At 37.5% G+C, this 288,358-nt stretch overlaps 2 protein-coding genes across 2 annotated transcripts; one reads left to right on the forward strand and one right to left on the reverse strand.

The window, feature by feature from the left end:
• Positions 1 to 96,380: 96,380 nt before the first annotated feature.
• LOC119784980 (chemokine-like protein TAFA-2) lies at positions 96,381 to 233,401 on the reverse strand. Its single transcript, XM_038287319.1, has 5 exons — positions 232,914 to 233,401; positions 172,326 to 172,426; positions 112,785 to 112,934; positions 105,039 to 105,163; positions 96,381 to 97,284 (listed from the first exon to the last, which is right to left on the reverse strand). The coding sequence occupies exons 2-5, from the start codon at positions 172,423 to 172,425 to the stop codon at positions 97,273 to 97,275; spliced, it is 387 nt and encodes a 128-aa protein (XP_038143247.1). The 5' UTR covers position 172,426; positions 232,914 to 233,401; the 3' UTR covers positions 96,381 to 97,272.
• Positions 233,402 to 264,717: 31,316 nt separating this feature from the next.
• On the forward strand, positions 264,718 to 284,699 carry LOC119785013 (rho-related GTP-binding protein RhoA-D). Its single transcript, XM_038287385.1, has 5 exons — positions 264,718 to 264,876; positions 278,288 to 278,443; positions 280,978 to 281,098; positions 283,784 to 283,914; positions 284,014 to 284,699. The coding sequence occupies exons 2-5, from the start codon at positions 278,288 to 278,290 to the stop codon at positions 284,185 to 284,187; spliced, it is 582 nt and encodes a 193-aa protein (XP_038143313.1). The 5' UTR covers positions 264,718 to 264,876; the 3' UTR covers positions 284,188 to 284,699.
• The last annotated feature ends 3,659 nt before the right edge of the window (positions 284,700 to 288,358 follow it).

A 288,358-nucleotide genomic window follows, 5' to 3' on the forward strand; every position in this document is an offset into this window, starting at 1 on the left:
TGTGCTTATTTAAATCCAATTAAGTCCAATAAAATGAGTCCAATAAAAGCATTGCTAAAAGCACAACCACTATTTACAATGCTGCTGCTTGTAGCTTTAAATCTGATACTGCTGCTCAGTCTTATTCAGTTGGATACCTAATCTGTTTCAATGAATTAACCAGAAAAGACATTTCTTGATGCTTAATCTTTTAAGTTCTTTTAGGCTAAATTGAGCGAAAATAATTATAAAAATCTGCTCTGATCTTTAGGAAATTGTAGTCTTTAAATAATAAACCACTAAGGAAGCAATTATCTCTAGATTTTCTGAGTTAAATTAAGCAATTGATTTGATATAGTAACACCATGAATATTGGATTGTAAAAGTGTTCTTTTACTCAGGATAGGTTGAATCTTGGGTGAGTTGTTCAGTTCTGGGAAACTTTCCTACATATTCCAGCAAATATGTATTTCTTTCCAGTTAATATTTGAAAAAATACGCTTTTTACTATTTTTTCCCACATTGCTTTTACTATTTAATGTAAGGATTATGTAACTCCACTTACAAATCTTGTATTCAAAGATACAACATCAACAATGATTAAATCTTGATTCTTTTTGTCTTATAACAGTAAAATACAACGTTTACTAAACATTCACGTACCATGGCTTTTATGTAGGTGTGTGAGTCTGACCTACAAAGTGCTGAGCTTGTTGGTCTGACCTTATGGCTGCCGCAGCTGGAGATAAGCTGCTAATAGGACTGTTACTGGAGGTCGTGCAGTTCTCCACACAGAGACCACATTAGATGCTGGGGGCTGCACATTATCCAGCAGCTTAAAGAGGTTCACAGGTTAACACTGTGAAATAGAGAATATATAATAGAGAATAGAGAATCAAATTTAGAAGCAGCTCTGGGGCTTCACGCTAATGTGTTAACTCCTGTAGTGAGGTAATTACTTAATATGATGTACCAGTCATGGTCATGTGTCAAGTTGAGGAGTAAGAGGGCCTTCGGTAACCACTAAATTATAGTTCAGAATAAGATCCTTTTTATGACTAATAGTGGCAAATTGGAACATTAAGCTCATAATCAGGAGTAGCTGTTAGCGCGATCATACTGGTTGTTACTTACTGGCCAATCATGGTTTTTAAAACAGCGTGAGTTTAGATTGTTTTAGTATTGTAATTTAAGTTAAAGGATTGACTTAAAAAAGCAATACCAGATTTACATTTGACATTCACAAATGACACTTGAAACTTTCAATATTACATTCTTACTAGAATGTAACTGTCACATAAATCATTTATTTCCAAAACTCTTAGAACTGGTGCTCAAAAATCACATTTGATGGATGAAGCTCTTTACAATAAAAAATACTTTGTACATTCACAAATGATAGCACACATCGATACATTTTGTGTACAGTTTTTTTTTTTTCAGTCATTTACTCAGCCATCTGAATATTTCTTGAATCTTTAGCAATCAAGTATAAGATCTCTGAATTCAGAAAAAATGTAGATGCTTTCCCTTTAAAAAGTCGAAACATGCAGTGCAATAAAATAGGGAACAAGAAGTGAAACCTTGAATTTACAAAAACCAATACAGCTTCAATTTATTGGCTATTAGTCCGAAATAGTAATATTAACACTGCCACACAGTATTCCTGTCTCTGAAAAGGAGGAGCATATTAATTTAGGGAAATCAGTCAATGTCTGCTTTTCGATTTATTTTACTGTTTTTACAAAGGTGACATGGCTTTTTTTGTTAGGTTACTTTCAGATTCAGCTATATAGAAGCTCCTCTCAAACTACCCAGAAGCAATTCACTTCACCACACTGTAAAACACAATATACAACTTCTATAAAGAATAAAGATTGATAGCATTCTACTCGAGGTCACTACAACTTACTTTGTGACAGCACATTTATTCGGACTTGACACATTTGGTTTTCACTTGGTGCAAATTTAAGAGATTCTGTGAAAAATTATACAATATTCTTTTACATTTTCCCTATTTCAATTGATTTCCATGAAGCTATCAGCAGCTAAACAAGTAAATCCCATATGAAGTTCATTTATTGCTCCAAATTGTGCCTTTCCTGGCAGATATTGTGCCTTAAAGAAAATATTTTGTTTATATTTCATACAGGTTTATCTGTTTGTTATTTACGACAAAGTTTCAGAGCCAGGGTAGAGATTTCCAGATTAAAGTTTTGACATTATGAGAGAAGAGTTGAAAAATAACTAGAATTAAGTCATCATACCACAACCTGCTAAATAATTTCTTTATTTGTCAAACCGATGCAAAAGTTTAACTCCACATGATGCTCGACATTCCTCATTTTAGGGAAGAAAGTGCTTCTTGTAGGAGTTGTCATAAAATACAACTTTGTTCTCGTAATAATAATTTTATCATTGAACTCTACTGATCTCACAATGCTCCTCAGTAGCACTGCTGCCTTGCAGCAAGAAGGTTACGGGTTGGACTTCCAGCCTGAGGTCTTTCTGCACGGAGATTGCATATTCTCCCTGTGCATGCTGCCTCCCACAGTCCAAAAAAATGATTGTTAGGTTAAATGGCTTCTCTAACTTATCCTTAGGTTTGAGTATGTTCATGGATGTTTTTTTGTCCTGTTTGTCTCTATGTTGCCATGCGATAGGCTTTTGCCCTGCGATAGACTAGCGACCTTACTAGGGTGTAGATAGTTGGAGATATCGGCACCAGCACCCCTTTCTCATTACTTGGGATAATATGGAAAATGGATGGATGGATGGATGGATGGATGGATGGATGGATGGATGGATGGATGGATGGATGGATGGATGGATGGATGGATGGATGGATGGATGATTATTCTGACAATGACAATTATTCTTTTCATGTCACGACTTTATTCTCGAATAAAAATAAAAAAAATCTCAAGCCTGGCCCTAATACTCCATTGTATTTATTCAAATTCACCCACAAATAACATGATATTACTTGCCTATTCTGTACATCTATTAAATAATATACCTAACAACAAAGTTTTTAAAAAAGGGATTATTTTCATTAACAAATAATTTCTCTGTCCTCTTTAGAGGTGCACATAACTTCTTTCTAGATTGATGCCTGGACATTGTCACCGACAGAAACTTGGTGTTGCTTATGTTTAAGAATTTAAACTTAGTCCTCCAAACACACACATTTACAAACACACATTTTACAATACCAGAGGAGCTGAACAGTTCAAGTAAAACTCAAAGCTTAACCACTGATCCAGCTTGCTGAACTTTCTGCACTATCGACACTTCTGGTAAGATTAAATAAAGCCATGCTCTTTCCCCTCCCTCATAGTCCATTGCTATCCCTACTTTTCTCCCTGCTACCCCTTTCTATTCTGTCATCCACTCTAGAATCATGGCTATTTTTTATACAACTGATTGCATGCCCTTTCATCTATGTTCAGGATTAACACAAAAGCGTGATTTTGTTTGTGTGGTTGTGGATGTCTGAGATTGCACATATGCTTGCTTCTGTGGGAATGCCTGCTAAAATAACCATTTATCTCTCTCCTGATCCTATTCGTGCCCAGGAATCCTGCAGCAGCATAAGAGAAGTGATACTAAAAAATTATGCGGGTAGTGATTACTTGTGGTTGGCCATTTCTTACTTCATTGCTGAAACTATCTCTGTCATAGACCTTTTTATATTTTATAAGTGGTTGGAGGTATTTGGGTATAAGCTATTCTCTGTAATTACCTTCCAAACTCTCAGTGAAGAAGGATACGTTAAATTAGAGTAATAATAAACATATCCCAAAGAGGCTGTTTCATTGGATTAAAGCTACCACTAGAAAAATAACCTTTAAAGATATAGTGGAGCATGTTCTTTTTCCATGTGCATCATCAAAATAAGTGATTCTCCTAAATGTCAATCATTCTGGGGATATGTTTAGGTATTATACATATCATAAGTGCAGTTTAATATAATGCAAGTATGTTAATAGTTCCGTGTCAAATCTGGATTAGTACCGCTGCTGAAACTCCTCAAAAATGTAAGTGCCAATCAGAACAGTAGTGAGAAGTTAGGCATACATTCTTTGCCTGCTTTTTGTGTGAACTGTCACGATTGCTAGGTGACAGAGCATACACTGAGTTAGGAGCGGTGACAGCTGGGAAGGCTTGACCTGTTCAAATCTATGGCCGAACTCTTTTGTTTTTATGGTCTCCAAAGGACCGTCCAGGTGGGCCAGGTCCTTTGAAAGAAACATCCTCTGAAATTGAACACGGCCATAATTGTTTTGCATGCTCCCATTCTCCCGATGTCCATACTTCCTTTGTTCTTGTCAAGAACATATTTGGCAAGAGCATGAATCCATACGTGTGTTCTTGTGAATTGAGAAAAGGCACGGCTCTCGGTTAGTCTGAATGCCATGAAGAAGAAGGCAACAAGCTAGTGTACTGATGTACTGCAGCTGTGGTTATTTTTCAGGTAACATTGTTAAAACAATAATTAATTGACCTATAGCATGTGAGTGGTACCAGTGAAACAGAATGGCCATTTATTTTCATTGTGTATACTGATCGTAGACCATATTAAGAAATCCATCAGTTATAAATAAACAGCTTTTGAGTAATCCCACTGTCTGTCTTGCCTGACTACTTGTTCCTCTGTTCTGTGCCATGATACAATGAACAGTTATTTAAAAAGCATAAAAAGTTCTAGATGTAGATGAAAAGGGTTAGGACACATAACTGTGTCAGGAACTCAGAGGTTTGGACCCAGAATTCAGACGAGACAGACAGTGAAACTTTAAAGGAGTTTATTGAATAAGCTGCGTGTGGCTGCTCATCAGCTGGCGTGGGTTCTCTGGATACGCTGGCAAAGTTCAGTCTGAGCTCAGAAGGAGGAGTGAAGTCCGGAGGAGCTTAGCCCCGCAGCATGAAACTAAGCTTTAACCAGAGATCCAGAAGGGAAGAGGAGCAGCGACCAGCAGCAGCCAGAGCACACAGAGAAAACGAGGGATCCAGGAGGGATAATCCAAGCCGTGGTCAGAAGACAGGTCCAAAATCGGCAAGAGTGTAGAATCCAGAGAAACAGAACAGGCAAAACAGAGCAGAGCAGGGGCGGCCAAAACTCAGAAGTCCGGGGGCAGAAACAGGTCAATATCAGGCAGAACAAACACATACAGAGAAACGCTAGAACTAGACTCGCTGGAAGCTTGAATAATCTGGCACCATGGGCTGGGAACTGGTGGCATAAATAGGAGAAGAAACAGGTGGATCTGATAAGAGATAATTAGGCCGGGGAGGAGCAAAGCAGATAAGAGGAGAAAGAGTAAAACCCAACCTATGGTGCCAAGAGCATGACAAACTGTCCTTTAACCTTTATGTTGTGTTTGGGTATGTGGGACCCCTTTTAATTTTAAAGACAGAAAAAATGGTACAATTAATTACATTTCCTAAGTCACACTCACTTTTCCTTGAAGAACTAAGGCTAGGACTAAGGTATGAATTGAGTTCAGGTTAGGTTTAGTGCTACGTATGTGTTGGTAATGGTTAGGGTATGGGCAATGGTGAGAACATAAAAATTAATGGGAAATGAATTGATGTCAATGGAAAACCCCAACAAGAAGATGAGGTATGTGTGAGTGTGATTGTGTGTGTGAACGAGAGAGAGGGAGCAAGAGAAAATGTGACTGTAAATTTGAGTTTTGTGTTTTTGCATCTACGGTCCCACGCATGATTGCAACATTTTTCCAAATTCAAGTGTCCAAATTCAAGGCCCTCTGTTTTGCATCATACAAAATAAATATAGCTTTGTCAGTGGGGTTTCTTATATAAACTTATCAAGATCTCCCTGGAATTGATTTTGGAAGTGAGGGAAGTTTTAATATGATGTAAAGGGGAAGGATTCAGAAGAAGAGGTTTCAGAATTTGAGGAGAACATTTTTGATAAATTTGATCGTGACTTTGAAGAAGATTATGAGAATGAGCATTAACCAGTTCCAAAATGAAGAGCCAGGGCCAAGCTGTAAGTCTACAAAATTTTTTTGAAATTGAATAGTCTTCTCACCCAAGAATAAAGCCAACCACCAAGGCTGGCAATGTTATAAGGACAACCAGGACGAACACAAATGTCAGTTACTTACACACAGGACAAGTCTTCTTTGGCGCTTTTCATCCCAGATTTCATGAACAGGAAAAAAAAAAAACAATGACTGCAATAAATTAACAGAAACATGTGTTTTAGGACAGAGGTGGAAGGAGGCCATTTAAATGTCTTGGTAGAGATTTTTATTTGTGCAACAATGTCTTTGGAAAACTTTTACATGATTTCCAAGAATATCCACTTTGACAACTAAGATGACAGACCAGCTCGACTGCAAAAAAAAAAATGGCTGCCATAAGGACAGTTTTATAGAAGTGGGTGTGCTGCCTCTGCCTGCTGTAAATGGTAAATGGCCTGTACTTATATAGCACTTTTTCAAGTCAGGAGACTTGACCAAAGTGCTTTACACTACATTCAGTCATTTACCCATTCACGCACACACTCACACACTGTAAAATCTTGGGCCAAATGTAATCGATGAAAAGCTGATGCCATTTAGGGGCTGCTGCCCCTTTCAATAGCAGTGGTGTCAAAAGTACACATATTTGTTACTTAAGTAGAAGTATAGATACTGCAGTTTAAAAACACTCTGGTAAAAGTCGATGTATTACCTTGACCTCTTTACTCAAGTAAAAGTTAAAAAGTACCTGCTTCAAAAACTACTTAAAGTATAAACTTATAAAGTAATGTTTAAAAAAATGCCACTATATGAATTGAAAGCTCAATGTTTCGGCTATTTCGAAAAATTCTTTAAGATAGGGCAAAGGATGAGGAAGGTCGTGTTAGTCTCCTTCTCAATCTACAGATATGCTCTCGCCTGTGTCCGACCTTTCAGACATTTCGGCATCTTTTTCTGAATCCTACATTGTAGCATGGCATAGACAATTCACGTTTGCAGTATGAAGAACACCTGCTTGCTTCTGATGATTTCCTTTGGCGTCAGCACACACTACACCACACTTACACTAGTTTTCACTAGATGTGGATGACGCTAATGATCTGCATTGGATGGCGCACATGACGTGAAATAAATATTTATAAACATTAAACCGAAGTCAAGAGTAACAAGTAACATTTGTTTTAAAAATGTAAGGAATAGAAAGTACAGAAACTTGTGCAAAAATGTAATGAGTAGAAGTCAGAAGTAGGAAGAAAAATAAGTAATGGAGTAAAATATATCGAAACCTACAAGGTGTTTTATAAAGATCTGGGCTCCCTGTGATGCATATTGTGATGCATATTGCTCATGTACATGGAACCTAGAGGTCTATACAGGAAAACCTGATGAAGCGGAACAGTGCAAGGTGAGTCTCCGTGTAGAACTTCAGCACTGTACCACAATCTATCTGGCGACTTGTTTAAGAAACAAGAGGATGAACTAAATTATTTCCTAAGACCCGCCCTCTTCTTCTTCTGATTTGCTAATACTGATAGTTTCAGAGCACTCCTTTGCTACCATTGTCTGACAAAAGCAAAAGGGATTTCGCCTTTTTTAAAATTTTGTTTACAGTCAACTCATTTTTGAGTGATTTTTTTTTTTTTTACCCACGGGCAATCGCTACGAGTCAGAAATCCAACCTGGGGCCGGAATACTTCCCTGTCACTCTGATGACACACTACTGCGTCCCCAGGTTCACCACCAATCACATTGTAAAGTTTGCAGACGACACTACTGTGGTGGGCCTCATCAGAGACGACAAAGACTGGGACTACAGAAATGAGGTGAGAAGCTAGTGGGCTGGTGCAGAGACAACAACCTGAACATGGAGAAGATGAAGGAGATCATTGTCAACTTCAGGAAGAACCGACCTGACCGTGCTCCACTGCTCCACTACTTGCTAGGATATTTTGTGTACACCTAGGAATGGATTTCTGAAAAATAGCAATACCTTTGGTTATTGGTATCTATACCATTGCATGCTGAGGATCATGTGACTTTTTTGTCAAAACTAGAGAGCTGTTTCAGTGAAAGACTGTTGCATCATAGCCACACAAATGAGCTCTACAGTACAACAGATCCTCCTCTAACTTTATAACTTTTATAATCCCTGCTGCTACCAAAAGACCCAATATGTGTCCAGCCATTATATAATTTGCATTTGTTTTTATACGATCTAGAACTTCCTTTTCTCATGATTTGTACTTCCCCTAATCTATTCAGTGTGCTTTTGTCCATCAATGTATTTATCACCACAGATGTTAATAATAACCTCCTCCAAGTGTTTCAAAAATTATGTTTCTTTGCAAAGTTTTTAAGTCTTTCTTTAGACTAGCACTAGTTTTTTATTATGTAAACTTTTCATTTTCACATAGGTATGCCTTTTATTAGTAATTACGAAGTATTTTATTATAATTTTTAAATGTAGTTCTTCTTTTTGCCTCCTTCATATGCATTGTTCTGTGTACCTGTAAACATTCATCTATTTACTTATTTTGCGGAATATCCTAAATTTAGAATAATATAGACAGTTTTATTTTATTCTAAAAATGTAATTTCATGATAGTTTTATATAGTGAGGTACTGTCTTTTTTGCCTTCTTTCTTCTCATGGTGACCTCTAGCTTGTGCATAAAAGGCATGAAATTAAACAGCTCTTGTGTGACACAGATCCTTGCAGGCCACCTGAATCTGAGTAGAGTAGACTTTGCTTGAGCAACCAGGCTGCCTTCACTTTGGCCAGGATAGCAATGTCTTCAAAAGAGTGAATAGAAAAAAAAGAGCAAAGCAGAGGCAAACTCTCCAGCCGCTGACAGGCTAAGCAGTCATGTGGAAAAAGAGCTGTGCTTGCAACAGACATTCACTAACTCAAAACTGTTGTCCCTTGCAATCTAGTAGATGTTCAATTCTTTTTCAGCATAGTTTCAAACATCAACTACACTGGCTGAAGATGTTAAGATATAATAAGTATTGGTTTTGCTAACCTGTAAAATGTGACCTTGGCATTAAAAACTGATTTTTTTTAATTACTTAAGGTTGTGGAATAGAGAAAGACATTGACCCTCAAAGCAAAAGTGTTGGTGTAATGCTACACTGCTTCTTAATGAAACAAAATCCTTTATTTAGATTCATGACATAAATAAACCTTTTGGGTTTATTTCATATCCTGATTCATGCCTTCTCTGACTGAAAAAAAATGTTTACTTCTAAAGTTTGCCCATGCTATGAAAGCTTTGTCAAGTGCCAAGAAAAATAAATGTATATAAAAAAAAAATCACACTATTGTGGATCAAGTTAACTCTCTATGCCTGTGCAGTCTCCTCATTGCCCCTTAGGGGCCTATGAAGCTGCCTAGGTCTCCAATAACGATACTTGTGGATGAGTAACATATTTCACTGTGGGTTAGCAGAGCAAAGTGAGCTGTAAGGTTGAGTCCAGGCCAATAGCTCTCTTGTTGCCCAAGCACACAATTCTTATGATTGCCACCAGTTAAGAACCGCTCCCGGGTCCCCCGTTACCTTAAAACTGTAAACATTCACTTCTCATTGTGTCTGAAAACAGTATGATTGAGGCAGGCGAATCTTATTGACTGAGAGACTATGGAACATATCACACTCTACAAAAAAATTTAGAAGTGTTTTAATAGTGGAAAGACAAAAAAATAAAATAAAAAAATTAATGAGTGATGTCACTGCAAGAGCACAAGGCTTTTTCAGGGAAAGTCTGAGAAGATTCAGCCTTTTTTCCACCTTAGTCAAATTGACTAAATTATTTTTTGAGGTGGCAGGTGCTGTGCTTTGTTTGGTCTGGACAGATCTTTTTTATTCAGTGAAAGATGGAGATGTCTATTTTTGATAAGTTAATTTTAAGTGTGATACATCTTACCTGCTGCTGTACTATATTTTTAAAGATTTTAGGTAGATTTAAACTACTAAACTGTACAATACCTGCAGAAAAATTCTGGTATAGCTTTAGATTTGCTTTAAAGCAGACAAGAAAGGCTTAAATCTAAGGCACTGGGATGACAGTCTTAGACTACACATTCAAAGAATGTAAAAAAAAAAAAAAAAAGTACATTTTATACATAAAGCCAAGAACTGTTTATTCTCATCTTATTGTTTATTTTCAGATAAATTATTACTCTGCTCTTATTGATACTTCAGATAAACAGCACAGTTCATCTATATGGCAAAAATAAAGTGTAGAATTACATAAAACACTCCCTCATGTTTTTAGGGTGATAGTCATTTTAGTTTTACCAATTTTACAATTGCGCTAAATACAAATTTCCTTCACCTTTGAGATAAAATGTCCTTGGTGTTACCAAACTTTACTATTGCTAGTGGATATTATCTTGTACTGTAACTAAATTGATGCAACCTAAAAAACTAAATATCTCTTTCATATGTACCATTTCACTCTTCTGAGTGTGTCATTACAAGAAAACTTGACTGACCCTGTCCAAACAGTTAGAAATTCAAATGCCAAGTGAATGCACCATATTCAAGGACTACCACGTCATCCTAACCACTGCAGTGTGGAGTAGAAATGGGATAAGTTGCTCTTTTGAGCGATGTTATGCCATGATATTAATCACTGACTTTTCTTTGAAGATATGTGGAGCAAAATGTTAATTCTCCTCTCCAAACTTCTGCCAGCCCTCCTTTCACAAGAAACATGCTAGACCCTCCAACAGGGACATCAGTATTGCCCCCACCATGCTTGGGGACAACACCTCACAGACTCATTCTCTTTTGCCTGGACTCTCCCAGGAGATTGCAGAGGGAATTATTATTATTATTATTATTATTTTTTTTTTTTTTTAAATCTCAAAATCTAAACTCATCTTTCAACCTCTGCTTAAGTTGAGTGGGCCTGTTGGTGATCTCAGGACCAGATTTTATCAGAGACTTTCTCCACATGAAGTGAAGATCAACAGTTTAAATGTCTTGCAAAGTTCAGTAAAGGGTTTCAGCTTATTTAAAACACATGCATGTAAACTACTATCCATGCATATTTTAAATGTTCTATAAGTACAGAATTAGGACTATGAGGCCCCAATATATCACAATCAGAAGTGCATGGTCCTTCTCTGTGCTTATGGTTCGCTTTTTTTATCCAACTGTGGAACTTTTTCTGTGCGCTCATGTCAACTTTTACCACTCTTAAATTGTTATCCACCTCTTAAGGCTATACTCTTCTTCCTACAAGCAATGCAAGTTCAGGCTAACCGCGTATCTTCAAGAGTTGAAAGTTGGTAAGAGAAGCTATCTTTAAATATATCATGGTCTGAGTAAATACTGGATTCTGTATGGCCATAGGGGGTTCGTTCAAAATGTTACAGGACAAAAGCCTGATAGTTTCGGCTAGCTCAAATGTTAGCTGGAAACGGGAAGACAGTTTGTGCTGACTACCGTGGCAATGTGTCACAACACAATATGCAGGATTTCCTGAATTGTTGCCAATCATGGGTGGGTTGCTTTGTCCAGTGGCAAATGCCGTTAAATTGAAAAAAGCACATAGAAGAGACATGTGTCATATATTGGGGGCCCCCAGGACTATTTTATGTGCATAAGTATGAAGTAAAGCTGCTTGCAGGAGCATTTATTGCATGTGTGAACTTTTGACAGAATCTTGATGCCTTAATATTGGTGATTTTGTTTATTATTTCATGAGTTTGCAGTTGTGTAAAGGAAGCTGGAATGCAACAGACGTTGTGAATTTATTCCACAAATGTACGGAGTTAACTATTTCAGTATGATCTGAGCTCAATTCTTGTTCTAACACACAGCCAGTTACGTTTGTGTTCACTAACAGCAAACTATGAAAGTCTGAAAGTAATTTGATTAAATAACATATTTGCTGCCCCCTTATCTTGAAGTGACCATGGAATATAAAGTTATTCCATACTAGTGGACTGAACTATTGGAATCAATATATTATAATAATTAATTCCAAAGAACTTACTAAGTTAATGCAATTTTTTTATTTTTTACAGTTAAAATGTACTGCTTTGGTCATATAGTGTGTTTTTTACGTAGCTTTAGCTGCATTTTGATACTCCTTTAATTGTATATTAAGCAATAGGGATGTTTATTTATTCTATTATCTGTTTTAGATAACTCTTACATTTGTTATTCTATATCTGTTCACTCTTCTGCATGGGTCAGCCAAAATGGACATTCTTATGCTGTCATATGGTGGCTAGAGCGACTTCAGCATCATCTTATATGGGAATGCTGTAGCCTGGGTTGCTTTGGGAGAGAGTGACATGCTAATTGACTTAGATAAAAAGCAAGAGAAGGCAGAAACTCTCTGCTCTTTTCAGTTGGGTTCTTCCCCTGAAATAGTAAGGGCCTAATATAAGGTGAGATTTTCCTCTGCAATTTGTGCCTGTATCAATAATTTGTTGAACATGACTGGAGTAAATAGTGTTAATATTTAACCGTGTTTCCTCCTTTGTGTATGCTATCTGAGAAACAATACCTCCATCAGATTTGGACTGGGTAAACAACAACACAACTTAACTTATTTTGAATTTTGAAGTCTTTTCCACCGGCAGATCCTTTACTCTTGAAACTGTTCCAAGAATGTAGGTGCTTGGTAAGGAGCCGCAGCTTATTATGACCAGTTGTGGAAGTCCTTCATCATCACCAGTGGGAGGCAGCTACAGAATGGGGACGTTAAGGTAGGATGTGGGATGCAAAAATGCGTCTATCATTCCAACAGCAAAAAGAAGGGGAACAACATAGAAGCACATTAGAATAACATGAGCATATAGTAACCTGATGATGGACTTTGTTGCCCTCTGTTTGGTACTTCTCTTTGCAGCACAAAATGCTTTCCAGGCGAAGCAGCAAAGTAGACAATGACATAAGACATAGTACCTGCAGAAGCTACCTTTAACATGATATTTACGCGATGCTAATTGATCTGTGACGACGTGTTAATAAGTTTTTAAAAGAGCAAAAGTAAGGTATGTATTATAGAGCTCATATAAGTTTTCAAATAATGAGCAGTAGCTGTAGCCACACTGTTTACCAAAACAAAAGATACAATCACACTCCAACTTTGGCTTCTTGTGATATGGACATCTAATCATAAAAATAATAAAGCTTACTAAGAATCTTAACTTCAAATTGATCACCATTCCAGTCTGAGCTGTCAATGAACAAATAACAGTAGTCATACATTAACAACAACATACTATTATCAATAACCTCCCCAGTTTTCTTCAACTTATTTTGTTTTTCTGCTCCTTCATTAAAATTTTAAAGGAAAGCTCAGTGTATACACCATGAACTTTCTCTCTGCGGTTCTTTTTCCTGAAAAGAGATCACTCGGGACAAACTCTTTAAATAGCACTTCATAATGTACATGTATTAAATAACCATGAGACATGACAACATATTTTGTTAGAAATTGTAACCTTACTCAGATCAGAAAAGTTGTTTTGAGTTACAGAAGGCAGCTGCTTAACAACCGGGCTGAATTCTCGTGAAGCGGCCCCAATAAACATTTAGAGAAGTAGTTTATATATCTCCAGTATGCCGCATCATCTGTCTGTGCCACAACAACATTTGTTGACAGCTGCTGTTTAGAGCTTTACATGTTTTGAAGACATTTATTAGGATCTAAATGCCTTCATCCCTATAAACATTACTTGCCTATATTTTCAATAACATTGAAATGTCTTTGCTATCTGGTCCTCTGTCTTCTTTCTAATGTGTTTGATCATTGATACTTTTAGTGCAAGAAAGTAGGCTTATACAAAAGTATACTAATTTAACACAGATATTCACTAAGAGTCTTCCTTGAGACAAATTATGTAGGGAAAACACTGATTTAAAGATATTAATACGTAAAGCTTGGTTGATAATAGAATTAAACTAGCTTTTTGCCAAATTTGCCCACACACTTGACGGTGCTGGTTCATTTGTTCCTTTCCCCTGCAATTGGTGATCTAAAATGAAAATCGAACACATACAAATGTAGGGAGAGTGTGAATAATTTAGTGCTAATGGGGGCATAAATAATCCCTCTTCATTTGCATTTGGGGTAATTGAATCACAGGAAGAGTTTACCTCACCATCTTACTCCTCTCGACATATCACACCTCCCTCTCCTTTTCCTGATTGCCTCTGCAACCATTCTTTCTTTTCTTGGTCCTTTTCCTCATCATTCCCAATATTCTGTCTATCTGCAGACTGCTTTCCCCCTAGGGCATTTGTGTGTTCCATTACCGCTCACCCGGCCCATGACAGTTGCTATTAACCTTGGAAGCCCCACATGTGAGTGCATCTTGGTGGGAATATAGGTGTGTAAAGAATGTGTGAGCCAGAGCGAGAAAGTGTTAGTGTGTGTTGTTTACCTGTGCACTGATTTGACTTTGCATGTTTTTCAGTGCATGCATTTGAGGTTAAAACAAAGTGCCTGTTTGTGGTTGCTTCAAAATTTGTGTTCCTAATGGATTACCATGAGTGTCAATGTAAACAGGTGCGACAAATTCAAAAGAGCCACAGGCAAGGGAATTTACCTTGTTCTATGATAATAAAGAGAACATGGACAAAAACTCTCATATCTATGGAAACCCTTGCCATACTAAAAAATTCCGCGGACTCCACATTCTTAGTTTAAAAAACAATGGAAACATAAAAACCTGGTCTGATTCAGAGAGGCGGCATCCATACCATTTGGGATGGTGCAGCTTTTCTTTCTAGGAAAGTAGAATGGGAGGTTATCAGGCTCCTCTCTTGTTGAACCAACTACCACTTTTAGTCCTTGAGGCAGACATCCATTCTACTTTTAAGGCTAGACTTGAAATATTCCCTTATGAAAAAGCTTATATTTAGAGTGGTTCACCTCATCCTGAGCTATCTCTATAGTTATGCTGCTACAGACTTGATTGCTCGAGGACAAAGTGACACCTTTTCATCATTCGGCTTCATTCTATCCCCATTCTCCCATGTTGGACAATGCCATCTGAGGCCACCTGTTGAGCTGGCTAACCTTTTGTATCTTTGCTTATTTTGGTATGTCTGCTTCTATCTCCTTGAATCCCAGTCGGCTTCGGCAGATGGCAGCTTACACTGCTCCTGGTCCTCCTGGAGGTTTCCTCCTGTTAATAGGGAGTGTTCCTCTCCACTGTCACTACATGCATGCTTGGTGTGATGGATTGGTGAAAAGTCAACATGTCAATGCAATCAGCTGGTTTTCCTTAGATAGAAAACTTGAACCATCTGACTCTATGATCTGATTGAATAGTCTTTGTGCCTTGAAATGATGTTTGTTGTAAAACTGAATTGAAACCAAATTGAATATGCTCACACATTGTGTCCCACTATCCTTCTGGGGCCTTATTGTTGACTCTGATTCATATTGCGTTCATTTCTAGGCCTAACCCAGACCCTTACCTTAACCATTATCAACACATACCTAACCCTAAATCCAACCTAAACTTAATTCACATCTTAGCCCTAACCCTAGCCCCCCACCCCCAGGAGAAAACTTCTACTCATTTGGACCTGTTATTGGTCCCCTCAAACACCCATAGATCCCCAAAATGTAGCATATTTCTGGATAATTGTCCACACAGGGTAAGAAATTATGGCCACATATACACACACAACCTGTCTTCCTGTCTGCTGATCATATTTCCTCTTTGTGTATCATTGTTCTGTCTGTCTCCCCTCTAACCCTGCTCAACCTTCCACTCAAGCCAGCTCCTCATAATGAAAGTCTAATGGCCTGCCATTTGTTTCCGCTCTTTTCCTAGTGAGGTGATGCAGCAAGAGCTAATGGTGTTACAGTATATGAGTGTGAGTGTCAGACATCATATCATAGGGCTCTGGACCTTAAAAAAGTTCCATATGGTTATACAGTGGCAAGGTTCTGCTCCATAACTCTGAACTAAGCTCATATTAAGCACTATAAGCATCATGCACATGCACATAGGACATGTACCTGCAGGGTTGTTTTTGTGTGTGTGTGTGTGTGTGTGTGTGTGTGTGTGTGTGTGTGTGTGTGTGTGTGTGTGTGTGTGTGTGTGTGTGTGGGGGGAGGTAGGATGTAGGGGAGAAAGAAGATATGCAGGGAGAGTAGATAGATGAAATAATGCGTCTTTTGAATATTATCGCTATGCAGTACCTAGATGTTATATTGGGAGGCTTTCAAAGACTGATGGGTCTCAGTAATAGTGGCGGTTATGGATACTGGACACACATGCATAAATCCAACTACACACCACAGGACTGACAGGCATAAAAATCTGAGATAAATGATGCTGAAAGCATCGCGCAAATGAATGTAGTTCGATTTCTTAAAACTCGTCTTCTGTTTTTGTTTGGTCTTAAATCTCAGTGCACTTTAACTACTATGGCTTGATGTGTAGGGTGTGTGTGTGGGAGTGTGTGAATGGGTGTAAGTACCCATCATACTGGTTTTGATTAAAAATAATGGACAGTGTAATGAGTTGCCATAAAATCTGATTAATTTGAAGCAGGATAAAAAACTGGTGCCAGATGCTCTCTACCAGACTCTCCTATTCTCACAAGCACACATCCATAGGATTTGTACTGTAATACTTTGTCTAAATTCAGTCTGGCACGTGAATACAGTAATTGCATGCAAGGTTTTGTGATAGATCAACTTGACTTCTGTAATTGAATATAATAGTGATTGACTGACAGTCAGACAAACAGATATTTTTTTTTATATATTTCTAATTGAACTTTATTGATCTCACATTGGAGAACTTTACCTCTGTCATTGAGCTGTTAATTTCATAGCAGAGGGGCTGGGGCCTGAAGTCAGAACCTCAGGATTCCAAGCTCTATGCCCTAACCACTAGGCTGCCACTCTGAGCCGCCACTCTGACCAAGATCCTTAACCCTATGGAATGATATTTGTGCCTTCTGTTTGAGCACAGGAAACAATCTGAACGCGCAGTGAGACAACACGCACTCAAAACCGGTCTGGTGCACACTGAACTCTGAAAAAATCTTCTTAACCCGCTGTCCTCATGCTCAGTTACACCTCTGCATGTGCTCGGCTCTGTCTCTGTGCACACTTGACCTGCTCTTTGTGCTCAACACCAGTTGTGCGCTCAACTGTTTCTCCGCTTGCTTGATTCTGTCTCTCTGTGCTAGCCACTTCATAAATGTATGTAAATGAACCACGCCATCAGCCAATCAGGCTCAGCTTTTTTTTCATCCAATCAAAGTATTCGTTTCAAATACTGCCAGAGGTTCCTTCCCAACAGGGAGTTTTTCCTCTCCACTGTCGCTCCATGCTTGCTCATCATGGACAGGTTCTCTCAACCTGTGTTATCCAACTGGACTTCCATCTTCCAGGTCCCTGAGTGAAGCTCTAGTATCAGCTCACGCAATCCACTGGATCTCCCCATAAAACTCAGCATAGCATCTTGCTAACCAGCAGTCTACAGACTGACCAACTTTATCTATCTCCACTCCACCACCAATTTCAGGCCTGGGGGGGGAAACAGCCCTCTTCTTTGCTCCTGTTCATGCATATCTATCAAAAGTAAGCGCTATGTTTCCTGCCGAGGTCTGAGCACTAACGATTGTAATTGTATCAATAAATTTCTCCTAATTGTCTTTTCCCTTCGTTTCAGTTTTTCCACATTGAATTAAAGTTAACTTAATCAAGACCGTTTTTAAGAATGCCACCTGGTTAGACTAGAAAAAAGAAGGGATACAGTCGCAGGGGTAAGCAGTGTGTCCAAAAACAACTTTTTATGCTTAATAATAATTTATTAAAATTATTAAATAAATGCAGGACAAGATCAGAATACTGTATATATATAAAAAAAAAAAAACTGTGGGCAGAGCAGTCCACTGAATAAGATATAAGATAAAGGGCAATGCGGACAGGAAAAGTCTTCAGGACAAAATAAGCTGAGTCATTTTCAACAGTGAAAAGACCCAAAAGATGGGTTTGGGTGCATGATTTATGAAGGATTGGCAAAGATGGCAAAACCTGCAGTTGAAAGTCAGTGTTCACATATGTTTGTTGTAGGCATTTACATCGTATTATAAAGTCTAAAAATTAGGAGATGAGAAAGTATCATGAACTAAAACACTGGTCAACTGTGTTAGTGAGGGAGGCAGTGGAGACAAACTTTTTTAATGAAAATGGTGATAAAAAAAAAAAAAAAAAGCAATCTATTTTAGCCCTAAAAGGACTTTTTCATGGTCCTAGCTGTCACTTTCTCTGGATCAGGTGCAACTCCTCTTTGGTTGACCATGTAAGCCAAATATTTAACCTCTTTTTGAAGCAGCTTGCTTTTGTCTGGTCACAGCTGTACACCTGTTCTCCACAGACACTTGAAGACCTCTTCCAGATGCTACAGGTGAGTCAAAATGAATTAAATTTTTTTTGGTTAAATAATTTGCATCTAAAAGACCCTGAATTTGCTGCTTCCATTTACCATATTTAACACAGCCATTTTGAGCTTCAAATATAGGGACCCATGGTGCACTGGAATAAATAGGCATAATCAATTTTAAAAGAAAAAAAAAATGCAGGAAAAAAAATAATAAAAAACACTGCACATTATTCCAGCCAGCAACATTTTGTTCTAGGACTCCCAAGGGGATAGTAATTTTAAGTAAACAAAAAGGCTAATGATTCTTAAAAATGCCAAAGAATTTGATTAGAATTTAAAAAAAATGTATGTTTGCAGTGAGCAGTGTTTTAAAAATCAAGTTTATCATTATTTATTACAAAGCATAAAAAAATTGCAGGACAAGTTCCAACAGACTGTAGAATAATAGATACAATAATGTGAAACCAGGACAGGTTAAAGTCTTCAGGATAAAAAATAAGCATAGTCTTAATTAAAAGGAGCATGTTTTTCTTATCGTCCATACGGCATTCAGTGGTGACCCCTATCCTCTCGAGTCTAAATTTCTGTGGCGACCTTCAGCAATCGGCAGAGCTTAATCCTCCAACCTAATCACCAGATATAAAAGACTCTGCACCTTCCAACAGCCCTCTAACTTCCGGTACTGGATGCCCTAGAGCTGTATCCTTTGCTTCCCATCTCGCTGGTCTTTAGTGTGCATCTCTGCCTCCCGCTTCTGTGCCCTTAGTTACAGCGATCCCCTTAGTTACAGCAGAACTGCTGCTTTGATGACCCGGATGATGCCTCCTGCTTTAATCACTGATGAGCAGCTATTTTACATATTTCTCCCTCTCCGGCTCTTACTCCGTTACATCCAACGGAGAACACCTGTCTCACTGGTCAGTGGGCATCTTAATCCTCGTCAGTGGTGACAATTCCAACTTTAACGTGCTATAAAACCCAAGAACAATTATATTCCTATCAGATTTAGATTTATTTTCATTCCACTGAAATAGGAGTGGGGTAGACATCTTTCAAAAAAATCTGTTTTTATTTCCATTTCATGAAAATAATATGTATTTTTGTCTAATATACAGTATATACATATGTTGACTGATACTACAGAAAAAAACCTACTTCTAATTGCTTCACAACTTTTCACATATTTCAAATGGCTTTTGACCATTATCTAAACCATTGACAAATATAGCATTCCTAATTCCAGAAAAATCAGCAATACAGGAAATGTATGTTGGGTTGCTGAATGCAAACAGGTAAAGGATTTGGGTTAGTCTGGTCCAAACAAAACGCTGTTGTCTATGTCAAAAATGTCTCGCCAAAGAACATGGAATGATTGCTGTCTGATCAGTTTTTGGTTTTGGCCTCTATTCTTGTGTTAGTCACAGTCATGCAAATCTTCCCTCTTTCTGATACCTTTACTTTTAGGAGGAACTTTTACATGTCCAAACTGAGAATGCAACACTCTAAAGCCTGAAACTCTGTTCATACACAACAATGATACATTTTCAAAACAACTCATAACTAGCGTTAAAAATCTACAATTCAGACAATTGTTTGCTCAATCAGGATCAACAAAGTATTACCAGCATAAATAAACTCAGACACGCTACAACATAGGACAGCTACCCATCAAGACGAGAAGGTCATGTAATGCTCTTGTGTTCCATTAACGCAAACCGTAACCATGACAGCTGCACAATACAAAACATTTTTCCTTATTCATAAAACCAGAAATTTAGAGACAGTGCCAGCTGGGGTCAGGTCATTTCTACTCGAAGCTGGATATGGGAGTTTGTCTTCTCTCTTAACAAAAAGATAAATCCCAATTATTATCCCTTTGAAACAGAAATATTGTCCCATAGCTCTGACTATATGTAGCTAATAGTGTAGGTCTGATCTCGCTGTACCATTGCATATCTAATGTGTTCTTAAGAAGATCTAGTTGACAGTGAGGCATAACTCCCAACAAATTTTTTCCAGACATATGCCATCCCATGTACAGCAAGTGAAATAAGGATTAAACACACCACCATTTTTCTAAATATATATATATTTCTAGAGGTGCTCTTGACATTTTCAACAGATGTCAGTAACAATCAATGCAATCCACACACCAAAAAATCATACCATAGATGTCCAGAAATTAAGTTATATGTAATAATGTGGAATGGCACAGGGAAGAAATCACACTTTGAAGAAAGGGAGGTGCAAAAATACATCGAAAGCCAAGACACCAGCCGAAATCATTAATCAGAAAACAAACCTGCCCCTTGTTAGTGCAAATTAATGCACTAAATTAGTGCAAATCAGCTGGTTCAGTCCCAAATTATGGCGTATAAAAAGGTGTCTCTGGTATCACACAAGAAAAATCTCATGAAAGATATAAGTAAAAGAATGTCCCATTAAAACCTTACTTTTGCAAATAATGATTGCATTGATTACAGAAGGATCTCTAAACTTCTGAATGTTCCAGTGAGCACTTTTGGGTCATAATCTGGAAGTGGAAAGAACAATATTTCACCATAAACCGACCACGACCAGGTGCTCCTTGTAATATTTCTGACAGAGGAGTGAAAAAAAGCATGTGGAAGCTTGTTGAAAGTCTGCTGCCACTAATTAGACCAGCCTGTGAAATACAGACAGAATTTAGTGTGGTCAGATGAGAGCAAAATGTAACTCTTTGGATGCCATAGTACAAATCATGTTCGGAGGTCAAATGGCACTGCACATCGCCCCCAAAACACCATACCAACAGTAAAGTTTGGAGGTGGGGCTGTTTTTCAGGATGGTACTTGCAAACATCAAATAATTGATGGAAGGATGAAACTCAAACATGTACAGACACATTCTTGATAAAAACCTGCTGCCATCTACCAGGATGATGAAGATGACACGTGCGAGGACATTTCAGCAAGACAATGACCCCAAACACACAGCCAAGGAAACTCTCAATCGGTTTCAGAGAATGAAAATAAAGTCACCTGACTTGAATCCAATAGAAAATCTATGGAAAGAACTAAAGATCAGAGCTCATAGAAGAGGCCCACAAAACTTTCAAGATTTGAAGACTGTTTGTGGGGTTGAATGGGCCAAAATCAAACCTGACAGCAAGCATCTTGAAAGTGTCATTGCCAACAAAGGCTTTTGTTCAAAGTATTAAATATATTTCAGTAAGTGTGTTCAATACTGTTTGCCCATGTCATTTCACTTTATTACATTTAACAATTTCTGGAAATCTACTGTATGATTCCTTTTTTGTATGTTTGAGTTGCATGGATTATTACAGACATCTGGTGAAATTGTCATGTCAATAGCTGTCTAAAAATACATTTACTGAAAAAAATGCTTGCATGTTCAGTACTTATTTCAACCGCTATAATTTTGGAAGCTTTTATGAGAGTTTTAACCATTTTCTCTCTAACAGCACTGTACATATCATTTGTAGCACTCACCCATATAGAGTATGGATTGAAGGACAGTTACATTTTTATGACAGATGACCACAGTAATAATTGCTAAATGGTGCAGAGAGCCATGCTTAATTACCTTGTTCATTCAAGAGGATTTTTGCTTTATCATTTCCATTCTGTTTTTCAGTTTGCTAACCATGTAGAAGATAAAAAATATAAATCTTACATCTGACAAAAAGATGAGTTTAGTTCTGCATACTGATCTAAATGATTTGTCTCCAGACATTTTCTCCTTTGCTGTTCTCTAGAAAGTGTCCTCTCCTTTTGTCTCTGAAAGAAATATAAACATCCTTCCATAAAGCAGTTACTCTGGCCTATAGCTTTGTGCAGGAAAACATACTTAGCATTCAGTCTGTAAAGAAAAGATTTTCTTTTTTCTAGTAATGCAATATTGTGAAACATTTTTAATTCCATATTTTCCACTTTCTGAGCTCAAATTCAGAAACATATTGATGTGGATCCTGGGTGACCAAAATTTATGACTGTTGTCTTCGCAATCAATTTTGAATTCAAAAATCTCTTAAGCGCCTCAAAAGAAAACATGTGCATTGTAAGTTAGCTGGGCATTCCCCCTCGAGATAGGATGAGAGCATCTTGTAGAGGCTTTGGGTCGATACCATTTCTCCTCCACATTGAGAGGAGTCAGCTAAGGTGCGTCAGGCATCTGTTTCGGATGCTGCCTGGATGCCTGGCCCAGTAGCACCTCAGGCATCCATCCATCCATCCATCCATCCATCCATCCATCCATCCATCCATCCATCCATCCATCCATCCATCCCGCCTATCCCAAGTGGGGTCACGAGGGGTGCTGGTGCCTATCTCTAGCTGTCTACAGGCGAGAGAGGGGGTACACCCTGGACAGGTCACAGGGCAGCACCTCAAGCTCCCCTGGAAAACCTGGTAGAGACACCTGGGGATAAGGAAGTTTCTGAGTCTGCTGAAACTGCTGTCCCAGTGACCCAATCCCTGATAAGTGGGAAACTGCAAATACTGGTTTCTACAAAGTTGTCAGGAAAGAAAGGGTTGTTTTTTCTTACCCAATGTATAAAAATAGGATCTTTGCACATTTTTATCTGTTAACTGTCATGCCCTATTCATGGGATGCATGTGGTGCTTCTGAATGTGCAGCCTGCTACTGCCACAATAAAGCTGTTGTCCATTGCAATTATTTTATATGGCAGGCTAGACTACTGAATTTATTTAGGTTTTTTTTCAGGCTTTTAGTGATTTTGGTGTGGCCAATTTACTGTTAAAGAAGACCTATTTAGTTTAAGATAGCATTAAAGGCTTCATTTAAGCAATCACCTTCAAGGTCAGCATTAATATTAAAAGCCTGCACTACTGCACTGCAAAAAATCTGAATCTAGATAAGTCATTTTTTCTTAAAATAAGTGCATTTGCTCTTGGATTGAGGAGGTAAAAGAGACATTTTGCCAATGGAACAAGACAACTTACACTTAAAATAAAAAAACACAATTGCAATGTCTTATTTCAAGTGCATATTATCTAATTATCTTATTTTAAGAGTAAAATTACTCATTCCATTGGCAAACTTTCTCATTTACCTGCTCAAATTAAGGGTGAATACACTCAATTTAAGAAATGTTTTACTTATTTCTAGATCGTTTTTGCAGTGATGTATAATGACTTAAACATGACTTTAACATGGCAAAATTGCAACTCTGATATATTTGCTGACTTCATATTTTCCATTATACTACACAGCAAAACACACAGATTTATTGACAAAAAAAAGTTGTGTTTCATGTTTCAGATAAATCAAATTTTAACATTAACAGTAATATTAATATTAATTTACCTCTGCTTGATCAGAGCTCTGATCAAGTAGGGCCTCCCTCTCTTCCAAATATCTTTTGTGTACACCATATATATATATAAAAAAAAAAAAACATTGCCTCTGTACACTTTTTAAGTGTTTTGTAGCATTGTTGTCTTGCTGCAAGAAGGTTTAGATTCGCTGCCTTACATAGTATATTTTTGTATGAAATTTACATACTCTCCCTGTGCATGCTTGAGTCCTCTCCAGGTACTATGGCTTTCTCACACAGTCCCAAAAAAAAAAGACTGTTGGGTTAACTGGCATCTCTAAATTGACTCTGTGTGTGTATGGTTGAATGTCTCTGTATTACCCTCTGGTGGACTGGCGACATATCCAGGGTGACTCTTGCCTTTTGCACAGAGACTGTTGGAGATAGGCACCAGCCCACTATAACCCTAATGGATAAGCGGGGATAGATTGATGTACACAGTATCTTTATCTAAATGTTGTTTGCTCGATTCATGCACTAGATTCAGTGATCAGAAATCAAACATGACACTAATAACATATGATTGTGTCATGTATAGGTTTCTCAGCATTTATATAACAATTTCCCCCTCTACTCTTTGGGGGAGAATATGACTAGAGACATCACACATCTACAGCTACGGGTGTACAATAAACTGAGTGCACATTTACTTGCCTTTGTAAATGGCTTAATAAAACCTAAGTCATACATTTCAAGTGGATTCACAGTCAGTGTTTGTAGCTTGTTTAAGTGCCCATGTCACCAGAGCTGCCAACCATGAATTAATGAATCAAGTTGGAAATGTCAAGGCAGGTCCCAGATCGCTCTGCTGTGGTACAGCTGCAGAGCTCTGTCAGCACCGGGTAGCTAACTGATGGTCAGAGGCCTCCATCACAAAATAACACAAGACATGCAGACACCCACACACAGTGCTTGCCTAGCCCCTCTCTTGTTTTGAAAAGGTCATTCCTGTCTTCTCTCTTGCTATAGTGGGTGATCAAATCTCTGCACTTTAGACCTTTAGGTGATACATATGACAGTCATTACTGCAAATAAGTATTTCAACTTCATTAATATGTACACATTTGATCTATCTCATGGAAATTTGTGATAAAATTACTTTCACAGGCAGAGTCACATTGTAATCTTTCTGTCAAGTCCCTAACATGTTAATCTGTATCTGCATTTAAATCCTATATGAATTTACTGGTGTGAAATAGTAAAAGCCACCATGCAGATATAGTGATAATCTTTTTCACACTCTTTTTTTTCCCCATCACCCTCTCATCTTTCTCTGCTTTTCATCACCCTCTTCTCTCTGTGTGCCGGCAGCAAAATGTGATTGATAAAGAGATTACAAGCAGCTTGACATGGAAAGCAGCTGTGTTCGAACACAATGTTCTGAAGCAGTTTGAAAGGATTCAAAGAGTAGAAAAGATATGCAATGCCACACCTTTGAACCTGCACATTATCATTGGCTCACTTTTTTTTTCTACTCCAATTTTATTCATGTGGTTTATATATTTTAGGGTACTGGAATTTTATTAATGGAATGAATTAATGATTTGTATTACCTTATCAATGTAAGGATTTCAGAGGACATTCCTAATCCCAGACATGGGCAACTAGACCTCATTTTAGTTTTGCCATCTTGAATTATATTTTGTATGCATAAAAATAAGACTCTCCAGCTTTGAAATACACCCAGTAACACTTGTATTAACATACAATAAAAAAATTACAGTGATACTAAAGTATTATTCAATGAAATGCCAGCGATCAGTGTACACTATATTCAATGTTCTCACACATTTACATTTATAGACACATGTATGTTTGCCAGCTTTGGTGAAGCTAATAAAGCCTAGCTTTTAGTCACCCTGGCTTACAAATAGCACTTGTTTATCTAAAAGACATCTACAGATGGCCAGTTTGTTTCATTTGAAACATTGAGGACAAAGTGTAAAATACCTAACTCACATTTCTTCAGATATCTTCAGCTCCACAGTTTTGTGTCTACCTCTTTCTGCCAGTTTCCTTCGCGACCACCTGACTCACTTGTGGAAAATATCCTGGTTCTAAAACCAAACACTAAAGGACTTATTGGCAAAATATATATGGCTATTAATTCTTTTAACATGGAACCTTTAACAGATGTCAAGAGGAAATGGGAGCAGGAACTGGCTACAGACTTTTCTGAAGACATATGGCAATCCATACTAAATAAAATTCATGCATCCTCCAACTGCTTGAGGCAAAGAGTCATTCAGTTCAAAGTTGTTCATAGATTACATTGGTCCAAAGTGAGACTGTCCAAAATTAAACAAGACATTGACTCCAACTGTGATCGATGTGGAGTGGAACTGGGCACCTTATCACACAAATTTTGGCTCTGTTCTAAATTGAAAAACTTCTGGCCCATTTTCAAATTTCTCTCTGACTCTTTAGGTATTAGCATTAAACCTGAGGCCACAATTGCGAGATTTGGAATATCATTGCATGAAAATTTTCATCACAAAATTAAAAATGTAATTTCTTTTGCCACATTTCTTGCTAGAAGACAACTTTTGTTTAAATGGAAAGACACACACCCCCCATCCTTTAAGTTATGGCTGATTGATCTTATGCATCATTTGACATTAGAGAAAATCTGATTCTCTAAAAGAGGCTACGCCCACAAGATTTTCAGTGTCTGGCAACCTATTCTGAACCACATCAAGGTTATGGATCCCACACTCTTTTCATTGGCGTAATACAAATTGTCATATTTTGACTGTCGTTAATGATGCAACAGGAGGGTTGTTTGAGGGGTTAAAGGGGGAAAATTGTTCTAATGTACTTGAAATTGTATTTTTCTTGACTGAATGCTTAATAAAAATACTTTGGAGAAAAAAAAAAATGCTATTTCTTGTCAGGGTTTGGTGTTTGGTGTTCTTAGCTGGACCCAATATGCAGAAGCGGAGGCAGAGTGGTTTGTTTTAGATTCAATTATTAATTTAATTAATATTTTGTTACCAGGCCATGAACACAGCAACCAGAACAGAGTACAGGGGAGGTGACTGACAGGAATTGATGAGGACATGAAATAAAGACGATGGTCCAGCAAAGACAAACCGCAGAGAAGGGGTAAATATACGCTGGAGAGGACACTAACAGGAAAAAGATTGGAGTAAGGATCTGAATGGGAACAGGTGAGCAGACAAAGAACAAGAAAATCAATGGGAAGGAAGGTGACACTGGGGGCAATGAAGAGTACCTGAGAAATATAACCTTAAGATAACTCTAAACCTGCAATGGACTGGCGACCTGTCCAGGGGGTTCCCTGCCTCTCGCTCATTGACTGCTGGAGATAGGCACCAGCACCCCTCGCGACCCCACTCGGGACAAGCGTGTAAGAAAATGGATGGATGGATGGATGGATGGATGTATGGATGGATGGATGGATGGATGGATGGATGGATGGATGGATGGATGGATAACTGTAAATGATGAATGACAAAATAAAACTAGAGCAATGACAAAGGAATGCTGGATGGGAGATAAATAAAAAAAAACAAGAACAAGGAGAAGTATTTTAAGAAGAAAAAACACTTAACAGTAAAAAACTGAATAGCATAAATCCAAGCCTATCTGAAAATCCAAAGTGAAAACTAAACAGAACCAAAAATCCAAGAATGGCAGATTATAACAATTCTTCATCAAAATGCATGAACAATGTTGTATTATGCTTGATTCATCTCTAAGTTAGCCTCATAAATTCTTTGTCATGCAACCCTTCTCTGTCCTGTGAAGACAACCAGTAAAAGAATAACTACAAAATAATTTCTCCTCCATGAAGCACGTTTGCTATGCTGTGTCCTCATTGAAAACAAACCTACCTTCTCTGAACAGAGAGTGGGTGAGTCTCTTCAAATTTTAAATAGCTTTTCAGTGGTCCCAATAAAGGTAAAATTTGATTGATATGCACAAATATTGAGCATCTATTCAAAATCTGGGAAGATATGGGAATCAAAGCTTTAAAAAAATGGACTGAATATGTAGCACTTTTCAAATCATACCGACCATTCAAAGCATGGTAAAACACCAACCATCATCTACTGAAACATTCATCTAATGAGACAAATGAATTGAGAGATGAATCAGTGCAAATGTATTCACAGATATGCAAATAAGCGTTCAACTTGCACATCTTGATATGCCTTTGGGCAAGGCTTTCCCAGGGAAACATTAACATGTCACAAGAGGAACTAAAATCAAAGTTGCCACATTATTATAACTACAGTACTCTACCCATTGTGCTACAGTCAGCACTTAGGTGAACTTTTTTAAAACAGAAAATCAACCTTGCCAACAGTTTAAGTAACAGTCACATTTAAGGTCAGATTTATAGCATATCAACACCTTTCCTACACATTTTAGGCCCTTTGCTCTCCCTTCGCCAAAGACTTCTCGCCCAACTTCATGTTTACCTCTCTAAAATAGTTTGATAGTAGTGGAAGAAATCACAGACTTTTGTCACTGCAGCTGTTTGAGCATTGACTAGATTTTTTTGTACATAAGGCATTTGATTAAACTCTGATGCTTTGGATGTATTTCTCCACAGGTTAAACTTCTACAATGTATATTAGAGATGGATATTCTTCATGAAAAAATAAGAAATTAATGAAATGTTAAGCATTTCCTGTCAGTGCTTTGACAGATAACAGATGTTCAGATGTGACTAAGATTACAGCTTCTTATGTCCCTTGATGCCTAATGCTTTGCAACAGTATGCTGTCAGATGTGTCATATGTCTGCTACAGACAAAGAACACACAGTAGGTGTTTGCCTTCACTTGTTTCACATGTTTTTCGGGCATATTAGTGTATAACCCACAAATTTTCAATAGTTTGTACAACAACAATAGTAGGTGTGGGCAAAATGAGGCGTCATCTAAATATGAGTCCAGGTAGAAATTAAAATTGCCCCCTATAACTATGTTACCATTGTAATCTATTGGGATCAAATATCCCCCTAAAAAAAAAAGCCATCTGTCTTCAGTCTGTATATATTCACAAGCATAACAGAAAATAAAAAAATCACTAGTTACAACTATGAATCTGACCCGTGGTTCAGTTTTAAATGATTGATATCTGGAAGGCAGATTTTTAACTAAACTAAGAATCTACAGGTGTTGGGGTGGTAAGGTCAAATCCAGACTTAAATCTAGTTTGGGACTCTGGCAAGACTTAACATCTCTTCTGATTGAGATTAATCTATATTAGGAGAAGGGAAATGATAGCTATTAGCTTGCAAAATAGCCCAACTTATATGACAATGATGTATTATCAAAATGGAGTAATTCTCCAAAATATTTACACCAAGAACTTGAAAAGCACTGCATGTTTATGATAAATTTAATTAAATTTGTTTCTTTAGTTTTGAAAATCATCCGCAAATTTATTGTTCACTGCACAAAAACACACTGGTTGGATCACACATAAAATGTGCTGATGTTGTGGTATGTCAAAATGTAGAGTTTTATACTGTACAGATTCCTCTGCAAAGTACTGCAAAGTGGGTAATACAAATGTCGAGCTATTGAGCTGGGCAAACTCATCAGGGGATTAATTATATAGTGGAAAACCAATTCAGTTTAAATATCTCTCAACCTAAAAGAGATTATATCATTATATTCAAGAACGTATCATTGTCAGTCAATTAATTACAGGTACATTTATTAAAGTAATAACATGGCTGCTAGGAGTGGTAGCTAGAAAGCATTTTCCATGGAAAAAAGCTATTTATATATGACTGATGGAACTCTGTTATGACAGGGAGAAGATTCAACATGACGGCACACACACAGGAATACGTATAAAGATGAAATGGGCCTTCATTCAGAACTCCAGCCAAACTGGCTGTCTTACGTAGGAGAGTTTAGGAGATTCTTTCAACAATTAGGTGCGGCATTTATGTGTTACAAAATGAAATCCAGTCAGGAAATTTCCTCAGTCCCAAATAGTATACAGTCAACTGTCAGATGTATCATAACAAAATGGAAGTGTATGAAAGATAGCACTTCAGCCACTAAGTGGTAGGCAACAAAAACTGAAGGAGCGGAGGCTCAGAGTGCGAAGAGTTCATCAAATTTGTGCAGAGTCAATCACTACACAGCACCAAACTTCATGTGGTCTTCAGATTAGTTTGAGAACAGTTTGCAGAGAGTTTAATGTAATAGGTCTTAATGATCAAGTAGCTGAACCCAAGCCATTTATCACCAAGTTCAATGCAAAGCATTGGATGCAGTGGTGTGAAGCATCTCACAACTGGACTTCAGAGCAGTGTAGATGCGTTCTCTGAACTGGCGCTTCTCAATGTGGACATCTGATTGACAAATCTGGATTTGGTGGTTGTCACGAAAACAGTAGTTGTCTGATTGCATTGTGCCTAGTGGAACATTTGACATTTTGGAAAATGTTCCACTTTGACAATTTGGAAATTTCCTTGCTCTTTACTTTGTGGGAGCAGTTTGGAGTTGGCCCCTTCCTCTTCCAACATGACTGTGCACCACTGCACAAATCATCATCTATAAACACTTGTATGGCAAAGTCAGGTGTCGAGGAAATTGACTGACTTGCACAGAGTTCTGAGCTCAACCTGACAGAATACCATCAGGATTAATTAGAGCCAGTCCTTTTTTTCAACATCAGTGTGTGATCTCACAAATGGAATTCTGCAAAGATGGTGGAAAATTCCCATAAACACATTCATGAACAATGCGGACAACCTTCCCAGAATAACTGCCGCTATTCTAGCAGCACAGAGTGGAACAACATCATATTCCACCCCCATGGATTAGGAATGGGGTGCCACTCATATGTGAGTCAAGGCAGGTGAACAAATATTTTGGCAATATAGTGTAGCTACCATGGAAGAAAAGACAAATTAAAAGGCTTAGAAACCATTATCAGTAGGATAATGCAATTGTCTAAGTTCAGCATGGATTTTATGTTTCAGAAGAAGTTTTTCTTAGTATTTGGGAATGAGGTTCAATTAGTTTTTAAACACATTTTTGGGCAATTGTAATGTGTTTGAAACCAATTTGGGATGGAAATCCAACAGATTACTAAAATATTATTTGGTTAAATAATATTACTAAAGAAAGATTTCTCTTATCACAAATTAATACCCTATTGAATAATTTATCCTTGCTATCATGTAATATGTAAGGGAAACTTTTATTCTTGCCTGGGGACTGATCTAACCAGCAGAACGTCGATTAGCTGCATGTATGGTTGCCACCTTAAATTAATGAAAATAAGGGATGCCAATGACACGGGTCACTCCTCTCTATCAGGTTTGAGGGGAGTTCCTACTGGTATATTTTGTATTATGCCACTGTTTAGTGATAAAGAAAGCAATTTGTCCAAATAAATCTTAAATGCTTAACTAACAATGGAAAATTGTAATGCATTGTATTCAGGAGGGATCTCTGAATAAAAAATTTCTCGAGAAACAAAAATACACAGAATGCCCTAAAACATTTTAAAACTTGGAAATGTTCAAAAAGCACCTTATTTTAATAATCTAGGTTTGCTTGTCTAATTTCTACTTTTAGTCAGTTAGCCTGATTTACTCTTTGAAAGCCAATTTGTATTGGCTAGTGCTCGAATAAAGGATCTTTAACTCTGTATAAACATTTAACGGAACCACCATATTTATATTAATTCATACCACATCAGTCTGAGGAGATGTTTGGGGTATAAAGGACTGTTTCAGCTGATGGTGGCAACCCTAGCTGATTGGACACAAAGGAGGAAACAGTTTGTAAACATGAAGGACCTTGTAAAGGAATTTTCAGCCATAATTTAGCAACAAAATGTAATCAACAGATCAGAAAACACATAAATGCTTATATCATATTAGTGTTGAAATTCTTGTTGATATAAAATTTGTTATCTTCATACATTACAAACACATTACAATCAGGTTCCGTTGGCATCTTTATTAGCTCATGCTGTTGTGTCCACATAACTCTTTACTGGGTTGGGGGAATGTGAGTGTTTGATTTGTTTTCCCACCTAAATTTTCAGGGTGTGCCAGGCACTTATTAGCAACAATCAATAAGCAGTATTTAGAGGTGCAGATTCCCTAAGACAGATAATAGATGGTTACCTAACACCTGTGGTAACTGGTTTGCTAATTGAAAACTCCCTAGTCGTAGTTGTTCTCATGCTCTTACTTACCTGTCATATTTTTTTCTGATTCCTCCTCAGTTAACCTTCTGCTGAAAGTTGGTTCCCGGTTTTGTCCCCCTTGCCGTCTGTTTGGTCCTCACTCGGCGACACTTTCTGCTCCTACCAAAAGCTTCCTTCCAGGATCTTCTACAAATAAGCTCACCTGCCATTCCACCCTCCACCGTACTACTGAAAACGAAATAAAATAGGATCACTCCATGAATGAGTATGATCTCACTTTCTGTGGATACTATTATCTCACCCCCTCAGAAAGTTGGTGAATATTCTCAGTCATCTAGGTCATAGATGTTAAACAAAGTTAAAAAACAATCCACTGGACTTTGTTTCCAAGTTTTGAAGACGTTTCACTTCTCATCCAGGAAGCTTTGTCAAATCTAAATGTCAGCAATAGCGTTGAGTTCGAGGCTTAATAGAGTTGACCAAAAACAAAGCCTTGTTTTGGCTTAGTTGCAGACTGACAAAGAACCCAAACAACTGCCCATTCCTAAGGGCGGACCCGTTCGTCCAGTTTAAATTGCAAAACAAGGTTTTATTTTTGGACCTCTCTATAAAGTCTCGAACTCAATGGTATTTCTGTCATTTTGAATTGAAAAACTTCCTGGATGGGAAGCAAAACATCTTCAAAGTGAAGTGGATTGTTTTTTTTTTTTTTTTATAGCCCTTCGGAAAGTTTCCAAGCCCAACAAGGTAAGTCCGTCAACTCTGTTCATCCTATCATCGGTTTTCCAGTGAGATTGCGCATTGGATTTCTGGCTGCTCTCAAGCTTGAATAATAAAAACTTTTCAAGTAAAATACTTTCTCCTGTCGTACGTAATTGTTGTTGTGCAAGAGTCATAATCCGCAATCACGGGGATAACATGGTGTTAGATTCTCAGATGTTTTCTAAAAACAAATTTATTCATATCAAGCATAATAAAATATCAAAACTGAAATTGTTTAGCTTTTAACACCTGTCCTTGTCATTTAAAGACCTTTTACCTCTGCCTATCTCCTTTTTGAGGAAGATGATCTGTGTCCAGCAGGGGCAATTTCTCATTTAATACTAGGGAGGTTAAACCTTCCCTGTAAATTTTGTGAAAAAAATTGGTCAAATATGCATTGTTAGACTCCATAAATAAAGCCATTAAACTGCATTAAAATATTCTAAAATGCACCTAATTTTATGAGTATGTTTTGCATTAATCAGCTGTTAAGCCCGTTCTGGAATGCAATCTCCACTCTGCTCTGGAGTATATGAAGGCTGCCAGTAAGTCTTTATGAGGAATCTGTGCTGAAGCTTGTGCCTCCATGTATTAAAGCAACCAGCGAGAAAGTAGTGCTCTCACTGCATGAAAAGTGAGATTTTCGTCCCCGTAAACCCCCGTAAACTCCCGCAGATCTGCCTGATTTTCGTCAGTTTCCGACAATTTGCAACCCGTGCTTGTCCGCGTTTGTCGTGCCACAAATTGTCGAAAACGTACCGTGACGTATGTGGAGAGCGATCAGCTGTACTAATGGCCCTAATTAGCATATGAATGCAGCAAACCCGCGCGGCTGGCCAGGTCTGGCTTGAATAACCTACTCAGTATTGGCTGAAACCACTATTCTCAAACAAGTGAAATCGCTCGTGATTGGCAGCAAAACCACACGTGGCCACGCCAGGCTTTAATTTTCTTACTGAGTATTGGACGGAACCACTTCTTTTTAAGCAAGTAAAGTCGCTCGTGATTGGTTGGCATATATATATATATTTACATATAAATATTTATTCATATATATATATATATATTTACATATATATTTATTCATATATATATTTATTCATATATATATATATATATATATATATTTATATATATATATATATTTATTCATTCATATGGTGTGTATTTATGTTATCCTACACTACTACACAATTATTATGCTACCATCAAGGACATGAATTAATTTATACAGGAAATGAACATTTGCAGGAAGCTGTTTATGCAAAGAAAGAGCTTTATTAAAACACACACAACCATATACAACGCGTATCCAAACACATGCGTTTCTAAAAATTAAAAGTCCGTGAACGGTCCGTTTGCTTCCTCGGGGTTGGAGGTAACTGGCAGCATTCCCTCCGAGGCAGGTCCGATGTGCAGACGCCTACTGTGCGTGGCCCTGTACTTCGGCATCGCTTCTAACCGGGACTGCAGCTTAACACAGAGTTCAGTGAGATCCGGCCTACGAAATGGCGGCGACCGTACAATCCATCCGGAGACACCGCCGAGGAAGGCGGACTTCCAGAGTTCCACTTCCTCATCTGCTAGCACACTCTGCCTCGCTTTCAGCAGCTAAAAAAAAAAACAATGAATCAGCGCACTGCATATGGACACAACACATCTATTAATGCACCTGAAAAATAGTCACTAAATACAGTCTTACCCTCTTTCTTCTGGCCCGACTCCGAGCAGATTGCCTCCGCACGCAGCGTGTGGCTGGCTGCGTATATCTGAAGCTCCTGCGTACCGTCTGAAAATACGTCTTACAGGCAGCTGGAAAACAATTAAATGAGAGTGGTATGAATAAAAAAATCAAACGCAAGTCACAGTAACAAGGAAGGAGAAAACATTAAAACAAGTCACTTACACACAATGTCGTCTTTATCAACATCGTGCAAATCTGGACTTGCCGAGATGGGAGGTCTGTGAAAACAAAATGTAAAGCTATGATCGGTATCTATCCGTATCCATTGCCTTTTACCGCAGAATGAAAGCATATTCTTTAAATCTTACCCTTGCTCCGGTTCATAGCGCCTGCAATTAGTCTCCGAGTTGTTAAGACGGCGTACTGCTTCCTGTACATCACAAAAAATACACTTTAATAAAGCTTGTTCTAGCAAGGCTACTATTAGCCGCTATTAGCCGTAGCTCAGGCTAGGCGGCTTTTAGCTTAGCAGGCAGTAATCGAACATATATTTACCGCTAGCATCTCTTCTTTGAGTTCGTCTTGTTCGATGCAGAGTCGCCATCGCGTCCAAGAGGAGTTTTACCCCGAAATCCAGAAGCTCCAGACCGCTGCACAAAGCAAAGAATCCATTCTCCACTGTGGCTGCAGAGCTCCGCTCTGAGTTTCTTGGAGATGGTACAGAGCATGCGCGAGATGAACCAGGGTGTCCGCGGATCAATAAAAATAATTAAAAAATCATTCTTTTTTTTTTTTTTTTATCAAGGCCTTAATTGGCACTAAAATTATTTAAATATGTTTATCGAAGTATTTATAATTCTTTAATAAAAAATGCTTATAAAAACAATTTCGTCAGATATATTATATCGCTCCAGGCGGAGAAAAAGCTAGAGGATATATATATATACGTATATATGTGTGTGTGTGTGTGTGTGTGTGTGTTTACATACATACAGGAGTCATGGAACTCTGCTTGCAGCTCCTTCATATTTCATGTACACTAATAACTTGTGTACATGGTTCTTGATGATGGCATTAAAATCATTTCTAATAGCATTTAAATACCATTAAATTAGAGTCACTCATTCCTGTATGAACCCTGTGAGCGCTTAATTTAATATGACATATTAAAAAAATCCCACCATCATCCAGCATATGTTCAGTTTCTGCCCAAATATATATATATATATATTTTTGTAGATTTTTGTAACGGGGATAAGGATAATTCAAAACTGCTTTTTTTTTAATGAACTTGTTCACTACTTCCAAACTCAGCATCTCTTTTCATTCCTGTAATAAGAAGTTTCTTTTGAATGGATTTGATTAAAGTTTAAGTCCCTCGGTATAAAATAAATATTTTGATGGAGATGAGAAATCTGCTTCCTCGTTGGTGAATAACCAATAGTTTGGATCCAATCATTTAAATAAACGGTGTTAGTTTTTATTTTTTTATATATATATATATATATATATATATATAAGAATTGTGCTATAATTTCTAGTCACCGATCTGTTGCTGCTATATTTTAATTTGACGAACCGGAATTTGTCGATGTTCTTTTTCCTGTTTGGTGCGATTGCAATTGCGGATCTTGACCTGGCCGGACCTTATGACCACAGTGTACCAATCTTCTCATGGCTACAGTTGTGTTCGAAATAATAGCAGTGCCTCAACAGCAGCAAGAAAATCACTTGTTTTATTAACATTTCAAACTCTATACCCCAGATAAGTTTCTGGGGGGTAAAATAAAGGTATAGAAAACCAACAAACCCAACAGGACAGCCATGCATACTGTGGATTCTGTGAAATTGAATGATTTTGTGGTGAGTTCAATTAGAGAGGGCATCAATTAGGGAGGGTATTCTGGGAAAAAAGGGTGTTAACAGGTGATCCGTATTTAAGGATTAAGACAACTGGCATGCTGGCTGTGCATTTGTCCTGAAAAAACAAGGAAAATGGGTCGTTCAAGACACTGTTCTGAAGATGAGCGTTTCCTAATAAAAAAATTGATTAAAGAAGGGAAAACATACAAAGAGGTGCAGAAAATCATTGGCTGTTCAGCTAAAATGATCTCAAATGCCCTGAAATGGGAGCAAAAAACTGAAAAACGAGGAAGAAAAAGAAAGACAACCCCTCGAATGGACAGAAGAATAGCCAAACTGGCGAAGACTCAGCCAATGATGGGATCCAAGAGGATCAAGCAAGACCTTCAGTTGACAGTGAGTACTGTGACAATCAGAAGACGTCTTACTGAGGTTAACCTTCCAGCAAGAAGCCCCCGCAAAGTCCCACTGCTGAGAAAAAGACATGTGCAGAAGCGTTTACAATTTGCCAAAGAGCACATTGACTGGCCTGAAAAGAAATGGCATAATATCTTGTGGACAGATGAAAGCAAGATTGTTCTTTTTGGGTCTAAGGGTCACAGGCAGTATGTCAGACGCCCTGCAAACACAGAATTCAAGCCACAGTACTCACTGAAGACCATTAAGCATGGTGGTGCAAGCATCATGATATGGGGATGTTTTTCATACTATGGTGTTGGTCCGATTCACCGCATACAAGGGATCATGGATCAGTTCCAGTACATCAGGATCCTGGAAGAGGTCATGCTGCCATATGCTGAGGAGGAAATGCCTTTGAGGTGGACCTTTCAACAGGATAATGACCCCAAACACACCAGCAAGCGAGCAAAAGCATGGTTCCAGATGAACAAGATTCAACTGATGGAGTGGCCAGCACAATCCCCGGACCTTAATCCCATTGAAAACTTGTGGGCTGACATAAAAAGTGCAGTGCATGAGGCAAAACCAAGAAACGCTGAGGAATTGTGGAATACAGTGCAATTATCCTGGGCTGCAATACCTGTGGAACGATGCCAGAAGTTGGTTGACTCCATGCACCACAGATGTGAAGCAGTCATCAGAAACCGTGGTTTTGCAACAAAATATTAGTTTAGGATACTCAGCTAGGTTCACTTATCAAGAATTTCTTTGTTTGTACAGTACATTTTTGAGTTTCCAAGGAAAGATGGCAACACTGCTATTCTTTTGAACATGCCATTTCTTACTTTATTTGAAATATTATTATTATTATTTAAGTTTTGATGACTTTGCGCAATTGTTTTGCTTTGGAATAGAATGTACTGTGTCCCCAATGTATCTGTGTTCATTAAAGTACAATTTCTTTGAAGAATTTTGACATTTACTCATTTTTCTAAAGGCACTGCTATTATTTCGAACACAACTGTACTTCCAACAGGATAATGCACCATGTTATAAAGTGAATCATCTCAGACTCATTTCTTGAAACTTTTCCACTTAAGTAATTGTGAATTGAGCATATTGACAGACAACATTTTATTTTTTTATCTTAAATGCAATTTTTTTTTTTTATAATTACTGCTCTAAATGTATTGCTCTGTCAGCTAAAGATCTGTTTTGGTCTCTATACTTTAATTAAATAAATCAATTCAAGCTAAAATGTAAGAGGCTATACTAAGCCTGATCTCTTTGTATCAGAGAATTTCTTACCCAGAAAGATGTCACTTGGGGTAAAACCCCCCCTGCAACCCTGGTTTGCATTTGTATAGCTCACAGCATGTTCATTTACATGTTAAAGCCTCCCCTAGAATTCCATGGGGGGGGAGGCATGGGGGGAACACTGCCTAAGAGAGTCCACGTCAATTTCTGACAATTTACGGGAGTTTTCGGCGAAGCCTGCAAATTGTCGTAAACTGCCGCTAACCTGAAGTTCCACGACAATCTACAGTGCCGCATATTGACGAAAATCCCACTTTTCATGCAGTGTCTGATTGAAAAGAACAACATTTTCCTTTTTGCATTGTTCTCAGCAACACATACTGAGCATTGATGAAAATGTAGGAATCGCTAAATAACATTTGCAGCCAGCAGGTAACAACATCAGCCAGCAGGTACCTCTTTCTCCTTATCCTATGTACTGACTTGCCCTGCATCTCTCTGTCACTGATCATCACAGTAGGTCCGTACTGACCACTATGGCTGCACAATTGCTTGCCTGAGTCCAAACCAGCCTAAACACTTTCTTCTTCACTCTCCTCTTAGATTTATTGATATTATGGCAAACATTAATATTAGCAGCAATAGCAATACCACTGAGAATGATTCTCAAAATGTCAGTTAATTAGTTAGATAGAAGCTTCAGCTGAGATTTAGAGGCCCACTTTGCTGTGGTTTTTAACGGTTTTAGCCACTGTTTTTCCAAGTAAGTGCTACGTCTTCCAAATATACTGAGTTTTAGTCACTGACGCAGTTGGAACTACAACTGGTGCTTCATCATCTTCTTCTGGCTGGAATCCAACTTATATACACATCGCTACAATGTACAATTTACAAAATCAATGTCTACTGTAGCTGTATGCTCATTCAGGAGGAGGCCATTCTTTAAAGTCAGTGTTTCATTTGAAAACTTTGAATCTGAATGATTTGGTTGAATTGATCCTGTATATTGCCTTTTTGATGACATGTTGTGATTTGCAGGTACAGTATGTAAATAAACAGAAACAACCTTTACACTTCAGCGAAATAAAATAAGTTACTTTTTTAATTTTTCCCTATGTTTAATTTCATGACATCTATCATCTATGCTCATCTCTGTGAATTAGAAAGAAAGATACAGACAAGAAGGCTTCCGTGCCCTCTGGGAAAAGGAGTCTATACACTTACTGTCCTCAAAATGCCTTTGGGTATGCTTGGACTTTGAGAGACTGGAGCTGCTTGGTGTTCTTGAGCTAAATTGAGCTCCAGTAACATTCCCTGTTGATTTGCCCAAAACAGCCAGTGGCATTACTGGCAGCTGACAATGCTCACCGCTGTGACTTCAGTGCCTAAAGTATTATTGAGCAAAGTCCAGCACAGCCTCCGTGAGATGGTGTGACATTAATGGGTTAGCTTGCCTTGTAACACCTAACACTGTTAAAATGTGGAGGAATTTTGAGTTACATATTATCTGACACCATGTCTAACTATATAAGAGATGTTAAGAGGGGGAGCTTTTTTCGAAAACTTGGAAGATATTGCTTAATTTTAGAGGAGGTTTTAATCTAATATAGTGTTACAAGTATAATTACTGTGATTGGTGGAACTTCAATCCATTTTAAATCATTATTTAATTTAAACTCATATGTTAACTACCAAGTGAATTAGAAAAAAAATAAAATGTTTTATCTGGATTTGTGAACCAGATCCATCATACAGCCAAGAGGAGAGCACAGTAATGACTCTGTTTTTAAGTTGATGATTAGAATTCCACTGATATTACTGTACATATCATCATTTTTTATACAGAGATGATTGGTGTTCCAGAAAAAGTTGAATCTATCCACTAATTTGAGATTGACACGTGTGGTGTTTATTGATTCTGTGAAATTTCATCTTTTTTCCTTCCAAAACATCTGGTGAGCGGAGAAGCAAAAGAGGGTGGAAAGGCAGGTGAAAAAGGCAGAATGAGATAAGAATGCTAGTAACAGTTATCTAAAAGGCTGACAGGGATGCAGCCAAGAGCAAGGTAGCAATCTTTTTGGGTGATCTCCACAGATGCTAGTAATAAGGAAAAGGGTTAACTGGAGACAAAACTGAGACATGAACTGAGGAATCTGATTCCCAACTGGGCAGACAAGGGAGGTTATAAGCAGACTTTAGGGAAAAAGAAAACACAACTAGGCTTGGGCTGGAATTCCAAAGCAGCCAGGCCTATACTTGTCTTAAGTGTTTATTTGCAGATGAGAAACATCAAACTAGAGTACTATTGCTACCACAAATTAGAGTGTCAATCAAAATGTTACTTAAGCATAAATCCTAATATACAATTGCATTTAGTGTCACCATTATGCTAGTATCTGATTCAAGTGCAAATGCCTCTGCATTGCCTCTGATTGTGAAATGTACTATATCCCTTCTCTTCTTGTGTCTGACTTTTAGTCTGGCTCACACTGTTTCCAGAAATCAGAAAACAGAGGGAGGCTATCCATCATACAATGGAGCCGGTAAAAATTACAGCTTTATTTAGAACAACTTCTATTTGCCATGAATTTAAGGCGGAAATACAGTAGATGATGAGGTTGGATTAAATGAGGGGTCATTCTTTAAGAGCAGTCAGAAAGCCAACCACTTTTTAAACATTTGCTGATTGGCTGTAGAATAAGTGCCTACACCTGCAAGTTACACGAAGCAGTAGGATAAAACATTAAATCAAAAAACACAAGGCTCTCTGGATAAAAAAATAAGTTCATTGTCAGACAGCCTGGCAATGCCCCACTGTTGGACAAAAATGGATGTTAAAGGAAAATTCTCTCATAAACATAAATAAACACAAATACAAGCAAACTCAAGTAACATGATAAGATTCAACCACTGTTATTGTTATGAAACCTGAATTTTTTTCTCCCCCTTTAAAAAACAGCTTTTATACAGGCTGTAAAATGCAGTGCAATCACCACAATAATTTCCATATTGTTATGCTGCAGTCAAGAACACATAACCCACAAACAACAATAGGCCAAAACTTTGAGAAAGTAAAGACCAAGACTTCACTATGGAGCTGTGGGTAGCACTGCTGTCTTGCAGCAAGAAGGTTCTGGGTTTGATTCTCGGTCCTGGGTATTTTTTGCATGGAGTTTGCATGTTCCCCCTGTGCATATGTGGCCTTTCATGTGTGTACTCCTTTGAAATTTTCACTCTTTTGTTTCATTGCAGCCATTTGCTAAAATAAAAAAAGTTTGGGTTTTTTTTCTCCTTAATGTACACTCAGCACCCCATCTTAAAAGAAAAAAACAGAAATTTGGACATTTTTGCAAATTTATTAAAAAAAGAAAAACTGAAATATCACATCGTCATAAGTTTTCAGACCATTTGCTGTGACACTCATATTTACCCTTCATGCTGTCCATTTCTACTGATGCTCCTTGAGATGGTTCTGCTCCTTCATTGGAGTCCAGCTGTGTTTGATCAAAGTGATTGGACTGGAATCGGAAAGGCACACACATGTTTATATAAGACCTTACAGCTCTGACCTGCAAGGTCAAACGAGAATCATGAGGTTGAAGGAACTGCCCAAGTAGCTCAGAGACAGAATTGTTGCAATGCACAGATCTTGCTAAGGTTACAAAAGAACTACTGAAGCACTCAAGGTCATAAGAGCACAGTGGCCTCCATAATCCTCAAGTGGAAGAAGTTAAAGATGACCAAAACTCTTGCTAAACCTGGCTATGCAGCCAAACTGAGCGATTGTGGGAGAAGAGCCTTGGTGAGAGAGGCAAAGAAGAACCCAAATATCACTCTGACTGGGCTCCAGAGATGCAATAGCGAAATTGGAGAAAGTTCAACAAAGTCAACTATCACTGCAGCCCTCCGCCAGTCGGGGCTTTATGGCAGAGTGGCCCAATGGAAGCCTCTCCTCAGTGCAAGCCATATGAAAGCCTACATAGAGTTTGCCAAAGAACACATAGTGTGCCACCAGACTATGAGAAAGAAGATTCTCTGGTCTGATGAGACCAAGATTGAACTTTTTGCCATTAATTCTAAGCAGTATGCTTGGACAAAACCAGGCACTGCTCGTCACCTGGCCAATACAATCTCAACAGTGAAACATGGTGGTGGCACCATCATGCTATGGGGGTGTTTTTCAGCTGCAGGGACAGGACAACTGGTTGCAATTGAAGGAAAGATGAATGCGGCCAGGTACAGAGCTATCCTAGAAGAAAACCTCTTCCAGAGGGCTCAGAAACTCAGACTAGGCCAAAGGTTCACCTTACAATAGTAAGGTGAACCTTCTGTACTGACTCTTGAAGGAGGTGGTCACATTTTCCTGCTGCTCCTGCACATCCCTGCTCTGTCCCTGCTTTGCTATGTCTTGTCTTTGCTGAGCTATCTCATACCAACCGAACTCAAACAATAGATCTGGTCAGCTGGTCTCTCAATGCAATTGATCACATTTTGTCAACTGGAGGACAGGGAAAAAGGGACCCGTCCTGTCCTGCCGGGACATACTTTGTGGGATACACCATGGCAGACATCCCAAGTCTCCCGGAAGTTTTGGGAGTCTCCCTGATATAGATAGTTGTTCACGGATGCCCGTGAGTCTGATAAATTATCACGGATTTTACATTCTGCAAGGTGGTGTTTTTTAATGCGAGTGAGAGCGGGTAGGCAATAATTCCTGCATCATGTGCGGATAAGAACTACTTCAATTGCACAGACAACAAGAGAGCGCGGGGTTTGGGAAGGAGGTTACTTGTGAAACCTGTGCAGTGTTTCCGTCCAAAGCGATGCTCTGTTCAATGAGCCATTCAGGCGACTGGTTGTCAGAGAGCGCTCATTGGATAGGATCAACCTGATAAGTTTCGCATTACTCTCTGGCAGTCACCTAGTTACCACTCAAAGCTGTGCATCCTGTGAAACGGCAGAGGTTGAATCCTCGAGTAAAAAACGAAAATATAGGACTAATTTTACAGCAGAATATGCTAAAATATACTTAACTAAAATAAACTTTTCTTCAAAGTTGCCTTCATCTGGCTATGGAATTTAAGATCAGCATCTACCTTGGCGTCTAGGTTTGTGATAACTGACTTCCTATACTGGGCTGGATCCCCAAATCCAGGTGTGAAAAACTTGTTGCATCCCAAGAAGACTGAATGCTATACTAGCTCTCAAAAGGGTGCTTCTACTCAATACTGAGCAATGTCACAGTGGGGTGGGGGTTCGACTGGAGGACCTACATGTAGACTCAAGCAGAAGGTGATTACTTGGGCATTTTAAAAACAAAGGGTAACAGAAGCAAAAATTGAAAAAATATAAATCCATACACGCATGCGTGTAAAAAAAAATGTGGTCAGAGCTTAAAGATGGAACCGCGAAAACGGCGTTTCAAAATCTTCCCACTCTGAAGGCTTAATAAAAAAAAGATCGTTTACAGACCCCGAAACGCCGGCTTCGTATGGTTGAGAGGCTGGTTTGGTGAAAAATTTGTGAATTTAGGCCAGGGTTTGACTTTGTGTGGACGGGGCCTATATGGAAGAGAGGAACAAAGACCAGGCTAATTAGCAGATTGGGAGCAGGTGTGAACAGAGGCAGGAAGGGAGCAAGGGAAAAGGAGACTGACACAAGAGGGCAAACTAGAAATATCTAAGAACTCAAATACAATCAAAAATAACTAAAACACAAAAATAGATATAAGACCAATGAAAACTCAGAGATAAAACCTGAACACAACCAAAACCATGACAAGAAAAGGGTCTGAAAACTTATGACAATATGATATTTCAGTTTTTCCTTTTTAATAAATTTGCAAAAAATGTCACATTTTGTTTCTTCTGTCAAGATGGGGTGTTTAGTTCACATTCATGATAAATAAAATGAACTTTATTGATTTTAGCAAATTGCTGCAAAGAAACAAAGAGCGAAAAATTTAAAGGGGTCTGAATACTTTTCATAGCCACTGTATGTGTGTGTGGGGGGGGGGGGGGGGGGGATTGAGGGGGTGTGGGTGTGTACTTGTTTATGTTACCTATTTAGGATCGTTTTACTAACCTCGTGAATTAAATTGACCAACTATTTGTCTTTAGTTTAGTGGTTTTCACTAGCAGCGTGTCACTGCTTAATATTAGCAATCATAAAGTTTACATCCAAAGGTTTTGGATTTTTAATGATAAACTGATATGAATGTGGTTGTCAATTTAGCTATTAACAAAATGATCTTTTAATGCTTAAATAATTTTAATGAAATGCTTATCCCTACCTTTTACCTTTCTCTTACATTAGTACAGAATGTTAAAGGAATGACATTAAGCCTATTTTTATATTTTGTTTATGTTTATAAAAATCAAAGGTTATTTTTTTTTCAAGGCTGTAAGTTTTTTTCTGTATTAAACAAAGCATAAAATGCTGTGTGCATTTTATTAAGAACAAAATCCTAATCCACAGTGGGGCCATCAACATTTTTTAAAGCACTGCATTAGGATGGAGACAGCTGTAAGACAGTGAAATCAGATTACCATGACAAAACAATCTGTTCGGTGCCTTGTGATTTTGCATGTTATTAACTGTTGTTAAACATTTGTTACGAAAAAAAATATAGAACAGAAAAGTTAGTCACTGCTGCCTTATTGATTATGTTTTGTTATAAATTAAGTCAAATTATGTCATAAAGACAATGCCTTCTGTGGAAAATCTAATCATGTAAACAAGGATGCATCATAAAAGCAGTGAATGATGTTAGCAAGAAAAGCCACTTGGAAAAAATTTCTAACTCTCAGTGTCTAACTTCTCTAACAATTTCAGCCTCTTTTTAAAAATATTTGGACTTTTTTCCAAATCCTGGGGAGTTTGCTAAACATATGTTAATATATGCTAATCCTCAACAAATTTACATGACGCCTTTAACCAATGAGCTTATTTTTGTCAAAAAACCTTGAGGTAAGCTTTTTGTCATCATCCAGCCACAGCAGCTCAGAGTGAAACTCTTTCTCCTATAGATGCAAACATAGATGTAGACATTTTCAGTCCTTAAAAAATCCACAACAATATAGCACAGATGTATTTTTTTTGTTTTGTTATATTATAATTTAGTCATGCATAAATTTGAGGAAAAACTTTCATGAGAGCAGTGAAAGGGTAACATTTGTACATTTTACTTTTTTGTATTACCCAGCACCTTAACTTAGAAGGCAGGCCTCCATCTTCTTATTGTTCTTAATCTTGGCATTAAAATACATCTTCGAATCATCTTTATTAGTTATATTCATAGAAACATAAATGCATCTCCAGAGTTTTTCCTTACTTCTGCAGAGAATGGAAGATTGAGTGGGAAAAGCCTAGTTAACCTTAGTCAAGGCCTTGGAGAATACAAGAGTGCTGCACGATACACCTCAAAGGCTTTAATAATGGCTCACCTTCAACTTCAGCTCCACTTAGCTTCCAGTATATAAATGTACATAGACTGCGGTGCACCTGTGTGGGGGCTGCTGGTGATTATATATCTGAATGCACTAGTGTTTGTGTGTTTTTCAGAGATCAAGGGTTAACTACATAGGGCATGATGTCAAAAGCAGGCCTTTGGTCTGTAAAAAGCTTTGCTGAATCCCCTTAGTGGTAACCATGGAGACAACACTTCTAATTCCCATCTGTTTTTAGGCTCAAACTTCACATTCTCTGATCACAAAAAATGACATCAGTTTGTTTTCTTTCAGGGCTGCTCAGTTGAAAGTAGGGATAAGCGTGATGGAAAATGGATGAATGGGTGTTTTCTTTCAGAAATTAATGCTCCAATCAAAAGACTTGCTTAATATCTGAAAGTCAGCTTCTAAAGGCCACAAGGCAGTCCTAACTAAAGGGCATTAAGCAGGAAATGTTATTTGTAGAGAGTGAAACTGCTTGTGTTTTATATCATGAAGGACAAAGATCTAGAACCAAAACATCTAAAATGAAACATTCAGAAAGCATGACATGATTCTAATGGTCATACTTGGATGAGCTTAGTAGAAGAAGCACAAAAATATTTAGTAAGGACAGAAAACTATAATAGATTGGGATTTTTTAAGCTAACAAATTCATTAAAAAAGGAGATTTTGGGCTTCATGGTGACACAGTTTGTAGCACTGTTTCCTTCTAAAAAGAAGGTCCTGAATTTTATTCCAAGTGTCTTTTTGCATGGGGTTTGCATGTTCTTCCAATGCATGCATGGGTTCTGTCCGGGTACTCTGGTTTCCTCCCAAAGTAAAAAAAAACATGACTCTTAATTGGCATCTCTATATTGTCCTTAAGTGTAAGTGTGCATGCTTGTGTGTCTTAGTGTTACAGTGCAATGCACAGGTGACCTATCCAGGTTGTACCCCATCGTTCACCTATCGACTGTAAGAGAAAGGCACCAGCCCACCGGGAGCCTGTCGGATTAAGTGGAAGAAGTTGGATGAAAAAGAGGTAATTTTACCTATGGGCTAATGGCCAAAAGTTATAAAATTTTGATATAATCAAAGTAGCAACAAATTAGTCGCAGCTATCATTAGAATGAAACATTAACAATGTCCTTAACTACTGTATGTTTGTGTGCTCTCCACTGCTCCCATATTCAGAGGTCACCACGCCAATAGCTACTTGCTCAGAGCGTTATTATACTGTAGCCTTTTTTGCCAGATGCCCTTCCTGACAAAACCAAAATTTAAACCTAAGTGCTCCACATTACAACAATGTCTTCAACTGTAATAACATATTGCTAATAATTGCTTTCCAACAAGAAGGCAGTAGGTGCACACCTAATTGGTGTACCCCAGCATGGGGTTCACACCACATGGGTGTAAACCCTATGCTGGTTGCACTTAAGACATAGTCTTATTATATAACTTTAAATCTTTTTATACTCTGATTGCATACAATGATTTTGAAAATGTTTTGCATCCTGCTTTATTTATTTTTGTGCTTTATACTTAGTTTTCTCTCAATATATTGGTAAGTAAAGCCCTTCCTTCTATAATTACTATAATACACCACAATACTAGAGATATAAAGGTACATTCAATGGTGTCAATGGCAGGAGCAGTGAATTTACATAGTATACCTAAGCAAAAGCCTGTAAACCTCATGGGCAAGACTAGGTAACAGCCAGTAGTGAATTCTATGCAGTGATCGTTGAAGTTGTACAATCTGAACTTTTCTTTGAAATCACGTTGCAGCAACCAATCAGAGGTTGTGGTTGTGACTGAGCTTGTGTCTCTGAGAGAAAGCTTTTTTCTGTCAGAATAGAATATAGATTAGATAGTGTTGACCAAGGATAAAATAAGGTATGCTCTTAAAAGGTTTTAAGGTTGCTTTTAAAAAAGTCACATCCGAACTTCATCCAGATGCAGATTTTGGAGTTGGTTGTGGTACTCTCCAAACTGGTTTGGTCTCTGGAAAATCGAGTGAACCCACAGAGTTGAAATAGAAGCTCAGGATCCCCCTATTTTAAATGAAGTGATCTCAGTGAAGGCTCTGTGCATCTGAAATGAAAAGCTGCAAACTACCCGCCATGCTTACAGAAATTATCATAGACCCCGCGCTTACTCTTAATGCAACTTAACAATTCACATGCTCACAACTGGTGAACATGTGAAAGCAATAGAGACGAAGCATTGAGGAATTCTAAGCATAGATGTGAAAATAATGAAGACAAGTCCAAATTACAGTGTGAAAAACCACAAAAGTAAATTTAATTTCACCAGGGACAAGATTTAAATATTATTTGGAATACAATATAAACATGGTCTTCTACCATGCGGTGCTGTCTTTTTAACATGAGACATTGGAGGAAGCTCAGCCTCTGTTAAGTAGCTGCATCAGCTGCACCATGTAGCTCTACATGGTGCAGCAATACTGCATAGTTCTGCAGTATTGCCTACAGATGGCGCACATGTGTATGTATTTCATTGTGTATGGTGCAGAAATTCTATTTAGGCTTAAATTGGACTATGTAAAAACGATCAGTTTAGACATTTGTTGTATATTACCTTCGTTGTTAATAGAAATATACATATATATATATATATATATATATATATATATATATATATATATATATATATATATATATATATATATATATATATATATATATATATATATATATATATATATATATATATATATATATATATATACAAATATAACACAGCTATACCCCTTTAAGGGGTTTTTCTAGTCACTTTTGACTCCACCCAGAGTCCAAAGACATCAATGTTATTAGATGAAGGTTAATTGTTCACTTTAAAAGACTCTCAGGCATACGTCTGTTCATGTATGGTCCTGCTTGTATTGGATTCTGACCTGTTCGTGATGCACCCTGCCTCCCTGGCATTGATTACTGGAGATAGGCACCTTTTACCTCCTGTGGTTCTGCAAGATGAAAAAAGTATGGAAAGGTATTGACTGCAGGTATTAGTAGCACAACAACCACCACCAGTACTTGATGTACCATTCAAAAAACCCATGAGGAACTCACTTCTCCTGAGCCAGGTGTACTAATACATTAACCCACAATAGAAGCTCGTATTTAAATTTTAACCATAACTGAAATATTAGTTTGTTTGAAAAGCTTTGAATCGTGCTTTAATCAGTTAAAATACAGCAGCAATTCATCAAACTAATATGTACTATTTATATATCTATTTAACACATTTGACATGGCCTCCATCTGCCTTCTCTGACTGCATCCTATTGACTACTACTGCTAAACTATTAATGATAACGGTAACAATAAGTTCTGCATGGTGGAGTAGTGGTTAGCACATTGGCCATGCAAAAAGATTGTCCTGGCTGATGTTGACAATAATTCTGATGTATGATAACAATACTGATAACAGCATTTAATAATGATCATGAAAGAAATTTAGATGGGATAAAGCACTAACTAAATAAAGAAAAGTAAGAGTGGTTGCTATGCAACAACAGAAGGAAGGAACTGGATATGAGCAGCTTCCACGTGTGAGTAGTCCCTTGCAATGTTGTGCAGTCAGTGGTTCACAGCGCTGCAGCTAAAGTGAGGTTGTAAAAGTTAAGTGAAAAGCTGTGGCTCAGTGCATGAATGTAATCAAAGCACACAAGAAGGATCTGTGGTAGCACTGACCGAGCCAGTAAAAAGATGGCTTCCTTCATACTGTAACTAGATGCTTGTAGTATGACCAGTTTTTAGCCAAATATAAGAACGTTAATCCAACTTGATTTTTTTTTACTAAACCAGATAAGATTCCTAAAACAAGGTATATTAAAAAGGTACAGTTAAAAAGGTGTAGGTACACTGACAAATATATATCAAATTCAACTTTTATATTATATAAGGAGAAATTTCCTTTTTAGTTAAATAGATCTAACATGTCTAGAATTTTTTACCCCACAACAGTGCTAACAATATTGTTGAATTTTTGTCAAGGGTTAGTGTGAAGGACGACCCAAAAGTCAGCTGCGGGCAGGCCAGGTCTCTGCTATGTGACATTTATTAAAACAAAAGTTGAAAAATGTATAATGCATTATATTTGTTAAAGAGAACAAATGAATGTAGAACCAATAAACATTTTAATATTGATTATTTTTAAAGGGTTAATGTAGCCTTCGATAAAAGTAATCTATGTCAAATGCAAGTATAACTTTTTATTTTTCGATAATACTCCCTTTACCTTGTTTTTAATCTTTTAAGCGATCCATGTCTCAGTTTTATTAGAAACGAAATTATTAGTTCTTCCTATTTTACAAATAAACATATTCGTCTTAATCACAGTAAGTGTGCTTACTTTTGTCAAATTCTTGAAGCAGTGTTTTTTTTTAAAACATACTGTTTTACACTGTTTTTACAGTGTTTTTGTTTGAAACCTACAGGAGACCTATAGCCTCTACTTTTACTGGTAATATTTGAGGCATAATGCTGCATTGAAATGTGGTGAGGAATGACATAAGCTCTACAAACTTAGGTGTTTGCAAGATTGAAAATAAGCTATTGATATACATTTGATTGTTTGAATCAAATCAGAAAAAGAGCATGACCCTCATTTTACTTTACTTTTTTCTTTTTACTAAAAGTAAAAAGTTTCTAGCAAATGCAAAAGAATGTACTTATTAAAAGTAGGGGCTGATAATAGAAACCCTTCATAAATGAAATGTGATAAAACCCCTCAAAATATTGTCTTATCTAAATTGAAGTAGTTCAATGCTGAGCTGCGAACAGACAGATTTCAGACTTCCTCTGATATTTAATTCCACTTGTAAGCTGTTTTGCCATCAGATCTTTTAATTCTATCAAAGGACTAGAAAGATGTGATTAGTCTGATGCTCATGGGAAAACTGAGATTTCAGCTGGAGGAAAAAAATATATATATCTGCTTGATTAAAGTTTGTGCTGATTGAAAAAATTGCTTCGTCAGATCACAAAGAAAGTCGAATGCTCATCTAACAAAACCCCATGTGTACAATAAAACTCTAAATTTGACTTCTTCTCATGCAGAAGAGTGTTTAATGTGCTAGTTGTTCCTAAAACTGTACTTTTCTGACAGAAAGTGCAACTGCTGATCTTCCTGGAATAAACGACAGCCTTTCTTTGACTTAGAGGTCATCTCCCTGAGTATGCTTATCTCTCTTGCACTTCTGTTGATTTAAGTTTTTTTTTTTACAAATCTTATAAATTAGCAAGATAAAGAGAGAGTGAACTAAGAAGTCTGAAGAAGACAGAAGAAAAAAATATATAATATCTTTGGTGATTCATGATTTTCTCCTTTTAAAACAATCATGTGTTTTCAACATTCTATCCGCTGTAAAATTCAACAAGAACATTTTTGGTGGCTGGGTTCTTGTAAATTTAAGACATCATCAGTGACCCCTCACACCCCCACAATGGACTGTACTTCCTGCTTCCTCAGGGAAGAGGCTTCATAGTATTTGATGCAAGTCCAGCACATTCTGCAACAGTTTCTTCCCCATTGCCATCAGATTGCTGAACTGTTGAATATAACTCTCGATCATGTCACAAACTCTGCATCACATTAATAACACCTGTGAAAGCAGTTTTTTTTCTTGGCCTAATTGTGAGATTAAATATTTTAAGTGTGCCTTTTTTTCTACCTAAATAGGAGCGATTGTAGAGAAGTCTTGTGCCAGTCTCTATGCTGGAAGGTAGGGGTGACAAAAAGCAGCTGCCTCCTCATTCTAGACAAGGGTGAAGGGAGGGTCATGAGAGATAAAGAATGAGTTCACACAGCCTCCCTCATGCCGTGAACAGAAGACACCTGTTCTGAAGTGTTTATCTGACTAATGGAAAATATATGTCCTTGATGAACTGAAGTTGTTTTGCTCCAAAGTTCAAGTGTGAGAAAGTTCTTTATGCAGGGGTGGGATGGTCCCAAGGGAGAGTGTGTGTTGGGATTTGTACAATATAAATGTGTGTGCTGGGCTTGCCCCAGTCAGAACTCTGTCTCTCCGTCTACGGACGAAAAATAAATTTGAATCTTTATTGCAAGAATCACCTGTGTCAGTTTTTCCACAACTTCATACACCAAAGCAAAAATACAACATATTTTGCGCTATATATATTAATGCTCATGTTTTTTTTTTTCACCCACACTGTTTACATTTGATCACTGATGCGCTAAATGGAATGGAAATGTTCATTTACTGTCTGAAAGCTGTACTAAACAAAATTTCATTTTGTGTACACTCTGTATATACAAAATTACAGAAAAAGTTGTCTAAATCTATCCTTAGTTGCCTTATTTCTACACAGAGGATCAAACGGATAAAATACATTTCAAAGGAAATGGTACTGTTAAAGGAAAAACTCTCGAAGCTTTCTCTCTCTGCTTCTTTTTCCTGAAGAGAGATCACTCAGGACAAACTCTTTAAATAACGCTTCATAGTTTAAATGTATTAAGTAACCATGAGAAATGACAACAGATTTTGATACAAAAATGTACTCTTACTCAGATCAGAGAAGTTGCTTTGAGTTATTGTCAAGTTGGGTTATGGAGCTAAACCCAAATGCAGAACACCACGGAGACAGGGTAAAAAGTTCAACAGTTTATTTGACAGAAACACTTCCAAGATAATAGTACTGATACTGGAATGGGTCCGGGCTGGTCACACAGGATTCTCTGATCAGAGGTTCAGGCTGAGCGGTGGAAAAGGGAAACCAGAAGAGTCCAGAGGCTGAGGGATGAGCAGAGGGCTAGGCAGCAGCAGGGCTAGGCTTCTGACTAGTTGAGATTCAGTCCTTGAGTTGCTCTAAGTTCTCTCCTTGAGAACAGGCAGGCAGATTCAGACAGAAGATCTTCAGGTTTGGTTTCTCAGAGCAGGCAGGAAGGTTTCAGACGATGAGCTCCTCCAGAGCTCCTGAGAGGCGGCAGGCAGACCTCAGGAATGAAACTCCTCCAGAGTTCTAGGATTCTGTCAGGCTTCTTCCGTGATTAACTAACACTCTGGCGTCGGGGTGTTGTCCACAGCCCACTTAAGTTCTGGTCCCCTGATGAGCAGATGAGAGTCAGCTGGTGAAAGCCGCTCCAGGTTCAGGAGATCCAGTACGCCCTCTGGTGGAGGAAGGTAGACAGCACCCCAGATCCCAACAGATGAACAAACAATCAAGAAGGGATCCTCGGCGCCCTCTGGATCCCAACAGTTATACTTATATACAGGTGCCGGTCATAAAATTAGAATATCATGAAAAAGTAGATTGATTTCAGTAATTCCATTTAAAAAGTGAAACTTGTATATTATATTCATACATTACATACAAACTCATATATTTCAGATGTTTATTTTGTTTAATTTTGATGATTACAAATGACAACAAATGAAAATCTCATATTCATCATATCAGAAAATTAGAATATTACTGAAGACCAATAAAAACAAAGGATTTATAGAAATGTTGGCCAACTGAAAAGTATGAACATGAAAAGTATGAGCATGTACAGCACTCAGTATTTAGTTGGGCCTCCTTTGGCCTGTATTACTGCAGCAATGCGGCGTGGCATGGAGTCGATCAGTCTGTGGCACTGCTCAGGTGTTATGATAGCCCAGGTTGCTCTAATAGTGGCTTTTAGCTCTTCTGAATTGTTGGGTCTGGTGTATTGCATCTTCTTCTTCACAATACCCCATAGATTTTCTATGGGGTTAAGGTCAGGAGAGTTTGCTGGCCAATTAAGAACAGGGATACCATGGTCCTTCAACCAGGTACTGGTAGCTTTGGCACTGTGTGCAGGTGCCAAGTCCTGTTGGAAAATGAAATCTGCATCTCCAAAAAGTTGGTCAGCTGCAGGAAGCATGAAGTGCTCTAAAACTTCCTGGTATGTGGCTGCGTTGACCCTGGACCTCAGAAAACACAATGGACCAACACCAGCAGATGACATGGCACCCCAAACCATCACTGACTGTGGAAACTTTACACTGGACTTCAAGCAACGTGGATGAAGTGCCTCTCTTCTTTTCCTCCAGACTCTGGGACCTTGATTTCCAAAGGAAATGCAAAATTTACTTTCATCAGAGAACATGACTTTGGACCACTCACCAGCAGTCCAGTCCTGTTTCTCTTTAGACGCTTCTGACGCTGTCCGTGGTTCAAGAGTGGCTTGACACAAGGAATGCGACAGCAGAAACCCATGTCTTTCATACGTCTGTGTGTGGTGGTTCTTGAAGCACTCACTCCAGCTGCAGTCCACTCTTTGTGAATCTCCCCCACATTTTTGAAGGGGTTTTGTTTCACAATCCTCTCCAGGGTGCGGTTATCTCTCTTGCTTGTACACTTTTTTCGACCACATCTTTTCCTTCCCTTCGCCTCTCTATTAATGTGCTTGGACACTGAGCTCTGTGAACAGCCAGCCTCTTTAGCGATGACCTTTTGTGTCTTGCCCTCCTTGTGCAAGGTGTCGATGGTCGTCTTTTGGACAACTGTCAAGTCAGCAGTCTTCCCCATGATTGTGTAGCCTATAGAACTAGACTGAAAGACCATTTAAAGGCTTTTGCAGGTGGTTTGAGTTAATTAGCTGATTAGAGTGTGGCACCAGGGGCCATCAATTTTGAACCTTTTCACAATATTCTAATTTTCTGATATGATGAATTTGAGATTTTCATTTGTTGTCAATTGTAATCATCAAAATTAAACAAAATAAACATCTGAAATATATGAGTTTGTATGTAATGTATGAATATAATATACAAGTTTCACTTTTTAAATGGAATTACTGAAATCAATCTACTTTTTCATGATATTCTAATTTTATGACCAGCACCTGTAGTGATATAGTGCTAGAGCCGAGAGACAGGACAAATGTACATACTTTATTCAAATGTTGTTTTTTTGTGTGTGTATTTGCTCGGTTTCTCCGTCCCTATTTTTTTTAATCAGTGTACTGTACCATACATAGTGCAATAGATTTACATTTTTCAAAAATGTGTTATTCTTTAACCATCACTACTGTCGTGTTGACTGATGTTCACTCTGTGTTGAACCTGAGAAATGTAATGCTGAGAAGACTTTCTAAGCCCGATCAAGGAGCTACTTAGATCTGGCCTAGGTTGTACAGTTGTCCCTGTTCTTCAAAGACAGTCCTTGTTTTGGAAAATTTGTCCTTAAGAAAACATGCTAGACTTTAGATTCTTAATTTCTTGTTTTGCTTAGGATTTGCTCTCCTAAAGGTACAGTAACATTGAAGAAATGCTATTTTTATATGCGTCTTCAAGACAGTAGGTTGACAGCCCATAGAAGTAAACACTGCCTTTCTCACTAGGTAATTTACACTGTAAAGCCTTTACTAATGGAAAAAAGGAGTAAGTTCTTTGTTGTATGTGTAGGTGCCACATCTATATCATCATATAAGATATCAACTTTCACATCCTCCAGGGCTACATATCTACAAAGTTCTTTAGACTGCCCGACACACAAACACACCCCGAGATAGACAAGTACACACAATCTATATCCTCCCACCCAAATACTGTATCCTACATTCCTGCGTAAGGAAACAGAGAGTTTTCTTCCTATTTCCAGGGAAATTAATCTTATATCAGTTGCCTGTTTATGAGACCTCCATTTCCAAGAAGACAGGGGATATTACCTCTATTTCCTCTGACTCTCTTTGTGAAAAAGTACAATGATATAGATTACAGCTTCTTAAATTTCCTACTTGGCTGTTTTAGGGACATACTTTCCCTGTTACAGCTAGTGTATCAGTAATGTAATAAATCGATTAAAGTACAACAGAAGTATATAGAAATGCCAACATGGAATATTCCTGACACCTTAAGTACATTATTTTTATCCTTATCCAAAGATCTTTGTTGATTGTTTAACTTACTTCAGTTCCCAAAACTTAACTGAGCCTATAAAAAACGAAATTGCTTTTAGTATATGCAAAGCAACAATGGCAAAAATCAACTATGTTACAGCTGAGGACATCAAAATTATCTGATATAAGATGAACTTGTAAGATAACATGCAAATAGAAGGAAGAGACACATGCATAGAAAACACCTACATTAACGATGAAGAAGACTACAGTAGTCAGACTGAAATTTTGGCAGCCTAAGTCATTTATGTGGTCTGCAGAATCAGATGTAATTACCCTCACCTCCTTGGACCGCAGAACCCCCAAGCCCCCACAACCCTCACCACCCCTTTCCTCCTATTTCTCCTCTCTTTTCATTCTTCACTGAATCTGTCACTCAGGCCTGAAATATTCATGTTGGCTCTGAAAAATGAATGCAACTGCCGAAAGCAGAAGAAGTTGAAAAGGGAGAGAAGTTAGTCGTCTTGATAGATATTCTCTCATGATGAAAGTGACAGAGGGCTTTGAGTCAAGCCTTGCTTCAGGAAACACATGACAGCTTGAGGCAGCAGCAGCGCAGAGAATGTGTGTGTGTGTTTGTGTGTGTGCATGTTGGCATGTTACATTACAAAGCTGACTGAGTATGTTTTGCATGTTTCCATGTTCAGTTAGTTACTCCTCCTTTCATGATGCTTTAATGTATAAACTGTCTTGTAAATAAAATGGGGGGTTTCAAACATAAAATAGAAAATTTCTCTTTTGTATCGGTAAAAATAAGAAAAGGGGAGATTTATGCAAGGATTTTTCTTACCTAAATGGTTAGTTTGGTTCACACAACATGTAAGAAATAAAGTTGAAAAAGAAAACAGAGAAAAATGAACTCTGGGTTTTTGAATTACAAGTGAATGAAGAGTGAAAACTTTTCTGAAAGTTTTCAAACTATTGAACCCCTTTCACACTGGGCAAAAACCTTTATAAACCCAGGAGCAATCGGCTATTAGGAACAGCTCAGTGACACGTGTCTACCCAGCTTAAATGACTCGTCAAGTGACACATGTTAAAATCGCCTCAGCTCTGTTTGGCATTCTGTTGGAACATTAGACCTGGGTTTACTCTGTAAATTGCGTGACACCATTGAACACAACATATGGAAAACACCACGCCACGACAGTCGCTTTTGATCTAACAAGCTGAAACAACTCTGTTTACATTAGTTAAACCCCAGTCCAGTCAGCGGATATGGGCCGCTTCAATCCCCCTCCAAATAAGACAACGTCCCCAAATTGATGTCAGTTCTCTGTTTCGTTTGAATTTGCCCGGTTTGGAATTGTGAGATTTGCAGAGAAAGGACATGTTGATGGGGTTTGAACTTCTCTGTACGTCCATTTCACGCTCTGAAGTATTGTTATTCATTTATGACAATGTAAACTAAGTTTTGCATTCTATGACCCCTTTAAATAAAGTCAGTCGCAGGGGTGTGACTTTAGAAGGGAGTCTTTCCTGTTTCATCACAGACATTTGATTTCAACATACAGTATTTTTAATATCATTGCTAAGCAAATGTGCTAATTGAATATGTAGACTTACCTTGCCCTTTCTGCTGCATATTCATGCTGTTTATCCCTCTTTCTATTTGTTTGGGTTTTACTTGACAAAAAAATCAAAAGTAAATGTAGGGTAATTGTCCTTGACAGAGGAATAGTCTTTTACAGTTGAAGAACTACTATTATTTTCATTTCCTGGAAAGTGGATCTATTGGAGATACAAGCAATTTGCTCAGTAGTGAAAATATGTTGTAACAGCAGCCCCAAGTAAAAACAAATGGTTTAATCTGGATGCTTACAAGGTATCTGAATATAGTGAAATAAATGAATCTTCATCAGAGGTAGACCACTATTACGCACTCTTTGTCTGTCTGATCTGTCTATTTAATTGGCTGCAGAGTTTCTCAGCTCTCCATCTTCACAAAGTAGATTTTGTATTGATCCCACTTTCTTGAGCTTCACAGCCTCTGCTTCCCATAGTCATCCAATCTACTCCTGGTGTCTTTATCAGTTAGCCTTGCACACTTGCACGCACACATTTGCCCCAGAGAGCAGTGCCTCTTCATGAAATCTTAGACAAAGCCTTGGGAAATTAAACTGGACAGAATTTATCACAGCCAATCCTTTAGTTCCATTAGATTTATTTATTTGTTTAGATATTTTATATTATTTCTCAATGTAATTTATGGATGCTATACCCTAACTACATAAACTTTTATTTGTACTTTTAATGGAACCTTAGAAAAGTAATAATTAGGGAGTCAGTAAGCTTTATTGGATGGAAATGCCAAATGCCACAGAAATACAAAACTCCTAACACAATCAATGCAACAATTTATGTTCATTTATGGCAATATGTTGCTCTATTTTCCATAAATTTTTATGTTATGTTGCTGCAATGAAAAATAAATACACTAGTGTCTGGAACATTACTGGTGAGGGGCACAGATGCACTATGCTGCATTTTAAATATTTTGAAGTTTCGAACAATTGCATGCCATGGAATTTATCATTTAAATTTTGTACTGACAGCATTGGAAAACCTCAATCTTAGATGACTGTGACAGGATATTCCTAGCAAAAACTCAGATTTATTTCTACTTTATTTTTTTTAACAAACCAAATTAAATGTCCACAACATAAAAGGGGGTAAAAGCAGATAATACGGTAATATCCTATTTGCCTGTCATGTGTTAATGTTCTGTACTATTTACCATATATATTGTGAGCAACAACTTCTTTTTGCGTAGTATACTGACATTGAGAAACTTTTTAACTTCAGATGGAAGGGTCAGGCATATCTGAATAAAAGCTATAGTAAACATGAAATTTATTAAAATACCATTGCAACACCTTACTTTATGATATAATGTATTAATTTTATAAATTAAAGCTACAGTGTGTAATTTTCAGCGACATCTAACGTCCAGACTGCAGACCGCAGCAACATGAACATCTCCCCCCCACCGCTTCTCCCCCCCAACAGTACGGCGAGCGTTAGGGGACAAAATGTCTTCCACGACGTCCGCATCACCTACCTTCTCAAGTGATGAGGTTTGTTTACATAGATAATTTTACAGATAGTATTTCATTAGTCTGTGTGTTCAGTACCGTCTCAGTTCATCTCTCTCAACTTGCCATAGTTACTTTCGAGCGTAATGGGCGATCTCGCAATCGCTAGTTTGCTGGCTCTGCGCTGCCGTAGCGCAAAGATGTCTGCCTCCATGGCTGCGAGACCCACTCCTATGTAATTATAAATAACGAATTCTAAGGCAACGCAAATATTAAGGTTAAGAGGCTGAGCTCGTAGATGATGATAAATAACATAGTTATGTATAATATATTACATTTCTGACTGTATATCCCTGTAATTATTACACACTGTAGCTTTAACGAAATCTAAGCTGCATATATATAATTTTACCAAAAAGATTGTAATCATAGGCACAAGCATTACATCATGAATAAGTGATCCAAGCTTTGTGTTAAAAGAATAATTATTAAATAATAATTATTAATCATTACTTTATTGCCATTGTAATTAAATCCTGCTTTGTAATCTGGTGTGCAATTAGCGGCAGCTTTGCATGTGTTACCCATTTGCAATGAGAAAACAGATCAGGTCTCCTCTCTGCTCTCTTTGCTCTGATTGCATGCAGGGCTTTCTGAAAAAAGCCTCCAGTTTTTTTTTTTGTTTGTTTTTTTTTTAAATGAGTTGCTAGATGGGTCTGAAAAGTCCCACATAAACAAAGTAACACAAAGTAACCAACTTGGCAACACTGTACTGTGTTCTCTGTGTTTTACTGCCGAAAGCAGTGCAGCAAACCGTAGTCACCAGTAGGCTTCAAACACTAGCCAGCTTTGCAACAAGAAAAGAAGCCAGCAATGTTGGTTTTTCAAAAATAAACTACGTTTTAATATTTGATATTTTTAATTATTCTGAATTCTGACCATTTTATATAAGGGCTTAACTATACAATATTTCATACCATATACACTAAAGTCTTTTATCATTTTTTGATTTATTTGGAAGGTGTTGCAGCTTTTATTTTGCTGTGATGGTGAGCTATGATCCACTTTATGTAGAAGACACCCTGCAAGAGCGTTTGACCGTCCGTCCATCCGTCCGTCCGTCCGTCCGTCCGTCCATCCATCCATCCATCCATCCATCCATCCTTCCTCTTCCGCTTATCCATGGTTGGGTCGCAAGAGTAGCAGCTTCAGTAGGGAGGCCCAGATGTCCCTCTCCTCAGCCACTTGGGCCAGCTTCTCCGGGGGAGCCCCAAGGTGCTCCCAGGCCAGCCGAGAAACATAGTCCCTCCAATGTTTCCTGGGTGTCCCCCGGGCCTCCTCCTCGGCTTAAGAAGCACCCTGGATTAAACAAGCTGATTTCAATGTCATACACTTTGTTTTAAAATAGTAAATAGTAGTAGCTATTTTCTTTATTTTTTATTCCTTATTTCTTAGCCTATTTGCTGCTTCTTTTCTTCATATTGTCCCATTGTCTCGTACTTGCGTTCCTAGACCTTATCTGGGAGTATCAGCAGAGATTCCCAGACTTTTCTTCCCCCAGACACCTACTTCAGTTCCTCTAGAGGAAGCCTAATGCTACGTTCAGCCCGCAATTCCTGGAAGCAGCAAAAACACATGTGCTGCTACATTTTTGCTGCTTGTTCAAGTTAAGGTCTGACGCGCAGCTGAAGGGTCTTTGCTGTTCCTGAGGTACGTTCAGTAAAGTATGTTCAGATGCGTCTGATGCTTTTGCTGTTCCTGTGTTTAGTGGCAGAGAGTGGCTTTGCTATATTTGCTGTTATAAATGGGTAAAACATAGATTCAATATGTTTTTAAGTAAGAAAGTCCACCTGAAAACTTCACCTGTTCAGTCAGTTTATAAAGATTACGATCCTGCCTTCAAATATTATTTCTCTGTCGGAGTTGCTCAGACCCTCGTACACAGACGGTACTCTGTCCCTGGGAATCCCATTCGATGGCATCTTCTGGCCCGGTTGCCTCTTTGCATTTTTTCTGTTACATTTCAGAGTGGCTAGAAGGCCTTTTGCACCTACGTAATCCAAACTGCATGCACCAGAATATAAAAATAGAACTAATTTTGCCAGCAGGTTTCGACATTTTAAGTTAATTTAGTTGTTAACTGTTTCAGAGGAGTGATCATAGCGCTCTGCATCAGCAGTGCTGTGTCTGTCTCCCTGCCAGCTCTCAGATCAACTTCTCTGGTTGGTTGATGTGGGGTATCGAGCAGCAAAAACTCAATTTTTCCACCTTAAGCAGCTGCTGCATCAGATGCTCAGAAGCTCAAGATGCGCTGCTTCAGCTGCTCAGAAACGGTACTCCTGCTGCTCAAAATGCACTGCAGGACCTTTTGCTGCTCCTTGATGTGCAACAACCATTGACTTTGCATGTAAACATGCTGCTCTTGCTGCCTCTAGCGTGTGCGGTCTGAATGTAGCATAAGACATCCAAAGGGAGATAAGAGATGTTGTCCCTCTTAGGAAAGTGTAAACTGTTTTTATGATTCCATTTAATTGATCTATTTTGTAAATTTTATTGTGAGTTGGTCTCAAATACTTTGGCTCCACTTGAAGTCCTGTACTAGTGAATTCACCATACTATTCGTTGCAGGACGTATTTTACCACTTAACCTAAATGCCCTCTGTTGCAAGAGATCATGAATACACCTGTAGTAAGCTTTGATGGTCTTTGGTTTTTCCTAGAGGTTTGTTAGGTCTGACAGAGTCACATAGCTGGAATGGGATTCTTATTAATAATGCACACCCTCAGGGACAAACGCAGCACAGTGCTGTACTGACACACGTTGGGCTTGTGTATAACAGCATACTTAGAACAAAATCCCCACATTTAAAGCAAGATGTTTGTATTAATGTCCTTGCTGTTTCACTCTCATGAACCGAAACACACATGTAGCATTGCAGCACATCCTATAGGTAACGATTGTAGAATACCATTTTTGTGTATGCTGGGCTATTAATCATGAATGAACTCCTGCATCACAGGCAAATAAGCCTGTTCTCTCAGGGAAGACGCGAGTGTGTAAACACAGGCAGACATCACAAAAAGAAAAAAAAAACACACCCATGTGAGTGATTAGACATATTGTGTTTGTGGACATGAACTTGTTCATACACAGACTCATTTTATCACTCTAATCTCAAAGGAATGTACCTGCTCTGACTGGCAAAAAGAGAATTAATGCAGAGTTTGGAGGCTCTCCTTTCACCTTTTTGCTAGTTTCTTTATTGAACCTTTTTCTGCTTTCTGTCCTCCTTTGCTCCTATCATGAATAAAGCATTTTGTTTATTAAAATGTTTTATTGATTGTTTATTCACAAGTCTGCCGTTTTCTCTTACGATTGGAAGCGAATGTGTGCAACCATATCTCTCTTCCTGTCTTACCCATGAAATTACAGCTGAATTGCTGCGTAGTCCATCTAAAAAAATCTGGGGTCTTTCTCAGACGGAGCTGGGTGTGTTCATCCACATTGACTTTCAATAAGCTCTAAACGTCACAACCTTTTACAACATGGTTTTCTGTCGGATCGGATGCAAAATCATAATTTAAATTATGTACAGGGCTTTATTCATCTTCTAAAGCAGGGGTCACCAATTGAAAATCAGCGGGGTTCAAATAAAGAAAATCATCAACCAGTAAAGGTAATTAACATTTTTAATTATAATCAGAATTTAACAATGAAATAAAATTTGTTTTTTTATGCATCCATACAAAAATATATATATATATATATAGGAAAAATTGTTATTGGAAAATAATTTTCCATTTTAAAATCTAAAGTGTTTTTTGAAGTATAGAATGCATTTTGGTATATGGACAATTCCTGACTCACATATTTTATAAAACACATGAACTGACCTTTTATTTATTTTATTTATTTTTTTTATGGCTACATGAGAGCAGTGCCATCCATCCATCCATCCATCCATCCATCCATCCATCCATCCATCCATCCATCCATCCATCCATCCATCCATCCATCCATCCATCCATCCATCCATCCAGGGGTTCTGGAAAGGAGGTTCTGGCCAGTGTGGTTTTTGTCCTGGCCCTGGAAATCTGGATCAGCTCCACACCCTCAGCAGGATCCTGGAGAGTGCATGGGAGTTTGCCCAACCAGTCTACATGTGTTTTGTGGATCTGGAGAAGGCATTTAACCGTGTCCCTTGGGGGGGTACTGTGGGGGGTAGTCCAGGAGTATGGAGTAATGGGCCCTTCAATAAGGTCTGTTAGGTCTCTGTATGACTAGTGTCAGAGCCTGGTCAGCATTGCCAGCAGGAGGTTGGACTCGTTTCCGGTGAGGATTGGACTCAGCTACGGTTGCCCTATGTCACAGATTCTGTTCATAACTTTTATAGACACAATTTCTAGGCGCAGCCAAGGTGTTGAGGGGATCTGTTTTGGTGGCCTTAGGATTGCGTCTCTGCTATTCGCAAATGATGTGGTTCTAATGACTCCATCAGGGCATGATCTACAGCTCTCACTGGAACAGTTTGCAGCCGAGTGTGAAGCAGCCGGGATGAGGATCAGTGCCTCCAGATCCGAGACACTGGTCTTGGGCCGGAAAAGGGTAGAGTGCCTTCTCTGGGCTGGGGAGGATGTACTGCCCCTAGTGGAGGAGTTTAAGTATCTTGGGGTCTTGTTGACGGGGAAGATGGAGCAGGAGATCGATTAGCAGATTGGTGCGTCGTCTGCTCTGAAGCGTGCACTGTACCGGTCTGTTGTGCTAAAGCGAGAGCTGAGCCAAAAAGCAAAGCTCTCGATTTACCGGTCAATCTACATTCCTACTCCCATCTATAGTCATGAGCTTTGGGTCATGCCTGAAAGAATGAGATCCCGGATACGTGTCTAAAATGAGTTTTCTACGTAATGTGTCTGGGCTCTCCCTTAGAGATAGGATGAGCAGCTCAGTCATCCGGGGAGGACTTAGAGTAGAGCCACTGCTCCTCCACATCGATGGGGGCAGTTGAGGTGGCCCGGGCATCTGGTTAGGATGCCGCCTGTATGTCTCCCTTGGGAGGTGTTCCAGGCACGTCCCACCGGGAGGAGGCCCAGGGGGAGACTCACGAGACGCTGGAGGGACTATGTTTCTCGGCTGGCTGGGATAACCTTGGGATTCCCCCGGAGGAGCTGGCCGAAGTGGCTGGAGAGAGGGACGTCTGGGCCTCCCTACTGAAGCTGCTACCCCCGCGACCCGACCCTAGATAAGCGAAGAAGATGGATGGATGGATGGATGGATGGATGGATGGACAGACGGACGGACGGACAGACGGATGGATGGTTTTTTATTGAAATTTGCAAGCATTCTTTCCTGCCTCCTTCTAATCTGCATTTAGGTCCACAACTACATCCACTTACCCTGACAGTAAACAAATCGTTTCTTTTTCAAGAAACACGCTACTTTGATTTTGATATGACTTGTTCCTTTTTACATGTGTGTTCCAAACAGTGGCAGAGACAAAAAACTGTCAGTTTCAGATAGAGTCGCGTGTGCATTTAACGGTGATGAAAACTAATAGATGCCAGCAGCAGTTCAGGGTCAATCTACATTAACAAGACAGAAAAAAAGAAAACTGATTAAAAACTACATATGCATTTTCCAAATAAATTACTGAAGACAGACTAGATTTTCATTTAGCTCTTGCTAATAAATATGCACACATATTGATACGTTTATGCTCTAAATTATTTATAGATTCTGCATAATATACACAATCAATTGATTGAGCAGTTGCACCTAATCCTTGATTACATAGAACACTCACTGACTACCTGCAGAGACAAAACTTTCCCCACTCTCATAATACAGAAAAACTAGTTCTGAAAAGAGCATGAATTCTGTTTTTCTTAGATGTTAGTATTTTGTTCTCAGCAATCTATTACTTTTTTTTGTCAGTATGTGGCTGAAATACTAACAATAAAAAATCAAACTAGAAAGGCACTCAGAGCTTGCACACTATCCTGGATCCAGATTGTGATCCAGATCATCACCAAATTTTAATAGGTTGTTTTTTGGACTGACATGCACCTTTGGTAAAAAAATATTAAAATCTTTTCTAAACTATTGTATGTGAATAACAAATTAACATGAAAGGGGTGGAAAAAGGGGATGGCCAATGATTTGCTTAAGGACTCCCTAGCTTTGCCCCTGCTTTCAAAAGCTGTACATTACACCAAATCCCAGCTGGTGAAAATTCACACAACCAACAGATGTCAGCAGTACTCACCCAACTATAACATGCCATTGCCCCTCTTAAATAATCTAACCTCATATTGTTGCAGTTGACTTTAAAATCCTTTAGACATCTCATTCGATTCAAATGGAAAAATACTAGATTGCCTTCACACGTACTTAAAAAAACAGAGACTACCTTGCAGGTTCTGTAAGACCGTTACCTTATCTGGCCGGTAACATTTTTAGGATATTTCAATGATATGACAGTTTAATGAAATAGTGACTAGATGGACTCTAGGTCATTTATCTTTTATACTTTAAAACATCCCAGAGTTTGAATCAGCCAGTGTGAATGGTTTTGCATTCTCAGCTAATGAGAGTGGCCAGGTGGCAGCCCTCTACTGCTGCAGGTCATATGCTTTAGGGATCTGACATGCAGTGTGTTCAGAATGGGATACAACAGACCTTTGTTGTAATTTTAAACACTTTTGCCTTGTCATTAACTTAAGCCAGACTTTCCAAATATGTGAGACCTCTAACATCAACAAAATATTGTTGTATATATATTAATAATCATTGGGAAGTTATCTATTTCTAGGTAAAACCCTTTCTGACATAAAAAATCATGCCACATCCAAAGTCATCAAGAGGAAATTTGTTTATTTATCCCTATTCTAGGACTTTTCTTAAAAATAATGAGTGGTGTTTTTACGATTTACTCTTCGTGTTACAAGTGTGGAGGTACTGTTTGTACTGCACTTTATTTTAAATGAGGAATCTATGACACAAACAGCTCTATAACCGCAAACCCTCCCTCGTTATTTATACTTTAACATTTCCCAGACCTTCTGGAACACACAATGACATCTCATCCCCTGAACGCCCACCTCTGTTACATGTCCCTTGGCCATGTGACTAGCTGCTTTGTACTCTGACAAATACACAGCTCATGACTGCCCTAGAGGGCTCAGGGGAAATGAGATACAAATGCCCTGATGTATGCTATATCACAGCCCCAAACCACTCCTTTAGCCCCTGGCAAAAAATAAAACGATAAGAATAAACAGCAACATAAACACAATTGTTGGAAAAAAAAACAGTAACATGCATGATAAGACATGAGTTAAGACAAGCAGCAATTATCTCCCAATTCCTATTCAGCTATATACAGTACATTTAACTTCTTCTTCCCTAGAGGGTAATCTAAGTTTTCAGTTATGGAGCAAATAAAGGGGTTAAGCTTCAAAGTAATGCATCAATCATTACATATCTGAGACTTGTATATTTTTCACAACTGGTTGCGAAACCAAAATGGGCTTTATCTACAATCTTCACTTTAACGACACAGAAAACATGTCACAAAGCAGTATATCTAACAGAATGTATCTATGTGTCCTTTAATTTGCTTGGCTAATTCAGCACTCTAGCATGGTGATAAGAGAATGTAATCTTCTTAGGTGTGGCGAAAGCTTAATCAATATTAACATATTCCTCAGCTCTCTCTCCATTGAATAATTGATATCCTCACACAGTCTTGCTGAGAATGAAATAAGATGTAGGAGTATTAAAATAACTTCCCCGAGATAAAAGAAAATTGATTAAAAAAAGATGGCTGAAAATTAAAGAGACGGAAAAGGAGCCTAAGGGATTGGACTTTGCATACAAATGAAGAAATGGGGTTTATAGGATGGAGAGGGAAAAAAGGGAACTTCAGGGAAGTTATGAGACCATTTATCTGACTCCAGTCATTGCACACATGGCTGGCTATGTTTTCACTAAGCCAATCAAAGTGCTTAATCTAAGAGATCTACTTTTGCTGTACCAATCCCTGACCCCCTTGTAAAACATACAATTATTAATCAATGAGTGTTCATCTGTAATTTCCACATGATTACCTCTTCATTAAAAGTTTCATCAGTGACAACAAGCTCCCTTGGCGGGTTCTTTTTTTTCTCTTAGAATATGTGCCTGCAAGTGTTTGCCAATCTGGGCTATCTTTTCTCAACATGTTAGATATTTACATTTAATCTAAGTTTTAAAAACTTATTTCCAGAAGGTGTTTTTGCTGAGTTGTATCTAAAGATTAATACACACACACACACACACACACACACACACACACACACACACACACACACACACACACACACACACACACACACACACACACACACACACACACACACACACACACACACACACACACACACACACACACACACACACATAATGTTTGTAAGCCTATGGCCTACAGCTTATATGTTCATCTGTCTCAGCTGCAGGGAAAGGCCAAAGGAGTGTATCCAAGATAGAAGCAGAGAGCAGCTTAGGGTTAAGAGGTCGATGCATTTGGACTACCTTGGCACTATCAGATTGCTTCTGACACCCTTAAGGCTACTTTCATGTTAAAGGCTTTGGCTAAGATCATGTGTTAAAGGGGGTTGAGAGATACTTGTGTGCTTTTGATGTGCATAGGAGAAGGTGTAGGTGTATGGTCATCTCATAAAATTCCTAAAGGTTGCTCTTGTCATGTAGGGCGCATGTGAAGGATAGTCTGGTGTGAATTAAATGAGTGTCACTAACTAAACTAGTTACTAAACTAGCTTTTTAGAGTGTCTCTAACTAAAGAGCTACACAAAATTTGACTGGGGTATTAATTTGTGCAACTTTATAGTTCGAAGCATTCTTCTCTTTCCTGTTCAAGACTATTTGTGTTTGTGTCTGTGTTATTTACTCAGCTCTGTATCAGATACTCTCTATCTCTGTTTGATTGGCAGCTGGCGTGCAATGAGGTGAGATAGCTGCTCTGATCAATGTCTTCGATCTGAACACACTGACAGTTGCTAACACACTCACAGACATATCTATCATGATTAACTGTTTTTAGTTCCAGGGGGAAAAAGCCAAACTACCCTCAGACTGTCTACCTGTCCCACATGGACTAAACCATCTGTCAAAACTAATGCTTCGAAGATTAACTCTAAATGCTTCCCTTATTTCTTGACAAGCTACGAAAGTAGCTATAATCCTACTGTAATTTGTGACATTGAAATTAAACGCCTTTTGATGTTGTATTTAAATTGCATTAGCTTATACTGATACAACAGTGTTGTATTCTTGCAGCAAAATTGCTAATTGTTTTTTTTTTCCTCCTCAGTTTTACAGCTCTTCTAATCAAATGTCAGCTTGTGAACCAGTTGCGCTGATTTAGCGACATAATTACCAGCAACATTATTAATAAATGGAAAGTTTACCAAGTCATTATATTTAAGCAATACATTTTCTGCGATCACATTTTCTGAGGAGTAGTGTGAAGAGTGCATATCGATAGGGGTGGATTTTGGCAGGAGAGATTTGTCCATCATGACCAAGGGCAGGTTTGAGGTAATCTGTATCAGCACAAGCATAAATGAGAGCAATTAAATTCCAGCCTGCAATGTGATTAATTTCAGGAATCTCCTCCCTTGCCATCACCTATCTTCAGAGAACGTTTGGAGATCTGGCAGCCTCCATCTCTGCTTCTTTGTGTATGTTGTAGAAGTACTCACAGATTAAGGCTCTGGCTTAATAATAATGATTCCCCTCTCACTAATTTCATTAAAACATGCTTAACATTACTATAGGAAGTATGTAAAAGCATTGATACATTAAAAACAGTGTTTTGCATAAGATAAGCTTTTCTAATTTTATCCAATGCCTACAGGGTGGGACAGAGAGAAACTCTATCCACATCAAAAGACATTATTTCTCACTGCACACAAAAAGTGCCAGCCAGGAAAAATGGTAGAAAGCTGCAAACCACAAGCAGGAAATCTACTCTAAAACTACCGAAATTAAATGTTTTGTCTATTCTGTCATTCACGAATCTCAACATCCCCTATAGCTTCAGAGACTCTAATAAACTCTATACTAATATTTACTATGCATGTTAGAGCCATACAGAAATTACGTTTATTCTCTATATTACATTTGATTAGAATTTAGTTATGAGAAATATACTTTTTATTTAATTAAGCATTTGGTTATAATATATTTTGTGACTATATTATATCAATGAATTAGGCTTCTTTTAATGTCCTGTGTTTGAATAAGATTACGTGCACAGTTTTGCTTCTGGGAGTGGACATGGCAGCGCTTTAGAAGAATTTAATGGACGAGAATCATTACGGTTGTTGTAAGTTCAACTGAAACTATGGATTATTTAGATGTGACGTTCATCCTCTTTCTTTTTTTTTTTTTTTTTTTACTGTTTTGCATCAGTTTTTAAGAAATGTTAACAAGCCAAAAACTTTGCATCATGCAAGAGTGGCGAAGAAAGTTTTTATTGTCAGGAATACATTTAGCCATTACAATTCAAATAAAAAACATACAGAAAATTGTTAGCTTTAATTAAGATGTTTGCTTATTTAGAAAATAAAAGGTGATGTAAATTTCTGTCAATGGATTTTGGCATCCAGATCAATCACAAAGATTCAGATGTTTGTCTCTATCAAAATTGCGCACCCACTCAATCAGTCCAGGGTTGCAGGTTAGGAATGGGAAAGGGGAGAGAAATGGGTTACACCCAGAGATGGGAAGTAACGAAGTACAAATACTTCGTTACTGTACTCAAGTAGATTTTTCTGATATTTTTACTTTACTTTACTACTTATTTTTATGGCAACTTTTTACTTCTACTCCTTACATTTTTACACAAATATCTGTACTTTCTACTACTTACATTTTAAAAAATTGGCTTGTCACTTTAGTTTTGAATCATTTCAGTGGAGTTACCGTTATTATTTTTCACGTCATCAATACCAAATTCAATCTAATTGGATGGGAATCTACGTTGCATTTGACGCACCACTAAAAGACGAATCGACAGATTCAGTGGTATTCATTCGCGGCAAATCATTGCAGCTTGGTGGCGGTGGCGTTAGCATAGTAGTATGGACGACGAGGTGATTGAAAATGAACAAAACGGAGATCTAGGCAGACATCCATTTAAAATGTAGGCAACGGCATGAAAAAAGTAGTTTCTACTTTTACTTTTATACTTTAAGTAAATTTACAAGCCTATACTTTGTTACTTTTACTTGAGTAAAGAAGTTTAATCAGTACTTCCACTTTTACCAGAGTATTTTTTAACACAAGTATCTGTACTTTTACTCAAGTACGGAAAGTGAGTACTTTTGCCATCTCTGGTTACACCCCATACACTCACACACAGTATAACAGTAAAGAATTGTAAACATTACAAGAAAATAAAGCAGTTAAAGGCATTTCATCCAAATGTAAAATTTAAACTTTTAATTTCACACGTTCACAATTCTTATATTAATAAAAAAATTTAACCAAACTACAAAAACGTGTTCTCTCTTACAAATAAAATAAAAATATTGGTTGTAATAGTTAAGATGCCCTCCATAACATTGCTTTAAAATGCTTTTTGCATGGATTAATAGACTGTGAATACATACACTTTTACATAAAGTAAAGTACATAAAGATTCTGAAGTGAAAAAGGTGTTGATGTTTTTCAATGTTTTTTTTTTTAGCAATGACGGTTGAGAACAGGAGGGAGAAATGGTCACAGTAAGAGAAATGGGACTACATTGAAAAACAAGCTAAGTTACAACATCTATAAACATGTTGATGGCAGCAGCACAGCTGATATTTTTCTCCGGGATGGTGTCACAGCCAGGAAAAGGTCTGATGAAGATACTATAATGAGAAAAAGCAGAGAGTGCATAACTTTAGAGATTGAACTAACAAATACTGCAGAATGGAAGAATAGAAATATAATGGAACAGAATGATGAAAATGGGCCCCTATGTCCTAGATAACTATATAGATAGCTCATGAAAACCGGAGCCACTTTAAATGTAACCTTTATCAAAAAGGAAAGTTGCCCTTAAAAAAGTAGACAGGGTGTCTGCCTCACGGACTAAAACTGGAAGTTGGTTCCACAGGAGAGAAGCCTAATAACTAAAAGATCTGCCTCCCATTCTATTTTTAGAAATTCTAGGTACCAATAGTAAACCTGCAGATTGAGAGTGAAGTGCTATGTCAGGAACAGGAGGAACAATCATACCACTGATATGAAACAAAGGTTGGCCACTTTAGGATTTATATGTGAGAAGGACAATTTTAAATTGAAGAAATGAGTGAAGAGATGCTAGGATAGGAGAAATATGATCTCTGTTTTTAATTTTCAGTCTATCTGCAGCATTTTGGATCAGCTGAAGGCTTTTAACTACAGGTTAATGACTTCCTGAGAGTAAAGACTTGCTGCAAGCATGCTTGTTGTCAGAGATTGCTTTGAAAACAATGAGTTGATGTAAACAGCAACTGAATTGGTTCTGTGGAGTGCCTTGAGATTACAACTGTTGTAAATTTGCAGTATATAAATAAACTGAATTGAATTTAAATTGAATAAGCAATCCTTGCGAGAAGTTTTTTAACATAGTGAGATCATGACAGTGTGAGGTAAAGATGGTACAACTAGTTGTGAGACCAGAAGGCAGACAAGGCAAAGTCATACTTTGAAAAAAAGACTTCTAGTATTCAACACCACAGTTGTCTGATCATCTGTAGCTCTAGGAAGCTCCATATGAGCAACCTTCTGCAGGAAAAACAAAACATTCTACAGATAACAAAAAGAAACAAGCTTTTTTGAAAAAAAAAAGACAAACGTTTATCTAAGGACCTTTCCTTGTCCTTATTTAAATCTGTTTTCTTCTCTCTTGTTCCTTATTTGTCTCCCAACAATATACCATAACAAAATGTTTTTATAGCCTTTATTATCCAAAATACACCCCTCTTTGCTTCAATAGTATATTTTAGAATCGCTGTTCATGAAAGCTCTTTCAGGGACAAGTGTTGTAAATTAGCTCACACTAAGCACATGATGCACATGATGGACTTCAAAACCTTTGTGCGTTATTGTGCATCATTCCCTCTCAAAGAAAATAACAAAATAAATAGTAAATGCACACTTTCAGCTTCCAAACTGAATATGTAAATGTCCAGAAATTACTGTTAATACAAAAATGGTTACAAATCAGTAATACTTTCACAATATGTTGCATGATGAGAACAGAACAAATTGTTTAATATGCAAGTGCTGGTCCTATAACTGCAATCTCATGATAAGCATGTGTGATGTATTCATAGACAACACAACACAACACACTGATGTAGGTACTTCAAGTGTTCATTTATTCTAATTTTAGAGAATATACCTGATAAAACCCCAAACTTGCCAGAAAGCAAGGTTCTGTCAATGTATTTCAGAAAATGTAATTGTTACTTAAGACTAAAGCAAAAAAACAGGGTCAAAGAAGGTTTTAAGCAGGGGCCTGCTCACTCCAAAGGACCTCAGCCTCCTCAGAAGGTGGAGGCGGCTTTGGCCCTTCTTGTACAAGGCGTCGGTGTAATGAGTCCAGTCCAGTTTATTATTAACGTGAAAACCCAGATATTTCAAACTCTCCACAGTTTCTATGTCCTTCCCCTGGATTTTCACTAGGGATTAAGGTGGGGGTCTCCTCAAGTCAATCACCATCTCATTGGTTTTACTGGTGTTAAGAAACAGCTGTTTCTTCTCACACCAGTCCACAAAGTTCATGATGACCGACTAATAGTTCAGCTTGTGCCCCTCAGAAACACAGCCCACGATGGCCGAGTCATTGGAGAACTTCAGGAGATGGCAGCTGTTCATGTGGTACTTTAGGTGAAGTGCTAGGTGTAGAGGGTGAAGAGGAACAGAGACAGAACGGTGCCCTGGGGGGCCCCAGAGCTGCAAAAAGCCACCTCTGTCAGACAGCCGTGCAGCCACACGTACTGAGGGCGTTTGGGTACTTTATGGTCCAAACTACAAGATGTTTGTCTACTCCAGCCTCCTCCTGCTTCCCCCTCAGCAGCTCTGGTCTGATGATGTTGAAAGCACTGGAAAAAGAGTCTTGCTCAGGGACCCAGAGTGGTAGTCCGTGGGAGTGGGGCTTGACCTAGGAACCTCCGGCACCCAAGTGCAATGCTCTAATGCTCAATGCTCTCTATGTGAGAATGGGTTTACAGATGTATTTCATACATGTACAGCACACACCTTTTTTTCCTGCAGTCCTTCTTCCCGGTGCAAAACTGGCACATTTTTCTTTAGGCTGACCCAAATCCAGCCTCGGGTGTATCAAGTCAATATTTACCTTCTTGAACAGCTTCCACAATGGCTGCAGAGGCTACTGTGCATGGCAAGAGCTCCTTCCTCCCAATACCTTTCCCAACTGCTCGAGATATAATCTCTCGAAAAGTATTTCTTCTCTTGAACCATGCAAATTTGTATTTTCCATGATTTTTATTTTATTTTTTTTTGGTGTGATGAACCTAAGAAAGGTGAATGAAATGTAATTGACATGGGCAGCCAGATGCCTTGTTGGCCCTCGAATCATCCATATAATGTTTGCTGCTGTTGTTATTTCCTGGTTGCCGACTGAATTTGGAGGACTGGCAGTGTTTTAGCTCTTTGATAAAAAAAAAAAAAAAAATACAATATATATATATATATATATATATATATATATATATATATATATATATTTCTCTGTCAGCTTCAGGCCTTTTCTTTTCTTCTTTATCTGATGATGCATTATCCTCTGTTTTGTATTCATCCCCATCTTCCTCTACAGATACATCTTCATCCTGTGATTCTTCTTCATTTCTTAAAAATATCTTATCTAGGATAGAAAACTTGAAGGTTTAAGCCATATAGCTTCCCTTTACAAGCTTTGAACAGTGAAACGCCCACTCATTACTTCAGCAAGGCATCAACTAGGGGTACTTTGATTCTACCTACCTTTACATTGTCTATTTAATTTTGTGTTCTTATATTGTCTGATTTTGTCTTTGTTGGGTTTGGGGGTGTATTTTTCCCTGGGCGCTGCACAATGGCAGCCCACTGCTCCCCAAGGGGATGGGTTAAATGCAGAGAAGTAATTTCCCTCTGGGATTATTAGAGTATATAAAAGGCTAAACTGCAGATAGACTGCATGTGTGATCTTTGAACTTTTATTCTGTTGTTCAAATACTTTTATTATTCACCGTTCAACAATGATCAATGAGACAATCTTACTCGGTAAAGAGTAGGGGTGTAAATAAAACCCATCATGGCGAATCGATGCAGTATCAATTTCCTGGCCCAACGATTCAATTATTTTCGATACTCAAGAATACACCACGATTCGATTTGATTAATTAGTTCATTTTTTATCTATTTATTTTTTACCTTACAGGCTAGACAATGTTTCAAATTTGAAATAAATCAATGAAAGCTGTAATATTGTTATGCATTTTATTTGAGAAATAACAGCAAATAACAGAAGTAGAAAAGCTGTACTTCACCTAGGCCTATTATAGATTCCCGTTATAGATTCTGAAAGGTTTTGCATCAAAAAATACTGCACAAAGTCAGTGCTATGAGTGCAATGCAATACCTTGGCTCCAGAATGTCGACGTACCCGCCCTCTCCGCAGACACTCCGCTGCACCTCTCCGAAATTGTAGCTGACCGCAGACAGGAGGCCAGCTTGTTTTGTTTTTATGACAGAAATTGCAGAAAACAACTCGTGAAGTTTGACCAGCTGGAAGATTAAGGTGCGCGAGAACACAGGGACCCTTTTTCCACCTGGATCACAGCTATTTTTCGCCGTCACGTTCCTCCGTTTTCAGACTAAACTCGCCCCCACTTCCTCTCCGCCTTGGTCATATCTAGACCCTCAGCATGTAGCGCAGACCACGCTTCAATATTGAGCATAAATCAAAAATGTCTGTGTCAAGCTCACTGCGACACATTGCTGCAGAAGTATAACCAGGAAGCGAGGTAGGAGGGCAAAATAGGTTAAGCGCCACAGCAGCACGGGAGTGAGAATTAAGCCCAGGAGCAAATGGATAAAAATAGACCGGAGGAAAAATAAACATGAGTCGATACTCTTGCGAACATGTCGATGCATCGGATCGTCAGCTGTTGGATAGATGGATTGATACAAAACGATTATTATTTACACCCCTAGTAAAGAGAGAGGGGCGAGAACAACATCCACAGACGTTGTCTGTTCTCTGCCTTGTGTTTTGTTAATTGGAACAGTACTAGGGCTGAGGCTGATGATGTTTCACGAGCACACAAGCATATAAGAATGTACAAGTACTGTACACATATTGAGAAATGGCCAAAGTTTAAGCCGCTGTCCCCTCTTTGTGAATCTTACCCACATTTTTTGAATGGGTCATGTTTCACAGTCCTCTCAAGGGTGCAGTTATCCTTATTGGTTGCACAGTTTTTTTTACCAACTCTTTTTCTTCCCTTCACCTCTTTTAGTGTTCTTGGACATAGAGCTCTGATTACAGCCAACCTCTCTAATAATGCAGTTTTGTGTTTTGCCCTAATTGTTAAGGTGTAAATGGTTGTCTTTTGGACAACTGTTACGCAGTCCTCCCCATGATTGTGTAGCCTACAGAACTAAACTGGCAGACCATTTAAAGGCCTTTACAGATGTTTTGGTTTTATTAGCTTATTAGAGTGTGGTTCCAGGATCAATATTGAACTTGTACCTGGTATTCTAGTATTCAATTGTCTAACATTTAGTTATCAGTTATAATCATCTTAAATAAATATTTGGAATATATTAGTCTATATGGTGAATTAATATAATAAAGGCATTTCTCCTTTTAAATTTCTGAAATAAATAAACATTTTCATGATATTCTAATTATACGACCAGCCATGGTAAGAAGCACCTTGTACTTGAAAATGGAGAGAATCACACAGCAATTACAAAATTATTCAATTTTTTTTATACTAGTATAAAAATTTACAAAAAAAGTACAAGTAACATGATCATGTTCTTCAAAATATTTAATTCTAAGAAAAACCAGCTAATTGCTGGGACTCATTGAGCATGCTGAGCATGCATGTAGCGACAGTGGAGAGGAACACTCCCTTTGTCATGAACTTGGGACTGAAGGGTGGCTTAATTGCTCATTCCATTCACCTGTCTGACTCTGCCTGGTTGCTCAATACCGCTCATCTGATCCACCCGTTCCAGCTCCTATTTATGGTGCCTGTTTTCCAGCCATCAGTGCCAGATTATTTGAGCCGATTGTGACAACTATCTAGCGTACCATGTTTTGTTTTTTGACTACCAGATGTTTCTGCCTTTGAATTACTAAGTTTTGGCTTGCCCCTGTTCCACTTAGTTTCTGCATGCTTCCTGTGTTCGGACTGCTGTTTGAACCGTGTCTGTTAGCTGCCTTGGATCAGTCCCCTGAACCCGGCCTGAATTATCACTTTGGTACCTTTGCAACTCTCTGATCTTTTGGTTTGGACCCCTGCTACTGTAAATCACCAGTTTGGATTCAGCCTCTGGACTCCTCTGCTCTTCAGCAATTTTCTGGCTTCCTCTGTACAGGCTGTTCTGCCTCGTTCCTGGAACTCTCTGGGTGGCTCCCACCACATGTTGTGGGTGCGGTCATCTGACTGGTTCCCACTTCTTTCTCTGGACATGGACCGCTCTGAGAACCAGAGACTCCAGCAACCCGTACAGCTTGATGAGCCGTGTTATACAGAACAAACAATAAAGTGTTTTATTCTTTAAACAAACCTGTTAAGTCTGCCTGAATTCTGGGTCCATCACTCTGAGCATTGACAAACTTTTGAAAGGAAGGAACCTCCAGCAGAAACAAGATCAGTGTGAGCAGCCATCTGCCGAGGCCGACTGAGGTTCAAAGAGATACAGTAGAAGCTGATGAAAACATAAATAAAAAAATAAATTCTGCGGCACTCAGGCCCCGGCAGAAGACTGTGGTGCTGTACATTCGCTTGGATGAGTAACCTAGAAAAGGGTTAGAGTAGTCTTCCCCTGGGGCCCAGACACGTGGTGGAATAAGTCAGACGGTGAATGGGACTAAAAATAATCTGAGAATGAGAAAGGAGATGGGTTGGAGGTTGGCTTGTGTGCAAGAGAGAGAAGCTAGGCTAGGAGCTCCATATATATATATATATATATATATATATATATATATATATATATATATATATATATAGAGAGAGAGAGAGAGAGAGAGAGAGAGAGAGAGAGAGAGAGAGAGAGAGAGAGAGAGAGAGAGATAGATAGATAGATAGATAGATAGATAGATAGATAGATAGATAGATAGATAGATAGATAGATAGATAGATAGATAGATAGATAGATAGATAGATAGATAGATAGATAGATAGACTGAAGCGGTTTTTAACTGGATTTTTTTTGTTCTTTCAGTTAAAACTTAACAGGGAAGAATACTTTATTTTACTACATTCAGGAAAACATGGAAAGAGAACCTCTTTCACATCATCTAGTTCATCAGAGTCAGACACTGAGAGAGACTTGGAGGAAATGTTTGAAAGCACAGGAAACACTAAAAATGACTCCACCATCACTCATAACATCACTCACTGCCCTTCCCATGCACAACCTAAAACATTTATGGCCATGCTGTCTGCTTATGGCTCTTGTCTGTGAATTATTTACAAATTGAAATTCAAAAAAAATAATTCTAGAGCAGGAAATCTGTATGGGATGAAACTTTTTTCATTTTAAAGTGATCGTTTGATACAGTCAGATTCGTTAGTTCTCTGCACCTACCCACATTTACTACAGCATAACTCGCTTACATATATGCTATGCATAAATATTTTATATTTCAGTGCATTTTTCAACTTCACTGCAGTATTAAAACTGGTCTGTTTCACTGGAGGTATGTTATATATCTATCATTTGCTTTTGTACCCCCATGTATATGACTTCTAACTCGCATTAATGAGTAGAATAAGTAAATGCAAAAAAAAATAGTTTTTTTTACATGGATTTTAGGTTTACTTGGCTTTATGTTGAATCTACAGAACTAGTTAGCTTGTTTTTTATGTGCATTTTACTCATTTATGTTTCATTAAAAACTTAAGAAAGTCTCAGAAAATGCTAACACATTTACAGTTTGTGTAAATACTTGTTAACACAAGTTAACTGGTTAACTTCAGTATGCTTGACTTTCCTCTTTAAAACCATTACCACATATGCATTTGAAAACATTTTTATCAAGCAAGGTTTCCTGGAAGTCTCGCTGAACCTAAGTAACTATCTAGCAGTGGGGACATTAGAAAAAAAGTACACATTTTTCAAATGCTGCTGGATAGATGTCAGCCTGGGAATGTCAGTGTTGTATCCCTCGATGAGATTCCCTGTACAGTACATAGCAAAAAAATCCCTTACTTAGATTGCAAATGCACACATTCCCACTGTTATACACACATGCTGTCCTCCTTCCTTTGAAGTGCTGCATCACTAGGCTGTAATGGAATTCTATACCTGACTGCTGACTGGGGGCTTTGGAAGAGGGTAGATGGAGAAATGGATGTATGGAGAGAAAAAGTGTAAGAAGTCATAAGGAAAATGTGCACAGCAGAAGTATTTCTTTGTTTATACTTTCGAAGACATGAACATGCTGATTGCATATGATTAATGTGTGGCTTTCTTTAATTGGTGATAAATCCATTATTTAACGACATTGGTCTAATTTGTCATGTAGTGTATAAAGGTGTATTTTTTTCTTATGCCCGTGTTAAAGAAAATTAACCTCAAAATCTCCTAAGGACTCTCTTTGGAAAGATGTAAATGAAAGCAATACTTTTCAGTCCTCCTTGTCAGGTCATGTTATAGCTGGGGCTAAGAGGAGCTCGTGAATTACCTTTTAATTCAACCCATTCTAATTATGCAAATAGGCTTCATTAACTAAACTGACTCACTGGTTTGTGTTGTGAAATATATTCAATACTCTGTAAAGGTTTTTTTTTGTGTTCCCTAGGAGTACACAGGTGCACCCCTGTAAATGATCTATCTTTCATAGTTGTGTTTACATATCAAACCTTTTCAGAATAATACACACGTGTCTATATTCATAACATGACTGCATGCATTTACAGTAGCAGCCACTCAAAATGGCCCTTCTCAGTCAAACACCAGCCGAATGGCAGCCGACTTACCTCCAACTCCCAGCAAAATCCTCTCCAACTTCTAGCCACTGGAGTGACCATCTCCTGCATATTATTTTTACACTGAGTCCACCTTTTCACTGAATTACAGGGTCTGACCAGCAAATCATGACAGAAACAATATTTTAGTACAAAGAGTGGTCCAACATTTTAAACACAGTCCAGCCAACTCAGATGAGCTTAATGCCCAGCAAGCCTTCATTGGACAAGATCAGGAGCAACTCGTGCAAGATATTCCAACATGGTGGAATTCCACCCTTTGTCAGGAATCCAGTTTGTGTGGTCTGTTTTTGTGTTTCCTTTCCTCCTCCTCATTGGGCCTCCCTGCACACCTGCAGCTCGTTGCCTCCTTACCTGTGGAGTGCTCTTAAGCTGCTGACTGCCACTACCTCGACGCCAGAGTGTTTGCCAGTTTGGGGTACTCTAGCCATGCTTAGTTTTGCAGAGTCTAACCTGAGTTTTTGTTTTGCCAGTTTTGGGTACTCTAGCCAAGCTGAGTTTTTGCTGAGTCAAACTGAGTTTTTGTCTACCTGAGTTTTAACCTCGCTGTTTTTTGTCTTTGTCTTGGTCATCCTGCAAACTGGATGTTTCAGACCTTCTCTCCCCTGGAAGGATCTTCTGAGAACCAAACTGAGCTGAGAATTCAAGTTTGTGGTTTGGATCAACCTTTTCCCCCAAGAATTGTCTGGGGCTTCTCTCTGAGCAGGGGATTCATCTCCACAACAACCCGTTCAAGTACCGCAGGAAATCTAAGTGGCAGTCAGCTTCTCCGTTCACCAAGGAACAACCGTAGTCTGGGTAAACCCTGTCCGCCCACCATCAAACAAGACAAACACTGGAACATCCCACACAGACTGGATTCAATAAAGGACACCTTTATCTGGAAATTTCCGGTTCTACAGTGTTCAGAGCAGCACTGGACCCTTCTCATTATTCTAAATAAACCTGTTAAACTTTCCCCTGGTCTCTCTGTTTGGTGTTCTGCATTTTGGGTCAGACCTTTAGTTAAATCATGACACCCTTGAGATTATCAAGCGCATGAGGTGCAACAGAGAACCAATAAACACAATGCTGTGTCAGCCGAAGCATAATCTAGCCCTCTCAATGAATGCTGAATATGAGGAGCTTGCAAAGCTGGAGAAACTGTTGGAGCCATTCAGGTATGGTCTACAAAGATAGCATGTTCATGAATTAGCATACATGTTTGTTTGAATGTCACTTTGTATTCAAGATATCTGCACATAAATGTAATAAGGTTAAGAATTTTATAAATATATAATCTGAGTTAAATGAATTAGTGATTTATTGTTTATTGCTCTGTTAATATCTCTGTGGTTTTTCCTGCCCTGTGCCACCTCCAGCAAAGAAGAAGATCTTAGATGATGATCCTATGCCCACCACTAGGAGGTTCATTTTTAAAAATGGACACAAGTGTCCTGGTCATTTGCCAAGCAATGTTGTAGTGAATAAAAACAGGGCCAAAATGATGTGCAACAAGTAGCACCTCATAATGAAGCAAGAAAGAACCTCTTTTCCTTGTATAATATTCAATAAAATAATTTTTCTTTCTTACAATAATTCAAAGACAAATAATTGTATAAATTACATGCAACAACTGTCTTGGTTGATTTTTTTCATTTTCAGCTAATATCTTAGATTAGTTCAATGAATCATTCCACTTTCTTACAATCTTACGATCAAAAAACAATTTAAGGATTCCTAAATGAAACTCCTAAAACTTCATTATGTTGTGTTTATCTACTTTTATTTTTATGGGATTCAATTCACTTCAACTCAAAAATACTTTATTAATCCCAAAGGGAAAATTCTGTAGAATGTAAGTATGAGGACACTCAGCATTATTGTAAGATAATTTATTCACATTTGTCTAAAAATGTGACATGCCAGATTTGTTATGCCCCGCCTTTGCTGCACTGCACTACCCAAGTCAGCCTGATTGAACACACCTGTGCTGAATCAACTCCTTCTGTGTATTTAAGCAGTCTGTTCCTTCCTGCCATGGCAGCTCATCTTTGTTTCTTTCAGCAAGCATTCCAGCCCTTTTTTCTCATGCTTTCTCACCTCTGGTGGATTTCCTTACCCTCTTGCATTCTGGTTACCTCTGCCCTCTTGACTGATTCTCAGTGTAGCGACCTTTGGATTCTCATCAAACTACAGAATTTTGGAAACTCTTGAGTTACCATTTGAGTCCTGCCTGCCCAGTTTCCTGTCACATAAAGTAAATAAAGATTGGTTTGGGAGTCATCCTCTATACTTAGTCTAAGTTGAATCTAAATTAAAAAATAATTAAATTGATTTAAAACAAAAACTGCTTCTATTTATCCAAAGGAATTTGCATTGAGTAGATATGAAAATATTCAATCTTAATGCTTTTTTACCTGATAATCCTAAAGAATATTCACATTAAACTTTATTTAATGATATAAATGATGAAAATCCCTCTCTGCAAATGTAACTTGTGTATTTAAAGTAGGGTGACCAAACGTCAGTATTTCCCAGGACATGTCCGTATTTCACGTCCTGTCCGGGGCGTCACGGGTTTTTTTTAGAAAGTGAGGAAATGTCCTGATTTTTTAAATTACCATACTTGGACCATTAAATTTACAGGCACTAGGGCACTGCGCACGACACTGCATGTGACATAATCCCTGAGTCCCTGAGTCAGTGCGGGCAGCCCTGTTCTTAATCAGAATATAGATAGCGTGGCTGTCAGTACGCCAACAACAAGCAAAAGCGCAAATGTATGTTTACCGACGATTTACAAAAGAGTTTCCCCACTTTCAGACCGGGTCGAGACAAACGGGAGGCCTTGTGCACAGTGTGCAAAGCAGGCACATATGTCGCAGTGTCCAATGGACGTGCAAGGGATCTGAAAAGCCACCTGGACTCCACCTGGACACTGAATAATTCTTGCTACACAAGAGGTATTTTTTGTTAATTAGCTCATTTGTTAGTTTATTTTTTCCAATAGCCTACAGAACAGACATTATTTCGTTCATTGCTGAGGCTGAGTATCATCTGTTATTGGGAGTTGAGAGTTATTGTTAACTTTTATTGTTAAGTGAGGGATGTTTAGATGAGTTATTATTATTTTCATTGTGCTATTCATTCATTACAGGAATTGTGAAGCATTTTTAATAAATACATTTTGAATGAAATTATCGTTTGTTATTGGAGTTATTGCTGTTCACTTTTACTGAAAAAAATTTTTAATAAATCAACTGTAAATATCATGTTATTTTAGGATTACGTAGGCCTAGACATCTCTATGCATGGGAACAGAGATACACACACCCCCTCCCTCCCCCTCCCCCCCCACCCCCCCCCACCCGCTCACTAATTTAAAGTACTTGTATTGTCATAAAACTTTCAAGATAAAGGCCCTGTACCTGATTGTATTTTAATCTCTCAGCAAAAAAAGGCTTTTTACATGGTATATTCAGTGGCAGAAGACGTAATTCTTTTTAGAATAACTTACTCTTGATTGATCACATGCAGGAGACCAGGCATCGTTAGTGTAGGGTTCTAACTTTAGCAGGACTGTTTTCTGTGCTAGTGGGTTCCTTCTGTGGAGCTACTGGTTTCCAATCAGCCACTGGCTCTGTTTGAATTTATGGGCTGCATCCTCCGAGGACGCGGTCTACCTAGACTGGATCCTTCGAAGTGAAAATAAGGAGAACAGAAGAGTTTTGGCTGTGAATTCAAACAGGTCTACCCTTCGGCGGGTTTTACTGCCATAGGCTCTGTTGCTTAGAGACCGTGACAACTGACACACAAAACAGGAAAAGAATGAATACTGAATTTTTCAAAACAGTTTGTTTATTAATTTTTTTATTGTAAAGTGAACAAAGACTACAGTCACAAGAATCCAGAGTGGAATAAAGGTGCCAACCACCGGGAGCAGGAACAAATAAAAGGAAATGTAACGATAGAAACCTTAGTCAGTTAAATAAATAACATGCTGCTGTCATTGTGCACATATCTGATGTTGCTGCTATTTTCAAATATCCATTACTGTAAAAATGTCCATAGTTGGATATTGGTTATTTATTCTCCAGGTGCACAGCTTTATACCCTTTTATACCCCTGTTAAAACTGTTTACAACATTTTATTGTTTATATTTTAACTTCCCTATTAAGTTATTCTTATACATTTTTCTAAGGTCCTCATTTGTGTGACCATTTTCAATAATCTTTCTGCTGCAGTAAATTTGCCCATTGTGGGACAACAAAGAGATTTTCTACTCTATTCTATTCTATAAAAGGAGTAGAAAGATATAATTAAATCTAAACAATGTATGTATAAAAATATATCTGCAAAATCTCTAATATTCAACAACAAAAAATACTTAGTTAAGCATATTGTGCAAAACGGCAATAAAATTTTTTAAATCATAACAGATTTATAGACCCCATTCTGCAGATATATAAGAATCTGTCCTTAAATTACAGCTAAACCTATTTACACAATAACGGATAAAAGCCTTAAGATAAACCAAATATTACCGCCACATATCTGACTCAATAACCATTAAAACAACAATCCTCATTAATTTCAGACCGAACTATTCACATAATTGTACTATATTAAACTGAACTTCCAATTTTCACCACTGTTCGGTGCCTTTCCTCTGATCATGGAGGAAAGGCTTGGTCTCGCAATGAATCCTGGGAAAACCAAGGATACCGAGGATTCGAACAGGGCCACTGAGAGGCCCATAATCACATCCCATAAGCACTAACCCTCCATTTGAGTGTTGCCGTGCTGGGTTAGCCAAAATAATGACTGTCCTAAAACCACGTAGTGGTAAGCCAAGTGGACTGTTCAGCCCTTAAATAGCGAGTCTCACTTGTGCAGACTCAATTGTAATTTGTGTAACAGTGAACTAATGGCGGAGGAAACATGTCCATTCAAATGCAATTTATGGCAGTTTGCTGCATCCTTGTCAATCTGACAGAAAATCACAAGTTAGGAAAAAATAAAAGACATAATTTATTCCAAAAGGGAAGTTCCTTGTTGAAATAGTTTTAATTGACTGTATAAAGTTATTTTTTTTTAAAAGGTGCAGATGTTTGTTGTCAACCTACACCACAGAGCTCCAGTCATGGATATGGGCCATCACTGTGTTGCCAAAGCAAAGACTGCATTCCTTTTCCATGGGAGGGAAGAGGCCATCCCGTTCTAATTTACAGTATGTCCCCCACCTTCAATATAGGCACCCTTCACAGTTGCAAGTGTGATTTCATTGGGAGTGACACTCAATAGTTATGGGGTAGTGCTTGGGAACCGGTTTGGGATTGGGTAAGAGTCTTTCCCAACAAAGGGTGTTTCTCAAAGCGCATGCATGACACATCTTGAAAGCGGAGAAAAATGGCGGCAAGTGAAGGGAAAGTTGGTATTCCTCCACTGGCTGTCATTGCATATACAGAAAACAGCCTAAAAGGGTCAAAATGGAGGAAGAGAAGGAATTAAAACGCAAGAATGACCAACGAAGGAACAAAGTTCGTGTAAATCTCAGAGTAGCCTACTCGACATGGAGAGCTTTGCAGGACGGCCTCAGATTAACTCTAGATTCCAAACTTGCTGTAGTACTCCTAGACAGGTATCTTTGAATTACATTTATTACAATATGTGCACGTTACTACCTACATGCAGAGTGGAAGGAAAGTTTCTCGATGGTAGATGGCTTACAGGTCAAACTAAACTGTTCTCCTCACTCATGGTTCAGGATCACTTGTGTGCACGATCAGGTACAGCAACTTTAATAAAACTATTCAAAGTAAGCACAGCAGGGATGGATGGATGGATGGATGGATGGATGGATGGATGGATGGATGGATCGATGAAATTCTCCCTCTCATGTTCCCTACTCACCTTACCTGCCCTGCCCTGCCCTGTCAGAGGAACTTTACCAGCTTATCTATAACCCCCAAGTCATCATAGGTGGCCATGATGAATCTGCACATCTGTCTGGCTCCTGGGAGTCTCTGCCTCAACACTCTATTTTTTTACTCACTTTTAACCTTTGGTCAAAATGCTGCTGATATCGTTGCTGAGCTTGTTCTCTTGAACGTTTTGGTCAATGTAAAACATTTAGCAGCTTCACTTACTTAATGTTGCTTTTTCCCTACTACTACCACTACTTCTACCAAAGATACAGTAGTCAGTTTTTTTCTGTGCTGCTACCCTTGTTTTTAATTACAGTCAGCTGGTTAGCAAGTGAATCTGCTGGGTTGATTCCATCTTAAAGGCACATTGTTGCCATCACTTGGACAGAATGGTAAAGCACATAGTCTGAAATTAGGAAGTTATTCTAGAAGTTCTATGTTCATTACAGCTGTAAAATCATTGTGACAAGAACAGCTAGTTCACTGCAGATTTTGAGATCTAATCTTTATTTTTGGAGCAGTGTTAGAGAAGGCACCCTGCAAGCCAAAGGAGGCTCATAGAATGCTGGCAGAAATATTTCTAGGCAATAGACAGAAACCCGCGTACGTTATTCCTTTCCTGCCGAGGTGGATTGTTAGGTCAAAAGAGGCAGATATTTTCTTTTATAAGTTAATATTTAGACCAGAGGTGAACCACAAGAATGTCCATTTGATAGTGGATAGAGACCACCTAAAAAGTAAGTCTTGGTAAAGAAAAAAAAGGTTAAAGGAGAAGTTCGGTTTTTTACACTTTAAGCCCATTTTCTGTAGTGTCCAGGATGAAATCGAATGATCGACACCAAAAGTTTGACAATTGCTCCTGTCTCTGCTTTTTGGCTCATTTAGAATCAACCCCTGGCTGCTTTAGAATGGCTTTCATAGAGCATGTCCGATAATGTCCTTAAAACAACCTTAAACGTTCTTTTTTTAAAATATGCTACTCACCGTGTCGTCAGCGCTGTTCAATGACGTTCCAAAAAAAGTTTCGTGAAGAAAAAACGTTCCTGTAGTGTTTTATTTAGCATTTTGTAAATCCCATTGAGTTCTGTAGGAATAGTCAATATTCCGCTGCCACCGGAAACGAAAATGGGGCCTGTTTACACAGTTGTAGTCTTTTCGCTTCACTCTGTGTACTCCGACGTCGAGAATCAAGAATCCACCTTTCGTATTCCATTTTCAGAGTTTTTTAAAGTGTTTAACAGAGACGTTAGCACCTCGACGTCGGAGTACACAGAGTGAAGCGAAAAGACTACAGGTAGACAGCAGGTATTTACCTGTCTCCTTTTTCCTTTATGTACAAGTAAAGTACTATTAAAGGTTAAGAACATTTTTGGCTTTTAAAAAGGCTATTTTACTAATAGGCTAATAAAAAAAAATCCACTTTTACAAAGTGGCATAGCAATTGTTTTTTTAAGTATTATTTTTTTTTTTGTGTGCATTGAATTAGCAGTGAAAAATACAGAATGACATGGAGCCACAATAAATTGATCTATACTGAAGAAATTACTTAATCATTCAAATTTCCAGAATTGCATAGGGTATTTTTTTATATACCGGTAAATGTATGGATTTAGAATGAGGCTTGAATGGTGGCGGACCTCAGCCCATCATCTTTCTGCATGGAGTTTGCATGTTCTCCCCTCTGAATGTTTGAGTTTTCTCCAAATACTCTGGCTTATTCTCACAGTGCACAAACATGACTGTTTGGTTATTTGGCATCTCTAAATTTTCCTGAGGTGCAAGTGTTTGTGCATGGTTGTACGCCTTTGTGTGTCTCTCTGTGTTGCCCTGTGACAGACTGGCGACCTGTCCAGGGTGTACCTTGCCTTTCGCCCTTAGACTGCCCCACCGCGACCCTGGCGGAATAAGCAGGAGAAGCTGAATGGATGGTTTAGAATGGAAAATCTTCTAACATTGTTATGGCATTTGGTTTTTAACAGAATAGGTTTCCAATTCTAACTACAATTAAAAGGGGAATGTTACGGAGAGAATTCTATAAACATGCAGAGTTGAGCACAGTCCAAGTTGTGTCACTATTGTAAAATGTTTTTTTTTATCTCTTAACATCCACCTCATTTTGGGTAATCCTCGCCTATTTTGCATACCCAAATGGAAAAGCAAATAACTTAGGAACTGTTATTTTCCCTGTGCTTCTCTTATTTTTTTTAATTTTTTTTTGATTCAGTCCCTCATAAGGGGAAAAATATTTTTTACTTTGAGCAGTGACAAAACTAGGACTGGAATTTCTCATTGTACCTGATACATATTCAAGGCCTCATAGAATAGAACTGTGTGAAAATCCAGTTCTGGTTTACATCTATATAAAGCTGATATAATTATTTCCATGTATTTTTTTTTTGAAAACCAGGTACTTAAGGAGCAATGGGGTAACACACGTCATTGTATTGGTACTACATATTACTCAACAATGATGTGGAGGCTGCAGCCTTTTCTTCTATTCATGTAATATTCAGTCTAAATATGCAACTTCTGCAGCTACTAAAATATGCAGGTTAAGGCAGTCAAATAGCTTCTATAATACTCTTAGGGCCGGATTTATCAAGATCCAATTTTGCGTGCAGTAATTTGCGCTCGCAAACTGGAATTTTGCGCGAGGGGCTGAACCATGGTTTGCGGGTGATTTAACAAGAGCGATTGCGTAACTGGTGGCAGGTGCAAAACTGTTGGAGACGCCCTATTTAAATGATGGTTTTGGTGGTTTGCGGCATGGCGAGTTTGGACAGCAGAAAGCGCAAAAGGAAATTCGACCCCATGGAAATGGAGGTGTTGGTGGATGAAGCCAACAAACATTTAAGTGAGCTACAGCAAAGAAGTGTGACTGTCACACAGAGGAACGCTATATGTGAACAAATCTGTAATAAAGTAAACGCTGTTGGTGAAACCTTGCGAACAGTGGATGAAGTAAAAAGAAGATACCAGGATATTAGAAGGCGAACCAAAGAAAAACTGGCATATAGCAAAACATCTGCGAACAAAACAGGAGGGGGCACAGTAGATGAGATGCCACTGACCAGCATTGAGGAACAAGTACAGCTGACGCTCTGTGAGGAGCAAATCACTGGAATTGCAGCTCCAAAATGGCAATGCTGGATAAGCTAAATGTTTTGATGATCGTTTCCTCGTTCATTCCAAAAATATTCACACGGAGTGAAAAAATGCGTTCTCTGCGTCCCCTTGCTTCATTTCCATGTCTCCTTCTTGCGGCAATAACCGCTGCCATGAGTGCGCAATTACGCATACAGACCATTTGCACCTTCTTTTGAAACGTGTTAAATATAGAGTCAGATACCGTTAGCAAAATTGCTTTCAGGTTTAATAAATCACTTTGCGAGTGCTAAATTAATATATTTACATGTTCTCCTCCCACAAGACGCACTTTTGCGTGTAAACGCCCCATATTGCATATTCATTGCAGAAAAAGTACTAAATGGATAACAAGGCGCTATTTAGCACATTTTAAAGACCAAATCCTTTTAGCACGCTGTTGATAGATCAGTTTGTACATTTTTTAGCGTGCGCAGTGAAATAGCTCACGTTTTTATACACGCAAACCTTTGATAGATCCGGCCCTTAGAATACAACAACTAAAAGAAACATAATTTTTTTACATTTGTATTTCAATAAGCAATAAATATTTATGTCACACACATAGCTAAAGTCTAAAGTAAATACAAGTCTTGCTCCTCTTGAAAATGTTTAAATCTACCTCACACCTATATTTTTTACCTAATATTTTGCAGACAAAGTAAACTGGCAGAAAGTTGTTTTCCGATCTCAGAAACTCAGTGCTTTGTTTTTAAACAATAGCCAATGACTAGTGCATATCTTAGCACAACAATGCTGCAGCCTATCTTTTAATGCAGACATTTTTGTAAATGGTATAAAAGGTGTAGATTATAAATTGAAAACCAAGGCATAACCATGCAGTTTTGAAAGCTCTATAGGGAAAATTCACCACAAATTAAGAATCTGATGTGCAATGTTAAATGTTTTTTCTATACCCACATACAGTCCACAGTGCTTTCATCTGGTATTGAGATCTGATCTTTTATCATTGGTTTACTGATATGTGATTCATTTAAACTGACTTGATATTAGATATTAATTTCAATAGAAAAAAAAACAATAAGTACATGACACATTTGTTGATGTTGTTCAATGTCAAAACAAACTCCACTCACACTATAGTTGTAGCCTTATAATAACATTTTTGTTCACTCAGTTGAACTTCGTAACTAATTTCATATAATTTAGGAAAAGTTATGCATTTAAGTTTTCTTATTTAAGCAGTCTTCACCTGAATTGGGCCATGTAGAAATCTTTGTTTTATATTGCCACAGTGGTTATTGTTTTACTAAAGTAATCTCCTAATACATGAGCTGTGAGTTTATACTTGTGACACACTCAGGGTTGTTTTGATTCAGGAGTCATTTGCAACAGAAAGTCTTTTGAGTTTTCAACACACACTGCACGTGACTGCAATTATGCAAATTAGGTAATTAAAATAATAAACAGAATGTGTAAACAATAATGCAAGACATGATTTCCTTGTTCTTCTCTCTTCTTTCACTTTCTCCATCTCAATTAAATATCTCTGTCTTGCTGTCTTTTACTTCTCTCTTTTTTTGTCTTTCCAAATTCAGTTCTGTTGTCGCTCAGCCTTTATGAGGAATCTCTGAATTTCAGAGAACCTTCTGAAGTTAGCAGAAGAAAACATCCGCTCTATCGCAATAGTTAAATAAACAGCTGATGGCACAGCATGAGAATCTGAATGGATTTAATGAATAGACTCTGGCAACGTGACCCAGATCTAGTTTCAAGACTGTCACCCAGCCGCTTGTAAAAAACCAAGCTGACAATAACAATCATCACCAACAAGTCTCATTAATTACAGCAGTGGCACTCCCAGTCTCTATTCTCAAAATCGACCCAAGCCAACTCCCCTGTGTCTGCTGTGGGAGTGTGAGAGATATCAGTGTCTGTCTCCTGCTAAATCCATTTGCTTCTTCTCATCCCTCTATCTCCTTCATGTTCTGTAATGCTCTTACTCAGACTTGGCATTGTCCCACCCTCACATCCCTTAGTGCTTCGCACTAAATGTCAACAACTGAATATTCATCACAGTGCTAAAGCCCCTTCACTTCTGCCCCTCTAAATCTCACCGTAGGAAATTGAAAAATTGGTGTCATCCCCCTTTGCAGACACTTAACTTGCCTATTTGACCATAACTTAGTAGGCTCACTAGTTATTCACATTCATATCAAACTCTCGTAAGTTTGAAATATGATACAGCAAGTTCTATAAAATGTATAAAAAAAAAATCACAGCTAAGCAAAAGTATGAAAAACAGTTAAGTGAAAATAATGTGTTCAAACTTTGAGAAAAACAAAGTTAAACTGTAAATACTGAGAATAATCCATAGGACCTTTAAAAAAATTAAAATAGCTGATACATTTTATTTTATTTCTTGATTGTGTACTATTTGTTTTTTATTCTTCGCAAAAAATTTTAATTCTATATATCTATGTTTGTAGCCTGAAATGTGACAAAAGTTTAAGGGGGCTGAATACTGCTAAAAAAAATAAAGGGGAATAAAGGGAACACTCAAATAAAACATCCTAGACTGAATGACTCATTTATTACATGGATATGTAAAAAGTTAAATCTTCTCACAACAAGATAACTCAAAAATCATCAATGGAAAATGAATTTATTAACAAATGGTGGCCTGAATTTGGACTCGCACACAACATTACAGGCTGATCCAACTTTGATGTATTGTCCCTAAAACAGGTCAAAATACAAAATACCCTACATCAACAGCCAATCTGTTGACGTAGACCTCTCATACCATCCTCATGGAGTCCGTGTCTAACCCTTGATGGAAACATGCACATTTGTGTGCATAAGATCATATAAATTGTAGTCTTTTGCATAACCTATTTTTAGATTTTGAATTGTATTCAATAGTACTACAATACTATAGAAAGGTTCATTTATTTATTGGTTAGTTACTTATATGTTATTCCATTTCCATTACTTTTTATTAACTTTTTTTGTTTTGTTGTACTGAAATTAAATGGCTCCAGCAATTGATTCACAAAAATCTACACATTTGCATGTTGCAAACATTTTTTTCCAGCACCTTTACTTTTTTGCATGGTTGAGTCTGCTAGTTGATTTCAGCAGTCATTGGAGCCTATATTTAATGAAAAGTAAGAGTACTTTCTGTTTGTATGAGTTTTAATCACCAGGTCCAATTTCTAGTTTGATACTTTATTTGTTTATACTTCTTCAGCTAGGTGACAATATTCCAAAAGGATTGGTCAGCTTTGCAATGATATGCTTCACTGTGTGTGAACAGGATTTACCTAACATGTCCTTTTAATAGTAGATTAAATGAAAGTGAATATATCAAGACCAAACAAGCATCAGCTTCCATGACAGGTATAGATTAGAGGTTATCTTGTCTGAGTCACGACTGCAACTTTAATCACACTGACTCATATTTAACGCTTATTCAGGAGGGACTAGAATAGAAATGGAGGCAAGCACCTTCTTTTCAGGTTTCCAATAGCATGAATGACACACTTGGGTTGGGGTTATCTGCTTTATTGTATGTGTGTGAGTGTGGCTAGTAGAAGGTGTGTTTGAGGAAAATGAAAGGTTGAAACCACCATGTAAAGACCCCTTAGGCATGTGTGGCTTATCAGTCCCACACACACATTCTGATTTTTTTCACACACTATCTACCTCCCACACAGAGCCACATACACACTCCATACAGTTATATGTCACTCTGGTCTTTTGAATTCATCTGTAACCTACTCAAAACTGCTTTGTGCTCTGAGATGCTTGATAGGAGCCACATTATTAAATAGGTCATTATCACGAGCTAGCATAATAAGACTCATCCTCTCTAATTACCTTTTTCATGCAACCTTCTGTCTATATTTGCTATCCTCAAATGTTAGGATGGGTCGAACTAAATAGCAGGCCTTCAAATTGAGAGAGGCCAGACATAATATGTATTTCTGGAAGCTGGGAACAGGAAATGGGGAATGTCAGTATGCAAAAGATAAAGCAGCATGAAGGCTGCTTTAGAGGATAGACGCATATGACTTTCATTTAATCTTAAACAAAATAAAATAAAAATCCACATTGCATCAAAAGTGATTTTTTCTAAATATACTTAAAGTATAGATGAAACTACAGAATATTTCTTCTAGACAAGTGCTTTATAAAATAATCCTTTTTTATTAAATCCTCAAGGAAAAAAAAGAAAATGTTAGAACTGTAAATTTAGTCATATGTTTATATTACTGTTTTATATATATATATATATATATATATATATATATATATATATATATATTTTTTTTTTTTTTTACTGTTTTTAAAGGATGCACTTTAAAAAAAGAATAAATTGTCCAGAGAGCTGTTCAAAATGAAATTTCTTTTTGTTTTACACTTGTGTAAACAAAATGACAAGTCTAAGCCTAAGAAGCCTTGTGCTTCCCCTTTCCTCCTTTAGAACACTAGCTTATCCATTGTTTGTATATTAGATTTACACACTGAAGTAAGTCTGTTTGCACAACAATTTTAAAAAGACACAGTGCTTTTTGTGATTGAAATCAAGAAAGTATCCTAACAGCAAAATAGATCAATATTGCTCAGATTAGGTTGGCAAAATGGGTTTTCTCCCTTGTTTATACAGTAGATCCTGCTTTATAAGTTAAATACAAAAAAATCAGCAGCAAAATAATTAGGGATGCACGATATAATCGGCCCCCTATCGGTATCAGCCTGTATCGGCCTTAAAACTGAATATCGGACATCGGCCACCCACCCTGAAAGTCATCTAGGGGTCTTCAGTGAAATCATCGATAAATAACTATAAAAGAAACTTAATTAAATAATCAATTTATATAGATATTAGTACTTGTAAATAATCAATTTTATGCAGAATTGATTATTGATAAAAGTAGGTAAATAATGACAATGGAAAAGATGTTCGCCCCAGAATTCAAACCTGAAAGAATTTTATTCACTATACCTTTTATCTAGGAGGCACACATTTTTAAATATAGGCTTTTATTTGTTAGCAAAGGCTTTAGGAAAGTATAGTTTATCTTTATTTAGAAAAGATGGATTTTATGCTTGTTAATTTTCCTGTTGGAGCCGTGTAGATTGACCCTGAGGTTCTGGCTCCCATCCACTTTCAGCCACCCCTCAGTATATATTGGTTATTACATGGCCATCCTTATAAAAATGTTCTCGTTATGCCTCTGCCCTCTGATTCTTTTTCCTTTCTGCAATGCATCCAAATACTGTTGCAGATTGTTGCTTTTGCTTGATACATCATCTGCTCCGGCGTCTGTTGGTACTAGCAACTGTTTGATCACCACTAACCAGAAAACCCGCTGAGTAATTTCAACATCATGTTGATTTTTTTGATGATACTCATACGATTCAATTTATTCTCACAATACTACTGATGACAGATTTGTTAGACTGCTAAGTCTGAGTTGCACCTGATGCCTCGTTTCAGCACTAGCAGTAAACAATTTTGTTTGACTTCATTCACCAAAGAGAAAAGCACACTGAGGTGCTGTAGAAGAATTTCAATAAGGCCCACGTCTGACTTATGATTGGGTTCACATGCAGTCTTAAAAACAGTGTGAACAGTTACTGTAACAGGAAAGCAGCAGCTGTCATACTCTGATGTTAAAACCTATTTGCACATTTTACTTTCTGTAATTATAGCTGTCTCTTTCATGCTCACTTCTTATTCCATTCCAACTGTGAGTGCATGTGTGAGAATTCTTGTTTAGATATATTTCATGCAAACTACTGTCATTTCTACACTTACACATACAGTAAAGAGTCAGACTTCCAAATCCAAACAACTGTATATGCATATAGGCTACATGTGCAATCCTATTTTGCTTAGAGCATTTACACCCTTAAACACAACTGATTGCACCTTTTTGAGAAGATTACCTTACTTAATTTCTATTAGCAGCTACTGGCATCTATCTTTGGGAACCCTTTTGCAACTCAATACATATTTTGGTTGTTTTGAACTACTGAATATCAATTAAGAGTCACTTTATCTACATGGACATCAAGAAGATAAAACTTGACCCATGATATGACAAATCAGGATATCCCTAAATATACCTTGGCTAGATAGTAAATATGGATGTTATTTGCTTTTCATTGGAACATTGGGTAAGTAGGATTCATGCACCAACTTTATTTGTTTGTGAAAATGTCATGTTCTTGGCGCTGATGGTTCGTTTTTTTTCCTTTGCTTGTGCTCACCTGTCTAATTGGTCCAGCAACTGATTAATGCCAATTATTTTCACCTGGTTCCTCTGCCATTTATGTTTTTTGCTTGCCTACCATCAGCGCCAGGTTATTCAAGCAGTTTAGTGAGATTAACTCTAGCGTTCTGAATCTTGTTCTGTTTTCCTGATTGAGACCAGTTTCTTCCATGTGGATCCCAAGTTTTGCTTAGCCCCAGTCTGCTCAGTTAGTTTGATCTGTTCTGGACTGATTCTGGGATTTTGCTGCCTTTTGAACTTGGACCTGTCTTCTGACTCCGGCTTTAGATTTCCCCTTAAGGACACCGTTGCAGCTAGGCGTAGGTTGGCGCCTAATCTGCTCTCTAACTCTGGGGGTGGCGTCCGCCCCAAACTGGGACTGAACTACTTTGAATCAGGTCAGGGACTTTTGCTCCCAGTCGTGATCAGCCCGACATCCAGTCACTGACCTGTATTTCCTATCTCTGCAGAGATTCGCCCGGCAGCTGACCAGCAGCCCAGCATTCCTGTTTGTTTTAAATAAAGGCTTTGAACTTTCCTGCAGCCTGTCTCGCCTCAAATTCTGGGTCCAACATTCTGAGTTCATAACAGAAAATTATTTGTGTTTTTAATCAGAATGGTGTAGACAACTATCCAAAGAGAGATGTTCATTTTTCTTTGGTTTGTTAACTGTTTGTGTGGACCTAAGCTTACAAGGCTGTGCTTTTCCTAATTTAAAGCTAAACGAGGTACAATTTGCTATAATTAGGTAGTTATTCTTTAAAAACATCTGTGTTTGGATTTGTTAAAAAGCCTGCATAGAAAAGGTGTTCATAGCTATTAGAGGTTATAATTTTAAAGTAGATGCAGAACACATCATTTCCTTGCGTTTATTTTTAATCATGTTAGATCAAGGATAGACACAGTAATAAACTATACTTTAGTACTAGGCCTATTACCGGTAACCTTTCTGGGTATTTAATTGGACGATCACCCTGTGGCATAGCTAAGGGTATTTAAGTTGATTCAGCGGTCGCTCTCGTTTGTGTTTTGCTGGAGCCGGTGACAATCATATTGCAAAAACATAACCGATACTATTCCTGGCAGTTTAGGAGTGGGGTAAGACCTGATGAAAGCAAGGCTTAACAGCAGAACAAACGATGAAGCGCTCTTACATTTGATTGATTGCTGTTAATTTTTGCTTTGACATTTAATCAACATTGGTGGATAACATTCCTCCAAAAAACCTGAGTGGTTGTGAAAACTTCCTTTTGACCTCAAGCACTTATATTGTGACAAAATCCTACAAACTCGTAAGTTCTTAACAATTATCTGAAGATATAACTTAAACATTGGCTTTAGCACCTTTTTGTTTAATCTTTTTTACGGTTTACCAGCCTTCTGTGAATAAGCCTGGATACAGCACCTGGAATATGGAAATCTAAAACTGCTCAAAAGAATAACTGAGATATTAGGAAGATTTTATGAAAAACCTAAAGTCCCATCTTTTGACAACAACCATATATTGTCATGTGATTTTAGCGCTGATGACTGGCCTGATTACTAATTTCATTCACCTACCTTGCTCCACCCAGTTTCTCATTACCGTTTATCTGATCCACTTGCTTTAGCCTCTATTTCACCAGTCTTCAACCGGAGTATCAGTGCCAGATTATTCAAGTCTTTGTGATTCTCGGTGTACCTGTGCGTTTCTCATCCCCCATTCTGCCTCTGGACCTCTGAGCCTGTCTGTCCCCTTTCTGATCTGTTTACCTGACCAGTCCTCGGACTCCAGCTGGATTCTGTCTGTCTGTGTTTCTTGAACCAGGAACAGATTTCTGACACCCTCCTCGATTTCCCTTTGGTACCTCCCCCTTTCAATCCTCTGGGCACAAACTGAACTTTAAGGCCAGGTTACTGACTCACATGTTCATTATCATCCTCCGCCAGATAGACATTGCCACTAACCTGTGTTCTCCCCCTGTATAGGTTTCTGCCTTAGACGCCGATGCCGTTCAACAGTTCTGTTTTAAATAAACATTTTGTGAAATCTAACTATCTCTCCGCCTTGGAAACTGGGTCATCTTGTTCTGAGCCTGACATATATTAATTGTCAATAGTGCACTGTTATGCAGGAAACCATAAAACAACCTTGTTTTGAAAAAAATCTCACTTCCTGACTGGATTACATAAAAAGGCAGAATAAATTCAGTCACAATCTCCTGCAAAAAGTACTGTTTACTACCCTAAGTAGTCCCCTGGGTCTCTCCTGCAAACACATTTTTCTCTTTTCACCTGTTAAAAAACATCTGAAATTATAAACACAGTTTATCTCTAAAAGAGGCCAGTTTTACTTTTCCAGAAATAAGCTGCTGATAAATGAGCTCTCAGTAAAACATCATAGACGACCCCTGAGGAAAGAGATATTTCAGCTTGTTTGCAACAACATGATGAAACTTATGAGGTTAACTGTAAAGTAATTAGCAGTTTAATAAATGATAATGATTTTTTATTTTTTTTACTTCAGGTTCTCTGTAGAAACAAATCCATCACCCCAAATACTTTACTAATTAATTTATTGAGAAGATAGTGTGGTGATTTAAAACTTCAGAGCAGTAAAATAAACCATACAAAGATTGTTTTTTGAAAGGTTTTATTTCATATAATACTGACACATGTACTCAATAGCGGTTAACAGGCGTTTTTAAAAACACAGATATTAAAATCATTAGAGCATCAATTTATTTCTAGCCCCATTAATTTCATTCATTCCATTCTTACTTTTTTGTTTTTTATATGTTTATATGTTTTAATATACCATAACATTTAGTTTGTATTAGTCTAACTTTGCCTCTGGAAGGATTTTTATTCTTTGTAAAAAATAAAAGGCAGATAAAAGACAAACTCTGTATTTAAAAAAAAAAATGGCATGTGGTAAGCCACAACCTGCTCATGGTGAAATGTTCTTAAAGTGTAGAAAAAAAAATGAAAAAAAACAAAAGAGATTGAAAATCTTTTTTTGACAGCTTTAAGCAGGTTTTATGTGGCACACGTAAATTTGAATATGTCACCATTACTACATGAGGCAAGTATTATGGATTAACAGCCTTTTTTGTGACGCTTTCAGGGCTCAAAAGGATTCCAACAACGTATACAGTATGGACTAAAACACATCCAGAAAATTCAGATAAAGAATAGGAGCTTTTGGAAATAATTTGTTTGACCATTATCTAACTATATTTAAATCATAGATTTTTATCACTTTTTTGTTGCATTAAAGGATTGTGGGTAACATAGTCCTTTGTTGAAAAGACTTCCGGAAAGTCAGCTATGTTTAACATGATGACAAGCAGTAATAGAGTCCTGTTTCTCCAGCCATCAGTTCCCGGATATCCTTGGAAAAATTAAACAATTGCTGGGTACCCATAGAAATCCATATGAGTGCACTTCCTTAAAAGTTGACAAGTCCAATGTTCTGTGTTAATAACTTTGCCACCATCCTGCACTTCTTGTATTGGAATAACAGGACTATCGGGTCACCTGGAGCAGGGAAAAAGGAAAAGAAAAGAACCATCAGCATTCCCATTAAATCACTCATACAATATAAACATATGGAAATAACTTATAGATAATATGCACCTATAAAGATGTTCTACAAGTTCAAAGTCCGGAGTGGAAAATCCTTTAACATCCTACTACCAGTTTCGGGGATTGGTAGTATATATACCATTAATTTTTTCATTAATTGTTTTAAACAGAAATTATTTTAACCAACAGAATTCACTCAACATTTTTGCTTTAGACTACAAAAAGAAAATGTAATTACTTTAAACTAAGTAATTTATTCTCCTTACCTTTTTATTTAATCAAAATATAACTCAGATTTTTACCAGTCATTATCTTAAACATATCTGTGTACAACAGAGGTGAGTCGGGTTAGTGTTTTTGTCCTTTTCACACTGCTCATGACAGTCAGAGCGACTGAGACAGTCACATTTTTTGCTAATTATCAAGCAAAACTTCAGGTTAAGATGTACTTGGTGACACCTAATTCATAACTTTAAATAAGCTACATGGTTACAGTAGTGAAAAGGTATTGTTGGTTTAGCACTGATACTTTAGAGTGCCAGTGTCTCCTGGCAAGAATCTAAACAAGACACAGCTTGAGCTGTGGCAGCCAGCCCACGGTACCTCATTTTCATCACCTGGCTGCCTGCCACATCATTACGTCTGTTTGTTGAGTTAGCTGCCCTAATCACTACAGCTCCTTATCTCATCTGACCATCTGTCCATTTTCTTGACTCATACTTTAATTTTGGTCAATTTCAAGCAATTTGTTGGCAAACAAACACAGGCCTCTATGCTGGAGCGTGAAATAGACCTAACTCTCTAGGAATCTGAGAACTGCATTTCTTTTTTTCTGTTGGAGTTGCCTGGGGGCTCCCCCCTTCAGTCTTAACGCATGTTATTCCCTCTTTCCTAATTCTTGAGGGAGTCTCTCTTTTGTTCAGTCATCTAACGATGAGGTAACTAACAAAGTACAAGGACCAGCCTATGCTGAGAGAGTTTAGAGTCTGGTTTCCTATGAGATGACAGCTGAAGGCATTCTTCAGCTACATGGCTTCAGGCCACCTTTCCTGGGTCCATTCCCATTTCCTCTGGGCATCCATTCCACACCTGATCAAAGAGACTGCTGGAGTTTGTTGTCAAGCAACTTCACTGCTAATGTACAGTGAAACATCTCTCTGCCTGCTATTATTTACCATGCAAAGTCAAAATCCCTCTAGCTGGTTTTTCATTACATAAAAAAAAATGCATGTTCATGTCAGTTTGTGAGGAAAGTAATAAAAGAGTGTTCAGGCACCTGTTGCTTACTCTCTAAAGCACAAAGGGAGTGCCTAATATTATTATTTTTTTATCAGTACCTTTTCTCTTGCCTGTATTTTAAGGGCTAACTTACACCTGAAACTGTTATATTTGGCACACTTCTCAGGACTTATTAAAGCAATTTTTTTTTTTGCAGCTTACTGTGGAACACAGAATGACTTTTTCATGTTGGTAATTACTTTCATCTACATTGACAGAAGAGTTTATGAGAAGACATTTGTTTTATTTACCCTGTCAATGTTTGTATTATTCCTTACACATGTTTTTGCATGAGTTGCAACACATTGCTTTTCATGACACAAAATACATCTATCTATCTATCTATCTATCTATCTATCTATCTATCTATCTATCTATCTATCTATCTATCTATCTATCTATCTATCTATCTATCTATCTATCTATCTATCTATCTATCTATCTATCTATCTATCTATCTATCATCTATCTGGAGTACTCTTGCTTTTTTTTCTTCGTGAAATATTGTGACCTCTGCTCCTTTATAATACAAAATGTATTTTATTTTTGTTCACTTGCTTGCAAAGCAATATTTTTTCATTGTTATACCTATTTCATTGCCAGTCAAATCCTGGTAACATCCAAAAATTTCAAAGTTCTAAAGCATTTTTTGTGTGTCTTTACTATAGAATTAAAACCTAATTTTAAATATATTACAACCAAGTGTCTTGACGCACAAAAATGCACCAAATTCTGTGAAAATAACAGTTATTAAGAAAAGGTGCACAAAAAAACATGGGTCTGTACATTATACATGTGATGTTTTTGAGTGCTGCACTTTTTAAGATCTGTCCCCACTGTTAACTTTCAGTGTGAAAGCATCACTCTCTTTTATAACCACAGCTTCTGTAACCTAGTAGTGCCGTACTCCTAGTTCTGGTTTCAAAAAAGGACTGAGCCATCAAAGCCTCAGCTTCTTAAATTCCACTCTTTTCTCCACAGACTACTCCTAAACCATTGGCTTTTTGGCAGGAGGCAGCCATCAGGTAATACTATCTCTTAAAAAGTGGACATGGTTTGCAACAAGGTTTATCTGGATAGTAATGTATGTATAGTAACATCCGCATTGATTAGCAGGAACCAAGATTTCCCAGCAGAATACATCATAAACCATTAATGCGGCTTTCATCTCTTTCATTCCATAGTGCATCATGATTCCATGTGGTCATGATCTGATGTTCAGATGCATAAAGACACGCTAATGCACTGTGCATTGTCACGGCTTTCTACCGGTATTAACTTCTTCAGCAGTTTAAATTACAGTGGCTCCTCTGATGGATCAGACCACAAGGGCCAACCATCTCTGCCCACATGCATCAATGGCTGGTTTACCATAGTGGTTGACCACGATAGACCAGGGAGCCTCGACAAAAGCTGGAGTTTTTTATTTTGACCTACAGTAGTAACATGGTCACCATAATTTGTCTTTAATTAGACTTCCTTAATGTTTTACACTAGACCATTTCCCTGATTTCTCCTGATATCTACTCTGATTGAAAATTATCCCATGCTGCCAGATACAAAATATATCCGTATATTTTTTACTTTACCTCTTTAAGGGGACATTGTTATGCCTGATTGCTAAACATATGCTTAGGTTGGCTGTCTCTATCAGTTATTTGATTGGTCCTGCTTTTTACTCATGCATGTTTACTTTAGTTGTTTGGTTTCTTTTCAAATCCTATTTTTAAACGTTATTCCACCCTTTAGGTTAAATCTAGGTCAGGTTTGAAAAAGATCCTACTGCTAGTGTAGTTTGCATGAATCAAATCTGGACAAAATTATGTCTACTTTATAATGATGCCTTTTTGTATTTGCTTACTCCTGTTTGTTCATCTTCACACCTTTGCCTTGCAGTCTGAGACACCTCTGTGGCCATGTCAGTTTGTTCATCCATATGATATTATTTGGCATCGATCGAGCTGTCTCCCGTCCCCTCCTTTGTCTCCTCCTTCTACCCTCCTCCTCTCCACCTATCTTCCAATTCAAGCCAGGAGCACCGAGACAAACAGAAAATATATCCATTTTGGGAAAAAAATTAATAAAATCTGTAATATTACTATTGCTAACTCAGTTATTATTTATTCTTTTTTGTCTTCATCTTGCATTTTGTTCTTTGTTTTTTTTTTTTGTTGCAGCACAATATATCCCTCCCCCTTGGAATCCCTTCTTTCTTTCACTTGTGGCCCATCGTCAATTTCAATTTACGAGCAGGTCTTAATGGGACTATAAGAGATCGTTCGATGCTATTGATCTGGATGCCAGCGCATCTTGACCTCACCGTACAACAGCAAAGCAAACAAGAAAAAAAATCTTTTCATCATTGGGGCAAACACAAAAGTTAACACTCCCAAATAATCTAGACAGAAATACACAAAAATAGCCCCACAGATCATTGATCAAAGACATGACTTCAGGAGACAGCAAATATTTGTGCTCTTTTAAGCTACAGCAGCATCAACAATAAAGTGATGCCTGCTTTGCTTTGATCCTATTTGAAAAATGTTATATGCAAACATTGGGGCTGATACTGTTAAATTTGAGATACTGTATGTGAACCAGCTTCTAAGCGACCTTCATAACATGAAGCAGTAAGTCTGTTTCATATATGAATAGATATTTGCCCATTTTTTTAAATCTATTTTATGTAGCTTAAAGAATCTTAAGACTTACATCTTTTCACATTTTATCAATTAAACCTACAAAGCCCAAAGTAACCGATCTGGATTTCCCAAAAAAGTCTAGGAAAATTAAGTGCAGAAATGGAAGAACATTTTTACAAATAAAAATATGAGTAGCGAGAATTACCTTATTCTTTCAAAAATAGTGTAAGCTCAGTCAGATTAAATAAATAGAAAATTTAATGTGGATTGCAATACATTTTTTTTAACTGAATTTAAGTCTGGACTTTGACTGGGCCATTTCAAAACATGACTGTAATTTGATAATTGGAGAATGTGACTTGGTAGAATAGTCAGTGTAAACCCAGCGTCAGGGTTGTTGTCTTGATGGAAGGTGATCTTTCACCCTAGTCTCAAGTTTTTTGCAGCCATAACAGATAATTATCCTCAAAGTCCTTGTGTTTAGTTCCTTCCATATTCCTATCAAGTTTGACCACCTGTCCTTTCCTTGCTGAAGAACAGCTACCCCGTGAGATGGTTTGGGAATGAGGATGTGTGTAGTATTGGCCTAACATATTTGCTTTAACTTGTAGCAAACTGTAAATGGAATTTCTTACAGTTTTCTTTCCATTATGGCTTTCTTCCTGCCAGTCTTTATAAACAGCATTGTTTAGGGCTCAGGTAATGGTTTTCCAGTATATACCTTCTCCCATATGAGCCAAAAATCTTTACAGCTCCTCCAATGTTACCATAGTTGCTTCTCTGACTGACACTCTATATTCTTTTAGTTGGAAGAGGTATACATATGTCTTAGTAGATGTATGCAAATGCAGCGCACCATTTCAATTTTTAAATTAGTTCTGTAAACCCGGGGTTCTAGCAAATACGTCAATGCCGCAGAGCGTCCTTGAAGCATCCCAGAAGTGTGGTCCACTGAACGCTCCTCTATTTTACGTGTTTACGTACGTATATTTTTCACACTTGACACTTCAAGTCAAGTATGAAAAAGGCAAGTCCTTGTCGATCTAGATGAGACCGGATCAATGAGGCAGTAAATCCAGTAGAGTTTCAAAGTTAATCACTTTATGTGCAGACTGTGGATTGCATTTTACTCGAAAATATCTAACATTTCTTGTAGCTCCAGAAAAGAGGCAAGGACAACCTCATTTCATAGAACACCATGGGCCACCAAATGTTTATTTTGGAAGGGGAAAAACAGATATTTTACATAACTCATCTTTTTTATAAAGCTAAAACCAGAAAGGAAATGGAATGAGCTGAGAGGTAAGGTGACCAGACAAAGAGCAGGCTGTCATATTGTTATATTTAAAGCCTACATTTATGTACAACTACAGCGCAATAATGCAATCCTGGTGTGACTCGAACCCAACCGCTCTGAGTCACTCTGCTCTTACTCCTGGAGTAATATGCTCTTCATAAACCTGTTTAATCACCAATTTCTCTGTAATCATCCTCTTTTTAAATTCTACATGTGGACTTTATTCCCTAACTGGGCAACTTCTGAGAGAATAGCTTATTAGGAATGGGAATCGAAAACTGGTTCCTTTTCAGAACCGGGTCTGTGTGTTCCAATTCCATTTCACCGTTTGGCAGCTGGCTTAACAATTCTCTTAATGATTCCAGGCAGCACCAGAGCTGCTCTGGGCAGCAGGACTTACGTCACGTTTTTACGCAAGTTTCGCACACAGCATTTAGTGAGCAAGTACGATGTGACCAGGCGTAAGTCTAGAAAAGCAATACAAAAGCGGTCAAAGCGATCGACAGTTTGACAGGAAAAAAAAAAGCGATCAATCATTGCAAAGTGGCAATTACATTCCTCTGTGGGAGGAAATACATACAACATGCAGAAACACCTGCGCACACAACATGGCATGTTTTTGATGCCTTGGAGACAGAAGCTTAATGTACGACCAGTATGGTAGGCAAGGGTGGTAAGTAGCTAGTTTTATATCACTGGCTGTGCTTAATGCGGTTCCAAGTAAATCATATGCCATTTCTGGAAATAAACCAGTTTCCTACCTCTCAGGGGAGTTTGCCTTTCTCGTTAATCCAGCCCTTATTGCTAGCATGCTGAATTAGAACTACTAGTAGCTTGAATTCTTACATGATTCTAGCTATTGCAATGGATGTCATGAAACATGCTTTGAAGTTGCTCCGTAGTTCAGGGAACAAGAGAAAGGTGAGCTTGTTTATTTAAATCGGGGGGAGATGAGTTTATTTCCCGAAATTGTACAGTAATGCCTTTTCATTAAACAGATGCCTTCCCCATTAGATTTAGATGACTGTGACGAGACGGGTAGCCTGGCTGGCTCAGAGGCTGGCAGCTCCCGTTCACTGCCTTCTGTTTTCTTCCAGGGAGGCAGAAATAGGGTGTCACAGGAGAAGATAGACGAATGTCACCGTGCACTTACCAAGTTCATTGTTTCACAGAATCAATAAGAGAATAGATTAGGAATCGTGTCATTTCACAGAATCCATAAGGGAATCGGAATCGTGAAAATCTTATCAATTCCCAACCCTATAGCTTATGTTGAATAATTTTTTTAAATGGAGTAAATAAGGCTGAATAAAAAAAGAAAACACCTCTCTAAACAAACATGCAATTCTAAAAAAAAGTTTGGAAACTATGTTTTATTTTATTTTCACTTTACATATTTTATTAATTTTGTCTTTGGTTATTATTACACTTCATAAAACACAATTAAAATTGGTAGCTATAACTTGTTTTGGTAGCGATACAAAATGTGAAAACAGAAAGTGCTTTAAGGATCTGGAAATCAGAGAAACAGCAAAGGAAAGATTTTGATTAGGGGGAATGTTTTTTTTTTTTGAGTGACATAATTTCCTTTTGCTGGATCAAACGCTGGCATAGAAAAAGTATGCATGGCATCCCTTCATACAGAGCCAGGATCCAAGTCTCCTGAGGGATCTCCGAGTGTTTTACAGAAATTCAGAAATAAAAAGAAAGAGCATATTATGTGTATCAAGCTCTTCGTATCGCTCTGCATTGCCATGAGAGACAACGCTGCTGCTGTACTCTGACCACGCCTTCAATCAATTATTTAGGCAGAAAACAAAGGTCTGGACCCGGTCATTAATAATGGAGGGTGCGAAGGCAAAGAGAATGATGGAGGTTAGAAACAGACAAGTGAAGTTACAGACGGTGAATCTCACATGTTTTCTTCCCAGACAGTAGAACTCTGTAGGAGGTGGCTTGGGTCAAGCCAGTGAAAAGAGGCAAAGAGGTGCAGATGGATGCTGAGCTGAATGTACACCCACAGGTGTTCAGCATTTCACAAAGACTTTGATACATAGACAGAATTTGTTACTAGAAACGACTTGCACATGCCACTGAAATCGTATCATAAAACCACTATTTCAGAACATTCTTTGCTGTTGTGTATCTGATATAACAAGTTCTTTTTGTATCAAGTCAGATGGCATGCCAGAGAGGCGTTGGGGAAAGCAGGGCAAGTGAGACCAGGGGGATTTGTGATTTTCATGTTCAATAAGTGTGTTAGATGCCTTATTCTTGATGGCCTTATTATTTTTCCACTGAAAATATTTGATCATGCATCCAAAATGAGAAAGTAGAAAGGACTGTACTAGGTGATGAAAAGTGATGTTGGAATAAAAGAGAAATAAGTAGTGGAAGTGTGAGGGAAGAAGAACATGGTCTAAATATAGGTTTTTTGAGAATGGAAAAAGGTAAAATGAGTAAATATATATTTGAGAAAGCGCACCCACCTTTGTGGTCTTGACTTTGTTGCCCGTGCTGCAGCTCCATCCTGTGAGGTCCGGTAGAACCTTGCACTCCTCACCTTCCATACACGGCTGCATCTGACACCACCACTTTTGGGCAACAATGGATGCTGTAAAAAAGAGAAAGGTGAGGACTGCTTCAGTCATGGAGGTTTTGTTTTTCAATCAAGTACTGTGTACTTTGTTTTGACAGTGCATTTGTTAATTTTGACACCATGCTCCCCTGAGCCATGCCACCATGTAATCTTCACAACAGCAACAGTGTTTCTAGAAAAATAAACTTGATTTTATCACAGCAAGTCCTGGGGATATCAAGAGTTTGGCATGATGTGATAAACAGTTTGTGGCGTTGATGCTTTGTTGATTAAAATAACACATGAAAGATTATGGAGTCCCACCGACACTACAAATGAACCATTTGGATACATAAGCCTGTGATTATTGAAAATATTAGTCTTGTAATTATCTTTTTATTCATTTGTTGCACTTTTTAATGTTTGTTGTACAGCGCTTTGGGTAGATGTAGCTGTTTTGTACTTTTGAAAATAAAGTTGACATTGACACTGGGAAATTTGGGAAGTGCCTTCATCATTGTTGGGGAACCAGCAGTAAAGCATAAAGGATACAAGTTTTATAAAAGGTGTTTTTTAATTATTTCTATATAAAATATGAATAATGATTAACAAATCTAAATGTTAGCCAGGTAGGTAAATAAAAGGGGTAAAATAAAGAAACTATGCACAAAATCATAACTAAACACACCCTAAGCAAATATAAGTCAAACTGGTCAAATTCGACCCCTGAAGGACAAGACCAAGACTTTGAAATATCTTGGCCTTTTCTCGCTCTCATTACTCCTTGGTCTCGGTAGGTGTGGTCCTGACTTCAATACTACAGTATGTGATTATGCAAATTATATTCATTATTAGGACAATCGTTTATTTGGAGGGGCTTTTGGATAGAAACTTTTGTCTTTCATAATTACAACTGTATAATTGAGCCAATTTCCCTAGTGTTGAAAGGATCAGTTCCTTTTTATGATAACCCTTTGATTACATCTATTTTGACAAAACAAATCCAATGCTATACACAGATGACTAAAACAAAACAGAACAAGGACCGAAAATGATACAAATTCAGCAAAAGGACACAGATGGAGGAGAAGCAGCAACAGGAAGTATCTTCGAGACAGAAGACTGTCGCGGACAGAAGAGGTGATTTAGGGACTGCAGATTACGGTTGTAGAAAATATTTATACTTTCCATAGTATTGTTATTTTTTAAAACCCTGTATCCACTTAAGGATTCAATATGAATTTAGCATGGTATCAGTACTCTAGACAAGTATTTCTTGCTGATATTTGCCATTGTTAGTTTGATATTTCTGAAATATTTACTTAGTTACTTATTTTATCATTGGATAATCTATTCCATGTTGATATTGAGACAGGTTTTTCCTGTTTATAAATAAAGATAACATTTTTTATCTTAAATGGAATCAGTATTGATTTCCAGTTTGAAATGTTGATATTGTGACAAGCCTATTGCAGGCTAGAGAAGCCTCACTACTTCTCTGCCCATCCAGCATGTTTGGAAAACAGAATATCAGTCAATTTGGTTTTTGCAACATTTAAATAGCTGAAATAGCCTATAACTGCCAATTCAGTATTCTGCTTTGTTTATGAATTGTTCGGCAAATCAAATCAAGCAAGGGTTCAAAAAGATACCCTCATCACCACTAATTACTGTAACTAGAGCAATAAAAATCAATCATACTGCACTAAACATGCTTTTCAATAAATCAATTTCTGATTGGTCAAATTTCATATTCTTATCTCAAATATTACATTTTATCAGCAGTAAGTGGTCATCATATCTAATTGAAAAAAAAAGCTTTAAATAATCAGTGTGTGCAATATTGTATATAATTTTTTTTCAATTAGTGACTTAATTAGTGAATTTAAGGAACTCACAAACCGTATTTATCTTAAATCTATTGAGATGCTTAATTTGTGTTTTTAAAGAAGTACATAGTCTTTTTCTTAGCTGTCCACCTTTTAAAAGGAAAGTTTTTCAATGTGCACATAATCTGTTGTTTATTGTGTGGGAGCAGAGCTTGGCCTCTCTAACCCTAAGTGGGGTAAAGTACAGTAGGTGCAGCAAATGCATTAGTGTAAAGTGGGTAAAGTGAAGTAAGAGCTATACTGAGAGTGTATCATCCTCACATGCTGTAAACAATTCTTACTGAACAGCGATTCTTGCTTTGTTTTGGTTATTTCAACTAAGTCAATTTTCTTTTTTTTCCCTAAAATGCTATTTGAAAATGACAAAAACACACATGTCCAATTAACTTGTCAATATAAATTGCCTTTTTAGGTGCAAATATGTTGGTGCCTGGTTGTTTGTCCTGTGTGTCTCTATTTCTGTGTTACCCTGTAATGGGGGACGTAAACAGCTTCATATGCACAAATTAAAAACCATGGATGGATGGATGGATGGATGGATGGATGGATGGATGGATGGATGGATGGATGGATGGATGGATGGATGGATGGATGGATGGATGGATGGATGGGTCAGCAGGATACAACAAATTCAAAATATAGTTGTGAATAGGTGAATGTTGACACCAGTGATAAGAATGGAATATTTCTAGGATGATTCTTTTCTTTCAGAAAAATACTCAAAAAAAAAGTGTACAAGTGGCCAGTCTCCTGCATCATAGAAGTTGTTTTCTGTTGTTTTTAAATGGTTATGGATACATATTTTATATAGAGTTTTTTTTTTTTTTTTTTTCAAGATACGAAAAGATCTTTTTTTTTTTTGCTTTGCTTTTATCACTGACAAGCTCTAGCTTAAATTTTACTTCAAAAACTGCTACAGTACTTTAACACATCAGTGAGGTTTGGGCATATGACATACTGTACTATAATTGACCTTATTATGTATTTTTGAGGCTGAAGACTTTATTTAGCTGTTGTTAATAATCTCATCTAAAAATCAGATTCACACATCAAGATTTTTTTAGAGATATTATGAATGCATATTTTTTGCATAGGATATGAAGTGTAACTAAAGTCACACCTTCAGTTAGTCTTACCCTGCCAGAGATATAGAAAAACTACAATCCAGACAACAACAGAGATTAGAGCAATATGTGATAGACTACATCGGGATCTATATTGCTGTTCCAATGAGTGATTCTTTTTACAGCAAGTAACAGAAAAAAAAGGCAAGAAAGCCACATTTACTGAGCAGCTGGCATCACATGGAAGAGTTTCACAAAAACTGTCAAACCATAGCACATCTCTTAGATTTGAATTATTTCCAGTGCAATTTTGGAAATACAAAACACCTTTTTTTTTAAGAAAAGGACAAAGTGAACCTCATTGTTAAAGCGTATGATTGTTCAAGTAATAAGAGGAGAGCAGGCTGAGGTGCGTGTGACCATCACAGAGATTCCAAATATTTTCATTGATATGCAAACCATGTGAATTTGATCATAAAAGCATGTACCTTCTCATAAACCAGCAAAACGATCACTGGTACAGAAAGTTTCTTTAATAAAGAAACTTACAATTTTAGAATTTTAAAGACTTTATTGCTTTATTTTCTTTTTCACATTACACACACTATGACTTAGAGTTTTTTTGAAACATAATATATTAGTTTGATTTTACATTATCACATTTGTGTTAGTGTTTGACTTTATCAGGATGTGCCTGAATCAGAGCTTTTCTTAACCTCATCTGTTTTTTCCCCTTACTCTCTGTACCAGTAAGTAATCGTATCTTCAAATCTGTCATAAGTCAGATCAATAATTATAATAAAGTCCATGAAGTAAAGCAGTTTTAATACTGGCAATAAAAACACATTGATTTAGTAATGATGTAATGCAGACTGACATTTTGATGTACCAATAGTCTTATTTAATCTGCCTCCTGTGGGCTCATCTCATCAGTTGCCAAAAAGAGCAGCAGGAACTACAAGAACAAAAGGTGCCATGGAAGAAGAGATTTGCAGAAATCTTCTTGACAGAGAGAATTTTTCTTCTCTGACTGCTGGTTATGGGTATGCTACATTCTGACTGAACAGCGTTGTTACATCCTTCCAATTGAAATAGAGGCTTTTGTAAGTCTCTCAGAAAGCAAAGCAAAGTATGGAAGAGACCTCTCCCCTTTTAATAAAATATACTGTGCTATTTTCTTCCAGAAAGCATGTGATCCATTTAAGATCTTCCAATGTCTCCTAAGAATTATGTGAATGTTTGCACATCTTTTCTAAAAATTTGTCTTTTTTATGAAAAAACATGTTTGCGTTTAAACTGTATTGAACTGCAAACCCCAAACTGGGAGTGAGATGGATTATGGCATAAATTTGAATTATAGTACTAAAGAGTCATTCAAAACAAACATTATAGAATCCTAGTGAATCCTGTTATTTTTCCAAGTAGATCATTTAAGACCACATGTTTGTCTCTTTTTGTCTTTACTTATGTTTTTTTTTTTTTTTTGATAATTTACAAGTGTTCATACATAGATTTTTGTTTTGAAAATTATTTCCATCACTTATCAAATTATGTAATATTGTTTACACTTCAGTATTGTTTGAACCGTCTTCGACCAGGGGCCTTTTTCACAAAATCAAGATAGGGAATTAAGTAGGATATTCTGGTTTAATTAAGTGCTGACTCCAAACTTACGTAATCCCGGTGCCTTATTTGTTCAGTCAAGGGTCACACTAATCAAAAACCAACCTTATTTTATCAGTGATTTCATTTTCTTTTCTGTGTGTTTTGGTTTTCTTTTTATTAGAATACAATAAAAACATTAAAGTTCAAATAGAAAGTAGTGCATCTAGAGCAGTTTTATCGCTATGTAAAATGACTACCTCCTGACTAAACTGACGTCATGGCATCCTGCAGGGTCACATGACCGAATGAGGAATTTAACATCGTCTGCTATCTTAGTGAATTATTTTATGCTATAAACCACAACATGCTGTGAATGTTTTCACTTGTGCTGTATTTAGTTCTGTACTTTTTATCAAATGAGAAACTAAATGTTTATATTTGAACTTTATAGACTAATATAATCTAGTATTTTAACTAGTTTAACATTGTTATGCTGGCTTATACTAATATTAACTGTATAGTTTATTTGTACATTCTTAGTGTTTGCTTTTCTTTATTTTTGCATGTGTATGGAAAACATTGTTCTAAGTTTGACAGAAAGGCCTTTAATAGACCACTGCTTCTGTTGAGGGGATTAGAGAAATGGCATGTAAAGAAGCAAAGGTACTGTGTTGTCCATAAAATAAGGTAATAAAAGCACAGTAGCACCAAACCTGTGTATTTTCCTTTTACAATGTCGTGCAATGACTATTACATGCATTAGAGATACCATGTACTGTAGCTTGGGGACTCTGCAGGGTCACAAAATTCAGCACTGCACAGAACAGAGCCATGCCTTACACAGATGCAGGGGCGCTGTATGTTAGGACGATTCTAAGAGCCATTGACTTAGGGGGCCCCAAAAGAAGAATAAAAGATTTGTCCTGTTATAGTTTTCAAATATAAAAAGATAATCCAGCAGTACAATAAATTATTCTCATGTTCTGCCTCGTTTTCCAGCAGTAGACAAAGTGAAACAAATCATGAATAAAAAAAAAAAATGGTTTGGTGCTCAGGTCCTGCACTGCATCAGGTCTCCCCATCTGTCACTTGCAGTACACTCATACTGGGGCTTAAATTACACGCGCATGTGACTTGACATAGTGATAATGAAAAAAAAAAACAAGAAAATGTGTAAATAAGCAGCAGTGTGGTAAAAACATCTGTGGCTGAAAAATGCAGAGCTCAAAGTCTGGGTTTCAAAGAGGACAGAGGGAGAAGGCGTAAAATACCGTAACCCAGTTTTTCTCCCCTCTTTTTCAGAAACGTTTCTAAACTGAATAGTTCAAATTAACAACAGATTATTAACCTGTTAAGTAAAATAATATTGCTATACGCTGGATACAACTACTTCGTTATTCTTCATTATTTTCAGAGGGGAATCAAATTATTAATGATGCCACCCAGCTAGGTGCTAACTGAAACAGAACATGACTGCAAGTTTTTTGTTATATAGTTGTGTTTCGTTTTAGTTTTAAAGAAAAAATAAACCAGGATTAATCTAGCCTTTATTGAGCCTATTGCGAGGCCAAACAACTAAGCCAAAAAGCACATATAGTTGAGAATTTACCTTTATCAACCAAACCAGGCAACAGGAAAATACCATAGTTATCAGAGGGTTAAATTCAGCTAAATGCTAATAAAGGTTTAGCAGGATATTTACATTAAATAACTGTCTTTATCCCTCCTTCCTTATGTAAACAGATGATCCACCAGCAGCCCTGTTTTTTCAATCCATTTGTTTGCATTATGTTAAAAACAAGTTTCATAAGTAATATTGAGCTTCTTGGGTTCCTAAAGTCTGCCTTCTGTGAAAATAATTAGCCTTTAACATAAAGATGATTTACTTTAATTTTTCTAGAACTCCTTTTTTGTTTAAGATACAGTATTTTCTTCTGAAAGTAACCTTCAAACCTGCAGCAGCACAAATATAGTAGGTCAACATGTCATATTTTCTAACCTCAAGTTCATATGGTCATAGTGGAAGACGTTCTTTTTCTGTGTGGATCATCAAAATAGCGATTCTCCTAATTGTCAATCATTCTGGTGATATGTTTAAGGCCGTCCTACATGCTCATCTCCATTTTCACTTACCAGTGGTGAGTCTGACATGGTGGAAAATTTGCAAATCTTCTTTTGGAAAGTAAGCTTGTATGAGCTATGAGAATAGCAACTTTTAAACAGAGCGTGCACAAGGAGAAATGGGCTTATGCATGCTCTTGCGTGCGTTTAATAGGTGTTCCTTCTCGGGAACGGGTACAGAGTTGTGCATGTGCATTTCTTTTTAAAGTGGAGGGGGCGGCTCTTTTAAAAAATTCGCGAAAATCCTCCATTATACCTTTAAGTAAGGATGAAAATGTTTTCAAAGAAAAATGTATTGTTTTTTATCGAAACCCTTCGAGTTTTAAAATACTGAAACTTTTCCATTCTATTTATTTTGCAAAATAGATTACTTTAGATAGAGAATGAATCTCTTTATTTTATGTGACATTTGACTGTGAGGCAATGGCAAGATTGGCTAATGGTGGAAAGAAATATGTCTCTTAATAGCAAAATTTCGAGTTGGACTATAATGAAAACCTCACTGATTTGTATAACTTTCAGTCATATTTAATATATTTCCATCCAACTTTTATCTGTACTTAGAATGATATGAACTTAAATTATGAGTGGAAGCAGAGTTTTAAAAAGAACAACAATAGTAGAAAATAAACATGGCTACATGACAGATGGCTAAAGGTTCCAGAAAGGAATACCGAAGTAGCACTAACTGCTCTGTAGGTTACTGCCACCACAAACTTTGGTCCTTAAATGGACTGCTGCTAATGCAGGGTAAATCTCAGGCAGCCTTTCTCCCAGTGATGATGCAAGCACAACCTCTGTACAATTCTCTACATTAAATAACCAAATATGAGATCTACCAAATCATCACACCTAAAAATTGGACTACCTAGAAAAAAAACATATAAAACCAACTTTTTTAAATGTGTGCTAGTCAGGGAGATGAAATATGTCAATTCATTGAGAGCATCACAAAGCTCAAATGTTTTTGTTACTTACCATCAACACAGGAGGGCATAGCCCGAGTAGTGCCGGCAACTTGGCCAGGGAAACAGGAACATTTGACAGTTTGAGATCTCTCCTCAATCTTGTTCTTGTTGCAGCAGCGGTGGGCAGCAATTACCTCACATGTTCCTGCCTTTACGTGCACTGCAATAGAAAAAAGGTGCAAGAGAGAAATATTACTTCCAAATATTTATGCTGAAATAGTCAACCTACACAAATATCATAGCACAAAGATTAGGTAAGAATAAATAGAATGAAGTAGAATAAAGCCCAATGACAGCAGAGTACCCACTTTAGTGATGTTCTCAGTAAGCAATGAGTCCAAGATGTCATTTACATTCTGAATCTTCCCAGACATAGAAGCATTTTTATGGATACGGCCATTTATTGGGATACTTGGAAGTGAGATGGTAGGAAAAAAAAAAAAAAAGAAAGCTCCAAAGTGCAGTAAAGCTGTTATAAAAGTAAATTGTAGTAGACTGGAAATTAAATGCATTATCAAATAGAAACTAAATGGAATTTGGAGAAACAAGGGGAAGAAAAAAAATTTGACAATGGTCCATATAAGATATTATATATAAAGTATTTATACAATATAGAATATATATATAATATATATATAATATATAGGGGACAATATATTATATATGATTTTAGTTGCATCCTGGTTAAATCATTTATTGGGGAATGTCAAGAAACTAGTCCTTGTATCTGTTAATGCCAAGCAGGACTATTGTAACTTTTCACAATCAAGAAGTTCACAAAGTGTGGTATTAAGTTTTCTGCCGATCCAAAGTCATACAGCCAGAGTTCTAATATAAATCTAAAAGAAAGATTGAATTTCTCCTTCATTGGTTCCCTGTTAAATCTAGAATCTTAAATATATATATATATATATATATATATATATATATATATATATATATATATATATATATATATATATATATATATATATATATATATATATATATATATATATATATATATATATATATATATACACTATATTGCCAAAAGTATTTGCTCACCCATCCAAATTATTGGAATCAGGTGTTCCAATCACTTCCATGGCCACAGGTGTATAAATTCAAGCACCTAGGCATGCAGACTGTTTTTACAAACATTTGTGAAAGAATGGGTCGCTCTCAGGAGCTCAGTGAATTCCAGCGTGGAACTGTGATAGGATGCCACCTGTGCAACAAATCCAGTCGTGAAATTTCCTCGCTCCTAAATATTCCACAGTCAACTGTCAGCTGTATTATAAGAAAATGGAAGTGTTTGGGAACGACAGCAACTCAGCCACGAAGTGGTAGGCCACGTAAACTGACGGAGCGGGGTCAGCGGATGCTGAAGCGCATAGTGCGAAGAGGTCGCCAACTTTCTGCAGAGTCAATCACTACAGACCTCCAAACTTCATGTGGCCTTCAGATTAGCTCAAGAACAGTGCGCAGAGAGCTTCATGGAATGGGTTTCCATGGTCGAGCAGCTGCATCCAAGCCATACATCACCAAGTACAATGCAAAGCGTCGGATGCGGTGGTGTAAAGCACGCCGCCACTGGACTCTAGAGCAGTGGAGACGCGTTCTCTGGAGTGACGAATCGCGCTTCTCCATCTGGCAATCTGATGGACGGGTCTGGGTTTGGCGGTTGCCAGGAGAACGGTACTTGTCTGACTGCATTGTGCCAAGTGTAAAGTTTGGTGAAGGGGGGATTATGGTGTGGGGTTGTTTTTCAGGAGCTGGGCTTGGCCCCTTAGTTCCAAGGAAAGGAACTCTGAATGCTTCAGCATACCAAGACATTTTGGACAATTCCATGCTCCCAACTTTGTGGGAACAGTTTGGAGCTGGCCCCTTCCTCTTCCAACATGACTGTGCACCAGTGCACAAAGCAAGGTCCATAAAGACATGGATGACAGAGTCTGGTGTGGATGAACTTGACTGGCCTGCACAGAGTCCTGACCTCAACCCGATAGAACACCTTTGGGATGAATTAGAGCGGAGACTGAGAGCCAGGCCTTCTCGTCCAACATCAGTGTGCGACCTCACAAATGCGCTTCTGGAAGAATGGTCAAAAATTCCCATAAACACACTCCTAAACCTTGTGGACAGCCTTCCCAGAAGAGTTGAAGCTGTTCTAGCTGCAAAGGGTGGACCGACGTCATATTGAACCCTATGGATTAGGAACGGGATGTCACTTAAGCTCATATGTGAGTCAAGGCAGGTGAGCAAATACTTTTGGCAATATAGTGTATATATATATATATATATATATATATATATATATATAATGTATAAATTCCTAAATAACCAAAAACCATTTACAATTATTACCATTACAAGTTCTGAGTGTGTCATGTTTCTAGCAGATCACTTTTTTTCTGAACCTGCAGGTTTAGTAGTGATTGTTTGAATTTCTGAAAGTAGAAAGGGAGGGAGTTATTTTGGTTATCGGGCTCCTCTCCTGTGGACCCACCTACCAGTTTTAGTCAATGAGGCAGACAACGTGTCTACTTTTAAGACTACATTTAAAACTTTCCTCTTTGATAAAGCTTATAGTTAAAGTAGCTCAGGTAAAAGTGCAAGTTAAGTTAGCTCTGCAACACATGCAATATCTACTAACCTTTGCACAACATTAATATGCTCAGTGCTACTCTTACATCTTTGTCGTACAAACACAGGTCTGATGTGAAAAGCCACTTTACAGCTTCTGCTGCAGCCAATTTTGTTTTTATTTATATGTGCACCCGTTTCAAAGAAGCTGGCATGTGTTTAATTAACAACCACTACACCCCGAGCGCAGAAGTCCCTTGAGTGAGGCATGAGACGGGAACAAAGAAAGGCACTCTATATTTGAAGATTCGTGATGTCAACATATGGGCCTTTCATATGAGCCTTTCATCAAATACATGAAAATGTCAAGGGCAAACAATAAGGCCTGTCAGGAGCTCTGTATTATAGTTTGCAGTGTATCCCTTCTCATAAGCTACATAGTACTACTTCTTTTGAGTCATATATTGAGATAAACTTCACTTTTTTGTGCGTGTAACAAATGACCATGTATATTAGGCCCTGTGATTTAAAAGTAGTTGATTTTGTAAGGTTTTTTTTTTCTTTAGACAATTGTAAGAAGTCAATATAATTTCCATTACAAATTATGTCCCTGTGCTAGGACAAAGTGAAGATCCTGCAGAAATAAAACAAAAATGCAAGGTTTCTGTCTGAAGAGTATTTAGACCAACAGAGATTCAAAAAGTTCACTATTTTTTTTCTGGTAATGAGAAAAAGGCAAAGAAAAAGAACTCCAAAGTCCAGTCCAATTAAAGAAACAATGACAAACTCTTTGTGACTCAATCTTTCCCACACTGCGTCTGTTCAAATTTGTTCTGTTGAGTTTTCTTTTTTGTACCAGAAGCACATTGACCAAAAGATTGATCTTTCTGGTCATGAATACAATAGCCATTAAAGTTTACATGGAAAATCTAATATTAAAAATATCCATACAACCATTTGATGTTTTATTGTACTGTACATTTATGTTAACATTACTTTTTCAGATTTGGGCCTTACTTTTCAAATTTTTTTCACACAACCATCATAGATTGACTTTTAAAATGAAAAAAAAAAAAAATAAATAAGACAGAATGTAGGGTGACAAGAAAATGATTTGTTGGAATCCAGGCTAAGAATCGGTTTGCATTTTCTCTTTATGCATGTGTTGGGTTTTTTCTACAATGTGGTTTAACTGGTGACTCTACACTCTCTTTAGTAGTGGGTTTGGCATACATTGAAGCCAAATAAGAGATGCATCATCATGCATCTCTTTTTTGGCTTTATGACGGACTGGCAATCAGTCAAAGGTGCCAGATAGCTGCTTAAATAGACTCCAAGCAATATGCCCTGGCCAGCCCCTCAGCCGAGCCTCATTGTTCACTGTCAACTTTTTCTACTTTGCATTTTAAACAAACAGCTGCTGCATGAAACTAAGTGAGCTTTTTTTTAGGCTTTGCTGTATTTCAACCAAAGCACTATTTTTTGTAAATTTCAAAACCTAAATTGCGTGTTGTAGAATATATACAGTTGTACTGCATAAGAACTAAAAGCAAAATCTAGCAGGTCATGCATTTCATACATGGGAATAAAATGGACACATTGAGATAAAATGAGTGAAAATCAGAGAAAATTCAAGTGAAGAAGGAGACACTACCAAGAGTATCAAGAGTATTTGCATTAGCACAGCATGGGAAAATCAACACCCAGCGAAAAACACCTTAATCAAGTCCCCCACAGACATACATACACTCCGCCCCATTTTTAGGTTCTGCACCTGCAGTAGTAATTGAATGAGCATTAGCAAGAACAGCAACACGCTGAGCTCAGCAGGAGGAGAGCAATAAAGAGTAGGTGGGGGGTTTACTAGAGGAATGATTTGATTACACATATCGGGGTTAATAGATGGTGGTATTTTCTTTCCAATAAGGGCCATATGGTAAATTAACGGTGCACTAAAGTCCCTTGACAGAATGGCTGGGTGATTTAGTTTGGCTTTGCTTTGAAAATGGTAAGTTAAATAGTTAGTCTATTATATGATAGAAAATTCTTTGACTACAGTATGCTCCACATAACTAGTGCCCGAATGTGCCGATTGCATAACTGAGAACTGAACTAGATATCTGTTATTGAGATGAAAATAACAGCTTTGAGAATAAAACCCTATTTCTTATGATCCTAACGCCTTATCAATTTCTGCTCTTCTCTCTCACATCACTTTCACCCTTCCATGCTCACGCTTTTGTTTTACCTCATCCTCCTGCTATTTCAAAAATGACCCCCTTTTTTTCCTCTCAGCTAATGCAGTACCTGATGTTTTTCCTTTGCTCCTGCTCTTGGATGAGTGCAAAGCCTCTCAGCAGGGTAGAAAACTATTATCTTCAATCAGAGGCTCTAAAATCTGAGGGGTTTTGCACCTCCTATAATGGGACCTCTCTTTACTTACTGTGAGTATACCTCTGTTTCATTTAGCTTGATCCAAGTTTTTCTTCTTCATGAAAGCGTTTGTCATCCTTTTCTCTCTTAACACAGCAGTGGCTGTTAACCCCATTTACTAAAGATGACAAGCAACTGACAGACTGACAGATGGACACATCGCCCAAACAGCCCGGAGGAAGTGAATGAGAGTGTGAGTCCCCCTGTGAGTAATAAATCACTTGATCCCAGCAGGGTGCTTTTTTTAATGCCATCCCTGTCACTGTGGGCCATTCTCTTACTTGCACTCAGACAAAGTTGAATATATTTAGCAAGCAGATAAGAAATTTAATTTATAAAGGGGAAAAAATTTATTGGGAGTAAAACACTTTCAGCGATCACCGTAGATGTAGATATAAATGTATTTAGTCTTGTTTTTGGTTAAACCAAAACCCAATGCTGAAACTGTTATGTAAGAATACTATTAATAATACCTTTCTACTTTAAAAGAAAGTTTACCCCCCAATCTTTAGAGTAACAGTCATAAATTGTTCTTTTGGCTGTCAAGTCAATGGCTCATTGGAATCAGTTGAGTTTTCTTTGACAGAAAACTTTTAAAGACTCTGTATGGTACAATATACAGTACTTATATTGAATGACTTTGACCTGAACTATTTTCCACATTTGTTTTTGATAAATGTCATCACCAATAAACCTGTCCTCTTCAGCATTGTTCCAGCAAACCTCACTGAAAAAGTAGAACTACTCAAATGTCAACAAGCTTCAAGCACCATACACCTTACTGTATAGAACATGTTTTATGATTTTTACTGTGGAGCTCTCTGCTATAGGCCCATTTTGGGCTTCTCAGCTCTGCAAAGCTCTGGAAAGTGACACATTACATAATCTCATACCCCCAGTGAAAGACCTGGAATACCAGGTAGAAACTTGGCAAAGTTGTTAAAAAGCAACTGACACTGACATTGTTGTAAGTGATTTGAAGATGGTACTACAGAGATTTTTAAGCTTGAACATTTTTCACGGAACATATCCCTGAGTGTTAGTTTGTGTTTGTCACGATTTGTTTGGAGGTCTTTGTGAGGACCCAAATGCAAAAGCTGAGAGGCAGAGGTGAGTTCTTAGAAGATTTAATCAATGATCACAGGCAGCAAAAAGAGGAATCAAAAAAATCCAACTTAACAATGAAACACAAACCAGTACCATGGGGACATCAGGGGAAAACAATCATGAGGAGCCAGGTTAAGTCAAAGGCTATGTTCACACTGCAGGCCTTGATGCTCAATTCCGTTTTTTTTTTGTGAAATCCGATTTTTTTTGCGTTGCTGTTCATATTTCCAAATATATGTGACTTGTATGTGATCTCTTGCAGCGCAAGTGTCCAGCATGCGCAGTAGAGGACGCGATGACGTCACAGGCCAGAGTCTTCTGTGTTTACGGAAGTAAACATGGATGGTAGTACCGGCGCGCATCTAGCGGTCTTTTTCAACCTTAAAAACACAATCTTTTCCATATGTTTAAACATAAATACTGCTCTCTGCATCATCATCCGCCATGGTTGTTGTTTTTCTTGCAGCCTCTGCGTAGCAAGACGCGGAATAGTGACCTTTGTCGTATATTAATGGCATTCAGGTCGGATGAATCCGACCTGGCCGTTCACAAACAGGTCACATTTGAAAAGATCAGATTTGTATCGGATTCAGGACCACATAGCCAAATGGCCTGGGTCGCATTGGAAAAAATCGAATCTGTGTTGTTCAGACTACCATTTTTTTTGCCCATATGCCCATGTCGCATATGGGCAAAGAAATCGGATTTGGGTACCTTCAGGCTGCAGTGAGAACGTAGCCAAAGTAAGACGAGTAACCAGCACTGAGGGACTGCAGAGGGAGTGTATTTATGGCTGACTGAACAAAGGCAGGACTGACAAGCTGATAAGGAGCAGGTGTGAGTAGAGCAGAAGAGGAAGCCAAGGGAAAAGAAAACACAAGGGGGCAACAGAGGACAAGCAAAGAAAAACCTAAGAAACTTAAATAAATCCAGAACACACCAATAAAGCTAGAAAACAAAGAAAAACCTCGATAAACTTGAAACTGAAAACCTAGAGAAAACCAACAGAACCAAGATTATTACAGTGTTTGCTTGTGTGGTCAATTCCAGTGAAGATCAAATAAGACATCATCAGTTCAACAGGTTGATTACATAAGAAAAAAAATCCTTGATCTTTTTGCGGGAGGAGGTTTCTTTTATCAGGCTGCAGCAGAAAGGTAATCTGTACAAGAGGATGGCCTGCATGGAGAACAGAGTTTCTGACCTGGAACAAAATAAAAGGATAAATGATGTTATCAATGGGCTAGACATTAAACCCTGGTCATATGCTCACACGGGGGCTGTGGGCAACGGGGAAAAACGAGAGAGCTGGAATATGAGTGTACTGAACAACAAGTTGCTAACTTTCTCCAGTCTTTTGGAATTAAACTGTGATCAAATTAAAGCTTGCCAACTGCTGCTGAGGAGAAACTATGGATAAACTTGAGTATACATCAGTGAGCATCTAACCAAGAGGAGGCAGGAAGGCCAGGATCCTGATCCTGAAGAAACAAGCAACAATTGAGGCAATGTGGTTGGCAAACTGTGCAGTTTTTATAAAGCCAACGTGGATGTTCAACAGAAGAATCTAAATTTCTTGCCTCATCATCAGAGGTTCATCCGCCTGTGCCGCAAACAATTAGCTTTCAACCGCATCTCCACGAAGCCCAATCAGCATACAGGTTTCATCTTAAAAAAAGTCTTCAAATCCACAACTCAGACTGCTACCCAGCTGAACGCCAGCAGTGGTTACACTACAGTATGTCTGATTTTGGACTCAGATGACCCTGGTTCAACCCACCTCTTTGTTGTAGCTAAGCTCCATCTGGCTCTTCCATGGTGCCTGTTCAACCTTGTCAATATCAGAGTGTAATACCTACTGCATTCCGATCTCAATCGATCCGGCAGAGGACCGCCATGTTGAGCCTAGTTCTGCCGGAGGTTTCTTTCCAAAGGAGAATGTTTCCTCTCCACTGTCGCTTCATCCATGTTCATCATGAACAGGTTCATGCAAACCTGCGTTTATCAAAGCTGGACATCTATCTTCCGAGTGAAGCATCAGTGTCAGCTGGATCTCACAATACAGCTCAAGCAGATCGTCTCGCCAACCAGCAGTCTATGGATTGAAAAAAACTTCATCTATTTCCACTCCACCACCAGTTTCGGGCCTTTGGGGAAACATCCCTGTTCTCATACACCTGCATAAAGTAAAATCCAGCACTAATGTTTCCTGCTGAGGTCTAAACACCAAAGTCTTAAAATAATGGTATTATTAAATTTCTTTTTCTTTCTGTGCACATTTTCAGATTGAAAAGTTGAACAAATCATCAGAGGAGGCAAAGTTTATGATCATTAGGGGCACTGAGGAACTGTAGAAATTCCTATGAGCACCTTGCAGGACAGGAGGTAATACTAGTGACACTAACTCACAAACAGCAGACATTACATCTATAGCTGAGAGTATGAGTCGAAGCATTTGGAGTTGAGAACCTTTAATTACAGGTAGTATGGATGGCATCATAAGGGGAACGACACAAAAAAAATACTTTAAGACTGAAATTATTGCTAGCGCAGTTACTATCAGTCCCTCTAGTTTCCGCAATTCCAAAAAATAATGCAAAATCAACAGATATGGCTTTTGTTTCACGCTGGTGCATAGCTTTTAATTTATTGCAAATTTTCCACAAAAAATACCTTGAGTGCCATCAAGTGTTCCTGTTTGTAATCTCAGAGCCAGACTCTGCAAAACAGATTTCTGTAACGTTTCTCTTTAAGATTACAGCGAACATTGAGATGCTAAAGAATAGAGGCTTTAATCAAAGAGGAAATCCCATTAGTTCCTCTGCTGCAGGCCTGAAAGCTAAGCTTTCCTGAACTTTGGAGATGCCTCGCCTTTCTAAAACACACATGAACAGAGGTTACTGGTCTGCTAAAGTTGGGAAACATGTTTTCAGCTAAAAAATTTGGGTTTTTAATGATTTTTGATCATTTAATGTGTTCACTGTTGTATAATCTAAGCTAACAAGAAGCCAGTGGTGACCACAAGGTTTCAATGCTGATGTTTCTTGAACTGTTGTTTATTAGGCTACAACAAATGTTATTTTAGTAGGGGTTTAAACACTGATCTAATGTTACCTTTATGTGTATCCCCATGTGTTTGTTACATTTGATTGTCAAACTATGAGAAAAGGGTTCTTTCAAATAAGTGCCTTTGTGTATGCTAGCTAATACCTCATTATGGCATGGTAAATTACTTATCATTTACCATGCTCCCTTACCATGCGCCTTTTAAAGTCAGAGCACTCAAAAGCACTTTTGCACAACATTCAATCCACAGCTGTCCTAGGGCTTCCCTACAGAAACAACACTGCTATACACCTGTACCACCTAGCCTTCTGACCACCACCAGTATGCTATACAGGGGAAGTGTTTTGCCTAAGGACACAACAACAGAGTGAGCAGGAGGTGGGGTTTGAACTGGCAAGCTTCCAATGGTAGGGACATTTTTGTTTGCATTTGATGCCACTGTTATCAAAATTATCTGCATAAGTCAAACCTAGCTAAAGAAGGTAGATAACCTTTACTTCAACCATTACCTTGGGAATAGTAATAATAATTAATGCCTTCCCTCGTTTTTCAGCAGTAACTTCTGAGGGCCAGCAGCACTCCAAACAGTCCGAGGGACTGTGGACTTGGATTTTTATAGTTTGTAGATCAAGTTTATGTAGATACCCTATTTGAACAGTTAAAAGAAGTTCATTTCCAGTATGAGCTGATATTTATAAATAAATTTTTTGTGCAAATAAATAAATCAAAAGCCATTTGATGAAAAATAAACTAGCTTTGACTTAATTTTCTTTACTTAAGCATATATTTTTCAGAATGACCTTTTTTGATTTGAAAAAACCTAAAGTTCTCGAGAACATTATCATGCCAATTCAATAAGCTTTTCAAATACATTGTGAAAACACTGTGCCTTTAATTGAAACTTAAAAACTCAAATTTTGACAGTAGTTACCTGTCAAAACAATTGCGCTGGGAACTAAGTCTGATCAGCAGTTAAAGTCCATCCCTGAAGTTGTACTTTTAATCTTAACTTAATATAGTTTTTTTGTTTTTATAATGGATAAAATGCTGCATTATCATCAAAGAATGATTATAATTGTGGAGAGAATTATCTGATTACCAATAATAGAAGTAATTAAACAGTGTTCTGTGTGAATTAAAACCACATTATGATGTGTAATGTGCAGGAAAGATAAATTATGTCCTATTTATTTTTTGTTTTTCATTAATCCTTGCAACAGAGATAAAAATCTATCTGCTACCACACAACCCATTCTTTCTTACTTCTCTGTGTACTTTCTACAAAGCAAATAAAATGGTCCTGGGAAAAAGCTAAGAAATCTGACGGCAAATATTGCTTACACAAGGGGTTTTAAAATCACCTGTCTGTTAGGTTCTGAAGAGCTGCTTGTTTTCTTCACTGTCCTAAAATAGCAAGTTTAACAGGTGGGGAGATGGAAAGAAAACCTAACACTGTGCATATTTAGTCTAGCAAAATAAAGCCAGGGTATACAAACAAAGCATAATGCATGTTGCATTGGTTGCAGACACTTTTCTTTCCTTTTTTTTTTGCTCTGAAATGTATGTGGAGGACTACAAATTAAACCAGTTTAGTCTCTCCTCTTTCTACATCTCAGTGAACTCATACAATATAATTGATAAATAGTAAATTATTAAGACACAGATGACACATCATGCTACCTTTAAAAAAACTGCTTTGAGGAAGTTTTAAAAACAGTGATAGATGGAGCCTGCCTGACCTCCAGTGGCAGCTTATTTTGGTCTTTAGGAGTAAAACTGCAGAGGCTCTGGTGCATCTAGATTCATAAATTGTGTCTGGAAGAATCATTAGTGTTTAGTCAGCCAATCTAATAGCATTCAATTGCTAAATCATGAAGCAACTAATATAAGAAGGAGCAGGATCATTACAAAGCATAAAACGGTAATGAAATCTCAAAAAGAGGATTTTGAAACTGAACAGGGAAGTTGGTAAACGGATGCTATATCCAGAGTTATGTGCTCTTGTCTACTTAAACCAATTAACAATTGTGCAACTGTGTTTTTGTATAAGCTGAGACATTGGAGAAAAGCCTGGCTAATTCTAATCAAAAGGAATCCAGCCATGAGGTGATAAAAGAAACGATAACTGTTTTTAGCTGTAGTTTAGACAGGAGGGGGTTGGTTTTTAACACCTGCCATTTTAACACCGCAATTTGTGATATGGGGTTGTTTTTTTTCTGAAACAATAATTCCAAGTATCATGTATAGATTTATTAACATTGATAGGCCACTCTAAAAAGATAGGTTTTAATCTTGATTTAAAACAACTTTAGGTTTCACCCTTTTACAGTTTTCTGAGAGATCGCTCCAGATTAGTTGAGCATCACAACTAAATAAATGCTTCTCCCTGTTTTAGTTCTTAGTAAGCAAAGTAGACTTGAACCAGAATACTGAGATCTGGGGGGTGGATACATTGACAACATCTCTAATGTATTTTGCTGCTAAGCATTTTTGTGATTTATTGTCACCAAAAACACAGAAGTGTTTTACAGTTTGTTCTCTCTGATGAGTTTGTAGAGCCAGTGTATGGATTTTAAAACTGGGGTGGGCTTTAGAACTGACACGCCCTGTTCTGAGTTTGAGTGAGACACAGGCAGCAGCATTCTGGATCAGCAACACTGCCTGGTCTACCTTTAATTCTCAATTCTACTAAAAATACACATGCTAAATAGTTTTCAAGACCTTTGTGAATCATTATTCCTGGAGTTCTTTAAAAGTGTTAAAAGGACATCTTTGGTAGAGTCTTAATGTACCTCGGATGGTTAAAGTCTGAGATTATTACTACACCAATATTTCAAGCGTGATTAGTGGTTTCTTGCTGTAATAGCTGAAGCTGTGTGCTAAATTCTAAATCAGGGGTTGGCAACTTAAACTGCTTAAAGAGCCATACTGGACCAAAGAAAACAAAAAACGAATCTGTCTGGAGCCACAAAAATGTAAAAGTCTTATATAAGCACGGGCTCTAAGTGTATTAGCCTACTATAAAAAATGACTACGTGGGCTTAAATGTATAATAAGGATTCATGATTTAATGTTTATCCTGGAGCAAAGGTCACATAGTGGCATGAGGTGAGGGAGGAGCAGTGAACACTCTCACCGCTTGGAATTCACCGTGTGCCGCTTCTTGGCGCACCACTTCACTGCGTGGAATTAACTGCGCGCCGCTTCATCGCCCTTTACTGAGCGGTTTAGGTATTGTTGCATTGATGAAACACAATAAGGAATCTTTATATGGTGCACATGTTTCTGTTGGGAGAAGCTGATTAAGGATTTGGTGCAAAAAAGAGAAGAAAGTTCACATGCCTGCATAAGAGAACTACAGAAGTTCTGCAATCACACTTTTTCTCTCATTTTTCAACTTGCTTCAATCCCACCCATTGGTAAAGTCTTGTAGGCTGGGATCCATATGACTAGTCCAGGGCATGCATCCACATACATGAAAAATTTTAAAAGTATGATTACTGTCATTTATATATATATATATATATATATATATATATATATATATATGTATATATATATATATATATATATATATATATATATATATATATATATATATATATATATTTATTTATTTATTTATTTTTTTTTTTTTTTTTCATCTGGAGCAAATTAGAAACAGTATAGATCAATGACTTCAATACGTAGACACCTCAAACCTGGATTATAACATTCTAAATCAACAGGATTACATTTCAAACCCACTTAGAGTTTAAGGAAAAGATCAACTTTTTTTGTGAAAGATAATTGAAGAACTATGTTGACTGGAAAACTCTTGAACATTTCTTAGAATTTAATTTCTGACATATTCTAGGTAAAGCTTCTTTTGAAAAAGGTCAACAAGCTAGCCAGAAATGAAACAGTGACACAGAGTGTTTATAGGAGAGGTAAGAAAAGAAGGCACAAAAACAAGCAATCAGCTTGGAACTACAGCAAGGAACAACAAAAAATCTAAAAAAGAATAACTCATAGTTGAATTACTTATTGTGATGGTACCTGATGACTGAAAGCGAAAGATGTTTACATAGTTGAAAAACAAACAAAAAAATCATTTTAGAAAAATAACAACAATAAGAATTTCTCTTCCGAAGCCCGAAGTTGTGCACTTTTTTGTTGTAGGGACCCCAACAACACCAAACAAAACATATTTATCTTAAAGTCATGATTATTATGTGTGATTAGTAAAGAAAATCACTGCTGAAAACTGAAACAGTTCTAATCTGGCCCAGATGCAAAACAAAGTTCCTTTTAGTAACCTAGATTGATTTTTAATGTCAGATATCCCTATATATACAAATCCCAAAATCTTTTTAAAAGAATACTCCATTTGTGTAAAATGAAACAACATAGGTTTAAGATGTCAACGTTTTGTAGTTAGATGCTAGATTAGAATGATGATACTTAAGTAATGAGAATAGGGTTAGTGCAAGTACAGTATGCTTTTCAGTTTCCCAGATCAGAAGCTACATTTCCAAAAGCCATCTTCAGCTAGGTGCACAAAGCTGCATTAGGCATGATAACAAATTATGTCTGTATAACAACATTTTTGTTTTTCCTTGGAATAATAGTTTACAAGGGCTCAACGTTTTGTACCAAGAGCTGTTTTTAATCCTTTAAAATATGTAAACGCTAGATTTAAAAAAAAGACTCTAATAGTATTTGAATTCAAACCTTCTGTAATGTTGGATGCTTTTTGCAATTCTTAGCCAAACTATGAAAATGTTTATCTAAAGCTATCTTGTACAAGTGACCTTTAATTATATATTTTTTTGCTAAAGGATCTCACTATTTTCTTTTGTTTGAATGAGAAAGAAGGAGAAGTCAATAGACACAAGAGGCCTCCCTTCCCCACTGAGAAATTGGCGGTTTTAGTTATGAAAATCCATAGACAACAAATGAATGTGGGGGTTAATGCTGGGTACAGCAATAATTCAAACTGCCTTTGATCTCAAACAATGACAGCCTGCTCAACAACTTAGCCAGCAATAAAATGCCAAGAATACATCCACCTGCAGCTGCAGGTGGGTTTTACCGGGCCAAAAGATCAAGGATGGCAGCCCCCTGGAAGACCTGAGCAGCAAAACAAAACACACTGGCCAGAATTACAGAGAAATACTCCCACTTCCCATGGGAAAGGGAAGATGACAACAAGCTATTGTCACGACAACTAACAGGACTGAGCCAGCTGGAAATAATAACATTCCCCTCCATAACAGATTTGCTTCACTTTAGTGTTAAAATTAGGACAATTCTTTGCTAAAATGTATGACAACAATCTTTTTTTTAAAACAGTTTCCTCTTTAACTGCCAGATATAACCAGTCACCTGGTCAAAAACATATTCTAATAATCCCATAACAAGAAAAACACAGAATTAATGATTCATGCCAGTAATATATCTAATATGTTGGAGAATACACTGTCAATCACAGAATAATGGCAAACCAAAGATTTACACATTATACACTTTGGAGCCATGAAGTGACATATGTATTGAGGGAGGGTTTAATTTGTTTGACAACTAAAAATATCTTAACATCAAGGTGTTTCAGTGGAAATCTATTTCATGTGGAGATGAGAGTTATTTTCAGACTTCTTATAATTAAGACATAGTGTTGGGATCTGGAGATTCTCCACCTTCTCCAGCAGAGTGCGCTGTGGATCTCCTGGGCTGGAGCCCTCCAGCACAGCTGACGCTCATCAGCCCATCAGGAGACCTGCCTATATAAGCAGCTGCCAGACCTTCCTTCAACGCTGCAGTGTTGACCAAGTTTGGTTAGCGAACCTGAGCCTCTGATAACTACCAGAACCTTTGCCTTAGAGAAACCTAATTCTAACCTGCCTCTGTCTTCTCGCTCCTAGGAAACCTGTCTCTCGTGTGAAGCTCTGGATGAGCTTAGCCTGTTACCTGCCTGCCTGCCCTAGAGAGCCAAATCTGAAGATCTAACTCTGGAATCCACCTGCTGCTCTCTGGGAAAGAGCTTATTCACTCAACCCAAGGTCTGACACTACAGTCAGAAGCTAGACGCTGCAGCTGCTGAACCAACAGTCTCTGGACCCAACCGGTTCCCTCTCTCAGAGAAGAAAGTCTGAATCTTGTCAAGGTATTTTCAGAAATATCAGCAAACTCAACTACTAATCAGTAAATCTGGCTAATCAAACTATTCGTCTCTGCAGACGCCTGAGAATCCTGCCCGGACCTGTTTCCAGAATCCAATTCATATTTTCTTGTACAAATCTTTAATAAACTCTGTTGAACTTTTACCCAGTCTCCAGTGGTGTTCTGCATGTGGGTTTATTTCCTAAACCAACCATGACACATAGTTGAAAAAAAAGCTACAACATCTGTGAAATTCATTGACTACTATATTTTCTGTGAGAAATTAAATCTTTTTAAGAAAGGTAATTTCCATCTTAAGTTTGGAGAAAACGCCTAATCTATTCTATCCAGTAAAACATGCACTCATATAGTGAGAAAACTAATGTTAAGGTTATCACAGCCTGTTCTAGTCAGGTAGATCACCAGGCAGATGGCTCAGAGAGAGATTTTATCACTGAATTTCTCCCCCACCAATTTCAACAGGGAAAAAATGGGGACTGCCCAGTTACAAGATGTCAACCAAAACCAAAAGGAACTCTATCTCCTTTCAGCTCAGATTTTGCTTTCTTGGTTTCACAAACATTAAAGCTTGTTGGGACATCAAACTTTAAGCCATAAATTGTTAACTGCAACCAGACCGACAGTTAAAATGAACCACTAAGTCATAAAAACTGAATGTGACTTTAAATTTTTTAACATATAACTTGTGAGGTAACTGATTTCCTCAAAAGTTTGAAATTCTCCAAACTTATTCGTGTTGACGTTATAGGACAGCTATTACTAATTCCTGCAGGAACAACCTACATGTACTGTACCTGGACTGTCCAGCAAGTTTTAATGTGAGGAAGGGCACAATGCTTTTTGTGATGAAGCAGCTCTTTTAGTACAGTACTTTATCTGCACAGTGGCAGCAAGTGTTTATTTTATATTTTAAGTCATCTTAAGTCAAGAAAATATTCATAAAGACATCATTTTTATTTATTTACTTATTTGACCCCCAGTTCTGACAATTTGTTGAGTGGCGGCGTAGTGGTTAGGGCATTGCGCTTGGAATCCAGAGGTTCTGAGTTGGAGCCCCACTCCCACAGACTGCCACTCTGTGTCCCTAAGTAAAGACCCATAACCCCACACTGCTCCCCGGGCGCCGCACAATGGCAGCCCACTGCTCCCCAAGGAAATGGGTTAAAAGTAGAGAGTTTATTTTATTTGCACCCATATGTGGGGGAAAAGCTACTTTCTCCCAGAATGGAAAAATAGTACCAGAAAAAAGCTACTTCACTCTGCAAAGCAAAAGCCAATATTTAATTATCTCTATACTTTTAGTTCACTTTGGAAGGTTAAAAAGCTTAATATAAATACCCTGTACTTATATTGCAATTTATTATCTCCAAGTGCACCAAACACCATAGTATGTGCCTTCATGGCAACATTCAGTAATTCAGGCGCATATTTACACACTGTTGGTTGCAAGCTAGATTGAAGCCGCATCTGCCGTAGGGCAGAGTGCAGAAGCAAGGCTGCCATAGAATTGGTGCCACCAGTGCTTTGCCGACCAATAGCTGGCAAGGAGGAAAAGTGTCTTTGCCCAAGTCTAAAATCAAAGACTGATAGAGTAAAGGGTCGAACTGGCAGCCTACTCGTTACAGGATGAGCCCCCATCTCCTGCATCACTGTCATTTATGACAAAGATTCCTTGCACTTTTATTCCACAAGACCACTATCTCTCCACACCAACATCACAGCTAATGTCCTGCTAAATCATAGAGGATATTAGTTCATGCGACAGGGTGAGCCTGGTGACACATGGCATGTCCTGACTTATTAGTAAGCCCATCAGCTCCATCGCCGCTACCCCACAGCAGACAATTTGTACTAATTTGTGCTGCAGGCAAGATATTATGGCGCGGGAATTCGATATAAATTGTTAATGTGTTCAGATGAATTAACACAGCATTACCACTCAACCATTAACCTGAAGAAGCACGTGTGTGTGGGTGTGTTTGTGTGTGAGGGCCACATCCTCTAAATAGTTCATTTTTCCTTGCTGACTAATGGTGTCTTTTCTGGAGCACACCTACATTTCCTGAAAAACCTATTTCAGTTACCTTCTTTACTCTTCTCTCCCTCCCACTTCGTCTGTGTATAGGGGTATTTGCATGCTTTTTTCATATTTCAGTAGTATTTGTTTTTCTTTATATTGTTGTAAGTCGGCTCAAAGCCGCAAGCTATTTTTTTTATTTTTATCATTTTCATGCTAGTGTCTCCTTTCTTTCTCTGCCTCCTTCAGCTTTACCTTCTATGTATAACTACAGTAGAAGATCAGCAGAGAAAGAGTCCAGGGGGACAGCTAGGAATTTGGGATCCCATGGAAGATTTTGATAATGACCCCCCAAAAAATATGCAAGCATTAAAATTGCTGTAAAGATGCACTGAATAGACAGGGCTGCTGCTGGTGGATAATCTGTTTACAAAAAAAAAAAAAAAATCTCCAAAATCTCCTGGTCTAATGAAACAAAAGAAATCAGTACAATAGTGAATTAGAGACTATGTAAGGATCTGGGTCAGTTTTTGTTAGGGGTGATATCTTCCAACAAATTGATAGATAAGAACAAACTTAAAATTGTTAAAAAACTTTTATACTTTGCATGAAAATATATTCTGTTTAACTGGATTAAGGATAAACCTCAAATAGTAACTCAATGCTATAGAGACATTTTTCTGTTTTACTAATTTAAATGTAATGGGGAAACCTTTACATACATATGGCGGCCCCTACTGGAATACATGATCAGCCCCCTATTATTTAGCCTTATTTGGAATTTGGTCAAATTTGAATAAAATATAATTATTTAAAAAGAATTCATAAAAAATATGATGTGATTCTGAACTTAAAGAGGATTAACTAAGTAGTCGTAGCTAGCAGCTGGCTAGTTTATTTAACTTTACAGATTAATAGTAATCTGCCATTAATTTGAACTACTCGGGTAACAAACCATTTTTCAACTGTGGCCGTTTGTTTCCACACTGCTGCTTCTTTACACATTTTTTCGTTGCTCCATTTGTTGTCACTGTGCCAAATTATGTGTGTGTGGCACATAAGCACCGGTACAAGCAAACTGCTGCTAACAGACCTGATGCGCCAAGAGAGGACCTGAGGACCAAACCATCTATTGCAATTTCATGGGGTGCGTTGGTCAATAAATTCATGCTTTATTTTGTCATTTACTGCTAAAAACTCAACCAACACAAAGATAATTTATTTTACCTCTGGATTTTCTTACTATATTCTTATTGTTAAGATTATAAGTTATGTTTTTCTCTTCCTGTGTCTGACTACTTGTCTGATACATCTGTTTTTGAAGAATTGAAGTGTTTTGCTCCATCATATTTAAAAAAAGAGACTCAAATGTACTCAATTCAGTTTAATTCATTTCATTTTATTTATATATACATTTCATTTCATTTATTTAAATAGTGCCAATTCTCAACACATGTCATCTCAAGGTACATTACAGTTCACCAGATCATACAGTCAAATTGACTCTAAGTTTTCTATCTAAGGAAAACCAATTGATTGCATCGACTCATTGATGGCAATAGCAATCCCTCACACTAAGCATCCTGGTTAAGAAATGGAGGGGGAGCTGCTCTCAAGTCACGGTCCCAAGGAGCTGGTGGTAATTACAACATGAAGTATATGGCTTCTATTTAAGACTGGATGGACGGCGCATGTGGTTTACAGTATAGTGACAATATAGATGGGTCTGAGAACTACAGGACTAGTATCAAAAGAAAGAAACTATCATGGAGCCAAGGAACTGAGCAACGATGATGATACAAGCAAAAATAAAATAGAGAGGCAGCTCTTTTGCTGTTTTGAATCAAAAAGAAGATTGACACTGACACATAATAATTGAAGGCTTGCACACAAAAAACAACAAACAAACAAAAAAAAATGTGCTGGTTCGGGCTACTGTGAAAACAGAACATTTACAGGAGTGCAACTGATATGAAAAAATTTGGTAATAATCTGTGTACTTTTTTTTATCTTTTCCTCTGTGTCTCTTCTATAAGGAGCTTTTGACTAATCATCTGATTTAGTCAGGATCTTATCAGGTCCTCTGTTATTTGTTATTTTTCCTATCCAGTCAAAACTTGACTTACAGATGAGGTCACAAATATCTATTGCTATCTTTTTTTAGAAGCACCTTACATTTAACATTCCAAAGAAAATCCGTCAACTATGAGCTCTAAAATTTCAAATACTTACTCTACTTTTCTAATCATATAAAAGAAGGTTTAAGATTTAATCACTGAGTCAACACTATGATGGCTTATCATAACCAGAGGAATCAAAATAGAAAAAAATCTGAATAATTACACATGAGTTTGTTTCAGAGGTATAAAATGCTGTGCTTAATTTCCTTTCCTGCATTACTGTCCTAATAATGCAATGGGAAGTTGCACCAGAAATTACATTTTAAACTACTCATATACACAAAGTCTCCAAGTAGTGGACATTGCACACATTTCTCACCCTTTCAAACCTTTTTTTCCATTCAAAGCCGAGGGTCTTAGCTTCAAATCTTCCAAAGCTTGCAAGGTGCTTGATAGACTAGTTAATCTAACTTGTCTCTCATTTGTTTCCTCACCCTTCCCTGAACTCCTTATTTTATTAACTCTGGGCTTCCTCCTTAACACAATGCCACCCTTCTTTAAAGAGTCGAAGTAGAAAAAAACAAAAAAACAAAGCTGCTAAAAGAATGCTTCCACGACCCAACTCAGGGGCTGCATCCTTCAGGGAGCGATTACAACACAGCACTGCAAAAAACACTGCCTAAATCTTTCACCTCTATCTCTGCACTGGCGGTGCTCGACCTCCGTGATCTCTGATTGCCTGTTGAGAAGCTAGATACCCCCCATATACAGCGGTGTACACTGTTTGGTGCATTCAAGTTCAGTGGTACGCTTGAAATTTAGCTGACATGAACTGCAAAATTAATGTCAATCTTTTCTAATTATCAAATTGCTTTGACCTGGGCTACACAAACGGCAGAGTCTGTGCTGTAGGGTTAAATGTTGTATAGTTACATAAATTCTATGAAAACAACAGGAAAGTCCTATAAATGTTACAAACTTTAAAGAAACACTATATGAGGGTGAAAGTAGATTCAGTATGTCTAGTACAGCCCTGTCATTACAGGGAAGCAGTATTGGGGAGAAGTAGTGTGGCTGGCTTCTTTAAACAACTCATTCCTGACCATCAGCGGCTGCATGTTTAGTCAAAAAAAAAAAAAAAAAAATACAATAAAAAAAAAAAAAAAAAAACTAAACTAAAGAAACAAACAAACAAAAAAAAAATATATATATATATATATATATATATATATTTTTTTTTTTTTTTGCTATTTTAAAGAGCAAAATGCGGTCTAAAAGGGCAAAAATCTGTTAATATACAGTGGAATCCGCTTATATTGATCCCGTTGGAGCCAACGGGATCACTATAAGCGGTTGATTATAGTGATTACTATATCCAAATTTACCGTTATTTCACTTATTTTTTATGCGGAATATCATCTAAATGCCATCTGTGTGGTTTTTCAATGAGAAAAATGAAATAAAACGGATTGCTTTCGCATTTACTAAATTTCATTACAGTACCATGCAAGTTTAATTACAGTATAATGCACTGTGTGCAGACATACGGTAACTCTGGTAGCCTGGTGCTGCCAGTGCATTTCTTTTAACAAGTTTGAAGTTTGAAACCAAAGGTTTCATAGAACAACAACATAGAAGGAAACTGCATAGGCTACAGAAAATTAAAGCCAGCCTACATCAGTTTTGTGTTGCGGATCTGCTGCACCGCATTAAGAAATCACTTCACATATTTATCCATGGTTCCCTGGATCAGAGTGTTGTCCAACACCGAGTTCAGTTCTTTTTCAAAATGATGTAAAAGGTCAAAGTTTTTCAAACCATCATGCAGGAGACCAGTCTTTAATATGCAAACTGCATTCCTCATATCAGCTCTGGAAGGGACAACAGTCTCCACATGCACCAAAGCACTCTTGTACCTCCACAATGATGTCCTCATCCGTCACAGGCTCTGACACCGGAGTGCTGTCATCATTTTCGATCCACTTATTAATTATTTTTGCACGTTTACATTCATAAAATAGCAGAAAAAATGAACACTATAAGCAGATTTCTTAATTACTATAAACAAATTATTTAAACAGCATTTGTATAGAAATGATTCTGTCCCAAGCCTTTTGAACACTATAAGTGGTTGATTACTATATCCATGACCGCTATAAGTGGATTCCACTGTATATTTTTCTTCAGATTTTTTACAAATTGTTTTTGAAGCCAACATGCTGTGTTTTTGAGCCCTGCCCTTTTGTCGTCATGGACAGTTCTATGGAGACAGGCCTTGCGGCAAACAGGGTCTAGTGCCCCTGTAGAATTGGTCTTGGCCCCTTATAGGGCCCTTCTACTGACAGCATAATACTAAATCAGTTTTCTATGAATATTCGGCACAAAACCATACTGGTTGGCTCATTTGATCAATTTGATTTTGTACCTTTATGGTTGTACTTAAATAATGATTTTAAGATCAAGGTGTTGAACTTTAAGCTTCAACCATATTGAGATAAGATCACATTTTCATCTGCTAGATCACAGCTTTTGAGCCTGCAGCTCCAGAGCTGCAAGTAGCTCCTTTGCTCTGTGGCTCTCATAATATATTAAAAGATAAACTAGCTCCTTTCTTTTATTTCATTCTTTTTTTCTATGCTTTTATAAAAAAGAAAATGCTGGCTGGACCCTGACCCCCTGGTAGATAAGTTCCTCAACCGACACTGCTTGGCTCATTTATCTTCCCTCTCTTGGAGCTTCCTTTAGATAAAATCATTAGTTTTGTGAGTGAAAGCAATGAGTTTGTTTGCTGAATATATATTTTATTGTTTTCACCTTATTTCACGAAGAAAAGTAATTACATTTTGATAACTACCCCTAACAGCTTGTAAGTAACTTAAATCATCTACTGTAGAGGTTTTTTCAAATGATGCCAAAACATAATGTCAGAATGAGTGTTTTTAGACGAAAGTGCTTGATTCATAGTTCAAACAGTCCCATTGGCTGTTGGAAATTGTCAGGTCATTTGATGAGCTCTTTGATTGGTGCATTGCCCTCATCTTCTCCAAGCGCTTGTTTTCTGTTGTGTCAGCACTTTCTCTCTAACTGCATTCATCAGGACAGATCATTACATCCCTCCTCTCCTTGGGTCTCCTGCTTCTTTCTGTCTCTCATCCTATTCCTCACTATGAAATGAAAGAGAAACCCTGGTGTGTATGAGCCTGGCTCGCAGCTGAGCCAGAGGTGGAAAGATGAGAGGAGTGAGAGAGAGGAGAGATGAAGGCGAAGAAAAGGGAATAGAAAAGACAGGCAGATGAGAAAAAGTACAGCCTGCACTGACTGTAAATGCTGTGAGCGACAGGGAGAGTTTGTGTTGGAGGGCACATTGGTCTCTGTAAGAACTCCATGGGGAAGAAATTGAAGAACCAGGAGTGCTGGGTTATTAATGCGATAAAATTAAAGCCTATAGATATGCCATGTCTTACAGCCACACTAGGTGAAAACTTCCTAAAGAAGATGAAAGATGTGCATTTCATGCATTAGTAAATTTCTTTGTTCATTATGCAAAATAAAAAATAAAAAAAATTCATCCATCCTCTATACCCACTGAATCCTTAAAGGAATAGTACACCCAAAACATGATTAGCCTTCATTTTCTACTCACCCCCATGCTGAACAACACTCTGGAGTACTTTTTTGATATCTCAAATGCATCTGGAGATCTGGGAGGCTTCTTGCTGTCTGCTGACATTCAAATAATGGAGGTCTATGGTGACCGAGACAGAAAGGTCCATAAAAGTCCACAAAAAACGTGTCAATATTCCTCCATACTGCTCGTCCAATGTATTCCAAGTGTCCTGAGTGGGTAGCATCCAGAATTTACTCGAAACGAAGTCATTTAGAATGTTTTTAGAGCATAAACAGTAGTGTATAGGATTTCCTGAAAGCGCGCACATGCGCGCTCACGACGCTACGGAAGCCGGCAGACCAAACCAGATGAAAGTCCACATTCAGCGTCTGCTCTGCCAATAATGCAAGCGTAGAAGAAGAAATGTGCTGTTTACCTGTGCAAAGAAAGAAACAACGAAAGAAAAATGTCTGAGGACTTCAGTGTTGAGGAAGAGCATGAGTTCTTTGCCGAGCTGAATGCGCTGGTTTGGTCTGCCGGCTTCCGTAGCGTCGTGAGCGCGCATGTGCGCGCTTTCAGGAAATACTATACACTACTGTTTATGCTCTAAAAACATTCTAGATGACTTCGTTTCGAGTAAATTCTGGATGCTACCCACTCAGGACACTTGGAATACATTGGACGAGCACTATGGAGGAATATTGACACATTTTTTGTGGACTTTTATGGACCTTTCTGTCTCGGTCACCATAGACCTCCATTATTTGAATGTCAGCAGACAGCAAGAAGCCTCCCAGATCTCCAGATGCATTTGAGATATCAAAAAAGTACTCCAGAGTGTTGTTCAGCATGGGGGTGAGTAGAAAATGAAGGCTAATCATGTTTTGGGTGTACTATTCCTTTAAGGATCTGAGGGGGGATGGTCCCCATCACCGGTGGTCAATGGGAGGAGACTGGGTAGACTGTGGAGCCATCATCAATACATCACAAGGTAACATTGGATAGACATACATAAAACTGGAAAACAATGACAAATAAGTGCAACTGTAATTATTGTTCTACACATTTTAAACCAGCCTGTCACTACCCTTAAGCCGCTCTCATCCTGGTCGATTCAAAAGTTCAAAATCTTTTATTTTGATTATTTCGGGGTTGCAGGCAAAATGGTGCAGTGATGGAGGGAGACAAGATGTAGAAATATGTACATATATATAATATAATTTGATAAATATTCCTTTATAAGACATGTTTTAACAAATCATGGTTAACTTTTGCTCGTTTGTTTTTTTGTGTTGTGTTCGAATTGGACTGCCAGTAGACTTTTGTCATATCAAGCCATCTAACCTTTCACAGGAGGATTAACATTAAAAACATTTGTTGCTTCTGTTATGTTGAACTGTTATGGTTAAAGCAGTTTGCCAGTGAAGTGCTTGGAAACAACACTAACTTAAACTATTTGTTTATTGCTGTAAAACAAAACAAAAAAAATCATCTTAGTACCTGTCAGTTAAGGAGTGGGCATCTTTCATATTTTTATTGACAAAAAAATCCAAAACTTCACAAATATATACATTTCCACATTGCTTCATTCAGGGGCCTAATTATCCAAGGGCACTAAAAATCGCCTGAGTGGGTGAACAGGCCATTAAAAGGCCCTCAGTGTCGTCTGTACACCCACGCTGGTGTTTTCACCTACCCTTGCCAGGGATAGCCTTAGATCTTTTCTCTGGACTGTGTGGGTGCATATAGACGGACTTCTTCCTGACTCACCTTTTGTATTTTAATGAGAAACATCTTTACTTTTAGCATAGCTCTGCCCATTTGGAGCAGGAAGGTAATCAGCAAAAAAACTGTAAACAAACCTGTGTGGGTAAGTCCAACTTAAACAAAAAAAAAACAGTCTTGCCTTTCTTCTTTTTTCCTGCACCACTATCTTTTTGGTTCTCATACTTCAAAATTCAGTAATATTTCCCTTTTTTTTTGTTGAAGGGAATAATATATCCCAGCCAAGGCTGCACAGTAAATATTCGGTTTTCGCTTTAGGCTGCTTGTGTATTTCAAACCAAACATTCCTGAGCTAAGCTGCTGAGTCCTTCTAAAAATGAGGTGGAATCAAAGTGCAATTATTTTTTTATGTATATGTCATCAGTTTAGCAGATTCATTAGCAATCATATTCTAATATTGTCTGAGTTTTTGAAGGACCTAAGAAAACACAAGTTAATAAGTGTACAGATTTAAACAGGCTACATACAGTAATTCTCCCAATTCCTCACCATATAATTATTCTGAATAAGGCAAATAGAGTATGGCTCTTTGTTAGAATAACAGAACCTTTCACAAAAAAACAAACAAAAAAAAACCACAAGCAATAATTGATAAAACAACAACATTCAACCTTAGAGGCAAAATAAGAAAGACATTTAACACACCATTAACAAGTCAACCTCTTCCTATAAACATTGATCCTCTCAACTAACAAAGTCTTAGTCAAGTTTTTTATCCTTTCCAACCTATAGGCACAGCCCAGAATGATTTCAGTGCAGTGTGTAGTTTGTGTTTACTTAATGGTTGAGCCAATCATATGAGAATTCCCAGGGATGTCAAAAACAGAGCACAAAATTTGTTATTTGATTTTGGCAAAAGAGCAGCAGTCTGCAAACTTGGAAGAAATGTAGACAAGAAGTAGAATAAATAATACTTAAGAAGCCTTGGCATCCTTCAAAAGCATTTGCACAAAAACTTACTCTGGCTGAATGATCTTCACTTGTCATCTTTATTTTAGCTGTGCTACATACTAATCTCTCCTAACCTGGAAACCTGCATGACACTCTCTGAAGGGGGTGGGGATGAAGGATTTATGCTGTCTTGTGTGTTATTCTGATTTGAAACACTGGGTGTGATTTTTTATATTTTTCTTTCATTTCTTCAGAAACTGTTTTATAGTGATAACTAAGAAACCCTTTACAACATACCCAACATAAGAACAAGTACCAAAAGAGTCAAAATATTGAACTGACTGAACACAGAACTAAAACAATGCACAAGCATTTATTAGTTAAAAAATAGATTCTAAACTATACATTTTACAAGGTCAAAAGGAAAAAGGTGATTAAGGTAAAAAAGTAGTACTTGTAAGTAGTACTGTACTATAATATGATACTTTTTATTATTATTTATTGTTTGTTTTATTCTGATTTTTATAAGTGGTAGTAATATTGATATTGGAATTATTATTATCTATATATTCACTTTATTATATATTTCAAATATATTCTATTCTATATACAATTGGATAATAAGTTTTTTTAACTTATTTTAAGTTTAAGCTGTTTCTACAACTATTCTTCTTTTTATTACTATTATTTTTGTCATTCAACAAATTCGAAGTAAGGATTGTGCTTAGGTAAACTCACAATGTCAGGGGAATTTGTTCACATTAATTTCTGCTTCACATTATCTTTTCTAAGGGTTTGATACATTACCCATACGAACAGGGTTAAATTATATAATCCATTATATAAAGATATATTATCAAATTAACAAATGTTTAACCTCTTCCTACTCCTTTTCAAACAGATAAGCAGTGGCAACCCCATTATGTACATTCTCTTTTTTACATGTATACAGTATGTAGGTATTTGCATATGTACATGCATTTATATATATTATATTTGTTTTATTCTTCCTTTCTCCCTCCTTCTTTACTATCAGTCATTTATCTTTTTATTCTTTACATGTATTAAATTTGAAATAAACTCAACTTTGTAAGTAAGTAAGGTTTATTTATATAGCACTTTTAACAGACATAGAGGTCACAAAGTGTTTCACAAAATTATAATACAAATAAATTACATTTACAGTCACAGGAGAATTGGTCAGGGGTTTTCACACTAAACGCGAACTTGGTGGGTTTGTCTGATTTTGCTCACCTAAAAATTTGCCTGGCCAGTGAAAACTATTTGAAAGGCAGGCAAATTTGCCCAGGGGCAAAACGATCCTATGTTATCAGGTCTGCTGGTTGTTGATTTCCACAATTTCAGACATTGATTTCTAGGAGCAAATTGAAGTGCTTTTTTACTTTCAAAAGCAACAAAACAGTCGATGTCTTGGCTGACAGTATCCTCCACGAACCTAATAAGTATGGGAAATATCATCACCAACACCAGGATCTATGTCTGGATGACAGTGGTTTGCCACGGTACTTTCGCCTATCTGTGAGCCACTTCTGGATCCTGCTATCCTGCAATGGAGGACAAATAACTCGGACAACAGAAGGTGAGACGGCCTTCTGGAGCTCAGACAGAAGCAGCGGGAAATCAATGCAAGTACACAGGCAAAGAAAAAAAAAAACAGAACCGGGACCAGGCTGCCAGCTGTTTCACCATCTTGAACTATGGAACCACAGCGGGAGGTTTAGAGAACAAAAATACACTCATAGAGTGCATTGTTGTATTGGAATTGTCGTTGCAGTATTGAAAAAGAAGGATCTTGAAAGAATAGTCAACTTCAAAAAGATATTCAGAAGTTCTACAAAGCCTGAATGTCATATTTTGCAGACCGAATAGACCCAAATGCAGAGTATAGGACAGCAGTCTCATATTGATAATGTAATGAAATTCTATTGAATGACGAAACTAAAATCTACAGAAGACATGAGGGTAAGAGGAAACCAATAGTATAACACGTAAAGTTGTGGGGGGTTGGTTAAGCAGCTTGGTTATGGAAATATCTGACCAACAGTTACATTGAAAAGCTTATTACTACATTATGTTTGTGTCCTCTGCTCTTTTGCAAATAGAAGAGTCATTCTAGTCAATTTGGTAATCTCCACTGGTTGTGTGGCATGACAGACAGCTCCTCTCGGCTCATTAGAAACATTGATAAAGTCTGTTTCTGATGGATGATGATGCAAAACAAATCATTTTCTAAAAAAGAAAAAAGAGCCAGACAGGAAGTCAGACAAGTGAAGAGTAAAATTGAGACTGTCTGGATGCCTTAACTATAAACATTCTGTGTGGAATGCTGCATGATGCATTTTTGCCGTAGAGCGCTGTTATAAGTGTAAAGCTGGCCTAGTATGTTAGCTGGCTGGGCTGTATGGCAAAGGTTAAAGAATTTTCACACAAAGTGATGCATTTTTTGTTGAAAACTTCTAGAGAGATGAAAAAACAAAGACAAGACAAACTACCTCCAAATGTAAAACTTAAAACAAGAACCCACCAATCATGAAAACATTTTTTTTATATTTCTTTTCAAAAATAAAACAGAACTATCTAAAACACAACTTAATGTAATTCTGATTCTATATAACTATCATTCAGTTTTACATCATTATCATGTTATTAAGAAATCAAAATATTTGCACCAGAAAGAACAGGTTTATATGTAAACCTTCATACCATTGAAGTAAATTTTTTTTCAGTCCACAAAAGCTTTCAAAGAAAAGGTACCAGCTGTGTTGCGATTGCTTTTTTTGAGGCTGTAAACCATACATAAGTCATCTCACATCCATTTTTAAGACTGTTGTCTGACTCAAGGATACACATTCCTGTATTGATTCACTGCCAGTACAGTACAAACTTTAATACAAAGATACTTCAGATACACACCACCGAACACACACACACACCCACACACATACAAAAACCACATAAAGGGAGCAACAGACGGCCAGGAGGGGGTTCCAGCTATTTCCAGAATATCTCTTAGTCGAAAAATGAACAAGTTTCTATTAATCTGAACCAAAATAAGCATAAAACACTCAGTGAAGGATTGAGTGATTGGTGCTTTAATGCAGCCCACAGAGTATTTACAGTGGTGTTCTGCTAGGATTAGTTGTGTGAGAGGATTAGTGAAGCTGCATTACTGCTGTTTTATTTAACTCACAACAGCAAAAGATAAAAATGAAAGCCTCTTAAACACATTTAGGCTCCATGAGAGGCCTGCCCAAACATTCAGATAAATCTAATGTTTTCTACCTCTTTAAAGACTGCCTTTGGAAGGGAATGTGCAAACACGCACATCCCTTTTAACATACTCAGTTTCCTATTTTTAATCTATAATCTAGTTACCCTCTTAAAATCACCTACTTAGTAGCTTTTGTGACGTTTGGAAACTCTGTGGCCCATTAGTTCAGGCATTAATGTTGGTGAGAGTGCAGCATATGCAGATAGCAACAGGATCAACAAAGTGGGAAATTCACTGGGAGGGGAAGGGATTAATGCAGAAAGATTGGGGGGGAGAACGGGGACAGAAAAAGACAGAATAAGGCAGATTTGCAGAGGCAGCACAATAATGCTCTTTTCTTTTTTTTTCTATCACACTCACTCCTTGCATCAGCATTGATCACAGTGCATCAGTAAAGAGCAAGTCATCCATCAGTGCATGGCTCTTGAGCTGCTGTTAAGAATACTGAAACGATTTCCTATGCCAAGTCCTGATTTGTGTAAAATGACAATCAAATCGACATAGATTACCACATCAGTATTAGCTGTACCCTATCCAGACTGAAAGGACTGTTAATCCAGGGCAGCACATGGGTGCACTTCAGTGCTTTATTTTTTTAACCTAATTTTATTTACAACCTATCACATGCAGTTGAGGCAACACAACAGTTAGGTGTATATTAAGCTCCTTCAGATTATCCTCTCCAATTTGACAAATGCCTTTTGAATTAGTGTCTTACTTTCAGCACAGTTACCTCAGTAAATCACTGTGATTTTATCTTCTCAAAATCCATTTATAGATTATGTATCCCTTCTTTTATGTCAATGCGTCATAGCGTGGCACTTTGTAAGGAGTGAACAGGGCTTTTAAGGCTGCATTTAAAAAAAAAACATAATTCTTCTCCTCGAGCACAAAAAATTTTATGTTTTTCCTGACATAAGGGTTTTGAAATGCAGATTTGTATTTTTCTTCCTTTTTTATTTCATCATGTTTAAGAGGTCACATACATAGACTGGATTTTGCTAAGCAGTAGCATGTGTATTATTTTATGTCTTTACACAGTTTCTGGTTTCTTCTGCCCAAAATGTCCGGTGCAAATTTGTTTAAATACATGGAGGTACATAAATGAAGTCCAGCAGATTTGTATAATTAACTATTTTTTGATCAAACTGAACAGTGGGTTTCACTGAGATGAAATCACCACAGTGAAAAAAGTGGAGAAAGAGAAAAACCCTTTTCATTTTATTATCATTTTAATCATCATTGGGCTACAGGTCCTACCTTACACTACAGGAGGTATTCTTTAACCAATCATGGTTAAAGTGTGATGTAGTAGTGTGTTAGAAATTGAAGAAAGCAGCAGATTGCTTTTTCTTTTCCAGCATATAAATTACCACCACCTTCTAGCAGATATAATTTAATTGAAATTTGCATGACCCCTGACTGTTCATGTTTATAAAACCATGTGTTGTGGGAAAATTTGTATCTTTCTTCTATTATATATTAGTATTCATATTTACTCACTATAAAAGTTTTCCCTCAGTCTGATTCTCTCTCAAGGCCACACATTTCACTCCAGGCTGGTATTTGTAGACCAGACATTGCTTCTTCCCATAACAACCCAGATTCTTTCTCAAGGTTTACTGTTAACCAAAGTGTGTGTAATTTGTTATGACTCTGACTGCTTAAGTAAGGGGGGACAAACCCTGCCCAGAACAGAGCAGAATGCTATGCCATGAAGGCTGTATGATGACTGTTCTCTCTTTGCAAAGATTATTAATAAATGTGCCGACTGAGTGAAATCCATCGATCTCCGTTTATTTAACCAGGATGAATAGTTGAATACTTTTTTCCCACGACACATGCACAGAATTTTACTTTAGAAATCATAGCTGAACGCAATGGAGCAACACAACAATAGACCCGTAAGCAACATTATCTGGAAGGGCCCCATATGAAGTAATATGAAGATACTCGTTTTGGTATCCATTGTCGCTAACACATTGTATATATCAGTTATGATTTTAATCAACACCCAAGATTACCCATAATTCCAAGTCGTAGTGTAAAAAATAAGATACTCAAATACATTGTTCTTTTAAGATCTTTATTGCGGTTTGAAACATATTATATGAGTGTATTTTTTACCAACCGCCTAATGAACACACCTACAGAGTCTTTACAGAGTTATTAACATAGTAATTAAAAGTGCCACTGTCTGCTTTGCTCTTGGTGTCGTGTTTAAACGACTCACCATCATGTTGAAATCTGCCAAGTGTTGGTCCAGTCAGCTTCATAGTATCAGGTCAGTTTGAGAGGAATTTTTCGCACCATTACATCTGCAAAGGGACGTCCTAGTCCACAATTGTGTAGGGGGCCTACCAGGCGTCAGTGATGGGGCCCCTAAGAGCTCGGGGACCCGTAAGCAACTGCATACTCTGCTTGCCCATAGTTACGCCATTGGCTGAACGTCAAGTTTTTCATACAAGTTTCACTTCCAGTTCTGCCCTCTTTGCTTCCACATTTAACCATAAAGGGTACAGTAAATGAAAAGGACCTCATCAATGCTACAGTAATGTTTAAACTAGCTGGCTGAACAATGTTATTTCATATGCACAGTGGCACAATATTTCTCACCATAGAAAAAAATTGCTATGATTTTATTTAATCAAGTTTATTTTTTTAACTGTAATTGCAGTGGATAATTATTTTTTAACAGAGAATTTTTACATCCTCTTAACATCCAGATGATATTCTTTTAAAAAGTGATTTAAAGGGCTCTTCTGCCTAATATTATGTGAATCCATGCAGTAATGTCCAAAGATATAATATGGCTGAATTTCGAATTTCCTTTCCTGCACAGAATTAATTTTAATGTCATATAGCATCTCTTCAAGGTCTGTTGAACATCAGAACAAATAAAAAATGTATGTCAAAAAAACAACCACAACCAAAATGTTGGCAGATGACATTCTGTGAATGTTGTCACCACCACCCTCCAGATATCTTGTTTTATATCTAGGTTCTGTGAACATCTAAAGACAACATTTGAAGAACATTAAAAGCAATATGGGACAGACGTCTGAATATTTAATGTTTTCTGGGTAAGTCTGTCTTGAAACTCATTTTTGAGAAAATACAAAGGGAGTATCTGTTATGATTTGCTGTTGGTTATGTTTAGTTTTTTTACTTTTTGGTTTTCAGTTGGGCTTGGATTTAGGTTAATCTGTTTGTACTGTTAAGAATTATATGATTTTTGAATTACCTCTTAGTGTTTCTATTCCTGTTTGGTGGCTTTTCTCTAGTTCTCTAGTCCATTCCCCTATCGTCTAGGTTTCCCCTTGGTCATTCTTTATCTTCTATTCATTGGTTTTATTTTCCTTTTGCTTTATTCAAGTTATTTTCTAGCTTAAAGCAGCGCATACACTGTATGATTTTTTTTTTTTACTTTTCAGGCCGATTCTCCAGTAGTGCAAGAATTTTTTCGATCGTGCTTAGTTTCAGCCTTGTCACGCCTCCTGCGTCCTGCAGTATATAGGGGGTAATGAGGGGCAATCAGGCTCTCACGACCACCTCCCGATCAGTAATCGTAAGAAATTCAGTCGGCCCTCGTGAGGTGTTGGCAAATTCTGCTCTTGAAGCATAGCTACGACCAGTGCCATCTCTTGGTGCTGAAGTGGTTTGAGCAGTCAGATGGCATCAGAGCATCGGGCCATACAGTGTAAGAACATACTGTACATTGTGAGCTGTGAACATTTAAACCCTGCAATTTCATCGTGGAGTTCAAGCTGTACAGTGAATAAGATGATTTAAAATATCGGACAGTGTATGCCCAGCTTTAGTTTAGCCCTGCTTAATCCTTGTCGCACCTTTCACTTAGCTGCTTCTGTCCACAGCTGCTCTCAAACAGCTGATCACTCCACTCCTTGTTCTGACTCCCATATATACCCCTCCTCTGTACAGTAGTTCCTCATTGCTGGATTCTCTTAATTTTTCATTTATGTTTCTCCCAAGTCTTTACTTGTTTTGGTTGTTAAGTTCCCTGCCTGTTTAGTCTCGATTTATGCTTCTGTTGCCACCACTTCATAATTTAACATGCAAGAAACCATTTCTGCTCATGCATTCGGGTCCTATACAAACATCCACTAAACCTGACAGTATCAGCAAAATTTGGATGACAAAGTACACATATCACATCAAAAAACAGATTCCAACAACTCAGGAGAATGACAGGTTGGTAGTTGACTGTATTATCTTAGAAGAAGCAACCTCCAAGTGCTTAACAGCAGCAGTAATCCTGCAAGATTCCTTTTAAGAAAAAATGTATGTTAGTCTGGTCTGGTTGACTTAAGCCCATTTTGTGTTTATTCTTAATGTTTATCAACTATATGTAGCTGTGTGAAGAAGCTGAATTCTAGTTTAGCTGTGCTTCCATCTCTATCTCCTACTATACATTAGTAACAAAACAAGGGACACATTTGGACTAGATACAGTAACCATTAGGAGAACAAGGTGTGTATTATACTTTCCTTGGTCCAGCTGTAATGGACACTATATAGAGTGAAATTTATGAAATATTCTATAGTCCTGAAAAAAATCCCAAAATAAAGAGAAATCCATTTAATGGGAGAAAATGCACATGCAATAAATAGGTGTGTTGAAAGTCATCTACGAAGATTGTGTTCATAGGACACAAATGGGAATGTGGAACTGGAAGTTTCATGGTGCAATTGCATAGTGCATACTGCTTGGCTTTCTATAATGAATATACTGTATCATCGCCACTCACTTAATAAAATTCAGAGCCACCTTGCTTAATCCACAGCAGCTACAAACTTCTTTTGTTTGAAAGAGACAGCAGTGGAGCTTCTCGCCCATGACATGAACTACTGTTGAAGTAAGCAGCGACCACCCAATGCAACTTTGTCACTGGAATTGCGTTCAGTATGAACACACAATTATTCTCACGGAATGAAGGATAAACCAAATGGATAACCAAATAGTTCAACAGTTGCCATGTTCTTCAAAACCAGAATTTTACATCATGTGTGAGAATAATACATACTCCTTTCCATGAAATAGAAAGGTACATCTAAGGAAATCGTACCACTGCTTTCTCTTATTTCAAGAACAATAAAATGTTGTTTTTTTTTTTACTAGGAAGTTTATCATAAAATTACAACTGAAAGTAAAATGTTAAACTTTAGAATATCCCAATTTTTAAATGAGGATCATAGTTCAGCTGTTTAATATGAAACAAAATTGTAATTTCTAATCAAAAACATTCACACAGCAGTTCTAATCAAAAACATTGTTTATATCTATACGATTTTTCACTATTTTCTCAATGATTTTAAGCTACCAAAAATATTTAAAATAGCTGTATGTCATAGGATCTGAAGAATGTGATGCAGTAAATAAAGGGTTGAAAGATTGAAGAAATTGTTCTTGAAAGGTTGAAAAAATTGTTGGGAAAGTCATTTGACAAAGCCATTGCTTGTTTTGTAAGTACTGAGTACAGTATATTTAGAAATAGCCAGGAAGAAAATAAAGGCACTTAAGTTTATCTACTTTTATCAAAAAAAAAATATGATATATATGATATAGGACAGATCCAATATATGTTTTATATTGAGTGTTACATGTCAGAACCACTTATTTCTGCAATCTCCTAAAGTTCAATGGAGGATGTAGTCAGCTGTAGGTGCCTTCAAGATGAACTTGCATCCTCATACTCTTGTAACAACATAAACTGTATGAAGCTTTTATCTGGAGTAAGTATAATGTATTCATTATTAATATAGCTTCAAGCAAGCATGTACAACTGGGAACCTCTGAAAAAAAAAAAAACTATTCTGCTCTAGATCCAGCCAGCATGCAGAAGACAAGCACCACTTGGGAGGGGTTTACATGTACCAGAAGTAAAAACACTTAATGTAAAAGACACAAGATCCCTGATGTGATGTGAACATAAGATAATTTAATCATTTAAATCCTTCTTTCTGTGCACAGATTTTAGTCGGTAAATAGAGATTTTGACTGGAACCTGCCATGAATAAAAAAAAACCCCTCTGATTCTTTTAACAATGATACTGTATTTAACTTCAGCATTTATCATGATATCATTTATTTTCTCTTCAAACAAAGACTGCAAACTGATATTTCAATCATTTGAAAGAAAACATTCAGGAAAGTTGGGGTAAACTGAACCCAGGGGGCAGAAAAGTGCTGCAATTAACAAATGAATCAAGCTTTTAATTTGAAAGCTATCTTGAAATATAGGGGGAAAACTATATGAGGATATGCTGGTAGTTATGTATTCATGTTCTACAGAAGATAATTTTTTACTCCCTTTGTCACCCGAGGTTGAGGTGGGGTTTCGGAGCCCAGTGGCCCAGAGCCTAATCAGTTTTACCAAGTGGTTAAAGGTGCTGATAAAGTGATGCCCGAACCCTGTGTTGCCACGGCAGCAGAGGACATGATGACTCCTCATGAGTTTGTGTGTCTTACAACCCAAAGGCGGAAGCATTAAGGTGGTTGTAAGGTATCTGCAAAAATCCTTTATTTGGTGGTGAATTACACTTCAAAGACAGATAGATAAAGATAACACCAGTGTTCTTCATGGTAGCACTGAAACTGCCATGAGAAGGTGATTCAGTAAGATGGTGACATCTTCCTTCTAGTATAATGTAAAACCTAGAAAATGTAAAGGCCTTAAATCATTCTTGGCCTTAAGATATGCTTTTACTTTAATTAACTGAATTAATTAAACATATTCGTGGAAAAATAAAAATGTGCATCAACAATAAGAAGTAAGTGTAGCAGTATTTCCAAAGCTAAACACAGCCCTTCCAGTTAAAAGAACTTTTAAGAAAAAAAGCTAAAAAGCGCCTATTGAGCTCTTAAAAATTGCTCTTACTGTAATCCTCGAGTGCAGTTATACCAAATTGCATATATTTATTGCCCGCACCGCAGTGCATTTCAACTGAACCGGGGATCCCAATCTCAATGTGACTTTCTTGAGAAACAAAGCTAAGAGGACTGCAGAAGCAAAGAAATTCAAATGCATATATCTGTAAGCCTGTGTTCCAATGAATACCAAAGCAAAGTAAAATACATAAGCACAAAAGCACCATGCCACCCACCAGGCAAATACCTCCAGAGAACAAATTGGAAATTGAATCATAAACTATAAAGAGCCAAGGTTGAGTTCAGTGGTGGAAGAAAAGAGACACGAGATAGAGGTGGTTAGGGGAGAGAAAAGAGTGACTATATTAAATAAAAGTTCAGTCTTTTTCTCCTGCCCCTGCAGAAATTCACGCTCTCCTACCTGATTGAAATTTCCTGGTTTAATAGCTGTGAAATAAAGCAAAAGTTTAGGAAGAGGAGGAAAGGGAGGGTATGAAACATTCAGAAATGAAGAGGACAGGAAAACAACGTAGGAAAGAATTAAAACCCTTAACATTTAATAGTTAAACTACAAATACCCATCTTTGCAATTTAGTACTATTATTTCTGCTTTCCCTAACTCTTAAAGGTATTATATTGTGTCCTCACCTGTCGATTCATATTTATTCAACTGTTTAAAATGAAATAAAAAATGGAATAAAATTTTGAGTGACTTCAAAATTTTAGGGCTAGACTGGGGAATACTTCTGATATGCTGGATATTTACAATCATGACCACTTTACATAGGAAGGTCTGATAAAATGTCTTGTTGATGTTTGTTGTAGAGAAGTATGTAAAAACTGGTTAAAGATGATTAAAAAAAGCCCCCACCCACATTTATCCTGTATACATTGGTTAACAAATGGATATTTATGTATTTTTTTGTATTTTAGATCAGACTTTGTGCCTAGTTTCTAAAAAGTGTTTTGTTTTTATTTTTATTTTTTGTTGTTGCCTATTAATCCCTTTAATTCGTTTCATAAAGTTGCTTTACTTTTTATTTCCTAACACCTTCTTTCCATTAGAAATCACTACACCTGTCCTTCATCCACCTGTAACCATCCTCAGTACTTAAAAGCTTACTAGATTTGACAACAAAGCTCCAGTTGTCTTGTTGTCATCCTGGTTCCAACAATTGCTGTTGAGTTCCTTGATTTAATTACTGCTCACCTTTTTTCATTTTGGTGTTCATATATTAAGGCTTTCGCTGTATTTTGCTACAGGTCTTTATTTACTTTCAACTTGCCTTGCCATGAATATCTTTGTGTCCCTAAAGCCACTGTTAGCAGTCAGACTTTTAATTTGATTTTCTGGAAATTAAGAATAAAATAATTAATATTATATCAACTGCCGTTCTGATTTGTGAAGGTTTAAGGTAAACAGGTTTTTCCATTTTGCAACTGGAACTACAAAGTTACAAGCTTGCATTCTGTGCAGAGTTGGCTTACAAGCTAAATGGTAATGATTCCCAGTAATAAATTCAATCAGAAGGCCTCAATGTGCTAATCTCCCTTTACACTCAAAGGAAGCTTTTTATTAACACCAATTAGCTAGAAACTAGAGCTTTAGACACAGGGTGCTAGAAATGATAACTGGAGAATTTGCGCTCCATTAAACTTTTTTAAGTCAAAAATGTTAAAGGTCTGAATTGTAATGGGAAATATTTTGGCAAACTGTGTGCTTGTTCTTTTAAAAGGTAAACTGAATTAATTAAATTAAAGTAGCATTCTGACTTGATTTGCTTGCCTTATATCAATTCTTTAACCCTAAAATAAATATTTGGCAGATGTAAATAAGTCAAGAGTAATCTAAAGAAAGACACAACCACCACCGAAGCCTTTTCCACCTCATAATACAGATGTTGGCACAGTAACATGCACAAAGACACACAAATTTTATTTTCATTTTCAGGGTTATATAATTTATGAAGTCATCAGCAAAATCAGATATGTAAACTGGGATTATCTCATTGCTATTTCCATTCTACTTTTTTTTTTTTATAATAAATATGCATGTTTAGAGAAAAAGCAAGTAAATAAGGGGCTAATAAGGATCAGCCAAATTAACAACTGCCATCCATTGCATTTGCTTATCAAGTACTAAAATACTAATGCAAGCTCTTCATATTGTTTCATCAATGTACGCATAAAGCCCTTTTTCAAGTCAAAGGACTTGACCAAAGTGCTTTACACTACATTCAGTCATCCATACACCCACAGTGGCCCTGGGGCTCAATGACAGAAGTGAGGCTGCTGTACACTGGCGCCACCAGTTCCTCTGACCATCATAATTGGCAATGCAAGTGAAGTGTCTTGCTCAAGAACACTGCGACACTGAAAACCAGAGGCGGGGCTTAAACAACCCTCCTGTTGTAGGACAAGGTCCTAACACCGACGCCACTGTCACCCGTTTAAGGAAAGTTGTGTTCACTCTGTGGGGTGGTTCCCTCTTAAGGTCGGGTTTATAATCTCCTCTTCTCTATCACATTATAAAAAATAAAAATAATTTTCAAATCGTTAGTCAGCTGGCGAAGTTTTATGAATACCCTCCAAAACATCCTGTGGTTATCTTTCGACTGAGTTACTGTAAATTCACCACTCTCCTCCACAAGTCTTTACTCTAAGCGTGCGTACAGCAAGCATGAAATGTAACACCAGATTGGAACATGAAGACAAGGATATTGTGAATATTTCATGCATGAATTTCGGATAAATATATTAGATCTTATATAGCAGTTGTCAGATTTTCCTACTTATCACATTTCTACATTTAAAGATGCTTAGTAAGGTGTCATTTCCACAGGTTTAGGAAAATTCTTTGGGATAGTAAAGTAGATTTTCCATCAGCAGAACAACATATTTTTTTTTATTTTCTTTTTGTTAGGACTGATGTGTGTTAAACACGCTATCATATTTCCTAAATGTTAAGTTCAATTTCTCCTTTTTTTTTCATTTTTGTAGAGGACCTTAGTCAAAAAAAAAAGAAAAAGAAAAAAGTAAAGATATATTCTGCCACAGGTTGCGAGTGATCATTTACTTCCAGGTGCAAAGATCAAAATACAGCCTTTTATCATAGCATTTAAAGCTTATTGATATTAGTCCATCATAACTAACAAATAGAATAATCACAATAAAATAGATCTGAAACAAAGCCTTACCCGAAAAAATGCAATTACAAGGTTCCAATAACTAAAATGTTCCTGGCTTCTAAACACATAATTTCCTACCTCTGAATTAATGATTATTTTATGGAAGCCATTACAGAGGAGTTGATTATACTATTCCAGTTTATTTTTTTTGTTTATTTTTTTGACTTTTTGCAATGTTTTGGGGGTCTTTATGAATCACTTTGGTTAGTTTCATATACAAAGTTGGCACAAGATATAGACAAAGGAGTGTATTAAAGGAGACAAGGTATACCGATCTTTGGGGGTGAGAGGGGTTTCACCTGACAGCCGGAATGGATTGCTTGTCGTATATAGTATAGGCCACATTTGCATACACATATTTTATTAGTGAGGATTTTTTTAGACCACCTCAAAGGGGAAATTGTTGAAGATTAATTTCTTCTTATTTTATTTTGTTTTAAATAATAATTTTATATGTCTGTTCAATTTCTGTGTAAGTCAGCTAGAATGACATTCCAAACTTGATGGCTAAGGAAATCTATGATGACCTTTGAGGTTCTGATTGTACCAATTCAGAAATTATCTGGTGTGGGCGGAAGATTCAGAGGGCAGCTATGCTGCATTGGAAGGCACATCCTGAGAGAGTGTGTAGCTTCGTGATAAGTAGATGATAAATCCTAATATCAGAACCTTTATGCTATATTTTCCGGTCAAGAAGGCAGGCCTAAGACAAAGAATGTGAAGACTTTCTTTGCAATTTGTGCTCATATCAATAAGTTTGTTCAACATAACTGGAATAAATTCTGCTAATATAAAGTTGTTTCTTCTTTTCATACGCTTTTTATAGACAGAAATATTTATCCTCGGTTTAGATGAAACATATCAAACAAACACAGTGCTTCCAGATATAAAACATCTCACCTGTATTTAACAAGGAAGCTTTGATTTTTGAACGTCAGGTTTTCCGTCACATCCATTTAATATTAACAGATCTATTCAACAAGCAAGTTTACGCTATATCGCCAAAATAATCACTCGCTCACATGCCTTGAATCATTTATGATCTTGAGAGGCATCCCATTCCTAATCCATAGGGGTTAATATGGTGCACAATTTGCAGCTGCTGTATTAATGGGAATTTTTGACCAATCTTCCACCAGCTTTATTGAGCTCACACAGTGTAGTTGGACAAGAAGGCCTGGCTCTCTCTGCTCTAATTCCCCCAAAAGGTGTTCTGTGTGGTTGAGATCAGGACTCTGTGCATGCCAGCTAAGTTCATCCACACTAGTAGCTGCTCAACCATCGAAACCCAGTGCATGAATCTCCCTGTTCTTGATCTAATCTGAAGGCCACATGAAGTTGGGAGGTGTGTAGTGACTGAATCTGCAGAAAGTTGGTGCTGTCATTTCCAAACACTTCCATTTTCTGATAATACAGCTCATAGTTGATCATGGAATATATTGGAGCAAGAAAATATCACAACAGGAGTTTTTTCACAAGTGGTATCCTATTTAAGTTCCTTGCTGGAATTCTCTGAGTGATTGAAACACTTGATTCCAAATATTAGAATGGTGAATAAATACTTTTGGCAATATGGTGTACTTAATACACAGTACTCTATTTTCAAAGATGCATATTTTGTAACATATTATTTAAGTTGCATTCACGGTAAACAGACAGTAGATTTTTACACACCTATTGCTATTTGCTATAATAAAACTTTGAAAATGAAAAAAAAAAAATACAATTTTAAGTGGCAGAAAGAGATACACAAGGAATTCAGATCTAAAACATAGACATTTTACTAAAATCAGAACAACAATGAATACTTTTTTCATTTTAAAGTGTGATGCATTTTCTTCTGCATTACATTTAGTTTACATCAACTGTATCAGAAGAGTAGGTAGATTCTGAGCCCACTGAAAATTTTTAATTAAGGGAAAAGGCAATGATATTTTGGTCATAAAGGCTGAAGACCTTGATGAGCTCAAAATAAACTTTTAATTAAATGAAAATAATTGCAATGCAAAGTATGACCTTGTATCATTAAAAGGTTATTGATGAAAACCCGCAGACAAAAATAAAACTGTGGTAAAGGAAATAGAAAAGCAACGGCCTTTAAGTACCTTTTTGATCTGACAGATTTTTCAAAACATTCTAATAATTTGCAATCAAACGCATCATATCTCCAACATGGTATAAAGAAACCTTTTTCCGTTTCTGTGATGCTAGATTACATGCTGTATCTTAATTTTTTGTGACCTCCAAGCACATCAGATTGGGAGTGCCAAAAAGTAGGCACAGACTGTGTTTATATGTGATTATATGTAGGGAAAGCTCCAGCTTTTCCTCAGTATTCAAGTCTCATATGCATTTTCTATTCTTTTCTTTATTTTCAGCTGTGGTTTTTCGGGCTGAAGCCATGAATCTTACCTTCTGCAATCAAAGTCATCTTAGTGTCTAGATTCACCATTCTACTTTCACAGACATGCAATCTTTGGGCTTGCTTAAAAACTGCTATCTGTAAATACATTCCCTTGCTGCACTACATATAAAACATGTTTGCAGCTTTGTCAATTTGCTTTTCAATATTCCAGCAAGGCATCAGTCACACTGAAAGAAAGTTTTTTTCCATCTACATCTGCATTTTTTCTATGCAATGAAATCATCTCTGAGAATAACTAATCAGATATATTATGTTGTGTTTTACTATATAAGGTCAAAGCGACAGTTATCAGATGCACACCTGGCACATTAAGAACTACGTGGTTGAACACTACATGTGTACCAAGGACACGCTGATTAGTGAAGGTGAAAATATGCAAATTCAGTCACACTGAAACTTGTAAACAAGAAAAAAGACAATGACAATGAGACTAGGAGAAAAAAAGCTTGAGGTGATCTACATGTAACACACATAATTAGGATAAAAAAATGGACATACTATAAATAACATCTTACTCTGCTGAAAAGCAACAGATGGTTTCTTAAAATGTAAAGGCCTTAAAACAAATTTGAAGCCAGAATATAAACCGAACACCAGAATAACCATGGGCTAAATGTGCAAACTTTACACATAAAGTCACGAATAAAACATTGAAACCTGTCTGATGAAAGTGTTAAACAATTAACACTACATCACAAAAAGTATCAGGAGAGGATGAACAGTGAACTGCTAACAGGAGGAGTGACTTTTTTAGACCTTGACAAAATTTTGGGCTGAGAACACTTAAACAAAGCTATCTCAAGGCTCAAGACTAATGGAAATTGAGGAACAATAGAAAAAAAAGTGAGAGATGAAAAGAAATAATAAAAGGGGGAACACTGAGCTGAATCAGAGTTTGGTTGGGTGATACGTAATAATTTTCCAACCAATATTCCTCAGTCCAACAAATGATAAATATTTGTGCACTGCTAAAACTCAACATGCTTGTTTTCTTGTCAAAAATGTTTACGTACTGTAATGTTCAGTGGGAATTACTTTGTCTTTTCCAGTTGTTCTGACTGTTGTATGAGACATTATAGTTTTTTTTATTGTTTTAATTTGTTTATCTGAGGGAGCAAAATCAAACAGACTGAAAACTGGGATAGAGATTTTTTTGTTTTATTGAAAGCACACAGCCTCACTGGAAGAGAGAATTTTACTTTTTTTGTTGTTGTTTCATTTTGTATTTGTTGTGTAAAAATCAAATCTGTAACAGATGGAGCGGCCTGCAAACACACTCAAACAAAAAAAAGCTGTCTGGTTCTGGCTTGGCTGTTAAAAAAAAAGTGATTTGGTTTGGATCAGTTATTTTTTTCTGTCTGAAGTTTATTAATTACCTGTTGAACATTAGTATTTTGGGAAAAATCTGCAGCTGGAATGAGTGTGGAGTACCATTAAAACAGCATTTTTGTTTGTTTGCTTGTTTTGTCGTAGGCTGCGTCTTATCATGTAGGTTCAAAGGAGAAAAAGAAAAAAAGCAGATCTTAAAATAGACAATCGATGAAGAACTGATTCTATCTTCGATGGTCAATAGATTCATCCAATTGTCTAACCTTAACTGATGATGGTCAATAGTAGACTACATGAATACAATTTTGATTTCAGAAGTGGGGGACACGTAGCCTGAACCAGACTAAATGTGAGATTAAATGTGTAATTTAGTCTGGCCCCGATGAACATTGACATTGGAAGATTGTTGATGAGAACAACGTGTTGTTTTTCAAACCATGTCTGTGGCTATTGGCCAATGCTCTGACCAATGAGTGCAACTGACTGTAATGTAGCAAGCACGACAGAAAGCTGGTGGGGGAGTGTAAACAGCCTGTCGGTAAAACGGCGAATACGTCCGTCTTAAAAATGAATTAGTGTAGAGCCTCTTCCTGCTCACGTTTCTACGAAAACCCCAAGTCTAATTCTTCCAAAACTGATTCCAAAGCTGCATCAAACAAAAACTGTTCAATAGTTGTTGCCATCTTCCTTGTTTTGCTTTCTCCAGCATTGCACAGTTTTGTTGTCACGCCCTCAAAACCCCGCCCGCTTTTCATCCAGAAATTCGAAAAACATCACTGCATTGTGATTGGCCCACCTGTTCTAGGGCCTGGGGTATTGATCGAGGATAGACCAAACTCGTAGGCAAAAATGCCGCTTGCAGGTGAGGCTATTTTACTAGGCTAGTGGACACGCAATTATTTGTTAACATAACTCACTTCAGGGTGTTTGGCCACCCAATCACAGACCCGATTCAGTGACTCATCAGATGTGATTATATGTATATTATATGTAGGGAAAGCTCCAGCTTGACAACCAAAAGGGGTATTTTCTTGAGTGACAACCAATCACTCAAGAAAATACAGCAGGCCAATTAGGATCTTGTAGACGGTCTTAACTAAGGAAAAGATTTCGATGACAAAATAAGCATACTTGGTCAAGAGCCCTGTGGAGGCACTCCAGGAGTACGTTGTTGGTGGCCCTATATCAGGAGTCATCCGGTCTCCCTGCAAATTGAACAAAACTCTTGTCCTGTTTGTCTGTACTGCGAGCATTAAATTGGTACTATCCCCGGTGCATGCTTGACTTTGACAGGGATGCTCTTTGATATCAGCTCTTTCATAACTTTCAATGACAGGATTTTCCAGACACAGCCAAGGTCTAAAGGAAGTCTGGTTTGATAGCAGAGTGGGGGATCTGGAGCTATCAAGTCATCTCTATGTCATATGCTGTATTTGTTCTGCCCAGCCACTGAATCAGTTGAGTCTAATCTGCACAGTGAATTAAATTGTTGCAGATTTAACTGACCTGGTTCAGTGGCTGGGCAGTACAAATACATGGCATGGAGATTATTTGTTCGCTCCAAATCTCCCACCTCTGCTTTATACCAGTTGATTTTATATCTGTGTGGCAATGTCTTGGTTCTGCAGGGCCGCTCCTGCCAAAATCTACTGCATGTGCTGAAGCAGTCTGCAGTCAAGTGCAAATCAACAGAGATAAAAAATTAGCTTATTGAACTTGGAGCAAAAGGTTCTCAATCTGAAAAGCGTGGGCTGCCCTCTTCATGTCGAAGGAGGAATTCCTGTCAAAGTGTAAAAGTTTAAGTGTCTTTGTGTCCTTTTTTTATGGTGACGGGGAAACAAAGTGGAATGTGGTTCAGCTGTTGCCATAGTGTTGATGCTTCACCGGAAAGAGTACCAGGGGATGGACCAGGACATGCTGGGGAGGTATTATTTCTTTCGACTGGCCCTGGAATGCTTTGGCCTTCCCCCAGAGCAGCTGGAGTGGATTTCAGTCAGTAAAGAGATGGCAGAAGATCGGATAAGTTTGCTGTTTTAGAATCAGTCCCCTGCTTCCTCCTGACACACTTAGTTAAAATGAGCTTTTTTATTTGAATTTGTCTAGGAAAGCATCACCCAAAAGACCCAACCCAGCTGGTTTGTAACACTACTTCAATATATCATGTAAATGCCCAACTTAGAGGTTTCCCTGGAGAATCACTTTCAGTGCTAAATATTTGCGTACGTCTCTCTGTCGACAAGTATGTTACCTGACACCACTGGAAAACAGTTAGGGACCATAATAATGTCAAACAGCTTTACTGCCATGGGGCTGATCAGATAAATGATCTCTACAAAGAATATATGAATATATTGATGTACAGCATATTGTAAGCATTGATGCATTCTCCTTTTTTGTCTCTTTTTCTTTAGAGTTTAGTGATTTCTTCCCCTGATCATCTCCGAAAAGCCAAGGCTTATATTCCTTATTTATTTATTTATATCTGTTAGACAGCCGCAGCACATTCTCACAGCGGTGAAGTCAGTTTCAAGTTGAATATGCAAGATCTACAGTGTCAGAGCTGCTTGAATATCTAACATTCAACTTGAAGCAAAATTCTGAAGTCTGATAACAGCTCTTTACATTTTAGGCAAAATTCAAGTAGCATTAATTGTTTTTTTAACCATTTCAAATACAATGCATTCAAACGTAGGTGTGAAGAGGTTGAAAGTAAGATAACAGGGTGGAAAGTAGTAACAGGTTGAAAGGACAAAGGATAAAGCTTTACATAAAAATAATGTTTTGAGCAGTTTTCAAAATTCACTGCATTACATTAAATTATATACATGTAACAAAAAGAAGGACAACAAATATAAACGCAGCTGATATATTTTATTAACCTAAACAAGTACAACATTATCTGTATTATCTAACATATGATGGAATACTTACATTTTACGAAGGGTGTGTGTGTGCGGGGGTGTGTGGGTATGTGTGTGGGTGTGTGTGTGTGTGTGTGTGTGTGTGTGTGTAGGCCAGGACTCAGCTCATTTAATCTATTTGGCCAAATTAGTGTTGAACATCTGATTGTACAGTATGAGTAAGAACTTAACAAAACAAAAAAAATATTATATATATATATATATATATATATATATATATATATATATATATATATATATATATATATATATATATATATATATATATATATATATATATATATATATATATATATATATATATATATATATATATATATATATTTTAAAGAACAGAACAAATCATACCGATAAGGATTTAAATAGTGCATGCAAAAGTATGGCCCACTTACTTACTTTTTTACAGGAACAAAGCACAGCAGAGTGCAATCTTTACCTTAAGCCAGTGGTTCTCAAACTTTTTCTGTCATTCCCCACTTTGGACAAGAGGGAATTTTCAAGCCCCGCCTGTCCCCATTGCCCCAACACAATGCTAATGAAATATGCAACAATCTTAAAATGTTCCAATTTTATTGAAGTAACAAGTAGTATCTAAATACAAACTATCTACATCAAATAACAGCAAGCTCAAAAATAAAGAAAATAAAAATGCAGCTGTGTCAAAATTTGTATCAAGCTCAAAGATAGAAAAAATTAAAGTGCCACTCTGCAATCTGTTAAAAAAAGAAAAGAAGTGAAATCCATCTGGCAATACAGCTCTATTTATCCCTGCATTAGTGGCTGCAATGAGCCTGTTTTGCATTGCACAGTTTCTCAAAACGGGGTTGCAGGCTTGATACTGCCACTCTCAAGTCATGCTCAATGTTCAGCTGAGATCTGTATTTTGTTTTCAGTGAAGCAACAGCTGAAAAGCCCATCTCACAGAGATATGATGTGGCAAAGGGAAGAAGAATGCACACAGCTCTCTGCCCGATGAGTGGATACTCCCTCTCCACTCCAAACCAGAATTCACTATTAGTCTGAGCATTAAACCTGAGCCTCAGGGTGGAGTCAGACGTCATTTCAATAAACTGGTCCTATTTATTTAAGATAAAATATTTCAAATTCAGTTAATTATGATCAACCTGCGCCGCCAATCCCGGCGCATGTGCGCTTTATTTGCAGTCTGGACGCTGAGGGTAAACATGCTGTGTCTCTGACTGCAGCGCTGAGAGGGACTCCTGCGATAGCGGGGGAGAACGGGGTTGGGATGGGGGAGGCGCCCCACGGCAGCACCTGCCGCTGGAGGACAAGAAAAGGAACGATACGTGCTTTCACGTAAGAGTCTCCAAAAGTCGCTAATTTGTCGCTAGTCGCTTTTTTGATAAAGAGTCGCTGAAGGGGTCTGAAATATAGCGACAAAGTCGCTGAGTTGGCAACACTGGGGCGCAAAAGTTTATTCCGTTACAAATAATATGCCGACGTCACGTCAATCATTATTTTGGCACTTCAGTTCCAGGTGAAATTTTTCTCATATCTAATGTTCTTTTAATTAGACTGCATGTAGGCTAGCAATGATTACTTTGTGGGTTTGATTGGTCTAAAAAGCGGCAACATACAGCTATAAGGACAGTTTGCTCTCACACGTTCTACATTTATAGTCACACACACACACACACACACACACACACACACACACACACACACACACACACCGGAACTTGGCGCGCCCCACCTGTCACGTCTGAATTCCCCACCAGTGGGTCGCGCCACACACTTTGAGAACCGCGGCCTTAAGCTGAGCTTGAATTAAAATTTAGATCTCAAGGTGAAAAGTGCTAATGGGGTATTTACGTGAGACAAGGGAGTTGTGTGGTGGAGATGGGAGTCTGACTATTGGAGTAGCAGTGGTGGGGGTTAAAATAGGGGCATGGCAGCAGCAATCAGAATGGGCAACAAGTAGAAGAGGACAGGAGCTTACAGCAAGGAGTGGGTGGGGCAATTAATTCTGGTAGAGTGAGGCTTAAACTGAAAATCCTTGTAATTCTAGTGTTAAGAGCATTCCCCACTTCATCCTTTGTACACATAATTCTTTTATTTTCCATTTTGATCAAAAGTCCTACCTGTACCAATGTCAACTATGTAGCATGAGGTGTCACAATTTCCAGGGAGATTACAAAGCCTTAACCATTGTGGCTTCAATTATAGTGTGTGTTAGTAGTAGGCGGGGGCTAGTGGTTGTAGGAAGGGGGTGTATTAGGACTGGGCCTAAATTGATTGATTGATTGACTTAATGGATCTCAAGGTGGAGAAGACTGCTGCATCCTCAATGCAGTCCTGGATAAGTGGGAGAGGACATGTATGTGGACAAAAATACATATGGTGGTGTGGTTTCAATATTTTGTCAGGGCGTCTTTGCCGGCACAATATGGTGAACATTCCCAGCTAAGAGTGAAAAGTGCGATGATTCATTAGGCCAGAACACATTTGACACTATTCGATCAAATGGAAAATCAGATCAAATGAAGTTGTAGCAATTCCATGGGCCCGGCCAGACCACACAGGTCCATGTTTATTCAGGCAATTAAATAATTGTTTTAAACCGAACATAAAAAATACCCCATAACAAATGCACACTAGCAATTCTTGTTTTTTGTTCATTGATCCAAAGCCCAAAACATTGCAAAAGATCTGTTTTTCAGTGTAGTCCTGTTTCTCTGATTGTGACTGACTGGATGTGCTCCCTTCATTCTCTGACATGGGAGTTGGCTCGGAGCTCGTCTGCTGGCTGTGTGTTTCCTGGAAGGGGTCGCCTTTTACAGCTGCTTTTTGTATCTCTGCTTCTGTCTCCTTGAACCCCAGTCGGCCTCTGCAGATGACCGCTCACACTGAGCCTGGTTCTGCTGGAGGTTTCTTCCTGTTAAAAGGGAGTTTTTCTTCTCCGCTGTTGCTACAAGCATGCTTAGTGTGAGGGATTGCATTAGAGTCAATGAGTTGATGCAATCAACTGGTTTTCCTTAGATAGAAAACTTTGAAGCAATTTGACTGTATGATCTGGTGAACTGTAAAGTGCCTTGAGATGACATGTGTTGTGAATTGGCACTTTATAAATAATCTGAATTGAATTGAATTAAACTCTCAGCAATTCATATCAATCCAGCTTGCAAAATTACTGTTAGGGGACTGACCCGGGGTGGATAAAAATCTGGCTGCAACCCTCTCAGTTTTGCATTTCTTATATTTTCTGCTATTAGAGCTAACAGTGTATTTCTACAGAATAAAATGAAGTTCTCCAAGAGACTTTTCCAGGGTCAGGCAACATGTCTCATTGGAAAAAAAAACAAAACAAAATTAGTCATTCATTTTTTTTTTTTTTTTTTGTTTCATGCAAAAAAATCAGATCATTCACTGTAATCTTTTTTTTTCTTCAATAAAAAATAAACCAAAATACTAGTGTGTTTTTGTTTTTCTCATAATTGTCTCAAATAAAAAAATTGCCTGAATAAATATGGACCCACACACGATTCTCTGCAACTGTTCTTGCTTTGTTCTTGTGATGGAGTAATGTAACGGGATTGTGATTAGTAAGCCATGAAAGAGATAAAACACCTCTACTTTGGGGAAATACACGGTACATTCCCTGAATCACAGCGTAAACAAGTCAAGTTAAACCCCACATAATAGGTTTGTCTGGAAACCCACAGTTTGTAGATAGCAAGTACGGCAGAATTTGACATGCATAAATCAATACATTTAAATAAATAGTGTAGGCTACTTGCTCATGGTAGGGGCTCAGGAGTAAAGAAAACAGATAAAGTGAAACAACAATCTTTTTTGAGCTTGTTCAAACAGCATTAATAGATTAACCCTTGCTACCTAGTTTGTTTTATGCTGGGTTTATTTTTAGGACTTTCTTCCATGAATGCTTAATCTCGAGCAGCCGTCGGTTCATAGAGGGAACCTTGACATAGCCAGTGTGATGGAAAGACAAATCTCATCAGTGCATCACCTTTAAAATGCACCCTCTTGCCTTAAATAGTAAGTGAAACTTTATTTGTACCCCCATATCACTCAATTTTTGTCATTCAATGTTTTTTTAATCTTCCTCTCATATATGTGCAATTTTTTTTCTATTTCTTCATGGTTAAAGTAAATTTTCAAGGGAATATTTGTCAGCATGAAAAATTTCACATTTGTGATTTATAAACTTAAATTTTCACAAGCCATATGGAGCTGTGTCGTTGACCAGGCATGGAGTGCAGCTTCACAGTGAAACAGCCTCTAAAGAGAGCAGGCAGCTTGTCTCCACACATCACATTGGTAACTGGCCTCTTTCGTCGTGCATGCATGCAATTATGTGCGTGTTCAGACATGTGCATGTGGGTTGGAGGGTGCGTGCGTGCATGTTCATTCACTTCATGCTTGCCTGCATTTTAGATTGAATGCACATGTCCCTCTGTGAAAATAGGATGGCACCTGTAAACCCATATGTCTTTGCCCTAATACACTATATTGCCAAAAGTATTTGCTCACCTGCCTTGACTCACATATGAGCTTAAGTGACATCCCGTTCCTAATCCATAGGGTTCAATATGACGTCGGTCCACCCTTTGCAGCTAGAACAGCTTCAACTCTTCTGGGAAGGCTGTCCACAAGGTTTAGGAGTGTGTTTATGGGAATTTTTGACCATTCTTCCAGAAGCGCATTTGTGAGGTCGCACACTGATGTTGGACGAGAAGGCCTGGCTCTCAGTCTCCGCTCTAATTCATCCCAAAGGTGTTCTATCGGGTTGAGGTCAGGACTCTGTGCAGGCCAGTCAAGTTCATCCACACCAGACTCTGTCATCCATGTCTTTATGGACCTTGCTTTGTGCACTGGTGCACAGTCATGTTGGAAGAGGAAGGGGCCAGCTCCAAACTGTTCCCACAAAGTTGGGAGCATGGAATTGTCCAAAATGTCTTGGTATGCTGAAGCATTCAGAGTTCCTTTCACTGGAACTAAGGGGCCAAGCCCAGCTCCTGAAAAACAACCTCACACCATAATCCCCCCTCCACCAAACTTTACACTTGGCACAATGCAGTCAGACAAGTACCGTTCTCCTGGCAACCGCCAAACCCAGACCCGTCCATCAGATTGCCAGATGGAGAAGCGCGATTCGTCACTCCAGAGAACGCGTCTCCACTGCTCTAGAGTCCAGTGGCGGCGTGCTTTACACCACCGCATCCGACGCTTTGCATTGCACTTGGTGATGTATGGCTTGGATGCAGCTGCTCGACCATGGAAACCCATTCCATGAAGCTCTCTGCGCACTGTTCTTGAGCTAATCTGAAGGCCACATGAAGTTTGGAGGTCTGTAGTGATTGACTCTGCAGAAAGTTGGCGACCTCTTCGCACTATGCGCGTCAGCATCCGCTGACCCCGCTCCGTCAGTTTACGTGGCCTACCACTTCGTGGCTGAGTTGCTGTCGTTCCCAAACACTTCCATTTTCTTATAATACAGCTGACAGTTGACTGCGGAATATTTAGGAGCGAGGAAATTTCACGACTGGATTTGTTGCACAGGTGGCATCCTATCACAGTTCCACGCTGGAATTCACTGAGCTCCTGAGAGCGACCCATTCTTTCACAAATGTTTGTAAAAACAGTCTGCATGCCTAGGTGCTTGAATTTATACACCTGTGGCCATGGAAGTGATTGGAACACCTGATTCCAATAATTTGGATGGGTGAGCAAATACTTTTGGCAATATAGTGTATCTCTTTTTTACCGTCTTGGCAGTTAGAGAGCCTTTCAGAGCAAGTCAAGTTTTCACTGGCCTCTAATCAGAGGCGATGTATAGTGATGAGAGGCCATAGACTAAGAATCAATGACTCAACAGTGTGTGGTGAAGTGATCAGCGTAATCGCTGTTCAGCTTTGCTTCAAAGTCCTAGCCAAGCTGTTTTGCCAAGAGTATTGGCAAAGCCACTGAGGCATTTAAGCAAGGTCTAGCCTTCGCCTTAAAACATGATCTCTTCATTGACGGAAATCTTTTGTACTCTAAGGTTTGTAGAACTCCAAATACAATGCATGGAATAACATATGCACAACACAAAAAAGGCAGGTTGTATATTTCCACAGAGGTTTAATATCTTAATATCTAGTGGATGAAAGTGAAAACAGAACATTACACAGCACATATTCACAAATATACATATGCTTTGATTTAACTACAACCCTATATTTCCATTTGCTTTTTCCCTGATGATTCTGGTAAGTATCAAGATAGCACACTTAGGATAAGAAACAGCTGGAACTATATTTATTGAATATTCTTCCGACTAGTTCAATAAAAAAATGCTGGCAATGTTTCCTAGTGGTTTGCATCCCAGAGATGCTGCAAAAGAAGCCAGTTTAAAATGCAGACACCAGTCCTTTAGGTCACTTTAGCGCTATTCACACTATTTTGAAACAGTGTAGAGAACGGTCCAAGCACGGTAATGGAAATAACTGTTGAGTGTAAATGGAACGCAAAGGAACTGGACTGTAGAAGCCACAACTGAATCGCCTTAAATCTAGTACTAGTTCAATATTAGGGCCCTGCACGGTTCAGTTGTGGCTTGGTTCTCTGTTAACAAAGACGGCATGAGCAGACTGCGTCATCTCCTATTTACACTCAGCTGACTAATTTTATGGGTTGTCTGGCTTTGAAATTCACAGATCTCTTCACCTGTTCACGACAAAAACATATTCTTTAGCCCTTTAACAATAAATGGCATCAAAAGAGCATGGTTCGACCTGGAATGATGCAGAGACTTAGGCTCTCCTTGAAATTATGGCGGAGAATGCTATCTGCAGACATAATTTCTTGAACCTTTGAGGGCACTACCATTTTTGTTTCCAAAATTCCCGCCTTGAGCGCTGCAATATGGTGGACCACTGATAGGAGGCGAGGAACTTTGTTAGTGTGATGTGTAAAAAGCCATAAGAACCAAGCTCAGTCCGAACTTGGCATGGATCAGCTTCAGAGGGGTAGTTTAAATTGGGCATCTGTATCCATGAGGAAGACTCTAGACCCAACAATGCTCCCCGTGCACTGGTCAGTGTAGCAGCACAGTGCTCCGTAAGAAATGGGTTAATTACAGCTGACAAAATTGAATACTTTGCAACAATAAATCTTTTTGTTTCTTTACTTTGCAATTTGCAAAAATGCAAAATATTTATATACAACAGCTTAAGATAATACTTAAGAGAGGTTTTTGCCATCTGGACTCTAGGTTATTTCATAAAGTATATCCTGTTTCATTTGTATTTATCTATTTATAAGATATATATAAAGGGCTGTGTATGAAAAAAGATGTAAAGATACCACACATAAGTCATTATACTGTTCTCTAGCACTGGTGCATAAGTTATGGTTTGTCGCTCAGTAAGAGACAAGTGTCAGAGATAGATCCACCTAAGTTTGAACACTAAAGAGTATGAAAGCCTTTTGAAAAACTCTCTATTTTGCATAGCCTACTGCATTTGCACAAAAGAGAGAGTTGTCACAAGATGTCTTAGTTTTGCCATGGGGAGAAATGTAGAGTAGCTGTAAACCAGTTTGTAATACTTAACATTTTTCATCTCAACCCTGAATTTTCCTGCAACAACCACTATGGATTTAAATTTTAAAGTAGGGCTATCTGCAATGATCAATAAGAAATGGAGGGGTAAAGGTATTTCTATTCTAGAAGTGTACCCACTTTTCATGCATGTTAGTCTCTGTCTAAGAATATTGTGCCATTTTCCTGTATTTACTGAGCTCAGGGCAGCTGGGTAAATATCTGATAGATATCAAACTCTCTATGACCAGTTCATTATCAATCTAATCTCTGACTAAATTGGTTACAAATTATGTTTTTCAAAAGATTTACCTACTTATATTTGTGTTTGTGCATTTGCTTTCGACATTTGTGTGTGTTTTGGTGCCGAATGAGTGAACTGGATCCAGTGTTTTCCTTAATAAATATATAATTAATTGTTTGTTTTTCTCTACTGCATAAAACCTGTTGTAATTCCCTGATTACCAAGTACTACATAATCAACCAACCATTAATAGGAGTGCAAACAGATTGATGTAGACCTTGTTAGACAATCAGGCCAAAGCTCTGACTTTTTCAATAGCCCTGAACAAAATTACTTAAAATACTAAACCCTTAGAAATAATATACCAGAATTATAATCAAAGACATTGATTAACTATGTTTTGTTTTATCAATGAGAGAACCATTGAACCAAACAAGTCACAAACTTATATTACACATAGTTGTAGTGAAGGAGTAGAATAGGGTGAATGAAAAACATTTGAAGCTTTGCCTGCCCACTATCTCTTCAATCCAGTAAGTTATCATTCTGGCAGAAAATTTTGGAATAAATGAATGATAAATCCCTGACTCTATTATCCAGTTTATACTAGTCATGATTGCCATTTTAGATATCAAACATACATAAAGCATTCAAAATATATAGCTCTTGAAATCGAAAATGTATTTCTACCTGTAGAAATGTCATAACAAATATCCAAAACTGATCATATAATGAGTTAAATTGGAATTTTAATATGCTTATGCAGAATGCAATTATAGATACTTACAAACATATTTTGACTAATTTTCAACTGAATGATAAAACATGTAAGGGGTAACAATATTCATTTCCAGACATCCAAAATGTTTATTTTAGGTAGAAATAAATTTTAGATATCTGAATGCAAAATTCCAACGGGAAGAGTGACATAATTTTTTCAAGTAGGAATAATATTCACAATATCAGACATTTCCACTTAAGGTAGAAGGAATTCTGTTAACGATATCTAAAATACATCAGAAAAGCTTGATGGAAAAAGCCAAAAAAAAAAACCTCAACGATGGAAACACTTTTTTTCAAATAAGCTCTGATGTAACTTTTCCCCAAATGATTAATCAGCTGTTTCTGCTGTCTGCATCTTCCCAGAGATTCCTATTATGTGCCTAGACGTGGCTGAAAACAATATCGCCATAACTTGCTGACATACTAATGTAATAGCAAGTTCCCCGAAAACAACACATTCATTAGAATTTGCCTGCATTACTGATCTGTGGTCTGGACTAGATTCCAGCTTTTACTTCCAGTGTATTACAGCCATGGTGAAAACGTAATGTGGACGACGAAATATGAAGACGTTACATTTTGCACCGCTTGGTAAATTCACTAGAAATCTAACGCTAACACTGCATTATGATTTCTTTTGGGGTTTTTTAAACTTATATAAGTTTGCTTAAAATTTACCTTTCAGCTGGATGGAACCATGGGTAATTTCAAAATGGCCTGCCATAGTCTGGTTTAACTGCAATAACATTACGGAGGAAAAGTAGTGTATTGCTTGAATGGTAATGTAGCAATATATCATGTGAAGGTGCAATCCCAGACAGGAGAGGCACACCTTGCAGCAGGTTAACATGAAGTATAAAAATGTTCAAAGGTAAGACTAGAATAATAAGGCAGAGACAGAGGTCAGTCCGATTTCAGACAAGAAAGTCTGCTCCTGACCAGGTTATCTCTACAGGGAGAATGTTACTATAGACACAGAGAATGAGTAACCTCTCTTTGAGAAAAGGAAAACCTTTGAGTTCCCTAGAGTTCCCAAACTAACTTTGGGTGAAGGCCTGCAATGAATCTGGTAATTTTAGCAGCGTTGTCTGTAAACAACTTCTGTGTTTTGATGCTTCTCTTTTGCTTCCAGAATTTACTCGAAACGAAGTCATTTAGAATGTTTTTAGAGCATAAACAGTAGTGTATAGGATTTCCTGAAAGCGCAAGCCTGCACGTTCACGACGCTACGGAAACCGCGGCAGACCAAACCGGATGAAAGTGCGCATTCCGCTCGGAAAGAACTCATGCTCTTCCTCAACACTGAAGTCCTCAGACATTTTTCTTTCGTTGTTTCTTTCTTTGAACAGGTAAACAGCACATTTCTTCTTCTACGCTTGCATTATCGGCAGAGCAGACGCTGAATGCGCACTTTCATCTGATTTGGTCTGCCGGCTTCCGTAGCGTCGTGAACGTGCAGGCTCGCGCTTTCAGGAAATCCTATACACTACTGTTTATGCTCTAAAAACATTCTAAATGACTTTGTTTCGAGTAAATTCTGGATGCTACCCACTCAGGACACTTGGAATACATTGGACGAGCAGTATGGAGGAATATTGACACGTTTTTTGTGGACTTTTATGGACCTTTCTGTCTCGGGCACCATAGACCTCCATTATTTGAATGTCAGCAGACAGCAAGAAGCCTCCCAGATCTCCAGATGCATTTGAGATATCAAAAAAGTACTCCAGAGTGTTGTTCAGCATGGGGGTGAGTAGAAAATGAAGGCTAATCATGTTTTGGGTGTACTATTCTTTTAAGAGTTAAATTTAACACCAATCTGAGTGCATTTTGTCCCACTTTGAATTAGTGATAAATTAACTCTCTAAATAGTGTGTATCTTACTCCAGTTGTTGTAATAACTCTAAGCAGTGCAGGAGAAGGAGCTGCATTGCTAACATAACAATCTCCCAGCTCCTCATCCTCCAGTGAGATGTCTGGTTATCTGCAGCTTTCACCTCCCTGTGCTTAATATATAAAGAGGGGGACCAGCCTTAGTCAATGTATTCCTTTATATAAGCAGGTCTCTCCTAAAAGCACCCTCCACCAATTATTACTTTTAAAGTTCAGTTGTAATGAAATCTCAAAGTTAATTTCATACGTGTCAGAAAAACGATGATGTAAAAAACATCAATCCCCTATATGTGGTGGAAAGAGAGAGTTCGCTTTGCTTTTACATTGCTTGCTATGCTAACACTAGCATTCAATTGAATGTTGTAGGATAACACATGATTTGATGCAAACATTCCATCTGGAAAATAATTACAGCAATGTGCTTCAAGGAATGTCGCTGAAAGTGATATTTTGTTGTTGCATGGCTAAGAGCCACGCCATTTGACATCTTTTTGTTAGTCGACAGATGATAGATCCCAAATCCTTGGCTTGACTTCTACATTTGGAAAGAGTAAAATAAACTCAGCTGCACATTTTTTCCAAATCAAACATGTAAAGGTTTGTGCAAGTTAACACAACAGAATGTTTGTATCATGTTTTCAACTTGTAACAAAACAAGCAGAACACAAGATCAGCCTCATGCTTGCAGTCAGTGTAAACAAACTATTCAAATGCACTAAAAAACCCACAATGCTGTGCAACTTTCCACTCTGTTATTTTTACCCTGTCAAGCCCCATTACATTTTACTCCAAAAACTAATGAAGCTGCTGTAGGAAAATCCAAAGATTGCCCTGCTGTACTCCAACTGTTTAATTCAGATCCTACAAATTCCTTTGCACCGATTACTTGCAACAGCCTATAAACGTGTCTAGAGTAAAAATATTTCAGAATTAGGACCCAATTTTTATTTTGTCTTACCCTATCTCTCTTATTTATCAACATTTTCAATTTTTCACTCGCTTGGTGTGGACATCAGCACTTTAGTAAAAAAGATTGATGAAGCTACCTACTATGAGAAAGGCTGGCCTTCTTCCTATGCCTTTTAGCAGCCTTAATACTATAAAAATAGTTGCCCTTGCCTTTTCATGAATTTCTATTGAGAGCAAATGATGATGCCTGACAGCCAAAAAGCAGGAGAGTCTGTTTCACTCAAAAACAGACACTAAAGACACACATAAAAAAAGAAGCATGTTATCATATTCCACCAAGGACACAAATTCACTGTACAGATGGATACACCTCTACAAAGAATCGTGTTACTAAGCAGTGATAACATTATGAGAAATTCTCAATTTCCTCACAGGACATCAAATGACTCACGCAGGTCTGTCTGAAATAGATTTTGTTTTAAGAATTCCAGAAAAAAGTCCAGCTAGTAATATCCTATTTCAGGAAGCCACTAATGGACAAGTTGAACAAGGAAGGATTTGGACATAAAATGCACTGAAAGCACTACTATAAACAAAGTTGATAAAATTGCCTGCTCAGTAGGAAGAGTTATTTGAATAAAATAAGTTAAATAAATATCTTTACTCCACTGTACACTATCTTCCTTTGATTTTCTTAAAAGCCTTTTGCTTTTTGTCTAGACTTCCAAAAGGGACCCAAACACAGTAAGAGAATTGTTGATCAAAGGTTAGGTTAAGATATACAGTGAAGGTGCTATGAAGGCTGAGACTAATTTCTTCACCAAATAAATACTTTATCATAAAAGGTATCACAACATTTTTTAAATAGTGACTTTACTTCAGTTGTATTTCATGCACAATGGTTATCAGGAAAATAATGTTTACACCATGCATATTTAAATAAATGGTAGCAAACCTAAATGTTTTTAAAACCACTGCTAAATGTTTGGTTTTTTTAAACCAGGCAGAGATTTCTGTGTGTCATTGTTGTTTACCATTATAGTTTTTCATTTTTTTTTTCCATGATCAGAGGGTCATAATAGCTGACCAAATACTTTTTTTTACCTTAATACAAACTGATGTTCTCTTTTTTAAAACAATAATAATAAAAATGCGGTATCTTGAGCAACAATCTGCTGAGACGCTTTTGTTCCTGCAATATATGTGGATCTGGCTTTAATATGTGGAACATGCCTACAGTAAGAATTGCAACTGACCATTTCAACTCTTGCATGCAAACAATAATTCATCATGACTGTGACCTCGTTTAGGATGGGAACAAAGCAAGAGTTCCTAGTTTTGGTTATTATGACAATATGAGTTGGGCTATAGTTGGACTTTGCATATGTTCATGTTCAGTTTTTTTTTTTTTTTTTTTTTCTGGCTGATATATATATATATCTGCCAATATCTGATATCGGCCAATATATCGGTTATTGGTTGTTTAAAGCCCCTCAAATTAATATTGGTATGGGCCTTCAAAATCCCATATCGGTCGAGCTCTATTTCTAAATCAAAAAAAGTAATCAAATACTTTTGGCATTATTATGGAATTGGATAGGGATTTAACCTTTTTATCTATAGGTGCCATGCAGTAATGTTTGCTATAAATAGGTTTAATCTAAATAAACAAAATAACCAAAACAAATATTTCCTTTTTTTATTCAGGTGCATCATCTGCTCATAATGCAACTAATGCAGTTCTAGAATAAGGAAAAAAGCTAAAAAGCTTTTACTACAGCACCAAAGTGTAGTTTTTTTTTTTGCAATTGCTTCCCTTTTACACAGACCAAATTGGACAAGCTCGTTTACTATCACGAAAAAATGGGTGTATGACACTTTTTAATTTTCAACTTGACAGTAAGCTTATAAACTTGATACTACATATTGTCAACAATAACATGAAAAATATGAGCCTAAATGAGTAGAATTCCAAAAAAAAAAAAAATACCAAGACTATATTTATAACCTTACTTGGGAGCTCTGTTTCTACAAAAAGCAAAAAAGGTTGACATGCTTTTTTTTTTACAATTATATAACTTTTAACTGTGTTCATTCTTGCAAACAGCTTGTGTGATCCTTCTGTGATCTCATATTTTATTGTGGATCTGATATGTCTTGGAGATTCGCTCATGTGAATTAGAGTCTCTTCATTCCAACTTTACAACACAAAAAAAAATGAACCAAAGAGGATTCTTGCAGAAGTAAGCTAAAAATTTCCAATACTGTGTGTCTTTTTTTATAGAAAGATTCTCACCAGCCAAAAGGAACACATGTATATATAAAAAAGACAGACAGTAAACATAAAAAGGAATTAAATTACCTGTATGACTCCTGTGTGCATGTGTGAAAGAAGCCAGACAGAGGGATAGCAGTAGACTCCATACACCTACTCCACAAATCCAGAGACCCCGCTCCCGCATTCTGTAAAAAGCAGATAAAAAAAAGAAAACACAATCACAATGCAAACTGCATTTCTTTCAATCTTCATTGGCAACATTTAACCCCCATTGACTATTGTTAGTTGTCAGAGGGCCCATCTGCCCTCACATTGTGTGCCCCAGAGTAGCTGTGGCTACAATATTGCCTCCAACCATCAGTGTGTGAGTGTGAGTGTGAATGGGTGATTAACTGAATGTAGTGTAAGAACTCTATGGAGTCCCCTGGCTTAAAAAGGGATAAAAGTACAGACCATTTAACATTTCACTGCATGTAAACATCACAAATCTGCCAATAAAACAGTCTGTGATAATTAGTTGATTTTAAATAAAATGGGTGAATAATGTGAATGTTGTCATGTTACAGAGTTTCTGTCAAATAAAGATGCTAAGTCTGGAAGTAACAGCTCTTTTTGTCAAATCCTACAACTCTTACTTTGAAGTCATCATCATTTCGCACGTGGAGCAAGGCAGTCTTCTTACCAGGGGGTAATGTGGGTTCCAGGCAACCCAGCTCTTGATCTAAAAAGCAATTATTATTTCAAATTTCCCTGTTAACAAATTAAAGCTCCAATTTTCAGTAATTAAATAAGCTGCCAATTATTAACTTTAGCCTAATTTCTAGAAAAAACAAAAAAATACAACTCAGAAAGAAGGCAGTAACTTTTTATTGTAAAATCCAAATCAAATATAGTTTTTTTTTTTTTACTATTATTCAGCACAATCAATAAAAAAAAAATGCATTAATCTTTACTGTGTGTATGCAGGCTTAGAAGTATAAACCTTCACACACTTGCCAACCTAAATATTGTCCTATGTTTACCTGAGCAATGGGATTCATAGAAATAAGGCACTTTATATTCTAGGCACCGACTAGGACATAAACTTCCACAACAGGCAAAGTCTCTGTCTGCTCCGACAGGGGGGACATTTAGTCTGTGTCTCTGTGTACATTTCTGGGAGGAAATGACACCAAGAGAAACTGAATAAAGCAAATATAGGCCAAAACATACAATGTGACTAGCAGCCTACCATCTGTTGAATGCTTATAGATGATTTATTTACACAAACAAACAAAACACAATATTGAAGTATTACTGGAAGGATGTAAATCTCCTGCAAACACATACCGCTCCCCTGTAGCTTTTCTTGGTCTCATTGTATTTCAGTAACACAGCAAATAATGGCTTTTATTTTGGGCTTTTCTTGACAAATATAGCTTCACATCAGTCTAAAGAAATATGTCATGGCAAAAAGTCTCTTATTAAATACAAAAAAATTGTATATCATTGAAATTATAACTTTTTGTTTTGCAGATCACATGTCTGACGTCTCTTGAATTTGTGCTCTGCCTCTGACAACTCAGCTAAAAAATCCAGGGCAATATTTTGCCTCCAGAAGTCCCCTATTATCAATACAGTTAATTTGTGTGCAATTTAACTCAATATAAATGCATATTTTAGACATCCATAGTAAGTAGAATATAAGGAGGAAATTTTTTCTCAATCATTTGCGAGTGTGAATGGTCGAAACATTGTATATACATTGTATATTGAAGCACATATTAAGCGTATAGGTAATAACAGTTCTGCATTTAGTATTCTATTAACAAAAAATGTAACAACAATCTGAAACTTTGTCAGTGTGTGTATGTCTTTATGAATGGGTGAACTGATATTTTGAAAACAGAGAACCAAAGTGTAGTGCTATGCAAGTACTGGGCATTTTATCGTATGAATTTAAGATCTTTGGAATATAATATCATATGAATATAATATTTTCTATATATATATGAATTAAGCTTTTGTATTTTGAAGTATAGAATTAAGCCTGTTATGTCTAGATCTAAGTCCTTTTATTAATCTTTTCTCCTTTCTGCTCCTTCCATTTATCGTTATTCCTCCTATTTTGATTTTTTTTTTAAATCTCCTTTTCTGCCATTCTTTCTTCAGTTTTTGATTGAAGATATACCTTCTCTCTTACACTCAACAAAAATATAAATGCAACACTTTTGGTTGTGCTCCCATTTTATGAGATGAACTCAAAGATCTAAAACTTTTTCTGTATACAATATATCACCATTTCCCTGAAATATTGTTCACAAACGAGTCTAATTCTCTAAAATGAGCACGTCTTTGCTGAGATAATCTATCCCACCTCACAGGTGTGCCATATCAAGGTGCTGATAAACACCATTATTAGTGCACAGGTGTGCCTTAGACTGCCCACAATAAAAGGCCACTCTGAAAGGTGGTTTTATCACACAGAACAATGCAACAAATGTTATAAGCACTGTAAAGATTTTCCTCTAGTTTGGTTGAATGAAACCCTTTCAATTGCATAGCACTAGAGGTAGAAAGTAATTAGTTACATTTACAACTATTAACATAGTCATGCTAGATAATATTTTAACAACAAATGTGAATAATATTAGTTCTATCTACTGCTTGTTATTATAATTTATATTAGCTGGACCTAAAAAAAACAGTACTGTAAGCTTTTACTTTAGATTGTATTATCTAAACCTGTTTGACACGAGGGATAGTGAGTATTCGAAAATCAGGATAAAGATCACAATCATTCCGAAGAGGAGGAAAACCACAAAAAAAGCTTCATAGAAATGTGAAAGGATGCAGAGAGTTTTATTTGAGGGAAACGGATGCTGATATGTGAGAAATTATCAGCTTTAGGAACCCTAAAGACAGCAGCTATACATATTTGCCCCCAAAAATATATAACCATAGCTATATTTGAGGTTACGGAAGAGGATTAGGGCCACTGAAAAAAAAAAAAGTTAACTGATTTTTAAATTTTATTTCAGTTTAACATGGGGAAAAAGTCAGAATTCAGGCTTTTTTCTCAGAATTCTTCTGACTTTAATCTCAAAATTCGAACTTTTTTCTCAGAATTCTGACTTTAATCTCAGAATTCTGACTTTTTTCTCAGAATTTGGACTTTAATCTTAGAATTCTGACTTTTTTCTCAGAATTCTGACAGCTACTGTAACAAACATGTTAGCATCAAGCCATAGCCATGTCTTTTTTAGAGACTAGCTCTCTTGTTTTAATGACCTTCTGCTCCTCCATTAATGAGGGGACTCCTCGGGCATGTAAAAAGTTGCCTAATTCCGTCATTTTCCACCAATGTGTCACTGGCCCTCTCAAACAACTCACATCTTTGTCAGTGAAGCTGAGTGCTCCCACATCTCTTCTTTCATAGTGCCCATCTACATTAAAATCCAAAATTCTGAGATTAAAGTCAGAATTTTGAGAAAAAAGTCAGAACTCTGAGATTAAAGTCAAAACTCTCAGAAAAAAGTCAGAATTCTGACTTTTTCCCCATGTTAAACTGAAATAAAATTAAAAAATCAGTCAACTTTTTTTTTTTCTTCCGTAACTTCAAATATAGCTATGGTTATATTTTTTTTTTTTCAGTGGCCCTAATCCTCTTCCGTATGAAGTAGCTCGAGAAAACAGGTGTTGTTAATTTGTGCTTTACAGGTAAAATTGGTTTATGTTTTATTAATTTCGTGCTGCATTTTCTCTCATAGGAGTGATTTTTTTAATTAATTATTAACAGTTTAAGGCAAATATCGCCTCCGTCCCTTTATAAAATGAGTCAGAATTATGTTCTATTTCTATTTAGATAACTAATAAATCACATTTTATTAGAAGTTATTTGTTGTACAGGTAACTTTAATTATATTTGTGAATTTCATTGATCAAAATTACATAGTCATTTTACTTGAGTTATTTCATTTCATTTCATTATTTATTTATTTTTTTTTGCACTCTTTCCACCTCTGCATAGCACTAGTACTTTACTGGAGTTATTTGGTGCAGGGACATGTCGATCATCTTGGTGGGGCACCAGGAGGGGCCAATCAGTTTCAGGTAGACAAGTCGTTCTTAGTGATTTTTACTTGAAAAACTGAAGGATGCCACAGAAGACACAGAGCATAATTCTCTGAAACACAGTGGGAAGGATTTGTGAGGATGTAAGTAAACCACACTTTGTTGGTCTGCAAAAGTGAGCAGATTAACTCTGTTGCAGATAAGATTACACACACCTGGTGGGACCGAAGTGTGAGCTTGTGAGTTTTCTTTGCAGATGCACCATTTTCATGCATACAGTCTTTCTGTGTGTGTGTGTTGTCTTTGCCCCGAGGAGGTGTGTGCTAAGCCCTGGCTTGAGTTCTGAGCTTGGTGCATGACTCATCTGGCTGTTACAACCAGACCTTTCTTTTTTCTTTTTTGAGCAATAAGAAGCTGTAAAGCAAGAGGGACTAGGCCAAGGCTTTCTTTAGTTAGAGGCCATCACTCTTGTAGGTTTTTCTGAAAAACAATGTGGATGTTTTGACATGTAAAAGCCGGCTGAGGATTGCTGCAGGTGCCGTAGCCAATCAGTTTCCATACACTGAATATATTGTCAGTTTTCTTCTCCTCTCTCATTTGTCACCCCTTGTCTCCTTTGGTTGTCCCATACCACTCCCTCCTCCCACCTTATTCTTACTGCTCTCACCTATGCTCTGCAAGAAGTAAATAATTAGGAAACAAAGCAGAAACGCCGCCAGCTTCCTCTCCAGCTCATTTAGACACACAGCAGTGTTTGTGATCATGCAGTGCCACTTCATTATGGCTGGTTGTGGGTCTGACTGCTGCAAAACGAGTGGGTGTGAGATGCAGAAATGGATTCAGAAAGCAGGGAGCTGGGATAAAATGGGGGAAGAGAGAAGAGAGAAAGAGGAGGTGTGCGTGTTTTTGTATGTGTGTCACTGCACAGAAACAAGGGGGTTCTAATCAATAGCATCTAAACCACTTGAGTCTTCATCTGTATCAGACTCTGCAGCCAATGGTGACTCACTCATCAACAAACATGCACGTGCAAGAACTTAAAAAAAGCACTTTTCTGCACTGACAAACAAATACAAAGCAAATTTGGGAATCCAATTTTACGGTAAGTGCTTGTAAACAATTGTGTTCCACTTGTTTACATCTGTGTGTTTCTAGTAGCGCCTTTAGATGCTGCAGTCACCACAGTTCCTAAACTACTCTGATCCCATCCTGCGGTATGAATGCAGGCAAGGAAGGGAGCATGGGATGTTATGACCCTTTATAAGGTTGCTTTCATCAAATGAACACAGAAGTGAAAGAGAAAAGGAAGAGCAAGGAAAGAGAGAGAAACACTGTTGGAGGAAGAGTTGTTCTCTCCAATGACTTCTGCAGTATGTTCCATCTCTTTAATTAGTCCCATTGGAGTGCCCTCCCCGCTTCATGCGGATGATCAGTTTCCCCTTCATACTTTTGGTCTGTATTTCACTGTGTGCACATGTGGGTAAGTGTGCGTGTATGCATCTTAGCTAAAGCCAGACAGACATCTCTGGGGCATTTGGGCTCTGGTTTAGTTCCCCACAGTTCAGATAAAATGTAGTAGAAATATTAATATTCAAGGAGTTTTCACTCTTAGAACCATTTGTAAAACTGGAATGCCTGCTTTATCTGCCTCTGTAGCAATTAGCAAGAAGTGATTCATCTCACGCAACATACAGTACCTAGTAGTGAGATAACACACTATATGTAGGGTTGAAATGATTCATTGGGTAACTCGAGTAACTTGCTTAAAAAAAAAAAAATTGTTCCACAATATGGTCACAAAGATTCTGCTCTTTAATCTGCCCCTCATTGCACATAAATTTACACATGGAGCCACTACTGTCCCATCAAAATGTACGCTTTCAAGTGATAAAAGAGACATTAAAAGAACAAAGCTGGCATAAACATGATGCCCTTCACTTCTAACTTTCACAGTTAATTAGTTTCATAGAATGATCAGACTTACCATTCCTTTTGTAAATCATTATAAAACTTTCAGTGTCTAAAATGTAGGGCCATAACATTGTTCCATTGACTTCAATATCCCTCTCTGTTTCTGTTCTCCTTATTTCTTATTATATATTTAAACATTAAACAGGATTTGTCACCAGATGAATGTTGCTGGAAAACATTCTAGAATTTTCCTTTAAGGGATTAAAGGTTCACACATCCAGAAGCCAAGAAAATGATTCATCATCTAAGGCTAAGGTCTCAAAGTGTAAGTGTCCTGCAACTTTTAAATGGGCCCCTTTCCGTAAACACTTGAATCATTGATAAAACCGCCTTCACTTTAGGCCTAGACAGCTTGATCGGCCTTCAAGGACCACACTTTGGGAGCTGTGATCTGAGAGGTTTCAGTCACGAAGTTTAAATAACCAATTTCTATCCATTTTAGTTGGTCAGGAACATTTGTTTGACCAGTCTGTGACTCCAACTCATTCCAGTTCTGTGCTTAGAAGAGTTATCGGATCCCCGGTACCTGGCTTTAAAATCTGAGTTATGAAATCTAGATCTGTCCGTTTTTCACATCCTTGTATCATTAAAAGTGGATCTCACAATGAAATTCAATGTTTTATATATATTCTCTAATTATAAATTGGCCTAAACTGTTTGTTTAAATCTACAGGTTATCAGGAAGTGGAGACAATTGGGCGCCGCTACATAGGCAAAGTGAGTGTCCCAAAGGTTTTGAAAGGGTTTTGTAACCATACCATCAGCCTGTAAGACTATTCTATATCCAGGTTTTTTTTTTTTTTTTTTTTTTTTTTTTACACAACGAAACCACCCCGCCCCCACCGACCACAGCAAACACAGCCGCAAGGCAAAGCAAAGGACAGAGCAGCCCCACCCGGCGCACGCCAGAGAGCCAGAGCAGCAAGGCCGCCCCAGCCGCCAGAAGCCGGCACAAAAAGCAAAAAGAAAGCAGCAGACGCGACCCCACCACCCCCGCCGCGCCCGGCGCGAAAGCAGCACGACCCACCCCGCTCCGGCCCCGCACCGCCCACAGGCCGCCGAGAGGAGGACGGCCACGCCGGCCACGGCCCGTCCCCCCCCCGCCGCCAAACACCGAGCAACCCTCCACTCCCAAGCCGCGCACGATGCACCGCACCACGCGTCACCGGCACCCGCCCCAACAGAGCGAAGCCACACCCCGACCCGGGGGCACTCCAAAGGGACCCCCGACGCCCGCAACCCGCCCACAACAGACACACACGAACCCCGGCCACAGGCGCGACCACCCACGCCCCCCCCGGACGACGCAACCACGGCAAGCACCACGGCCAACCACCGAAACCCGGCACCGGAAGACGAGGCACGCCCCGACGCCCCGCAGAGCAGAAGCACCCCGGCCAGCACCACAAAAGAACCGATGCCCGGCGCCCAGCCCCACCCAGCAGCAGCACAGCCACCAGGCCAGTAGCCCACGTCCGCCACCACGGAACCCCCCAAGAGCACCGCACGCGGCCGCCGCAGGACCCCCCCGCGGCGCCCCAGACCCCGCCCCGACGGGGGCAACAGTCCCCCGGGCCAGACCCGCCAGGCACCCCGCTCCGAGCACCCCCCCGAGCCCCCAGGACCCAAGGACCCCCGAACTAGCCCCCGCGCCCCACAAGACGCACCCCATAGCCCCCCACTACACTAAGTGATATCCAGGTTTTGATAATTAAGTGCACTTCTGGGAAAGTGTCTTAGGTCATAGTTCACTAACATGTACTGTAGTTGAAGCTATTACGTCCAAATGCTACATTGCAATAGATACATCTGCTTAGCCAGCTAACGTCCCTCAATTCTAGGATCATTTTGCAACATTCTGACTAGTTATAAAAATCTCTTGGCAACAGAGGTAAAAAAACAACAACGAAAAAAACTATAACAATGTGCTCTAGAGAAATGTAACCTGGCTCTCATACTTTCATCTGTGCACTCTCACTGGTCCAGTGCAGAGGCATATTTATAAAAGGATTCACAATGTTAGATTTCTACATTTTCAAGATAGAAAAAGGAGTATCACAGCCAAATAGGCAGCTCAGATGACTTTAACCTGACTCAGTATAAAAAATTAAATCAAAACAACAAACATGGGCAAACATTTTGGTTTATCCAGGCATGTTGTTGCACCCAGGTAGTCAAACAGATTTAGGTTACTCTCCCTTGAGCTATGCTACCTTTCTGAAAAATCAATAGTCTGTGGCAATAAAAAAAAAAAAAATCTAGAAGAGGCTGACAAAGAAGCAAACAAAATACAGTTTTTAGGAAACATACCTGCAAAGACAAAGGTAGACATGCTGTAAGTATGACAAAAAACAGTACATCATTAAACTTGCCTGCAGATCTGCTTGTCTAGATTTAGGTGCTTAAGCTGTAAGGAACATTATGTACAAATATTATCTTCCCTATTATAGTAGAAGTTTTAGGACTACACTTAGGGCATGATTCCCTGAAAACTGACGTAGAGATTTAGAGGTTCTGAAAATCAGATTTAAGTAGGCTGGAAATAACTTTTATTAAGGAAAAGCAAAAGACTGAGTATTGACAAAGGAAGGTTTGCCATCCTTTAAATACAAAGAGTCCAACATTACAATTGAAGTCCCTCTTTATTAGTGTTAAATAGACAGTGAAGTAAATACACCCACCTGGTGACATGTCAACAATGGTATACTTATTTATCTGTTTTTGAGTAGTCAAAGCAGTCAGAATAGTTGATTTCAGCACAATTTGAATTCAAATATTTCATAATCGTATTAGAGTTAGTCTATAAGGCAACAGCTGTAAAATCCATATTGAACTTACTAATTTTTAACTCTTCAAATAACTGATTTGTGTTTTCTTCATTTACTGTGGATATATTAAGAAAAGTCTATTTGACTGATGCAGACTTGTTTAGGATGCAATTTTGTTCTGCTTATGTGGAGACAGCTGGCAAGAATATGGCTGTATAGTTGTTTTTTTCATTGTAGTAGTTGCTTGGATTCTGGGGAAAATGTTCCATAAATACTCAGTAGGCTGGCAGCTGAATATAGCACTTTTACAGTCAATAAGTTGAAGACAGTCTCCAAATAAAATTGCTCATCTATACCCACAGATTCCCTCATAGATCACATTGAGTGAAACAAACTAAAGCACATTGATCCATGTTGAAAAGTTCAATAGTGACTACATATAAAAATAATAACATAAAAATGCTAGAGAATTCCCATTTTAACTCCTTCTAAGGCGTTTTAGCTAAAACATTTTTGTTTTCATTTTCTAATAAAGTCTCCACAAAAACTCTCATATACTGAATTGTAATGAAGGCATCATTTAAGATGAGGAGAGTCCAAAGTTTGTAATATCTTTTAAATATCTTTTGATATTTTGCCTTCACCAAGTGGAAAATATAAAACTTCAATAAAAAAATTTAAAGGAAGAATAGACACAAATCAAACTGCATTTGTGCTGTTGGTCCATGGGAAAAAGACATATTTTTTCTTTTGTTTATGAAGCACATCTAAGACTTGAAGAAAAGAAAAGGCCCAAAATATTCAAAATGAGCAAATTTAATGCAACTTAGGTTGACAGAAAATAAAAGCCACTCCCAATTTAGGATTAATAAGCAAAAACATTGGAATATAGCTTGGACTGTGTTTTACACAGATATCTGAATAATTAAATTAAATATGTTAAAAAGTAATAAAAATGAACCCAATTTTATGTATCTTTTTTTTTTTTTTTTTTTGCAATCACATCTTTTCCACTTAAATTACAAGCATGTAAATAATGAGCTTGTTTGCAGCAGAACTTGAAAGTGCAAAGAAAACAATTTTTCAAAAAGAAATCTCTGCATTCTTCTCACTTTATGAACAAGCTTGTTTGGGAAGCAGAGTTGGGACTCCAAGGACTTTTCAAACCTAATTGCGACCTCAAAAGATTTTGCTTGATTAGGCTTCCCTGATCCTGCCAGAAGCATGTCCATGTGTTTCATTAATCAAACCCACAGTTTGGCTTTTGCGGATGAATTGACTCAATGTGACCTGTAGAGAAACCCAGTGGCTCCAAATTAAGCCTCCAATTTAACTAGAATTGTGGTAACTCAGCACTATGGTGTGGGAGTATGTGTGTGAGAGAGGAAAAAAGAGGTAGATGTAAAAAAGATAGGGAAAAAAAGTGGAGTGGAAGGCTTTTGGCCATTTACCCTATCTTCTTCAGCCCTTTATCTCTGTCTTATTAGTTAACAATACTCCATGACTTGAGCTGGGTGCTCATCACAGGCTTCACATTCACATCTTTCAAATCAGCTTTCGCTGCTGCCGCTTCAAGTGTGTTCCCAACACATCCCCGAAGCTTGTCTCGACCCAAGGGTGTCAAACTGCATTCATTTCACCCCTCTCTCCTCCTCTTGCCCCCATCTGTGTGTGATGATTGCTGTGCTAACCTGAAGTACTCACTGCACCGGAAGGTACAATCCCGATGTCATCACCAATCATGTGTGTACACACGACACAGCTACCCCTAAAACATCCTCAGGTCAACCGCGCTCAGAGGGTGTGCGTGAACGTAGAAGAAAACTACTGTCTGCTGACAGTGCAAATCCAGGTGGTGAATGCAGCCATGCTGGCGGATCCTTTCCCTTTCAAGCTAGTCCAAAAACATCCCACAATAAAGGAAGAATAAAAGGAATTTCCATCTCTCAACTACAACCGTGAGTTACACCATAACTGAAGGCTGACTTAACACTGTGAAAAAAAAACATCAAAGTCTTTCTCTGTAGAATACATGGTAGACCACTATTTTTATATGTATATATTACTTTTTTGACAATACTTTGAATTTATTCAAGTCTCCTGAGCAATGAAAGGAAAAAAAAACTTTGATGTAAATAAACAAATTCACAAAGGAATCTCTAAAGCTTTGGAATTGAAGAAATATATCAAAGGAAAATGCAAATGACACTAAGTGCACTCCCTGTCGAGAACAGAAGTACAGTGGCTTGCATGAGAAAAACTAATTTATAAAGAATAATCAAATAGAAAATAAAAGTGGATAAAATGACTTCTTTAATTTTAGTTGGGGTTTCTAAGCCTTCAAACCAAATGTCAGAATTGGGTATCTAGTTTTAGGGATGTTCATTAAACCTTTTCTTGGAAATGTAACTTCTGAGGAAAATAGGAAAGAGTTGTTTCAAGAGCGTAATCTCTAATTCTTTTCAATTGAATCCCCAGATTTTTTTTTTTTTTTTTAGGGATGATATTCCTGCTGGATACAGAACTGTTTCTTTATAAATATGTTAGTGAGCATTTTCTATCTACAACACCAAGACCTAGTCAACCCTCGTTATCCCCGTACAACAAACAGATTAAGCTGAACCTGAGCCTAATTCTAGACATTCTTGCATGACTGAAAACAATGTCCAAAAAGGGGAAAGAAAGAAATCATACAGTGTATGCCCACCTTTAAGTACTGCGGGTTGGCGTGGCTGGCCCTTTCTGTCAGCTGCACCTAAAAAACATCTGCTGGTCTACCTTGTGGGGATTTAAGGAGTTGCAAAACATCTCTTCCCTCCCTGATGGTCCAATGTTACCAGTATCAATCATTGCACCCTTGTGAATTCTGATTTAGTTCTTTCACCAATGACATCTACCTGTGATTAACCTCTTTCTGTCCTCTTAGGTTGAGACGTACCATCTAGTTCTGGACTTCAACTACCAGCTCTATTTAGATTGGACCTTCTCCCCTAAGCGTCTGTCCTTTGCAGCTCATTCCCACTCTGGACTCGCACACTTCCTGCTTAGATTGCTCACCAAACTGACAGATTCCCCACTCTGTGTGTTAAAAACCATCACAAGTTAGATACATTCATCTATTATCTCAAAAAAAGATTCTTTGCTCATCCTAATTTTTACCTCCCACTCCAGATCAGTTGGCTGTAGCTGACCAGGTTGTCTCGATCTCCTCCCAATCACTTTGTACAAACTTGTTATATAACCTTTTTCATCTTCACAAGCATCTCTGTGCCTGGTTCTTCATGTGGGTCAGAATTACTTCAAATAAAGGCAGAATGGATCTATCATAAATAATATTAATTTGCTTACTGTAGAATGAACATGCAAAAATGAAAAGAAAGACAGATAAACACTCAGAAAATAAACACACATGATGGAAATTCTATGATTCTCACGAAAGACTTAAGTATTGTAAAGATTGAGCAAATGATTCTCAGGTTTGGTCAGATAACTATCTGTAATAGGGTACTAAAGGCTTAAAGGGTAAAAAGGGTTATTTTCTTGTTCCAGTACTGACTTGATGAGTGAAAAGTACAGTCTATTTATCTTGCTTTAAAGCGAGGGTGATTTCATGTGTCCATCTACCAGATAGACAGGTGAAAGTGACCAGCAGTAAAAGCACTTACTCGCCTTATTCATTGTGCTCCATGTGCCTTCTAGCTGAATTTTTTATAACAGTGTGGTTTTTAGTGCAGTTTCACTTTTTACTGTCTGTGCTGCTCAGCAGGTAAATATAGAATTTAACTCTTTCCATTATGTCTATCTTTGGGTCTTGCCTTCTTTCTTTGTATTTGTTTCTTATTGATTAAAATCAACAGTATGTTATAACTTGTTACTTTAGTATATTGTGCTTCAAGACTATTGAAGCAGAATGGTTTCAATTCTTATATTTACCTTTTTAAGAGAGGTCCGAAAAGAATCAAAGTAATATGGGCAAATAAACAGACTTGTTTCTTGATCCTGTAAATTATGCTAAATTGTAAATTGGGATGAGTTAGCACCAACTGATATAGGGCAACAACAGCTGTCTTTATCATACAAAGAAAACAACTACGAGTAATAAAAGAAGTCTGCGCTGTCTCACTTACTAGTATCTGAGCTAGATGAAAGTGGGCATAAAAAATGGTTACTATTTTAATTGTGGTATGATTAATGAACTCAGTTCTTTTAGTCTTTTCATTAGATTATTATACGGTACCAGTTCACAAGATAAGTACTCTTGAGTAATTTTACAAGACAAACAAATCCAATGAAATCAAATATTTAGTGTTGGTGACACCTAGTCCCATCAATAGAAAAATGGAAAAATTTTATTTTGCGCTTTTCTAGACACACCAACCATCCAAAACTCTTTTAAACTGGAGCCAACTTCACCTCTACACATTAATATGCAGATAGTTGGCAACTCTTATCATGCCTTGCCCAAAGGCACATCCCAGTGTGGCAAGAGGAAGCTGGAATAGAATCCACAAGATTATGAATGACATAAAAATATATAAAACTATTGTTCTACCTGAGTCCCATCACCCTACTTTTAGTCATGAAAAAATCCCTTTAAATTGAGTTGATGCTGTAATGTCAATTGCAAATTAATGATCCGTTTGAAGAACTCTAGCTAAATACATGAGCTAGATTTGCAGCTGTACCATCTGCAGTAGTTACTGGACAACAGGTGGGGTTCACCAAGTACACATCACCAGTCCATCATCAGACAGTGTTTAGTTTTTGCCCAAAATAAAATAAAGATTAGGATGAAACAGCAGGTAGTATAAACTTGAAGAGGACAAAGGAACCAGTGATGCATTTTTAACAGCTTGTAATAATTTACCAAAATCAATTAGTAAAGTAGAAACATGTCAAGTGTAGCATCAGAGACCTGTGGTATTTGCTGCATAAAGGGCGCAGATAACTCGCAAAATAGTCTTTTTTGTGACTTACTAGGAACAAAATATTAGTATCAGAATTTAAACAGAAAGAAAATGTTTTGTGAACAATTTTTCTTTGTTATGATTATTAAAAAAACAATGTTTTTGGCTTTAAGGTAGGACTCCAAATCATGTCAGCACATAAATGCCTTCATTGATCAGTCAGATTTACAAAAATCTGTGTATGCCGTGTACTTTGAGATTGATCGCTTAAATATAATCTATTTTTTATTGGCTTAATACAATAATAGGTATTATTCTTATTTGGAATATTTTGTCCAGCAATTATGCTACAAGTACAAAATTACCTACTGCATGGATGAAAATCTTTAAACTATACAAATTGAAGCTTTTATTTAGTTATGCACCTGAATAACTTTTTAATTATTTTAAAGCGCTGATTGTCAGAAAAAATAAATTTGGTCGGATTGTCTTTTATGAGGGATATATAATGCAATGTCTGTACACATTAGGTTGATGAGATTAGTGATATGAGTAATTAAGAGCCAGTTAGCAACAAAAAGATCCTAAGCTACAAGCTCGAAACTCTACTGACATGAATGCCTAAAATGGAAAAAAAATGGTTTCAGATTTACAAAAATTGATACTGGCACATCTTATCTGCCTTTCTTTCCACATAACTCTGTGCCTAATTATCAAAAATAAGAGAACATAAATAAATTGCCTCAATGAAGGCTGTAGACCTCTCTGGTCTCATTCTGTAACTATAATCTCCTCCAGTTCAGACCTATTTCTCTGCCCTACATACATAATTTTGTAAATGAAGCATCTGCTTGGGTGGTCCCTGTAGGCCAATGTGTATCAGACTCAGACGGCTCACACAGGAGTACATAGCGCCATTTAAAATTAGTTCTAACAGAAGTTCCCAAAATATGTAGAACATGGCTTCTACATTTGTGGATCTGCCAAAATCAAACTAAATATGAATCTTTAAATATACAACACTCGGAAAATAACAAGGTTAGGAGTGTATGGAGGATGCTTATGAGTAAAAATTGATAAAAACATTTCTGAAGCTCGGTTAGCAGAGCCAAATACAAATTTTTCTGAATGAAATAACCATTAAATGCATTACCAGTACAGATGGACAATTTATAGTGAAATAATTTGAGGAAAACTGTGGCTTAAAACCTAGTTGCCAATTGGACAAAATATACACAGGCCACAGATGTAGTTAATTGAGTATGATGCCAGACAAGGTAAGGGCCCTGTCACACCTTGTTGATTTAGACAGCCGTATGTCGACGTGTACCAGTGTGTTTCAGCGTGCTCATAACTTATACAAAACGTCCCCATAACTTACCCAACGTATGCCAGCGTTTTTGCCAGATTTTTCATATGTCAGGTATATGCTGGTCTAAATCCTCAAGGTGTGACATGGGCTTAAAAATTGTTCTCTTGAATGCTAGCTCAGACATCTGTACAACACCTATGCAATGGAAGATAAGGATGCGAGTCCCAGGTTTGAAGAAAGTTGACCATGAACAATAGTCCAACTATCTAGGGATGACATTTCCAAAATTGAAAAAGTAAAGTAAACTTTAGCATTGTTAAAGAAATTAAATCGAAATATTAAATTCAGGAGCAGACTTAATCAAGTGAACCAGATATTTGCCTAGAGTTGAGGGGGTGTCTATACATTCTGTTTGCCTGATTCACTTTTCTTTTGTAATTTTGGAGAAACCTTTAAGGCATTTTAAGTGTCATCCAGTTCTTGCATTATCTTAGCTGTGTTTCAAAGGATAGAGCGGAAGGTGGATGAAGGTGGGTCAACTCCAATCTGTTGGAATAGAGTAAAGAATTAACCAGCAAGCAGCGTCCCAAATTTAAAGGCCTTTAATGCTTTAACCCTAGATCTAAGGCCATGAAGTACAGATTGTCCTAGAATATCAGATACTGAATAGCAGTAGATGCATCTGCCCCCATAATGATGTTTTTGTTTTCTTTTTTCTTTTATTTAAATCTTTCAGATCATCAAAGGAATGCTAATTTGAAAAGCCCAGATAATCACAAAATGATTTGATCAAATAATGGTTTATGTTACAGTATAAAGAGAAAAAAGAAATCCAAATCAGCTCAACAAACTCAAAAACAAAAAAAAAAAAACAAAAGAATGTGTTCTCTTAATATAACAATTTCCAGAATTGTCTCCATTCAGCCTTACTAAACTACTATGGCAATAACCAACCTGATTAAAACTACATCAGATCATTTTATTCGGCTTCAACTCAGGATCATAAGTAGGTCCCTCCAAACTTTTAATTTTGGTTTTCTGTCATTCAGAAGGGATTTTCTGAGGGTTTTTTTGGACTCTTTCCTGCACCATAACTGAAGTGCACTTGAGCTTCAGGTCATTAACTGATACACCAAACATTTCCAATCCATGTTGTACAGTGTTACTATGTGACCTCCTAGATGAATCAGAGTGATAATTAAAGTACACCAATTCCAAAGGAGATTTTTCATTTTTCATGTTTTCTCTTTTCCCTGTAAAAAAGCTCTCAACCTTGTTTTAGTGAATTCTCACGCCCTTAGAAGTAGCTTTGCAGCACTTTCCAGGCTGGTAAATATCAATGAGTTTGTTTCTAATCTGAAAGATCTATAGAGTGATGTGCTAGTTTGTAAATATTTGGGCAAACTTCATGCTTTCAGACATGTTCTACTTGAGGGATTCCTTATATGACAAATATCAGGCCAAACCTTGGGATCAACAAAAATAACCCCGAGCGTTTTACATAAGAGGCCGACACATAAATGTTCCTCTTGGAGGGGCTTGCCCTGCAAGCTGATTGGGCATATAGAGGGTAAAAACACTAAGAAAGTAGATCCACGATTCACTTCAAGTTTATTTTGAGTACTTCAGTTTCAATTTTAAATTTCCTTTATGAATGTTAATCTGTAAATAATCTTACTAAGTTTTTTTGTGAGACAGACAACTCAGCCGTTAAGACTTGAAAGCAGCAAGTGTTATTTCTTTAGAAAGCGACAAACAGATTCTTCATTATTTCTCATTGTCGAATTCATTTTATCTTCCATTTGAGACAGATTTAAAGAGAAGCACTGGCTGAGGTTACACTAACAGAATGACCTGCTGTCAACTCCATTAATGTTTTCTTTTCTGCACACCTCCTCTGTTCATGTCTGCACCTCTCATACACAGTTTATGTAACTTTGTTTCCCCTCCACAGATAACTCTTTGCGCTCTATTTCTTCTCACAGTCTGCTGCATATAACTTATGCATGCTGTTTTCATGCAGGTTGCCAGAATTAGGTGTGTTATCTCTGCGCATGCTCCTCAAATATGTGTTTTTTTATGTATAAACCTACGATCCATTTTACTGACAGCTGCTATAGATCAAAGGATATAAGTGACGGTGTTTTACTCATGGTAATAATACTGCAGGAAGCTGCAGATGAGGTCAAACATGGCAAATTGCCCGGACACCTACACACAACTAAATGAAAGAATTTAGACACATAAAAACACACCCTGATCTGTAGATCAATCTCTATACACTTTCTGGCATATTTTACGGCAGTCCATTATTTCGTTGCTTGTTTGTTGCCTAAATTCATTCCTGCATCCCAGCCAGTTCATCACCTCTCTACAGCATTTTTTACATTGTCTTCTGTGTCCTTCCACCCTATGCTTATATTGTCAGAGGTCAGTTAGACTTTTAATGGATCTAGGATCATTTGCTGTAATTATAATGTTAAATGAAGTGCTAGCTGACCGCCATGTGGAGGTTTTATGTTTATGTTTTCTTCTTGTAATGTGCAAGTCAGCTCCCAATAGATACGGCTGCCATATCAGCATCCCTAACAACAGATGGACTCCAGTGACACACATGCATTAAAAGCCCCATCACCCCCTTATTTTACCCAAAAGTGACACAAATTAACAGGAGCATGTAACACAATTTTGAAAAGTCTGTGTATCGTTCTTGATCCAAGAAGTGCTGTTTTTACACAGTATGGGATGGCTGGGTAAGTAAACTTCAAACAGCAATCCATCCTGTCACAGCAAATTCCACTCAGCAGGAGTCTCTTTGTGCTGCCAGTATCTCTGGCAGATGTGGGGACTGGCACAAAACTCCCATCACAACTTATTGCCAGCAGATCTTTATGAGCTATTGACTTTTTTATGCGTTGCTCCATCAGTCATGATAATGGAGAAGTGGAACTACAGGGCCAGGCAGATCAGCAGCTGGGAAGGAAAGAGAGATGCAGGCAGATGGCCAGAAAAATGAAAAAAAAAAAAAAATGTTGTTTTGTATAACTTTTAAAGTTATTGTTACCGTTTGTCTTTTTTATTCCAATTGTATTTTTGCTTAATTAGTTTTTTATTGGTATTTTTAGGTATCTAGTGAGATATAAGGTCTGGTCAAACAGCTTTGAAACATGCAGCCATTTTTATCTCATTCTGACATTAAATCAGACAAGTTTTTAATGTTTTAGTTTGGTCAGAATTGCTAAAACTATTAGATTTTCTTAATGGTAGAGTATTGCAAAATATAATCTAAGAATTCTGTAATTACCAAGTTTATTGTGCCTTTAAACAATATGAAAACCCCCAGATGATCATACCTTAGGTTAGTAATGTTGTGATTTCTTAACTCACATCAGTTTGACCAATGGGAGGCACAACTGTGAAAGTATTATAAGACGAACAGATCCTAAATAGACATAATCAAAATAATTCAAACAACATACCAGGAGGAGAATTCATTCTCTGGTACTATTTCCACATCATCCCATATATATCTGTTCCAAAAAATATATGTAGTGCGAAATGGCACAGGAAAATTCAGCTATCATTCCAGAAGAAGTCAGCCTTAAAACGAAAGTCAAGCTTCTAAATGCACTGAGAGAAAAAACTTAACTTCCACAGACATGTCATCTAGTGGAACTAAAATTGGAAGATTTAACTGTAATTACCATTATAATATATTTAAAGAAAAATGTGATTTAAAGAAACCTTTAAAGATGGATGGGTGCACTTCACATAGAAAGATGAGCTAATGGGGAAATTCTGATATAATATGTTTGTTTTTTTAATTGCCAAAGAGATTAAGGTTTAGGTGCAAAATGGTCCTTCAATGGGACAGTTACCCTAATTTAACCACCAGATCACATTCAAATGGGCTTTAGGACAAAAACTATCCATATTTCACATGACATATCACAAAACCCTAAACTTTAGACTAGAAATAATTTGGGGGACAAAGCTGAAAATAAGTAAATCAGCGATGAGAGGTACAGACTCCAGTACTACACACTCCTGACTAAGTACCATTTATGTCAGTAGGAATAAGATACGATACCAGCAGAAAGTTGTTAAAACTTTGAATAAATTTAATATGAAATTCTAAGAAAAACATATTGAAAAAGCTGGATTTGGGGAAAGTAAAAAAATAAATAAATAAATAAAATTAAAAAAAAGGGGGCAGGGTACACCCTGGACAAGTCACTAGTCTGACGCAGGGCAACACAGAGCCACACCATGACATACAACCATGCACCTGCACACTCATACCTAGAGACAATTTAGACCAATTAAACTAACAGTCCTGTTTTAGAACTGTGGGAGGAAGCCGGACTACCTGGAGAGAACCCAAGCATCCACAGGGAAGCAAACTCCATGCAGAAATCAAACCCGGAACCTTCCTTCTTGCTGCAAGGCAACAATGCTACAAACTGTACCACCATGATTTATATTTTTTATTTTTATTTTTTTCAGGATGTTCCATGACAGGGAGGGAAGAGAAGCTTAAATAAGAAATTATGAAGCAACCTTAATCCAACCCATTGAAGTCTTCCTGTGTAGTCCAGCATTGTTACAATTTTAATTCTTCTCTTACTTTAAGTATAAACAGTTGTGATCAGTTTAATCTCTCGGCAGCAGCTTTCAAAGAGTATAGTAATTGGAAGAAGATGACTTTTGGTTGAAATCAGCAATCCAGGTTTTGAGTGCATTAGACAAAGTATCTGGTCAAGGAGCAAAGCCAAGACACAGCAAACAGATAAGACTCCTCTTGTCTTCAGAACAGCAATGGCAGACATCAGAATCGTGGATGAGTTTCAGAAGCTATTCAATTTATAATGAATTTTATACCAAGGCATTTTGCTCTTGTATGGCATTTTAGTGGACTGATTCAATGTGTAGATTAATATATTAAGCCCTTTACTTATGGATTTATCTGGTTTCATCTTTCTACTGAAGCTTTACGGAAATGGCCACTGATTCCATTTGGGCGAAGCCTTATAGATCTGTCTTCAAATATACACTAAAAATGTACCTTTAAGAAGTCTCTTTAGTTTCAATTTGATTTGCAGCCCACAAACAAGAACCACTCGTTTAAAATTATTATGAAGTCAAATGAAAAAAGGTACATTTTATATCTATCCCAAAGAGCCCACCAATTTGTAATATAATAATTTTAAAAAGCTGCTGTATTCTGCATTTTTTGGACGTGTGAGAGTTATGGTAATAGCACTTTTTGAGTTAAACCATTTCTGTGCCTCAGTAATTTAGTTTGCAACATCCTGCTAATCGAAGCAGATGTTCCAGCACCATCACTGTAAGATGACTAAATCATTCATAATGCATGGGCTCCTGCACTGCATGCCGACAAAACACATCAACACACCGCCTGTTCCCATCAATGTGTTACATAGTAAAAGAAATAAAGTTTTACAGATCAAACTCTGGGCTACATTTAAAAGAATCTTGAACATCAGAATATATCTGGTGCATGTATGAATGTGTCTTTATGTTTTCTGTTTTCTCTCCTATATCTGTGAATGTGTGTGTGCCAGGAACAAAGACAGATCCACTCAGAGGATGTGTGTCTGTGTGTGTGTCTGCTTGATATTCCAGGGTAGCTTGTTGTGACTGTGGTTTCCCACAATTCTTATCAGAGCTGTGATCACAGAAAACTGGTCTGGTCTAATAGAACACATCCCTCCCTCATGCTATCAGGGACACTCTCTCTCACACACACACACACACACACTCAGAGACATCCCTCTGATGGCGATTCCTCTTCTCCAATCTAATTCAGTCTTCAGCACAACACTAAGTGCGAATACCCAAGAACATGAATGCAATTTGGAGCAATCTGAGGTGAGTATGTCTGTCTTATGAATAAATAACAGTATCTGTTTTACTTGGTAGTCTTGCTCATATCCAGCAGAGAAAAAAATCTGCCTGGGGATGGAAAGAACAACAGCTGGCTTAGAAAATTTGAAAACAATGACTAAAAATTGCTGGTGCACAGACAACAGAAAGCATTAGGAAGTGAAAGCATGCAATATTAAGTAGAGGAAACATAAAAGTCCACATTTTGAGGATAGAAGGTAGGGAAACATAAAAAAAAAAAGAAATAAACAAATGGCTGCCAGTTCCAGCTTGAGCTCCTGTCTTTTAGATTGTGTTTTCACCTACTGAGATGGAAACACTTTTCCTACAGCTTTTATCGGGACACAGGCTAATTGACAGGTCAGTGATGCAGCATGGTAACTTGACTTATATACCCTGTGTTCTCTTGACTAAAGCTGCACTGAATCTGTTTAAAGGAGATGCTGCTCATGCTGCAGAATGCATCAAATAAGAGAAAAAAGAGTGATGAAGGAAACACTTTGAGGAGAGAAATCTAGTTCTGAATCTGGCTTCGACTCATTCTGGGAGATGTGTCCTAGTTAGTACCCCACAACTAACAGCAATAGCAGCAGTATTCAGGATTGATACAAACACACAAACATTCCTACACTACTAATGAACAGACTGGTTTCTCTCTTGGGATTTTTCTCCTCATATGTTTGCTTTTCTCTCTATATACCTTTAACAGATCCTTCTACCCCTATCTATTACCGTTCTCCTGCGTTCCTGTGACAGCTTCTCCTCTCCTGGGATTAGACTTTTGACGTATTTCACTCTCTCACATACACACACAAACCCACACCGGTTGGCAAGTTTAGAAGCTAAACACACAGACGAAGGAGAAAGTGATATACGACATTTGCAAAGTCAAGAATTTTTTATTTTTTTTTCAAGAACAAGCGAACAGAAATGTAATGGAATAAAAGTGCAATGTGGAAGAATCGAATCAGGGGGAAAAATGAAGTCAAGCTGCAGATTCAAACAGCATGTCAGCTGCAGTATACAGGCTGTGCAGATAAAAAAACATACTTTATTTTTTTTTTGAAAGAGGTAAATTCAGTCATAAGTTAGCTATTTTTGATAGTAATTGACAAATAAACAAGCCTTTGGCATGTAAATATGATGGGGCCTACGATCTATTAACGGACATAGCCCATGAAAAATAAAAAAAATCATAACACGGGATAATGCTTTGTGTGTGTATGGTGTTAAAAGTTAACAACATAAAACTGTAATAAAAACCTGAATTTTACAAACTGTAGAATTTTGCTCCGCTTAAGTGAGCATTTTTATATTCTCACATTTGCATATTTCCTAAAAATCCACTAGAAACCAATATCAAATAAACGCACATTTAACAAATATTAGCTCCCCCATGATTCACAATTGTGTGCTCATACCTGAGGCAGCTTTAATCACTGCTGCCTCTGTGATCTCTGGCAGCTTTCAGTCTGTTACACTGGCATGAAGCAGTGTGATGCTTCTTATGAGTGATTCTGTTTTCACCTTTGAATCTGCAAATTAGGTACACAAATACTGCTTTAATTCCCAAACATCACACATGACATAAAATGAATCAGCGTCCTGATCCATAAAATATTCCTTTCATTCCTTTAAATGCCTGCCATCAACTGCCAATGCTAGATAAATACTTGTTTTATTAATCCTTTCAAATTTTCATGGGCTAATTTAGAGAATGATTAAAGCATTTTAAACCTGTTTTGCACAGATAGCTTGGCAATATGTTAGAAGGAGATACAGCTTCATCATAGCCTGGAATGTTAAATGTTGTAATTAAGAAAAGTGGCAACCAATATTTTTTTTTGCAGGTCACATTTAAGTTTAGATATTAAGAACCGCTAACTACTGACATGGATACCAAAACATATCTAGGTTTTGACATGTTTGGTGATACTCTGACAGTAATCAGAACCATCCTTTGCTTCATTTTGCATTTAAAAATACAATATAATTTATCTTATACATGCCTTTTAAGAAATATTTTGTGCTCAAGGAAAAAAACTACCAGTAATAGATGGGTTTTTTCTTCCCAGAAGCCTAATGCCACCACTGAATGAACCACAAAGGAAAAAAGCATTGGTCTGGTTGAAGCTGACCTTACAGGAAAAAAGTGTACCCAAGCAAACAATTGCCAATCATTCCCTGACTCTGCACCTGGAACTACAGCCAAATAAACCCTTAACCTAAGAGAAAGGAGTTTGTTAAGATAAAGATGTTAAACAAAGAAAAAAAATATATGTTTCCTGATTTGTTTTTAGAGAACATCACTGATCCAAGGGAAAATAACTGAGGAGAATTAATATTATCAATTTGTGTCATAAAAAACTTAGGAATATAAATTATTAAGTATTTCTATAACATTGGGTACAACTCATGATCATGAAAATCTGTATCTAAAAGACATTTATTCATGTACATGTTTCAACACCTTGAAAGTTGTTTTCCAGAAAGTTGAATGTCACCAAAAACGGAGGAAAATGAACTGCTGTATGAAGTCTGAAAATAATTTCTATTTAGAAACAACTACAAGTGACATACAAGGGAATGTGGAATAATTCTGATGCCCACAAAATACATTTTGTGTGTTTAAATGCTAAATTTTATTATAAAATATAAAAAAAATTAAATAAAAAATATAAAATAGTTTATCAAAATGTACTTTATAAATGTGATGCTTTAACTACAATCACTTATCGAAAAATAGAAACAGATTTTTTTTTTACATTTACAATATAATCCCTCACTACTGTAAATAAATTGAACTGAAAACTAAATGCATACCTACATATGCATAAATAAAAAATTTTTTTAGTGAAGGATTGATGATGCAGGTCTTTTTTTCTTTAGAAAACCCTTGGAAAACCCAAAGAGCTTTCACCTATGGCCATCACAGTTCTTAGATGTGAGGTAGGCAAAGGAGAAGCAAAATAAGACAGAAACATAAATGTTATTCCATATGTTGAACTTAGTATCGTAATAACCTGGCTGCTGTCCAAGAACTTCACATTAAAGAAGCTGTCTGGAAAAAATTTAAAATTTTCACAGGAATTTCAAAAATTCAATTGCTTCAAATCATATCTTTCCGCACCTATTATCACATGGGTGTTAATCTACACCATCACATTGACAAATACGTATTTTCAACGATTCTTGTCTCTGTAGGAACTTTATGAAATTTTACTTGTAAACACAGGATTTTTCTATTACCGTATTTTCACGACTATAAGGCGCACTTAAACGTCTTTTTTTTCCCTAAAAATGTGCGGTGCGCCCTTTGGTGCGGTGCGCCCTATGTGTGTTGCAACTGCGACTTTTGAGACCACCTCATTGAGGAGATGATGAAAGAGTGGCTGAATGTAAGGAGACCAGGTGTTTTTTTTCCACTCATCACCATCGCTGTTAATATGTAACTCCATGCGTGCCCATCTCACAGCTGATGTGAAAAACATGGGGAAACAAATTAACGCTGTGCTCGCTGTTCAACCGCTCGACATCGGTGTGAACCGGACCCAGCAGGTGCAACAGAAGCAGCGAGTTTACATGCAAAGTCAATGGTTGACCCAGCAGGTGCAGCAAAAGGTCCCGCAGCGCGTTTTGAGCAGCAGGCGCTGCGCGTCGGGAGCGTTTAAGCATCTGATGCACCGCCAATGCGCTGCTGCTGCTCGAGATGGAAAAATTTAAGTTTTGCTGCTGGACGCGCCGCATCAACCAATCAGAGAAGCTGATCTGGGAGCTGACAGCGAGACAGACACAGCGCTCTGATTAAAGCAAATGAAAAAGGCTGGATGGATGAGGAGATGATGAAAGCGTGGCTGAGGCAGGTGTATGTGAGGAGACCAGGTGGTTTTTTCCACGCATCACCATCGCTGCGTGCCATTCTCACAGCCGATGTGAAAAAAAAGGTGCATCAAATGAACGCTGTGCTCGCCGTTATCCCGGGGGGTCTGACAAAGGAACTTCAACCGCTCGACATCGGTGTGAAGCGCCCGTTCAAAGTAAGGCTGCGAGCGGCGTGGGAGCGATGGATGACAGACGGAGACCACAGTTTCAGGATAAGTGGAAGGCAGCGCCGGGCAATTAATGCCACTGTTTGCGGATGGATTGTAGATGCTTGGACTAACGTGTCTGCTGGCACTGTTGTTCAAGCTTTCGCAAATTTAATTATTTCTGAGGAGCCGCGCTGCACGGAAAGTGACTCTGACAGCGAAGAAGGGGAAATTGGCATGTCTGATTTAGCGCAGCTGTTTAATTCAGAAACAGAGGATGATGACTTTGATGGGTTTGATTAATACTTTGTAATAAATACATGAATAAAGCACAATCATACTCAGTTTTGCTCCCGCTCTATTTTTCTACCTGAAAACTTAATTCAACAGCAGCCTCTGGGCGGGTCTCCTCCTCTTCAGCGCGGTGGCTGGCAGGTGTTTTTTCATCTAAATAATCTTAATCTTGCAGCTATATTTGCTGTGATCAGTGGGAATAAAGTAGTTTTAATATGTTTTTAAGTGAGAAAGGCCACCTGAAAACTTAATAATTGCAGTCAGTTCATCCAGATTATCTATTTCTGTCGGAGGCGCTCAGACCCCCACATACCAGCGGTGCACCGACAGTAGAAATCCCTTCAACAGCAGCCTCACCGCGGCGGCTGGCAGGTGTTTTTCATCTAAATAATTTAAACTGCAGGCACCAGGATACCGGCAATAAAAGCGAACATATTCCGTCGGCAGGTTTCAGGATTTTAAGTTAATTTAGGAGTAATCACAGCGCTGTGTCATCTGCGATGTGTCTGTCTCACGGCCAGCACCCAGGTTTGATTAATACTTTGTAATAAATACATGAATAAAGCACAGTCATACTCAGTTTTGCCCCCGCTGTATTTTTAAATACGCAGTAGAGGTATTTAAAGGTAGTAGAGGACATGTACCTGTATATAAAAAACGCGCCCTATAGTCCGGTGCGCCTTATGTGTGTGTTAAATACAGAAATGGCACACATAACTAAGACTGCGCCTTTTAGTACGGTGCACCTTATGGTCGTGAAAATACGGTACTTAAAGGGGGTTGCATGAAGTTATGAAAACAGGGCATATTGTTAGTGGCATCAGTGATTGCATGCGAAAAACAGACAAATTGTGTCCTACAAAGTTGACAATGTAGCAATCAAGAATCTTTATTGTCATTATGAAACCACCACTATGTTCTACATGGAAAAGGGTAGAGATTAAGAACACATGTAAAAATATAGAAAAAAACATCTAAGAAAAAAGAAAATTAAAAACTATATATATATATATATATATATATATATATATATATATATATATATATATATGTGTGTGTGTGTGTAAGCATAAATATATATAACACTGTTACTTACTAAAATGTGCATAAAAATGTAGTTTGTAGTACCTGCATACAGTTCAGGCCGTCCCATCCTCTATATGAAAATGACTGATGGTCTGTTTGATTGCCACCAGGGTGCGTGTGTGTGTGTGTTCATGTGTGTCTTTTTCCACACAATATTTTCTCATAAATTAAAAAATAATTTTTTCTAATTTTTAGTGAAAACTAATCCTTTTGCAATAGATCTATTTTAAAGATTTCTACACACAAATCCCAGAGGTGTCAACGAGGGCAGCTGGCTCACTATGTTTAACGATTCATCAAAGAGAAAGACATTAAAGCAGACATTATGTTTGCACAAAACTAGAACTACCTCTAATGTGGAGTGCATGTATACAAATAGGCTTAGTGTACTCTTTAAAGAAATATCAAGCAGACATGTGTTAGTGCACTGTGGAAAAATCTGATCATCCTTACAAGCATCCTTTAAGAGCCTTGTAAACAAAAGCATTTTATCTTAAGTGGTCTTTTCAATATATATGTGCTGGGCTTGTACAACAGAAACTCCCTGCAGAGTCAGTTTTGCATTTACCCCTTGCTGATTCTTTACCATCTTAATAGCTGTAGTTAGCTGGGGGGCGCTTTCTTATATTCTAAAAATAAGAGCTGATAAACAATTAAGAAATCCCTGAGATATGCAAAACATATGAGCAGGGAACATAGAAATGCTTGTGTGCACCTGCATTAAAAATCTGCAGTTTTGTTATACGTGTGTTTATAAAGGTGCATCCATAATTATACCTGATTCCTGCAGAGCTTTTCAAGAATAACATGCTCAGACTTAACCCATTGATTCACATCACCTGATTAAATCTGAATACAAATTGCTGTCCTTTGGACAACAGCAAATCAGATGTGCAACCGATCACACACAAACATTTCTCTCTGTCTCTCCCTCTCACCACAAGCAGCATCACAGATCTCACACAGCCAGCTCCTGATAGCATATTGCAAAAATAAACAGCATCACCCCTGCCAACACATAAATTTCTCACTGCAAGCACGAGACTCAGACTCGCACCTGATTGTCACACCTACACCAACATAAATTCATGCAAACACACACACATAGACACTCTCCTTCTCTGTAAACACATCTGGCAGGCAGAGGTGTGCAGAGACCCACAGCAGGGAAAAGAGGATCAGTGGGGTATTGATATTACAAGCACACATGCACGCATCTCGTTTTTCTTTCCCCTTTCTGTAGCTCACTCACACATACCTTGAGAGCCCAAACCACCCCCCCCCCACGACAGAGATGCAGACTGTTTCTGACAGCCTGATTTCCTGGCAGCCTTCGTCTCCTCGCCTCTTAATCCTGGGTGTAGGAGGTGGGCAGAGTTGACTTCTGAGACCAGAGTCTGAGATCCTCTCATATTTGACCTTTAACACAGCCAGACTAGAACAGGTAAAGGTCTACAGCTCCCCAGTGAGGGGCATGGATTTGATACAGCGCACAAAACCCAGCAAGAGAGGAAGAGGCAGGAACAAACAGGAAAATCTTTGAATAAGAACCTATTAGCCTTTGATGAAAGTAGAAATATTTAGCTTTTTCTTTTCATTTTATAAAAGAGTTTTATGGCCATGAGACAGTATTATCATACTTATCAATTTGCAATATTTCTTTACGTGTATTTCTGGATTTATATTCAGAAACAGGATAACATCTATGCTTAAGGGCTTTTTAATGTGTTGTTTATTGGAATCCTTTGAAAAAATAATCTTTGATAACTTGCATATTAATTCATTTAAATAACAGAACTACTGAGAACAGAGTACTTTAGGTGTAGACATTTCTCTTTTGGCAAAGGACACATGGCAGAAACAAACCAAGTTCACTTTAAACAGCATTACGGATATATCCCTGCTCCTTAAAATTGTGTTACTAGTTGTAAGTGAGCAGCTGCTGGCACCAACAGACACAGCAGTTTGCAGCTCCCTGATCACAATATACAAGAACTCTTTCATTGCACCTTAATATAATCCCTACAATGAAAACGGCCCTCTTGTCTCTTACATCTAACTTTTTATATTGTATTGTTTTTTCTGTTATTACTTCTCATAAATGTTTTTTTATGGTGTTTAAAAATGTAAAGCCCCAGGGAGAGCTAGTCCTGCTTCTTATATTGTTCCATGACCATCAATATAGCAACAGTGAAGGGAAAGATACAACAGTCATGGGAAAAAGAAGGCTTCTGTGACTGTAGCACCATAATGATAACAACAAGAGCAGAACTTTGGTTTGTCCTTGATATTTAAGAGCACAGGTAGCAGCTAGGCATTTTGAATCAAGTACAGTTAATTTACTGATCATTAGCATCTGTTACCACATTTGTAAAAGTGGAAGGTTTGGCTGTGTGGTGCCTCATCATTATAAACTGAGAAAGTCTAGGCACAATTCGAAAACAATAAAGTCAGATGGAAATCATAGGATTGGACATCACTAAGATTGACCCCAATTTTGAATAGTAAAATGTTAAGAAAAGCATCAAAAAACACTAGTTACAAAAAATGGAATTAGTATGACCAGTTTGCAAGAGCTGTCTAAAAAGAGTATTATATGTTAAAAGAATATAGCAATTCAAGTTATATTTACAAAGGCACCTCCTACTGAACCACAGAGGGTCAATGGAGGGGTATCTGAGCATCATCTTTGGCTAAAAAAGGAAAAGAATCTAACAATTCTAGAATCATTGACTTAAGTACATATTCATGTATTAAAAAAGCATTCTAGTATCAAATCTAAGGGGATTTTTTTCAGGCAACTAAAATATGGCCAACTTGGGTCATCATGTATCATAGCAATTAAAGACACAAAATCTCCATAAAAATTTGGATGTTTTATTGAAATACTGTGGCAGGGCCTTGGAGGTGCTGAAGCAAAAACAATATTGGTTGTTTATTGGTGCAGAATCAAAGGAAAGACTATTTCCATATCAGAAAACCTTTAGCTGCTAAAGGTTGTTCTACCTTGTTTTATATCAGTAAGAATATGTGGTTGTTTTTGTTTTTTTTTCTAATGTTATGAGTTAGTCGGGAAAGGAATAAATCTGTATACGATGAATGAGCCAAAAGTTCCTCAAATTTGGAAAAGGAATTTCTACACAGACAAGATCACTATAATTTCACTTTTAAACAGCAGAAATGTGTTTATAATATATTTTTTTTGTTACCATAAGTTAAAAAACAAGAAGCCAGTTTCCCACTGAAGAACTTCTCTATTGAACTGATCCAAAAGTAATATGTAGAATACAGGGATGCAACTGTAGTTTTATCAAAAAACAGCTCTGTATGTTTACTATGCACATGCCCCAAAGAAATTGTTTTATACCTGGAGACATGCACAATATTCATGTGCTAAAGTATACTGGTGAAGATTCTTAGTCATCAAGGTCATAGTCATTCCAATAAAAGTTTTTAAAAAAATCTGGACTTTATTTTCCAAGTTTGAAGACGTTTCGCTTCCCATCCTGGCATAGGTGGATCTACTGGGGTGGCATAGGGTGGCAAATGCCACCCTAAATGACAGCCTTGCCACCCCTGCTGCCACCCCAGTTGGCGGTAGGGGTGCAAGGCTTATAAGTTATAAGGATAATTTGAGAATTACGACCACTAATTTCCAATGACTGCAGTGAATGCAGCACGAGATGACGATAGAGCGACTGACACTGATTTGTTTTGAAAACTGCATAGGGCAAAACGAGGGAGCCAGGGGTCATGGGGAGAGGAGACACAGGATTAAACAGGTAAAAACTGATTAACTATCTATCGAGAAATTAAATCATAATGAAAGCACAATGTTGCTAGCATAGCTGCAATGCTGATTTTAAGATAATAAAAATCAGGCTGCAGAACGTTATTTCTCTAACTATGACGTTAGTTAGGCCTGACGTCTCAGGCTCATAACGACATATTTGCGGTCAACTATGACAGAAAAGAGACGATCAAGTTTGGTTGAACTCAAATCAAAACACACAAAGACATTGGATCTAAATACATTTGTGAAGCGTGTTGCTGAGCAACATGGAAATCGTCGCATTCAGCTGTTATAGTCATGTCAACTTTATGTTTTGCTCTCTGATGAGCCTTTACAGAGCTGCTACATTTTGTTTTGGCACCTGAGAAAATCTGATATTTCCTTAAATAATAAAACCAAAAGTGTTAAAAGTAAAGTAAAAAATGTGATACTGGTGTTAATCCTGCTTAATATGAACCAGTGTTGTTTCTTTTTTTGTATATATAGTATGAATCTATCCAGAAATGACCTGAATGAACCTACTCACAAAATGTTTTGTACTTTTTCAGACTGGAAGCAAAATTAATTTTTATGTTGCTTCTTTTCAGATTTGTGGAGATTTTGATGTAACATACAGTACCAGCCTTTTTGTTGATTTGTTGATACAGCAGCTCTATCTACAGCATATTTACATGCATGAAATGTCCCTTTCATGTTGCCGTAACTGCTGTATGTCAAGTTACTGAGCAACAAATGTGGTAAATGTGTGTTCAGAGTAAACATTACATAGATGTCTGGTACCTTGTTTGGGTGCGTTGACCCATTTATTTCTACTGTGTAGTGATGCTCACTTTAGTACAGCTCAGTCTATAGATCTCTGATGGGTAACTTTTTCTTTCTATAGTTTCTTCTTGTGCAAATGCTGCAAAGCTGCCTCTCTGACAGTCAATCTCACACATCTGCGACTCAGCACCTGCGTCTTACCTTAATACCTTTCCTGTGATAATGCCCCTCTAGAAGTAGTGTTATAATTCTTCTATCTCCTATTAAGTGAGATCACATTGTACGATGTATTTCTAATAAGAACTGCTTCACATAAAAACACTCACTGTGCATACTATTCTCACCAAACTGTGATAACTGTGGTTAAATTCAGTGTAAACAAATGCCATATGTTGCCACCCCTCAAAAATTCCTGTCCCCCTCTCGCCACCCCATAAATATTTTTCTAGATCTGCCCCTGCATCCTGGTAGCTTTCTCAATTGATAATGTCTAGAGTGGCATGGAGTTAAAGGCTTTATGGAGTAACCCAAAAAAGGCTTTGCTATGGCTTAGTAAACATGCTAATTGAACAGGTCCACCCCTTAGTAATGGGGAGTCGTTGAGGTCATTGTTGGCCTGCAAATTTGCATGGTAAGCGAAACGTCTTCAAACTTGGAAAACAAAGTCCAGTGTTTTGTTTTTAACGTTTTTTACAATGTTTATGTGCTTCAGTAGCATATCTTTTAAAAACTGACATGGATGGAAAACAGAGAAAACTGCCAGCTGTCAGTAAACTCTGTTATTTAGAAACATTAAGGTTTCTCATATACCGGTAGTTAAATGAGAGAAAAAAGGTTGGCTAAACCAAAAATGGATGCCACCTACAAGTTTTTAAACACAACCAACAACATAGGACACTTTGCACTTAACTGGATTACTCACCTGGAGCAACTTCAAGTTGTATCTACTGTACACTAAATAGATACTGCAGCAAAAGCACCTGACATCTGAATCGCTCCATGTAATCTTAAATCAGATCAAACTCTGTATGTCTTATGAAATGTAACTCTGAGGAACCTCTATTTATTTTAGGGCATTTCCATAATAGCTACATTCATTCAGGCATCTAAGTAATTTTGAACCCAGGTCCTCAAAGCATGCTGCCCATTATGTTTGGATGTTTACCTGTGTTAGCACACTTCATTCCAATTATTGGCCAATTAAAAGGCTTTTACTGAAATTCAATCATTTGAATTTGGTATGTTAATGCAGAGAAACCTGCAGGAAAGTGTGTCTTAAGAACCAGGGTTTACAAAACAGTCCACCTCGATCTCCAGTCAGCTTTCCTCTTTTTTATGTTTCAGAAAACTGCAAAATAAAATTAATCATAGAATTTGACAAAGAGGTCTTATGTACTGCTGACCAAAATCAACAAAAATATTTTTTTTATTGAACCACAAAAATATAATGATCCATGACTTATAAAGATATTATTTGTTCTGCATTCTTTAGACTCCTTATAGAAAAGCAGAAGGCTTCCTCTGAGTCCAGATAATCTAGATCTACCAGTTTTAAAACAGATGAATTTGTGTTTAAAGTTTGGTTGTCCCTGAATTAAACCAATAAAAATAAAGGCATACGCATTTGATTAAATCTACACAGTCTCATGTAAACTTCTGAAATTGAATTGTTCATTAGTATTTTGAATGTATTGTTGTGCTGAGCCATTGTATTTTTAATCTTTTGTATTATTTCTTTCAGTTCAGGCAGCTCAATACAGCTGATAATACCTCTGAATGCACTGCTTTCCCAGCATATTTTGTTAACCTTATTTAACAATTGAATTATTGTTATCTTCTGTCAGCTTTTAGCTATTTGTTCTGTTTCATCTGCATCTCCTAACAAGGTAAATGTAATATAATCTGAAGCTGCAAGTGACTATTGGGCATGTTTTGCAAAAAACAAGTATTACAATATTTACTTCAAATAGCACAGAGAGCAAGGGCTTTTTTAATTAAAACCATTTGATATTGCAACTGCTGCACAACCCCATCTTACCTCTTAAAGTCTTTAAATATAAAACATTATTGAAATTATCTCGATTCAATGCAATGTAATAATTGAATTTACCACAAATTCCATTACACTTACAAATACTATTTTTCATACCTTCTCAGACGTTCTAAATTATGCATATGCAATCTCATATATAGCATTAATTATACATTATGTTTGTATGTGTTTAATTTGTTCTTTTACTCAATTGTCTGAAATAAAGTTATCAGTTAATTGACTATTCATTCAATTATTTTTTTTATTCATTCATCCAGGAAGCATGATATGAAAGCATGTGATTAGTATGGACATTCAGAATAAATTATATTATTTGCTGCTTTAATTTTCCTCTCCTATGAAAAGATAGTTTTGTGTTGTACCACAACCACATAAAAAAAGAAAATGGAAAAAATAAATTTAGATGTTAAAATAAGTTTTGCCAGATTTTTCTGATATTAATGCGCCTTCACCTGAAATAATTTCCATGTGTCTTTCTAGAGATAGTAAGATATTTCTTTGGGGTGTCCTGCTTTGCTTTTTAAGCTCATAACATGAATATGGAGTAGAAATACACAAATCTTATCTTTTACCCAGTTTAATATTACAGTATTATTTTATGATTTGAGACCATTTGAGGTTTCTAAGTCATTTTACTGAGTATTATTCTTGATAAAATGATTTAATCTGACCAAAGAACCCAGTCTGTTGAGCGCTGATAACTTTTCCATGTTATTAAAAATCACATTCTTATCAGCAAACCTCACTGCAGTCTGCTTTAAGTCTTGTAACAGAACAAACAAAGAGGCTAAAATTGAATTTTCACAGCAGCATTTTAGATTCAGCTGCAGGCAGTGAAGGGAGCTACTTGGACAGCCTGACAAAGGAAATACAATATTTCTACCCTGACATAACAAATGCAATGGTGAGGATAGATGTTTTAACATGCAGTTGTTGTTTTGGGGGGATTAATTATTTATAGACGAAAATACCTTTAATTATAGCTCACACAATTTTGTTCTGTTAAAATTTTCATGGGAGTCTGACCTCCAGTGAATCAACTTACTGACCTTTTGCTCCAACAATCACTATGTATTATTAACTAGACAGACAGATAGATGTATGCCATTATATAGGCTATTTGTCATTATATATTGTTAATTTTTAGAGACTTTACATACTGCAGTTTTATTGCCAAATATATATTTAAACATTATTATACCCTTAAGATACAATTTTCAGTATTTTTGACTGATTTTCCTGCTTTAACAAATTAGTTTTCTACAAGATTGTGGTCAGTGGTTCTGTCTGGCCTACCACATCTCCGAGGTCCCCTGTAACCTGCGAAATGGGAGATGAGAACAAGCCTCAACCTACCCTTGACACTTGCCCCACAGGTCCGAGCCAAAGGTGTCATGTCTGTCAAAGCCACAGTGAATCCTGTAGCTGGTGACCAAGCGGTTTAATCTCTAACAGATTCCCACCGCCTGTCTCTGCTGGACGAGCATCAAGGCCCACAGCTCCAGTCTGCCAGCTTCTGTTGTCACATTGCAGAGGATTCAAGCTGAAGATCCAAACCAAAGATGGATAAATGAATGGATGAAGAATAAAGGTAGCACTGAAATAACTGCTGTTGAAGTTGTTTGAGCCCTTAATCCTCTGTATCAATTCTTCTTTGTTCAGCGTACGGCAGGAACTGTGCATGACCCGCAGGCTGTACTGCTGCGTAAGTGTGTGAATACATAAATGTCTGCCTCAGGGGGGACTTGCTCAGGGGTCTTTGATTACATGTTCAGAACCAGGCTCTCAAAAGAAGCACAAATGCTAGGTTTCCTTGCAGCAGTATTATATAATGCTTCAAGTAAAATCTCCCCAACACTTTTGTGAGGATCAACTTTCCAGTCTTTTGTTAGGAAGATTTGAATTCAGTTTATTCATCTCAAGACACTTTGCAAGAGACAATGCAGCCATATCATACAGTCAGGATTTTTAAGACGTTAAAACTAATTCAAAAGGTTGCAGTCAGAGGAAATTACCATTTTTCAGTTAGTTATTTTGTACATGCTTTTACACATATAAAGAAAAATTTTTTTGTAAAAAGATAAGGTTGTCTTAAATACATTATATTGTTATCCATATGCCTCTTATACAAAAAAAATAGGACATTGTTGAGGTATTTTTTTGCTATGTAGAGTTGCTATCCTAATACCTGTTAGCTGTCCTGGTGTTTATTGAATGCTATAAATCCATACGGGAAACTTTAAACCAATTACAGATCAAATAAAAATGCCTTCATTCACCTTTTTCATCACTACAGACGTGTGAAAGTACAAAAAGAAAAAGAAGAAATGGCCCACACTTGAATTTATTGTCATTTATTCAGAGGGGATACGCTCTTAAGTCCAAAAATAAGATATTTGTATAATATTGACCAAATGAGGTTGCACACTTTTAAGACTGTATACTTCTATTAAGCCAGTAGAAAGCACTTGGTTTTATCCTATAATCTTTCACCTGCTACAGAATGTTCTTATGCTTTCTGTAAGTTGGTTGGTGTTTGATCAAGTAAATCATTTCCACATCATTTTGGATAAGTGTTTCAAACTTTTTTTAAATGACCGAATTTTATTCCTTTTTCAGTTTACTTGTGAAGAGCATCAGAGTAATAATTTAATCCTGCTAGCATTTTGGAAAGTTTATAATAATGCACCCTAACAAAGTTTACTCTTGCCTTTGAGAGAGAGAAAGTCCCACAGAATCACAGATCCCCCACTATGCTTACTAACGAAAATGGGCAAATGTGTCCTTTGATATAGCCAGAAACATCTGTAATTTCTCTACCCAAAAAGCTCAATATTAGTCTGATTTTATAAACATCTTTTGGCTAACGCTTTGGTTAAATCCTGCATTGCTTAACAAACTAAATAAACAGAAAAGGTTTTCTTTCTTGGATACCTCCAAACAAACAGGTGTCATGTTGACAGCATCAAATGGTTGTTATGGAAACTTGTTGAACACAGGGCGCCACACATGCCAACCTTTCCACTCTTCTCAGTTTTGACTGGGAGTAGGAAAAAAATGGCTCTTGGCGCGAGGTTACTGTATGTCTAAAGTTATAGATATTTTGCAGAAAATGCAGAATTTATAGATCAAATATTCTTATTTTTTAAATATTACAGTTTAATTGATATGTGTAAATATTTCATATATATGTGTATAAATGTTTTTAAACTAAGGATTGAATTTATGTTTTTATTATTATAAGAATATATAATTATAACAACCCCACTTGGGATACAAGTGTGATGGAAAATGGATGGATGGATATAATTACAACAAAAGATTAAACAATTTCATTTGGATGTTATTGTATCTTTTCAAATGAACATCATGATTCAGAATAAACAGTTCCTGATCTGATGAAAAAGAAAACTATTTCTTAAGCGCATTTTCTTTTAGTTTAATCCTACCTGTATGAAAGCATTTTATCATGATAGATCCCACACAGATACTTTTAGATCATAATTTTAATTAAGAATATATATTTACATAATTTTTTCAAATCCAATCAGTAAAAAACAATCCTTCATTACAATGAATGGATTATGATTAATAATTCTGTTTTAAAACCTAGTTTTTTTTCCACATCTTGCAGTTTAATTGGAAAACTATGCTTAGGTTTTATAAAGCTCCTTCATTAACTTTTATGGCTCTTAATCACATTAAATTTCAATTAGAGTAAATTGAGCTGACTTAAAGAGGGAGGTGTGGATTAGAAACTAGAGAGAGGCATGAATGCCTTTAAAGACTAATAACACACACCTTGCAGTCTGATTTAGTCACTTTTCATAGTGATAATAGCCTACAGTGGCATTAGGCCGAGGTACGGCACTTTTATTATTTTCTCATTTTGGTCGATTTTAACTTTTACACGTTCTTAGTGGTGAAAGTTACCAGACATACATGCCAAGACTGTCCCATCGCCAGCAGAGCCGCGTCGCCTTGACTCAACATTATCACGCTGTGAAACAAATGCAAAGCCTGTGTTTGTTCTGCACGTATCCAGCTTTCAAAAACAGAAGGGCAGAGTCAGACGATCGGAGAAGGCGGATTAATATAGATGAGTGTAAGACAAGAACAACAGGCAAAAAGAACAGAGCCGTAGGGAGAGGAAGACAGACAGAGGGAGACAGTGGAATGCTTAGTAGGTGGGGACCACGAAAAGCTTTTGTTCTCTCAACATGGAAGGTTAGTGAGGCAGCACTTGGCAGCTGCTTCAAAGAAACAGCTCTAAATCAATCTTTTATGGCTTGTCCAAACAGACTCACGTAGACACATACACGTGGACGCAGGAAAGGGCATGCACATAGCAGAAGACATTTTGTTTCATCTAAGATGTGCGTTGTTAGAAACAAGAAAACTTTTCACCTCCTATACATGCCTGTGATCGGAGCGCATCTGGTTGATGCCGACACCGGTTGTGTGTGACTGTGTTTATGAAAGTGTGTGTGACCGATGCCGTGTTTCTTTAATGAGCTCGGTTTACACACTTCGTTAATTGGCTGGCACAGCGGACGACTGTCCGCGATCCGCAGAACGGTCCCCACACACACACATCTCCATTTCACTCTGCTTATTTATTCATGCATTAGTTAGTTTGTTCCAGTAGGTTCACTTACAGGCTGCTGTAGTAATTGCCACTATATTCTCTGCATTGATTTGTTCTGCTGACATCCGTTCTGTACTGAGTGCATGTGCTCCCATTCGTCCACTCTCACAAACATTTCTTTTATTTATTTTCCTTTTTGCTTAGTTGTGTTTGAGAAAGAAACACAGCCTCAACAGTTGTATTCTCAGTTACTTTATCTATCCATTTACCCATTTACCTGCTTCTCCTGAACTCCTATTATTTTCAGTAACAAAGAGACAGGTGAGAGAGCAAGAAGTGCAAGCTCTCTAATTAAAGTGTCTGGTGGGTGCAGGGGGGAGGAGTTGGTGAAGGGGGGATTCCAAGATTTCTCCCAACACATCCCTCATCTAGCTGGCTGCAAAAATAGCATCAGCCCCAGAATCCCAGGCAATGTTCTGTGTGCTCACAGCTCAGGGCTTGTTTCTGATCAGCCATAGGAGGTATGGTGGAGGGATTCTGCTGGTGCTGCACAACAAACACAGCCGGCAAGCCTACGGATTCAATCTGCGTAGGCATTTTGTTACAGCTGGATGCAATAATTCCATTTAGACAGGACTGGGGATGTGCATAAGAAAGCAATGCTAAAAAAATTATTACTGATGAGGAAACTCATGGTAAATTTGTGTGTATTGGTTTATACAGTGTTTTGTGTGTGCGTGTTTGTGGTTATGTGGGTAGGCCGGACAGGAGGTCTGCAGGGAAAGATAACTGCTCAAATCTGTCTTCTCCTTCTCACTCACACCCTTCTGCTAAGACCTCTAAAAGCTTACCCCTAGGCTTACCCTGCTCACACACCCACACGCATGCATGTTGGAGAGCAACCTCATGACAACCCCATCACCAACTCCCATTTCATTCCCTCACAAAACCTCCCAAGTCAAAAAAAGCATTTAAGGCTCATTTGAGAGATACCGAATGCATTAACCTAACTTTATCCAGTCAGGGAAAGTATCCATTAAAATGACAGTGAGTCAGTTTGCAAATAAATGTGCATAAATTATATATACTGTAGCAAAAACACTTGGACACACCGTTGTCATGCGTAGCTTTGTTGCATTTTCTTATTACACATTAAAATGATTAAACAAAGGTATATAGAATTATAAAGCTATTGAAATTTTAAAATAAAACAAAACATCCTTTATGTGTTAGATTCTTTAAAAAACAGCCATCTTTTCTTTTGATTACTTTTTTGCACACTTTAGATTTTCTCTCAATGAGGTTCAGGAAGAAGTTGCGCAAAAATGGTTTTCTGCCAGTCTTGTTTTTTTAGAGGGCCTTTAATTTTGTGATCTAAACATTATTAAATTGAGTTTGTAGTAAATTTTCTGTTTGATTTTACTATCAATTATTTAAGTTTTTAAGCAATTTTCTTTGTGTGTTATTATTATGTACTGCACTTAAAATTGTAATGCATCTAAATGTGCAAAATAAATAACTTGCCTTGCCTTGCCTTACATTGAAGCAGTCCCACAAGCAATGATAAAAGTGCAGACAAACCAAATATACTATAGACTGGTAGTATATTCAGCATGCACACAAACACAACTCCTACTGGATTAAATCAGAAAATATACTAATGAAACTGATATTAGGGAAATAATGGTGGAGTTGAGTAGCCTTTACAATGTCAATTACTTTGATGAAAAATAAATGCTATTTCCTGCATGCAAAATAGTTTATACTCTCACTTAAAAAATAATTGCTTTTCCTTGTTGCTGCTGTTTTTCCCTCCTGCCCAGTCATCTCTTAATTCTTAGTTTAAACAAACAACTCTGTGTCTGATAGATTTTCACAACACCCTGTCAGCTTGTATTTGCTCCCCTTTTCCGAATACATTTAGTGTGAAGAAAGATCAAGCTATGTCAGAAGGATAGTTGAAACCAACATGTTTCCTTTATTTCTAAGTATGAGTATTTAACAGAAATCAGACCTTTTAACAACAATGTTCTAAAACCTGAACCTTAGACACCAGGACTGTCTTCATGATGCTGGTTTGCATGCTCAGATTCAGGACACAAACAGTGACCTGATAAACTTATGTCATGCATGACAAGTAGATAAAAGTGACCAAAGTCTTTATTCCTGTTTCGTAGCACTTACTTCTGGCAGTACATTTAGCGTGCAGAACCATGGACAGATCTCTCTGTGTGGCAAAAAACTGTTCAGCACCATGGACAGCTCCTTAACATGCAGTTCAATGATACCAGAACCTATGGGACCCTCATAACCACATGCAGAAAGAATGCATGTTATGCAGCAAATTCCCACCCAAAGGATACAGTCCCAGTCTCATTAGACCAGGCCCTCATATACATGGCGTATTTTTTGTATATATATATATTTTTTTTTCATGGAGCAATATTCAGGACATAAACTGTGTAGCTGCTACATGTAGATAAAAAATTGGTGATTAAACGTTTCTAATATTATTCTTCCTAAAATATGCAAATAATATTCAATTAAATGATTGCCATTGGGGATCTACAAAAACTTTGATTAATATTTGAGGCATTATTATACTTTACAATGAAAGAGCAATATTCTTTATTATCTCTTTCAGAGGAGAAATTCCAGTGTTTAGTCAGCAAACTGAAAGGCAACTTGAAGCAAACAAACAAACAAACAAAAAAAAGAATGTACACTAAGGGACATATATAACATCGAAAATATAATACTTGACAGTTATTTAAAATAGCATGCTTAGATTAAAACAAATGTCTGTGAAGGTTTGATTTAAAAATTTATAACGTATGAAATCATTATTGTAAAATTTACAGAAATTTTCCTTCCTTTAAAGAAACATGTCCAGCTGATTGACAGAATTTCAAATAGAATGCTGAATTACTCATGTGAAGCCAACAGGAGGCAATAACACATTAGGCAGCCACTGATCTCTATTTATTCATTGGATTGCTGATAGTCCGAAAAAAGTGAAGCCACCAGCCGCCATATTGGTATTCCCAACTCCCATTTGACTGTAGTATTTGACTACAAAAAAGAGCAGTTTGCTGGCTGTGGGAAGACATTTCACAGCTAATTTTACATTTAGTGGAAGCACTAACCAAGAAAGTCCATATGTATATGCTGACATATCCCATAGTATATTATGTAGCGTAACATTAGTCTGGCTATTTTGGACTGACATTGACTGAATTAGCCATCAAAATTGTGTCTAACTTTAGGAAATAGAAAGTAGAGTAAATACAAAGTAATTTAGTGTGAAATATCAATGTAGTATTTTTTTGATTAAATGGATGACACTGTTGTTTTTGTAGTGTTTGTTGTATTTTTCATTTAAAGCAGTCATGTGCTAAAGTATATTGCATGTTATATTGACGGGGGGGAAAAAAAGAAATAATCAAATCCATTCATAAAAGTGGAAATTAGAAGGATATATAGAAGGCTGTGGGAGTTGTTTCCCCCATTGGTGCATTATAGAATAATCTCTTAACAAGGAGAATTCATGGAAATGGCAAATTTTCCTTCCTCAGGTAAGAACACTTCAAAAGCTATATGTCAAGCAGGAGGGGGTGAGGCTGAAGAATAAAGGGGAGGCTGACGGGCAACTCAAATAGAGCTGAGCTGAATTACAAAGAAATCTTCAACTGAGGGAAAAATATAAGGAGAAATCTAGGAGGAAAATAATGCAAATGTAAATGAACGAAACACAAAAATATAAGAAAAGAATAACAGAATATGGCCTGACATGACAACTGTCCTGATAGAGGACATCTTAACAGCATCAAAGTGAACATATATTTGGGTCAAACTATGTTAATATTACCCTATTCATATTCACTCTTTTTTTCAATTCTACATGTATACAGTAAAAGCTAAAGCTAGATTTATATCAATGGCCACCTTGGGAGATGTTGCTGAAAAATGCTGATTTTAATACAGAAAGGCTTTTTTAACAAAATAACTTGTTTACGAAGTCATAAGAGATTAAAACTTTAAACTACACTGAAAAAGGAGACTTTGATTTCATTCCACCCACTTTTGTGGGAATACTACAAATTAAGAAGAAATGTCTTTAATTGTTAAACCAATAAAACTCCAGTTTCAGCTGTAATATGCTGGCTAAAGATTCATGTGTGTGTAATTCCTAATGTAAAAAAAGTCATAAACACATGTCTAGAACACAATACATCATAGGCTGAGGGCATATGTATTTATTAATGTACTTCTCTTAATAAGAAGTAAGACATTTGAATTTTTTTTTTTATATATAAAATAAAATCCCAACAATCCCTCAAACATCCAGAAAATATGCTGACCAAATTAAATGGACATTGTGATTGTTTCTAAAACAAGGGTTTTAAGACCACCACCATCAAAACTGAAGCCTCTTTTTGTGCCCTTCATTACCACAGCTGCAGCCCAGGAGAGGACACAAGGCTGGCACTGCTTCACCGTATAAAGGCAGGGGGAATGCTAATAAAGCTGGATTCAATCAAATTGAAAGCAGTCTTTTGGTAATTCATGCCTTTAAAATTAGAATTCTTGTTGTGCATTCAGAGCCTCTCTCTGTTTTCCTCGACACAGGCCAAGTTACTGGCTCAGCCTGAAAGAATATTGTGTTACACGCTGAGAGACAGGTCATTTAGACTTGAATAAAACAGAAATGCTTCAGAATAATATGATTTTAATAACTATTGGCTTGGTAAAATATACTAACACTGATGACTATAATGAACCACTTTTTTTCTGACTATTTCCTTTTCTAATCATTAAACACTGCCCATACCATTCTCCAGAAGCATTTTCACTGCAGCAGTTTAAAATATAAAATGTCTGAAGTAGGTGATGTTAGAGTCCTTCCAACTGAATAAAGTCATTGCAGCATACAAAATCAATGTCTTACATAACCACTATAGAACCCTACCAGATATTTTCTGCAGATATTGTTGTATTGAGCATACTACTAGTAAGATTGGAGTTGAGACTGGATATAATGTGCAGCCCTAATTATCATGTTAAAATATCTTTTGGAAGTTTGCTGCATAAATCATTTATAAATAGCAGTGTTTTGGAATAGCTCATGTTTTCCTTTCATTTATTCATTGAAGTTTCTTTATTTGGGCACTCACTCCACTCTATTGCCTTAAGGGCCATCACAAAGTCCAGTCAAGCTTAGAATTTCTAAAAAAAAAAAATAAATAAAAATACTAAAAAAACAAGACTGCTGTTACAAAAATATACAATGCATACTTTTGTTTTAACCAAATTGCTTCTTATGCAATTGAGTAGCACTAGATTGAGGTGTGAACAATTATTTAAGTGGGTAATCAAGACACTGGTATTTTTTGCATGTGGATAGCTATACTTTTAGCTGAATGCATGGCCCCTTAAAGCCCTGCAGCTAATGGGGGTGTCATAATATTGGACACATTAGGATGGGATTAGTAAGAGAAGCCGCTTTAAAGATGTGATCCCTGGGAGGAGGGTGTCGGATAGTGCTTGTATTACTGTCATCCCTATCTCTTGCTCACACACACACACATCCACACACTGGGAGTCCCACAGCCTTGCTGGCTTTCTTCAACATCATCTGTAGAGGAACATGACACACGGAAGTGCATTACCTACAGTAGCTCACATTCCTCTTCCAATAGGTTTTTTTTAATCTCATCTATTTGAGGTGCTGCTGTTAAACATGCCTGGTGGAAAAACAGAAAAGCTGTGCTGGAAGGCTGGACTTGTAGAGATTAGAAGAGGTATCCCTAAGCCTCTTTAACAAGGTGTTTCCTTTTTCTTGTCAGAGTGCATCCTTAATGGCTGAAGCCTAAAGTTACTTTATTTTAGAATATTTGTGGTACTTAAAACAGTGCCTTACAAACATTTTAGTGCCTGTCAAACCTTTTCATTGTTTTTCATGAAACCACCACAACATATTTGGTTGGGACCTTTGGCAATCGACCTACTCAATATTGCACATTATAAAGTGCAAGAAATCTGCTACTCTTAATGAATAATAATTTAATAAGTTCAGTGTTTATTTGTACTAAGGGAATGTCCCCATCAGAGACCTTTTTTGAACAATCCTCTTGCAAAAAACTCAGACTCAGTCCATTCAAACGAAGAGCATTACTGAACAGAAATGTTTAAGTATTTTCATTGATTTTTATTGGCTTAAAATATTCTCTTTGACAAGGCCATTATAATATTATATAGTTTGATATAAACCTTGAAAATCTTAAAGCCCAGCTCCTTCTGTGTCATTGTCAAGCTGGATGCAAAACCTTAATTCCAGTGTCAAGTTTTTGCAGAGTCTTAAGTGTCTTTTTTTTCATTTGTAGGATTCCACCATATGTAAATTAGTTAATCTTTATATCATCTGTGACCACCTTCCCTGTCCTGCTGAAGGAAAGCGTTTCCACAGCATCATGCTGCCACCACTATGTTTCATGAGGGCAAAAGGTTGTGTGTTTTCCACAACACAGGACCTATTTGCATGCAAGTAAAATCTTGGTCTCATTTAGGACCATTTCTTTTTTATTTGTGTTGCAAACATAGCTTGTCACAAATGCAAATAAAACATCTTATGGATTCCTTTGACCCATTAAAAGTATTTTACATAGAAACTTTTTGAAAGTTTCTGTATGTATTTGTGTGTCTGTAGGTGCTCCTTTTTTAGAATAAGAGTGAGGACCAGTTTCATTTTCTAACCTTTAGAATAAAATTTTTACAAAGTGGGGATATTTTGGTCGGCCCCCACAAGCTATTTTGTTAACTGTTAGATTTAGAGCTAAGATTTTGAAGTCGGTCAGGATGAGGGTGAATAATACATTGGTAATGATTAGGTTTAGGGTTATTTTTAGGATTAAAGCATAGAAAGAATGAAACTGACTGAAAATAAATAGAAATTCACTGGAATCAACACATGGTCCTCACTACATATAGCAAGACAAGAGTGTGTGTGTTTGTGGAGGGTTTCTTTTAGATAATGCCTAGAGAGCATCACAAAAATTGAGAACATTTTGTTAGTTAGGGGCTTTGGTTTTGGTTTATTATTATCAATTATTTGAGGTTCCGTTTAGGCCATAGGAATAAATGAAAATAAATGATAGTCAAAGCAAAGTCCTTTTTGTTGCGTAAGCATTTCAGAAAAGCATTTCTCTGCTTCATTGCTCTCCTCACATAAAACCTAATTGAAACTTAAACTAATATTAGGAAATTGATGTAAGCCTACATGCATATGAGACACACATGGGGACTTTAAATAGAAATAGATTAAGCAATAACACATGCACAAACAAACTGCAACTAAAAAGCAGCATGTTGGTATTTCATGCATACATTGACTTGTTTACCTATTAATCTTCAAGTACTCTCTCCAGACATTAGTGTCCAGCAATTTCTTTTCTGAATAGGCTTGGCGCACATCAGGCACGTGCAGAGGGGGGGGCTAAGGGGGCTTGAGCACCTGCCCCTTTTGCTCCATGATCCCAATGTGCCCTTTTGGTCCCTTTTTTTTTTTTTTTTTTTTTTTTTTTTTTTTATTTGACACATGTACTGAAATTATTATTATTATCTTTTTTTTTTTTCGCAAGAAAAACAATACAATAAGCCCTCCGGTCACATTGTTACCTTTGACCTTTTGCCGGTGACAACGCACTTGCCTCTCGCACAGTCAGATAAGGCGGCTAACTGCGGAGCTAAAGGTAGCGAATATTCCACATTACACTGTGGCCGCTGCTCATTTGGCCCTAAGCAAGATCAACCATGATCGGACGGATGGCTATGTCTTCAGTCTGCAACGCCTCTCCAATGTCAACCTGAATAGAGATGTAATTGAAACCAAATGAGCCCCATGGATGATGCAGTATTGTTTGATCTAAAACACTGTTTACTCTGTGCTTTTAGTCTTTTACATTGAAAATTATGTTTTTTAATTCACAAAAAACTGTTCTGTAATGGTTACAGAACAGTTTTTTTGTGAATTAAAAAACATAATTTTTGGTGAAAATACTGGAGTAGGTTTCCTACTTGTCAGACAACGGAAAACTTTGAACGTTGTATAATTTCTCTACTTTAGCAAAGAGTAGCGGTTTAAACGGAGGAAAGTATAGGACGCGGCGCGCCTTTCTCTGAAGAACTACTGAGCGGGAGGAGACAGCCAGGTGAGGAAAAGCTGTTCTTATCTATCGATTCAGTATTTTTATCATACAGACATTAGGCTGTTGTTCTTGTGCTATGAGCTAGCTGCTAGCTAATGACTTTGCTAGCAAAGCAAGATAACTAAAAAGCTTCCCTGTGTCGTTAATGATAATAGGACATTCTTCAGTATTACTTATGCAATAGGGGCACATCGCCCGTCAAAAACCTATCATCTCCATAATGGATATATGTCTGATTTTCTAATTTCCTTTGCTGCATGATGTACATTTCATTTATTCTAGCGTTAGGTAAATGTATCTTGAAGGAGAACTCATCCAGAACTACCATTATAGATATATGATAGATATAATGTATGAAGCTGGTGAAAACAAAACTGCGCAGCTTGTTGGCAATCGAGAAGGATGTGCCAATCATTCACAGTGAGGTTATTAACATTTTTAAAGACATGGCTAACAGAAAACTGCTGCTGTGAACAAAAGAGAACAAAAATAGCAAAAATGCTTAAAAGTTGGACATTTGTTTTTAAACAGTTAAATCACCATGACGGAAAATAAGTTTTTGGATCATAATCTTGGATTTAGTTTGGGGGGAAAAGAAAGGCAAGAGACTGAAATAAATAAGACATTGACCTTCACTCAACACAGAAAAGATGAGACAATGAGCAAAAAAAGAAAAGAGAAACTGACAAGAAAAAACGAAGAGGAAAGATTGAAGAAAATGTATATAGGTACTTACAAAATACACTAAGACACAAACAGAGTAGGCTTTTCTCATGGTGACATGCATTAATAAAATGTTTGTTTTGTTCTTTTTTTTCTGCAGTTCTAGTTAAAGTTTGATGCAGCAGCTCTCCTTTTCTGAATGGACCGTCTCCATCTCCACTGTCAGTACAGCAAACCAGGCAGACATTCTTTTTTATAGATTACAGTACACTAAAAGGTTGCATTGTGCCCTTGTATGCATTTTTAACAGTTTAATTCTGTAAAGACAAAATATTTCTGGTGGTGCAGCTCTGATTTACATCTTTGGCTAAATTGCAGGTTTGAATATTGTAATACTTTCCTATAACAAAATAGACCTGCAGAAAGAAATTACTAATAAAATATTTTACATATGCATAGTTCTATGTTCTATGTAGAGATTTCCCTTAGCTTTGATTGTATGTCTCACAATTTTGTAATTTATCATTGTTCATTAAACTCTGATAGCTATGTGACTTTGTTAATATTCTGTCCTAAAATGCGATAAGATGTGCCCTTTTTTTTTTTTGAGCACCTGCCCCTTTAGTGGTCTCTGCACGGCCCTGGCGCACATGTAAATGTGCAGGCTTACATCTTGCGTAAACCATGACATAAAATGAACAATAGCTAATTGAATTAGACTGGGGACTTATGTCAACATTTCTCCGTCATGAACTTAAATTACAGGGTTGATGCTGAACAAGGAGCCAATCTTATTCTAGGTACCACAGCCTTTTTCTATCTGTGGCAAAGTGTCTCTCTTAAAAAAATACATATTTTCTTACTTGTAAAAAGGTGGGAAAAACTTGTATGTAAAATACCTAAAACTTAGAGTTTAAATATCTATCAAATTACTGAGCAAGGAAATAACAACCCAGCTCAAGCCAATGTTTTCCCACATAACCGGTACACAAACAAACAAGTGAAAATTAAGAACCCATTTAAAAGGTGGAGGAGAAAGAAAGAGAATCATAGATGATTTTTCTTTTATAGAAAATAAGCGTACTTAATGCAGGGACATTTTGGTATTAAAGACATAGACAAGAACGTACCATTAAATTCCTATCAAGAAGTCAATAGGCTGTTTTACTTCCTTTTCTGTTTGAATAGGCAGTTGACATACTAGCACACTATTGTAACCTGTTTTGCTGAAGTCAAGGTCTAAACATATTCTTTTCTAATTGATTTTAAATCAGAACCCCTGGAAAAAAAAAAAATCAAAAAACTATGTGTGCGTCATCTGTGCCACAAACTTGCATGCTGCATAGTTTGGATTTGTGTGTAACCATTAAAAGAAATAGATCAAACTAAACTTTTGTTTTGTTTTGTTTTTACCTGTGCCAAGGTTGAGGTGCTTAAAAAGCACTTAATATAAAAGAAAAAAAACACTCTTCTACAGCTTTAGTCCACTTCTGAGACCATAATGCTCAAGCAAACATAGAAATCATTGCAGTTAAAAGTAATAAAATGTCTGTTAGTTCATTTCTCCGCCATCCTCTTTATCTGTATTATTACCCCTGCACGAAACCACCCACCAAACTGTAATAATTACTGCTGCATGTGTTTGAGCTCAAATATACCCAACTACAGTATATATGACACTTTATATTGGATTCATAATTGCATAATTAGATATAATTGCAGGCGCTATGGGCTTGCCAGGGAAACTAATAAGGAAGCTGTAAAATTGCTGGTGGTTCCACTTGTAAGAAAATAATCAAAGACTATAAGATAAAAGCCTATACAGAAACACTGGTAAAAAGTAGAACAGGTCCAAGGCTACAGGCAAGCACAAAAAAAGGTAAATTAATAAAGAAAGATAAGACAGAATGAGGGAGAGAGTTTAAAACAGTTTTTATGTTCTGTATTGTCTCAGTTTATTGGTAAAGAGAAGCGAGCTGAAATAGTGGCTGATGACTGGAATCAGCTAATTTTCTGCACGACTGGTTCTGGGCAATGACCAGTTGTTTGGAAATTGAAAAATAAGACCTTTATGAAAACAAAAAAACATACCATTAAACACAACTAGGTTGGTTTGAGAGCATCACTATTTGGTGTGGATGCTGGTACAAATCCTATCAGCGCAGTGTTTTTAAAGACAGGAAAGCGATGTACAATAGTCCTTCAAATGGAGGCTTTGTTTTCAAAGATCAGTTGAGACATGTCTTTGGTCCAATGTACCCATGAAAAAGTGAAAGGACTTTTATCAGATAAAGTTGTTCTATTTTATCCTTTTAAGATCTCAATATTTGTCATTTAAGGAAAATGATGAATTTGAAAATGTTGCCAGCTTTTTTTTTTTTTTTATAATATATTTAATTAAGGTAAAAAATAAATTATACTCTCATGGTTTGCTCAATTTCAAACAAAGCATCAGAATGAGGAAGAGAGTGAATTTGAGCTACTTTAAACAAGGCAGTACTGATGCTCAAAGGAGAAATTGAATACCTCAAATAACCACCTGTCTATTACTCTGTTTAATAGTGTATTTAGCTAAATACCATATCTGAACATACTTTACCCTAATGCAGAAAAGCTTGAGCTTGACTCATGTTAACTAAGAACAACTAATTGAGGAAAAAGTTCTTACAGGCACAAACAAAAGGACAATAAGTCCTAGATCCTTGTTGATCTTTTATTAAGTTTGCAAGGTTTTGATGGTGGAATTAAATTTTGGTGTAAATTACAAAAGCATGGATGTATGCTGGCTTGGCTTCAACAGTTCAGGCTAGTTGTATGAGAGATATTTTTTGTATGTGTTCAGGCCAATTGTGCAGAACAAGAATCATCTACATTCTACAGCATAAGTAACTATTCTGACACACTATCCCTTGATTGCAGCACTGTACCCCATCTTCCCTTTACTACCAGCACAACAATGAAACAAGTCAAAAAATGAAAAACAGAGGATGTAAACCAGTAAGCAAGTTCTAAATGTGTATCTGTATTGATAAGCTTCTAGTCCAGCCCAAAACTATTCATACAGCAGGCAGATTTAGGTTATTGTATCTTAAAATATATATTTCAATATAACCATCATACCTCTTCAACTACAACTACAACTACGACTTTGCCAACATGTAATTTGTGTTAAAACAAGGTCATTATAGGAAGGGTTTGATGTAGTTAAGGCCATTCGGTTACTAAAATGGAATATATAATTACAAATGCACAATTTAAGAGACTTAAGTGACTCTTGAAATGGATAAGCCTTTTACATGACAGCAGTATTTTTCGGAGATAAAATTCCTGAAAAAGATATATATGAAAAAAAAAAAACTAAAATAATCTGCAAGATGTATGAACTTCCCTTCATTTTAAGATGGACACAGAGCTAAACATGAAAAGATCCCTACAGACGTAATGAAAGTGCAGACAGGATACACAGAGACATAACAAAGGTGAGCCCTAAATTGCTGGCCTAATGGCCACAGTGATTGATGTGTGGTTAATGATGAAGAAAGCAGCCCGATTGTTTCATGTGTGACATAGCTCTGACTCCTGGTTAACAGCTCCTCTTTGCCATCAGCCATAATGAGTCAGAGCTGACATTGCCAAGATACAGTGCCTGCATTGCTTTGTTTATAAAGGCTTCTGAAAGCAGGACCACCTCTCGGCTGACAAACTGGCAGAAAGTCCTGTCACTGCAGAGTCATTAACAAAACCTATGGCCGCGCCAAAATCTACAAATCGAATTGCTTTCCTAATAAGCTGCAATATGTCACAGCAAGTGGGCTGCTATAATAGCAATGATAGCTCACCTGAACACCATGAATCTACCTACCATGGAAAAGCTGCATTTGCTGCTGTTTCTTAAATCTGGCCAGTAATCTGTCCTGGAGCCTCGGAATTAAAGAAAGTCCATCCTCAGAGAGAAACAGACTATTGAAATCCACACACTAATTCAACAGTGGGAAATTTTAGAACATGTCTTTATTTGCATTCTGTAAAGATTTAGCATAATAAAGCATCTACTGCATATACCTGCATCAACAACCAGCCTGTGTCATGTGGACTGTCTAGAGTTTATTATTCTGCTGCTTATTTCACCATAAACATATATTACCATAAACATTAGCATGACTAAATGTGCCCATGTCCAGTATATAAACAAATTGCTTTCCATTGAAATAATCTAAACATTTCACTAGTAGAGCTCCCCCCTCTGGCGATTCAATGTGTAAGTCAAAGTCCTTTCTTTCCCAGTCGAAAGCTTATTAAAATTCACCAAAAAGCACACATTAATTACATGGTAACTAAATCATAAATAATTCAGCACTGATCTATTAACCTTCTAAACAAGGCTTGTGCATGCCTTGTTTTTGCACCAAACTAAAACCTAATGGGCTGAATAAGCAAGAGACGGAATGTAATACTCAACCTGTAGAGTGTCTCTTGAAATTTTCACCGACTCATTCGGTGATTCATTTGCTTAGATGTAGAAAAGGGAACATTTTTTTTTCAGACCAGGCATTGAGACAGTGCAGACTTTGGCCAGGACAGATGGCTATTAGCAGTGTAAATGAAGGGAAACATGTAATGACAGGACCCCTGAGTTACTAACGAGGGTGATGGATGATGTTCAGCTCAGACACAAGGCAGTTCATCACTCACCTCAGACTTTAACAAACATAAACACAGTCTTAGAGTGTTTCTGCTTAGACTAAATTACATTCCCTTTTCTCCCTTATTAACCTTCTACATGGCCACTGCTACTGTTGCCAAAAGACATTCAGCATTGTAATATGTGCAACTAAAACACAGGCTTGGAGGCTTTAAAACACTTGAACTTACAAAAAAACTCTTGTACTTCAGTTACTTAAAGATCAAATCAGGTTTTCGATATACCAAATGTAAAACTAAACCACACAAAGACAGCAGATACAGTAGCACGTACCCTTTACCACCTAACGCTAAAAGCCCTTTTCTCACTGTATATGATGAAAGAAACATGAGTAAAACCACTGATAGTACTTCTTTAAAAACAACATATTTGCTTTCTTCCATAATCCATTACATCACATTTTTATCTTGACCAAACCTCCACTATGTAAACTACTAAAAGTTTAACTAAATATGAGCCAATCAATCACCAGTCAGCAACTCAATGCATCTAACTATCTACACCTGGTGGAGATGAGTTCAAATTAAGCAAAAGAATGAGGGAAGGGATTCAAGTGCTTTTTAATGGGGCATGAGTCTATCAAACACTATTTTGTTGATATTTTTTCACAAATTCCGCTTAGCTTTATAGAGAATAATGTATAAAATAAAGAAAATATTCAGTGGGTTTGAAGCACAGTGACCCATTTTGTGGAACTGTTGCCTTGCAGCAAAAAGGTCCTGGGTTTGATTCCTGACCCTTAGTTTTTCTGTATGGAGTCTGCATGTTCTCCTCAAGCATTTGGGGTTATTTTCTGTGTACCCTGGATTTCTCTTGACATTCCAAAACCATGACACTGGGTTAATTTGTGTCTCAAAATTTTCTTTAGTCTGTGTATCTCTGTATTTCCCACCGACAGACTGGCAACCTGCCCAGGGTCCTTTTGCCAAAATACTGCCTGTGGTAGGCACCAGCACCACCATGACCCTAACAGATAAGCAGAAAAAGATGGAGGGTTCAGAGGTTGGCAGGAATATTAACGTCAAAGAACAGAGATTGAGCCGATTGGTTTGAGGGGACAGAAGAGAAACTGTGGCTTAAATAACTACTTGAGAAAACATACTGTATGCAGAGTATCATCTCTGAAGGCACAGCTTGTCAAACCTAGAAGCAAATGACCTTCAGCCCGTAGGTGCCTTTCAGCTAAGAACAGCCAGGCTACATTTTACACAGGTTGCCTGAAATCAAATAATAATAATCTTACCAAACCTTATAGAGAAGATCCGAAATTTGCGTAAAAAAATAACCTGAAACATTGTATCAATTCTTTGGTAGTTTCATGTATTGGGGAAGCTTTCCTGATCCTCTTTGGGCTGTATGGTATCATATTCTTCAAATTGCACAGAGCAAATTACTGACTGTTAAGGAAAACAGTGTTCCATCTGTGATGGCTACTTCCAGCAGGAAGATGCAGCATGTTACAAAAAAAATTCATCTCCAGTGGCCTTTCCAGCATGAACGTTTACTGTATTTCAACAGCCTCAATGGTCACCAGATCTTAATCTAATATCACAATTTTAGGGTATGAAACAGAAGATTTATATTTTGCAAAGCTTAAAAATATAATTAAACTCAGTCAGGTCATCATGTTATAGTTGGTCCTAAGTCTTGGCATTCATGATGGCACAAGTATTTCTCCTAAGAACCAACAATTAATTAAAAGCAGAAACTTACGCCTTTAAATGTGCAATATTAGAGAAACATATTTTGTCTTGCACTAAACCTCTTCTGGCTACATTCATTTGAAGCTAAGATTTTAGTGTCTTTATACTGACTGTCTGCTGGCCAGATCTTTTCTGAATTGTCAACTGAGTGGTCATAAGGAGCAGCTGCTCATTCTTTGTTTGATAAGTGCTAATCTACCCAGTGCACACAAGAGTCGGAAGGAAGTCTAGACTGCAGGGAGAAATTCCACAAAACTGCCTTTTATTGAGGAGCCTTGGTGAGGACTTCTGCCTTTTTAAATCTGGAAACTTTATATGCAGAAGAAAAACGAGCCTTAAAAACTATATTCAGCAGAGAAGAAAAACAGATGAAATATCAGTCTTTGAAATTCACACAGAGGAACATAAAAAAGGAGAAAGAAAAATACAGATTTAGTCATTAACAGTTGAGTTTTTTTTATCTCCTCCAGCTTTATTGAATCCAAAAATATGTTGTTAATCAAAAAAGGGGGGGGGGAAATGAAAATTTGTATCTTTTATATGCTTAGGAATGTATAACTCTTCTCATATTTTTTGTTCTTTTTTTACCTTGTCCTCCATCAGTAAAGAGAGCCTACACTGTGAAAATACAGTTCCAAACCAACATTTTTATCAGATAATACCTTAATCTCTGTAGTAGTTGCAGTTTAACTCAAAGGAAGTGAAAAGGGAGCAGGCATATATTTTCGAGGGGGAGCTGACAAACTTTACTTTATACTCTTCAAAGTACCTTGAAACTATTAATGCTTATTTTCTAATCTTTAGACACAGTTAATTTACTAATAGTTTATTTACATCTCTGCACTAGATAAAATACTACATAGTAACTGGAACTCACAGCAGCATTAAAAACCCGCAGTGTGTTAAATTAAAGCTCTATATTTTGCCACAGTGATGCTATCTTTTCTTTTCCAGTTTTCATTCTGTCATCTCTGTGCAAGTCGAGGGAAGCTGCATGAAGCTTATAGGTGATGGGTAAACATTAGATCTGCAAAGAGCTTTTTCCCCCGCCTGTGTATACCTGGGTAATAGATGCAGTAATGGAGTTTGTTCAGGATAAGGTAATCCTGGAGTTGTAAGCGCAGCATCCGATGCTGTTTCTTTCTTCTGATGTCCTGTTCCTCAGCAGGCACTGATGTTGCAGCTGTCACTGTTACTGAGCCACACAAGTAAAGCGTAAAGTGTGCATTCTGTTCTGTGAAACTGTATTTTCTAATGGAATTATTGGGTGCAAAAACATGCACATGTGAGCAAGTGTGTTTATGTGTGTGTCTTTGCAGTTAAAGTGAGAAAAGGATGTAAAAATATATAGCTGTTTGGATGTTATAAGTCACCTCTGGGAGGAGGGATAAGAACAGGGCTGGGGGCTAGGAATGAATTTATGGGGCCCGATCTCCCAGAAACAATTTCTTTATGTGGGTTACACACATTTAGAGAGCCTACTAGTCCCTGATGGGCCTCCACTGACCACAAACAGCTTCTGGTGATGGCCAATGAAATACAGCACACCCTTTTATGGGACATGCTTTTTATTTATTTCTATTTACCCCATCTAGACTCTTTCTCCTGCTTCGTTTTTTCTTTTTTTCAAGGTCTCTTGTCTTTTTTTTTTTTTTTTTGTCTTGTTTTCTTATCAACTCTGGTTCTTATCTAATTAAGCACAGCTTAATATATTTAGGTAGCTGATTTGGAACTTCTCATTTCAAATGACTCACCATTATTTCATTCCTTTGGGTCTTTTTCTCTCCTTCTTCTCTTTAAAGACCTTTTTTTTTTGCTATTTCCTTTGCACTGAATCCTTGAAATTACTTTTAGAGCCCAAAAGTTCACTTGTGAAAGGTACAGATAACAGCAAGAGTGAGAAGAGCATTGCAAAGGGAACTCTATGTAGGTTAGAGGTATGTGTTTCTTTTAATAGAGTTTTATCTAAAAAAGACTTCTACTGTAATTTCTTGTTTGTGGCTGTGCTGCTAAACGACACCAATATCACTTGAAAGAAACATTTTATCCTCTATTTCTATTTGTAAAATATTAAAGCAGAACACACAAGCAGGATGTAAAAACCTTTTAATCGAATGTTCAAAACCTGTTTCTGTATATAAATAAACATGAAGGGTTAGACCACAGAAGAACAGTGGTGATGATTAGAGAGGTATTATATATCCAACACACAAGAAAAGGCAACATTTTATCAGATTTTTAACATTGGACTTGAATATTTTTGATGCATTAAGTTTATTTTGACAGTTAGAGAAAAAATTTTATTGGTTTTACAGAACCAATAGTTAAGACCATGGAGGTGGTGCTGGCCTGAGTTCTGAGTTCAAGCCCAACTGCCACAGACTGCCATTCTGGTTCCCTGAACAAAGACCCTTAACCCCCCACTGCTCCCTGGACGCTGCACAATGGCAGCCCACTGCTCCTCAAGGGGATGGGTTAAATGAAAAATGTTAATTTTATTGCTCTGTACTTGTGACAGTGTAATGACAATAAAAGCTGGACAAAAAAAATAAATAATCCAATGAGTACATCTAAACATTATTTTATGCAGACCTCTGAAGGTATTATTGCAATAATCTACTGAAGATTAGTTTATCAAGATTATGCAGAGACATTATTCTTTTAATCTTGAAGATGTTATTTAGGTGACAGAAAGCCAACTTTGTTACTGTCTTTGAATCCTACTGCAGCTACCGTACCTTTGAAGGTTCAGGTCTGAGTCCATAAATACATTCAGATTTCAAACCTGATTGTTGGTTTCCAGTTATATTAGCTGAAGCTGTGTGCTAACCTTTGAATGCTCTTCTCTTCGGTCCAATAGGTGTAACTTCAGTTTTCTTTTAATGCTTTAATGGTTGAATGCTGCATAAATAAATTATTTCATCAATGAGTTCCTACCTGTTTCTTTGCTAACCGGCTGCTAACTACTAAACAGATTTCCTGAATGGAGGCAGGTCTCATGAGACCCAAAGAAATAATAAGAAACATATTTATTCAGGAAATCTATTCCACTGCCGGCTGCCAGCTAGGTGAACACAATGCAGCAATGTTGCTACCCCACTTCTAATCACGTGTGTTAAACTTTTTTTTTTTTTTTTGTAGAAAAGCTGCACATGAAAAACAAAAAGTACAATGTTTGCAAATCAGTTGCTCCAACGGTCAGAAAGTCTAACATGACTTTCAACAGAACTAAAAAGAAAAGGGTGTTTGAAAAAGCATCCCATTAAAGAGCTCAGGTATTCTTTAGCCAGAGGGCAGAAAGAGTAACAGGGGATAGGAATCACTTCTGAAGTCGTTCCAAAATCAAGATAAACGTCCATCAGACAAGGTGAAGGCTAGGAAGGTAGGTATTACTGTGAATGTTAACACATAGTCCACTTTTAATATTAGATATTTATCAAACTTGACTAAAGAATATCAAACCTGTATTGTTAAGCTCTGCTGATTAGATGAAGACGCTATTTTAATTCAAAATATAAATAGCTTTATAGTAATTAACTCTTTATATGTGTATTTCTTGGTTTTATTAAATACCCACAGTTAATTAGAAAACCTTAGGGTTGCATGTTTGTTTACCTGAAATTAGAAGGTTAGACCAAACTGGAATAGAATAGAATAGAATAGAATAGAATAGAATAGAATAGAATAGAATAGAATAGAATAGAATAGAATAGAATAGAATAGAACAGAACAGAACAGAACAGAACAGAACAGAACAGAACAGAACAGAACAGAACAGAACAGAACAGAACAGAACAGAACAGAACAGAACAGAACAGAATAGAATAGAATAGAATAGAATAGAAAAACCCTATATTGTCTCACAGAGGGAAGATCGAAGTGTGTCAGTGGCAAATGAAAACAAACCGGTACAGACAAGACCAAATAATATTACCAGAATTAAGTTAAGCTGTACAAGTAAAGAAAAATCACACACCAGGAAATAAAGACACTCATCAGTAATTAAAAATGTAATAATCAGGCTGAGACCAAATAAAGTAAATACTAGAAGCCTTGTGATACTATTTTCATTTTTGACACAAACCCCAGACTAGAAAGACATTGTTCTTAGCCTTACTAGAGGTCCTGTTTTATTTTATATCAGTTTTTGTCAGGTGGTCATAGCTGAGGGTGTGAGCAGATCACTTTACACCTTGAACTGAAATGCATCTCCACCTTCTCTCATGTGACCACATGAGATCCGAGCTCATTTCCCCACTTAGTATGCAAATGCACAGATAAGCTAGTGTAAGACACAGAAATAGGACAGCTGTAGGTCTGCTAAGGTTTATGTAAAGTCCTGTATGTCCTTCAGTGACCTCTTCTCTATTATTAATTAAAAAGCCATGAGTGTTTAGGATCTGAGGGAAATAAGCTTTTTGATTAAGTATTCTATTATTTTAAGATAAATTTTTTGCATGGCTGGAAAGCAAACAAAGCAGAATCCAGGAAATAATATGAATGAAATGACATCAATAGCAAAGCATTTTGAAACGTATTTAGTTCCAGATTTTTATTTCAGTAAAAAAAGATAACTTGACATTTGCAATTGCTAACTTAGGTCTAGTGACATAAATATGCTTATCTAAGAGCACAAAACAGAGGTAAATAATGGAGTAGTACACTTCTAAATTATAAATATATTTGTATGACTTTAAAAAAGTCAAACTACATATATATAGAATCTAATCAAATAGAACTATTGTGAATAACTCTGCCTCAAAGGTATATAAACAAGCTTGATCACAAAAAATACCAAATATAAGAGAATAAAAACATGTACAAAAAAGAGCTATAAAGTATGAAGAAACATATCCAGTCTTAAAATGTTATGTCTTGGTTGTGCTTTATCTTAATTATACAATTATAACCTATATAAGGAGGATTAGCAAAGCATGTTAGGAGCAGATTGTGCTATGGAAGAAAAGTCAGGAAGTGCCGGACCAGATAATGCAAACATTATGTATTAGAGTGATGAAAGATATCCAGCTGACAGACATGAGATCATTTAAAGCCCTTTAACTCATTCCATTAACTGGTGCAGCGTAATCTTTGCAATTACTATAATAATACCTGTACCAAATGAGAGAAGAGTTTCAGTTCAAGAAAAATTAGGAATTTTAAACCAAAGTTTTACATAATTTATTTTGATGCAAGAGAAGCTGAATTAGAAGACATCTGGAATTATATAATTTAACAAAAAAATAATGGTATATTCTGTCATAAAACCTACAATACCATTAAGCCAACCCTAATACAGTTCATGTCATCCACTTTATATGTTTCACAGGTTGTATTTAATAATTATTCTGCAGCAAGCAATCTTCCTAAATGTGTTCTCAATGAAAGCACATTTCTAATCACATAAATATCTCTACCCATATAAAGTCAGACTTTTCCTACTTCCAAGATGTCTTTTAATCTTACTTTCCAACTGTATAACTTCCTTTTCTCACTTCCATTTTCTCTCCTTGAAGGATTTGCGTGCCTGTGATTAATAATATGTGGAGCAACCCAGAAACTGTTTATTGACACTAACAGCATATTGTGATTTATTTTGTTCTGTGGCTGCATTAAAAATACATTTGAGCCATTTCTGAAAGCTTCCAGTGAGTGGCCACACATTTGTTTCCGATAATACATTTGAGTACCTCTCCATAAACCCCCCAGAAATCCAATCCAATCTCTGTGGTTCTCCACTCACCACCTCCCTGCTGCTTTTTCTTTCTGTCAGTCAATCTGTTGTCAGTTTTACTCCTGCTCATACAAGTCTGCCCCTCAGAGCAATGGGGAAAAGGAACATGTCCAAAGATAGTATAAAAATGTCTTCAATAAACAGATTTAAAGGGCAGATTTCTAAAATGTCATTTTTTAAGCCTTGCAGAAGTACTTTATAGCTTTTCTAGATTTTTTCACATTGTAACCACACAACTAAACATATTTAGTTTTAGTTTTAAAAGAAATATTAAAAATAGTTTCATATGATAAAATAATGAGGAAGACTTTTTTTTGTTTTTTCTAAATAAAAATCTGAGGTTTTGCATGCATTCCATTTTAGCCCCATTTAATCTGATATAACTAAATAAGATAAGTGGCCATCCGAAGTCACTGGCTTTCTAAAAAATATAATGGCTTTCTAAAAAATATAATGCACAAGTGAAATTGTTTTTAAAAATATTTCACTTGTGCACAATTTCATTTAATCATAAATACATTTTTTTTATGTTGAAAGCTTAAAAGGTTTACAAATATCATGAACACTAAGAAACAAGTAGTTCAAAGATAGTTGTTGGAGAGTTTGGAGCAGGGTTAGGCTGTAACACCATTTGTTTAGGATGTGATTGAGATAAAACTGGTAAAACTAAATCCCATCCTTTAAACATCACCAACTACTCTTGGCTCCATTATTCAAAGAGTGACACACCCTCAAACTTACTAAGAACTGACATTAGACCTTTACCAATAGGCCAAACAATGTCTGCATTTACTGCACTGTAAAGTAGACATAAAAACAACCTTTGCATGCCGTAGTTTAGCTTTTTTTATGTTTACTGCAAGGGCAGCAATTGTAAAGATGAGTGTTCCAGAATTCTGGACTTAATAGAAAAGTGGTTAAAAAAGACATGAACAGAAAGCAATTACAGGTCTCTTTTGCAGCTTGCCTAAAGGCATGCAGGGTCAAGAAGAAGTTGGTTTGATCAGATTAGGCCAGGAGTTAACTTTTTTGTCTCTGTGCAAAATGCTAAGTGTAGAATGAAAACCCATCAATGAACACTAAACACCGTGCTCACCACAAACGCTGAAGGTGGCATCCAAAATGTTGTGGGTTGCTTATCTTTTGTAGAGGTTGGTAAGTTGGTCTCAGCAGCAGGACAGTGACACCAAAAACACAACCATGGGTACAATGAAATACTTTAAATTTAGAGCATATTTGCATGTTAGAATGGCCAAATCAATCATCACCTATTACATCAAATGAACATAAAGTTGTGGAATGTTTGTAGATGCAAAGTGAAAAAATGTGGGGATCTTTAAGAGTTTGGAATTCTTTGTATGGGATCTCAATATTTAACAAAACTAAAGTTAAGATCTAGATTTACCATCAGGGAATTTTACAATTATTCATCAAACATTTCATATTTTTCTTCCCAGCAAAAGCTAAGTGTTTCTTTATGATAGTTTTCAGAAAACAGCTGTAGTTATAGAGTGCAGTTGCAGCTATAAGTCAAGTGAGAGCGCGTGTAAGACAGAATCCCAATAGATTCTGCAGCATTATAGTCCCATCTTTTCATATAGCTGCAACGAGATGAAAATGTGTTTAAAACCAAATAAGAAAAGTAATAAAGACCTCCGACAGCTGCTCCGACAATAAATACACTGCGCGTACCGCAGAAATGATACAGATATTGAAAGCCCAAGTGAGCGCGCGCGCGATTTGTATGCGTGTTCTTGTGCGCGTGTGAAGGAGAGAAAGAATGCGCGAGGGGAGCCTTCCAATAGACTGTGCAACACCTGAAAACACTGCAATCATTTGTCTTATCTATAAAATAACCACAGTGATAACAAAATTGATTCCACAACAGACTAATTATTATTCAATCTTCTTTTTGCGCAAGTCTTTCATCCTCTCTATTTCTATTACCTAAAACGATCAGGATGATGTTCAATTGGATTCTTTCGTAGATTAAATTGCTTCAAAGTGCAAACATGTATGGCTAGAATAGCATCCATGCAAATTAGATTAGATTTATCACACTCACTTTTTAAGCGTTGGATAAAAAACGCATAAAATAGCCTATAACTCCTGTGAAATATGAAATTTTTTCGAGAAATCCATACCTGTTGGTGCGGTGTGATCCTGTTCTCTTAGCCCAGCAGGTGAACCTCTTTCCTCATAGCCAAACCCCAATCCAAGAAGAGGCTCGCATGCCCTCTGCACCTAACACCGTGAAGAGGCTCCTTTCTGGCACAGAATAGGAAAGTTACACCCTACCATCCGTGCGTCCACAAATGCGTATTAGGTTAAAAGACAGTGAGATCTTTCCCCTCCAGCTTTTAAACCAAGCCTGCTGTCCCTTTTGAGTGATCCGCTGCAGAAGAAGGATCCCTGAAAGTTCCGTTCCTCCTCTTTACGCAGAAAGTTCCTAAGCCATACCGATGTGAAGGAAACGCCCGAACTGGGCTTTTGTTGTACGAAGGAAATCGTCTTTTTGTTTTTCTAATAGAAAGTGAGAGGAGAGCAGCCGGTGACGGGACAGAGGTGCGATTGAGTCGGGGCGTCACGCAGACTGCCGGTGCGCCCTGGCTGGTCCAGCCTGGAGGATGTGGAGCGTTTGTCTTAAATTGTGGTAGTGGTGCACCGCCCCCTAGCGGTATGATGTGTAAACAAATGCTATTAGAAGCAAGGCGTATGCAAACCTAAATGATCCTGTAATGTAATGTGACGACGGCCAGATGGGATGCGCATGGACATGTGGGATACATGATATTTTCAATCTCCTGTCAGTGTAGCCAGTTAGTCAGACAAGCAAACAGACACACTCAAACTCAACACATAGGCGGTTCTTGCTAAAATCGCACCCTGGTCTTGTCCATCATTTTGCCACCAACTCAAAAAGGAGATGTTTTACTACATGCATCCTTTACAGCCTAATACGCATTATTTTATGTTTTTTTTTATGATACAATAAGGCTTTTGCAAATATGCAGCCATTGAATGTGTCAAAAAGTACAATACTGTTTTTTTGCCTTTTGCAAATTCATTCAGATCATTAAATAATATTCAAATAATATATTTACTAGAGGGTGCTCCTGTCAGGAAGACCTTAAAGATGAGTGTGTTGCCTTAGGTACAGTAAATGCCATATCATCCTTACTTACTCACAGCTAAATGCTCTGCATTCCAGCTTTAGGCGAAACTTGGGATCTCCAGTGGGTAAGTAAGCAAGTGAATCTCCAACCTCAGAGAAAGCCGGATCTGACAATTGGAAAATCACAGGGGTTTTTTTAAGGTTGACCTTAGATTCATCAGGAATAGCAAGTTTTGATAAAAACATTTTTTTTACAAGGCACATTTGTAAAATTGTGTCAGAATAATATAAAAAAAAAGTGATAGAAAGTGATAAAAAGAAAAGAAGTGGTTTTTAGTATGTTTAAAATACAGCCTAAAACAAAGTTTGTAAGAGGTGCAACAACCTCTGGAACAACTTTACTGGCCATCCAAATTTTGGATTTCCAGACTTTGTTCACTGGAACGCTGTTTAATTAGTTGTTGCATCAATGCCAGCTCAGAGTTCTAAATTCTGATCCGAAATGCACCGTTAGGCCTCCTACCTTTTGTTGCAAGTATGTTGCCTAGCGTGCATTCTTCTTCTCCTCTTTGCAACATGCCTTGTTCCCAGTCTGCAGTTCCACACTGGATCGCAGCTCATTGTCCCCTTTTTGTCAGAGTTAATAGGAAATCTAGCTTCTTAATTCCCTCTGTTAATCTCTTCACCACTCCTCTGGCTGTCCTCATCGATTCAGTGTCTGGAATCCTCCATAACTCCACCAGCACCCCTCATCCGCTCATCCACCCTCCAATGCTCCACCATGATGTCCATCTTCCCCCACAACAAACAGATAAACACTGCTCAACATAACCTGCTAACCTCAGCCCATGTGGATATGCCTACCTCTCTCCTGGAGTTTCTTCATTTCCAAAATAGTAAGAATCTGTATCTTCATCATCTTCACCATCAGTTATCAGGTATTCCTTACAATAAACTCTTATCTCTCTTCTTCAAAGCCATTTTGGACCCCTTCCCTGAACCCAGAAGAAACATTCTCTTTCTTGTAAGAAATAATAAACCATTTAAATTGTTTTCTGTTGTCCCAAGTCACTGTGTGGACAAAGGTCTCCAAAGAGACATACCTTAATTTTGTTATCATTCAAAATTAGGCAACCCCTTAATAAGTAAAATGTTATCAATTTCATTAGTTTAATTCAAGACTCCAACAAAATCACTAAAATCACCCTGAAATTCATTGACCTTATAACAACGTCAAAGTCATCACCACCAGTAATATTTTTTCAGAGGGCTTAGATGATGTTAGAAGCAAGTTAAGAATAATTTTAGGAAAATGTAATGAAATTATCGGGTAAGATCTATAAAAGCACATGGTAAATTTCACCAAAATGCCAAGTAGCTTCTAGGGATGAATCTGGTATCAATAAAAGCACAAAGTAAATTGCAGGAAAACATTAGATAAATCCCAGAAATCTATTTGGTAAGCCTGTCCTACAAATTAAATGGAAGATTCCTGAACAAACATTATCATTCCCAACTATGAGAATCTTGATGAAAGCACCCTGGGCATCATATAATGACGTGAATGGGGTGCCCCTCAACTCATATATTGACACCCTGGATAAATGGCAAGTTAGAGACATTTTATCGTGAGACAAACATGACCCAGGACAGATTTTTAAAAACATTTTACCCTACAAAGTTATGGTTGGTAGTTTTAGGAATAGATGGTTACATACTGTACATGCTACTATTTCTTTAGGTTTATGGGCTAGGGTAAGGGTCACTGCTACCTTTTCACTTTGCAGTTCATGGATTATTTTTGCAAGTTCCTGACACAACCTGTCAACAGTGTCAAAAAATGGCATTGCTTCAGATACTGACGCAACAGGGGTTTGACCAATCGTCAACAATTGGGAGTGAGGCTGTTTTGTCCAGAAAAGTATTTATTGCAGGTTCCTTGAGAGATCAAGGAAAGTACCTTGTAGTTTCGCTAGATTATCTGTAGATTAATCATCATGATACAACAGCAATTCCTTCTCACATTCTTCGAGGGTATGGGATTCATCATGTAGTTCAATCGTATGCAATCTTTTTGGGGTTCATCTTTTTTTTGCCTGGTAGCTGCAGGCTGTACTACCCTTAACAGAAACTCAATTTCTTTAATTAACAACCACCACTGGTTATTCGATGGGGAAATCATGGAATCTTTGTCCCATTAAGGTGTGTAAGATGTGGGTAAGTAAGCGAGTGAGTTGCTCTAAGCTGTGAGAAATTCAAATTAAACAGAACTCACTCTAACTCAGTTATAGGCACTTCCCAGAAGACTAAAGCATCAGAAGAAGAGTGAGTGATTGACACCATGGGAAGTGAAGTGACCCATCTCACCGGGTCCTTGTTTGTGTGTGGATGTGAGTGTGTGTTTCTGGGTGTCTGTATATATGGCTGTGTGAAATGACCTGAGCTGCCCAAAGAAGTTTACTCACAACAAATTACTTTCTCCAGACTCTGGTCACTGCAGTTCATTTGAGGAAGTGGAGCCCAACCAGACTGTAAGGTTTAAGTGTGTGTGTGTGTGTGCAGGAGAGACAGACAGACAAGAGCCGATAAGAAATCACACAGCAGAGAGAGTCCTGTTTGTAAAAGTGCTACACAAAGCACAGTGGAAGTTCTGTATGTGACTGTGTGTTTGAGATGTAATCGAGTTGATGATGTATGGTTACCCACACGTATGACAGAGTAATTGATCCATAGACAGGGGGTCTGATTGTGCACGTGTGCCAGTCGTACATCATATCAGCCAGTGAGCTAATCTGTTACTTTGAACAGGAGTTTATATTCATGATCTTGCCTCTGCTTTTTGCTCTATTTCCTGAACCTTGAACACCTTCCTCACTACTTTTTCTGAGACGTCTTTCTGTTCTCTGTTACCAGTAAATGATCTTCTCAAGATACAGAAAAAAAGAGAGAGAAAAATACTGGTATGCTTCTCACTGTGTTTCTTGGCTGTGTTGCTTCTTGCTAAAGTAACACTGCTGTATCTCGGATAACCTGGATAACCCAACCAAGGGATTAATCTTCTGTTCTGTGTCCCTGGCAGCTGAGTTAAAAGTCAGCATGTGGACTGGGAGATAAAAAACCAGGGAGTCACATGCATGCAAGATACCAAGCTGCATGGAAACCCTTAAAAAATCATGCTAATTCACTAGGGAATCGTGGCATTTACCCACAATCAACCTTTCCCTCACATGTGCTCACACATTCACACATGTACACTACAGTTGATGGCCTCCAAGTGACTCGTAGGGGATTTAATCTGTGCCAATCAGAGACCTTGGTGCATTTCTGTTACAGAATAGATAGTCAATTCTCTTAGAGAGAGGCTTTGCTGATCACACAGCAGCCTCAGAGCAACATTTTGTGTGCATGCACAAAGTGGCACATGCCAACTTTCCCACACACACATATAGCCATGTGAACATAATAATAGAGCAGCTCAGAATACTCCAATCGAATTCATTCGTCATACATTTCCTTCAGTCAGCTCACTAAGTCAGCTGAAATGGAGACAAATGCTGCAGGACCAGGAGATAATCCTCACAGACATGCGGATTTTACCACATGGCTCTGTGCTAATACTTATAATCATCCAAGCAATTAATTATAATGGACAGTACATTGTTGGGCAGATGGATAAAAGTTTCTCTTCAATAATATTTTCCATAATAAAAGACTGATTTTCTGTTCTTGTAGCATGTCTTCTCCTTCTCTCTGATCCCATTTCCTGTATGTTTACTTCAAAATCAATAAAATGTTATCCAATAGAGCTAACAAAAAATATAAATAAATAAAATTCATACTTATAAACAAAACCAGCCCTCCTCAGCTTTTCCAGGAAATGGTATATGAACCTGTCAGACCAATGTCCTTCCCATTGATTTGACCAGTTTGATTTTAAATGGCAAGTAGCACAAGTTTGCTTAAATGCTCTTGGCCCATTGTGTTGCATGTGTATGACTTGACTCTTTTTAAGCAAGAGCTGCTGCATTCTACACCAGCTGATGTAGCTACGATTATAGCAACCTTTGAAAAATACCAAAAAATCTGAGTTTTCGCACTAACCTTACACGTCGCTATTTGTATATAGAACCTGAAGTTCGATTTTAGAATTCTTAAATCAAATAACTGACCATATATGGACATTTATCTGGATACACTTGTTTAATTTCATTATCTTCCCTGGAATGACCAAAAATTGCAGACTTCCAAAGTAAAAAAAACAAAAAAAAACACACCATGAAATCTGTTTTGTCAGATAGTCAGCGATGGCCATGTACAGAATTCTGTAGCGATCCTGAGGGTCATGCAATCTTGACTGGTGACGCTTTCTCAAGGGCTCATCTTGAGGGTCTGTTGTGAGATTTGCTGCTTTTAAATAAACACATGAAAAGCCCATTCTGGACAATGTAAATAAAAAACATCACTTTCACTGAAGATTTAGTTTTATGTGTAAAAAAGGAAAACAAACTCCTCCATCTTCATTATATACCCTTTGGCACAATTTATTGTTCCGTCCTCCTCTTCACATACAAGCCTTTAAAAAATCTGTTGCAGGGTATCATTTATTTTCCACAGTGCTCACAATGTAGAAATTCCATCTAGTGGGATTATTTCTGCGCAGTTTTGAACACCACATTGACTGAAGAAATGACATTGTCTTTGTAGACAGTGGCCAACCAAGTAAGAGTTGCAACATTTGTGCATAACAATGCACAAATGTTGCACTGCTTGCTATTTCTCCAACCTTAGCCTGCAGGCCATTGAATGAAGGAGCCATGTCCATCACACGTTTGAGCCACCAGTTTTTCTCTGAAATTGAAGCTCTGCATGTTGTGGCTTAAAACGTCAAACGCAGACTGAGCATCTCGTCCCTATGACATCATAAAATCCCAAGAAGCGTAGATGACATCAGACATCAGTACATGAAATGAGAAATCTGTAGTTTCATCAACCTCCCATCCAAAAAATGGTGCACTTTGAATTTCACTTTTGATCTCATCAGAAACAGCAATAGCAAAAATCTGATCATTTTGGATGGATTGAGACATAACAGAAAACACAGCTGATGATTGGAATTGTGGAGACAGAGTCATGTATTTAAAGAAGTAACATAAAGAAGTCGTTTCAAGAAGGCCCTATTTTTCTAACAGTTTCATTGTGTTTTACCGCCTGGATTGATACCTACCTCCATTGATAGCATGTTCAACCTAGACCTTCCCAGAAACAACTTAAGCTTGCACAGGCAACCACATGTTCTTTTCTCAGCTCATTTTTTTGTATCCTCTTTCAAAATTATTCAGCTCTGAAATCCCAATCTTTCACCAAACGACACATCCTTCAGCTGGTTTCATCAAAAGGTATGGCCAACAACAGATTTTATTTGTAACAGCACTCCCCTACCTTATTGTGCCAGGAAAGCTGAAATGACCTGCTTAATTTACCCTTCTTTTGAACTAATCTAATGCATTATCTGCCTAAACTTTCAAATGTCTTCCCTAGGAGCATGTCCATAAGTGTTAACATCAACACTCTCTGCTGCCATCGTTGCGGGTCTAACAACAAGCTAAGTCCCAAGTTGCTTTCCTACAATGATATAGAAACCAACAAATAAAACTCTAACAGGGTGCAAAATCTGCAATAAAGCTGGGATGTTTTTAATTTATTTTATAATGTGTACAATGCTTGTAAAGTGCTCTGAAATGGTAAAATCCAAATAACTCTAATAACAGTTCAGCACAATAGTTAGAGTGTTCTGTCTAAATTATAGCTTTTCGTCTATAATCTGTGTTCCATAAAGAAAACATCCCCGCTATCTGGCCACTGTCAGTCAAAATTTATCTAGTATTTCCTGCCAACAACCATGGAGAAGCAAGCTTCAAAGCCCACCTCAAGCCCAAAACTGCTCCATAGACTCCCTTGTTGAGTTCGAATCCTGTGGCTGCATCCTCCGAAGGCCAGATTTGTGTACCAATTAAAGGTATTGTGGAGGATTTTCCTGATTTTAACCACCCGCTCTCTCCACTTTAAAAAAATGTGCATGCACAACCCTGTACCCGCTCCTAAGAAGGAACACCTATTAAATGCATGCGAGAGCATGCACAAACCTATTTCTCCTTGTGCACGCTGTTCTGTTGCAAGCTTACTACGAATGTCCACCCTAACCCCTAAATCCTTCAACCACTATATAGAGCGGGGACTATATTGTGGACTTCATAGTGAACTCAGTTAACTTACCGTTTGGACAGATGATCACTACTTTTTACTCCCTGTTGGTCACGTAACTCCTTCTCCACTGCACGAAGTCTGTGCCATCTTTATTATTAGTTGCCGCTGTCAGGTAGCCCGCTGTCGCCATAGGCATGAACATCCAGGCATTTGAAACTCTCTACACTTTCTATGTCCTGCCCCTGGATGTTCATGGAGGAGTGAGGTGGGAGTCTTCTCCTGAAGTTGATCAGCATCTCCTTGGTCTTACAGGTGTTAAGACCAGGTGGTTCTTCTCACATCAGTCCACAAAGTTCATGATGAGCGACCAGTACTCCTGTTCAGTTTGTGGTTTCACTATTGTTGTTACCTGTCACAGTGTACAGTATACTACAAGAGAAAATACACTAAAACTGTTTATTTGCTCAAATGTTTTACTGTTTTGCATAGTTCTAAGAACTTTGTTAGCTATGTAATAAACTAATTAAGACATTAATCAAATACATATTCAGCTTTTTGATTAATTCATTTAGCCTGTATGGCCTTAGTTGGCTTAAATAACATTAAAGGAAGAATTTTTTTATTTGATTTTATGTCTTTCATAGTATTTAATCTGAGATCAAAACATAGAGCCTTTTCAATCTGGAAGACTCTAGCATGTTTTACCTGCACATCCCGATTCCTATGTCATCCAAATTTACATCATACCATTCTTCTCCCGCTCTCCAAGCCTCAGCAGTCATCAGTATCTGTTCCTCCTCAATAAACCACTTATCAGGATCAAGTTTCTACCTCCAGCTAGCTGCAACCCACCTCTGCCCTTTATAGCCTTGGTCTACCTCATATTCAATTCAACTCCATTTCTCCTCCAACTTCTTCCAGTCTACCCACAGTGTCCAGGCCCAAGGTAGAACACATCTCCAGTCCCATAACTCTGCCCATACTAATGTATCATCATAGATGAGCCCTAAAATCATTTGTCTGACTTGATATGACGTGTTGTAAATTGCTGCTTTAGAAATAAACTGAATTTAAATTAAATTAAACACTGATTGTCTCCTTCTGAGTCTCTCTAGGTTGAAATGGTCCTAAACCAACATTTCTTCCTGTAAGTCCTTTTTGAAAAATTCTAAGAAAAAAAAAGTGTATTTATGTTATTTTTCTGCAATGCAATAATCACTTCAGAAGAATTTGACCAATAGTTCAATACTTTAATATATTACTAGAGCTTAAGATGGTAAATCACCAAAAAAGATATAATAATAAAATAAGAACAAAGCTGACTTATATTGAACAACAAAAAGGCGAATGTCCGTTCTTTAAATGTGTTTTACCCCCATATTACTGCAATTCTACAGGAAACTTCACTTGAAATTAACACAATTTCCATATACAAAAACCAGTCCTGCAGACACTCCAACATTAGCATGTGAAAGACAGCAGCAGGAAGCCATTTCCTTCAGTGTCCTCCTTATTTATTTTCTGAGCAGTTTTTCTATGTAGCCTTCTCCTCAACGTTTGTAGCTCTGCCCCCTGTCTATCTTGATCCTCCTTTTTTAATTACAGCCCTTTGGTAAAGTATTTCACTTTTCAACCTTTGCTTATCACAACAAATGTCAATGTATTTGATGCAAAAAAAATTAAAATCTGGGACGTATTCAGTAATCTTTTAATCTCAAAGTCCTAAATGAAATATGGCTTTAAAAACCACATGCTCTACACCAAACCCACCTGTGTGCAATTTATTTTCCATATGAAGTCAAACATTTCAGTCTTCAGGCATCCAAAGCTGGTAGAGATAAACCCAAAAGACTGACTGCTGTTACTTCTGTTAAAGGTGGTTTACCAAGCTTTTCAGTCTTTTTTTATTTGCCAAAAGAAATCATATAGAATAATTGTTGTATTTCATTTGTAGACTGGACACCTTTCATACCTAATTCATTTACCATTTTGATGCCAATTAAACTTGATTTTATACAAAATCTCCCTTCACTTCATAATCATATCAAAGCTACTTTAGAAACCTATTTTAAAGACAAAATCCTGCAGTATTTATATATTTAAAACAGAAATACTGGCAGACTGTTTCAGTGGATCACAGAATTGAAGTTAGGTCATAAGAGAGCCGCCTTTAACAGGAACCATTTAATCTCAGCAGGGAGCATCTAGCATAACTGTGTCTTCCCTGTGCTATGTGTAACTCGTTTCATTCAAAGATGCTAAATGTTCAAACAAAGTATTCTCTTTAAACCAGTGAGAAGCATGAAAGGCCACTCTCCTCCCTCATTCTTAATTGATGGTCTTGCATCGCAGCATGAAAGCTGCTATTTCTTCTCCGTGACTCTCATTAGCAATAACTACTCTACAGTTAGCTCTATTAAAATTACATTACAGCTTTCAGTCACACCTTTCACTCACCCATTTTCAGCCTCATTCATTAACTTTTCACATGTCATCTACAAAATGAGATCATTTGAAAAAAATGTTTTATATTCTCTTTTCTATTCTTTTTCACGTGTTATCTTTTTTTTTTTTTTTCAACTTTCTTTATTGAATTTTACAACTTGACACACAACAAACAATGAAAACACAGTAGTTTTCAAAGAAGTACAAGCTAATTTCTCCCAGAGCCCAATCCACCCCAAACCCACCCTGTCCAGGTCCAAGCACAGGACAGACTGCTGGGATCCAGTCCCTATAGCAGTTTCTAGCAACACAACTTACACACACATCCATCCACACATATTCGAAAGGAGGCAGGAAAAGAGATTTAAAAAAAAAAAAAAAAAAAAAAAAAATATTATAATAATACTGATACTAACTAAATAAATAAATATGTACTTAAGCGTGCATATTATTAAGTTAAACAAGTATATAAATAAATTACAAATGAAAAAAAATAAATAAATAAATAAATAAATAAAAAAAAATAAATAAATAAAAAAATAAAAAAATAAATAAATAAATAAATTATAGGACGAAGAGTATATATCGGTTAAAAAGAAAAGAAATGGGTTGGATATCAATGAGAAGGCCTATAGATAATTTAATTCTCTTCTGAATCAGGTAGCAAGGTCATGTTACCCACAATAGATAGGAAAGGTCTCCAAGTCTCCATAAATTTACTGGAGGAACCCTTAAGTGAAAATCTGAGTTTTTCCAGCTTCAGGTTGTAAAGAACCTCTCTGACCCAATAGTCATGAGACGGGGGGACGTTTAGTTTCCATCTAAGTAAAATAAGTCTTCGAGCCAAAAGGGAAGTGAAGGCTAGGGCTCGTTTCAAAGAACGCGAAAGGCCCGGGTCTGGAGGGATGCCAAATATAGCCGATAACGGATTGGGGAGAATTGTCTGATTATATGCTTGGCTTAGTGTTTTAAAAATGTTACCCCAATATCCGGTTAGCTTTGGGCACGCCCAAAACATGTGGGTATGGTTAGCTGGTGACTGTCCGCACCTATGGCAAATGTCGCTGACTGATGGGTAAATCTTTGCTAATTTTGAGTTTGTGTAATGCGCTTTATAGAATATTTTGCACTGTATTAAAACATGCCGGGCACAGATCGAGGACTTATGAATTAAATTCTTAGCAGCCTCCCACTGCTCCTCATCTATCCCAGTACCCAACTCCCCCTCCCATGCTGTTTTAACAAAGGCTGCAGGTCTTGAGGTGTTATTATTATTGATAGAATTATATACAAATGAAATAAATTTTTTCCGTTGTGGGTCTAATTGTAGAAGAGTATCTAAAAGTGTTTCAGGGGGTCGATTAGGAAAATGTGGAAACACCTTTTTAACGTAATCCCTGGCCTGAAAGAACCGAAAGAGATGAGAATTAGGCAGTTGGAATTTTGATGAAAGTTCAGCAAAGGATGAAAAGATATTATTGTTATAAAGATCCTTTACAGTCTTGATCCCTCCGTCGTGCCACAAGTTAAAAACCGAATCCGTGACTGAAGGCATAAAGTTACAATTTTTAGCTAAGGGGATTTGTATCGAAGGTCCATGCAGGCCAAACTGTTTCCTGAATTGGATCCAAATCCTTAATGTGGCTTTAACAATGGGATTGTTCTCTATCAGGGAGAGGGGAAGGGGGAGCTGAGAGCAAAGCAGAGAGGACAACGAATAACGGCTAGATGCCCTTTCAATCTGCACCCAGGCAGGTGAAGCCTCAGCATCACACCCCCAATATAATAGTTTCTGTATATTAGCTGCCCAGTAGTATTGCCTAAAGTTGGGAAGAGTAAGTCCACCCTCACAAGTTGGGGACTGTAGCACTGATTTACGAAGTCTGGCAGGTCTTTTAAGCCATAAGAATTGGGATATTTTCTTATCCAACTTGTCAAAAAAGGACTTTGTAATTAGTATAGGAACATGTTGAAAAAGGTAGAAAAATTTAGGTAAAATTATCATTTTAACCAGGTTCACCCGTCCCATCAAAGATAATGGTAATAAGGACCACCTGTCAAAATCTTTCTCCATGTTCTCTAATAACAGGGAAAAATTCTTGTTCATCAAGCTGGACATAGAAGAACAAACAAATATCCCTAAGTAACGAAACCCTGCTTCAGCCCATTTAAAGGGTGAAATTGAGCGAGGAAGGTTTCCTGCCAAAGAGTTCAAGGGAAATAATTGGCTTTTCTGATAGTTGATCTTATAACCAGAAAACTTGCTATACTGTTCTAGAATGTTAAGGAGCACTGGAAGAGATGTATGAGGATCAGAAATGTATAATAGTAAGTCATCCGCATAAAGGGACACCTTATGGGTTACACCTGATCTCAGAATACCCTTAAAGCCCTCCTCTGCACGCAACCAGATTGCCAGAGGCTCTATCGCGATAGCAAATAGCAAGGGAGACAGAGGGCATCCTTGCCTCGTGCCCCTTCCAAGAGGAAAGGGTGAAGACACCGTGTCATTTGTTTTAATTGAGGCCACTGGTGATGAGTACAACAGCTTAACCCAAAGGATAAAATTGTTATCAAAACCAAATCTTTCCATTACTTTATATAAAAATCCCCATTCGACCCGATCAAAAGCCTTTTCGGCATCGAGAGATAAAATTATTTCAGGTGATAAGGTGCCTGGCGTATGAATAATATTTAGAAGCCGTCTGGTGTTATGGAATGATTGTCGCCCGGTCATAAAGCCTGTCTGATCTAATGAAATAATGCGGGGAAGTACCCGCTGGAGGCGGGTTGCAAGAATTTTAGATAGAATCTTCAAATCTACATTTAGGAGGGAAATAGGTCTATAGCTACTACACAGTGAGGGGTCTTTATCATTCTTAAGGATCAGCGATATTGTAGCCTCTGATAAGGTGTTAGGCAGGCGCTGGTTTGAGAAGGCCTCATTATACACATCCGTTAATATTGGCGCCAAAAGATCCCCATTGGCCTTATAATATTCTGAGGTGAAACCATCTGGGCCAGGAGATTTGCCCAAACTTAAAGATTTGATAGATTCTTGCACCTCCATTATAGTGATAGGCCCACCCAGACCTCCCCCCAGTTCACCATCTATCCTTGGATAGATGATATCATCAAGGGAGTCATGTGACAAGGAAGGGGCTAGGGAGGTATATAGTTCTGAATAGAAAGACGCAAATCTATCATTTATCTTCCTGGGATCAGAGAGAATCTCCCCTGTAGCTGATCTGATGAATGGGATTAATTTGGAGGTTGCCTGAGCTCGCGCTTGGAAAGCTAAAAGCTTCCCCGCTTTGTCACCAGATTCAAAGAACCGCTGTCTTGTCTTGGTTAGCTGAAGTAGAGCATTCGTAGATGTAGTAAGATTGAAATCGGTTTGAAGTTTTACACGTTCATTGTAAAGGTCAGGATCCGGGTTGGTTGAATATCTAGAATCCACCTCTTTAATCTGGTTCAGTATATCATTGGTGTAACGTAACCTCTTCGCTGTCAAATTAGAAGTAAAGCTAATGAGCTGACCTCTTATATATGCTTTGGAGGCTTTCCAGAGGGTGCTTCTCGATATATCAGGTGAGTCATTAAGATCAAAGTAGAGTGAAAGTTGATTTTTTAAAAACTGTTTATAGTCTTCCTCTGTAAGCAGTATAGAATTAAATCTCCAAAATTTAAAACGAGATTGACAGAGTAATTCTAAATCTAAGGAGACTGGAGAGTGGTCAGATATAGCTATAGTGTGATAATCACAGGCTTTAACTTTAGAAAGCAGTCTTATATCAATAAGGAAAAAATCTATGCGTGTATAGGTATGGTGGACATGGGAAAAGAAGGAAAACTGTTGAAGTGCCGGGTTCCTATGTCTCCACGGATCTACCAGTCCCAACTCAGTTTTATAAACATTAAGACTTTTTGCAGCATTAGATAATGAGATTGTTTTTTTTTGAAGATCTGTCCAAAAGGGCATCCTGAATCATATTAAAGTCTCCTCCTAAAATTAAATAATAGTTTTCAATATCAGGCATAGACGAAAAGAGTCTAGACACAAAGGTGTCGTCATCCCAATTTGGACCGTAGACGCAGGCTAGTATGGCCAGAGAGTTTTGTAGTTTGCCGAACACAATTATGTAACGGCCCTCCGTGTCCGCTATTATTTTGTGTTGTTCAAACATAATATTATTACGAATAAGTATGGCTGTTCCTCTAGCCTTGGCGTTGAATCTAGAGTGAAATATATGGCCAATCCAGCTTCTTTTAAGTCGCATTATTTCTCTATTACGAAGGTGTGTTTCTTGTAAGAAGAATATGTCCCCTTTAAGTTGCTGCAAGTGAGCCATGACCTTAGCAATCTTAGTGGCGTTTCCCAGACCTCTCACACTCCACGAAACAACCCTCAGATTATTACCTGTGCTGGTCATACCTTATTATTCCGCGAGGGATGTATACATTGCAGTATGGCAGACCCATTTTGGCTGAATGGAGATTGATACTTGGTATATTGTTGGCCAACAACTGTAAGAGAAGAACACACACAAAAAAAAAAAAAAAAAAAAAAAAAAAAAAAAAAAAAAAAAAAAAAAAAAACACGCACACACCCATTTATACCACGAGTAACAACACATGCATCTGAACCCAGCTCCCCTTTAAAGCAAAAACAAACATTTAAGTGTCCATTGCACTGCAGGGCATCTTCTATCCCCTGCGAGACTTCCCTCATCTTAGACTAACACTTTCCTCTTCCCAAAATTAGAATGGTCACTAGTCGGAAGGTAACCAGCTCAAACCAGATAGCCATAAATTCAACCAGTGTAACTGCAGAGGAACATCTGAAAAACTCAATAACTAAGTAAAGTCAAAATAATCGGCTAAAACACCTCAAGATAGTTATGCTGGCTCTGAATACGTAGTCAATTGGTTACACACACTGGCAGTACAACCAGAGTAAATATAAGTAATCAGGTCCAGGGCTTATTTTGATTATATAGGTTAATCGGAATAATAACAACAATGAAGTAAAAAATTTCTAGAGACAGCTTTAGTCAAGCTATGAAGAATTATCTGAGATCTAGAAGTGGCTAGATTAATACACTCAGAAAAGAGAGAAACAAAAAACCCTTGGATGCAGCCAACCATTATTCCACTGACGGGCCAGCGGTAGGCGGATGACAGCCAATATAGCGCTTGGCGACCTCAGGTGAAGCCAGGAACTTTCGATTCCCATCCTCGGTCATGATGAATAGTTTGGCTGGGTAGCGCAAAGTGGGTTTGAGTCCTCGATCATACAGTTCTTTCATGATCCCACGGTAAGCTGAGCGCTGCTGTAAGACCTCTTGGCAGTAATCTTCAAAAATATGGAACGAGGTACCTTTGTACTTCAACTTGCCTCGTAATTCTCTGGCTTTGCGTGTAACGAGCTCCCTGATCAGATAGTTGTGGAAACACAAGATTACGGCTCTGGGTTTCTCACCGGCGCCCGGTTTCGCCGTCAGCACCCGGTGTGCTCGATCCAGCTCTGGAGCCTTTTTCAACACATCTTCCCCGAAGACCTCCAGCAGTAGTTGAGAGAAAAATGTTGTCGGATGTGATCCTTCTATGCCTTCAGGAAGTCCCACCAACCTAGCATTGTTGCGGCGGCTCCTACTTTCCAAGTCAATTAGCTTAGCTTTCAGCCTGTTGTTGTCTCCGGTCACTGTAGCTAGCTCAGCTTGAATTGCCTGTATGTCATCGCTCATGGTAGTGGCCACATTTTCCAGTGATGTAATTCGCTGGTGGTGGGTAGTAATGGTAGATTCAAAGTGCTCCAGTTTTGTTTCAAGTTTAGTAAACGCCGCATTGAACTCCGCTGAGAGGGATTTCTTGTGTTCGGCTAACGTAGCCGTTAGCACAGCCATGATGTTCCCCTCGTCTTTTTTCTGCTCTTCTTTCTTTGTTCTGCTGGTCATCGTTAACTAACTGGTCAGGGTTCCAGTGTAACTTTATAGATATTATTGATTTAACAGACACAAAGTGAAAATTAATAGAGTAATAATGTTCGAGGTGGGAGCTTAGGAAAAAGCGTCTACTCCATCTTGCGGTCCAACCGGAAGTCTTTCACGTGTTATCTGACGGCTGTGTGGAAGTATAAGCAATATCATTGTCTTCATCTCTCCTCTATACTTGTCCTTCATTCAAAAGGCATCAAGCAGCATCTCTTGCTTTTATGTGACTGTTCAAAACCAAAGCAATAAGTGTTTGTCTCTAAGGAAAACCAGTCCACGTTAGCTCGTGGCCTGCAGGCAATTGTTAAACCTCAGTCTCCAGAACCACATGACAGCATGATTGACAAGATGAAAGAGACATGATGGCAGCACCCGGCGATCATCCTGGGAGACCTGCATGACGCTGTTGGAGAAAAGGACACCTGCAATGCTCTGCAGGTTAGCCTCTGAGAGTCTTCAGACAACATCTGTTTTTCATTGATGTGATGTCTGTTTCTTTCACTGCTCATTTCCCATCTCGCAGAGCAGAACAGCTGAAGAAATCATGTTTGCAGGATTTGCGTCTTAATTCATCTCTATTTGCTTAACCAAAATTGTAACAAGGGTTACACTTTTCTTGATTGATTTTTTTCAACTTTTAGTGTAAACAAATCCTGAACAATGTTTGCATTTTTTAATTGAACAGGAACAGTAAGAGATAGAAGGGAAGTTAAAAAGACAGGAAATACATTACACTACTCAGAGCAGAGAATAATTACTTTTAGCTCAGACTTTAAAACACACCATAGCCTGCTACATTCTCAAGTCCTCCATATCATTGAGAACGCTGCTCAGTGCACCATTTTATTCCACCTTGAGGCCTCCATTTATTCCAAAAAGCAATCAATGTGATTTAAAAGGTTAGACATTAGTTCCCAGAGTTTATGTCCATGTCATCCCATTTTTTTATTTCTGTTTTCAGCTCCAAATCAATTACCGGTGAAGCCACTGGACAAGATGTCTGCAGTCCAAGTTAAATGTATTTTATACTGAGGCAAAATACACAGGTGCTGCATGTGCAAGTGCCTTCTGACACAGGTCTGACTTTAACAGACATGCATTAACCCAGGAAAAAATACAGAGGTGAAGAGCACTTAGTTTTACTTGTTCATAAAACGACACTTCATTCTTCCTCTTTGTCAGTCTTCTCACTGAAACACATACAGAGGGGAAGTAATGTGGACTCCTTTGTAGGAACAGATTGTTCTCTACAGAAATACGTCAACTTTGGCTTTTTAGGAGCTCATACAGGAAATTTCTCTGATTTACACAGAGTGTTTGAGTTAAACACAGTGATGCATTGAGAATTTTAATGACATAAGGGTGTGAAATAACCAGTTTTTATGTATAAAGTAGCAAACCATCCCAGTCTCCTCTAAGCTATAGATGCATCATAGTGATTCCAGATTTATTAACCCTTTAAAGCCCGATCCAAGAATAAAACAAAACAGAAAATTACTTTTTTTTGGTTTGAAGTCCTTATTTGGCCTTTTAACAAAATGTGTAAAAAGAAAAAACAGAAATACATTTTTGATATTAATAATTTATTACTATGCGATAAGTCAAGATTATTTTTTGTGTAGTCTTCTACCCTCTGTTATCAGGTATATCTGATTGTGTACAATAGGATTTTGAGCAACGTTTTTACCATTAAATTATGCAAAAGGTGTCAGACGCAAAACATTTTAGAAACCATCCATCCATCCATTTTCTTTACACGCTTGTCCCAAGTGGGGTCGCGAGGGGTGCTGGTGCGTATCTCCAGCAGTCAATGGGCGAGAGGCCATTTTAGAAACCATATGTATCAAATATGATACATTTGGCATTACAGGGTTAAATGATAAGGGAGCAATGCAGAAAAACGATTTTATGTAAAATGTTCTGACTCAATGTCAACCCTAAAGACTGTGTTGTTAGACTAGTCTGTTTAAATGTCAGTTCTATGTATTAAACTAACCCCCTTACTCTGTTGTCCATAAATATAGGCCAATACAAATACCTAGTGCTGGCCAATGTGGAAAAAATCTGATATCATGATATGGACTTTTTTATATCACCATAAGGATATATATTGCAATATGCCCCAATTAAGCCCTAATTAGGTAAAATGACAAAACAATATAACTACATCCTTTTTTCTACTTTATTTTGAAGTGACATTTACAGAACTTTTACAAATGAGAAAAATAAATTGTAATGCAGCAATATATCAGATGACAACAAATGAGATGGAAAAGTGCTACAGTAGGTTTCACATTTTATTCAAAATCCTACAGGAATTCAAATTAAATTACTCCGTTATCTTTGGCTAGCTATAGTTTCAATTTTTTCAACTTCCTCCTGCAGTTTCACAAATTGCTTTACCTCGAAATAACATACTTCAGGCTTGAAAACAGCATCCATCTTTGAGCAATTTACTGTTTTGTGAAGGATTTAGAGGTTTGCAAGAAAAGAGTTCAGATGAACAGCATCATAACAACAAGGAAAAGAGAGTAGTCAGGGACAAGTTTTGCAGAAGTTGAAAGGAGCTCTGGTCAGATGAGACCAAATGTAACTCTTATATTTGCATACAAAATTCCCATTCAATTTGTACTGAAAACTAAGATAATAGTAAGACTATAGATAATTCCCACATGATGTCAGCTCAGTGCACTGAAGCACAATAGATACATTGTGGTAGATAGAACCTAATCAGAGCTCTGTTCCATATAAAACAACGACAATGGTTGTCAATTATTAGATTCAGGGTATATAAACCAAGCCCCTAAAAAGGTGGGCAGAAGTTACCATTTCCTACAGATAATCAGAAAGAGTGAATTTGAGCAAACTTTGCAACTAATCATCAAGCTCTGATGACAGAGGCTGGCTATTATAAAGAGAAAACTCAATCCATCTAATATGGCACTGATTTAGTCTGATCACTTTATTAATGGTAAGGACATTTTCAAATGTTTTAAAATAGCCAATTGGGATTTAGAAATCTAAAGCTACATCCATGTAAACAATGGAAACTACCGGTAGATATTTCTGTAAAATTCTTATAAAAACTGATCTTCATTTTTTCTAAAGAACCATCATCGTATGTGTCTGTAATTTGCTCTAGCACCTAACAAGGCCATAACTAAAGAAAAAAAAATACAATTCCTGGTAATTCATCTTGCAATGGTCTTCCTATGTAACACCATCTACTGGTATCCTGCACTCATGGAACATTTGTGGCATGAGGGAAGGGTATATTATAAAACATGTTAGTCTCAGCATCATGGTGTGGTGTCACAGAAACTGTTTGGACTAGTGTGTATCAAGCTACATGTAAAGCAATCCTGGAAGACTACCTACTAAAGCAGGGTTCACCAATGTGGTGCCCCCAGGGAACCAATGGGCCCACAAGGACCACATGGGGTGCTGTCCTTCTCCCGCTTTTTATTTCTAATAAAATTAGAAATGAAAAGACACATAAAAACTATGTTTAGAATGTATGAAGTTTAGGTGAACACTGACCGTTGCAGTCCACGGACGGACGGACGGACGGACGGACAGACAGACAGACAGACAGACAGACAGACAGACAGACAGACAGACAGGAGGGAAATTCACCTGCCGGTTGACAAATTTCAAAATATAAAACAGGATAAAAAGCACAAAATTAGATTGATGGGTCAGTATTGATAGCCCCTCCTATGATTCGGTACCCCCTATGTGGCCCTTAGCCTTAAAAGGTTGGTGACCCCTGCACTAGAGACTTTAATATGCACAATCATGCTGCGATTTTTAGATTCTTTGTAGAAGCAAATTGTATCAAAATATGTATCTTAAAATATGTTTACTATTCATTTTAGAGTTTGTTTTGGCTGTATCTTGACTTCTTAGTGAGCAACAGGGAAGTAGCTGCTTGCCGTATTTACCAGACAAATAACTGAATTTATTTGTAGAAGTCTTTGGAGAAAACAGGGAACCCTCTAAAGGCTGTTTAACTCTAGAAAGATTCTGGTTTAGATTAACCCTGAAGCTAATCACAATAAACATTATTTTCTTGTGTTTTTTAAATAAAATAGCAATTTTTTGGTAAATGAAGATGACACCCCATGAAGAGGATATCAATAGACAGATGAGTGAGTCAGTTATCCTACATGTGGAGGAAGATATACAAGCCAGCTGGAAGGCTCTCAGTGGAACATGAGAGGGTGCCAGAAGACTTGCACCCAAAGCATTTTTTTTAATTATTCAAAGGTAAAAGCACCCAGAACAAAATGGTGTTTGTGAGTGGCACCTTATGGGTACTGGAGTTCAAATAAAAAACAAGCATCTCCATCCATTCTCATCTCTACCCTTTTGTATCTTGTCCACTCAGAGCCATTATGAGCAGCAGGACAAAAAGGTCATATGAACAATCTGCTGGACACACAAAAATGCAGGCCTTATAATGCAACAGCCGCTCCAAATCCAAAAGCCTTTTAGGAGAAATAAAGAACTCCCCCAACGCACACACACACACACAAAAAAAAAAATCCTGGATTACTTTGTTCCACACTGCCTGTTTAGGGATAGGAATATCTCTGACTCCTTCTCTAAAGCTTTTTTAATCCTCTCTCAATCTCAGTTTTTCTATTTTTCTCTCTTTTCTTCTCTAAATCTCATAAACAGCTTTAGCTCTTATCGGGATAGGATCAGACTGAGAAAAGAATGGTGGAGGAAAAAGGTTTTCCGCGTATGCGTTTGTCAAGTTTATACTGAACTTAAAAATATGGTGACTTGGTTGCCCATGAAGATTTTAGTACAGTAGAAATGATCTATTTCTAAAAAAGAGGAGAATTTGGAAGTATTATCAATGCCTTTAACCCATGCCTGCATCTACGGATCAGTGTACATAAGCTGGATTAGGCCCTTTGATACAAACACAAGCACAGATCCACGCCTTTAGCTTTGCATATTCAAGCAGCACAGCTGGGTTTCTGACTTCCATAGATTGCAATAAAACTTTTACCCTCTTTTCAATCTTTTTAGTGGTGTTTTTAAAAGCTTTGCAAGCAAAGTTCTATTGACTGAAATTGTTTCATAGCCACAAAACCTCCTATCCATACAGATGTATGTCCATAGAGAAATCTCTGTGCAGAACAAGATAATTAAAACTGCTCCAGTCTACTGCTTGAGGAGACTACACTGCATCCATTCATCTGTCCTCCTCGCCCTCCCAGCATCATGCTCTCCCACCTGCTTCCCGACCACCTCACAACCCCTCCCCCCTCGTGTCAACACTCCCTAGTGATTAATGGCAATCTGCACTGACCACTGGCAGCACGTTTGGGAGCATTTTAAATGAGCCGCAGCAGGGGGGATTTTTTTTACAGATTTTTCTCTCCTTTCCCCACAGTCTTTTTTACTCAACTGACTTCAGCTTACTAAAGAAAAAGACACCAGAGGGAGCCAAGATAAAAAGACACTTTAGAGACAAGAGAAACAGGAAACCCACATTCTCTGCTACTAATAGCAGTGTTTTGAAGAAAAATCAGCTTCAAGCATGAGTAGGAGGTGGAAGACGAGGTCGCTGGTTATAAATGCCATTTTCTGGAGGAATTGGATTCCTTCTGGTTCAAACTGGCCTCGTTAAAAAATAAAAAAAAATAATTGAAAAAAAGCTTTCTAAGGGAATAATTAGGGAGGTAGCAAGTGGAGATTTGCGTAAAGAACATTGAAACTAGTCTTGTAAAAAGCATAATATGATGTAAAACAAAGGACTTTTAAAATTTACATGAAAGATAAGCACACACTTGAATATATGATGGTGTACATGGATAGACCTCAATCTGTGTGAAGTGCTGGCCATCTAGTGGTCAGATATCTCCATACTTTTATTTTGAGACATTACCACATAATTAGTGGTATCTCTTAACTGGTTTATTTCAAAGTAAACCCTAAAGTATACATTTTATATCTTCAAGTATCAAAAAAATGATAATAAAAATATGAAACACCAAAAAGGATAAATACATGGTTGCTAAGTGTAGAAGAAATAAGTTTAAAATGTATTTAAAACGTACCTTTTCAACAGCTTTTCAACCAATTGGTCCCTCATGGGTGTTTTTGTGGCCACATTGACTCACGCCCTGGCCATGACTCTGCAGAAGAGTATTGAGAAGTCCATAATCAAATATGTTGGACTTGGGCTGCAGCCCTTCTCAGAGTCATTTAGAGAATTCATCAGGGACCTTGTCCTTAAAGCCAAGATGTGGTCACAGGTGACGCTCACATCCAAGATCGAAGATGGCTTTAACACTAGAAGTCCCAAAATGCAGACTTTAGTCTGCACCTAGTTTGTATCAAGTATCCCCCCAAAGGTGTTAACGGCTCTCCTCTGGTGCTCCATTTTCAAATCAAATGCAAATGTAGGAATGTGGTTTGGTGACTTCAGCTGGTGTGCTGGGGTTTCTTTGTTAAAGTTGCTTCCCTTTGTGTTTTAAATGAGCTTTTTCAAGGAGTTGAGTAATTTACAGAATTTCTGTGGGGATAAATAAAGCAGGCACAGCACACAGACTCAGAATTCACCCGGAATTCACCATGGCACAACCAAGGCGACCAAGAAGGATGAACGCTCAAGAGGCTTTAGCCATGCTTCAGAGCATGCCAGACTACGAATCTGATGGTGGATCTGTTGGAGACTTAGCATTTCAGAATGAAAACGGCGCAACCGATTCTTCAAGTGAAGAGGATGATTCATATGAGAATGCGACTGCTTTCGAACCAGCAAATCCTCCCCTCCAAAGACGCACCAGGGGCCGAGTGGTCAATTATATGATTGAGCGGGACAGTTCAAACACTGAGGCTACATCAGATGAAGAGGAAGACACAGTGCGCGGCAACTCCCCTCCTTGCAAAGAACAAAAAAACTGCTGATGTTGGCACAATGCCTGGATCCATAGAGAAGGCGAAAGATGGCACTGTTTGGTCCCACTGGAAAGTTGAAGACTTTTCTGTTCCTGAAACCCCACAGACTGCCTTCAATGGATCAGGAGGGCCAACAGATTATGCGAAACGCAAAATCACAAGCCGCCTTCGCAGCTTCCTGTGTTTGTTGGATATGAACATGTTGCTGACCATCAGAGACTGCACAGTCCACGAGGCCCTCAGAACAAACCCCAGCTGGCAGATGAGTGTCTACGAGCTGATGGCTTTCCTTGCAATCCTTTTTCGAAGGGCTGCCATGGGTTACATTGGTCCCATGCCACACATGTGGGCCAATAAATTCGGAAACGCAGATATCAAACCCATAATGCCTCGTAACCGTTTTTTTGAAATAAGACGGTACCTTCGTTTTGACAACAAGGACACCCGCAAGGAACGCATACACAATGACAAATTTGCAGCAATTTCTGACATCTGGATGTGGTTTGTTCAGAACTGTGTGTCGTCCTACAGTCCAGGACAGCATGTTACTGTGGATGAGCAGCTGTTTCCGTCCAAGGTTCGGTGCCCCTTTTTGCAGTACATTGCATCCAAGCCTGACAAGTTTGGAATCAAGTTTTGGATTGCAGCAGATCTGGACACAAAATACATGTGTAATGCCTGAGTACCATGCATCACAGAGTGGAAATTGTGGACATTCAAAAACAAAAACCAAACACTGTGGTTGATTACAACCATCTCAAATGTGGTGTTGATATTATGGACCAGAAACTGTGCAACTACTCTGTGCGTGCAGGAACACGGAGGTGGCCTATGGCTGTGTTTTATAACCTGCTTGACATGGCCGCCACAAATGCACTTGTTTTGTACACAGCGTGTACAGGATCCAAAGAAAGTCGTCGACTGTTCATGCTGGAGCTTTCAGAGGAACTCAAAAACAGGCTCCTGCAGGAAAAGACACAAGAGGAAGAGCAAAAACAGCTACGTCGTGAGATGAGAGTTTCCCAGCAGAAAAAGACTCAATGCCAGGTGCGCATACTCTGCAATAACAACAGAAGTACTGAACATTGTGTCCACTGCGGCAAATTTACCTGTGGCAAATGTAGGAAAGGTTTGCCATGGGAATGTGGAAACTGCTAGATGGGACAATTGCATTTTACATTTTTCCACATTATATTTAGTGCTTTATCCATATGTAGACTGTTTTTCTTTATCTGAAAAAAAAAAAAAAACTTTCTGAGCGTATACCTTTTGTCTGTTGTTTTTCAAAACTGAGCTGTTTGGGGTGGGAATTGGGCTCCAGTCCCCCCAACTGATCTGTACAATGAAAACATCTCTATCAGCTGACAAGAATATTTATACAACAATGACCATCTGCCCTATTTACTAAAGGGCAAACAAGCAAACATCATCCGCTCATGATTTCCAGCGGAAAGCCGGTTTTGTGCTGGAAACCCGTTTCCAGCTCAAATTCCAATCTGGCGGCAGGGGGAAATGTAAAGGTTGTGGGTGGGAAGTCTAGCTCCCAGAATAAATAGGCCCAGCAGATCGACTCAGAGTTATTGAGATTTCAAGCTTGGCTTGGCTTGGCGTACAACCTTGGCTGCAACAGACGAGCATGTGTTGTACAAGCCGTGCACAGGGACCAAAGAGAGTCCACCAAAGTTAATTCTGCTACTTGCAAATGAACTTCGTAACATTTTTATGCAAGAAAAGGCAATAAAGGAAGAACACATGAGACAACATTGTGAGATGAAGAGACTAGGGCTGTTCCTTGTGTGACATAAATGTTACTCCAACACTAAAGGCATACTGTTTGTCATTCTCTAAGATTAAATTTTGAATTACATAAAAAGGCGAGACAAGACAAAATACAATTGTTCTTTCTTTCACATAGTGAGCTTTGCAATATGAATGAGTCTGTTGGTGAATGGACAATATAAATAGGCTCTGCCTTGCCTTGTTGGAAAAGCATGGTTATGACTTGTTCTCAGCTCAGGAACTAGGACCACTATGATATCTGGTTGTTCAATAGGTTTGCCTAAATAAAAGATTTAGATATGACATATAAATATATTCCTGCAAAAAGGTATGATGTTGCAGGGGCATGTACTGAAAAGTGCTTGGAACATGGTCTTGATGCCAGTTTGTTTCAGCCTTTATCCAGTCTTAATGTAGAAGGGCTGGTCATATCACAGGTTATTTGCATTACAATAGGGACAGTTAGCAAGGCAGAGTGAATACACAAACTTGCAGAGGGGAGGGGGGCTTGCAGGAAAACTGAAAATCTCTGGGACATCTAGTGTTAATGAAATTAAGGCTGCGCTGATTGAAGCAATGAAGGGGGTCGACTACGTACTTACTACTACTGATTGCTGGTTGGAAAGAAGGCGAGGGTTCATTGGAATTATGGCACACTGCATCGACCCAGATAATCTTGGGAGATGTTCAGCAGCCAAGGCATACCGACAGCTGAGGGGATCCCACACATTTGATCTCTTGGCCAATGCGTTGAATGACACAGAATTTGAAATCAGAGGCAAGATTGTGAGGATGACCACTGACAATTGTGCAAACTTTGTGAAGGCTTTTTGAGTGTTTGGGGAGGACAAAAACAACAATAAAAAGGGAGTTGAAGCTGAAGCACAGTCTGAAGATGAAGGAGGTACTGAAGTGCCTGAGGAAGATGTGGAGTAGATTGACACTGCAGCTCTACTGCATGAGGATGATGGTTTCAAATTCCAGCTGCCATGGCACCAACGCTTTGCTTGTCATATCCTAACCTTTATCACCAGTGAAGTCTCCATAAATCCAAACTCCAGTGATGCGTACAAGAGGCTAAACCATGCAACATTTGCCAAGTGTTATGGCCCGTGGAACAAATGTGGAAGATCCACACTTGCAGCAGAGATGGTCGATGATGTCTGTTTTCTTCAACTTCTAAGGCCAAATAAAACAAGTTTGAACTCATTGTTCATGGCCGTGGAATGTCTGCTCAGGATCTCTAAAGAGAAGGTAGAAGGAGCCTTAAGAGCTAATGCCACCAACCTGAAGGTCCCAATGTACATAGGCTAAGGTTTTTTTCTTAAGTAAAAATGGAACAACTCCAGATAAACAAATGATATTGTGAATAACAGTGTCTATTATAAACAAAAATGACTGGAACTTTATCAGAATTGTCTTTTCTATTCAGTTTTATAATCCTTGGTTCCATTTAAAAAAGAAAAAAAAAATGTGTGTTCCTTTTTTGTCAACACAGGTTCAACACAGCCAAACCCGCATATCTCATGGTGTATGCTGCTGTCATAAACCAGCCCTGTCGCTCAGGCAACCAACATACTGCAAACAGAAACAAACACACAAATGGGGTTGCTACAGATCAAGGTCGACAAAGTCAAGTTGCTTTTGAAGTAAAAGCTGAAGTACAGTACTTACTCACTATTGCACCACCATCATTTCACATCTATCTGGTGTATCTATTGGCAGGTTTACCACTTCCTTTAGGTTAACTAAGCCTGGTTTATAACCATGTTCTTAGAATATACCCTCTGGTCTAAATATTGCCTGCACTTGGTTGTGTACAATTTCAAGTGTATAGCACTGAACTTACTTAAAGAAAGAAAACTGAAGGTTGTATTTTCTGTCCTGCACTTCGTTGTGTATATTATTCTAAGTTAATTTTTATTTAAACTTGTCATTGCATTACTTGAATACATCTATTTTTACAGTAATTTTCATACATAAGCACAAGACATTTCAGATACTTTAAGACTTTACCTGAAGTAACATTTTAGTATCATATTTTTGAGAGGTACCTATACTTTTACTTTACTCTGAGATTTCAGTACTTTATACAACACTAACGACTAGACCACCCTTCACAAACGGAAAGTTGTTCTGAATGCTTCTGAATACGAACTGTTTCTGGATTTTCTCCACTCCACGGAACCAACCAGATTGACATTGTAGATAAAGTTGCCGACTTCTGCGGAGCCATCGTCTGCTCCTCCATGTGCTATGACTGTGGGACAGCTGGGCGGTCTAGCCCAGTCTGCTTTCAAAGAGGAAGTTCCAATAGAAGTGGCACAACATGAAAAAGAGTGGAAACTTGATCACAAATTTAAGAGATGTATGGAGGTTTCAGGCCATTAATTGTTGCGTAAGCAACCTTTTTAAATGACATCCCTGTTCTTTATGTCTTTAGCTTAAGATTCCTATGACACTATCACTATTTCAGTAAATGTTTGACTCAACAAATTATTTTTTAACAGTGTCGTGTCTGGCAATAAGAATATTATAATAAAATGTATATGTATGATAATATAATAATTATATAACAGTATATAATAATTAATATATTTATAATAATATATATAAATGAATTTGACTCAACAAATTAATTATTTGTTGCTAATTTTGAGGATTTATCTTTGTGTAGTCGGCCACAGCTTATTTTAAGAAAATTATGGCTGCAACCTTTCACTTCAAGTTTTTGTAATGTAATGTTTTTTTGTTTTGTTTTTTTTTTTTGTTTTTTTTTTATCAAAGTTAATGAGATTTTATTAGACTAATACAACTTGGATAATTCTGATGAGATCAGATCAGATTACATTGCAATGTAGAAACATTGCTCTCCTCTAGGATGTCGACTAACATGTTAGGTGTAATTTGAATGCACCATCACTAAGTGTCAGCATTTCCTCACATTTCAGCTGTGTAGTAGATGTAAGGGTGAGCTGAGGACATGAAATAAACTCTGAAGTAAACCTTTTCCTGGACATGAAGAATGACTCAGCGGTCTGCATAAACCTGGATCCAGTTCTCTTGTTCTCTGTGTTCACTGATCCATACAAGGCCAGAATCGAAAAAATATCATAAATGTCAAGTACGCTTGTATTGATATTTTCATCTGACCTAAAGGATAACGTAGCGCATGGGCACAGAATTACAACAAAGTGAGCTTTGATAAAATTTTTCAGTCATCGTACAGCTTCTGTTATAGAAGCTGTATGATGTATAGTTCTAACTATGTTGTATAGTTATTTCATTATGCATCACTGGTTATATATTTTGTTTTAGTAAATGTCTCAATTCAGATTTTTTTTTTTATGAATTAAAAAACCAATACAGGTAGTGAAAAGTATGTCTTAGCAGATATGAATAAAATCAAGAGTTAAAGAATTCCACTTGAGGTCTCATCACCTATCTTTTTGCTTTATTTGTAAGAACCTCATTAATTGTTGATGTCTGTAAGAGCATTGTACAGTTAGGACAAAACTAGTAATTAACTAGTTATTATAAACAGCCCATGCTTTGGGTTTAAATCAGACTTTCATCAATGTTTAATCATACTGCAGCATTTAATCATAGGATTTGGAGGACATTTGAACATTTCAGTGCTTATTTAGATGAAGCTCAGTTACAATAGTTATATAAAAGGCTGGATAACTTCTTATTGTCTGTGATTAGGAGAAAATACATTAATTGCCATCTTTTTGACAATAACATCCAAAATAATAGACTTTCTAGACAGTCGTTTAATATTTAGAAAGATCCTGTCAGGTTGATCTGTTCCAATTCTTAATAAAAAGGACAATACAACTATTCCATGGCTTTTAGTGTGCCTAAGCTACTTTTCAAACTCCTTGTTGGTGGCTACAGATCGCTTCTCATAGTAGGATGGGTTGGATTGTTATTCTGGTTAAAAAAAACAAAACCAGCCCAGATGAGTATTGTGTTTGCATAGAATGTGGGATTGCAGTAATTGAATCACTTAAAGCAAACAACAATCCACTTTCACAACATGCTTTCTAAAGGATTGCTGTGGAGTCAGTCTTTTTGTTTACATGATAAGACTGGAAAGGGCCTTGAGATTATATCTGTTGTGAATGTTTAAAACAACTAAAATGAAATGAGATTCTTTATTTGTATTTGACATGAAGCTAAAATATGACAGAGATAAGTTAGAATACAGACAAGAAATATTTAGCATTTAATTTAAACTTCCAAGCAAAGAAAATATGTTTCGTTTCTGGCCAATACTAAATACATATTTTAATATGAAGTAAGACTGTTTCAAGCATATTATGCAAAGCTTAGTAATTCATTTAAATTGTCTGTTTTGAAATAATAAACCAGTGAAGTAAAGGAGAGCTGCTGAGATTTAGGCAAAAGCACAGTGAGTCTTTTTTTGTTGTTTTGTTTTTCCAAATGGCTGATTGTTAATTTAATCAATGGTCTTAATGTTTCCCACCTACAGATTCTTTGCACTGATATTTCTAAAAATAATTCAGATCCCCTCTTTTTTAAAGATAAATCATTTATTTGCTGCTCTCTTTTATGCTGTGATCTTTCCATGCCGCTTCTAACCATACAGTAAGTAACAGAAATTATTAGGGCAAGATGTCTGGTGAAAATCATCTGTTCCTCATAAAATAACATAAATAGTGGGACATTAAGGAAGGTTATTAAGTTGATTATGTTCAATTATATGTGTGACCTTAACCTTTACAAAAAAAATTGTATGCTTAGAACTGCATACATATGTATATGTTTTAGACACGGCACAAAGACCATCGTTTTGCTGTTTTAACAATTCGGCCTAATAACACTGCCATACTATTAGCTAACCGCTATGAGACTTTGTGTTTTCTCCCTGCCTGATAGTTTTTTTTTCTCTCCAGCTTTCTTATTATTAAATTACCACTTAAAACATGCTTTTTTAGTTCAGGTTATTTTTCATTGAAAATCAAGAAAGTATAGTCTATAGAATTGTCTGTGATTTCTTTACATGATGTGTTAATTTAATCTAAAAAAGGAGGGAAGTAGGTAAAAAGGATAACAGAAAATACCCAAACATTTGTTGTTAGTTAGTTTCTTTAGGATTAGAAGAACCAATTTGGAAAATCCCCTATATAGAAAAAATTGAATGGTTGTAGTAATTTGTATTCAAACAGGGTTTATGCATAAAACATACATTTTGGGATAAAAAAAAAACAGAGTGCTTAAAATGGCTTAACAGCAACTGAACCTGTTGAGCGGAAGGAGAGCTACGATTTTATAACTCAGCAACTGAGTCAAAAAATGTTTTCCCTCTGATAACCATTATGTTTAGATTTACTGTATCATTTGATTTAATTAAATATTTTTCAAATCATTGTGATATTTCAAAGAGTTAAATCTACCACTGGCTCAATAATTATAATAGAAAAAACATCCAGGGTCTTTGGAAGTAAAACATGCTTTCACTATTACAGATCCTTCACCATATTTGAATATAAGCAATTATCTTAGTTACTCATTATTGTATTCAGATCAGTCCAACACTTTGCAATCTAAGCATCATCTGAGTAAAGACTCAATTCCAGTTAATCGTAAAGTATGTAATTGAACAAACTCTATTAATAAAGACTTGTGACAGTTGGGCAGAATTTTTTTTGTGGTTAACTAGTGGTTTGAGAGCAGGGCATTTACATCCTGGAGCACTAGTTCAAAACCAAGACTGTAACTCTTGGTGTCAGAGCAAGACACTTATCCCCAGATTGCTCCTAATGTGCTACAACTGTTTTTTTTCTTATAATCATAGAATCTATTGTTGTTTTTTTAATTCATTCATTTATTTATTTTTTACAGAGACCAGGTGACTCTAAGATACCATTCTTTTTAAAAGTGAGATAAAGTTTTCCCTCTCCTCTGTCCTTATTAACTGTCACCCTTGAACACTCTATCAGCCACTGCCTACAAGAAATAGGTCTCTCGGTAATACCATATTAAAACTCAAAATGTTAGCTTTGATTAATGTGGTTTGTTTTTCTGTTTCCGTTTAGCATGTAAATAGTCTATCCTTTTTTTGTTTGCTGTTGCTCAAATAGAATAGAATAGAATAGAATAGAATAGAGTAGATTAGATTAGAAAATCCCTTTATTATCCCACAATGGGGACATTCTGGTGTTTATAGCAGCAAGATTATAAAAAAAATTGTATTGGCAATTGGACCTTAGAAGAGTGTATAAAGATAAAATAATAGTGAAGAGTTAAAAAAATATATATACTGTACTGTAAAGTTTTTTAACAATATAAAAATATATGCATATTTTGTATCTGTTTTTAAATACCACACAGCTGCACATTTCCTTAGTCTAAGGAGATAACTTTATTTTTTTTCATCTTTTTTTCATATGTTGTAAATGTGCATTACTTAACATGTTTTTTTCAAACTCTAATTCAGTCTCAAACTCTTACAAAAATCTGCTTACATAAATCAGAAGGCCTAGTACAAGGTAATACACAGAAAAGCATTAATCCCTTGTGGTACCCCCCTTGAAAGGCGCTTTGTTTTAGGTAACCACATAATGCTTGTATTACTATTTAAACTGTAAAGGACAATTCAGTTTACTAGTAAAGCATCAGGATGAAAAAAAATCCCCAGATTTAACATGATGGGAAAAATTTTCATCCGAATCTTACAAGGCTGTTTTGATACCAATGCTCCAAGGCATCTTGTAGAATAACCTTTCTTTTCCCCTGACTTTCAAAAACTTCCTGTCTTGACTTTAGAAGAACCAAGTTTTGATATAGAATTGCCTGCGGTGAACCAGTGTGGTCTAATAATGTCCCTACTGTTAGTGGAAATGTTCCTCTAACCCTGTAGGCTACAACAGTGTGGGGTGGGGTGGGGGGCTGAACTTGCGACCTCACTGGGAGAATGGCATGTTAAAAAGCTCAAATCCCTGTTGTGTGGTTTCCTGTTGCTCTGTGGGAGAAAAGCACTTGGGTCAAAGTATATTTCCTTACGCAAGAAACCATCAAACAACTACAATAATGATAATAATAATAATAATGTTTTTAATGAGGCGATAAAAATGTTACATGGAATTGAAAGTCCATTTTAAATAGGAAACAATGATTAAAATACACCATCTCGTAAATAAATGATGTCATTGTAGTTTAACCGTAAAGAGGAGGAGACATTTAACTGTTGAAATGTTTTGACCAATGGAAAGCAGGCGCTTAAATATGAAAGGATCAAGACTGGTGCTATGTTTGATTGCACTTCGAAAATTTCAGTATTCTATTTGAAGGGGAAGGTATGTTGTTCGATTTGTTAGATATTGAGAGTCGCAAAATTACTACTTTTGGTCGTTGCAGAAGGATTTAATAAATACACCCTTATAAAAATTGTTGCATTTGTCTCATAAACGGATTGTGTTAGTTTGGAATTTTGTTGTTTGTTTCATCGTTCCTCAACGAGGGCAGTTAATTTCCGAGCGCTCTTCAAATGCAGCATGATGGGAGGTTTCAAATATATCAGGCAGACCAGTCTCTCTGATTAGCTTCGTGGATATTAGAACGGCACTCAAACGGGGAAACACTGAGCTTCTTGGTTAGCTGAAGGCACAATCTTTGGGAGAGGTGAGGTGTAAACGTCAATTTTTAATACTTTATACATCCGATGTATTAAAAAGGGGCGTAAGGAGTCGTTAATGTCAGTTTGACGGCTCGGGGAAAGTATCGGTTCCACCCGCTCCAGTGAACACGTTAATGAGTCGAAATACCAGCGGCAGCTTGGCGAGTTGAAACCTGTGACTTGGGTGGAAGTTTTCCTCATAGTTTCAGAGGTTTGGTCGACAGCAAATACAGATAATAAAAGAGAGAGAGGGGGGCACACCTGTTTGCCAGGGTAATGGAAAATCATTTTATACGTATTCCTGGTTTCTTACATAGCTTTGCTCGGTTTCTACTTATATTCTTCACTTCATTGCGTAATGTAATTAACTGGAGAAAGTTCAGCTGTGTGTGTGTGGGGGGCCATGTTTAGTTCTGTGCAAAAAGTACACTTAACTTTATTTTCGGTTTCTTATTGAAAACCTGTTTGGCGAGCAGGGATTTGGGAACTGTGGTGTTTTTTTTTTTTATTTCTTCAGTAACGCAATAATTCCTGGAAAGCAGAAATATATCGAAACAAAGCACAAAATGTTCGACTTTTTTTTTTTTCTTCTTATTTGGTTATGTGGTCAAAGTCTGTCCTTTTGTTCTGTTGTAGATAAGGGATAAAACATTAGTGTGTCCCGAGGAAATTCCTTTCTCTGAGTCACCACACCCTTGTTATGCTGCTGGGCTCCAGTAGCGCAAACCCTCCTCTCTCACAGCAGCTTGTTCCCTTGTCTTGGCATGTTCTCCATAACAAATCTGTCCTCCTGGTGTTTGTCGTGAACCGCAGTCAAACCTGCAGGACTGCTGATGTGCTTCTACTAGATTTCAATCCCCTGTTGTTTCCCATGCTGCTTGACATGAATACTTTGGGTTTTATTCTACCTACTGCTTCCGGCTTTTTCTCCAATTCTGATTTTGCTGTTTGCCAGGTGTTCTATCTATGACATTTTAATTGCCAGTGCTGGGCAGAGGCAACATTTAACCAATCACAGACTTCCTGTTGTGATCAAACAGGATTATAATTCCCATTCTAGAGAAAACCAAGTAAAACATGTATGGTGTAAATTTAAGCAGGGTTATATATATGAGCTTGTATGCAACTTTTTAGTGATGATATGCTGTGAAATATTATGGGTTGGCATGTTTTTTAATTTTTTATTGATCAGGCCAAACAGAGGCGTAGCCAGAAAACCAATGTACACTGAGAGGTGGCTGAAAACTGATAGACACCAGAACCTCAGGGTCAATCTAAACTGGAACGAGCACAACATCCATATTTTCTAAATATGACTAACTTTACTTTCCTTCAGCCTTTGCTAACAAATAGACACATATTTAAACATCCTTTCTGTCGAAATAAAAGGTTTAGTGGACAAAATTTCTGGGGCGAACACCTTTTTCATTGTCATTACTTGGCAACTATTATCAAAAGTTGTTCTGCATAAAATTAATATTTACATGGACTAATATCTACATTAAGTTATTATTAAAGTAGTTATCTATGATTTCACTGAAGACTCCTAGATGACTTGCAGAGATGCAGAATTTTCGCTTTACCCCATATAACATAAAAAATTAGTTCTGAAGAGAGCATGAATTCTGTTTATATCAACTTAAATGTTAGTATTTTGATGTGTATAATTAACCATATTGTTTTAGTTTTCAAGTAATTGCTAATAAATGAAAAATTAAAATGTTTAAGTTTGAACATTCCCCTTGAGAGTATTACTGCTGTCACTGTCTGTATTTAGCGGAGGGAAAAATGGTGGGGGTAGCCAATGATTGGCTAAGGGTGGCCTTGGCCACCTCTGGCCCCCATCTAGCTCTGCCCCTGAGGCCAAATAACATCACCCAGTTGCAATGGAGTGTTTTTTTTCGGGCAGTATTGCACTAAAAAAGATTTTGAAGAAGCACAAAGAAAACAGTCTGTCAGGAGTTTTGTTACTGATTTGGTGTTTAGATGTAGTTGTGTCTCCTCATTACTTCATGTAGCCCCACAAGACTCTTTATACTAGTTTGCGAATAGAATCAAGCTTTCATTTTTATTGTTCCTCTTTTACTCAAATCCATTGCTCATACGTCACATCCTCTCCTGCTGCTTTTGGTCCACTGTTCCAGCAGGCATTAACAGTTAGGCCTGTCACTATAAACAAGGGTTCCCACATTACTAAAATTTCAAACTTGATATCAATACCCTGGAAAGTATTTTATACTTCATACAACTTTTTCTACCACTGGAATGGAAAGAATGCCAAATAACTAATGGCATAAAAATCTATTTAGCAAGATGAAAAGCTCACTCTTTTTTTAATCCCAACACGTTTTCTCAACAGAATCACAGATTCTATTGGTTCAATAAGTATGCCAGTAAATGCAAAATAAGTAACCGTACTATAGCACAATCAATCAATATTTTAAGATTGTTAGAGGTAGTCTGTTAATGTAAAAAAATTTATAGAAATCTAAAACAATAGCAAAAGCATGAAAATACTAGATGGATTTAGTATCGATACCCTGCCAAATTAGTACTATGTTCTAAAACACAACATGAGTATCAATACTTTTCAGAGTATAGATACTTTTGACAACACCACAATAGATTATTGATTCACATGTTTAAAAATAACCATTATGTATATTTAAATAAGCTCAATTAATATGAGCTAAGATATGGAAAACTGCGATGGGATTGGTGTCAAAGCTTCTGTGAGGAAACACTTTGGATTCAAACTAAATGACAATACTGTTATTGCAATGATTTCTTGGACAATCTATCATCTGGCAAATGCTTTTATTGTGGCAGAATTATTCAATGTCGGGCTACAATTTCATTCACATCATCACGAATCTCATCACAATATTTCAACTGACATGTTAACATGACATTTTTGATTCAGATTGGCTGCTTTTGTTCCAATTACTTGTGGTTTTGTGAACTTTGGCTACTGACATGATCTCCTCCAGACAGTGGCCCTGTTAATTGTTCCTATGGTTACTTTTGAAGGCACTATAACATGTAAACAAAACATGTAAATAATTGTATGCTACTAAGGATACGTGATACTGTAATTTTGGCCGATATTTTGCAACTCAACTGGAAGATAACAATGTATTTCCCCCCCCCCCCTCCCTAGACCTACTGGCAGACACTATGCGGTTTTCTTCCTATTGGTTTAGTCATTGCAACTAGCAGTTTTGGTTTTCCACTCTGGAATGTAAAAAAAGATAAACGCCACCAAAGTTTTTTAGCAACAGACTCGTGCGTCTGTTTAAAGTAATCTGCTGGCGCAAGCATAGTCCTAACTCTTTTATCACAAAAAGAGGGCCTTATATGTCAGTAAATTATATTGGTAGAGTAGCTTATGACAGATATTTAGTCTTAAAGCCAATATCGGCCAATGGCAATAATATTCCAATAATATTAGGCATTCACACATGCTATCACTATTGCTTGCAATGCATATGGCTTTGCAAGTTTAAATGGTCCTTTTTTAAACACAATTTTTTAAATAAGCGAATATTTACTCTGCTGGAGAAAGAAAATATAAGGCTTCATTTGCATGCACTTCAACATTAATCATTTAAAACACTTTAGAGGAATAAAAACACTCAGTATTTTCAGAAGGTATTGTGGAGGATTTTCGCATTTTTTATTTTTTTTATAAGACCCGCCCTCTCTACTTAAGAAAGAAATGCACATGCAAAACCTTTCTTTTCTTCTCATACATTTTTTAGACACTTTTTCTCTTACGACCCTCTGCCATTTTCAAAGACCCGCGGTGAGAAAGATGAGCTTCAAAGACTGTCTGAAGCCGTAGCTCACCATACGTATATGCCTGAAACTGCATGTGCGCAGAAAAAGATAGCTAACGGGACGAGTACGTAGGACGGCCTTACGTAAACATATTGCCAGAATGATTAAAAATTAAGAGGACCACTTATTTAGATGATCCACCAGGAAATAAAAAATCGTCCTCTATACCTTAAGTGTTGCACGACTGATTCTTCTCCTTTTTTTTTTTTTTTTTGTCATTTTATTTTCTTAATAGACTAAAGGTTCTATATATTTACGAAATTAGCAAATCGATCTATTTACTGTAAAAATGATCTGTAAATCCAAAATAAATTATTTATCCAAGCTTGAATTTTTTTTTTTTTCTTAAAGAAGAAAATAAACTGCATTCAGTGCCCTGAATATTTAGCTTCATCATTTTTCATAATTTTTTGTTTATTTATAACAAGAAGAACAGGAAGTGCCTTACTTCTTGTATTATTAAGCAAAGTCTAACAAATGGCTGTGCCCAAGTCTGCTTTTCAGCAAGTCATTAAATGCTTGTTGCTCTATTTAACAAAGTCAAAGCAAGTCAACATTTCCACCTTTAAATTTATATTTTAAGATTTTTTTATTTGCATCTTATTTTCTGAAAGGCTGTATACACTATATTGCCAAAAGTATTTGCTCACCCATCCAAATTATTGGAATCAGGTGTTCCAATCACTTCCATGGCCACAGGTGTATAAATTCAAGCACCTAGGCATGCAGACTGTTTTTACAAACATTTGTGAAAGAATGGGTCGCTCTCAGGAGCTCAGTGAATTCCAGCGTGGAACTGTGATAGGATGCCACCTGTGCAACAAATCCAGTCGTGAAATTTCCTCGCTCCTAAATATTCCACAGTCAACTGTCAGCTGTATTATAAGAAAATGGAAGTGTTTGGGAACGACAGCAACTCAGCCACGAAGTGGTAGGCCACGTAAACTGACGGAGCGGGGTCAGCGGATGCTGACGCGCATAGTGCGAAGAGGTCGCCAACTTTCTGCAGAGTCAATCACTACAGACCTCCAAACTTCATGTGGCCTTCAGATTAGCTCAAGAACAGTGCGCAGAGAGCTTCATGGAATGGGTTTCCATGGTCGAGCAGCTGCATCCAAGCCATACATCACCAAGTGCAATGCAAAGCGTCGGATGCGGTGGTGTAAAGCACGCCGCCACTGGACTCTAGAGCAGTGGAGACGCGTTCTCTGGAGTGACGAATCGCGCTTCTCCATCTGGCAATCTGATGGACGGGTCTGGGTTTGGCGGTTGCCAGGAGAACGGTACTTGTCTGACTGCATTGTGCCAAGTGTAAAGTTTGGTGGAGGGGGGATTATGGTGTGGGGTTGTTTTTCAGGAGCTGGGCTTGGCCCCTTAGTTCCAGTGAAAGGAACTCTGAATGCTTCAGCATACCAAGACATTTTGGACAATTCCATGCTCCCAACTTTGTGGGAACAGTTTGGAGCTGGCCCCTTCCTCTTCCAACATGACTGTGCACCAGTGCACAAAGCAAGGTCCATAAAGACATGGATGACAGAGTCTGGTGTGGATGAACTTGACTGGCCTGCACAGAGTCCTGACCTCAACCCGATAGAACACCTTTGGGATGAATTAGAGCGGAGACTGAGAGCCAGGCCTTCTCGTCCAACATCAGTGTGCGACCTCACAAATGCGCTTCTGGAAGAATGGTCAAAAATTCCCATAAACACACTCCTAAACCTTGTGGACAGCCTTCCCAGAAGAGTTGAAGCTGTTCTAGCTGCAAAGGGTGGACCGACGTCATATTGAACCCTATGGATTAGGAACGGGATGTCACTTAAGCTCATATGTGAGTCAAGGCAGGTGAGCAAATACTTTTGGCAATATAGTGTATATGTGGAAGGGGAATGTTTAATATGCTGACAAACCTTATTTATGCAACTCTTGGATTTTTTTTTTTTTTTTTAGGGTTGTAGTTGTCCTTTAGCTGCAGTTTGGACATTCCTACTCAAGTGGGTCAAATTATTTTACTTTTTTATTTATGGGAACTTAGAACCTACAGAGTTTGTGTCATTAGACAGTGGTTGATAATCTCTTATCTTTAAATAGAGATGCAGCAGGATTGAACTGCATTTAAAATGAGATAATTATACCTTTCATGAATTTTTAACATTCAGTTTAAGGCTATGTTTATTTGTTTAACCTCATTACAAACTGGTTTTGTATGACCTCTTAATACCTAGCACAGCACTCAGTGTAAAGCTTTCGTAAACTATTTTTGGATCGAAGATGCATCTGACATTTTAAGGAGAAGCAGTTTGACTTGGCAGCTTGTTTCTTTTGTATCATACATACCAACCAGCATTTTTTATGATCAGGAGCTAAAGAAATGCATTGAAATTTCTCAGTTCAAAACAACAAGCAGAGATTTACCAAGTCATGCACTGACAGAAGAGTGATTGTTCATTCTGGGGTTTTTTCCATCCTGTATTTCTGTCACAGTCTGTGGAGAGCTGCAAGTCTGCACACTTTTAAGGTATTGATGTTTATCAAACCAGGTGTTGGAAAAACGATTTACGTCGGTATCTTGTCCTAGATTTGCGTGGGTAGCTTTCAGACCAGATTTCCAAGGAGACATGTTTTTTTGTTTTGTTTTTTAGGAACCGGTGCATTTCAAGAATTTTTTTTTTTTTTACTGTGAAAATAAGGAGGTCTTCGGAAAACAAAATAAAAACAAAACGGCTCAACTTTTTAAGAACTGCAGTTAAGCTCATGAAGGGTTCCTTTAATTTTTGGCTTCACTCTGGAATTGGGACACAGTGAATCTGCTGAGACTGCTTGCAGATGTGGACTTTCATTTGTACTGTAATTTTATTTTTTATAATGAGAGATAGAAGTACCCAAAGATACACAACCTTTTCCCCCAGATGTTGACGTCATGGAGCAAATGGTAAAGAACAGGGAGCCATATAGTCGGCTACTTCAACTCCTCTAACTAAAGCTTGTTTGTCTGCCTATTCACATTATTATCTCAGTTGACAACAAGTTGACCAACTCCCTTATATATTTTCCTCTCATGCTATGCACATGTAACCACTTCTTTTATACGCATAACGTATATGTTTATGCAAGGAATATTGGACACATTTGTATTGTATTTTTCATGTTACTTTTATTTTGCAGCTGGTCTGTTTTTACTTTTGACCACCTTCCATCTGTCATTCCCTCTAAATCTGTGACTTTCCAATTTTTTTTTAAAACCAAACCAGAAGTCATGAGCAGCTGGGGGTAGGGCTGGGCGATATGGAAAAAATACTATATCACGATATGGATTATTTTATATCACGATAACGATATATATCACGATATACCACAACTGATGTTGCATTTTATGTTTTCATAGTCCGTCAGATGGACAGGGTTGAAAAAAATCTTTCATCGCCTATTTTTTACCCATCATCTTGTTTCCTAATATGAGAATCCCAACCCCAAACCAAGAACACCAGTTATGCAATTTGCGGCCATGACAGTGAACAGTATAGAATCTTGGCTATTGCGCTGCAGTAATTAATCATTTAATATTCATTTGTTATTGACATTTTATAAAATTCCAAGGCCAGTTTTTTCTCTTGTCTTTCACTTACCTTGTTTTCCACTAGGAGGCGCCTCGCCTATTTAAGAAGAAATGTGTCTGCACTGGTAATACATTAATTAAAATGCCCACATGTTCTACTGGATAGGAGTGTCAGTGTAGTTAAAAATGTGATCCATCATACGACCTGTACCACAATTATGGGTGTTTCAGTTGTTCTCTTTATTTTTCAGCAGTCACAAGAGAAACGTGCTGCACAGTTTAAAAACATGGAACACAACAGTACTATACAACAAACTATAACAAACAGTACACACTAATACACACAGTATGATTTACTCTAAAGGGGAAAAAGTGAATGCTACAGCACCTTTGTGTGTAAACACAACACTCACAGGTGCAGTAGCCTTCACTTTTCCCCCCTTCAGAATAAATTATAATATCAGTGAGGTCCAGTAATGGATGCGTATGCTGTAAAAGCACACAGTTCATTGGTGTAAGCATATTAGTAAAACCAATAATAGTAAAACTAGCGAACGTACAAAAGTGCATAGCAATGTCAGGCTCATACCTTGGGCGAGCATCACTCCGTTGTGGTCCTCAGGAAAGTACACGGTCTGTAGACACCGAGCGCGGAGGGTCCAGTCCGTGATAAGGATGGTGAGACTCGTATAAGGCTGTGTTGCTCTACTCATCCACATGTCCGTAGTCAACGCATAATGCGTCGCACTACTGCGTACCTCTCTCTCCACTTCAGCCCGACAACTAGCATATAAGCCAGGCAGCTCCGCTTTAACGGTAAAATCTTCTTGGGTGTCCATCATTAATTTTTTTTCAAGCCAGAAAGAAATTTCACGGGCTCTCTCCATCAGTAATGTCGCAAACGTATGGTGCAAAGCCGCGTGACGTAAAGCGGTGTAGTGTCGCAAAACCACGTTCTCTACACATTATCTTTTTATTCTCTTTTTTTTTTTCGTTATATACACTTAGAGTTTGCATAGCAAAAACGCAAAATGTTATATTAACAGATTATATTAAAATGTATATTAGCAGTAATAATAATAATAAAGAAGTTTATCACGATAGAAAAAATAGAGGAGAAAGGTCACGATAGACATGTTTCTCTCGTCCTCACGATATATATCGCCATATCGCCCAGCTCTAGCTGGGGGGATACTTCTGTGTGATATTTTTCGCTTTTTCTGTGTACTTTGAGCTGAGCTGTGTGCTCTGTGATGAATTGAGCAGAGAGGAGTCTCAGTGGCTCTGTCCTATTTTGGGCTCCAGCTTGGTTCTCCGACTTCAGCCTCCATGGCCTGGATCTTGAGCAGGTTGAGGTGACCTAGAATTGGATTCATCCTTGAAATGTGACTTTGTTTGAGTTATATTACCCAAGCAGTAGTATACTTTTTGATAAAAGAAAAGATTAAATTGATCTTTATTTTTTTCTGTTTTGTCTTTTATGTTGTTGCTCATTTATCCTGAACAGCTCTTAATTTAAACAAAAAATCTGTCAAATCCAGGGTTAAACACTTATTTTGGCAGTAGATTATGGAAAAGGCTTCTAAAGTCAATAAAATTAACTGTCTGCAAACACAAAAATGTAAATTGGCCTTTATGTAACAATTAATCCTTCTGTTGTTGCCTAACATACAGCATTGTTTTTCCAAAACGTCATCACAGATCCTGAGCAGCTGATTACCAATGAGACCCAATTCCTGTTTTGAAAGCTAATGCAATTGTAGTTTTTGTCATTAAGAATTTGTTCGAACTTAATACTTAACAACTTAAAGTCTTTTATAAGAAACTTATAAAAGTTACTTAAAGTTACAACTTTAGTTTGTCACAGCTCTACTTGTCAAGCTTTTGTTTGATTGGATTTTCTTTCCCATTGTATGACTGACAGATTTTTCCACATTAATGGGATGAGGACACATTAAAGGAGAAACTTGTTCTTATGACCATGAAAAGGTTGTTGTTTGAATCCTTGTTGCCGATGTATTTTGTTTTTTTTTAGAGACTGTCTAAGCTATATTTGTCTTGACATTGGATCAGATACTGTTTTGTCTAGGTAGTTTCTTATCTCTAGCAGGCACAAGGCGTGGTGCAACCTGGATGATCCAGTAAGCAGGGATTGCTCTGTAATTTTTACAGATTCTCACTGGAGTAAATATGGATTCTTTCTATATCGTGCAATCTTTTAAAACTTCAAACAAGCTGGCCATCTATTTCCACACTTATTCTGTGGAAGCTGTTTTTCTTACAAGATAACAAACTATATGGTTGTTATTAGGGCTGCAGCTAATGACTATTTTGCTAATCGATTAATCTGTCAATTCTTGTTTTGATTAATAATCAGATGGCAAAAGGTTCCTTAAAGAAGATTTTACACAGAATTTAAACCACATAAAGCTGAGACCTTAGCCTTTGACATCCTTTGGATTGAGCATATTAATGGACAAAAAAAGTTGTTCATTTTGAATACAAAATGTTTGCATATTTTGTACATTTACAACTTTTAGAGTCTATATTCAAGTTAAAGATTTTGTAAATTAGTTTACAATTATTTTAATTGATTTAACCTGATTGTTTCAGCCCTAGCTATTATACAAAAGTGGAATGTTATTATATGGTGAGCATTACGAGAAGTGAGATAAAGATAGTCTCTAAAGACTTTTTTTTCATGGTTGGTTTGACTGGTTTTAAGTTCCTGGTCTACAGGTTGGTTTGGAGTTCAAAAGAAAAGGAAGTATTTCTCTGTTTTATGGTTGTCCATCCCTAGATGTTTTGTGCTATTTTTGACCCTTGTTCCCTCGGGTGAGCAACCCTAGCTAATGTGTTACTACCCGAGGCAGTTCACAACCTTCCCTTATGGAGAAAGACATTTACTGGGAAAGTTGACTTTGAGCTTTGTTCCCTTTTTATTCCACATACCACTGCTATTTAAAGCAGGATTTTTAATTTTGAATGAGTGAACATGTAGTATTTTATGGTTCTAAGCCTTTATTCAGGTAGTTTTAAGTATAAACTTGCATGCTGTGGCTCAGTTTTTAGAACATGTCTTTGTTTAATTTGAGTCGGTCAATACTGCTATCAACTTAGCCGTGGTTTCATCTGGCATCTGCATACAGACTCAAGCTTTTTTTTTTTGTTTCGCTTGTTTTTTCACTGTTACTTGGAGTTAAATTTTATTAAAAACATGAAATGGTTGTTGATTTTTTTTTTAAACATTTTTATAAATATTCCCGACACATTACGATCAATTACAATGACTTGGTGTTTGACTTGAAAATAAATTTCCCAGTATACTTACAGCTGTAATTTATTAATTTCTAAACAAATATAGCCTTTTAAAGAAGATATTGCATCTCTTGATTAAAAATACTGGTTCATTGTTTATTATGAATAAACCTAAGAACTTTTAAGTTTTTCAAGAGACATTTGGTTAAATGGTGTAAAGGACATATGGAAATCATGATATTATTGTGCCATATTACTGTGCCAATTATTCCACATTATGCCACATGATATTTCATATCATTAAGCATTGGGGATTACATGGTGGTTCTGAATCAAACATCCAAGATGACTTAACTATTTGGGAAAAGAAAATATCTAAAATGCAGTCTATTGGTCATTTTTGGTCCCCAGAATGTTTTTTGTGAGAGTGCAAACAGAAAGTAGAGCTGGCCTTTTTATCAGCTTGTTGAGCTTTTTTAAGTAATTTACTCTGATGCCCTTACCCCAGCTGATGATGGAGGAAGAGATCTGATTGTTGACAGCAGACTTATAGAGATGTGCAGGATCTTGCTGCAAACATTGAAGGACTCTAGCCTGCTCCTTACCTTCTATTTGACAGCTGCACAGTTGTGTCTCCAGTGAAGTTTATTGTCCAGGTGACAAAGAGATACTTATACTCCTCCAACACTTCCACTTCTTTTCCCACAATACTAATAGGATTCAACTTGTTCCTGCAGAAACTACATTCTGGATCAGATGATTGATTCCACATCATGCCACAAAGCGATTCACCAGCTCTTTGTACTCAGGTTCTTGTCCATCTTTGATACACCCAATTATTGCAGAGTCATCAAGTATTTCTGCAGATGACAGGTTTCTCTCTTGTACTGAAAGTCAGAGGTGTACAGAGTAAGAAGGAGTGCTGACATTACTATCCCCTGTGATGCTTTGGGGCAGTAAATTATTTGATTAAACAGTTGACCATTCAGTCTCTCAAACCTATTCTGTTTGTCAGATACATTTTTGACCCTAGGAATGAATTGTTTATATATACAGAAATTTGGATTTCTGACTTTCTCACTGATCAGAAACGATAGTCACATGCTTATTGTTTTTCCCAACAAATAGATCTGAAGAGTAAGTGGTATACATGCATACAAGCTAGAAGTCAGCTCCTTTTATTATAACCTATAAGTCCCATAACAATGTACTTCGCTAGACAGCATAAAAACAATGAAGCATTGGAGCCACACATGTATTTGCTCGTTGGAACAGGAAATAATTAAAATAAAAACACAATTCTGGCAGTGTACTTTCTGGGCAGAATTTGCCCAGCTGTAGTCAGAATACACCTGACTGACAATGTGTCTTGTGGGAAAGCTGTGCTCTAAGTGTACCATCACTTCCAGGACTCCTTGTCCTGGAAATATGGAAACACTTATACTGAAACATTTTCTGGGGTAAAAAAGGCTGATTATCCCTAATAAGTGCTTTGTTGTGCCACTGTCACAGTGGGAAGCCTGCTGCAACAGCTGTTATAGCAGCATTTTGCAGACCATTACTCACTATATGAGAATAGCCTAATTTTCTTTTTGATGCATCTGGTGTTGGCTGCTGCCGGGGGGGGGTGGCACTGTCACTATGAAGTATGGAGCAGGAGCAGCTGGCTATCACAGAGCACAGGTGGCTCTCTCCAGAGTACCTGACAGTAGACCAGCCTCATTTAATGTTAAGATAGAAAAAGCTAACTTAATATTGAGCTAGGTCCTGAATATAAGTTGTTTCTTTATATCCTTCTAATGTAAATAGACAGAAAAAAGAGGACATTTGTTGAGGGTCCCTTACATAATTTATTTTAGCAGCTTGATGTATGATCTCAGTTTAAATCAAAACCTCAAAGATCGATAAAAAAAAACTGAAAAATAGTGAAACTTTTTTTCCAATTTCATATTAACTATGTTTTTATTTAGTGACATAATGCACAGGTCTCTTTAGATACACCCCTAGAATAACTGCTTTAAACTTAAAACACTGAATAATTGTATGGTTAGAGGTCTGTGTTTCTCTCCCCTAGATTAGAGATGCAACTACATAAAAATTATATGTATTGATTACTGTTTTGTAAAATTGGGTGAAAATATATGTTAAATGTGGAAATCCTCCTATAGGCTGTGGGAAACAAAGGGTTGCTCATTCTGCTGCCTTGTGACACTAATGAAGACAATGTCTTCAGAAAGTTTAACTTTGAATTACTTTGAAAGGTTATTTTTGGTTGGTTGACACTTACAAAGGTTCGAAGGTGCTATATGAAAGTGAAGAATGCTTAAGTGTTTTTGAAACTCTCAGATGCTAGTTGGGAGTATCAATTCTTCTGACAACCTTAATGGTCGACTATCATGATTTCTCTGGCAAGATACGTTGATACCACATTCGCACATATTTGATAGATCTAGTTATATTTTGTAGGGAAATGGTAAATCCCTATATAAAGTGAACTGTAAAGATGGAGCACTATGTAGAGCCCCGGGGCTTCCACAAACAGTCTTCTCCATCCCATAGACTGCACTCGGCCTAGGGAAAGGAAGAGGGTGCGGCTCTATAACAGACTTGGGTCATCTCCCCCCCACCTCCCTTTTTTTCCTCTGTTCCCACACCATTTATGGTCTCATTCCTTCTCCTTCGTCATTTGTTTAAATTCAGTATCTCTAAAGTTTATACTGGGTCAAGCCTTAACCTATATCCTAATCTTGATTTGTTGTTTTTAGATGGCTGCAATCAGAAAGAAGCTGGTGATAGTCGGAGATGGTGCATGTGGGAAGACTTGCCTGCTCATCGTCTTCAGTAAGGATCAGTTCCCAGAGGTCTACGTCCCCACTGTATTTGAGAACTACATTGCTGACATTGAAGTTGATGGCAAACAGGTAATCATCATTTTAACATTTCACAATGGACAGTCTGTACATTTATAGTATATTCATATACATTAACCTTCAGTTTAATAAAATCTAAGCATGATTTGGTACCTAAATCATTTAGTACCAGGAAGGTTAAATAAGTTAATATTTATACTAGTGACATGATTCATATTTTTTGGACTGCAGAAAGAGGACTGTTCCGATTAAGAAGTAAATAGGGATTAAATTTTTTCTTTCACTTCTGCTATAATAGGATATTCAGAACAGGCCATTTGTGCAGCACTCTTGACCTTGTTTGTTATGAACCAGCTGCCAATTTTGAATAAGGAATATAAATGTGCAGTTGAGCTAACCCTTTGGGGCCTTTCATTGTTTAAAAGGTAGACTTCTACAGCAAACAACAGGAAGTGGATCTGTGCCAACTTCCTGCTAGGGTTCAATTCCCACCAACAACCCCCTCACCCGCCCTTTGTAGATCATGACTAATTTCCTTTTCCCTTTTCTTGTCCTGCAAAATCTGCAGTCAGCTTTTTTTTTTTTTTCTCATCTGATGTAAAGTTGAATTTACTTCACATAGAGAACTGTGTAAAACTAAAACATTTAGGCCATTCTTACAAAAAAAATTTTCAAGTAATTTCATAAATGTTTCAAAATGAGGTTCACTTGGTAAGTGGTTAAAATAATTGGTAATCTGAAAAAAAAAAATGTTTCGTCTGTTCATTCGAAATGGCATAACTTCTTTTAGAAACACTTGATTGGTTTTGTAACGGACTCTACTAGTAGCTTGTTCCTAAGCTCTCTAGATGAAGCCCTCCTCTCTTTTTGACGCTTCCTGTAATCCCACACAGATCAGAGCCCTGTGGGAGCTTTACCATCACTTCCAGGACTTCCTTGTTCTTTTTTGTTCTAACATTGTGACTATGACTGGCTGTATGTTAATGGTCATTGTCCTACTGCAGAATATATTTTGGAACACTTATAATCTGTCCTCACTGATCATGATATTGGAAAGTTTGTGTTAGGGTTATGATGAAATAGTTTTGATTGCACTTTTTCCTCCTCTGTTCCTCTTCAAGACTTTCAGTAGTTCAACTGCTTTGAGGTTCTCATGGACATTTTCTGCTGAGAGAATCCATCCAGCAAGATGAAAACAACTTTGCCAAGCACAGTGTCAGCCCCTCAGACCTTTAAGCTTTTGGCTAATATTTCTTTATTTTTAATGCAGTCAATCCCAATAATACTTTGAAGAGTTACACTGTGAAAAATACCTGTTTAAATGGTCATCTTTTTTTTTTTTTTTTTTTTTTTTGAATGGTTAAACATTTGCTTTTATTTCTGTGTAGTTCTCACTGTCCAACTGCATCAAAATAAAAGTAACCCCAGGCTTACAAGGATCCTCCCTCATGCTTAACCACTGCCTGCACTCATTATTGTGACACCCCTTAAGCGAATTTGCCATCTGCTACATCGAATAGTCAAAATTTAATCTCATCAGTGCTCGATTCCTGCTGACATTTTCCTTCAGCCCAACTTCTGAATCCTCTTGTTGAATTACTTGGTTTCCTTGTCAGAGAGGAGGCATCTTCCATTGATACCACATCTTGTCAGGCTTCTCTGGATAGTAGATCAGTGTACCTAGGTGTGTCTTGCTAGTTTCCTCTACTTGTCCACTAATGACGCTACTGTACATCGTGCAGGAAATAAGCGTAATGTGTTAGACAACGCAACCTGGTGCAACAGATGACAAATTATGACCCTCATTGTCTTCCGTTCCTGCCAGGCTCTGTTGTCTGCTCTAAAATCTCTGGCAGAGACCTTGCTGATGCAATAACTACATTGTGTCTTGTTCTGTCCCCAGTCACACCATGGTGACCTCATTTAGTTTAAAGCCTTTTATAAAATTGTTTATTTTGCTTTAACCATTTCAATCCAGGTTATACTAATACCTCCACTACTTTTGGTAAACTGATAGTTTGTAAGTTGAATGGTTTGGCCAAATGGAGTGAAAAGTCCAGATAACCTGCTAAGGTACTGCAGTTGCTCTAAGGTACAGTGGCTCTAGTTTGTATGTAGCATTCAGTTTCTTTAGGACCAGTTTTAGATGCTACTTAAATGTATTTAATGAAACTAGCAGAATTCAGATTTTTTTTTTTTTATTAATTTATTTATTGTTAAGGATGAAGTTGAGTTTTAGAGGCTTGAAGTCATACAAATTTTGCATGCACTGACAGTTTGGGGCTACAGTGTACTAAAAGTGGTAGCTCATCTGCTGAGCTTTCAAAAATGAATTCTTTAGGTTTATTTTATCAGGAGCAGGTCAGGCTCTCTGGGACTGCCACCACTTTGATTAACAGCCTTAGGCGTGTGGGAACTTCCTCTATGACTGAGAAAAAGCTTTATAGAGCTGCTAGCAGAGAAATGTACCTTTTTACTTGCCAGCAGTGTTTTAGCTCTTGAAATGCTGTTCGCTCTTTCTTATGCTCCTACTTAACACTCAAGTTTTGATATCTTTTTTTTAATCCTGTCTGTTTCACACACAGGTGGAATTGGCTCTGTGGGATACTGCTGGCCAGGAGGATTATGACAGACTGCGCCCTCTCTCCTATCCTGATACAGATGTTATACTTATGTGCTTCTCCATAGACAGCCCTGACAGTTTAGGTAAGACTCATAGTGACCGTCGCATGCACAACATATTGGACGATTGGGAACACTGTCCTTGCTACATAGATCACCATTATAGGAATAAAGTTTGGTTTAAATTTGTGTATTAATATTTTGGCAGCACACACTTTTTTTTCCTTCACAGTAAAACTTAATATTTGTTTTCATTTTTGCTCTTCGTGTAGCTTTAACACCCCTTTGACTTTTTACAAATATGATTTTAGAAACAACCACAAACTTCAGTCCAGTTGTTTCTTTGGATCAACACTAAATAGTGATTCATTTTAAACTGGAAGAATGATCCAAAATAATCTAAACGGTCAGACCATTTGATTCCAAACAAACATCCAGAGATATAATGTAAAAATATAATGGTTCAGATTTAATCTAGTCTTAGAATTACTTAGACCTGAGTTTTATTCAGAGTTGGTGGCAAAACCAGATGAATGTTCTGGTTATCTGCATCCAATCACCCTTAGTTCTACATATTTACCAGGGAACAACGTTAAAAAATATCCAGAGGAGTATTTCTTAAAAATTGCTCAAAAAGTCGGACTTTGGCGATCTATTCTGACTCAACTTAAGCAAAACATATTAAGCTACATTTCTTTCCAAAACACGCCTCAGGACTTACTCAAGACGCGTTCGATTAATCAGTAATAGCATGCATAAAAGCAGATGGTGTAGTAGATCAGAGTTCATGGTGAAATCATAGGAAATATGAATTTGTTCCGTATTTCATTGGTAGAAACCTATCAGGAGTAGGAAAAAAAGGGAGACACTTTCCATCAGTAACACCAGTGAAGTGGGATGGCAGGCTACTGCTAATTGAATAAATGCAGAAATCTTCACTTTTTTTTTCTTTTCTTTTCCTTCTTAATACAGATAATTATCCAGGTTAAATGGAGCATTTAACCTTTGTGAAATTCAGCAACATTCTGATTAGGGCTGCAACTAATGATCGTCTTGCTAATGGATTAACCTGTCTATTTTTTTCGAATAATAATCAGATACCAAAGGTTCCTTGAAGATTTTTAACAGAATTAGACCAAGCAAATCTAAAAGTTTTGATGGGTTCTGGAAAGAGCATATTGAAGGATGAGAAAATTTATTATTTTTTTTTTTAATCTTTAATGAAATCTTTTAATATATTTTTGTTCAATTTTGGTATAATTATTGCTCTAAGTTGGTCACTATGTCAGTTAAAGCCACGTTTTAGTTTCTACTCCAGTTAATTAATTGGTTAATAAATTAGTTGACTGTTATTTCAACTGATTGTTACACTCATAATTTTATATGTGTTGGCCTATAGTGTTATGAAAATGTAAATGGATTTACTGAAATACTACTCAAATACTTTTTCCATCTTAGTGTAGTTTTAGTCTCGAGGTTTAAGTCGTAGTTGAGTCCCTTAATCTGCTTTTAAAGATTTCATCAGATTTTAGTTACACTTCTTGCTAAGACAAAAAAGACAAAATATTTCTATCCCTGAAATCGACATTCTTTTTGCCCACAATAAAATCTTTCTGTAGTAAGGCAAGTGGCGAGATACAAACTATATAATAGGTGAAAACGGAGTAAGAAAACCTAATTCAAAATTATTGATCATCCTCTATTTTGACAAAGCAAGAAAACTTTTCAGGCACTTTATATATGGGCCTGATTTTCATAAGACTTAATTCCAGTCAATTGCAGCCGCCAAAAAAATGAGATACCACAAAGATTTTGGGCGTAGTTCCCTGATTTCTGCACTACTGTCTCTGTGTCTGGGGAGCAGTTGGGGCATGATGTGAGTGAAGGAAAACTGAGGTGCAATTAAGGCAATCAGGTAAATTAAGCCTTAAATAAATAAGTAAATTAAGCCGAAGCTAGCAATATTTATGAACCCTAGATGACAAAGAAATTATCCAAACTTGGACGACCAAACCTGGATTACAAACAAAGCCAGTTTTATGAAACACTGTTCTGCTCTAGATGTCCAAAGCTGATGAAGAAACGCCTCAGATTACAGTCACTGCAATCAGGATTTTACAAAACAAGATTCTATAAAAATTTCCTCCAACAGTACAATAATCCACTGCTTTGTGTTGGTGTGACACAGATATAGCTCTCAGTTGAATGTATTGAAGCTTTCTTTGCTTTTACTATATGCTAAAATGTTGAAAACACTAAAGGTACTAATACTTTTACAAAGTGCCGTATTTCTTGCTATTCCTTCCTGTATGCTAAAATGAAGAAATTACCCCACCCTTTCATAAGGTCTCCTATTCTCTCTCACTTTAGCTAAATATGACCTGCAGGTTATATACATGGTAGAGGAAGTGTTTAATGAACATGAAGCTCATTTATTAACCTGTAATAGAATAGATGTAGTTTTTTCTGTTGTTTGGAACATCAAAATAAGCACACCAAAAAATAATGGGGAGAAAAAACATGCTGAAAAATTAAAAAGCTTTTTAAAATCAAAATTGTTTTTTTCACACTGATTTAAAATGGATAATGCCTGGCTTGGCATAATGACATATCCTTCCAAAGAAGGGCAGCATATCAGCCAGGGGTCAGTGGCTTCTTAATGATTGCCGTTACAGTCATAAGATAAACTCCTCCCCTTGTCCTTGTAGGGAGAAAAGAATGGCATGCACTTTGCTGGGAATTTATACTCATGCATCAGAATTCTTTCAGAGAACATTCCAGAGAAATGGACCCCTGAAGTAAAACACTTCTGTCCCAACGTCCCCATTATCCTGGTGGGAAACAAGAAGGACCTCAGAAATGATGAACACACACGCAGGGAGTTGACCAAAATGAAGCAGGTTTGTTTATATTTGATATATAAGATGTTAATCATAATTGTCCCAGCTTTCAAGTGTGTTTTTTTAACCCTGCCTTTACATGACCCATCCCCTCCCCAGGAGCCTGTAAAGTCTGAGGAGGGCAGAGACATGGCCAACCGCATCAGTGCCTTTGGCTACCTGGAGTGCTCAGCCAAGACCAAGGACGGTGTGCGGGACGTGTTTGAGATGGCTACCAGAGCAGCCCTGCAGGTCCGCAAGCGCCACAAGAGGGGTGGCTGCCAGTTACTGTGAGGGGTCTGGATCTGGAGGACTCTCCCAGACACGCAGAACAAACTTAGATTCCTTAAATCAGTGGCTTCCATAGACTTGTACTTAACTCCACAGATGCAGGCAAGACTGCCACACTTGTTTAAAAGCAAAACAAATCAGCTATTTTTAAACGTTTCCTTTCCAACTCGGTTGTTGCTCCTATCATGTTGTTTTCAGTAACCAGCACACCAGACTGCTTGTGTGGAGGATTGGACCCTTTTCTTCTATATGAATGTATGTTCGTATTTAAATGTGCATGTTCTTTAAAAATGCCAAGCCCTCTCCTTTTGTGTCATGATTCTGTGTTTACAGAGAGCAGTCCCTGACTGCTTCTCTTTCAGCCACGAACGGCTGTTGTTTCAGATTTGCTGCCTTCTGCTTCTGCTAAAACTTCCATCATGTATCACTTGGTTTCTTTTTATACACAAGATTCTGTGATGGCTCTTTGTGTTGTACCACTATTCATTTTGTACACTAAAATTGTATTTCACCAAGCGCTTTGTCAGCTGAGCTATTTTTCACATTTCTTCTGTGAGTAATTTTAGAGCCTCTTCACACTTCATTAAGCTTACATGCAGTTAACTGAAAGCGCAGATAGAATTTTGACTGTGTAGTGAGCTGGTTATGGCGACGGCTTAAACTGGTACAGTTTACTAGAGACAGTATTCAATTGTTAAGGACAGTACTAGAAGTTGCTCAACTGGTTTTGAGGGATGTGAACAATGCTTATCAGGCCAGCCTTCTCTATTTTTGGTATGTTACATGTCCAACATATAGTTGGTACACATCACTGTGGTGTGCTTACTGAATATGAATGCACTTTTTTCACAGCCGTGTCTATATTCACGTCTTTTTGGCTTAGCGTGTAAATTCTATTGGCTGTGTTTTGTACAGAAAACACTGGTAATATAAGTAGGTGTTTTTAAGAAGAGAGATGGTCTGCCTCACTAAATTATGAGGCCTTGTTTGTTGCTTAATTAAATCACAATATGCAAGGTTTATATAGAGAGATGGATAGATATATAGATTTTTTTAAACAAGTTGGCTTAAAAAATCTGAACTTGAGTTTAAAATAACTAGGATCAAATCTTTATGTTCTCAGTTGAAATCGAAGCTCAGCCTGAATTGGTTTAATTGGGTCAGGCATAAAGGTAGTTACTACAAATGTATGGTACAAAGCTAACATTGCAGGTTTTCATGTCACATTGCAATATATTTTACCCTACAAACTAAATAATCTCTTTTTTCAACATGGTGTTGATACCATCATGCTGTGGGTATGTCTTTTCCTCATCAGTGACAGGAAAACAGGGTGAAGCTAAATGCAGGGCAGAGGTCCATTTCATAAAGCAGGTTTTGCAAACCGACTCAGATCCTCATCTCTGAAATGACCTAGTCTAAGGTTGGAAACTCTTGAGTCTTTGGTTTCATAACAGCCGATAGTTTAATTCTGAGTGGGTTCACGTGGAGTAGAGCAAGTGCGTAACTATGAAAAGCCATTTTAAATTAAGCTCTGAAATGCAGCATTACAAAGAAATATCTAAGAATGTGTTTAAAAGAGAGCAAAGGTGCTACAGCTGCAAAAGAGGGAGCTTTAATGACACATCATGAGAACAGGCAAGAGGAAGTACATTACACACAATTGGAACTAGAGATTTTAATGACTAATTAGAAAAAAAATAGTGTTTTTAAAAGCTTTATAGCTGCAACGGAGAGGGAGATGGCGCAGAAGAAGATTGCTGCTTGAGTTGATGCATAAGTTCATATGAATTCTGGTATGGCAGGTCATATTTACATTCATTAAAAGCCCTGCTCTGTTTTACTGTTTGTAGATCACACAAATGGGATTCTTTCTGGTCAAAATCACATTCCTAGACAAAACTGTAATAGATTTCCAAAAAAAAATAAATAAATGCTTAAGAATAAATTTTCATATACCTAAAAATGTGTACACATTTTAAGTGGCTGTTTTTTGATATTTATCAGCTTGAATGAATATGTATTTCTCAAATTTCTTCATAGGTGAAATAATTCAAATTATGACCAGGAACATGGACATCGAAAATTCGATTTTTAACATCTAAAATATTTAATTTAGTTTAAAATGTTCAGTTAGAACTGGAAAAAAATTATTTTAGATATAAGAAATGCATATTCAGACAAAATGATACATATCAAAACGGCCTGCTACAGCCTAAATAACATAACGGGGAAAACAATTTTGTTTGAATGTTTGTGGATCCAAATATTCTATTTAGGTGAAGTTTAATGTTTTTTCTTTTCAACATTGTCATATGAAACTGCTCCGCTACAATTAGATTCATCACCTCATCTATCAGAAATGTAGTTCAACCCAACTGCAGTCAACCAGGAGATCAGGATTTTACAATACTATGGACTGGTCCTTATGGGAAATGTGATCTTCCTTAAAGGAATAGTATGGAGGTCTATGGTGCCCGAGACAGAAAGGTCCATAAAAGTCCACAAAAAACGTGTCAATATTCCTCCATACTGCTCGTCCAATGTATTCCAAGTGTCCTGAGTGGGTAGCATCCAGAATTTACTCGAAACAAAGTCATTTAGAATGTTTTTAGAGCATAAACAGTAGTGTATAGGATTTCCTAAAAGCACGCGCCTGCGCGTTCACGACGCTACGGAAACCGCGGCAGATCAAACCAGATGAAAGTGCGCATTCAGCGTCTGCTCTGCCAATAATGCAAGCGTAGAAGAAGAAATGTGCTGTTTACCTGTGCAAAGAAAGAAACAACAAAAGAAAAATGTCTGAGGACTCCAGTGTTGAGGAAGAGCATGAGTTCTTTGCCGAGCTGAATGCGCACTTTCATCTGGTTTGGTCTGCCGCGGTTTCCGTAGCGTCGTGAACGCGCTTTCAGGAAATCCTATACACTACTGTTTATGCTCTAAAAACATTCTAAATAACTTCGTTTCGAGTAAATTCTGGATGCTACCCACTCAGGACACTTGGAATACATTGGACGAGCAGTATGGAGGAATGTTGACAGGTTTTTTGTGGACTTTTATGGACCTTTCTGCACTGGGCACCTCCATTATTTGAATGTCAGCAGACAGCAAGAAGCCTCCCAGATCTCCAGATGCATTTGAGATATCAAAAAAGTACTCCAGAGTGTTGTTCAGCATGGGGGTGAGTAGAAAATGAAGGCTAATCATGTTTTGGGTGTACTATTCCTTTAAGACAAGAAAATACAGCTTTTGTCCGTTAGGGGGAGCCAGAATCACCCAAAACAAAGTTCTTCAGAACTGTTGTAAATGCTGTGTCTGTCTGTGTAGTTCTTTTCTATAGTGCTGTTAACAAACCCATTGATATATAGTTCAGTTTTGTTAAAAGTCTGTGTAATGCTGCAAATGTGAGGACAGATAGTCATGGAAGGATGTGATGAATTGTGAGGAGAAATGGTAGCTCTCATAAAGATGACTTTCTGAATTTGAAAGGACATTTATACGCTGTCTAAAAATCCTCTCCCCATAAACATTTATTTTATTGCAAACTAATGCCACTCATTCTTAAATTAGATCCTCATCCAACAGACATGCTGTGTTTTTTAACACCTGGTGATTAGTCAAATGTACCGTGTGAATGATTTTCAGTTTCTTGTTCACACCAAACTACAGCAGAAATCTCTGACTAAATAAGGAAAAGAAAAGTGATTGGCTTTAAGGAGGGAGGAGATGCAGGACACTGAGTTTGAGGGAAAACCTGCAACTGACCAGGTTAGCTCTAGGAAGTGTTACCACAGAAACAGAGGTTAGAGTTTTTTATCAAACATGCTTTGTGAAACAGACCTCAGGTCTGGATAAAAACTTCTTGATAGCTGCAAAGACATGGGCCTAGGCTGGAATTCCCCTTTTAATGTTCAGTATTTTCAAGTTTCTTTCCAAGAGGAGGAAACTCTTAGATTTCATTTCAGATCATGGTTTAAATCATAAAAAACCCAACATCCAGTATACTGAAGCAGCCCCCCAGCCAGGTGCAGCCCTTTACCTGTGGCCATCTGGTTTCTGTACAAGAAGAGCACAAGTTGCCAGCATTAAGTCAGACCTGTTCATGCATGTTGGACTCTGACAGAGCTGCCCTCTGTCCTGTTCATTACCTTTATAGACAGGATTTATAGGTGCA

The sequence above is a fragment of the Cyprinodon tularosa genome, unplaced genomic scaffold, assembly GCF_016077235.1.
Source record: "Cyprinodon tularosa strain WSP-4 unplaced genomic scaffold, ASM1607723v1 ctg239, whole genome shotgun sequence".
Classification (NCBI taxonomy): domain Eukaryota; kingdom Metazoa; phylum Chordata; class Actinopteri; order Cyprinodontiformes; family Cyprinodontidae; genus Cyprinodon; species Cyprinodon tularosa.

Excerpts from the sequence above, each read along its gene's own strand:
- LOC119784980 (XM_038287319.1), bottom strand. The coding sequence starts at position 172,425 with ATGCGGGAGCGGGGTCTCTGGATTTGTGGAGTAGGTGTATGGAGTCTA. Across the intron at positions 112,935-172,325 it reads TGCACACAGGAGTCATACAG|TGCACGTAAAGGCAGGAACA; the intron begins GTAATTTAATTC and ends TTTCTATTGCAG. Across the intron at positions 105,164-112,784 it reads TATGCCCTCCTGTGTTGATG|CATCCATTGTTGCCCAAAAG; the intron begins GTAAGTAACAAA and ends TCTTTTTTACAG.
- LOC119785013 (XM_038287385.1), top strand. The coding sequence starts at position 278,288 with ATGGCTGCAATCAGAAAGAAGCTGGTGATAGTCGGAGATGGTGCATGT. Across the intron at positions 281,099-283,783 it reads AGACAGCCCTGACAGTTTAG|AGAACATTCCAGAGAAATGG; the intron begins GTAAGACTCATA and ends GAATTCTTTCAG. Across the intron at positions 283,915-284,013 it reads AGTTGACCAAAATGAAGCAG|GAGCCTGTAAAGTCTGAGGA; the intron begins GTTTGTTTATAT and ends TCCCCTCCCCAG.